Source organism: Tympanuchus pallidicinctus, unplaced genomic scaffold (assembly GCF_026119805.1).
Source record: "Tympanuchus pallidicinctus isolate F22 unplaced genomic scaffold, pur_lepc_1.0 scaffold1, whole genome shotgun sequence".
Classification (NCBI taxonomy): Eukaryota; Metazoa; Chordata; class Aves; order Galliformes; family Phasianidae; genus Tympanuchus; species Tympanuchus pallidicinctus.
In genome coordinates, this window is record NW_026294618.1 from 73,576,188 (window position 1) to 73,785,515 (window position 209,328).

The 209,328-nt window shown below is 36.0% G+C and overlaps 2 protein-coding genes across 5 annotated transcripts; one reads left to right on the plus strand and one right to left on the minus strand.

The window, feature by feature from the left end:
- Positions 1 to 633: 633 nt before the first annotated feature.
- Positions 634 to 143,170, plus strand: FMN2 (formin 2). 3 transcript variants are annotated; one of them, XM_052701750.1, is made up of 21 exons: positions 634 to 819; positions 3,185 to 5,181; positions 21,039 to 21,205; positions 29,076 to 29,223; positions 31,919 to 31,986; positions 41,899 to 41,931; positions 45,146 to 45,659; positions 45,744 to 46,911; positions 47,958 to 48,102; positions 59,947 to 60,034; positions 81,112 to 81,173; positions 87,725 to 87,816; positions 87,968 to 88,097; positions 88,968 to 89,114; positions 90,581 to 90,640; positions 90,811 to 90,931; positions 99,807 to 99,899; positions 114,079 to 114,130; positions 127,416 to 127,565; positions 141,521 to 141,602; positions 142,385 to 143,169. In XM_052701750.1, the coding sequence occupies exons 2-21, from the start codon at positions 3,243 to 3,245 to the stop codon at positions 142,409 to 142,411; spliced, it is 5,286 nt and encodes a 1,761-aa protein (XP_052557710.1). In that variant the 5' UTR covers positions 634 to 819; positions 3,185 to 3,242; the 3' UTR covers positions 142,412 to 143,169. The 3 variants fall into 3 exon arrangements, with proteins under 3 accessions (XP_052557710.1, XP_052557694.1, XP_052557702.1); XM_052701734.1 differs by having other exon boundaries at positions 45,146 to 46,911; positions 142,385 to 143,170; XM_052701742.1 differs by lacking the exon at positions 41,899 to 41,931 and having other exon boundaries at positions 45,146 to 46,911.
- A 4,232-nt stretch (positions 143,171 to 147,402) lies between these two features.
- On the minus strand, positions 147,403 to 188,752 carry GREM2 (gremlin 2, DAN family BMP antagonist). Of its 2 annotated transcripts, none has more exons than XM_052701860.1 (2): positions 188,482 to 188,752; positions 147,403 to 150,276 (listed from the first exon to the last, which is right to left on the minus strand). In XM_052701860.1, the coding sequence occupies exon 2, from the start codon at positions 150,273 to 150,275 to the stop codon at positions 149,769 to 149,771; it is 507 nt and encodes a 168-aa protein (XP_052557820.1). In that variant the 5' UTR covers position 150,276; positions 188,482 to 188,752; the 3' UTR covers positions 147,403 to 149,768. The 2 variants fall into 2 exon arrangements, with proteins under 2 accessions (XP_052557820.1, XP_052557809.1); XM_052701849.1 differs by lacking the exon at positions 188,482 to 188,752 and adding an exon at positions 185,541 to 185,625.
- Positions 188,753 to 209,328: the final 20,576 nt, after the last annotated feature.

Sequence of the window (209,328 nt, forward strand, 5' to 3'; positions counted from 1 at the left end):
TCAGCTGCTGAGTTTGCCTAGCAAACAGAGGGACATAGACATCATATGTACATACACATGTACACAGCCTCCTGGAAGGACTGGTCTGTGGCTCCCTTCCTCTGGGGTTGTGTCCACAAAGCCTAACCCTGTTTTAACTGCTCAGTCCTGCCAATCACAGCCATGGCAATGCCACGTGTAGGTCAATTGCAGTAATGAAGCATTATTATCTTCACTTCATGGGCACTTAAATGACAATACTCACTTGACAATTACTGAAGTGGTAAAATAAAACATTACAGCCAATAAATCATGGTAAAAATGTACAGAACTCCCAACTTCAGCAGCCTTGTTCCAAGAAATCTCCATCTCAGCAGTGTGAGCTCAACTAGGCACCTCTCTACCTCCCTAAGCCAGACTGTGATTCTGCTGAGCCAGGAACACAAGGATGTTTGTGAACAATCAGGACATTTTGTGAGAAATTTCAGAAGAAATGACCTCCTGTGGTCCCAGGTCTCCACAGTTTTGCCATCTTGGAAAACTGCTCTGCCTTAGCTGTGCTCCAGGAGGGCCCAGGTGCTGTGCCCAGGTGGGGGCAATCAGTGCAGTCAGAAGACCTGACTTGCCCTACCCTGCCCTCCTCTTCCCTTCCTCTCCATCACAGACCAGCCCAGAGCAGGGCTGGTACGCAGGGTGGGTCAGTGCTGTGGGCATTCAGAGGGGGCTGCAGTAGGTAAAAATTCCTGTTATTGAAAAGTTTTGTCTTCTAGCAGCTGTTTCCTTTTCTAAGTGGAATGAGTCCATGTGCACTAAGAGTGAAAGGATAATGCATCTTGAACTGTAAGTTTTAAACCTATGTCTGTTTTTAGTCTCTCTCAATTTTTACACGAGTATCTCAGGCTCATGCTTGTGATCTTGACTCTATAATTTTTGAGAAGCTGCAAGCATGTTAAATACTAAATGAGGTAGGCAGGCTTGAGGACCAGTATAAGTTACTTGCTGATAGCCTGCAACATGCTACAAACAACTTCTAGTTACTCCTAAAGATTACGTTTCCTTCTTGCATGCATATTTTTCTTTCTTTACTGCCTTTTTATGGAAACACTTTGTTGTTGTTGTTGTTGTTGTTGAATGTTAATTATGTTCTTAGTTTTTTAAATGTAGCTTATACCGACGCCAAAGTGTTCTGATTGCTGCTGTCATTAATAGTGTTATGTTTCTTTATGAAAGCTGAAGACTCCTGAAGGGGAAAGAAAAAGAAAAAAAAAACAAAAACAAAAACAAAAAACCAAAAAACACCACAAAGCCCAAAATATTAACATCAGAAGTAAAGGGAAATGATTTAGGGACTATGTATTTATGGAGAAGAATGGAGAGGAAATCACTTCAGAATATCTCACTAAAATTTCCCTTATATGTTAAGTCTGTACGGTGTTAATTTTGTGTAGTTTGTAGTAGAATAAGATTTTGAGAAGCTATGATAATTCAGGTGTGATTAAGGATGAAAATGAGCGAAAAATCTCAGTTATATCAGGGTAGTATTCTACTACTGTGGTTCCTTCAAACTGTGCATTTGGTAGTTACTTCCCCCTATCTTCAGATGGACTAGATTACCCCTGAGATTTGAAGCCCTTTTGCAAGTAATAATGCCATGAAAAACAAAATATTCTAAAAAAAAAAAAAAATAGAAGCTAAGTAAGGTAATAGAAAACAAAGGCAGGAATGGAGTCAGAAAGCAAATTCCCTTAAGTGTTCTTGTGGGCTTTGCTATGCTAGCTTTTGCTAGAATATTTTCAATTATCTGGTTAAGTGAAAAGTAAAAGAAAAAATAAATTAAGAATAAATTAAAAAGTCAGTGTCATCTGACCTGCTCAAAAGTCTTGAGTCCTTCAGTACAGGGGATTTGTGATGCCTGAGCCATAGGCACCTCAGGACATGGCTTGCAGTAGAACAGTAAATGAATAAAAAGCTCACGGAAAAATTTATGATAGTTCAGAACAAGTTACTTATGTTTATTATTGTCAGTACTATTCTTTTCAAACTGAATAAGCAGTAGTTATTTGGCAATGACAACAATCCAGATTGGTAAAGGTAATTGGTATTCTTTGAGGAGGAAAAACTGGTGGAGGTGGTACTTATGATGCTTGTTTGTTGGTTTCATGAGAATGTAAATATACAAATTGTAAAGTGTAAATATGTACACATTTCTTATTATTTAATATATTTAGACTAAGAAAGCAAGTAAAACCTCAGATAGGAGGCGAATGATATAAAAAATAATAATTTGTCAAGCTTGTAGGATGCATTTCCCTGGAATTATGTTAAGAAATCCATTATGGAATGAAAACTGTTGACAAAGGAGCTCAGAAGTATAAGGAATATATAAAGTACTCCACAAAAAGTTTATCTAATAGACTAATCAGTTTAGATATATGTATCAAATCTGTTTTTGGCTGGATTTGAACCAAGATACTGAACTGATCTAACTTGTTAATTCAGTATCTTACACTTTTGTTTCCACTGGAGTTATTTTAAATCTAAATTTCAAAAATGGGAAGAGAATACCAATCTGGAAGTTCAGGAAGTGTCGTTATGAAGTATGGATGTTAATGCATCTAAACCAAAAATGGAGGTAAAGGAGGACTTCAGCACAAGTTTCCAAAATAGTTAGGAAGCAACAGTGTTCAAATCAATTATTAAATATAGAGGAATGTTTTCCTTAGTTGCAATTGAATGGTGCTATTTTTTTGTTGTTTGTTTTTTCTTGTTTCATGCCAGATGTTCTTATCAGGAAAAACAACAGTGATATGTTTTAATATTAATGAGTTGAATCTCCTGATAGTAATAGTATATATACCTTCTCAGCATACAAATTGTGGGAAGTTTTTTTTTTATATAGTGTGGTTACCAAATTTGTTGAATTTTAAGTGCATGTCCTTACAAGAAGAACTTTCTGTTTATTATTTTTATTCTATGTACTTTCAGAATAATTCTCCTTTTAATACTAATTTTCATGTTTCAGTGACCTTTAAAAAGTAAACATGTATATCACCAGAGGTACTGCCTAATCTGCCAAAATAGCACATGCTTAAACAACTTATAAATATTATGATCACTCAATAGTCTATATTTACACAGTTATTCGTTTATTCATTTGATCAATTGAGGAACAATTAAAGTACCTTTACTTTTTTTTCTGCTCTAGGAATGAGAGCATTGAAGTCCAGCAATTATCAGTGATTTGATGCCACACAAAATTTGCAATGCAGGCAATAAAAACCGTGGAAAAAGAAGTGACTTTTATAAAGGAAACACTTTTCACAAAATCCTTCCTAAAGAAACAGGAGTGCAGCAGAAGCCCAGAGAGCAGGCAGCTCTGTGAGCAGCAGCCATTGGAAGGAGCTGTCTGCAGCTCGCAGTGCTGTACTGAGCATGTCCCAGCGGAGCCCAGTGCAAGCAGCACATTATGCAAAAAGGCAGCTCTAGCAGATGGGAGAGAGGCACAGCAAGCATTTGCTTCACTTGCATCACCACCGCTTGAAAACAAACCTGGATTGCTAGAGGGGATCTTGCCGGCAGGCCAAGGGAGAGAAACCCGGGAGCATGGCTTGATTACTGAAGGTGCTGCGTTGCGAAAAATCATGGGGAATCAAGATGGGAAGCTAAAGAAAAATGCAGGTGATGTGCATGAAGGAGGAGAGGATGCCTCTGGGCCGAAGGATACAGATGGCACAAAGAAGGTATCGGGAAGCAAAAAGGGACTGGGGAAGCATGCAAAAGGAAGCGAATCTGGTAAAAAGAAGGGTAAATCAGATTCGAGAGCTTCTGTGTTTTCAAATTTGAGGATTAGAAAAAATCTGTCCAAGGCTAAAGATGGGAATAGTAGTTCAAGGGAGGATGTTTTGGAAAGTCAGGCCTTGCCAGCCGGAGAGCTGGACAGTACTCATTCAATCGTTACCAAAACTCCAGATATAAGCATCTCTGCAGATGAAGGGGGTCTTTCTGATACAGATGCTGAACATTTTGAAATCAGAAATGAAACTGTCCCAGTTGCTGCAGAGACACAGGATGGACAAAGGACCAGCTCTGGCTCTGATACAGATATATACAGTTTCCATTCAGCCACAGAGCAAGAGGATTTGCTTTCTGATATCCAGCAAGCTATTAGACTGCAGCAGCAGCAGCAGGGGGCAATTAACATTGGAACGGAGGACCTTGTCACCAAAACAATGGGCCGACACATGGCTAATTCGCAAGCAGCCCCTTTGGATTTTGAACGGTTTCTTTCAGTAACCGCTACTGACAAAGAGAGTAGCCCTGACGCTGTGGAGGCTATTCCAGCAGTATCTGAAATTGCCGAAGACATTCCTGTTTCCTGTGCAACTGAACGCGAACTGAAAGAAGCAGTAAATGGAACGGGCTCTCCTGGTAACGGTTTATTTGAACCACAGGAGCGTAAGCAACTGCCTGAGGAGCAGCTCACTGCTGGAGTGGATGCTGTAGCTTGTGAGCTAGAGGGTGATTTAAATAGAACTGTGGTAGAAAATGGGTCTGAGGCATGCAGCTCCACAGCACATCTTCCAACCTCAGCAGCAGATTCTGAGGCTAAAATTGCTGAAGTGCAGGCTGCTGATTTCCAAGGTTCAGTAACAGAGGATAGTGCGTCAGATGCAGGCCAAGATTATGCTGCTGAGACTCAGGAAGGGAAACACGTTCTACCAGCCAGTCAAGAGGACTTGCATAATGGTTTATCTATGGAAATGAAAAATGGCATTTTATCCTCTGAAGGAACAGCCGGAAGTCCGATGTTTGGCTCCCGATGCTTTAAGCCCTATCTAATTAATCCCTGTTACATCAAAACCACAACTAGGCAACTGAGTTCTCCCAACCATTCACCTTCTCCCTCTCCATCTCAGAGCCCACTTTTTACAAGGAGGCAAGAGTCCTTCCACAAAAAAGAAAAAGTTCCTATTAAGAAGCAGAGGTCTGCTAGTTTGGCTGGTTTATTTAGCCGTTCAGCAGACTGGACAGAAGAAGTATCTAATCACGGAAGTGAGATAACGCAGAAGGTGGGCTCTGCAGGCTACTTGGAGCATAAGGGGTTTAGTGAGAAGTTTCAAACAGAAAGAGTGCCTTTGACTCATTCAAGAAAGTCCTCAGGGGTGCAGGCTTCTACAGAAGCATTTCCCAATGTCTTTTCAGGTGAGTGACGTGTACTAAGATTGTTTTTTCTTTTTCCTGGAGTCTTTGAAAATGTATTTAAAGTACTTGAATTCAGTCCTTTGTATGTACTGTTGTCTTTACTTGTAGTGACAGTTTTAAAATGGAAGGCCTAATCTTACATTCACATTTTATTAATGAGAATAGCCTCTCTGTATTCAGTGTCAGCCAGGCAATAGTGCCAGTCAAAGAAGTGTGTAACTCTTTGAAGTTTTTCTTTTTTTCTCTTTTTTAAGTTCTTTGTCTACATCCTGTTGAAAAAGGCTGAGTGCCTTAAATTATTCTTGTTGAGAAATGCCAAGAGCTGCACTGTTTGAAGCAGACAAACTCATAGTTTAAATGAGTCTTTCAGATCTGAAGCTTTCTGCAACTGTGAGCTTGTTTAGGATTTTCTTGTTTGGAGTAAGATATTTACAGTGCATATCAAAATTATTGTGATATATATGAGAGCTGCACCTAGGATGAGTCTGAAGCAGTTTAGTATAAAAAGGAAAGATGCATGCAAGCGGATGTGGACAGTGCTACAGAAAAGAACTAACTTCCCCTTCAGGGGGGAAAAAGAGGAGAGAAAATGTTAGTGGCTTTACAAGGCTGCATAAAATGGAGAAGGGAAACAGAGTAAGTTTTGTTAGTTCTAATTAGCTGTTGTTGAAGCTGCATAATGGGACTCATTCAGGAAGGCGTTCTTTTACCCTGTCAGGCAACTTGCACCTTGTCAAAGGTGCATAGAAACATAAAGTCTAAAAATGAAACAAAGTGCAGAAAAATATGTATACTATTGGGTTTTATTTGTTTTTTTTCTTCTCTCCTCCATCTTCAATTTCTTTACAAAACCTAAGGCATTTACAAATAGAGAGGTATGTATGAGGTCACATATGAGGTATATACACAGGAATTTTAGCAACTTATTTCATTTCCTTTTCATTCAGGAAAACTGTAAAACTAATACAGATGTCCTACAAACATCTGTTACAAGATTAAAGCAGTTACATGTGTAAATCACTGTTCAGGTTTATTTTGAATGGGTCCATTTTAGGTGCATGAGCACAATAACCAGTGATGTTTGAGAAAATGGGATTAGAATCTTCCTTTTTCACAAATCTAAAAACTAGTGTGATTTAAAAATCTCACTTGAGAAAACAGTTGAGCCATTTCTTTTCATAAAGAATAATTGTTATAATGCAGATTTCTTAAACTGCATAACTTGTAGTTATCTACATTCCCTTCCTCTGTGTGCATTATGCTCTGCTGGACATCAAAATATTACTAGTGAGTGAACATGCCTGGAGGCGAGGGGAAGGGGAATTAGTGACTGTTTTCACAACAGCAAACTTCAGCAGTTTGAAATATTCAGGTAAAACTTTTGTCAGATTAAAATCACAAGAATCCTTTAATTATTTAATTGTCTTGAACAGAAATCCCCAGCCTCTCACGAAAATTGGAGTTCAGGATGTTCACATTCACATATACAAATTCCAACCTCCCTTGTGAATGGAAGCTCCTCCTCTGAAGAGAGCTAAATCCTTTCTGTGTTTTTAAATCCCCTCCACCTCTTTGCATATAATTAATTACAAACATTCCAATCTAAAGTTTTACAACTGGAGCTGATCTCTACTTTTTGACTTTTACTATATAAAAACACATTTTTTTGCTGTCAAGATTTGATAGCTTTATAAACAACAACTTAAACTGCAAAACTTTAAATTGCACCACTGGTAATTTGGCTCTTCTTTATGGTGGTGTTATGGTGAAAATAAATATTCTATGGTAAACTTCAAGCTTTTTTTCCAAGAAACATACTTCTTCACATTTCCTAACATGTTTTCGATTTACCTCTTATTTAATTATTTTTGGTTTGTTTTTTTTTTTTTAACTCACCAACAGATTAGACTTATTATGAAGAGACCAATGTCCAATGCAACAGTGGTTCTGTCTCTTATGGAAATTACTGTGATCCTCATTTGCATGTGTATGCTAGCTGTCTTTGCAGGCAGAGGACAATTACACCTTTCAGTTCATACAGAGTAGCTTGAAATAAAGGAATCGGAAATGATATCATAACGGTTCATCTCTTATTGGTTGGCCTTCTGCTTTTCGTAAAAGTGAAAATTACAAGCTGAAAATTATCAGAAATACCCAAATAAATTTTTGCATTAGCATGCAAGAAACAGGGAAACAGTAAGAATACAAAGTTCAGTTTAAACTGCATGTCATTGCTTTAAGAGCAGGAAAGTGTTCGTTTAAACCGGTCTGCATAGCAACAACTACAGAAATAATTTCCAGGTAGTAAATAGTAAATAGTGTTTTTGAAAATTGTTCCATGTTAATTGCACACATTACATGCATCAATGTGGTGATTATTATCAGGCTTTTATAAGTAACATTCTTTACAGTGGCTCATTTTTATGTTAAAATAAAAACAACACAAACCCAGCTTCTTGCCTGGAGTGTTGAATCCCATCTTGCTGTGCGGTGACTGCAGCATTGTTTTGCATTTCTAACTAGAATCAAGTAAAATATTCCACAACATCACTTCAGTCATTGATTTTAATGACAGCATGTTCTATGCAGATGACTGGCCTAGTTTGGCACTATGTTGTAGTTTGGCTGTGTGCCACATGGGTTTCACAATGATCCACGTGAATTAAAGCTGTTTTAATGTAGATGAAAATGAACAACTGGAATTGCAAATATGACTGTGTGATCACTTAAAAAATAGTCTTGTTTGAGTTTGGGGGAGGAAGAGAATAAGACAGCTTGCCAAAGAAAACTTTTCTAACTTGGCCTCTTTTGTATAATTTTATGTTGATTTGTGTGAGGAAATAAGTGCAACATTTTGAATTGAATTTGATGGAATGGCTAAGAATGGGGTGTGGACAAATTCATGGGTATTTTGTAATTAAGGCAGCAGATCTGTTTCTCCTTTGATGAAGACAGCTGTGTTTAAATTGTAGTAATAGTAATTACAAGTTCTAGATTACCTGATGCACAGAGGAGTCGTGGATTCTATGTTGTGGTCCCAGGAGGACAACAGCTGAACCTGAATGAACAGGGTTGGCTGTTTCACTTCAGTTTGTGTCGATGAATGACTTTGCTGGCATTAAGAAAAGTATCATAGTGGGAAATGAAACTGATGTTTCCAAACCTTCACAAAATTGGAATAGAAGACTCAGTTAGTATAAAGAAGTTTATCCTTGCATTCATTTGAGTAGAAGTGATTGCAAAGACACTAGGAAGAGGGTCTGTTACATAAAACGAATGTAAGAGTTCCATCAGCTACTCCAGATTGTAATTAAAGTCTAACAAAACAATCCCTTGCCCTTTCTAATCTCTGTTGGCTGTCTGTAATGCATTTGCTGCATTCATCTGTTTCAAAACTGGTGTGTTGTCTTCAAATATAAATTTATGAGAAGAAATTTATCCTACTTTAGATGTAGAAGGGAGGGAGGAATCTACAAATGTGAGTTACTATAAAATGAAACCTGAAGTCAAACCCATGTTAAAGTTCTCATGACTTATCTCTGATTTCCATGGAATGCAAGCCTGCTTCTCACAAAGGCCGCTTTATGTCACTTCTGTAATGGGCTAATGTCTTCTACACCCACTTGCAGTTCTAGTACATTGTCTGCAAGCTCGTACAAAAGTCTTAGTATATATAAGTATGTGAAAATCTGAGAAACTATGATAGAAGTTTGTGTCCAAGGCACATAGTAGAGCTGTTAGACACTTTCACAAAGTTTTTTTTTATTTTCCATTCTGATTCATGTGGTTATGCACATAATATGGATTTGTATCTGCTGGCATACTGAGGAAAGCATTTATCATGCAGCTGTTACTTAGGACTACTTACAGTTTACGCTTTCACTGATGATGTTTGTTAGCACTAATACGAATGTCTTTTATCTGATGGTGGGGAAGCATAGCCTGTTCTAACTGTCCAAGAGCAATCCTTACGTGATATGGGATCACACACTCCATTGAGTTTTGCCTTTCAGAATCTGACAGGAATGCTTTTTTTTTTTTTTTTTTTTTTTTGGTCTAGTAAACCCAAACTTAATATGAGGAACAAAACTGTGAAATTCCAGCCCAGCTATAATAAAATGTGTTTGAAGATAGGTTGCAATTCATTATGGAAAAACTGCTGAGTGCTGATAAGCTGCTTTAATGATTCTGTGCCAGAACTGTAATGTGGGAATCAGAGAAACGTGGGTAATGTCACGGGAATGCAAGGCTGCCACAGTGTTGTTTTGATAGAGTTTTATGATTAGTACTTTGTTCTGGAGCTCTGCTGGAAGTAACAAGTTTTGGTCATGGGGTTGAGTGATTGCATCTTCCAGATGACGTCTACCTGGACAGCAATGGTATTGTGAGGTATCGCAGCCAGCCTGACTTGCGCCTCAACTAGAAGTGTGTTTTCTTGGTTGCCTGCTGAACTGTTCTAAGGTGTGAAATGTAAAGGCAAAAAAAAAAAACAAAAAAAAAAAAAAACAAAAAAAACCAGTTTGTTGTGCTGTTTGTATCTGATGCTTAGCACTAGTACTCTATTCAGTGGAATAGGAGCTGGCTAGAATTAGTTGTTACGGACCTTATTTGCTTCACTGATTTAACTTGTGAAAAGAGCAAGCCATTCTTCCAGTATGAATAGGTACATGGAATTTTAATTTGAATCTATTTCTTGTATCTAAATATGCCCTGTTTTCTGTTAAAATGTTACTAAATTGTTAGCTTTTTTTTTTTTTTTTTAAATTTTGAGATGGGGACTGAAGTGAACCCTGGATTGTTTTCCAGATATCTGGCTTCTTAAAAAATTGTGGGGAAAAAAAAAAAAAAAAAAAAAAAAAACTGCCTGATCCTACTTCTTGTATCAGGCCTCACTCTTCCTCTGTGCTGTGGTATCTAAAAGAAAATAATGTTGGCATGGAGAAGTATCTCTGAATATTTTAGGCTGCTTGCCTATGGAGGACCAAGCTCTAATGTGAATCATGGTAATAGAAAGTGTGAGAATAACAATTAGTCAAGGTATTTTGGTTGTGCTGTTAGTTAAACCAAACTCAGGACATGACTAAGAGTATTTTAAGTTACTCCTGCCAAAATGTGAACTTACATAAGGGGTAATGGTGATGAAGCATATACATCTAAGTGCTTTTGTGACTGATTATTTTCAGGCCCAATTTAATGCATAATTCTGTTGTGGTTAGGTGGAATATGACAGTTACTGGACATTGTTTGATGAATACGGTTTGTCCTTTGTGGGAATGAGAAGAGTTGACACAAGGATCAGAGGGCCCAAGCAGTGAGACACTGTGCAAGGAAGGTGATGGATGTGAGGACTTGACAGTCACCTCATTGCTCCTTCTTCAAGTGTTAATACAAGGCCATTTGCAGATCGTTGTTTCAGAAAAGGCAACTGAAGGAGCAGTGTCATACTGTTGTGTTGTTTTTTTGTTTTTTTTGTTTTTTTTTAATCAGCAACAATTTCCTGAATTCATACCTTCATGTTCCTGTGAGGGAAGTTAGTGACAACAACAAGGCTTGTGATAACAAAGCCACAATCCTTCATTTGATTTCCATGTTGCTGCTGCCCAGGATAAAGTTTCCCTTGTGTGGATGGAAACATCTATGCTCCCTGACGATGAGTAGGAAATGTGCTAAAACTTCTGATGTGGTGTTTTCAGATAAATACAGAATATATCTTTTTTTAATCAGTGGATGTTTATACTGTGGAACTTATTAAAGCAGCTAGCTATTTTGCCTTGGTAGGAGGCAGTGGTTATGAGATTGCATATGCAACATCACAGATGTAATGGTGAATTGTAATGTGCATAAAATTAAATGGAAATATACAAGTACATAAGGCAAAATTGCTTGGGAAATTAATTTTGGTGTTTTGATATATGTGCTAAATTTTGGCAGGAAAGCATTGTCAGAAATGAAACTTGTCACTGACATATTCTTATTTGTCAGTTTAAAAAAAAAAAAGTCCATTCTTGGGATCTATATGAAACTTATCAGAAGTACCAGAGCTCTGAACCTGTTATGAATTCAAGTCAGGAAGAAGCACAGGTACGTTTATTGTATAACTATTTACAGGGCGTAGCTTTGATTCTAGAGTTTATTTGGCACCAAGGTCTGACTCAGGCATCCCCTGAAATGCATTATAAGTAGTATGTACCAGGGCAAAAATAACTGTTTCATCTTTTCCTCTTCCTAGCACTGACAGGGAGAAAGTCACTGCACAAAAAAGAAGGCAATGCTGTATTAACATTATAATTAACTTTGTTAACATCTGCTAGCAGTCATGAAACAGAAGTGGTTTTCATTAAAAAAAAAAAAAAAAAAAAACTAACTCCAAATCATATTGTCTTCATAGTAGAGGGTGTGGATCTAAACACTTTTTGTCATGTAGAGTCATGACAATATAGTATTCTGAGAAATAGCTGAGGAAAATATGATTACATCAGTAAAAACATAAAATCCCACTTAAGCAAATCTCTTGTGCTGTATGTTTTGTTTAGATGAAGTCTAGAAGAATATATCTGAACAAATATGTTTGTTTGGTTTTTTGTTTTTTTTTGTGGAATGTAGTCTTTTTCTTTTGGCTTTCATCTTGCCAGTTTTTGTTTGGAGTTTTTTTTAGGTATGAAGGAAAAAAGCCTTCATGTATTGTATAAACACAAAACAAAAAAAGTCAGCAGTTCTTCAAGGTGGTGGAGATTATTACACTTCAGTTGCATGGTTCCTGTATACGAAAGAAAGTAAAGCACATTGGAAATAAAATGTCTAGATTAAAAGAAATCAGTTGTGTCCCACTTCATAGATTTGCTAGTTCAATTGTGTTTTGTGACCTGTGGCTGCTTGTAACAGTACTTAAAATGCTCAAGGTAGAGGTAGGCCAGGCTTTGTTAAGTGACAAATGAAACATGGAACAGTTAAGAAACAAAAGTTTTACAAAGTTGAATTGCAAAGAACATCACACTGTGTGTATGAGTTTGGACTGACAAAAAAAGATTTTAGTAACAGCTGCCCAAAAAGACATCAGAGGTTTTTCTTACTTTAAAGAGCTGGACAAAGAAATGTGTGTTTCCAGCAGCCTATAAAAACCTGGCACCTTCACATCACAGATCGCTGCCAAAACTAAAAGGATAAAAATGAACAGAATTAAATGCTTACTGAGAGGAACCTAGGCACCTAGAAAATGCAAACTGGAAGTTGCCAAAGATGCATATAGTAACTAAAAGGTTTGGTTGATGGACATACATTGAGAGTTTTAGTAATGTACTTCTGTAATTTTCAGTGCTATTGCATTTGAATCTGAAGAGAAATAAAAATGTAAAATACTGCTTCAGAAGTTTGCATCTTGTTCGTATTTTCAGTACTATGTACCACTGTTGCATTATAGTTGGGGAATTGTTGCTTTAAAATTCAGTTTTTGAAAGTCATTTTGGGACATAACAAGAAACATTGTTACCTCTCACTGTATATAAGATATAATACATGTAGTAAAAGGTAAGGAATTTTATTTATATACATACTTTGTCCCGGCTTATGCTGAATAGTGTATTTGTCATATTAGAATATTCAGAGTGGGAGATAGAAAATCTGAACCACTGCAGAAGCAAAATCTTAAGGAGCTTAGTGTTCAAGTTAGGAAGATAGAGTGCCTTAGGGACGATGGAGAGCTTAAGGAACTTGCTAATTTGCAAGAATTAAGAAAAATTTTCACAAACCATCACAAATACTTCATAGTTAGAAGCTCTGGTGATAGCCAAGTTTTAATACCTGCTTTTCAAAAAGTATTATGTTCTTGCAGAAGTTCCATGCCATTTCAGTCCTCTCAATTTAGGCTGCAGCAATAGGCAAGGCTTTGGGATGAATCTTGCAGTAGGAAACTGTATGATATAATTAACTATTGGGCATATGATAAAAGGCTATAGAAAAACAGTATAATATAGAAAAACAGCATGGTTTCTTAGCAATGATCAATAAGACTACATTGATAACTTTATGTGAAGCTGCTTTCTGGACAATGCAGAAGTTGGTAGGAAGGAATTAATCCATACATAATAGAATGCTGTGGATCTCTTACACAAAGACAAAAATTTCTGGTGGCTTTGGCAAAGGACTGTCTTTTCTTTTCCTCTATGGAAGAACGACTTCGTTTTGGTCCACTTCTACTTATGGCAGTGACAGCTTTCTCAGGCAGTGGGATTTTCTCACAATGCAGGAGTAATTAATGCTATAATTGGTGGTGTTGCCATGTCTCATAGCATGTTCCTCTTGGGCTTGCTGTTTAAAAATACAGATGCTTAGTTCAACTGTGGAATGCTATTTATTTGAAAACTCCAGTTGTAAAATTGTTTCCGAGGTAGCCTTTTACTTTATTAAATGTGATATTTCCTTGTCAACTGATTTTTTTGTGGGATCTCATTTTCTGTTTTTTTTTTTGTTTTTTTTTTTTTTTTGTAAACCGCAGCCTTTTTTGTCAGGGCTTGAAAGAATGTCACTGCTGTTTGTGTGAGGTGTTGCTGCCACCTCTTCTGTGCTATGATACTGAGGGTGGCAGCAAATGCAAGGTTATCTTCCGAGCTACAGCTTGCATCCTTCTCACTAAAGGGACAGCACAAGGTGCCTGGGTCTTTGAGGGTTGCCTTGAACACTTGAAGCTGTTAGTATTATGTTTCTCCTTTTGGAATGGACCACTTGTTCTAGTTGAGTAAGTTGAAATCTCAGGGATATGGTTATTCAAGCTCTCTTGCACAATCCAGAACCTGTTTAGTTAAGTGGCGATAACTTTGTGAATGAAATAAAGGAAAAATTTTACTTGCTTGAGTTGCTCAGTAGATATTTTAGTTCCATAATATATCTCATATCTAGTCAAGGTTATTCATGTAAAATTTCTAACAGCATACTCCTATAATGGGAGGGAGGCTGAGGTGCCAAAGAATTTGGGAAGCTTGACATAAGAAAATCATGGTGTTTACTGTGATAATAAGATACAGGATTTACAGAAGGGAAAGTAATCACAGGCGGTTTTATTATTGGTGTTTTTTGAGTCTATGAATGTTATCAATCCAGCAAGAAATACTTTTTTTGTCTTTAATAAATATGTACTACTGACTTTGAAATTATATTGAACAGTGCAAAGGAAGGAATAGAAAACTGGAAGGAGGAGAATAGTGTTCATGTATGTTGCTTTCCTAATTCTGTTGTTTAAACAGCCTTTTTTCTTTTGGCTTATGTGTTTCAGATTTGTGGGCTCAGTTCCTATAATCCATGTGAACAGAGACAGAAAATCTGTAGATGGAATATCAGAGGAAGAAAGGATAGGCCTCTAAGGCATTTTAATGCATTCCTAATTTTAGTAATGCTTTAAATACTAGAATAAGATATTATGTATTTTTACAGTATATGAAAATATAAAGAAATCCACTGTTCTTTCATCCCTTAGAAAAAGGAGAAGTATACAGGCATTTAATGCAGTTATTAGCCACTACACTGAAATAAAGGTGGAATGAAATATAATGACAGAAATCATATCCTGGAATCATGGGAATTTCTACCATCACCCTAGATCTTGACGCATTTTGCAATTATTAAGGTTTAAGTTGTCTGGAAACTAACATGTATTTCGTTCCCATGTATCTTTATAGTGGAAGGATTCAATTATTATTTTGCTGTTACGAAGTTTTGTTGCATGTGCTGCCCTGTTGCTTAGTGATATTCTGTGACTTCTAAAACAAAATTGAGAGGAAACAGTTACATGGTTTTAAGGAAGAGTATGTTGGTAAAGATTCAGTCACCTTTAAGAAAACAAACAAACAAAATCCTCACAGGATAAGAGATCTGGAAAAATATTCCACTCTAAATCAGCAGAGGATTAGAAGCTTTGCAGTGAAAAAGTACAATAAATGAGTTCTCTAATCCAGGAATAGTGGGTGTAATCTTTCAGGTCAGTCTTCGGGAGAGTAAGAGACTAAATATTTTTAAATGGAAATGTATGTTTAAGATGCATTTGTGCAGGGTTGACCAACATAGTCAGCTCTTTTTCTCATGAAATAATAGAACAAATTATAGTTCTTTTTTTTTTTTTTTTTTCTCTAAGTTCTCTCTGTACCACTGAAGAACTCTCAGCAGCTATATGTTATGCATTGTATATAGGCTGACTGTTACAGTTTAGCTGAAAACTATGACATTTGAAAAGAATATGAAGTGAAAGGAGAAATTTAAATGTTAATAATTCAAGGATCAAAAGTCTTACAATTCTTTAATATGTGAAAGTGCATTAAACAGCAGAAGGGCGAGAATGAAGTGTGACAGCTTTACACTAGGCATTCATCAGCAAGGTTTTGCTTTGCATTTTGGGGAAATCTGATGAGAAAAACTCATACCATGAAGTATTTGAGGAATTATATGTAGTCGTTACAGTATCTTTGTCTCTCAGATATGTCTGTGCTCTTCCAGCATTCTGGAAAGCACTTAATGCTGCTTAGGTGTTTTGCCAGGTAATTTAGGCTTAAGTTATGATCTTGATATTAGAAGAAAAAGAGACAGTAAACATTTTGGAAACAGAAAGCATTTTGGAATTATTGCATTACCTAACTTCTAACTGCTGTGGAAATCAGCTTTTTTACTTCCCCCATTTTATTTTCTTTAAATTTATAGAAATAGGTTAACATCTGTAATCCTGTGTGGATTGAAAAATCGTAATAAGGCTACAACTGTCTTTCTGTATTTTTTTCAGGCTAATAGAAAACATATGCTACATATATATACACCATTTCATCATCTTTCTTTTCCTGTTTTCTTGTCTTATGCTCCAAAAATAGAGCAATGCCCATGGTAATTCTTGCTTCAAAGCTTATCAAAGACCTTTCCTGTGTGAGCATTTATGATATCACTGAAATTAGAGGGAGAGGAAGGAAAAAAAAAATTGCAATCTGATTTCAGTTCTTGAAGATGTAAGCAGTATGTGTATGAGTCATCTATGGCATGAATCTGAGTAGGGCTTTCAGGATTTGTTACACTGCAGTCGTTCCCTTCTCACTGGGAGAAATCAAAGTGGAAAGACTGTCTCCGGCCTGTATAGGTTAAGGTTTGCTGAAGCAGCTGCTCTGCTAATGGTAGAAGTGAGGTCTAATTGTCACAGGAGAGCAGCAGAAGAGAAAGCTTTTGGACTATAACTCAATGTGGTTGTCAGGCTCGACTTTATTCACTGACAGCTGTGCTCTCGGGCTTTTGCAAATGCAACGCAGTGGAAGAATAAGAACCACATATTTAAAGATAAATGTTGAGGGCATAGCAACAGTCCTCTCAGTGAAACATTGCAAGCAATGCTGTGATGCAGTACATCAATGCATGTTTTTGTGTTTTTTTTTCCCAATATGTCTGTGACTACTGTAGTTCTTTATTCTGTTTCTCTTCTGTTCATCTTCTTCATCCATCCCTCACTCTTTCCTGGATAAATATATAATTCCAAAGCCTACAACAATGTGCTTATAGTATTGCTTGCTCTTAAGGGTTTTATTGCTCTTCTAAGCAGAGTGGACAGGAAGAAAGCTATAATGTGAACTGATTTAGTTACGATTTGCCAGTGCCTTTCTGTGAACTGCATTGAACATGCTTTTAATGTTCGGTACCCCATACGCAGTCCAATCTAAGGTAAACCCATATTTCATTAAAGTGTAGCACTTTTGCAACTGCTTGAGGAGAAAAAAACATCCTGGAATATAAGGTAGCTGTGACAAACCAAATGCATTTCCTTCTAAAGTAGGCATCCTTCCCTATCAGAAATGAGCCGATCAAGATCACAGCAGACAAACAAGTCCAGATTATCCTCACTAACAGTAGCAGTTGCTGCTGTATGTGAGGAGAAGTAATACAAATAGACACCTCTCCAGAGCAGAGGAGAATCTTTGATTTTTGTCTGGGCTTGTGCCCAGTAGATAAAGCTTCAGTAAACCTAAAGTTGAAAATAAACATTCAAGAACTGCAAATGTGTTTTTTTGAGAAAGGGAGACAACATGAAAGGAAACTATGCTAGGCCTTGTGAGTTTTTGTTCTCTAGTGAATGACTTGCATGTTCTACAGTTGTTTCCAATTGTGGTTTAGATAGTGTTTTAAGTCCTTGTGATGGGGGAAAAACTGTAATGTTACAAAGGAGTTGGCAAGATCATAGTGCATCATCCAAGTGGATATGAAATGAAGAAGTAGATGACATGGAGGTGGAGAAGAAATCTTTACCTGTTGAGAAAGTATTAAAAATACTGCTATTGAAATTGACTGGAACTCAACTTTTGCCTTAAATACCTCTGTGACTTTTTTTTTTTTTTGGTGTTTAAGGGATTGAGGGATTAAATTTGTAAAGCTGGCATTTCCAATTTTATGCAAGTTGTCAAAATATTTTTATTGAATTACTTCCAGATGTGTAGTGTGGATAGGGTGCTAGCAAACCAATTCCAGTTCTAAACAAAGCTGAGTCTGGTGTTAAAGAAGGCATTTTACTATAACTCCACGGAAATATAATCTTTGTCTTTTGTGTATCAAAATCATAAATATGACTTCTGCTTCACAAGCTCCCTGCATAAGGTTGTTTTGACAAGACTGCAGGAGAACATGGAGTCAGACTGCAGCAAGACAGGATAGCCCACCGGCATCCATAGGCTATGAAAGACTTTAAAGGACTTCAGTGCTGGAATTCTTTCACAACTGTGAAAACTATGGCTTTTACTTGAATGCAGGGGCAGGAGGAATACAGGTTAATGGGGGGGAACTACTTACTATAAGAGGTGGCTTTTATATGTCCTGGTCGTATGTAAAGCTTCAGCCCTGTCTGGAACTTCTGTACTGCAGGGACTCACCATGTGGCGTGGATGAAGTTGCTTTATGAAAATGAATAGCATTCTGCAGTACTGAAATGCTTTTTTTCAGTAAAGTATTTCCTCACCTCATTTTAAGAAAAACATGCTGTCTTTTTATACCTTTGGCTTTCTGTTTTTTGGTGAGAGAAAGGTTTTTCTGATTCTTGAAATAACCATTCATTTTGATAAGACCCTAGATAGTTTGATGCAAAAAATCAGTGGTTTGACATGGGTTTAAATATATTGCTCATTAAGTGCTCTAAATTTATTATGTTATAATGTTGATACAGGGATTTTTTTCACAGCTGTTCACAGAGGAGCTATTTCTGTATGCACTGAAAATCAAACGTGTTTCAGCTTGCTTTTAGTAAAATGTGCTAAAAGAGCTGGCTAAATATATTTTTTTGGAATTTCAATTTCTCTCTCTGTCCTCAGGTCTCCACAACAAGAGCAAGGAGTGCACACAGTTTTAGAGCATAGATATATCAAAACATTATTACCTTTGTCTTGATGACTTTTTTTTTTTTTTTTTTAATTCTATGTATCTGTTGCAAAGGACAGTTTAATAACTCTCAGGTTTCCTGCACTTAAATGACTGATGCTTAAAAATTAAAAAGTAGTAGCTAACATCATTAAATAAGTTTTACTACCCTACATATTCAAAGGCTGATAATACACTAGAGAGAACACTTCAGGTACAGATGGATAAAATGGCATAAGTAATGCAGAGTTATATACAAGAAATGAAGTTCATCCATGTTGGTTTTTGTTTTTTTTTTTAACATATTTTCAGAATCCTAAACTGATCTTGAAAGTTGTTAAAAGGCAGCAATATATAATAACTACTATACATATTAAACTGAGTAAATACTAAGGTTCTGAACAACTAACAGAGTATTTGATCATGAGCAAGACTGTTAAGAAATTAGGAAATGAATGGGGAGGAGGGGTGTAAAGGGTATGTATAATTTCCTGTCTTGTCATTTACAGATATTATTCCTGTTCATTAGCTTAAAGCAGAAGTGCGTGGAGTGGCGGACCATGTACTCCTGCACATCCAGAAGAAGACTCTTTTAAAATGACAAAATTCTTTAAGTGTTGCAATGTCTGGGGAAAAAAAGAAGTCATAACCTATAATGCTATACATGAATTTTGAATATTTAAAATCTCATGAAGAAATGTGTAGTGTTCTGTGTATTTCAGACAAATGTGAAGGATCGACTTCCCCATTCTTTTTCATTACTTGTAGTCTCATTTAGCTTGGTGAGTTTTCATGTTGTTGAACTTCAGTTAGCACTATTAGATTTATAATATCATGTGCTTTGCTCCAGGAATGCTACATATTGGTTCACAGTACAGTCATTAAAATTTCACTATCATTAGATAAATAAAGGCATATGTTCAGTAAGCAGTCACGGCATCACTCTATAGGTGATGAAGCCAAAGGAACAGAGGCAAACTAATCAGCAAGTTGATCAGAGCATAACAAAAGCCATGTCTCTTTTGCCTGGCTTACAGAAACGTGTTTAATAAAAGGCTGGGAAACTTGGACTAATAATTTAGAATTATCAGATCTTGTAGATGTGGGGAGGAAAATCTTAGAAATAACCTCTAATGTTTTATTGTATTGCTTATTTTAGGCTGAATTGCCACATGAAGTTAAAATAATACAGAAACTTTGGGCTAAATCTCAATATCTTTTTCAAATCACATCCAGATGTTTTTAATAAATCCTTTTTATGTTTAAAAAGCCTTGAAAATTTTGCACTTGAATAAAATTTTAACAGAAATCTTTTTGCATTTTTACAAGTAAAAAGTTTTATTCAGTTAAAACAACATCATAAAAAATGACACCAAATTGCTTTACTAATGTAATGACTTTTCTTTCTGGAAAGTAACTTTGTCTTCCAGAGAGTAAGTGGAAAAAGCAGACTATACAAACTGATTTAGGTACAAATTATATTCACTAGTTCATACTAAAACATGTGATTAACTTTATTACTCCTTCTGCCTCTTCCAGTAGGTCTATTTCAGCTCTATTTTTATATTCTGTAAATCCGTACATTGGCATCTTCTGACATTTTGGAACTTAATCAAGTAATTTAGTATTCTTATAATGTAGATTGTACTGCAGCTTGCATATATTACTGACTTTTTTCAAGTCTCTTCCTGGCTACATCTACAGAGTATGAAGATCTTTCAGACCTCTAGCACTGTCTCCTCCAATGTGCTTTATATCATACGCTCTCCTTTCCTGGTCTGATCAGAGAGCAGTGAAAATCCTTTGATCATGAAATCCAGCCCTGTGACAGGAATGGATCACTTTTCTGAATCTTGGAAAGTTTTACTTCTCTAAAATCTGTATTGCTGGTTGTGGCACTGCATTTTATCTTGGAACACTCTGCTGGAGCTGTATTAAGTATCATTTTAAGCTGAGCAGTTATCAGTTTTTCTTTTTGTTGTCACTGCTGTTGTTATTCTTTTGAGACTTTCTCCACAGTACTAAAGCACAATTTCTTGAAGTCTAAGATTGCTTTGATTCAAAAAAAAAAAAAAAAAAAAAAAGGACCAATTCCAAGAGCTGGGAGACTTGATGCCACGATAACTTTGTGCGACACTCTTGGAAAAAAAGTATTTCAATTCTCAGTAATCTCACTTTTTTTCCATCAGGAAAAAATGTAATTGTATAATATAAATAGGAATTTGATGCTTCAGTAACAAATGTTGCTTTTCCTGCTCTACAATGCAGCCAGCTAAATGTATCCTTTCTTGAACATCCCAACTAATCAGGCTACAGATCAGACCAATGATTAGATATGAAGAGTTTGTTTTATTATCAGGTGCTTTTCTCCACAAGTTTTTTAATATAGATTTTTAATCTCTTTTATTTATTGAGATTTTCAATAAGCATTGTAATGCCTTAATCTTTGCACTCCATAGATAGCTACAAATTCTTATTGATTGGTGTCACTGTGTTGGCAGGACGAACTCTGCTGGAAAAGCTCTTCAGCCAGCAGGAAAATGCACCGCAAGAAGAAGCAGAAAAGCTATGTTCTCGTATTATTGCATTGGGACTCTTACTTCCATTCACCGATTGCTTCAGGGAACCATGTAATCAGAGTGCCCAGCAAAGTACACCCACTTTTGATGTAAGTACTGCACAAGTTTTCTTTTGTCAGTTTTTCCAAGAGGGATGTAATTTATCAGTGCCTTATGATTGTCTGGGAGAGAGAATCAGTCTGGAGAAGGTTAGCCTGTTTAATGAAAATTGCCTTTCTATATATTGCCAGCCAACTTCCTGATCTCACATACATATGCTTATGTACATAGTTAAGCTTACTTGATTTCTTGGCATTATAACTCATATCTTATTGTGCACTGTTGCTCTGTATTTTTTTTAGTCTTTTTTTACATGAAGTATTTATATGAATCCAGGTGCTTTATAGGACTACCAATATTTAAATCTAATAGCTGCCTCACCAAAAAATATAAATAAAAAATCAGTCATAAGCAAAACAAAGAGAGCACATCGTAAACGGAACACAAATTACACATCTAGCACAGACAGTTCTTTTTCCCCCGCCCCCCCTGAAAAGGCACTGGATGCAAAATCGGGCAAGAGTTAGTATAAATTTACTGGCATTCCAACCACATTGTTATCTCTGCCTTTGAGCTATCTGGCCACAGTGCTGTTATTGGTGGCATTTACATATGGTTACAGAATTTAAGAAGGGATAGTGTTGTAGACACTGCCTAACACACTATTCTTCCCCTTTGACAATAAATTCAAAATTAAGATTTAATTCTACTGTATGATGCTATGTAGTTGAATTTTTACGGTGAACTTATTGTGAACTTCTCCATTGAAATTTTAGCATTAGTCAGTCTGTGCATCAAATTATGTGACTGGAGATAACCAGAGTTTTATCAAATCATCTCTGTTTAACACATAAAGCTGAAACTTGCTTGGATATGGTTAGCAAATGACTGGAGTGGATATGAGAGACCTTGAGTATTTTTGATATTTTAAATATTTTTCATCTTGCTGAAGTATGGTAGTGTAGTATATAGGTAGTGTATAGTGTAGTGTATAGTGTAGTGTAGTATATAGTGAAGTAGTGTAGTATATAGGTGATAAAAGGAGCATGCAAAGAATAAATGTCTGTATATATTCTTAAAACAAACAAGCTTTCCCATATAACTGAGCTTTTCTAAAAATGTCTATAGCAACATTGAATTATTGTTGTTGTTGTTTTGCTTTTTTTAAAAAAAAAACAAAAACAAAAACAAAAACTTGAATGTATTTTCAAACTAGAGGATCTTTTTTTTCTGGGGGAGGAGATAAATTGAAGAAAATTGACAATGGAGTATGACTATAAAACTAATGTTATTCAGGCGATTTAACATTGCATTACATCTGAAAGTTTCTCTTTTATGGTTTCACATACTCATCAGTTTATTACAAAATATGTTTTGGGTCAATTTGCTTAAAACAGTTTTAGCAGTATTCTCAGTTCTCCTGGTTTTAGCAAAGATTCAGTTAATCTTATCTCCTTTAGAGCTTTGATTACAATATTTGCTGGAAAAAAAAATCCTCCCCCCCAAAAAAAAACCAAACAAACAGGATTTTACTGTTATCCAACCATTGACAGAGGAATTAGACTAGCCTTAAGCAGTGTTTAAAAGTTTGCCTATCTAGAGTTAGGAGGTGCAATAGTCTCTTTACCCCAGATTTGGGAGCATAGCCAGTCCCGTACTCTTCCTTCATCTGAGCTCATCTGATGTGCCGCTTAACAGCCATTGCTTCCAGTTTCATGCTGGATCCCCTTCAGTTTGGCCAGGTGACCTTTTTACTCAGCTGAAAATGCTGTCAGCAAAACTCCTCTATCCTTGTCCTGGTAGGAGCCAGGTTTAACTACCACCTCATTGTCCTCCTACTCTGCTACATCCAACTCTCGTGATTGCTTATTCCTTCAGTTACTCATGGGAATGTTTCGATTTTTTTTTTGTCTCAGTCTGGTTCTTATAAAGTCTCTTAAGTCACTCCTTCAGCATGTTTTTTGCTGGATTGCCAACTTTTTTTTCCCACTGAAATCCTTCTTTGGATCTCTTCTTTTTTTCCTTCTGTGACTGATCACATGTATTTCTGAGTTTTCACTTAGCTATGTTTTTTGTATTTCTTTTTCATGTTGAATAAAATCCGTTATTCCTCTTTTGCTTAATGTGGTCCCACACACTTTCTTTTAAAAGAGATTACAATTTATGAAAATAATTCCATATGTTTTGTTCACTCTGAGATCTATTGCTCGTGGCCTGAGATGAATGTAAACAGATTATTTAAAAGTCATGTTTAATTTAACATGGCTAATGCAGAACTCTGTTGTGGCTTGAAATATTTGCAGTTGTACACTGATTATATTCTCATCTTCTTTGATCATTCATGTCCAGTAGCCACCTTTAATTTTCCCTGTTGTGCAAGTATCGAAACCTCTGCCTGTGTTCTCAGCAACACAGCAGAGCACTGTTTCTTTTTTTCTTTCTCTTGGGATATTCCAAACTTTTATGTGGAGCTCTGTTTCACCCCATTAAATGATTGTAATCTTTACTTTTCTCATTTGATCTTGTTTCTTTCTTTTCCACACTGATTTGTGTTAGACAATACGTGAAGATTAAAGACAACTTTCACAACTCTTGCCTTTTTTTGCACTTGTATTTCTGCCGTGGGTTATGCTGTGTGGAACTGGTACTCATTCCTTTGTTACTACATGATAAACATAAAGTACAAAAGAATACCCAATGAAATCATCAGAAAGCTAGCAGCTCTCACAAAATTTTTGCTGAGGATGTTTATAATCTGGTCAGATTGTGGATGGATTTTAACGATGGTAAGAAATCACATGTTCTTGAAATGTCAGTAAACCTTCTGTCAAATTTCAAGTTGTAGTCCAGTAATAGAAAGTTGAGATCTGTGATAAGAATTTTTTTTGTTCTATCTTGGCCTATTTTTGTCAGCTATTTCTTTGGGGAAAAAAATAAAATCTGACAGATGTCCAGAATAAAAGATTAGTCTGAAAAATAAAAGTTGAGCAAAGCTTTAACACTAACAGAAGTAGACAGATTGGGATTTTTAAGATGTTTGCTTTTGAGCAGCAATGAAAGCTTTCACTCTAGCTTTTTCTACTTATTTTATAATAATGAAGAATAATGTACATTGGCAGATTCGTTCTCTAAAAATGTGACTGCCTTTTTGCTGGTTTCCTCCCCCTTAGAGGAGCTGCTAATTATTGGCTTATGAGTGTCATGACTTTTTGCTTGTCACATTATCTTCACTGCATGTCATTCTGCTTTTTATGAAAGAAATTTAAAAGTATATTTAAAAAAAAAAAAAATCTGGTCAATGCAAAACTTTTAGAAGGATAGATTAAAGAAAGCCTATTCAAAGAATGTTCTCCAAATAATTATTAGTTTATTGGTGTTACTGTAGCCTTGTTTTCCTGCTCAGTTTCTTCCTTTTTAGTAGCTGTGACTTGTTCAAAAGTGCTCCTAAGGAATCAAATGAAAATCAAATATACTCTCTGATTGAAAGGTATATAATAAATTAATGCTTTGTGGAAGACTGTCAGCCCGAATGACTGTGGTGTGTTATTTAATAATATTATTTATATAGTGCAGGTGTAATCTTCATGTTTTTTGCATGTTGCCTCATTATATTATCCTGTTAGAAATCAACATAAGGTTGAGCTTGCTAAACAGTTCATCTTCAGAAAGAATGCATCCCAGGCAATTTCTGCAGACATTAATAGAATTACAACTTTCAATAGAGGTCTTGTTAGTTCTATTAATGATGTATAACAGCAGCTAAAATGTGGCTGAACATGGACAGTCATCAGTAAAGCCTCCAAAATATATTAGGATTGAAATTGTTTGGACACCAACAAAGGCTGACATTCTCCTATCAAAGTGAGGAAACTGTATTCAGTTTTACTGTTATTAAGAAATTTTGACTGTACTTGGTACTTATCTATATTTTATCCAGTTGTTGAAATTATTAGAGATTTAGTTCTGGAAAAGCAAACAAAGTACGTACATCCAGGTGGTCTAAGTAATAGCTGGTAAGCTAGTAGTCGTGGGATGTGGTCTTCCATGTGAAAGTTTGAGTCTCATGTGTAAGGTGACTAGATCTTCAGATTCTTCTGTTTCATTGTGAGAGAATCAGGTAAATGCGGAAGTTCAATCTTCCAAGCTATACTAAAACCAGAAAACTGAGTAAAAGGAAGACCAGAGCAGTAACTCTGAAATTGAATTAGAATAGTTGTTGAAATTTAAAACTGATACATTTTCCCATAATAGCCCTAACCAGGGCTATTTGCTCTGTTGGCCTTTCTTATCCATTAAACACAAGACAGAAAGATTAACAAAGTTTGATGCCATCAACAAGTTTGTTCAGTTTTGCTGATGAGAATAAAATCGTTTCTTAATTATCAGTGGAAAGAAGTGGTTCATGGGTTGTGAAACTTGGGAGGTACTTCAGTGTGTTGTTGAGGCACCTCAGTTTTCTTAAAAAGAAGCAAGTCAGTCAAATAACTAAGGTGCTTAGTCACAAATTTAGTTCATGGAAATAGAATGCTACTTCAGCCATATATTACAGTATTCTGACTAACTTGCTGATTTTTCAGGCTTGCAAGGCATTTGTGTTCACTAATACAGCCAAAGGTGGTAGAAGCTGAGGGCTGTGTTTAATTCTGCACTTTTTTTTTTTTTTTTTTTACAGTAGTTAGATGGAGCTTTGCTACTGAACCTCTCATCAAAAAGTAAACCACTTTTCCTTTTCTTGATAGTATTGATTTCTTTATTTTAAGAGCTGCTTAAAATAAAGCAGTGTCCTGCTGGTAAGAGCATTCTGAGGTGGATTGGCTCTAATTTCTCAAACTAAAACCTTGCTTGTCCAATTAACTACTTACATGTAGTGGGAAAAGGGAAATGTATATTTAGTATATTAGAATGGTTAAACTTTCTGAAAGGAAATATTTCTCTTCCATCTGCAGTTAAGATAGTGCTGTTTAAAGTACAAACATTTGCATACAGTGTGGAACAAGCAAGCTCTTAGAAAAGTTCTTACCTTAGAAATCTCGTTTTAAGCTACAGGAACAGAGCGAGTTAATCCACAGACCTGATTGTGTACAGCTGTATTCTCAACACTTCCTACTATAAATGGTAAAATGTCTATTGATTAGTTATCATCAGATCCTTTAGCAATTTGCCTCACCCACGTGCAAATGCTATGCAGTTTTAAGAACCAAAGGAAAGTGCTGTGTAAGGATATGTGAAAACCAGAATCCTCCACGTGACGTGACATCTAGTGCACTGGACTCAGAGAGCCTTAAGCTCTCAATGTCTGCACAGAAATGAGTCCAAATAAGACTGGGATCACTCAGTAGTAAGATTATTTTTTTTTTTTATCCAAAATCTCTATACTCTTTAATAGTGGAGATTGAACAAGACAAAGTGGAAATTCTAGATGTATTCAACATTTAATCAAGGTAAGAGAATTAATTTGCTGTGCTTATAATGATAAATAGTAAAAACTGTATTTGAGGAAATATTACAGAAGTTGGAGGTGGAAGTCAGTAGTTTCATCTATCCCTATAGTAAATTTATTAATGGTAAAACAAAACATGGATACTTTACTTAGATTTTTTTTTGTTGTTGTTTATTTTGCTTGAATAGTATTTCAGCATCACAGAATTGACTGCATCCTTTAACAAAATTTTCCAATAATCATCCAAATTTGTAGCAGTATCAGTTTTGGAAAAATATATATTACTATATTGACTGAGAGGGAGCTACAGACTAAAGGCAGAGATTTTGGACTATATATTGAGAGATTAAGAATTAGGACATTCAAATGATTTGTCTCTTGGATTGTGTGGAAGTGAAGATAAGACTAATTTTTTTCCCATTTTCAGTGCCATTTATAGAATATCAACTTGGCAAGTTTTTTCAGACTACCTTTCTGTGAAAAGGAATTTTCATATCTGAAATTCTGTTTTAAGTTTACATGTAGTCTGTAACCAGGTGTTATTAAATACCTTCCTTAAATGTTAATTAGTGATGCATTTTTATTTTGTTGTCATATATCTCTGTAAGTATCTATTACATTGCAGACTCTTCCCTCATCTTTCTTTGTGTCAAATAGAAAATTAAAGATTCAAAAACAAGCAGAACGAACAACAATAACAACAAAAAATCTTCTGTAGTAACCAAGGTTTAGGAGTATAGGATGGAGTTGTCTGATGTCGTAACTGTTCATAGTTTACATACTGTAAATCATATCAACTGGAACACAGGTACTTTATACTACATTACTATGATAATGTATTCTAATCATGCCATTATTCTAAGATATTGTTTGTATGTTTTTAAAAATTTGAGTAGACTAATCATGCATCAAAGCTTATTTGTTAAAAGTTTATACTGTATCTTTCAAGATACTGAAATATCATGTCTGGAAATAGTTTGTCTTCTATTTATATTATGTTAATATAATCTACAATAAATTGTCATTTTCTATTTTATTTCTCTATAACTCTACTTGTAAGCCTGGTGAAAATTGTTATTACCCAGCTAACCCACTGCACAGATTGTTCTTCTCCTTGTTTCTTGGATTGTGTAAGGTTTCCGATCTTAAGCAATACAGTGGGCAGCAATATTTTGTTCTGTTGAGATTTGGATGGTGCAGAAAAAAAAGAAAAAGATAAATAGCAATATTTAGCACCATTTCCTTTTCTTCACGCAGTATTCACAGGTCTCCCTCTCTCTCCTTCTCCCTTTTATTCTTGTGTTACTGAAATTTAGGCTGACACCTGAAATGTTTATCTTCTAAAAAGCAAAAATTTGCATAAATTGGATAAATAATAAAGTTGTACCACTTTATCACAACTTATTTTTAAAGAAATAGCAGCTTAGTCACATGGAGTGGAAATATTTCAAAAATATTTGTGTTATGTTCTCCTGGTGGCTGTCTTCAATACTTGTTTAAGATCTGTCTTCAAAAAAAAAAAGTTTAATATTAAAAATGAAATATGCAGCAAAACATATTACTGATATTGGGCTAAGAAGAGAGTGAAACGGGGACCATAAATGTGATCTTTGAAAGAAGATGATGTTGAGGGATATCATTATGTTTATTCTTTATGTTGATTTATCTAATTTTCTAGTGCAATATTTTTGCATTATTCCAGACCAAATGCTCAGACTCATGCTCTTGCTGGGACTTATTTTGTAAAATTTATAGTATTAAAAAGATCTAACCTCAAGGTGTACTTGTTGATGCATACTGGGAATCGCAACTAAAGCTACTTGAACACAAAATGGATGAAGTTGAAAGCTATTGAAGAATGTGCTTGGATCTGACACCAGATGATTAAGAACACTTTAATTTGCCTTTAAAAGCAAACTTATCTTTTAATTTGTCTATCAATACAGAAATATAAGTGAAAAAAACAAATCAGCAGAGTTGTAGAGAATAAACATCTCAGTTCAGTTTATTCTGAAAGGATCCTGAGAATATTCGGTTTCTTTTTCTGGTTTGTAAATATGATGTAAAATACAGAGTATGGATTAAAGTATTTTTTCCTTCCTGCAAACTGTAAACTAGCCCTATTTAAAGTAGCATTGTCATGCCGGACGGAAACTTCTGTCTCTCTAAGAAAAGGTGTTGGAGTTGCTCGCACACTCTAAAAATGCTGAACTGTATTCTAGTCTCTTTTTGTGCATGTAGATAACTAAGGTTAGTTTTTCCTATTGTTAACAGATGTTATTTCAAAATCAGAACATTCAGTTCTTTCAATATAGGTTTATGTTAATTCTTTGCACAAGACGGAGAGTATAAAAAGAAACCTGCCTTGACATAGGGATGGATAATGAACTCTATGTTGGAAACAAAGACATTAATATTTTGATATTGTCTTTATATATGAATTTCTTAATCTTTTTTTTTTTTTTTTTTAATGACCACAGCAAGACCAGCTTTATACTTGGGCTGCAGTTAGCCAACCCACACATTCATCAGATTACATTGAAGGAAGCTTTCCAAGGAGAATTTCATCTGCGTGGCCCTCACCCAAACCTCCAGATGAAGAACAAAGACTTGAAATTCCAGAAGCAGGTACATGTTTTGGACTTGAACAAGATGCATATATGACACTGGGGGGAACTGCTGCCTTTTAGAATCCAAGCTACAAAGTTAGTATCTTCTAACAGATCTGATTTTGAAGATATTGGGTTAGCATCAGAAAATCTGTTAGATAGCATAAATCTAATAAAAAATATTAAGCAAAAAATGTATGTTTCTTAACAATCAAGATGTGCACCTAGCATCTGCTGACTAATACATTTTTATCAGATCTCATACCTTTTTTCACTTACCAACCATTCCTATTTTTTCCCCCTCAATTTGAAGAATTAAGTCATCATTTCAACATATCTCTAAATATTTATTGTAGTATTTGGGTGGAGTTGATTTCAGATTTCCGTTTCTTTGAGACCACTTTTTCTGGAACAAGAGCTAAGTATTCCTTGCATGGATGTTATTTGTTGGCAATATTTTTTTATTTATGCAGTCACAAGCAAAATAAGTGATGCCAACAAAAAATGCAGTGTTACTATATAATTCTGTTTATGCAGTGACTTTTTACACTTTTACCAAAGCAATGCTATTACTGGTCAAAGAAACATTAATGCATGCATCTTACTGATGCAGTTCAGGGTGTGGGATGATCCAGCACTGGACTATCACAGTCGTCCAGCATTAAATGGTATCATCTTAAATGCTGAACTACTTATTTTATTTTGTATTCAATATGAATGGTGCCATATGTGGTAGATGAATTAATTGCCATGTACTTTGGTTTGCTTTTCTTGGAGACTCAGGTATTGGATATGCAATCAGAGCGACTGACTTTGAAAACAAGAAGAGGAATATTTTATTCCTTATTTTACTTTGAGATTTTAGCATGGCAGAGGCTAGTGCAAGTAAACAATGAGTTTGATGTTTCTAATGTCCAGATGAATAATGAATTAAATGTATTTTGAAATACAGAATGTTATTTTTACTTATTTGATAGTGTTTCAACTATACAGATAAAGACTACTAAATATGTTCATTTTGTATCCTGTTTCCATCCAATGTTGTTATATTTAATTATTTCTACTATACTTATATAAAATGTGTAGTATATGTGTATTCCTTATCTCAGTCACTACCCTCTTAAATACTGCAGAAATTTAGGCAAATAGAATAAGAGATGAAAAGGAAAACTGCATATTGCTACCATTTCTAAACGGAGCATAAATAGTCATCAATTTACTTTCTGTGTTGACTTACTGGAATTTTATCAGTTGGTGTAAATTTGCCATTTGATGCATGGAAGGAAAAGGAAAAATTAAATGTTCTGAATAAACTCAGAAAAACTCAGTAAAATAAATAAAAACTCAGTAAATAAATAGTTTAGATTTTGTTTGATTATTTGCCATGTGGAAGAAAATGGAAGTGAGAGATACTGCACGTGAACCTGAAATATTCACACTTCTCTCATGATGTGTGACTACTGTTTTTATACATGGCCTTTGATATGTGGAAGGGGCAAGTATTTTATAAGGATTTAAATTTCTGTATGAAGAGTAGCTATTCTTTATTTGTATTTTTATTACTATATGCAATGTAAACATTAGAGGCAAAGTTTATAAACAAAAACTTGAAGCTAAGAAAAGAATGCCTGTTTGGAATTTTGTTTTGATGTCCATTTTCTAGGAAAAATGTGCAGATAATATTTTAGTTTTATATATATATTATATAAGTTATTATATAGTATATTCTATATATTTTATATAATGTGTGTGTGCATATATACATAAGATAATTCAGTGGAGGAATGAATAGATGTTCATTGGGATTTTTACTAGTTATTCAGAAGTAGAAAACAGTTAAAGAATGAAGAATTCTTGTTTTATCTTTCAATATAAATGGATAATGTTGTCAAAGTCTTGAAAACCAAATTAATGCTGTTTTTAATTCAATTTGAACCCAAAGTAAATAGTTTTACATCTGCACTTTGAATGCCCTTAACTCTAGGGAGTAATTTCTGTACACTTACACAATAAGTATACATGACTATTTTGCCCTATTGAGATGCCAGACAAGGAATAATATTGCTTTGATATTTCTCCAAATTTACTTTCTTTAGTGAAGCCAATTGTCTTTCAAGCACACTTTTAAAATACAAGTTTTATCTCTGTCATTGTCTACCTCCTAGTGGCCATCTCAAATCTTGTGGCAGATGAGGAGGGCCATGTCAAAAAGATGACATAGCTGCCAACAGTAATCATCCCGCTTTTTGCTTCTTGTAGCCTTTGCAGAAGAGAAGGCTTTGGGAAGATCTCATTGCAGCCTTTGAGTACTTAAAGGGAGCTTATTAAAAAGATGAAGTTTTTTTTTTACACAGCCTGATAATAATAGAACAAAGAGCAGTTTTAAACTAAAAGAAGTGAGAAAAATGCAGATCAGATGTTAGGAAATTCTTCACTCAGAAGGTGATAAGGCACTGGAACAAATTGCTCAAAGAAGTCATGGATGCCCCATTCCTGAAGTTAAAGGCATATATATATATATGTAGGCATATATATATATATTACATATATATATATATATGTAATGTGCAATTAACTTTAAGTGAATAATTAGAAAAGTAGGATGGCTAGGTTTTCTTAATTATCCTCTTTTGATTAAATCCTTAATGTGTATTTTAGAGCGATGAAATGTGTTTGTATATATAACCTATGTGTTTGTTTGTTTGTTTTTTCAGAATCAGAGTTGAAATCTACTGTGCTAGAAGCAGAAAAACAACACATAGAAGATGTTCAGCAGGCACAGGTAAGATCCTGACACAAGCATTCTAAGTAGCATTCTATAAAAAGGCTGGAAAAGTAGTACTTTAGTCATTTATGCAATAGTTCTTGTGTAATGGATTTTCAAAATGTAAACACTTAAGTTTTCTCTCTTCAATCTAAACTTTTCTTTCAAAATCCTCATGCTCCTTTGTTTATCTAGGGACAGAGATTAAATGTTCCTGCCTGCCTAAAATAATTATTGTCAAATTATTGTTCACTTCACTCAGAAGTAATGCTTTGTTCCAGAGATCATGGTATCTCTTGGTCTCTCTTAGAAATAAAAGGTCAGGTTATGTCAGTTAATCTACAGAAGTTTGTGTGACTAATAGCGGTAAAGATTATTTTTTTAATGGAGCTGATCTATCTACTCTCCTCGGCCACAGCCCTTTCTTGTATATTAATGGCTGTGTTTTGTAAAAAATAATCACTGAATTTGTTTCTGAAGTAGAAAATAATGTCTAACAAAATACGTTCTATTCTTTGTTTGTTAGGTTTACTAATTTAATTCAGTTTCAAGCAGGGGTTTTGTGTGTGGTTTAGTCTTACCAAACATTTGAAGAGTTCTTCTAATTGATTATCTAAATTTTCCTCTTTCTGTATTTTTAGGAATGCTTGAAGACTAGAACTCATTAGTTATAATTATATCACAAAAATATTCTACATTGCAATATCTTAAGCTTAAATTATATTTGTCCCATGCATTTTTTTTTAATCCTCCGTTAATCATTTATTTATCTGATTTATTTTATTCCATTTGCTAGTGTTAGCAAATCCCTCTTGTTCTCTATTCATCTCTTACAGCAATAATGTAAACTTCTTCCATTCTGTACTGTTAGTCATCAGTGAATAACAGCAATAAGTACTTTGTATGCATGATCACCTCATTGACAAGAAGTGTTCTCTATTTTTTGCTGTGTTATGTCTTCTCCCTGGTTTACATTAAAAACCAGAGTGGAAGAGCCTTAATATTAGAAAATGTACATGGGTGAAATGAAAGTGTTTCTGTATTGTCCTAAATAGTTGAAAATATCCAGCATGCATACATATTATATATATTGCAAAAAGAACGTTTACTGAGCAAAGTGTTAAAACTAATGTCTTTTATCATGTTTGGAGATAAATCATGTACTATAGTCAATTCTTTCTTGTTATAGTTTGTACTTTTTGTTAAATGTGATGTAATGCTATGAATGTTACTTCTAGAGACCTATCATTTCACTCTTTATCTAGTTTGTAAGTTTTATTTCTGAAGGAAGCAAGCATTGGCTGCTGTTATCCAAGTAGGTGATAACAAAGAAGGGGAGACCTAGCACAAAACTTGAATCTGATCAACTATGTTTCTCTCAAATTTCCTCCCTACCCTAACTGTTCCCTTAAAAAGAATTATCCACATTGGGTAAAAATAATTTGCTGTGGTTGGTATTGACATAGAAACAAATGCAAGCATTTATGTTGCTTATAAAAATTCTGTTAATTAAATTTACTGCAAAAGGCTTCTAAAGTAAAAGTGAATGTCACCTTGCTGTCCCCTTCTCCCCTGCCCTATACTCCCTCCCCAGATTCTGCATTTTGTTGCCGTTCTAAGGGATTTTTTAATATATCTTGAATATTTCCTTCCGTCTGTGATGTTAGACACTATCTTGTATTTTTTGGCCTAATTTCCTCAAGTTGTAAGACTTCTCTTCTTCAGTCAAAAACAGCTTATTCACAAAAGTCACAATTTAAAAAAGAGATTGTAAGAGAATGCCTGTTTTTAATGCAGGATTTGTTGAGTAGAGTTAAAAATAAGATAAAATGGCAATAATTTCAAGTCTTAGCTTTGAATTGCCAGAGAAGAGCAACAATGTCTACACGGTCTTCTCAAAACAAACAAATCTTTGTTAGATGGAAGTCCTTTAGTGAAGAAAGAAGAGAAAAACTGAATGTTCTCATTTAGAAACCTGAGCTTCAAACTTGAAGTTTCAATTTGGCAGCTGTACTTTTATGCAAGAGCCAAGTTATTCTCTCTTTTGCACTCCTGCTCTTTTGCAATTTTTTTGCAATTTTCCCTACGTTTTAACTCAATTTTACTTTATTTTATATACTAGATAGAGTCGTAACAGGCAGGAAATAAAAGCTTATAATTGTTAAATAATCACATAAAAGCTGAGCTTGAGTACAGGGACATCACAGAACTAAAAACTTATATACTGTTTGACAGTCGCCTACATTTCTTTTTCTTTTACACATCTTATTACCAAAGCGTTTTATATTTGTGTGATCATCTGTATCTGAACTATATCACATCACCTGTGATAAATGCTCACTCAGCAGAAATTTAGAAAGCAAGCCATGATTACGTGTATTTGAAGGTTAGAATTTCAATGTAATTAATTACATTCCATTGAAGATGTCTGGTCTACTGCCTCGTATCTGATTTTGGTTGTATTACAGTTTGCATTGAGTATTTAAACTACGTTTCCAGTGGAAGAATTTGCCAACCAAAAAACCACCTTAATGTTGTAGCATTTCAAGTTCAGTTGTTTGTTTTTGTCTGGCTCATTTAATTTCTACCAACAAATAATTATTAGGTTATTCTTAGAGATAGAGGTGAGGCAAAGAAGACTTGCCTGAAATGATTCTACAATAACAAATAAATTAAGGATTTTTTTTAATAGGGAATTTTTCTTATTTCTGTGTAACGAACCTCTCATCTGGACAAAGATGCTGTGATGGAGACTGGATAATAACTGTTCAGTAGGAACCGAAGGAAAAAAATGTTTATATGCTAATAAGATAAAAGTTCCTATGTTATGGCTTTTGTTTTTTTTAAATGCAGCTTCGATTTGCATGCTCTTTCTTGAGGAAAAAAAAAAAACACATATTTTCAGAAGATGCAATGGTCTTATTGAGAAAAAAGTTTGAATGAAGGAAACTTCTTAGACATTTGCTATATGAATTGAATGATAATGAAATCTACCCATTGAATTTTACAAAGTAAATGCTATAATCTTTGTTCTCTCAAATAGTTTGGTATTTTGTTTTAAGAACTAGCATCAATTTAAAATTCCTGCAACTTCATGCCAGCATATCCAAATCGCAGAAAACAAAAAAAGCTAGAGAATAACTTAAGAGTTTTTTAAATCAAATCTTTCCCAACGTTGTCTAGGTTTGTATACGTGTGGTGCAGCAACTTACTCTAATTTTCCATTCAATATGTAATGTTGCAATTTGGGGTAACTTCGCTTCAAGTAAGTAAGCATACAGAGGTGTTTCCTTGTTAGCCTTATGAATAAATTATGCTTTATCAAAAATGTACAGAAAGAAAACAAATTTCTTGTGGCACAAGAAATGATAGAAATCTGGTAGATACTTCAGTTATGGATATAAGAACAGTCATAGGAAATGTGCAAGTGCAGAATGTTTTATTTCGGTAGTAAAAAGGAGTCTAATCTCTGTCAAAGCTAAATCTCAGACGTGATAAGCAGAAATCGTGTATATTTGGTCTTTAAATGCTCATGAAACACAGATTTTATGCAGGTTTCCAATTTTGAGATTTTTCGCTTTTTCTTAATGTCAGAATGTTTTCTTCAGCTTAAACATGCTCCAGTGGTTTTGTTTCTGCTGTAGAAAGCCTTCTGAGCATTAAGATTTTTTTTGTTTGTTTAATAGTAGATAAATAGACCAAACTTTTAAAATATTTGACTGAGCATGACTGTTCTATTCTCCAAGCTGAAATCTCAATATAATTTAACAAGAGGGTGTGAGTTCTTCTCTATTCAAGCTGAGCTATGTATTTAAAGCACTGGATTCTGCTAGTGTCAGAATGGCCCTGAAAGAAAAATGAGATCACAAGGAGAAACGGTAGAACTGTGTAAGTAGAGCCTTAAAAACACCATAAAGAAGTCTGCCTACTCAGCCACTAGATGGCAGTTAAGTATTTTTGAAGGAGCGAGAAATGTACTGGTAAATCATTCTCAGAGGAATCCTTAAAATATTCTCAGGTGAGAGCTCAATTTTATTGGTCTGAAAATGGTGTCTTTCTGGTAGTTAAGAAGCTAGCCTGTAAAAGGTATCCACATCTACTGTATTTAAATTTGGCTGTGGTTTAAGTAACTGGAGCATCTCCTAAGGCTAATAAGACCATATCCTAAAAATAACAGCAGTCCTGAAAACTTGAATGTTCAGAAAGCTCTGTGCTGTCATTGTTAAGGTGATTTTTTCCTGTTATTGTTTGTTGTTAATCCAGAATTGTAAACACATTTGATTGGTATAATCTCCAAGACCGCTAGAAGGCAGGTAACTGTTAGCCTGAATCTTTTCTGAACCTTTTTTATTCATTCATAATGCTGGAAAGAATTTAAAAAAAAAAAAAAAAAAAAAAAAAAAAAAAAAGGGTGACTTTTTATTATTAAACATTCATGGAATATAAATCACAGGCTCTACATTTAAAGAAATAGAAAATGTAAACTAATATATCAAGCCTTTGTGGTAGGAAACAAAAGCAATTGATTTTCAGAACAAATATTAATATTTTGAATCCAGACTTAACAATTCTTGGATAGGGTTCTACTGTTTTGCTTGAAGCCACTACTTCTTTAAGAACAAAATGTGGTCTTTGGGAAGAGAGAATAGCACATTTTTGCACTCTTCCTCCTGATCCTACTGAGACTAAAAGTAGTTTTACTCTAATCTGTGTTCTTAATGTTCATTATAAAATGCTTTGCCCATACACTCATTTAAATTTGAAAGGCTTTTTATTGTTTTTCCTTTTTGATACTTGGCAAGCTACTGCAATTAAAGCTGCCATAGAATATTTTAGGGCTGAATAGACATAGGGAGGAAATATGTTCAGTCTCTCTCCCACCAACACTTTTCCCCAAGTAGAGCTAGTATAGATGTTTGGCCGCATTTCTTAGGACTTGTTCATCTCCAGGGATGGATCTGTGATAAGTGTTAGTGTGTACTTTCTGCTTTGCTAAGTCAGTGGTAGAAAGATGAAGACTTTCTTTATGATTAATTGCTACATTTCTGATGTGACACTTTTTAACAGCTTAACAGCTGAAAATACGTAGTCTAAGGAAAGTAGATTAATTTTAAGTTATCTTAGTTTTCTTCTGAATGTTGATTAAAATAATTCTCAATAAACTTCTGGACAAGTTCAGGTGTTTAATCCAGCTTCTACAAAGCAGACTTTATGAGAATACTGTACAACAGAATATAATTTTGCATAATGATCATTCTGCATTTTCAATTTTGATTATTATTTTTACTTGGCAGGGGAGGGGGGGAGGGAACAAGGAAGAAAAAAAAAAAAAACCAGAATTCTTTGTTATTTTATATTTAACTGCTTTGAAAAGTAGTGCCAACCTTAAAGTTCCAGGAAAAATACTGCCTGAGCTGTGTGGTTGCAAATTCTGTACAACTGAAGTTGATAAAGATTTACAGACTTTCCTTCTATCACAAACAGCAGGGATAAAAAGACTGATTTATTTAAGTGGAATTTTGTGGTGAATTTAAGTGGAATTTAAAATCATGACTACGATGTGCAAGTTTCTCAGTCTTTCTAAAATATAAATGACTGAAATGGGTAGGTCTTGTTTAGGAAGTTACCTTTTGTATTCCTGTGTGTGTGACTCTGAGCAATGGTATGCCTTTCTCTCTTGCTCTTTTATAGATTGCTAGTAAAATACTAGCAGAACATAGTTATTTCTGAGTGAGCAGTGAGTAAACAAATGCATGACAGGCATAAATTTATAGACCTGATCCAGGTCTATGAATATCTAAGGTGTGGGGGGCAGAATGGCGAGGCCGGACTCTTTTCAGTGGTGAGTGGAGACAGGACAAGGGGAAACGGCCAGAAACTGCAGCACAGGAAGTTCTGCACAAATGTGTGCAAGAACTTCTTTACAGTGAGGTGACGGAGCACTGGAACAGGCTGCCCAGGGAGGTGGTGGAGTCTCCTTCTCTGGAGATGTTCAAGACCTGCCTGGATGCCTACCTGTGCGACCTGCTGTAAGGAACCTGCTTTGGCAGGGGGATTGGACTCAATCTCTGGAGGTCCCTTCCAACCTACAGTTCTGTGATTCTCTGATAAAGTTATATAGAAAATGCAGATTTTACATATTTTTTACATATTTTTTTCATTTTAGAGGAGTTGTTGATTGTTACATTCAAAACCCAAAATTACAGATAAGATCACATTCTCAAATGTTAAATTATTTGCTTTGTTTCAAATAGTCATATTACTCTAAGAGATTTTTTTTTCTAAAATCCATCATACCAAAATCTTTTTGCTTAAACCCTCAAAACATAATGAAATCATTGGAGACTAGCTTTGTGATTTATTTTATTTAGTATTCTCATCTGAAATGAAAAATCTTTGTTTTTAATAATCTTTCCAATTTTAAAAAGATACAGAAGCTGACTGGATTCCAGTCCCTACCTTAAGCATATTTGTGGATACATTTGTGAAGACTCTTGACTCCATCTTCCCAGACTTATTCTTTAGTGAATAGCAGGCTCATATTTCAGGGCAGTGAAGACTATGTATCCCTTTCTATGAAGAATTATTCTTGCTGAGGGTTTTTGGTTTTGTTTTTTGTTTTTTTTTTTTTCCTCTGCTAATTCTGTTTGAAGCCTGAAACAAAAGCAATATACGCATCTCCTATTTTGTGGTCTGGCTAAGCTTTTGTATGAAAAGGTCAAGCACTATGTAGAAGTATCAAACTCCAGTTATTTGCATATCAGGACGTGTCAAACTTGACCTGCAAAAATCGTTTTTTTTTTTTTTTTTTTTTTTTCCTCCAATATTGGACTATCAGGAAACGAAAAGAAAGACACTGGAGGAGTCTCAAATTCAGGTTATATTAACATTCTCATTTGGGCAATAGAATCCTAACTTTCTATTTCTAGTATAAAAACTACCATAGTTCCTGGAAATAAAGAGAACAGAAATAACAGAATGAGTAAGAATAAACAGTAGTACCTACCCAGGTTGCCAAACCATTTATAGATGAACCAAAAACTTTTATTTAAAAAAAAAAAAAAAAAAAAAAAAAAGCCTAGTCCAGACAGGTTCAGCTTCTTTCTATAGCATGCCAATTTAGTAAAATTCAAGTTACAACAGATTTGTTTTAACCCAGTGAGATGGTTGGTTTTTCTTAGCTCTGATATATAGAAAAACTTTTAGACCCTGAAAATAGCATGGAAAATCACATCCTTTCTTCTACCACTTGTTTTTTTCTTTTTTTTTTTTTTCCTGTGTTAAAATAAATCCACAACAGATTTTATCCCCACTTTTAAAGTTGTTGACTCTTAAAGAACCTGCTGCTAATTGGATTGATAGCATAGATGCCTAGATTTCAGTTCTCTCTTCAACTGTTGAAAAATCTGAGGGCAGCTAGTTCTATTATAGCAGTCTCTAATAAACAGGAGAGACCTGAAGAGACAGCAGAAATAGGCATAATAAAGTTATGTTAAAAATAATAGACCTCTGTGGGTTTTTTGTTGTGTTTTTTGTTTTGTTTTTTTTTTTACGTTGTGTTTTCTATTCTTTGTTATGCACCTATTTTACACTGGTGTGTATGACTGAACACTTAAACTACTTTTTGGAATAAATGAAATTAGATGGAGTATGCTCTTTTGAAGTTATTTGTGCAGACCTGATGTAGTATAGATGACAGTTATTACACTGGACCACTGCATTTCTTCTAGGGTGGTGTTCAGTGGTTGTGTAAGACTTATCTCCAGTCAGCAAAAATTCTTGATGCTTCAGTTATAGTAGAACTTAGGGATAACATGCAGTCATATTTCAACTTAGCTACAAGTCTTATGACTTCAAAGAGGGAGAACTCTGCAAGTTTTCAACCTTTGATGCATCTTCAGTTTACTGACTAAAAATGAGAAAAGGAAAGAAATGGATTCTTATCCTCTGAAGTGTATTTAGCCCAAGGAGAAGGCATTCAGGCAACTGTTTGGGAACAGATGCTTCAAGAAATTGCCTCTAAAAAGAAAACTGCTTTCTTACTCTAATTTTGGAAGTTGGCATTTGTAATGAACATGTCTTTGGTTGTGGATCCATTTTCTTTGTTTAATCTATTTTCTTATTTAACTATTTGAATTATGGTAGTTATTGATTTTTTATTTTTATTTTTTTAATTTCTGTAATTCCTTATTTGAGTGTTTATTTTGTCATCTGTAATAGGATATGATAACTTTTCAGCTGGCTATAGACTTGTCCTAGCTCATCAGTTTAGGAAGAGCTGAAAAGCCCCAGTGCCAGCAATGCATAGGCTTCTGTAATCCGGTGTTGCAGTATGTCACTTGTGTCTCTGTGTGGGAGATTAGCTCACATCCGCCAAATACAATTAATCACTTCAGGCAGGGCAGTGCACTTCACTTGCTTTCTAGGGCTGGCTTCTTCAGTCCTAATTTGGGGCCTGAGTGTCATGTTTCCTTGTGGCTGTAGGAAAATGTGGAAGAATATAACTTAACATGCAGTGTAGCTTTAAACTGTTGTGAAAACATACACCCTTTGTCCCCATACACACACCTTCAGTACAGAAAAACCTTCTCAAATGAGATATGATCTACTAGTCTGAGGAATAATCTAGCATCCAGTACCAATTCTCCTTCGCTGGTTCTCCCTGAAGCCATTGGCATGTTTGCCAGCTATTGGCCCAATTTCTGCAATTGTAAAACTAATATGTTGCAAATGAGTTTTGGGGATTAAGCGAAACATGAAAATCAGGTTCTGTGCTGTTTGGATGCAAGTGACCATCAGTACTTCTCTTCTAACAATAGCTGCAGCACTGAGAATTTTTGTTAGAGTTTTATCTCCTTTCCTTAAGGTTGCTTGGAAAGAACATTCTTCTATACAACTGGATGCTACTAGAAGCATGTGCTGACATACTGGGAGACCTTAAGAGATCTTTGGTTTTGCCATCTTAGTCTTGCTTGTGTATGTGCTTCTATTTCAAGAGTGTGAATGCAGCCAGGTAGCAACAGAATTACTAATTTCAGAGAAACAAAAGGATAAAAAAAATTAAAAAGGGAAAGAAGGTAAACAAATCTAAAATCCTGTCTTAGAAGTATGAATTTCACATAGAAGAAATAGCATGACTGCAACAAACTGCTGAAAATGATCAGATTATTGATTATTAATTCTGGGCTCGTAATAGTGTAAGATGTTATCTTCTAAAACTAAATTGTTTTTATTTTTTAAATTTTCCATAAATGCCATTAAGAACTGCCATTCACTTTATTTTCAGAAGAGAAAGGTACATTACGTCTGTTCATAAAACATATAAGTGAATGCAATATATGTGTGTATATTGGAAACTATATATAGAGATAGAAAATGAATACATTCTCCAGTACAAGTAGGAGATTTTTAGAAATACATTTGGGCTTTCGCTAAGTTTTTTTGTTGTTGTTGTTTCCCTGCCTGGAAATTTTATTTCAAACATTCATCTGAGAAATCCAACTCATTAGGAGAGATAGCTGTGATCTGAAATTTTAAATGTTTGACAATGGACATGTTTTATCCTCATAGATCAGCTTTTCTGCTGATGCATGTATGTGCAAACGTGACAAGGTTGGAAAGAGTTGGCTGTAATGTACAGGCTGTTTGTGCACATGCAGATTGGGGTATAGAAGCTTTTACACAGCAAGCAGTATCTGTTGGATACTGCAAGTTCACAAGTCAATGATTACAGTACAAGCACAATTAGGGCAACTGTCCCAGATTTAGCCAACACATTGCATATGGAATGTGTAAAACTTGTTTGAGGAATGCTGAGCAAAATTCTATACTCATACACTTGTGGATTTTTTTTTTCACATTCGCAGCTTTCACACAGCTCATCTGGATAAAGAAAGGCTTAAGCTTCCACCTTTCTTTCTTTCTTTACAGAAAGAAGACTGTTCCACAGTACCTGGGTCCTGGGTAAGAACTCTAGGCAAGACAGAGTTCCCACATATTGCTTTTAAAACCCGTAGGTTTCTGCAGTGGAATTGTACTTTGGATTAAAAAAAAAAAATGAACTTTCTTTTATGATGTGCATTTCTTAACTTGATATTCAGGTTCTTATCAACAGCTTTTTACCATCTTTTGTATATACCAGAAATTAAATCTTCTCTTGCCTGTTCTTCTTAATGAATGATCAAATTTTCAGTTCTGATCACTCATGGCTTTTTTGTTTGTTTGTTTTGGTGTGTTTTGATTAAATTGCTTGTTTTGTTTTGGTTGGCCTGTTCTTCAAATTTCCTTTCTTATTGGTGGAAATGTGCTGTGTATTATGTTTCTTAGATAAAACTCAGGATTTAAAAAAGAAAAAAATCTTTCAAGAAAAAATTTAAACTTAATGCTGTAGGAAAGGCAGAAATGTAATGAATCTAGTCTGAGGACTTCCTCTATCTAGAATAATTCTGGAGGCATAAGTACGGATTTTGTTCTGTTTTTGAACCAAATAAATTTGAGATCAATGCAGTTTGCAGTTCTCTCAGCATTCATAGCAAAATCTTCTATGTTCATATAAGTCTTTTGTGTTTTTATGTGAGAAAGTGGATATAATTGTGATTCTTACATAACAAGGTCACAGTAAGTGAGGAAGATTGAAATACAGTTTTTCTCCTGTCATTGAGACGCGGTTCTAGGGCTTGAAGTCAAAAGTCACTTTAGTTCATCAAAACATTTTTGATTCTTCTCTTCAGTTATTTAACCATGCCACTTGGCTGCCTTCTTAAAAACAATAACAAACAAAAACACTTTTCTTGAAGAAACTTCCATGATCTACTGCAAAACATGATTTCTAGGCTTTTCCTGTAGTTCATGTTGCATTTTAGGATTCAAGGACTACCTCTTTTTCTTCTGAAAAATTTAATCTAATCTAAATAAATCAGTTTTTAATGCAGTAAACTCTTCTGAGATCACCTATCATTAAGGTAAATCTCTGCAGAACCATTTAATGTTGCGTTTAATCCTGCTGGCTTCAGTGTTGTTGTTGTTTTTTTCATGGCAATAATAAATTTTCCAATTCAGTTAGAATTGAAAAGCTATATCTGTTGTGTAGCTTTTGGTAGATTGTTCTTTCAGTTTTAAAATTGGATATTAGGAGAATTGCAGTCTGGAAAAACTGATTTTTTTTTCACAAACAACTGAAAACAACTGTGTGGCCTTAGAAAACCTAGTAGTATATTTCTGTTGTCTTTGCAGTGTTGTCTTTTAAAGAATGTATAGGTCTTGATACTGTGTTTGTGGGTGACTGATACTGGGGATAAGACGAGATGAAATGCAGAGATAATAGGATATTCATCTTTTTCCTTCATAATGGAGTTCTTCAACAAAACCGTTATCACTACAAACACAAAGCTATTAACAGAAATGGCAGTCTGTAAAGAAAATATCTTTAACCTTTTTTTCTTGTTATAATATCATTTGTTAATATGTCTGTTAATTCCTTTACTATTCATCAAAAATCCTTTTTTATGTTCTCTGTTTTTACATTTCTATTCAAAGTTTGGTTGGGAGAACAAGTTGAAATACATGACTTTGAGATCAAACTGCAATTCCAGAACATTCAGACAATAGAGAAGAATTAGTTTTGATGAAGTAGATTCAAAATTGCACCATATTTTATTTAAGTGTAGAAGCTGGTGCTTTTTAATTTTGAGATTGTTTTAGAACAGCTAGAAAACTAAGATAAACATGAATTTCTAATCTTATGTTTAAAAAACAATTTTGTGCAGAAACACCTTTGTAAGTATTAATGAACATATATTTTATCAATAGTCACCATCTGGAAGTTACAACTTCATTTTTCAGAAATAATATTGGCTTTTATATGTATGTCAAAGGATGAGATTAAAAACATCATCTTCCTGAAATAAATCAAGGTATTTAGTTAATCAGGTATTATATGCTTATTTGCAGGCTTCTTTTTCAAGACCTGTGAAATCTGAATATTTGAAAGATTCCCTATGAAATAAGCCTGCAGTCTCCTCATGAAGTTTGCTTTCATGAAAGCATAAAAAGGCACTGAACAGTTTAGCCATAACCACTTGCAAAAGCTGTTGTGTGACAAAATTAATCTAAATGCTTGAAGTTCTGATGCTGGTAACTAATATCCCAAATTAAAAACTAGTAACAGTAAAGAATGCGAAAGAGTAAATGGATATAACTAGGAAAAAAAATTCTTGAAGACTTTGTATTGCAGCATCACTTCTGTTCTATGTATTGTTCAACATTTCTGAATAAGCACCAACTGTTCGGGGACTTTTTCTTCTTTTGGTACCTTTTGATAAAGCACATACCTATCGCATTTAGTAGGGTTTTTTCTGATATTTAAGAATATTAAAATTACTGTGCTATTTAAGGCTCATTTCTCCACTCAGTGAACTGAAGGCAGGATCAAATGTTTGAGAAAAAGAGATTAAAAACGTGAAAACAGTCAATTGGAGAGTAACCATTTCAGACAAGAAGCTTTTCTAATTTCACTCATTCACATTTCGTAGCTTGGCAGAAGAGTCAAATTTTAGGTGGGAGGAAAGTTATCTCCTAATTCTGTCTTCTTTCTTTCCGGAGCACCTGAATGGAAAGAAGCATTATTACTCTCCATTTTGAGATTAGTTCCTTTTAAGAAGTAAACATTAAATATGTTCTGCATTTATTATTTTTACCATTAATGTGTATATATTGAAATTCAGCAGTCGGAAGTATTTGAGTCTGTTATGTGCAGTTCCATCCCTTTGAAGAAATGCTTAGCATATTTCCAGATAACAGAATTAAAGTGTTGCAGTGCCCTTCCCCCCATAATAGGTGTGTACCAACGTGTACAAATGCACTTAAAGCACTTGTTGAGTGTTTTCTTGGTTAGGGCATAAGGGGGGAGAGAGATGTTTCTGGAATTTTGCTTTTGCCAACTGTAATGAGAGTTGAAACACACTCATGCTGATAAAGATAGTTTTATACTGAAGCAAGTCATTTTCCTAAACCGTTTTCTTCCACTCTAAGATACATCTATTCAAAATGATACTTGTCTTTAAAGGCTTGTCAACTCTGAGGCTCTGGAATACCAATATTCTTTGTCAAAATCTTTTATATGTAATAGTAACAAATATTATCTTGTTTGTGTTTATTATATGTTCCTTTTCTCTTAAAGGATGATTCAGAAGTGAAATCTGAGGAGCGTGCCAGTGTCATCCAGCAGCTTGAGCAAACTATTGAGGATCTGAGGACTAAAATTGCAGAACTAGAGAAACAGTTCCCTGCTACAGAAGTACAGACTACAGAGAGGGAGCAGGAAAATGAGCATGTGCATGCTGCCTGCAGGGAATTCAGTAGTGTGACTCCTCAAACAGAGGCTGTGCCCAGAACTGTGTCACAAGCAAGATCTGTACAAACGTCACCAATAGAAGATTATTCAGTACACACAATGCCTTCAGCCAATGCACTGCCACTGCCCCCTTCACCACTGAACTTGGAAAGTGGCAAAGGTGAAGAGCCATCTGAGAAATTGCCAGCTCTAGAATTACAGCCTACATTTTGTTCTGAAATCTCCTTAATTCTGTCACCGAAGTTAATCTCGGTGCCCTTGGATGCAAGCCAATCAGTACAGACTGCTTCACATTCGCCTCTTCCAGGACCCAAAGCTAATTTGTCCCTTACGTTTGAAGGCGAGACTGAAGTTTCTGCTCCTCATCAATCGATAGGTATTACAAATGTGACTTGTAGTGAACATTTCCTTTCTTTACCCACAGAGCCCACATGTAGCATCCCCTCATCGCTATCGGCCACTGAACTTGCTGCTCCTGTACCTGGGGAACATGGCTCTTCTGTCACTGCTTCCACGCCCATGGCAGGAGTACCACTCCCGCCACCCTTGCCTAGCTCAGGACTCCCTCTGCCTTTTGCTGGCCCAGCAATGCCACAACTGGACCACTCTTTGCCCGGTGTAACAATAGCACCCCAGCAGTTGCTGCCACCTCCACCACCTCCTCCTCCTCCACCTTTGCTAAGCGGGGAGATACCAGTGTTGCCTCCAGCTTCCTCTCTCCCATGTACTGGAGTTCCACCCCCTCTACCACCACCTCTGCCAGGAGCAGGAGTCCCACTCCCTCCTTCTGGTGGGGGCATCCTACCACCTCCACCACTACCACCACCTTTGTCCGCAGCTGGTATCCCTCCCCCACCTCCTCCTCTGCCTTGCTTGGGAATACCACCTCCACCCCCAGCAACAACTCTATCTGGAGTAGGAGTGCCACCACTTCCTCCACCGCTGCCTGGAGGGTCCATGCTACCATTTCCTCCTCCACCACCACCACCCTTGCCTTGTGCAGGTGCCCCTTTACCACAGCCTCCTCCTCCACCTCCTCTACCTGGTGCGGGAGTCCTGCCTCCTCCTCCACCTCCTGTACCTGGTGCAGGAGTCCCACCTCCTCCACCACCTCCTCCGCCACCACCTCTACCTGGTGCGGGATTCCCTCCTCCGCCACCTCCTCTACCTGGTGTGGGAGTCCCACCTCCTCCACCACCTCCTCTGCCGCCACCTCTACCTGGTGCGGGAGTCCTGCCTCCTCCGCCACCTCCTCTACCTGGTGCGGGAGTCCCGCCTCCTCCACCACCTCCTCTGCCACCTCCTCTACCTGGTGTGGGAGGCCCTCCTCCACCACCTCCTCTACCTGGGTGGGGGGTGCCACCTGCAGCCCCACCACCTTTGCCTGGAGAAACAGCACCCCTTCCACCACCAGCTCAAGGCAGTGCCTATACAGCAGTTCCACAAGTTGGTGGATTCCTTCCCCCACCATTACCATCTGGTTTATTTGCAATGGGTATGAATCAAGAGAAGGGGAGCAGGAAGCATGTGATAGAGCCTTCTCGACCTATGAAGCCTCTTTATTGGACAAGAATTCAGCTCCACAGTAAAAGGTATGTTATATAGTTGTGAAGTGTGTTTTTGCTGTCTTCATAGCATCGTGTTATGAGCAAAAAGATCTATTTGCTGCTATGCAGATCTTTATAAGAGACTTAGAGCAAGTTCAGTACTTAAATAGGCTGTCTATTCCATTTATAACCACACAAACTCTGAGTAATATTATTTATTCATGAAAGCTCATTTAGGGCAATATTTTCAGCTGTCCCATGAAGTTGCATACCATATCTTAATCAGAAGTCTTTTCCATTAATGGGTTTTTAGCATTGTACTTGTGATTTTCCCACTTAGCTTTCAAGATAGAGTTGATCTTTCTGTTGAACAGGAGTGAACGAACTTTGCTACTGTCTTTCCTCCAGATGAATGTATGCTGAACAATTCTTATTCTTCTCTTTTCTTTGTCTTGTGACCTAGAAACCTTTTTTCACTTTGTACACCTAGCACATAGAGTCAAACCACAGGTTGCGGTGGGTTGTTTGTTTGTTTGTTTATTTTTGTTGGTTTTGTTTTTTGTAGTATGGCTGTATAAATCTCTTGTAGCTCTTATCAGTTTATATAATACTGAAATACTCAGGTTTGGTTGTTGATGTTTTTCATTTGTTTGTAAGGTATAATTCTTTGTCATAAAAAACCTGTTTCCTTATTAATCTTTTCTTTCTCTCTGAGTACTGACAATTTATCTACTATTTCTTCTACCTTTTAATGATGAACATCTTCTGTCTTCAATTTCTTCTTGCCACTGTCAAACACGTGGTCTGCAGATAGCTGTATGTTTCTACTTCTCTTTGTGTGCATGCCTGTGTATTTTATTACCTATTTATATTCCTGTGTATGTGAAGTGGAAAGTATAAACAAGTCTGACAGATTTCCTGTGTGAAAAAAGAAAAGAGGTATTGGGGAGAGTGAACATTATATCTTATCAAAATGCTGCTGGTAGAAGTTAGGCAACAACTTGTAAACTGCTGCTATCTTATTTTCTTCAATCAGCCGTTTATGATTTTAGTTTGACACTACCCTACATAGGTCTTTTGCTTAACTTTAGAGATTCTAGTGCTTCACTTGTGTGGGAAAAAATTGAAGAGCCTTCCATAGATTATCATGAATTTGAAGAACTATTTTCTAAAACAGCTGTTAAAGAGAGGAAGAAACCTATTTCGGACACCATTACAAAAACAAAGACCAAGCAAGTGAGTACTCCATTTAATTTCAGATATTTTCTAGGCTGGCTTTTACATAAAAGATTTTTGCATGCACCTGAGTTATTTTTTCTGGTTTGAAAATTTTACCACATATATATGCTATATAGAAATAGAAGAAAAAAATGTAGGATGCTTTCCAAAGCTGTCCGTTGAAGAATGATGGTTTTGCTTAATTAATTGCTTTGAAGTTATATATATATATAATATAAAATAAGATATAATATATAAATATATATATTTAAAACTTTGCTTTTATCTACTTGATATATAAAAAGATATGGTGATTGAAACTGACTCCACATATGATACTTCAATGAGAAGTATATACGTTATTCTAGAGGATTTTATAAATGAAAGAAATGGATGTAAATTACCATGATTTCAGAGGAAAGTGATATTTAAGAATCTAATTCCTGATGTTATACCAGTGATAATAGTTCTAAGTTTATAGTGTGTTTATATATAGTGAATATAAAGCTTATGTATACTAAAAATGAAAAACACAGTCAGGGAAATATAATAATTATGTCACTGATTTTTTGAAATAGGGTTCAAAAAACCCACAGCGCATATTAAATGTGCAATTTAAAACCTGGGGTAAAAGAAATAGATCTGAATATGTAGTTGACTACATAGAGGCTCTAACCTTCTTGGATTTGAAATGCCTGACCAAATTTTGGTGATGTGATTGGTAATTAATTCACAATTAAAATTTCAGGCTATAGAGGAGATATTTATTACTGTTATTCTGTAGAATGCTAAACCATGTTTAAAATTCTTGTTTTCTCTCATCTTCACTGTTGCACTTTTCTAAACTCATTACTGGGAAGTTCTTCCCCCTCCCCCCCCTTTCTTTTTCCTTTAAAAAAAAAAACAAAAAAAACACTGCTGTGCAAGGTTTTATTTCCTCATTGGGTGTGCAGTGATGTTTTTGTGTTTCTACACCTAGTAGTCATGGGTACATTCCCCGTCACATACTTTTTTACTGTGCTAGCAACCTGCTGCAGGCAATAGAAAACGTAATGAAGCTCAAATGGTTACGGTTAGGTGCTGGGATAAGATCTTCATCTGGATGGATTGGCAGGATAGGGCAGCTACACACTTGTGCACTGCAAAAGACAGTATGAGCTGGGATAGGTGTAAAGGTAACAGTGCTGCTGCTGTCTTGCTGTCCCCACAACACATCTCTGCAGTTCCAAACTATACTTGATGATTTCTCGAAAAACAGTTAACTCATGTTTTTTGAGGTTTAGTGGTGCAAGTCTCTAAGCAGAGTAGAAATCATGATTGTTTAATTCTGTGGCATAAACAGAAGTAGACAGCAGTTATAAGTAAACATTGCATGGGGATTTTAATACTAGCAGTACACATTTTTTTGAAATGAAAAATACTCAACAATAAATGTAGATAAAGCTAATTGAAAATGACTGACTGATTGTTCTTAACTTGAAAATAAGTTGTATATGGCAGAAATTTTCACACAGAATTTAAGGAAATCTAAGTAGCTGCCATATTTTAGATCAAATATTCATGTGGGCCACTTAAGTTGACAAAAGAGAATCTTGTGTTCTTCTCTTCCTCCATCCGAACAAATGATCTGTCAAGAAAGAGAAATTACATGATGGAGAAGTCTGATTTGCTGTGTGATAGTACCTGAGGAAAGTGATCAACCAATTGATAATCAAATGTGCTAGAAACAACACAAGAAGGCATCAGAGGCTTTCATTAGAACTACAGTTTCAGCTGGCGTGTGTTGCAGACGACTAAGTTCAGTGTTTGTGTGTGAATAGAGTATGGGCTTTTCATAGCATTGAAGTGAGGAAAATTAAAGCAGAACACAAAAAGTATGCTCTATGTACATACTCTAAGTAGTTTGGAACACGGGCCTTCATTCTCAAATGCTCTTCATTTGTACAGCAGTAAACACTTTGGTAATGAAGTCCATCCATATTTAGCAGAAGAAGCGGTTCTTTGGAGAAAGCATGGCTGTAATTCCACAAGTATGTTTTTATAGAAAGCACTAAGTGCTGTTTAAGTAGTTACTGACTTGCATGGATTCTGTGATAGTTATGGGTATTGTAAAGATCTTAGAAATGGTGTTTCTGTAGTGATTTTTACTGGGATGTATTATGCAAAGCAGATGTATTCTGTCACCTGTTGAGCTGCAGGAGAACACTGTAAAGTAGGATCTGTAAAGCTTACTGTGCTTCTCTCCAGAATATTTCTAGTTTGGCAATTGTTTTTCCTCCTTATATTGCTGTGTGGTTATACTAAATGGATGAATTTCTTTCAAATATTGGATGCAAAGTGCTAGCTTAAAGTGGAAGTAGTTGTCAGATAAAAATACCCAGATAACTTTCAGAGGCATAAAATATTTGGTACTCTGTAAACATCTGATTTTAAGAAGTATTTTTATTGTAAGCTGAAATAAAAATATATTTACAGAAGAGACCACACTGAGGGGAGAAAAAAAGATTTGAACTAATCTGAAGAAAAATTTGATCGTTTGGGGTTGGTTTAGTAGGTGAAATATTTATTTTGCAGTAAACTGCTGTTCTGCACGCTGTTATTTATGCTATGTAACATACAGTATATGCACCTGTTTACTTGTGTACATGTATATAGACTTGTTACCGTTTACAAACATTTGATATTCACCTTCTAAAGTGATAAATTTATCTGCATTACTGTGGAGGTTTGGATTTTGTTTGCTTTCTTTTCGAGTTAAAGTTAATTTTGCCCTAGCCAAGTATTGTTTCTGACTTTTTTTCCCATTAGTATGACCATCTCAAATACCTGAGGAAAATAAAACAATTCTTAAAAAATAGATTTTGTACCTAGCACCGGATGAAGGCCACATTAAAATCCATCCTACCGCAATAAAAAAAGGAAAAAAAAATGAAGGGTCAATATTATTTATGAACGCAATTGATTTTACTCTTACTGTCTTTTATTTGGTGCTATGAAAAAAGCTGTGATTTACTTTTCTCTGATAATACATGTATGTCAAATTCTCAGCTGCTCCAAATGTGTGCAGACTCGCTCAATGAGAATGCCTACTTAATCTTCAAAGAAAGTCTTTTATGGAGTATATTATAGGTGGAGCTGCCATTACTGCATATTAAAGTGATCTGGCTTTCGTTATAAGTCCATCTTGTTATAACTTTGCCAAAAGTTAGCTCTTTAGGCTGCAAATTTTTTTTAGTTTTTGTTGCTTTTCTTTTACATGTTGGGTGTCAACTTCATTTTGCCTGTTTTAAAAAAGAATACAAAGTCTGTTTTTGCTCATGTCTACATAGCTTTGAACACTTGAAATGTGGAAAATTTTTATCAAATATGTCTTCTGTTAGCTCTGTAAAGTGTTCCTCAAATTTTGCCACTCTACAGGCTATATGCAATACCAGTGTTGCTCAGAAGAGACTGCAAGTATAACTCTAAAGACTTCTTTCCTAACCTTGTAATGGTAGATTGGAAAGTAGGGAATATGAGGTGGTTAAGGTGAATAACTGAGATGGGAGTGAAGAAATGAGATCTGACAGATGGAAATGTAGAGTATATCAGGTCTGGTTTGTGTCATCTCTTACTCTATCTTAAGTAATTTCTCTCTGGAACCATTGTGAACCTGGAGTGGTGTCAGTATGGGTGTCAGCAAATAGTTAACTCCATCAAACCCATAGCATTTGACCCAATCAGTGAATGGAAACTTGATTTTTGGAGTGTCTTGTTCAGCCGTGTCATGTAGTTACAATATTTACTTACTTATTTTTACATTAACGGATACTACTTTTCATAGGCTCTTTCCCATATCTTCTGCAGAGTGTTATGAGTACAGTTGGTAATGATGATCTTCGACTACTTAGTAAATGGAACTGTTACCTGAGTAAAAATGCTTTTATTGGTTTTTGCAGCACTTTAAAAAAGTATACTTAGTGAAGAAGAAAAACAGTCTCTTGTCTGAGGCCAAATACTAATGATAATACTAATACAACACTAAAAACTTACAATGTTCTTTTGTGTGGAGAACACTGGCTATTATGGATTCCCAGAAAAAATGGATTGTGTGGAAAAATAGTATGTAATCAGAAAATCTTAATATCACTATCAGCACAACAGGTTGACAGAAGGGACTGAATTGAGTTGCGTAGATTACTTTCTAGCTCTTGAACCAACATCTTAGAAAGCTTGCTGATGGTTTTTTTTTTTTTTTTTTTTTTTTTTTTTTGAAAATAACATACATTTATCTGCAGAGAACTTTTCAAGAGCAGACCATATGTTTATAATCTATCACGTAAATGAAAGAAAAATGTTAAAGATATTCTCATATGGAAAATCTAGTATTAATCTATTGAAATTAAGATTTTAATCTCTCACTTCCACCCCAGAAAATAAATAATAGGTTACTTAAGTTTAATTTTGTTTCAAAAGTCTTAGATGCAAACAAGATGCATCAATTTTGCTAATGATTTCAGCATTTTTGAATTTCTGAGTTGAACACAAAGACGCCATGGTAATAGAATACTAGGAATGAAATGCCACATAAAATGAGTATAAATTGGTAAATAAAGTTAATGTCATATTGAGTTAACAGATAAAAGATTATTCACATTTATTCATTAATGAGGAAGGACATCAAGGGAAAAAGAATATTCCAAAAAGGAGAATTGTTTCCCTCTGCAAATAGATGAGGCACTGTATTAAGAAGTTTTCTGTATCCACATTTATTGATCTCTTAGTTATGTCAGTGGCCCAACTCTTTCTTGCTCTCTTGTGAACTCTTCAGAGGCAGAGCTGGAGTACTGCTGCCCTCACAGACAGAAATTTTAGAGTTTTCTGAAACATAATTTTTATTTATGCACTATTAATGATGTCCTGAAGTTATTTATAATTTTTTATATCTCATCTGTTTTGCTTGTAAGAATAATTTTTTATTAGAGGCTTTTTGAATGATTTTTGCTTTTCACATTTCACTCTATTCTTTATACAACTTGTTGCATGTTTTCTTTGCTATTTGTTTTATTGCTGACTTAAATTCTTCAAGATTTTTTTTTTGGAAACACAACTTGACCATGTATCAAATCTCTCTGCCTGTTCAGGCTTCCCAGGTTGGTGTCATCTTTTATATACATACGTTTCTCCTTCATTCTTCCTCTTGCTACTTTTATTCAGATCATATATTAGTAAGTTTAATAAACAAATGTGAGTTTGGCATCTGACAATGCTGTAATCTCATCTTGTGACCAAAGAGCTCTGGAAGTTTCTCCACTTTGTGTGCTTGTCATCATGAGTACTGAATGGTTCTGCTGATTTAATGGCATGGTTTAGCTGCTGCTGCTTAACATCTTATGGATTCTGTCAAGTTGAGAATTGAGAGTTGTCATTTCTTAATCTGAGAAGCCATTCAATTGTCTGATAATGGCCTCATTCTGTTCCTTTATGCAGTGGAAAACCTCTGTAGGGGAAGGTTGTACAGAAAGTTTGCTCAAGTACAGGGGAAAAAAGGATTTAGGCTGTAGTGAGTGACTTCCAGCAGCTGTGCAACTGAAAGCTGCACAAGTATAACCCAGAATCTTGAATCTTGAAAAATAGCTGCCACCTTGGTCTGTACAGAACTCTTGCTGTGCCAGAAACTGAGTTGAGCTGCCTTAATTATGGCTATCTTTCCAGGGAGACTGGCGATTGTATGTTTCTATAGGAAGCACTTTTAGATCTTTCATATACTACCTTTTCCATCTCTCCCTTGAATGTCTGGGTGATGATGCTTCTCTTAGCGTGTTGGATGTGTTAATGTTAGATGCTATCAAGGGAAAAAGAATGGGACACAAAACACACAAAAGAAAGAACAGAAAACAATATGCATTTCTTCTCCTGTCTGCCCACCTGCTTTTTTTCAGCTGAGAATGCAAGAAAGAAAGCTACATCTGAACTCAAATTCAGAATTGGATGTACATATGGATTGAGTGTGTTTCACCTAAAGGAAAAAAAAAAGAGATTAGTACAGTGATCATGATGATTTAATATTTTAAAATAACGTTCAATTTTTGTGAATATCCCTAATTGTATTTTTTATCAGTAATGACTTATGAGTTAAACAAAGTTTTAGTGCCAACATGAAAATCAAGTTTTTAAGGTTATTATTTTTAATTTGTAATGAAGTCCAAAAATACTTCAGGTAAGAGACATGATTTTCATTAAATCATAGAATGATTTAGGTGAGAAGGGTCCTTAAAGATCACAGAATCTCAAGAGATTTTCAAGGATCTCAAGAGATCAAGTCCAACCCCCCTCTCAAGCAGGTACCCTATGATAGGTCAAACAGGCAGGCATCCAAATGGGTATTGAAGACCTCCATAGGATCCTCCACAATCCTTCTAGGCATCCTGTTCCAGTGTTCCTTTGCCCTTACTGTAAAGAAATTCTTGTACATGTTTGTATGGAACTTCCTCTGTTGATGTTTTAGGCCTTGACCTATTGCTTCGCACCACCAAGAACAGCCTGGCTTCATTCACCTTCCACCTTCCACCTCCCATCAGATACTTATAAACATTAATCAGATCCCCCCTCAGTCTTTTCTCTAGGCTGAATAGACATAGGTTACTCAGCCTTTCCTCAGATGGAAAATACTCTAGCCTCTTTATCATCTTTGTAACCCTCTGCTGAATTCCTTCTCAGAGATGCCTATCTTTTCCGAAGTGGGAAGCCCAGAACAGGACATTCCAGATGTGCCTCAACAGGATAGAGTAGGAGGGGGAAGATCACCTCCCTTGACCTGCTATCCACGTTCTTTTTTTAATTCATCCCTAGATTCCATTGGCCTTGGCCACAAGAGAACACTGCTGGTTCATGGCCAACTTGCTGTCTACCAGAACACTTAGGTCCTTCTTCACAGAGCTCCTCTCCTGTACAGATGAATATGGTTATTCTTCCCAGGGGTAAGACTCCACACTTGCTCTTTTTAAACCTTGTCAGGTTCCTCACTGCCCAACTCTCCAGTCTGTTCAGTTCTTGTTGAATAGTAGCACAGCCTTCTTATATGTCAGTCACTCCTCCCAGTTCTGTATCATCAGAAAACTTGCTAAACGTGGACTCTGTCACTTCATTCAGATTGTTGAAGATGTTGAACAACACTAGACCCAGCACCAACCCTTAGGGAACATCACTTGTTACAGTCCTCCAACCAGACTCTGACCTGCTGATGACAACCTTCTGCCAGTCAGCCAGTTCTCAATCATCTAGTTGATCATCTAATCACTCCTCTGCTGTGGACAGGATGCTTTGCTGATGATGATTTGGAGAATTATAGGATCACAAGGTTGGAAAGGACCTACAAGATCATCTAGTGTAACCATCAAATTAGAGAATAATGCAATTTTTGCTTAGTGGTGGTCAGTACAAACAGCAAGAACAAAAAAGTTGTAAAGAAAAGGAGGCAGCTGCAACTAAAAGAGTTCATTGGGAGTGAGTACAGTAAATAATGTTTTTGACTGTAACAATGTGTCATAAGATGGTAACATTGCAGATTTTATTCTGCAGGCTTTTTCCATTGTTTGACCTGCCCTTTTTTCTTTGTCTTCCTCTACCGTTCTATTTGTCTTCCTGATTTCATCTGTTAACTTCAAATAAAATATTTAAAAATAATAAATTCAAATCTATTTGGGCATGCAATATCTTTTGAAGACTATTCAAAAGACTTGTATAATTCCTAACGTGACAAGGTTGTTCATGGTAGTGCTTCTGATCGCTTGCAAAAAAGCAAGTGTTAGTTCATTGTAAAACATACAAAATTTTCACTTTTCATGTGCATTTACCAAGAAAATTTTAGCTTGTTGGATTTCCATTTTCTAAAAGTTTATGTTGTAGACCCTGATCATTCACTTTTGTCATTAACCAACTCACAGAGATGTTTTCATGATTACAAACAGAATACAAATTTAGAACAGCTACAAATTACAACAGCTACAAATTTAGAAATTAAACTTTAAGGTACCCATGTCCTTCAGATGCTGAAAGAAGTAGGTATAATTGTGGTTTATAACAATCAGTTAAACTATCAAATAGCTTTAAGCATATAAAAAATATATATTTCTTGTGATCTATTTTTAAGCTAAAGAATTTAAACTTCGCTATTTTATTTCCATCCCCCACTCTAATCTCTAGAATTAGGTTATTGCAATTATTTTTAATGATGAGTATTTAAATATTTTTGTCTCCTTTTGAGGATTGCAGTGTTTATCTGAATTATTACTGCATATCTGAATCTAGATGAAAAATTACTCAGATTGCTTAAAGTGGTAAAAATTGATTTTATTTAAATCAACATGTTCCATCAGAATAGGTAGGCTGTTAGGCAGTCAGAACTGGATGTTATATTGTTTGGTAGGTATGAAGTAGAAATACTTTATCTCCTGCTATAGCAAAATATCCTCACCAGGTGTATTGTGTGTTTTTCCTCTCATGCCACTGCTAGCCAGAACTAATTTTTGGTTTTACCTTAAATAAATTTTAAAAAATAACTAATAAGCTTTTATGTGAATGCTCTCTTATCGTTCTGTAAGGAAGCAAGGATATCCATGTGACAAATATGGTACAATTCTTTGATCATGTATTTAATAATTGGAATATGCTGGAATCCACAGGAAAGAATTGCTGTTGCAACAGCAGATCAAGATTCCTGCATTACTGCCATGATGCAATCTCCTAAAATCTTGTTTGGAACTTCTGTATTTCTGCATCCTCTCTATAAAGGCTACAAGCATTTGTACAGTGGCTTTCCTGCTTATGACTTGTTGTAACACAGTAGTTTTTCAGAGCCACTGAAAACCAACAGGATAATTTTGCTTAATGCTAGCAGTCAAAATCAGAACCAGAGAATGAGAGCAACTGAAGAATTCCGTGCATTAAATAAATATTTTTCTGGGGAAAGGGGAACTTTTGTATTTTTACTTCAGGATTCTCATCAGCCACGTGTCTTGCATTACCTTTCATTAAATATCTTTTTGACTTTTTGACTTTTTGACTTTTTTTTAATTGTTTTCAACAATCAGGAGCAAATTTGGCAAAAGTAGTTTACTGTTTAACAATGAAGACCACTCAACAACTAAAAAGTCTGTGCTAGACTTTAGGCTTCAGATAAAAATCTTCTGCTTAGTTTTTTTTTAAATTTCTTTAGAGCAAAGTTCCAGGGTCCAGACTAAAAAGGAGCTGTGTGTTGTCTGAGATTTTAGATCTTGTAAAGATTAGTTTATCAGTCTTTTGTTGCTATGTCTTTAAATGATGTTACTAGCCTGTGAACAGTTGGCCTACGCTATGTTGCTGATTTATTTTGTTTTGTTTTTAAATGTGGGAATTGCTTTAGGCACTTATGTTAATATTCATATTTTCTGAATTAGTGTTGTATTGTTACAGCGTTCTATTGGAAGAAGATATAGTTTTCATGCAATTTACTCAAATTAGGGAGGAAGAATGAGTAAAGATGAGTATGAAAACTGACATGAAGCCTACATTTTAAATAGAGCTGGACAAAAGCAATAGTTGTTATATAACCACACTTTCTGTTCCTTTTCTGAGCCCCCATTTACTTGATGGTGATGCTCTTTTAGTATTTCTGATGTCCTTGAAGTTCAGAATTTTGGTAGAAATAATGACCTATTGTGCACAAAAACAGTGTTAATTTTTTTTTTCTTCTGATCACTGCAAATCAAGTCGGTCTCTTATTCGTCAGCTCACTTTAAGAAAAAAGCCACTTTTTTTTTCTGTGAACTTTCAGATCAGGTTACTACTAGAGCATGTGACTCAGATTTTCTGGGCCTCTAATATTGATGTCCCCTGAAAAGAAGAAAAGGTTTGTTTTAGTCTGTATGACAAAGTCATAGTTAATGTATCTAGTGGCTATTTTTTCTCTCTAGTTTTGGTTCCCATGCTACATGTGTAACCCTGTTCTTGGTAGCTCTCAGATTTAGATTGCTGATGGATGGTAAAAATAGTGTTTTCACAAGTTGAATCTAGTAGTAATATAGTAGTGTATGGGTACTGACGTTACTAAAAGTTGGAGAGTCCCAAGAACAGACTTCAGATAATAGTTTATCTTTACAGGAAGTCTCAGGTTGTTTGTTTTAGCTTGATCGCAGTTCTATGCTTAAATTATCTGTACTCCTAATAGGAAATAAGTAGAGCGATTATAGTTGTACTGACAGTGTGCAGTATCCCAGTTATATTTTTGTGAATTATCATAGTTTTTCCCCTTGAATTCAGAAAATAATTATCTTCAGTAAAACAAGATCTTCTGTATCTTATCTGTAAAATTTTGAATTCAGTGTATTTGACTTCAGTGTTTAATACTAATACATTGTGTGTTATATAATTGAATGAGCACTTGCTAACTTCTGACAAATGACACTGACAGCTAGATCTTTCACCATGTGAACAGTGATAATGCTGCACCTGGTCTGTGATTCCAAGCTTTTTTACTTAGCAGGATGCAAGGTTTTCACTTCACTGCAGTGAAATTAGAAATTCATGAGGAAAGGGAAATACCTGACGCACTGATGATTACAAAGGCACAAGGAAAAATAAATAAAAATGAATAGAATTGGCCAACTAATCACATCCTCAGAAAACATTCTGCAAGCATTTGTGAGTTTATCAAGCTTCTATTTCTAAGCAGCTCTAGTGGGATAGTTCTAGTTCATAATTTTGCTGTTCTTCATCTACTGCTCAGTCATCAACTTAAAAACCCTTGTGTGAAAACTTGAGTGAATCAAAGTAAGAGCAACTGTAAACATCTTGTGGAATACTTCAATGGATTTTAAGATGTGAACTGTATTACATTTTTTAGCTAAAATATTTTTATTAATTTCATTTATACTCCTTAGTTACTAATTATTTTTTCCAGTGGGCTGTAGTTGTTATGGCATCTCAGCGCAATGATAGAAACTACGTAACTTGAAAAAGCATATCCCCTACCTGATCAAAATGTAAAAGTAACTTGAATTCACAGATCAAATATCTGTTTTCTTCTTATAAATTCAGTTTTTTTTATTTAGCATGTAGTACAGCATAAAATTCAGAAACCTGAGTAGATCAGCATTTAATCTTCTACACCTGCATAATGTTGTAGCCCTACTTAGAATCTAAATTCATGTCACTTTGCAGATAAGAAACCTTTCCAGTAATTACTTGCTAATTGTTTCAGTAACATGAAATTTATATCCAGCGAAAGGCAAATAGCTTAGAGCTACCTGTGAAAGACAGTTCATAAAATACTTGTTGCTTTTATGTTTGCAAGGCAAATATGTACAGAAGTACATTTTTTTGCTTATTTGATTAAAAAAAAAAAAGCTTAGATTTTTCTCTATTTTCTAACTGATCAAAGAAACTACCAATATGTAATAGTTATTTTTTTTAATAAAATTGTATTTGGTACCTGCAGTATTAAACTTGAAAATAAGACACAAATTCTCAGTTTTAGCTTATATCAAAGATGGAAATTATTGTGTGGTTCTGGAAACCAAAGAAATTCCATGACAGACATAGAATTTTTTTATATGACAGCCTGTTTCATACACCTATAACAGTAATGTGAAATTGAAAGTGTGCATCCTAATGAAGCATAAACTGTAAAGAAACTTTACAGTAACTTTTAGATTTAAGATTCAGCTAGATGACATTTATGCTTGTGATATATTCAGTTTGAAGCACCCTTAAAAATAATAATACTTTTTCATGCATATATAAATTACTCAGAGTACTATTTTTTGAATTTTTTATTAGTATTGCAAAATATATTCTAAAATTTTTCATGCTGGTGAATATTAATAGATGGCTTTATTTTGGCAGGTTGTCAAGTTATTAAGTAACAAAAGATCTCAAGCTGTTGGAATATTAATGTCTAGTCTTCACTTAGACATGAGGGACATTCAGCATGGTAAGTGAAATAAATATTGTTGATTCTATCTCAAGTTGCATCATTAATTATCTGGAAATCATTGTTATTCCTGTATTTTCGTATGGAAAAAAAAAAAAAAAAGCTTTATTTTAGTGTTTTGTGAAAATAGCGGATTATGGCATTTATTTCCACTTTTGTAACATATTCAATTTTCCACTATAGTAATTAGATGTGTTGAATGTTTATCTGCAGAATTACCACCTATAGTTCTGAACAGCAATTATCTGTGTGGCATGAAATCTAAACTCTTTGATCACAGAGGATTGTGATTCTAATTCAAAGTGCCCAAGAGTATGTCCAAAAAAGTGTGTTACAACAGTTAATTGATTTGCTGTCTAAAGTAGTTCATATTAAGGGGGTTAGCTCAAACTGGAGTTGTTTCATCTTCAACAGCTGTTTATAATGGGAGATTTTTTTGAAAGGAGTATAATACTTATCACATTTATGCTAAGAGACAGTAGTGCAAAAAGGTGAAAAGTGGAATTGCATTTATACTCAGAGCATCCTTTATGTTTCCCAAAGGCTTTAAATAGATTTGAAGCAGATTGAACTATCTTATGAAGTGCCAGCCTATCTATTAAATAAATGTGGTTTCAAGTATAACACAGACTTCATAAATCACGAAAACATCTTGTGAACTTTCTAGGTTACATATTTACAGCCATGCATTCAGTTTACTATTATTTGCTAACTTCGTGAAATTATTCCTAAGTAGAAGCAAATTTTAGTGCACTCTGTCAGCTAATGAGTAACTCTTAATCACAAGATTAAGTTTTTATTAAACTGTTTTGATCGTTAGGAGACTTCCTCAAACTGAAGCACTTAAGATGGTAGTCATAGAGCAAGGCGCCAGTACTGGCGCCAAGAAGTACTTGGTATTTCCAAAGCTGGCAGATGTAGTTGAGTTAAGTCATAGAGCAAAATCTGAAAACAATGATATGGTCCTTTCCTTCAGTCAAATATTCAACTTGGTTTCAGTTAATAATGAGAACCTTATGAACAAAGGAGTCCGCCTAACATCTGTGTCTGTGGTAAAGCCAACACAAGTTCATTGAAAAGTTGCTTGCTTAACATGCAACACTAGCAATAACATGGCATGAATGTTAGTAGTTGAAAGGGTCAAACAATACTATGCTTAACCTTTATCCTACTACAATATGAAGTACATGTGGTCATCTAAGAGCTATGTGCAGATTTTGTATACCCCTTCAATAGCTGTTGTTAAAAAACAATAGTTTTTGTAAAGGAGAGTTTAATAACACTTCCTATCTGTTCAGAAGTAATTGAACAAACATGAGAGAAATGTTATCTGATAGACGGACTTGTGGAAATGGTTGGAAGATCATGGTTTAAAACGTAGGTTTCGTGTGTTGGTATTTTCTTTAATGTAAGCACACAGGAAAAGCTGTGAGGAGCGGGAAATAATGTAGTGGGAGTTAATGTTATATCACTTGTATTTGTCTAAAAAACACATTTCTGGTACCAGTAACTCCATGCAGAATTTTGAGTAATCTGACTATCAAGCTTGTGAGATGTTATAAAATTAAGCACCCATGAATTGAGTTTTGGCTTTGTGTATGCTTGCTTATTAAACAAGTAAGAAATCTCTTTTTTTTTTTTTTTTTTTAACAGTTTTAAGCTTGCTGGCTTATCTGCAACAGTTTGAATAGTCTAAAGAGAGAATGCTACCAAAATTAAAAGAGAAAATTGAAATAGAAACTGCATTAGCACTATAGAACTTGCTGTATTTCCTTTTTTTACATTAAGATTCAAAATACGTGACAAATACAGCAAAAACAGTTATCAATATTCTTTGCCCCCTAGCCCAGGGCTTTAGTGGCCTTCTTGTGCTTTTATGATTTTTACTTTGTAGCTTTGACTACTTGTGGTACCAGTTAACTTTCTTCGCTGGCATTCTTCTGAATATCCCCCGTAAACTATTTTTGGTGGAAGTAGCGTTAATACAAGTTGAAGAAGAATTGTAATTTTATTTTCTTTTCAACTGACTTAGAAAAGTACAAAGAGAGAGCAAATTTCAGTACAGTGTGGTATTCATTGATTTCTTGGTTTTATGCTGTTGTGTTTTATTTTTCTACTAGTTTAGACAAATTTCAAAATGTTACCGGAAAAGAAGGGAAAATAATTGTGCTAGCTATGAATTCGTGTAAAAAGTTTAAGGTTTCAAGTTTTAATCGTAATGAAGTGCTTAAAATAACTTGGAATTTAAGCTGATGTATTTAATATCTTGCAAGGTTTTTGGTTTGTTTTTTTGCTGATTTTTGAAGATGAAAAATACATGTGAAATGTTATCTGCAAGATGAAAGATGGTTTAGAAAATTTGAAATTGAAATTGGATATTTTAACTAATCTAGAATAACTATTAAATTTTCTGTGCATGTGATCAGATGGCGTTTAATGGAAGATCTCAAGCTATTGGAATACGTACTAAATGGATTTGAATGATGGTGCTGATGATGTCATTGCTGGTAGAACTGCATTTATTTGCTCCTCCCTTGAAATTGGGTTTACTAAGACAAATTCCAAAATTTTGTCTGTTGTTTAAATATTATTGCATTGTGGAAGTACTAGACTGTATTTGTGCTGAACTTTTGCACACATTGTTCTAATAGTGCTTTAAAGTAGGGTGAGTTGATATTTTTTTTTAGATGTTATTGTTACAATGATTTCCTTTTTTGTAGATTTTCATTGCTAACAGCTTCCAACTAATTTGTCAAGGATATAGTTGTAAGAATTGTAAGAAATATTGATTTCTTTAAACCCACTGCCATTTTTCAGTTATTAGTATTAAAATGTGGCTCCTTCTTATGGCTTCTCTGATTTCAAACAATATTTTACTGATGCCTATTCCTTACAGTCATCTATCAACCATGCAAAGCATTTTATCCAGATATTTTGCTTGCTTTTTTGATTTATTTCTTTAACTGTACCACAAATCAACCTCACTTCTCTTATCTAGTATTATGTTCCCACTAGAAGAGTAGCTGCATTTGGCTGTAAGAGACAGCCAAAACTGAAGAAATATGAAAGAAGCACTTACCTATTTTTCCTTTATAGCTCAGATTATTTTTCTGAATTAGAAATTCCAGTGAATGGCTTTTAGTAATCTATGAAGAACGTCGCTTATATTAATATGTAAATGTACATCAAGCTGGTGTCTTCCTTCATTCAAGGACTGCGTCTCTTAAATAATAAACCTTTCAACACAGGAAAAATAGTAGTAATAATTTGAAACTGTAATTATGTTGTCCAGAACATAGTTGTTGTTCTTCCTTCCCTGATCAGTTCATTATAAGGATACAGCAAGTCCTCTGCTGGTTTTCAACGTTTTATAGGCAGTAAAACATACAGTAACAATGGAAAAACAAATAATCTAATATGAGAAGAAAGAGAATGAAAAATAAACTGGAGTTTTCAACTGTGAGGAGAGAAGACGTTATATTTCATGCAAACAATGTTTGCGTTTACTGCAGTCACATTTTTATAATTGTTTCCAAGATAGAAATGTATCTTGTTTAGTGAAGTTATCCTTGTCTGACCTTATCTTGTAACTGCTAAAAGTAGAAGACTGGCAAAAACTTTACTAAATTCCTTGTCTTTTGAACATTTCTGTAATCTTTTCCAATTCAGTAGTTTCGTGTAACAGGGTTTATCACTTCAGGTGTGATGTTACTTCAGGGATGGCTGCAATTCTGTAAATATTTCTCTAAGTCTTTGAGTAACATTTTGTGGTTGCACTGACTGTGCTAGAAGTAGTTTAATGATTTCTGCCTCTGATTAATTCTGAATCCTCCCTCTTTATGATGTTCTGTTCTAACAATTATCATTTTTCTTCCTCTCTGAGATGATAATAATTTAACAAAACTATAGTAGGAGAAAAAAATAGATATGGAAAATAGATATGGAAAATGGAAGACCAAAGCTATTTTTGTTACAGCTCTCAACTGACCATTGGTAAGAGATACTAAGAATGTTATATAAAAGCACTGTAGAAAAAATAATTGTGAAGAAGGCAGGTTTGTCTAACTGTTGGTAAAGCCCAACATTTTAACTTGAATCAGAGATTATTTTATTGAAAACTGTATTTGCATCAGTGTTTGCTGTTCTAGCAGAGGTACAGCTAAGCACATTTTCTGCCCTTCATTCAAAAGACAAATGTATAGGAGGGGAATGAATATTCAATGTTAGTGGACAAAATAAATATTTATTCTTAGTAATAGTGGCTATTAATGACAGAGAAACATAATAGAGTTTTGGTTTAGATTTTTCACATTGACACTTCGAAATCGTGAACTGAGAAAGCCTTCATTAGAGATAAACTGAATGATTTTGGTGGAGGAAGGGGGAAAATATCTCTCATACTGCATTATTTGAATGGCCTTGGATCTAGGAGATGATGTAAATGGAAAGCATTTAGGAAAGAATAACTCGATCTGAAAACTGTCTCTGATTAGTTTATCCTATAAATAGTCCAGAGATAATCTAATTAGTACTTATATATTGATACTAGGATTTAAGTATAATCACTTGAAACTCATAAAATAAATTATTTCTCAATAAAGGATCTGTTCACAGAATGCATGTTGCTTGTTAAATTAGTTATGTTGTAAAATGTGATTTTGTTTTTTGGACATTTGTAGACTGGAAGACAAATAGACGACAAAAATTCTAATTCCTGTCCGTTCAGCTATGGATAAAATATAAAATCCTGAATAGAAGTACATACACAGAGTCTTTTTTAGGTTATTTAAAGTACTGAACTGTAAAGGGATTATAATCTGTGCAGGTTGATAATAGGTAGAAATTATACGGGTCTTGTTTTATTAACTGAGAATTGTAACCCATTAAACATTTTTTTTTTTTTTCCCCTTATCAAAAATTGTGCTTCAACAGCTGAAGTCTTTTTATACCATGGTTTAAATTTCCTTCTGATAGCTTTTTCCATTGTTTAGATACTTCCAGCTTGCCACTGATAAAAGGTTTGTTAGTTGGGCATTTTTTGGTTCTGTGCAATAACACGTGCTTGAATCTTCACATCAGACTGGTGAATCTTAGTCCTCTATTTCTTCCCATCTTTGCCATATTTGTAACATTTAATTTTAGATTTCAGGCTTATACATTTTATTTGCTTATGACTTACAAACTCCTATTGTGAAATTATTTTTGAGAAAAAATGGAATAAACAAAATGACTCGTATAAAGCACAGATGAAATTAAATTTGAGTGCAACAATGTTTCTATTGCTTTGTAAGGAATACTGACAGCATCAGTGTTTGTACTAAATAGTTGAAAGTGATTCTGAAGTCCTTTTTCTGCCTAGTTAGGGAGGGAGGACCTTGGAGAAAAGTAGCATTTCTAATGGTTGTGATTTAAACCCCAGAGCTGTGTGTGGAAAGCCTTAAAAGCCAGTCCCAAGTTTTGGTAGAGATAGGGGACTGGGTGTCCCTTCCAGTCCTACCCTCTGAGATTTCCTGGAGGCTTATTCTAGTGACTAAACTCATGCTGGCCAATAAAGGAATAGCAGCAGGAAAAATAGGATCTTGGTAATCTTTTTAAGTATGCATGCAACACATCAGGGTAATGAAGAATAAAAAATATTTATGTCATCAAGAAAGGAACTGAATTTTGGTTTCTATGGAACACGTTATTATGTATTTGATAATTGAAAAATAAATGTATAGAACTAAAATCACTTTTCTATACTGCCAAATACACTTCAAATGAGGGAAATTATATTGAGCTTTTTAACAGTACTTGAATCAGCAGAGACTAATTACTGCCACATTGGATATTTTGGCTAATTAAAAATTTTTGTTGTTGTTAAAGAACATATGAATGTAATTTAATGGAAAAGTTTTGTAAGAAATGTAAGAACTCTAAGTGCATTGTTTGTATGTTGTTCCAGTTGAAATGGTTTATTTTTTTCTTAGAAGCCTGATTAACACTGAGACATGGAGAGAAATGTTTCAGAAAAGTTCTTCTTTTGGGGGCACAGAAAAACTAGGACTGCTATTTCACATTTGTGTAATGTGTACTCAGTCGCTTATGAGAGAGATGGTTATGAAATTCAGTGCAGAAAAGCAATAAAATGCATGTTCATTACTATCATTCAAAAACTGAGGGAGGAAAGGAATTTTTTTTACAGAAATACAGTAAAAGTATTTTTCAATGGCCATATTTCTATGCATCGCTAAACTACACAAGTTTTGGCATTATGTCTATTAAGAACAGCTTAATAATTCCCTTCCAATAATTAGTCGCACACTTTTTCATTAAGTTAAAAGGTTGGGAAAAAAAGAATGCCTGCCACATTAATCTGTTTAGTGATTTGTTTTTGTTTAGTAAGTTTAAATATGAAATATATTCACATACATTCTTTCAGATCTATAAAAAATTAAATGTCTTATGTATTTAACAGTTAAAATCTAATCTACATTCAAAGTAATTAGAATAAAGATGTAGGAAAACTTGCAAGGTGAATACAGTACTTTTTTTTTTTTTTTTAACGTGAATGGAATCCATTTTACTACCTCTACCTCCCACCTTTTTGTAATTTCTCATTTAAGGAAGGAATTCAACTCTACCTTGTATTGGCCAAAAGATCTTTCTAGCTTAGTACCTGACCTCCTGTGTAGTTAGCAAGAAAAAAAGCAAAAATAAAATTAAGCCAAGATGAATGACATTAATTGCTCTTCATGTAGTTCTTTAGATCTCTATTGAATCTTTTTGGCAGTAGTTGTGTTTTTCCAAATTTGGAATTGTTCTCATATGTGTTGCCTATTCTTTTGAGTTCACTTGTCAGCAGTCTACCATCCATAGCTCTTTCCTCTCTTTAGAAATGAAGTGACTAGCTCTGCAAGTGATTTTCAGTATTTGTGTGTTCTGTAGGCCTATGCCACAGTATCATTTCTTCTATTTCCACATTGGTACTGATGCTGTATGTATTTTAACTGTTGCTAATTATTGAGCTTTTCTTGTCAGAGAACTATGAAAAAAAAAAAAAGTGATTATCATTTTGATGAAGGTTCCTTACATTTGGGTTCTTTTCTTCTATGTACTTTGCTTTGTATTGACACAATATTTCAGAGATCCTTTTGCACATGTTTGCTATTAGCTTTAAACTAGCTAGCTCTTATATTCAACTATTTGCCTCATTCATTAAACTGCACAGGAAGTAGTGAAGATCTTAGAAGGGGTTCATTGCTATAACACTCTTTTTTAAAAATTCATAGTCCATTTTTAGAACGGACTTTTCTTAATAGCAGGTGCTGTATTTAAACCAAGTTATTTATCTCATGACAACAATTTTTTTCTGAAGCTTTTGATAAGAAAGAGCTTTTTGCAAATCCAGTACCAGTTTAATCACTCTAATCTGTGCCTTTTTTTTTTGATTCCACTAGAGGAATAACAATTCAAATTAGTGTTTGTAAGTATCCACTACAAAATGGAATGCAACCTTTCTTTCTCATTACATTGTGTTTCTCTGTATGTTTAAATAAGATGTTCTTCATATCATACATAGACAGTTTCCAGGCACAAAATTCAGAGTGACTGGTTTGTAATTTTCGGCATAGTCTCTGGAATCCTCTTAAAACTTGTATGTTCAGAAACAAGTTCAATTTCAGACAATGCCCAAAATGCATCTCTTGAGAAATGTAGATCATGTACGAGAACATCTTAGACTTTTTCTCTCGGTAATAAATCCTATCACAAGTAATTTGTTTAATCTTTTTATTCTCCTTCTTTTGTGCTCTTTTTATAGTCAGGTTATTCGCATGCCCAACTGTTCCCTGTCAGGCTTCCTACATCAGATGTGTTTGAAAGCAGTTTTATTACCAGCTTTATGCATTTGGCATGTCAGTTTTAGACCTTTTTTTTTTTCTTGTCCAATTTACATTGAGCTTATGAGACTTTCTGCTTTTCTATTTTCTTTGGCTGATTTCCATGTTTTGAAGAGTGTTATTTTCTTACAGGTGTCTCTCATACTCTTTTGCTTAATCGTGTATGTGGTTTTGAAGCCCAGAGACTGTGGGGATATGGAATGATAAGGAAAAGTCTGAGTGCTTTATATTTCTCTTTTTTTTTTCCCCTCCAAAACTTATCTAAGCTTCATTGTGACTTACAAGCTTCTTACCCTTCTAACCAACTTTCTCCTTGTGTTTTTATTTTTATATAATCTCATTTTCTGTGTCCCTTAAAGAGAGTGATTTTTAGACTGTTATAGTGTCTTCAGCTGTCTCGTATGCTATTTAGAAGTAAATCAAATGCTATTTCTACTCTTTTGTTATTTCTGCCTACTTGCCATGTCGTGAAGTTTAGATTCTGTATGATATCTCATAAATGTATTTAACAGGTTAATCCTGCTGCTATGTTCTGTATCTTGCATATTATCACATGGCTTTTAGCATTCAGAAATCATTACAAACATGCTTTCTGCATGACATGTAATAGGGTTCTAGTTGTGCTAATTATAACTGGTCATAGACTTCCTCAGTAGGGAACATGGCAGATCCGTTTCAGCAGATTGCTTTATCTTAATTGACTCATCCTTCCTTCAGCATTAACTGGTTTTGGCATCATACGCAGCCTTGAGACTGTGACACTGATAATCTTCCTTCTGATACATTTGGAACAGCCATTATACCCATCACTTAATGACTTGCCCGTTGCAAGCATGAGCAGTCTGCCGACTATATCACTTTATAGCTAGCCAGGACAGGACTTCACCTTGGCTTATTTTGATTTTTTCCTCCTCCTCAACTCAAAATCTAGCTCTCATCCCTACCTCATCCAAGCACCTTTCCCACTCAGCTTTACATTCCTCCCAGCTCTGCATTTCCAGCACCAGGTGGCAATAACAGCCCATGGTGTCTGGTCAGGGCTCGTTCTGCTTCAGCTCTGTTGAGGGTACTGTGTCTTGGTGCCAGGTACAAGGAGGAGAAAAGATGAAGAAATGATAGGGCAGAGACCTGTTTGCTGTATTCATCTGTGTTTGGCAGAGTAAGGAGTGCAGGGGCAAGCTGTGGTTAGATGTTAGAAAGTTTTTCTGTGGAGAAATATTTGGCATGTTTCTTCTCATGCTGATGCTGTTGAGCCTATGTCCCCCAACGCACATGGATTTATTTTGCCTTCTTTCTATTCTTTCTTGTACTCTGACAGGACAGGACCCCTGGATAATGAAAGATTGAGATTTATTTAGGTTCTTCTGCTGTTCCATAGGAAACCTCCCTGTTCTATTTCAATGTAATATATATGTTTTTAGTGAAAATTCAAATGGCTTTAGTTACTTAGATAATATAGGTTAATGCATTGAGTGCCTTTTGTAGTCTTGAAGACCTTAGTAGACTAAATCTAGTGATGATACTGACATAAATGCAGGTCATTGCCTCTCAGAAGACACAGAGTTTTCTTAAATTGATGTATTTTGGTTTTCCACATATATTTTGATTTTGTTGCAATTGCAGTCCATATTTCCTTGAATTTATTAATACCAAATCTTGAGAAACACTTTGGAGCACAAAAAAAGATAGATACTTAAATAATCAATGCTCATCCTTCTGCCCTCAGTTATCACATTACTGTGATTTGAATTAGTAAAGATATGTCATCTGTTTTCTACCTAGCCAAAAATCTTGTGCTATTTTCATAATCCTACCGCACTTAGAACATGGACTAAATATCACAAGACCATAATGTCATTTTGTTAGCATCTGTAGCTAACAAGTATCATAACTTCAGAATATTTGGTGAAAGGCTTAACATCCGTTATGACAATGAAGGCCATAGTGTTTGTGCAGGCTTCAGACAGAGCTAACATTGAAAATTCCAGGCTACATCTAAATTCCTTCCTGCTTTGCCAAAAATATATATATTTTTACTTGTTCTAGAGAATAACATATTTTAGTAAGATACTACTATCTGGAAAATTGAAAGGAAAACCTGCTTTTGAAAGGTAACTACTGAAAAATTCAACACGTGGTCACCACTATTGTCTTCACAGCAGTTGTAGCAAATGAAGGTTTGCCTGATTTCTGAATTCCTGAAAATTTCCATGTAGAATTTTCTAACTAGCTGTACTACTACAGACCTCTATATTATCGCACACAAACAGCTAACTAACCATAAGTGAGGGAAGCTTTGTTTCTGCATGTAAATGATTGCATATCCTTATGGCTAAATGAGCTTCCATTAATTTATGTTGTAAGTCACTAAAGGTAGCAAAATTCTTTGCAGATTTTGCAAAAAGGGGTTAGGTTTTGCTGACTTCAGAGAAAACAAATGGAGAACTTCAGAAGGAACTGGCAAAATGGCAAATAAACAGCTCAGCTCTGAACTTCCAGAATTTGAAAGAGTATTCTGAGCATTTAGTCTAGCTACAAAATAAGTCACAATATTGCCTGCTAATTTCTTGCTCAAGCCATTAGTCTGTAGAAATATGAATGTTTTAACAATATAAATGATCTTGAGTTCGAGCTGAAATTCTGACCCTTCAACCTTTTTCTTTCATTGAAGTCACTGATAGTTTTGCCACTTACTTTGAGTCTAAGGTTTCATGCAAATAGTTTAAGTGATGGAGAAGGCAATACATTTCATGAAAAAATACTCAAAAGGTTAATTTCCTTCACTATTAACACTTAAAATACTACTTACAAAGTGATGTTCTCAGATTAATTTGCAAATATCCATTTTATTTTTTTTTCTTTCTGGTCTGTGAAATTTTGAAGCCCATCTAGTTTCAAATCTATCTCTTGTAAGCATGCAAGAAATAATCATGTTGCAATTAAACGTAATTTCTTGACACGTCAGGTTATTCTTGGTTGCTGTCCACCAGTTAGACTTCTATTAAAAGTACTGTTTTGACTTCTAGTCACTCACAGAGAAAAGCCTTAAGTTGATTATTGAGAGTGTAATCAAGGCAATTCTTTGGGTGAGTCTAAGTCTGTTTAGGAAAGAACATCTATCTCATTTACAGTATGTGGACATCACTGAGGATTAATAACTGTTTTTAACATATTTCTTTTCACTGTTAGTAAAGATATATTTAATAGCAGCAAGCTAAGTATAGAGATCTGTGGAAAGTTGAGATGCTCTCCTTTTTCATAGTGTTTCATGAGCTATTAAATTTTCAGGTCTATACATTAGGCAGCTTTTAACTGATTTAGTGTTGACACTTAAGTGATTTAATGGAAATGTTCTAAATTGCTGCCTGTACACACCTGGATCTTTAATTGTATGCTAATTGTGGGTAAGCTGGGAGCAAACAAACAAAAAAACTAAAATTGTGTGTGAGCTGATGAATACAGGTAATACTTTTCTTGGACAAATCTATTTTTGGTATCCACCCAACAAATTATACCAAATATGAAAAATGCTCTATGGTTACATGTTACTCTTGTCTTTATTATAAGGGATGAATTGTGGTCACTTCATCTCAAATAAATGTACTGTCAAAAATTTAGAGTTTCAGTTGTGGGCTAGAAGCATGATTAAAGACTGGAATGTATATAATGCAGGGATTAGGGATTATTCAAATTCACTTGGGGTCACAGAGTAACGCAGTGTATTTCGCAGATCCTATACAAAATGATGTCCTTCTTTTGATTATGAAAATAAGAAATAAAAGATGCTTTTTATAGTTGGAATAATCTTAATCTAAATTAATTCTTGACTTTGCACTTATGTAAACCTAGGATTCATATTTTTCTATTAAACCTATTTGGATTATCCTTGATCTTCCTCTGCATCTTGTGTTTTCTTTGCCTTGATCATATCAAATGAGCCTTCTGAAACATGAAAAAGTAAGCCTCTTTAGACTAGACTTCTTAACACATCATGGCTTTGTTTACCTTAAGCTACTCTTATACAAGGTAGAATTAAAAGTCAACAAATTCAAATTACTAGAGAAAGAAATTACAAGAAACAACTGAAACAAAATGTGATTACAAGTGTGAAATACTTTGAATCCTGAAGTGTTTAAATTCTTTTTGTTCCAGAAAAATCTTGCTAGTTTCTTCCAACTGTACTCAGTAAGAGATGCTACCTTGTTCTATGAAGATTGACTTGCATATTTGCTTTGATAGTCTTGTTTACATCAGCACTAGTATCACTTTTATTGTATCACTGTAGAATTCACTGAAAAAATGTAACTGAAGTAGAGATCAAAAAGCAGTAGAGCATATATTTAAAAAAAAAAAAAAGTCAAATAATAACAAACTGGAACACACATTTTATTTCACTTGACTCACAAATATGAAGCTATAATTAATCTGTAGATGGATTAATAGACAAAGCTGCATGTTTTTACTGTTGATTTCTTTTGAGTATGATTTACCATTGATCTATTTTGTCGTTTGTTTTTATAATATATGTACTGTAAGTGCACGTGGCCACGTAAACATCTCAAAGACATATTTCTCATATCCTGTTCTGGTTGTCTCTCTGCTATGGTATAATCAATAGGTATGACAAATTTTAAATTTAGAACCTTGAAATTGAACAGTTACGGCATGATATACTACCTTAACTAGATAATTGAAAAATACAGTGCTACCTGTTGCTGAAGTAAAACACCAATTACTATTGTATTTTTATAACCATAAATTTATTTACTGTAAGAGAATTTCTTGTACGCAAATTATCTGTATTAATTTTATATAATCTCATTCATTAAACATTTTAACAGTAATTGTAAGGGAAGGTAATCTTTCTAGAAAACAGTAAAACCTTATTGTAATCATCAAGTACAATTAAAAAAAAAAAACTATTAAATTGATCTTATGTTATTTGCATTTGTGTACCATACTAAGCCTTAAGTAGAGTTTTTGAGTTGTCATGGCTGTTCTTTCCAGTTTGTTGAAAATGCAGAATCTTGCAAGTCAGTCTTGCATTTCAAATTTACTCCCTGAAGACCAGACCCTGGCAGGTTTTTGAGACTGTTTGCTCTTCCATCCACTGTAATTTAAAATAAGCATAATCTAGTAAAATGCCAGTCTCTTCCCAGTCTTTCGATGTACTATGCCTCTGTTTTTTCACCTGCCTGATTTAAACAAATCTTATCTAAACAATTAAGATAAGCATTGAAGTGTAATCTCAATAGTCAAATCAGCAAACCTCTCAAAACCAGGGCTGAAATATAATCTCTCTAAATTAAACAGTCTACAATGGCAATCATGTTTGCATTTAAACATTTTATTCTGAAAGGATTACAGCATTGGTCTCCATTTTTTTTTCCTACCTAGACAAGAAGGCGACCTACTGAGTCAAACAAAATATATTTGTTCTCTAAGAACTGAGCGCACACGGTTTTTGTAAACAATCTGTATAGGTGTATAAAATCAGACTTCACATAGTCAGTAAATCTGTCCTTAATGTTATAGGCAACTATTTGAAAAGTATGTAATGCAATTGTTTACAAAGTTATACGTAGTTAATGTATTTTGTTATATCTTGCTCCATATATGTTTATGTATGTGTATATATATAATCTATTGATACAATATTATTGCTATTGTAAAGCTAAGGATATACTTCTAAAAAATGAAGTGTATTTGTAACAGAAGAATCAATGCAAAAAAAAAAAAAAAAAACCAAAAAAAAACACACACACAAAAAAAAAAAAAAAAAACCAAAAAAACCAAATACCTATGATTATTGTTTAGTGGGGACTTCTATGTCTGTTGCACCAAGTTTTACAAATGCATATTCGTGGTTAATTCTCGTTTCATTATTTTCTAGAAATATTATATAAATAATTTCGAGTTCTTAATGTTCTTAAGTATTTTCAGTTTCTCAAAACCATCTTGAAGCAGGAGCTCAGCTTAATCCATGCCTTCTGCCTGGAAACTTATATTTTGTATACAGTTCCAGCTTCATACATAAACTTTAGATTAAAGTGAATTACTACCACAGGAAAACTGTGTGCAAGCAGTTCAAAGTGCTTTTTCTTGACTCTTGATTCATGACTTGTGTACTTTGTTGAAGATCTAGCCTGCATTGTACTATGTACACTTAATTTTCATCCTGAAAAGGTGAGAGTATTTGCTAAGTAAACATATCACAAAAGTAACAAGAACAAGCAGGTAGGTGAGAAATTTTTTCATTTATGCTAACTACATCTAGTGTAGTGAATCATCCATTGTAAGCATCATCCTATCTGTTATCATCAGGGCTTCTCTTCAAATTTTGCAAGTCTGGGTGCTCTTGTTTAAAAATTTTTCTTTCACTTTATTTCTGAGAATCTTTAAAAGTTTTACAGCCATTATTCTTGCTTGTTTTGCTGCAGCTCCCATGCTGTTTTATAAAACATTTTGTTTTATCACTGCATATTCCATGCTTATCTAAATGTAGTGTTTATTTCAGAGAGGCCGGTTTCATTTTCTGCATTAGGAATTTTGTATTTTTTGTTATGAGATGAAGAAATAGTTGTCATGTTGCTGGAAGCATTACAGACAAAAACATGATGCTGTGCAGTATTACACCCATGGTTATGTGAATAATGTCTGTAAGCTTACATGGATGAAAATGGAGCAGAAGATAGCGCTTCTTGAAGCTGTGGTTTTACTGTGTGAGCTGCTTGATAACTTAAATACATATTTTGCAATTCAGTTGATTTTAGTGTAATTTGAATTTAAATCTGAGTTTATTTGGGAAGTACCTTGATATTGCATTATACTGTAACCTACATAGCAGAAATGGAAGCTAATGCACTTTGATCTTCTAAGGCTCTCTTGGCTCTGTGTTTGTTTATTTGTTTTTCTCCTATGGGAGCATTGAGAAGTAGTTGTTTTTGTTTTTCTACTTCTGAATCAGTTAGTTCAGTCATTCCAGGGAACCTGCTGGAATTGTCTACATAGAGACTTTGATCTGTGTTTTGCTTGTATTTATGCATGTGTTGTTTTGCAGATTATTTCAAACACATTTGTCAGTGAAGGCTTCTATTCCATACTTACGCAATTATTTGCTCCTTGTTTTGTTGAAGATTTAATATTTTAGCACAGTCTGAATATTTCTGGACTTGTGTTTCTTCCCTCAATGCATCAGAATTTTCCATTGCTTAAAGTTTGGCAAATATGTTGGTTTTCTGCTGGTGTTGCTTTTGACCATTTTAATTTTACTACCTTGGAGCAGCTTTTGTCTTTGATTAACTCTGAAATAATTATTCAAGGTACATGACACAGTATGACGCATTTAAAGCAGCTTACTATTCACTCATGATGAACACTCAAAACATATTAGATTTATCCTTCCAAATATTCTTCTGGATATTCAAAATGAGTAAAAATTTCATCAAATCTTGAAAAATAAGTGTAAAAGTTATTCAGCCTTTTAAGATGTTCTCATCTTCTGCCTCAAAATAATGCATGGTTTTTTGGGAATCTGTTTGTATACAGTTCACAGTTTTTGTATATTGAAACCACAGAAACCAGTCTTCTGGCACAGGTTAATAGTAACAAAGTCGATTTCTCCTATATGATTGGTTGGTGCCTTTTCTGTTTCTTTCACTCCTCAGGAGCCTGAAATGTAGATGATTTTATTTTTATTCATAAATACTATCTGAAATGTAGATTGGGGAAGGTATCTTAGGTATAACCTCTTGGTGTCTTGTGTTCTTGCGTCTTAGTCAGTAATGTTGGAACAGCTTTGAAACCCCCAAGTCAGTGCTCCATGCTGAATTGAGAAATGAGAAAACTATGGTATGCTACTATAAAACTGTTGTCCATCATTCAGTGATTAATTATCAGTTTCCCTCTATAGTCTGTTGAAATGACTGTCCATTGCTGATGCTTGATAAAGAAGACTTGAAGTCTTCGGAATACTCTTAGCAAAAGGGAGCGGATGAGATAGCAAAGTAGTAACCATGTTCAGGAGGAAAAAAGGGAGAGAGGTGTCTTGGAGAGATACTAATAGTTTCTTGGGTTTTTGGGTTTTTTTTTTTTGAGAGTCAGGGAGAAGTGCTGTGATGGAAAACAGCATGAAAAATTGGAATACTTCTTCTAGAAGCACAGAACTGAGTATACAGGGTTGTTTCAGCATTCCTTGGGCAAGATTGAGTTGATTTTGTGTCAGCTAGCAGTCCACTTTGAGGAGATTAGCTGTAATCTATTATTGGTAAAGTAGGATTTGGAATTTCTCAGTCAGTTTTGGAGGGACAGCAAAGCTTAAGTGCATTTGACAAGAACAGAGAAGAGAATGGTGTAAATCCCACCCTGAGGAAAGGAAAGACACAGAACCAAGGATTGGACTGAGTAATGGGCCACTCACAGTCAATCATAAATGAGATTGTGCTGTTGAGAGTTTTATGACTTAAGCTGCATCCAAAATACTGTACTGATTAATCTTTTTCTGAAATTCTTCTTAGTAGGAAATTTTGAATGTTGGCCTTCTCATTTTAGAATGAATTTCCAAATTAACAGTGAAGGATTTCCAAGTACTAGCTTGTTGTAGGAAGCAATCTTTTCTCTTACAGTTGGCGATATTTTTGGTGTATTTAAATTCTAGATTAGCTATGTCTATATCAAATGTCACATTTCTTTAATTGATAGCTGTTAGTTCACGTATTCTTAGATGAACGGGAGCTGTTCTGTAAGTAATGCCTGCTATTTTATTAATTTTGCCCATTATGTCAGAGACAGATGATGATGGTACAACAACAGAGATTGAACCTTCACTCTTATATTCTGTTTCATTTTATTGCTGTGCAACAGATGGCAGCAGAAGGGCAGTCAGACAAAATGGTGTCTGACATGGAAATGAGTAGAAAGTAAATATTTGTAATTGAATTCTTCTGTGCAGGAGAAAATGGCACCCGCTGACATTAATCAATAATTGCTGAATGTTTATAGAGGCTGTACAGTGGAGGTTAGCTCAGTGAGGCATTTCAGCAGCGGCAACAACAGTGTGGAAAACAAGCCACATTCCAGGTGGTCATGCAGATATTTACGAGCTCATTGTGTAGAAGCCTGTTCATCAGTGACAAAAATGCACATAGCTAATGGTGGTGACTGTTCAATAAACAATGTTTTGTAGCTGGAAAGGTTTTCCTAACAGTCAATGTTATTGTGTTCTTTTGTATCTGTTTTGGTTTCTGTGGAAATAAACAGAAGGCATTACTTTTAGAGCAATCTACATACAAATAACCAATGTTAACAATCTATTTATAACAACAATAGCAACAACAAATATCACAGATACGTTCTTTTGTAGTTTCCTTGAGAATATACTCTGCATCCTCCAAATTCCTACTGGTGTTTTCTCGTGTATTACTTCTGCCAACTATAATAATGAAGAAACTTCGATTTTCATTGGAAGCTTAATTATATACTCTGTTCCCCTGAAGGATTGTGATGATTCATTGTGTTTGGTTTTCTTAGGTGTGTCTTTGTTCTAAAATAGGTTTGTGTGTACACACACACACATGCGTGGGAGAAAGTCCTTCTGTTCTCTGAGTTCAAGCATGCCTCTAAATGTAGCCATGTTCTTTACACTAATCACACTTTCTTTAGCTGCAATATTATCTTCCTGCTAGGTGAAGTGTCCTGTAAAGCTGGATTTGCAAATTAACTGATATTACTGGGAATAGTAAATCTTTGTCCTTTTGCATAAATTTGATTATCCTGTCAGTTTGAAACTAGTATCAAAGTTGTTGTTGATGTTGTTAATTTGTGTAAAGGGTGCAATGGAAACTTTTCTATTCTGCTAAATTTCCGTGTTCTTCTGCAGTTGCATAAAAAATCATTTCTGTCCGAAAGATACTAGTTGAAATTTCAGAATGAGTTTGTCAGGGAAGTTCAGAACAAGAGGGGGGGGGGGGGGAAAAGGTCCCTCTCTCTGGATGGAAATACTTTAGTTTTGGCTAGAAATAATTTGAAATGTTTTAATGTTTTTTCTTCTCCTCTGCCCTTTAGATTGTTGAGCAACACTTTGTGATTGCTCTTCAATGGTTTTGTTTTTAGTGGGAGGGTTTTTTTTATAAACATCTGTTGAATAATGCTTGTTTTTTTTAATAAAGTTGTTGGTTTGTTCCTTTTATTTTTGTTTGCATATCTGAACATATTTTGTTCAAATGTAATTGTATGTGTATGTATTCATATCCAGTTTCAATCTATATAATGATATATTGAGTAATTTTATAGTATTAGTACTTGAAACTGAGGTTGGTTTTATGGACAGCGGTGACAATAAAAATAGACAATACAAATACAAGAGTAATAACAAAACTACTAAATCTTAAAAGTAAAAACAAAATGTATGAGTTTTTGACTAAAAGAAAACTGTTGCTGCAAGTGTAATAGCCAATTGATGTTTTTTACTGCTGAACTGCATAGCTGACAAACTGGATGACATGCTGGCTGTTAAAGATAATTTCATAGCTCTCAAGACCAGGGAAACGGCAGTGTCAAATGCAAAACAAACAGAAGAGTTGTCTTCCACAATAGTAACGTGGGTGGAAATACCTATTGACTGCAAGATTTATAAACCTTTCTCCAGATGTTTGCATCCATGTGTACTAGAACTATAGCATTATTCAGAAGATTTTGAAGGGAAATTAGCATAAATTTATGCTTTCCTGTATTTTCCTATTTTACTTAGTCTCTATGTTTGGAATCCTTTTGTCATATATTTAAGTCTGTGGTAATGCTGATTGTGGAGAGGGGACAAAAGATATGTTTACATAGTTAATTTGGCTGCATGAGAACATTATTGCTTTTATCAGTTCAGATTGTCTAGATAACATAATTAAATGTGCAACAGCGGTCATTTCTTTGCCGGATATGTTCCATATTACTGTGCTGCAATATCACCAAGAAACAGAATTTAATCTCCTGATTTCCAAAGAGGGAAAAAAAAAATTAAAAGTTCCATGGTGAATGTTAGCAACTTCCCGTGGGATCTTTGAGTGCTATTTAGAAATGTATACAACTTTGTATAGAAGCACCTTTGTTGGTGGGGTTTTTTTTTTGTTTGTTTTTTTGTTTTTTGAGGGGAAACACATGTACTGTGGTATAATTTCTCCAAATCCTTGTTTCAGACAGATTTGTTTTAAGTGGCTCCCTGAAGTATGTACATTCTTCTGCATACCTGTTTTGTTGAAAGTACACAGACCTGGCACCGCTTTGTTTGCCAGGCGTTCTCTTATCTCATGCAAGCATTCAAACAAAAGTGTTCTATTGCTCCCTAAGTAATCTAAGGGTGATCTTAACATTGAGCAAAAGTCAGAACAGGGACTTATGTAATATTTCTTACTGCAGGAGTAGACAGTCTCTGGAAAGAAGTGTGATGGGGGTGTAGAGCAGGCAGAAGACAGCTAGTAAGACAGAATAAATAGCTGTTCATATAGGAAAACAAGTGTTAAGTTTTAAAATGCTGAAATGTAGGGATAATAAAAACTGAGTTTCAAAATATATTCTATTTTTAGTAAAGCTCTTTTTATATGTGCTTTCAAATATGTTTTCTTAAAGAGGAGCTCTAAAACTAATCTAGATCCAGTTTTTATTTGCATATGTCTTCTGTTCTACAAGGCAAGCTTGGTTTACTTGAAAGCACACAGATACTCCTATTGAGTAAAATGGATTATCAAGTACTTTTGAGAGAGCATATTCATTTGGTATTGCCACAATAATTATACTTAAAAGGGGGAGGAGTTGTATTAAAATATTCCAAATAATTACTAGCAGATTTTTTTCATGGACCCTCTCCCCTAAAACCAATAAAGCATTGCTCCCTAAATTTTTAACTATGTCACTGTTATTATCTTTAAAATGTATTTACTTTGTGGTAAGGGAAAAGTGTTTTTTTGTATTATTTCTGAAAGTATAAATTTTTCTATTTTTTTTTATTTCAGTCTTAAAACTTGCGTACATACAGAGGTACCCTGCTTAGTACTTAGAAGATTAACACTTCTTTGTTTGTAATATTCTTTTACTGTAACTAAAACTATGCATCAAGCCTGGAAAGGGGTAATATTATGAGTCCTAGACTCAGAGTGGTACACATAAAAGCTTTAAAGCAATCGGAACAAATGAAGTTGAATTATATTGTTGGTAGTCTTTAGGTGTTTACGCAGAATTTCTCTATGACATAGACTGAAAGGACAGAAACTACCCTTGTGCAAGGTTGCTCTCACAGATCAAAGTTACGATATCTAGATTAATGCTATTAATCTAGAAATGTACATATTGTACGAGCGCATACACATATATATATTTATGTATATGAACATCTTATCACAAAAAAGTAAAATTAATGAAGGCCAAAGTGAGGGAAGGAATTACTGTAGTGTGATTAAAGAAAGTATTACCATTTCAACAAAATTGGAATGAGGAAAGCTAGATTTGTCTTATAGGCAAATTGTCATAAAAATTGTTACATAAAACATATAAGAGACTAAAACCTTCTTAATTTTTTTTTTAAATTTTACTGTTTTTGTTCAAGAGTAGTTAGATGGAAATCACTCTCTCTGTATTCACTGAACCAGCTTTTTGACGCTGAGAAAACACGATATGTGTGTGGCGCCAGAATTGGTTGGGAACAGGAAAGGCATATTTTGTATCTGTACTAAACCTGTCGACTTACTGCATAGAAGACTTGACCCTTGTCAGGTGTCTTGAAGTTAACTGGCTGACTTATGGATTAATCAGTTTAAGAGTGAAGCCAACCAGTGACAGGAATGAGCTTTGTTGTGTGAGTGTGTGTGTGGCTGTGGTGCAGATTTACAAATTTTTATAATGCTTTCAGTCGGACCGTGAAAGTCTGATGTAAAGCTTATCTCTGATCTCTGGCTATGGCTATACTCGTGGGATCGTGTGTATGTGTTTGGGGGCAGGGAGATGAATTCTTTAACACTTGACACCTGGCTCTACCAGGTTTCTAGTCCATAGTGTTAGGAATAGCACTATTAAAGGCATTAATATAGTTAAAACCGTTAAGCTGTATGGCCAGTAGGTCATAAAAACTATTGCTGGATATTGTGCTTAGGTTTTCTTTCACAGCTGGATTATCATCTTGACAACTAATTCTTTTTTATTTTGTCTTTTTTATAGCTGTTGTGAACTTAGACAACTCTGTGGTTGACCTAGAGACCCTTCAAGCCCTCTATGAGAATGTGAGTAACCAGAGGAAGTCCATACAATGTAGGAATACATTGGTCCATATGAAAGTATTTGGGATTTACATCAATAGTAGTAAAGCGTCCAATTTTGAATTGACTGTTCTGATGAGCAATTCAGCTGCTTTGATTGTCTGTGCATTTTTTTACTGAGCACGCATTTTGTGGTGGCTAATGTAATTCCTATATGAGAAATCAACTGTATTCCTTTTTGTTTGTTTTGGGTAGGGCAGTCAGTAGGCATCAGACCTTGCACTTTCAACCTTTGGTTTATCCCGGTTACCTCACTAATATAGCTATGCTATTCAATAACAATTCTTTTTAATAAGAACAATCATTTCAATTGTAAAACTGCAGTTTTAATTATTTTGGAGGAAAACCCTAAATAATGAGAATTTCAAATCTTTGAAAGGAAAAGGCTTATTCTGGGTTAATAAACTGCCAGAGGCTTCATAAATGTCTGGTGCTTATCATCACAGCGTGTTTGACTAGTAGGTATGCAAAATCAGGGATTCAGAATGTAGTCAGGCATGATCTGAAACTTTCTAAAGCCAGTCACGTGCAAAACTGAAAGAAGTGGATTTTAGAAGTACATTTCTGCTTTCAGCTGAGACGAGTGAATATTATTCTTTTCTTGGAGCATACTGCCTGAGTACATAGAGGTCTGGCTAGGAAATTCCAGAAAAAAAGAGTTGTTTTCTATTTACGCTCTGAAACACGATGCTGTGAGAAACAGAAGTGAGTTGAAAGCCAATGTATTTTACTAAACTCTTCATTTCCCTCACATTGCAATTTTAATAATGCATTCATTAATTTAGCACCTTTCCCTTTTTGTCTTTTCTGGACTACCTTTATGTAACATATGTTGCAATTATTTATTGATTTCTGAAATTTTTCATTTGGGATGTGAAAAGAGAGGCAATAATCTCCAGTCCTCTTTGCAAATAGGATATTGGGTAGCACAGTTTGTGATTATCTAACTAGAACTTGAAAGCACTACTTCTCTCATTTCACCTCTGAAGGATTAACTCCCTTCAACACTGCTCAGGAAGGTAATGACCAAATGGAAATCTATCCTTACCACCCCCGAAGTCTTTATATTTTAAACATTTGTCCCCCTCTGCCACAGTCATTTCAGAATGAATGCTGCTCTGATGACCAGTTTATAAAAAACTTCACTCTTTTGTTGCATTACACTTCTTCAAAAAATTATCCTTTTGCATTGCTGATTATAAATTGTGCTAACAAGGTATTTTTCAAATGCCTTATTAGTCTCATCTGTATTGATCTGTGTAAGAAATATGTATTTCTTAATTCTAGTATGATGGATCAAGTGCAAGTTTGCTGTCTCCCGAAACATCAAATGATGCTGTTCTAGTTTTTTTCATTATTACTTTCATTAATTACAGATAATGTAATGGGATTTCTTGCTGCGTATTTAAATATCGCTATGGAACATCTCTCTGGAACATATGGGAACTCTTGTTTTACAGTCTTTCCTCAGAATGTAGTCGAGTGTTTTTCTGATTGCATATGTCTGGCATGGTGCTTTCCCTTCTTAAATGATTACTTAAACGTGAATGGAGTTTGGGCACTCTCCAAGCCTAAACACACCCAAATTTCAAAAGCTACAGTCTCAAGGATTTAATTCCTGTTTACTGAAGAACTGAAGTCTTCTTTAACCACAAAGTTACTGTAAACATATTAGTACTTTTTAGTGAAGAAACCCGCACCCCACCAGTGACCTAAGATTTTTATTTATTTAATAATATTAACTGGTAGCTAGTGAGAAAGACTTTGGTACTGCAGTACTATACGATGCAGTTTCATAGTTGCATATGGCTGTGTAGTTTTCTCTACAAACTATGTTTAATACATAGTTGATTGTCAACATGTGTTTAGACAACTTAAATATAGACAGAACAATATGCAGAACAGTTGCTTTAATGTGATTTTTTTTCACAGATATTACCACCAGAATACCCCAATGTCCTCATTTTCTCTGCTTTATCACTTAAAAAAAAAAAAAAAAGGCAAGCACACTTCAAATTGGGCGTTTCTCTGCTTGATGAATACAGAACTCTAGTTTGGAATAAATTGGTAGTTTCTTTGTAGTCTAGTTTTGAATTATATTCCATTTTGTTATTTTAGCACTGAAAAAGTATTTGTTTCTATTTAACTTAGGAACACTTGGGATATATTTTTCCCACTATATTAAAAAATGTTGAGTTTTTTTTTTTTAACTTGCTATGTGGGAAACAGAAATCATTAGGTTCCCTAAATTCCTTAAGAGTTGTGCTTTTGGGTGGCAAGTTGATTTAGAAAGAGAAAAAGCAGGTAAAACTCTGAATGGAGCTATCAATTCAGTACATATGGTAGACCATATTGATTGTGATGAGAAATACAATAATTTGCAGACAAATGAATGTTCATCTTGAAAGCAGGTGGCCTCTTACCAGCTAAAATACTGCATCTTGAAATCAGGTAAGACTAAGGTCTGTTCCTGCTTGTATCTTCAGTTTTGAGAAAAAGAGTGTATAAAAATGTTTTTAAATTGCATCAAACAATTGTTTCTGCACTCGTTCCTTTCAGATTTCTTGACATCACAAATTCAAATGCAAATACTTCCTTAATTTGACTCTTGTTATGTTGTCAGGTCTATCTCTTTAAATAAATTAAGGGCAATGCTTTCATAAACTTCCAAATGTCTTTTGTAAGAGAAAAAGGTAACCAGAAGTTTGCAGTGCTTGCCTCCACTCTACCAAGATTCAAATCTTAGTGGTAATTCAAATTGCACCTGCAATTCTCAGAACTGGAAAGTTTTGCAGTTAATTGGAAACTGTGTTAGAAATGTTGAAAAATTCAGTTTGTAAAGCAACTGATATCATTGCATGATAATGTACATATTCATGTATCCCCAACATTCTCTGATTTGCTTGGTAATATACGTATGTTGTAAGTCACTTATGGGTCTGTCAGTTAAATTAGTAGAAAAATACCAAAGTGAGTAAATAAACTACCTGCATTTATATTCAATCAAATGAGTTGTATAGTAGGCATTATGACTTTTTAAAGAGTGAATAACACCAATCTCAGTTTGTATTGCAGTAGTATTGCAGGCACTGGGGGCTGTTGGGAGCTAGAGAGTGAAAGACAGGAAGAAGTGGAAGTGGAAGGGAAAAATGAACAGAGTTAAAATGCTGTGTATCTCAATTTTAGATGTGCCTTTGGTAGTGTTTTATAGGATGTTCTAGAAAAGCCTGCGGAAGATAAGCTGAAGTGGCACTTCGAAGGGCTGTGTAAAAGCTGCTTCAAAAAGTATGCTTTGACAGTAGATTACAGGAGTTCTATGTTAATTGAAAGAATACATTGATAGTGGCTACTTTTCATTCTGGTAAGATTTTGGAGCTATGCTGTATTTTATTTTGGCATATGATATATTAATGTATACTATATAGAAATTTTTCATATTCAATGTCATCAAGCATGACAAAAATAATTTTAAGTAATTCATTTTGATGAATGAAATGTGGACTAATGAGAGATCAGAAGAAAACAGTGATTTTAAACCTAGACCATAATTTACCAGGCAAAATGTGAATGAAGTGGAATTTTTTTGGAGTAGAACAAATATGTTTGGTTGAAGCCTCTTTCCTGTCTTCTTTGGAGCAGGACATGTGCTTAAACTGCAGCATAGATAATTTAGATAAACTATCAGGGAAAGTGTTCCAGGGATGAGGATAGAAACAAATGCTGAAACAGGCTGTTGGAAAGGTGGTGGATTCTGCCCCCCACAGTTTAGAAGACAGATGGGAGTTATAACTGTCAGAGATAACAGAAGTTCTTATTTTGCTTGAGCAAGAGGGTGATACTTTGACAAATATGTGATCTTACAGTTGACAATTTTAATTCCTGAGGTCCTGTCCTTAGTTTTCCTATCTATAAAATTTAACAGCTTGAGACTAATGCAATGCTTTAGTAAGCAGTTGCATTGTACCATACTATTTGTTATTCCCTTTTTTTTAATGTTTCATTTTAAATCCAAACATATATGCATGCATATGTGTGTGTATATATATATTTTTAATAGAACATAAGAATTATTGTACAAAAAGTATATGTTCACACTGTTTTGGACGCTTCTTTGAAAACCACAATTTTGATAGTTCAAGAAAGTTAGCAATAAGTATTTAAGTTAATAGATATTGAAGTACCTTAAGTAATAGTAATATACTTAAATTCGTAAAACAGAAGTAATTTTTAATACACAATCATGGTTTTAGTATATCCATTAAGGTTGCTTTTCTTGCATCTGATTTCCACCTCTCAGCTCTGCTCCCTGTGACTGGGAATGTCTAATACTTCTTATTTGTCAACATTAATAAAACGTAGTTACAAAAGAAGATCCCTGTGGAATTATAAGGATAAATGGATCACATCCAATTTAGTCATCCTCTACTGATAATACATTTCTATCTTTTCTGATAAGGATAAATGTATTAATTTAGTCATCACAATACTGATTGTGGTCACCTTTCTTACGCTCTCAAGTTTTGGAGACCATTCAGTTTGTTAGTAGGCTTTGTGATTCAGGATTGATTCTGACGATTACAATCACTCCTAACAACTATGTGAGGCCTCTGAGAAGGAAGGAAACCACTTATTTCTTTAATAGTAAAGACTTAGTTGTTGACTTTCCCTAGGTTTTCAAAAGCAAATCTCTTTACATCAGATCTCTATAACACCAAAATCTTAGAAAGCCATTTCGGTAAAAGATCTATATTTACATTTTTATCATCAGTTACGTATTTTTAGAAGATAAGCCTTTTGTGACAATAATCTTTTCCCCTTTTTTTAGGTTATTCTGTAAATCTATATGCTATGAATACAGATACAACATGATAATAATTTATCCAGATGCTGTTTTGCCCCATATGTTCTTTTAGAGTAAATTTTCTCAATTCTGTTGTTAAATGGTGGTATCAGATTCAAAAGAACTTAATTTTTGAGTGCAAACAGCACTGAACATGCTAGATTTTTTAAGGTGTAGAAGTCAAATGCTATGGTCCTCTGGAAAGTGAAGGTTTCTTAATTCCTTGGATTTTCTTAATCTAAAAAAGACTGATAGATAAACTGGATTTACTAATATGGAAGATAATGTAACAAGTGATTGAGGGGAAGAAATTATCTACAACAAGTTTACTCATAATTTCAAGGTGTCTACTCTGTGGGTATAAAAAAAAAAAGTTTTCTGTAGTCCTACCTTTCCCTTTGCTTTGTTTACTGTAAGTTTGATCAAATACTAGGGTGGGAGTCTTGTAGTTCGCACAAATCCAATTGGATGCAGCATTGAGAACCTGCTTTAGCTGCCTCTGCTTTATGCCAGAATGTTGGACTAGATCTCCAGAGCTTACTTCACACCTTAATTATAATTCTGTGAAACAGATACTGCTACCACTATAATACTATAGTGTTGAGAAAAAAGTTTACTGCTGAGGGGAGAAAGTTGTTAGCAATATTACTACTCCAATACTATTATAGCTCTTCATAGAATAGTCTAGGCTACATTAAGGAAGATGAACCTTGAAAGAATATCAACAGGAACCCTGAGTGCATACTAGGATATGTAGTACTTGAGACAGATAGTCTTGCAGTTGTTTCAGTTGATTAGAGAAACTCTCCATTTTGTTCTGACTTTTCTAACTTCGTGTTTTGATTTCACAAGAGCATTTTCCCTCTTCCACGTGAGATGTTTAACAACCTCAGAAGAACTGTCAGAACTTGACTTTCTAGTTTCAAATTGCTGATGGAGCTATGGCAGTATGATCCTAGGTAGTTTGCTTACTCTTCCATTAGTTGTGCAAAATCTTGGAAGACAAAATGTAGATCCATTCGTAGTGCTTTGGCATTAAGTAGTTAGAATGTTGCTTTTTGTATCTGCTGTTGAGTTCTGGGGTGAAGTTCAAAAATGTATGTATTTCCTAAAGAAATGAATGTATATATATTTGCTGTTTTTTCTTTCATTCTTGCACAGATACTTAATTTGAATCTATTTTGAAAAAAACACAAATGTTAAAAGAAGAGTTAGAAAAGGTTTCCGTCCTTTCTATGTTGTTTGGTTTTATAGTATGGAACAGGAAAAGAAGTGAACCTCTTTTTGTTTTGATTGGAATACTGAAGAACAGACAGTACAGCATACCACAGAATCCTCCAAGGAACTAGGCAGTTTAAATATAAGCGCTTACACTCATTAATATAGACTCACTACTAAGTGGAAGTTAATACTATTTTCTCAATGTCTGTCTGAATGATTGTCTTATATTTTGCATTTTATCAGTAGCCAATAATATTATAAGTTCTTCTTGTTTCCATTTTATGTAATTCTATTTAAAGAATATGATGAATTCAGTAATTTCATTGTAAACAGATGCTGGAAAGAAAAGCATATAGACAAGATTAGTGACATGGGCATTTCCACTTGTGTTTTTAGACTAGTTTTTTTTATAACTTAAGTTATACTTTGTAATTACTTTATTTCTTTATTTCAGAGAGCACAATCAGATGAATTAGAAAAAATAGAAAAGCACAGCAAGGCGTCTAAGGAGAAAGAAAACGCTAAGTCTTTGGATAAACCAGAACAGTAAGAACATACTTAGAAAATAATACAGTTTTATTCACTACAGAAAATGTTGCATGCTATTGTAAACTAGCTATAGATTATATAAAAGAAAGAAGAACAAATCAAAACAAACTCTGAAGCCTGTGATTATTTTCTCCATTAATTTCTACAGGTTCCTCTATGAACTCTCACTAATTCCCAACTTTTCAGAACGTGTATTTTGCATCTTGTTTCAGTCAACATTTTCAGAAAGCATTTGTTCAATCCATCGCAAACTTGAATTATTACAGAAACTCTGTGAGGTAGGTTGTGTTCCATAAAGACTTAGAGCTATATTTTTGATATTTAGTCCTGTTAAGTCGTATTCATATTTCAAAAGATTTTTCTTTACTTGCTCTAAGAACTCATTACATCTGAAGGATAGCAGTCCTTCAGAATAGAACATTTTATAATTGCGATTCAACATCAAAGCCAATTTTAAGATTAGCTTTTAGGTCTGAACTATATCATATGTTGCCATAAATGCGTATCGGTCGCGGGAAGAGAATGCACCTTTTCTGTTCATCAAAGCAAAATCTTTCCTCTTTATAGTAATTTTGTAATTCATTTCCAAAGGAATACAGGCTCCGTTCACCTTATGTTTGCTTGGTTTTTTGAAGTGTGCAACTCAATAATATCAATGATAAAATGATTGAGAGAAGGCACTGGTGTCTCTAGCTGGAAGAGATTCCTGTAATTTGGTAGTCCCATGGAGGAGGCTGGGGGGGTGGAGGGGGGAAGCACCACAAGAAGAACAAATAGCTTTAACATGCAAATTTTGTCAGTATTTTCATAATTTTTAATATTTTGTTTTAACTCTTAAAGTTCTGTTTGTTTTTTAAATGGGTGTTTTAGGGATTTGTTGCAAAACCCTCTTCTAAATTAAATATATAATTAAAACCAGCACCATTCAAGGAAATACTGTTTCCTTTTTCCTAAATGATCACCTCTTACAATAATGCTGTTTTCTACACATATAAATCATATTCATGTTACATATAATCTATATATATTATATTTAAATAGTAAATACATATTAAATTAATATCAGTTTTGCAGATAAGGTTTTCCATTCACAACACATTAATAATATTCTACACCTTTGTGTACATTTCTCTTTTTCTCTTTTGTAGACACTGAAAAATGGGTCAGGAGTTATGCAGGTCTTAGGTTTGGTTCTTGCGTTTGGAAATTACATGAATGGTGGAAATAGAACACGAGGACAGGCTGATGGATTTGGACTAGATATCCTGCCAAAACTGAAAGATGTCAAGAGCAGTGTAAGTTGATTTGAGATTTCCTGTTGGGCTTAAAATATTAAAATATTTCCACAAATCACTCTTCTTTCATTTTTAAATTAACAGTGTGTATTTTAGAAAGGCATATCAAAAGAAATTCTTAAGTCTTTAAATTGGCCCAAAATTTGTCTAGTGAACTATTCAGGAGCTTAGAGCATCTCCCTTTCCTGTAGGAAAGACTACAGGACCTGGAACTGTTGAGCTTGGAGATTCTTATAATGGGTAGGTGTTAAGTGGCTGGGGCCAGGATCCTCAACAGTGCCCATATAAAGAGGACCTGGGCACAAACTAGAATACGAGAAGTTCTATACAAACATGATGAGAACATTCTTTACTATGAAGGTTACAGAGCACTAGAATAGGCTGCCCACAGAAGTTGTGGAGTCTCTTCTGGAGATATTGAATATCCTTTACAACCTAGTCTAGAGAACCTTTTTCAGCAGAGAGTTTCAACTCGAGTTTCAACACCTACAATTCTATGATTCCATGATTATCAAGTTTTACTCTTCAGGAAGAAAAAGAAGAGCTTGTTTCCCTAACTACACATGCTTTAGCTGTTATATTAGATAACGCAAGTAAGCTAGCTTTATCATGTCAACTACATTCTTAGAAAGGAACTCCATTCTGGTGTGTCTGTTCCAGCAGTAAGCCAAGGGAGCAATGATGTGAATGATGCCGTAGTACAGCATGTCTAGGGCAGCTTAGTTTAGTAAAACCTTATGAATTTACTATGAACTTGATATGTAGAGCACCAGTTTCAGAACTTAGTTGAATACTTAGGCACATTAAATTTAATTTGGTGACCCAAATATTGTGACCACTAGCCTTCCAATTTCAAAATACATTTTAAATTCACTTGTTGCTATTCAGTTGGAAAAGTTCTTATAAAATATTATTCCACCTGAAAACATAATTTTATCTGAAGTCCTCTCCAAGTCAAAGATTTATTGTTGAAGTTCCATTACAGATGGGAAATAAGCAGAAAGTAGTTTCCTCAACAAATCCAAATATTATTTTAGAAAAATAACTATTTGCTTATTTAATATTTAGTTATAAATGAGCAAAAAATTCTGAATGTTACCTAGATAAGTTGTATACACCAGTGTAGAATTAGTTTCTCTTTTCTCTTGTTCAGAAATTTCAAATGTAAAGATTCAGTTTACAATCAACTACATTTCTAAAAGCAGGAATGGCTTATGCAAATGTTACAGAATATTTTTCTGTTACTGTTTTTAATGATTGTTTAATAGGGTTTTTTTGTTGTCTTTCTTGTTAGTTTGTGTTTAAGTGAAATCTCTCCACTTTCCCTCCATCCTCCCCTCCTCCGCCCCCCCGCCCAAAAAAAGAGACCCATAAAAAATAACTTCTATGTGTGACTAAAAGGGACTTGAATGAGCATTTCCTGAGGGAGTCTTAATAATACAACAACAATTTTGTTTTCTACACAGGACAACAGCAGAAGTCTTCTGTCTTACATTGTCTCATACTATTTGCGTAATTTTGATGAGGTGAGTGAGGATAGATTTTGCTATTTTTAAACTCAAGATCAAGAATCAGTTTAATAAAATTGCATTTATGCTGGCTAAGATAAGAAAATGCACACTTGTTATTTGTGTTATATTTTATTAAATAAAAATGTAGTGAGCACTATGTAACTGCCTATTTGTGTTGTTGTCAGGATGCTGGAAAAGAGCAATGCATCTTTCCTCTTCCTGAGCCACAAGATCTCTTTCAGGCATCACAGCTGAAGTTCGAAGACTTTCAAAAGGATCTCCGCAAAATGAAGAAAGATTTGCGAGGTACTGAAGTTAGATTAAGTGCTGATTATATGTTTTCAACATATATCTGAGATTACTTTTTCTATCACTTTGAGAAATTCTATGGCAATATAAAAGTAGTTGTGTATACTTTAATTTCCCAGGTAGGCTTTTGTTTCCTTGATTTCTTTGCTTTTTTCTTTTGATGGCCATTAGTTTATCAACTTCATTATAATAATTCATTATTTTCTGCTGATAACCTTAAAGAGGTTGCTAAAATAAACAGCATCAAATCAATTAGGTAAAATCTTATGTCTCAAAACTAGAACAAAAAAAAAATCACTGTTTGTTTTGTGTGCATGTGTGTGAGTACTGACCATAAGCAAAAATGTCAAAGTGTTGGGCCATAACCATGACAAAAATATTTTAGAATTAGGTCCAAAATGCTGTTGAAGACATAAGCAAAGAAAGTTTTTTTTTTTTTCCCTCATGTTTGTATAATGACATTTCTTAAAAATCAACTTCATAAAGTGCATTTGCTAGAGTTCTTTAAAGAACACATATAGCACTTCTTAAAATAGCACTGAGGGTTAAGCACTAAGTTTAAGTTAAATAAGATAAAGAGTTTGAAAATATTAGCCAGCAACATACACAGTATTTAATATTTTTGTTAAAGTTCTCCATCAGACTAGGCATGTGTATGCCATTATGATAAACTGTGGAGAGATGGATTCAAATAAAACAGTGAAAAGATCTTTATTGACTGTTTTGAATGGTTTCAAATGCCAGGAGTCTAGAGAGCATGGAATGGTTTAGTAAATCATTAGTCCCAGGATAACCTACAATGGAAGGTTCTGTATTAAAACAAAAACTTGTTACTATTACAGAACAACAACAACAACAACAACAAAAAAGTACAGAACAAAATCCGACCTTCTCTTCTTGCCCTTATCAAACTTTCTATTTGTATATTTTCTTTAAAAATGTATTTTAAGTATTTAGAAGTAAAATTTAAAGTTATTTCAAGATCACTTACTATGATACTGAAGAGCAAACTGAAGCAGCATCCAGCTGCTGCCCTGAAGAATCCCACAGTTCAGCCATAAGATAAAATATTTCTATAGCTCTTGCAACTTTCGGATTATACAAGGGGCGAACTCCAAGCTTCCAAACAGAGGAGAAAGATGCTTAGCTTTGATTTAGGGAAGGTATTTGAATTCAGGCGCATGTTTAAGAACTTCTAGGGATGAAGACGTTATCCTTCGCAAGTTCACCAAAAGTATAATTATATGGACAAGAGTTTAAACATTTTTAGATCAAGGTTGAAATTTGCACACAGACATAAATCTCTTGTGGAATAAATCTACACTGTGTAGTGATCAAAGACAGCTTTCTGTAAAAATGGGAATTACACGCTTCACTCTGCCACAAGACTTCAGGCAAATTCTTTCTGTGCTTCCAGACCCAGCCCTTAGGCTTGAATCTCCATTGTCATTCTGTTCACTAGTTAATGAAACTGAAGAATAGATGCAGACATCCTGACTCCCTGCTCCCTTTAGGAAAAGCGTTTTTAGGAAATAGCTTTGGCCCCCTTCTGCATCCTCTCCTGGATATGAAGTAAAAATCTTACCACTTTCTTATCAACTCTGAGTGATGCAAAATGCTTTTTGCTGTCTATTTTTCAAAGAAGTGTGTCACCTCGAATTAAAAATCAATTGCTTTAAAGAAAGCTCGAATTGTAAAAGGATTCACTAAAACTTCTGCATATTCCAATTGCGTAGTTGTAATAGGCTCAGAGGCAAATTAAATGCTGGTCTTTTTAAAATAATGCGCATTTTAGCTGAACGGCTAAAACGTCTTCAAACTGGTTTTCCTTTTTCATGTATTTCAAGTACACTGCCAGTTTTGCTAATGTGTACGTGGATCCTTACCACTTGAGTAACTACTAAGTGTCTTATTAAATGACTGAGCAGGAAGAGAGCTTAAGATACTAAACAAATTATGACAGAATCCTAAATATGATCCTCTCTTTTTGAAGCCATTGAAAATAAAATGAGTATTGAGTATTTACAAGAAAAACTGATTGTCACCAAACTTAGAGAGGGAAATGGATGCCTATGACTGCATTCCAGTTTTGCAGTTAGATGTGGGCTGTAGCTGTGACCCCATTTTCAGCTGTGTTTAGGAGGAATATTTTATGAGAGGATTTCACATTTTCTTGTTCTTTTTGTTTGTTTGCATGTTTTTGTTTTTAATTTAATTACTGAAAATATGCATATAACATTACTGGTACTGTCACCAGTATAAAGGGTATGTTAGTTTCAAATACCCTGTGAACTGTGTACAGTGAGATCACACTTAGTAAAAATGGGGGGAAGGCAGTCCCAAAAGGATCCTTTCATAAAATTACAAATAAGTACAACAACAAAAATAAATAAAGCACCACCACAAGCTAGAGGAAAGGTATTATGAAAATTGCTATGTAACAATAATTAAATAGTTCAGTCTATAAATGCTATATTTTTCTATGTACATATGTCAGCAACATACACAGTGGCATATAGATGTAAATCATCTTTATAATTCTGCAAAAATCTGTCATGCTGTTTCACGGTTCAGAGCTAGGGCTTGTGATTGTATTAAAGGAGTTATGCTGATTTTCTTAAGAAGAAAAAGAACTTGGGATGTTCAAAATTTTTTGACTGTAGAAGCTCTTGTCCACTTTAAATTTTCATGAACACTATATGCTTTTCAATTTGTAAATGCGAGAAACCAAGTCTGTACAGAGATTTCAAATCAAAGTGGAAGTCCAAAAGATTTTCAGAAGGCACAATGTGTACCTGTCTAAGATAAATAATTCAGAAATTTACATTTCAGCTAAGCTGTAAGTCGTCTAAACTAGTGTAGCAGAAGTTACTCTAACCATACAACAACATACTTGCAGATTGTTCAGACCTTGTTGCTGATTTTAGATAAAATATACCCCAGAGGTAAAGTTAATATGGTAGATTACTGTAAAAGAGTAGAATACCTAAGAACAGGTAAAGCTTCTCATTTAAAACCAAGTGAGTTTGGCTCCATCTGTTGCCCCCAGATTTCACAGCTCTCCAGGATTCTTACTTTAGCCTTCTTAACTTCAGTGACATATAGTTTGTTAAGCAACTTGATCTGCTTTTGATCTCTCCTGGCTGTCAGCAATGTTCCTTGATGCAGTCATGCTAAGCAATGACTCTTTTCTTATGTCATTCCAGGGATGAAACTTTAGCACTTGTCACATGACTTAAATCAACTCACCATATAAAAGAAAATTGGGCATCCAGGGTCACTAGAATGTTGAGTGACTCTTGCTGATTAGGACCTCTATCGTACAGTCAGTACTAGCATATGGATGCACAGTTGTGATTTATCAAAAGATTGGATTTGTGGCCCATGAAGTTCTTCAGAACATATATTTTGTTTAGGAAAGAACTAGAACATTAGAGTGGCAGTGAGAGTTATTCATGAAGCACTTATGATAAGTTAAGACTGTTTAGAAGCTGTTCTTTGGCTGCTCGTTAGTATTTAAGCTTTAAAATAGTTTATTCTTGCAAATCATAATCCAATTCATCAATTGTCATTTATTGCAAAACTTTCACTGAAGCTCAGCTAAAATGCAATTAGAAACAATGTCAGGCAGAAAATAAATCTGATTAGTAGAATGTTGAAAAGAAGAGTAATACCATACAATGCTATAGAATTGAGCCAGTTAGTGCTTATTTATATGCCACAGTATTGTAATACTTACTATCTTTGACTGAAAACTAATTATAAGTAATATTTTCATAATTTAAGTATCTGTTTTCTACCATGAGTGCTAACAAGACATTCAGAAGTCTCCATCCTAAGAAGGTAGGCAGTACAGCTTGCTATTTCTCTTTGGCTTGAAATAAACATGACTGAAAGTGTTTATAAATTGTTAAGCAGATACAGAGCACTTAGTATTTGAACAAGTGTCTTCCAAGAAGGGTCCCACAGTAATTTGGAAAAGTACATGATCCCTATTTTTTCAGTGCTTCTTACTGCAACCTGAAATTATCTATTCATCTCAGCTGTGTAGCAATAGAAATTATACATCTACTACCTGCTGTGGCAATCAGAGAACTGAAAGTTCCATTTTGTGCAGCAGCAAGAATTGTATCTGAAGCTGGGGCATTATCAAGATGGGACTGAGAGATATAAGGCAGTAGATATGCTTTAGTTCCTTACAATTTTTTATTCACATAATAATCTATTAAACATTTAGATGTCAACAGTTGTGTTGACCATGGATTGCCTTGTAATATGAGATTGTATCCACTGATCCACTGATCTTCTATTAATGCTTGCAAGCTATGTCCTTCTGTTATCTTTTTAATTTACCTTTACAGAAACAACTATTGTCTTAGCCAAATTAAATCTTTACTTTTGCTTACTCATTAGCAGTGTGCATCCAAAAATTCTAGCTGTTTGTTCAGCTATTACTGAAAGGGTTAATTGTGGCAGCTACGCAGCATGCAGACTCCTAAACCTAAACCAGATGTAAACTAAAGCCAGGCTTTCAGTCAATCTGTGAGTCATATTTTACTGTCCTTAAAACTCCAAACAAGGAGTTGTCTATGGGATCCCTTGAAGACTCAGCAGTTCTTAGTGTAAGTCTTTACAATTAAAAAAAAAAAAAAAAAAAAAAAGGGGGGGGGAAAAAAAGAGCTGATTCTGTACTTGGGGCTGAATTCATCAATTTCTTTTGATGACGCCAGTATTCTCCTTTGATAAAGTCTAAACTTTCTTTTAAAGTCACAGGTTGCAGTGCTAAAAAAAAAAAAAAAAATCACTGAAGTGAAAATAGTGATTACACTGTTAATAGTGATTACACCTATCTGACATGTTGGATACAGGCTAATGTCCTGTGGGACTGTGTGTACTCAGAACCCCTGAAAATCAGGGAGATAGTTTCAAAACATCCTTAAAAATAGTTTCTTAAGTCTTAGCACCACTTGTTCTCTCAAGTATTGTAAGCTGTCCTGTGTTAAAATTCCATCTGAATTCTGTAGGACTTTTATAGGTAAATGTGTGGTCTCAGGTGTGGTTAGCCCAAATACCCTGACAAAGATCAGTTCATTTTTTGAATATTGCTTATATATTAATAACTGTTTAGAGGGCTGAGAAAGAGATGTCTCTGCCTGTATCAACCTCTGCTAAGTATCTGAAGTCTTCGGAGTGTGTAAATAAGGTAAATGCATGTATAGTGGGTAGCCAAGAGAACCGAAACCTTTGCTGTATAAAGCGATATGAGGTTCTTATCCTTTTTTGTTACTGTTTGGGCAGTGCCAGCACTTGAGATAAGTTTCTACCTAGTGCTTTTATGCCTGTCTTACATGATTCTTAAATGCCATTCCATTCTTGCATTATATTAAAATTTAAAATCTGCTCTAATTAAATGGAACTACATATACTAGCATTGTCTTTCTGTTGCTTACATATCTTCTAGGGTGAAAAACAACAGAAGCTGTGAGAATAGAGATGGTATTAGAGCAAGTTTTGACTTAACTCGATAGAAGTTGAAAGACAGATAAGCATTTGTTTCAGACAAAACTTCTGTGATCTTATTGCAGCAAATCTACCTTGCCAGCTTAGTCCTTTGATATCTTAGGTGTTTAGGTGATCTGCTTTGTTGGAGTGATGTATGTTTATATATGTTGGGGGGGGGGGAGGGGAGGAGAGGGGGAATAGATATGGAATACTCTAGCATTTTCAGATTTTTTTATGCATGTTTCATGTCCACATTACTTAGAAGTTATTAAATACACTTCTGACATATTTATTTAGTATCGTATTCCTGCACTTGGGCAGAAATGCTGGTAACTGTCCAGCATTTTACGTTCCTTTCATATGATGAACACTTTAAAATTCCTTCAGTTACAGTTAAGGAATAACAATACTTCATCCAAGTAAAGGGATTTTATACTCTGGTGACAAATTGCAAGACATGATAAATGAGTACTCTAACAAACAGGTTGTGCAGAGAGACTGTGATTCCAATCTTGGTGCTCTGGAAAACAAACATAAAACTTACAGTTCTTTAAGTTCTTCAATTAATTAATCCTTTAATAAAGAAAGCATACAGTTGAGTTAGTTTTGAACACAAGCTGTCTCAGAGCTGGCAGATTAGGGGATGGGTATTAGTATTTTAACAGTGATAGCAATTCCTTCACTTTTTAAATTTTAATCAGATATTATATATGGTATCTTCCTACAAAGCAAGAAAAACCTTTTTTTCTTTAAGTTACTTACGCATTATTTGCAATCCAGAAATGGAGTCGGAAACAAACCTGAACTGCTGCTCTTCCAAACATTACTGATACTGAATACAAAGAATGGTATATCCTTGTACTTTCTTCTAGACTTTGAAAGAGGACTGCTTCAGATATTGGCATGGGTATAGGCTTAAGATATTATTTTTTTTTGGCATAAATTTTATAAGACATGTTTCTTCCAAAGATACCTGAGATATCTGGAGGGGTACTCATTGAATCAGGAGAGTAAAATGTTTTAATTGTTATGTGAGGAATATTTTGGAAAAAGGTGTGAAGTACAAGTGATGTTAAATGGTCAATTATGACTGTTCCTAGGGCATCTTTCAATTGTCATGTATTTTTGAACAGCAGAAAAGAATAGTAAAAATATCACCATGAGATTTTTATTTATTTATTTATTTTGCATGATAGTACATAATTTCTCCAGCTTCATTCTAGCCATTACTGTTTGAAAATTCATGGTCATTTTGAATTCCTCCCCTTATTTTCAGAGGTGTTGACTAATGTTTAAGAATCTTGAAGAATGTTAGAGAACATTTGGAGCATGCTTGGTTTTTTTTGCTATTTGTGGTAATATTTTTAGAAAGAATTAAAAAGTTTTCTTTGCTAAATTTATCAACACATTTTTTTCCACAATCTTTAAAAATAATGAAAACATCATAAAAGAGGTGGAAAACTGAATCTCTCTATTCAGGCTCTAAACTGATCAGCAGTAGTATCTATTCATCAAAGGTACAGTTTCTGTTCTGTTCCTTTCTAAAATCAGACTTCTCCAACCTTAGAAATGCTCCACTAATGGCAGTGATGGTATTTTTATATTTAGTTTAACATATAACTCACACATTTGAATATGTGTATACTAAAATGCTTCTTAAGTAGCCTTACCCATTTATTTGAATATGTTCATTTAAAATTGTTTTGCTTTCTACTTGTACTTACTTATATTAGTTTCTAAGCTAAAGAAAAATTAGATTGAAATTTTTAGTGACACCCTGACTTTGCTTGTTTAGACTTGCTGATTACTTGATTTCAATCAGTCATCCTTTGTGCGTTTGTATTTTAGAATCAATATCACTAGTTGTCTTTGGTTTAATCACAACTATGAGAAAAGACAAATATTATCTATGAGATCTAATACTGTATTCTCCAGAAGTTTGTTCCAGACAATGGAGACCAGATGAGTAGTAAAGATGAATAAATTTGCTCAGCTAACAGAATACAAAAGAGTAATGTGACTACCATAATATCTGTTTACATTTTTCATATTCTAGCTTGAATGACTAAGTGCAGACCTACATTGGGCTCTCTAACTAGCATTTGCCATAGGTAATGAAACCCTGGATCATTATCTTAAATTGCAATACCGCCACCATGATCTTTTGGATATGTCATTCATCTGTGGCTGCAAACCATAAAATGTTGTTAGTACAGGTTAAAAATTTACTATTGGTTAGATAAGAATGACCTGGTAACTACTTTTTTTTTTTTTTTTTTTTTTTTTTTATTATTAAATTCTGGTATTTTTGCAAATATTACGTATTTCTAGAGAATATAATTCATCTATGGCTTTTACCTATTATTTCTAATCTAAACCAGACTGTTATTCTCATCTGTATATATTTAGATGGATGGCATTCTATGCATTTCTTTTATATTTAAAGGAGATAATTATAATAGTGAATTCTGCTGCTTCAAAATATTTTTAATGTAATTATTCTTCTGTATGTAAAAACATAATAACAGACCTCTTTCTCTGAAAGAACCTTCAGAGAGTAAATAAAAATCTATGTGCACTTCCATTGGAAATTTTGAGGCAGAGCCATTCTCCTGAAGTAGTATCTTTTGTTGCTCCAAATGAAATTACTTTGGCTTGTCTGTGAGAACACGGCAATGCCACCTGAACAGGGACAAATCTGTGACAGATGCTTTGGGCTTCTCTGTCCAGGTCTCTGGTAAAGTAATAACCAAATTGTCCTCCACCAAGATCTCTTATAGAATTCAAGCTATGATAGCTATACTGTCATGTTCTTGTACTTCAGTAACTTCTAGGTTATTTTTGAACAAAGCTTAACCACATCTGTAGTTTTAGCAGACATCAAGCCCTCATCTGCATTTTATGTACTATAATTCTATGACTAAGATCGCTCCTGATAGTTGGTGCTGGTTTTGCACCTGAACTTCATATTGATTGAGGTACTGTCACTTAAGTGCATATAGATTAAAGTAAGTGGATGAAAATTACCTTAAATCAGAAATCATAATTTTGTTCCTATATCTTTCAGCCCCTTACATTTATTTTTTTTTCCTTCAAAATAATTCAGTGTTTTTAGTAATCTTGCTACCATTCATTTAAATAACAGCTACATTAATCATGAGTTATTGTTAAATTTTGATCAACAACATTTGATCATGACATAACTGTTCCTGAATATATTGTCAGAGATCACACTTGAAGTAGTGTGTTTGAGGAACATATTCCAGCAATTTCACTAGGTATATATTAACTGAAGTATGTATCTGCATGTTGAAATAAAATACACTCTATGATGTGCCATTACTAAACTAATCTGTTATTTCAATTTCAGTATGTGAGACAGAAGCAGCAAAAGTTTATCAGCTATCACTAGAAGAGCACCTACAGCCTTTCAAAGACAGCATGGAGCAATTCATTAGTCAAGGTAAATAATGAAACGTCACTTAACCTTTTCATGACATTTCAAAGACAAGTTATGGGAACAATGTTTATACATTGTGGGAAAGAGACTGTTTATTTTGGCATCATAGAAAGATGTGGATTAGTTTAATCAGATGCCACACAGTTCTAAAAGATTTACAAAATGATTCTCTTGTAACGTAGGTGACTCGTTTTCTTTTGCATGACAGCAAAGACAAATGCTATTGGCTCAAGTGTGTGATCTGATAAGTTCAACATTCCAGTAGAAAACAATTTTACAACCTTTGTTCCTAGAAAAATTATTGAAGCTGGATCTGTGTCATTAAGTTCTTTCCAAAGAGATAATTCCTTTAGACGTGCCAAAAACATGCAGTAAGTTCAGCAAAAGTACTTAGTTTTTTCCGTATGTAAGGCAAATCCATATGAAATTCTTGGATGTGATTAATGGAAAATGCAAGAAAAGATTTAAGTATCCGTGATGAACTGGCATCCTGAGTGCTAGAAGGAATAAAAAACACAACAACAAAAAAACACTTCAAAAATGAATAGACAATGTTTTACTAGACTCTTCTTTTGCAAGATGGTAGGAAAAGTATGGATAAAATTAATTTTTAACTAGCAGCATGTCACAGTGAAATACTGAAATACTGCACTGAAAGAGTATATTCTGATACAATTTGGAATTGAATGCATTAGATTGGCAGTGGCCTGGTAAACAAATCAATGGCATTTTAGCTTTCTTGGTCATGTTACTTCTCCTTCTGCTTGATAATATTTTTTTTTAATAGAAGATGTCTGTTACCTCCTGATCAGGTGATTTATGTGAAGTGAGTTTCTCCTGATTACTCAACATAGTTCTCAGTAACACATTTCTCTACATGTAAGAGAGAAATTATTATTAACTGTTTGTGCATGATGTTTGACAGACCAGGCTGGTATGCATTTTTTTATTCTTAATTAGAATATCCAAGGTGATCATCTGTCCAAACATGTAAAAAGGGAAATTATACAAATTTCCATATGTATCAGTACAGGCTACCATTTTCCTAACTACTGTGGAAAAAATTCACATTTACAACTATGAAAATTGCAAAAACGTTGTTTTGAGCTGTGTATGTAAATTGATGCTTCCTGAGTCAAACTATCCATTTGTCAAATCTGGCAAACAGTGCTGTGTCCTGCATGACTAGATATGGAACTGCAAGGGCTTCTCAAAAAGCAATGCCTCCTAATTTTTTCTGTTGGTCCCTGAAGTCAAAGGCAGATATTGGAGGTATGGCAGCAGAAATTGAACTTTCCCACCAGTAGTCCATTACATTATGCTTTCTTACTATGTGACAGATGGCAGCAGGGAGGCAGCCTGGCAAAATGGCGTCTGATATAGAAGTGCATATCAAGCAGTGGTGTGTCACTGAATTCCTCCATGCAGAAACAGTTGTACCCATTGATGTTCATTGATACTTGCTGAACAATAATGGAGTCCTAACAGTGGATGTGAGCACAGTGAAATGATGGGTGGTGAATTTCAGCAGTGGTAGCAGTTCTTTTTTTTTTTTTAAATGCAGCATTCAGGCTCTTGTTCATTGCTGGCAAAAATACCTAGCTACTGGTGGTGACTGCTGAAAAGGTGTTTTGTAGCTGAGTATTTACTCCAACCAATAGTGTTATTGAGCTTTTTGTATCTGCTTTAGTTTCCAAGGAAATAGCAAACATTACTTTTGGAGCGACCTACATATGTTAAAACTGTATTCTTGTTGCGCAGATGATATGCAACTAGTAACATAGACATATACCACATATTTTATGTTAGGTTTATATTATTGATATATGTAGATAGGGAGCTATCAAATCATGAGCTACTCTTAAACAGATCAGTAATGGTACACTGTAAATCATGCAACATGCTTGTCTATTAATAAAAAAAAAAATCAGGTCAAATATGGGGCTTATATTACGTCACGTATGTGTTACTTTTAGAAGCCACTCACTCTGTATTGTAGCCTTTTTTTGACTATGACTTAGGGCAATAATGTGGAGTAAAAGCTGCAGTAATTTTTTTTATGAGGAACATGAGGAAAAAACATATAGCTGTGCATCTTATCCATGAAGAACTTTGCTGTGTTATTATTAGTGGATCTTGCTAAAGCATTAATAACTGGAAATCCATAATGTAAGTAAAAATATCATGATCACTTTTTAATTGAAATAATTGGAAATGTGCATTGTGAACACAATTGTGACTAAAAAGCTTGTACTGTTTACAATTTTGAGGACTATTTTTTAGTATTTGATTGCAATGTAAGAAAGACAAAGGTTAATATATAGGAAAAAAGAATCTCTGGTTAAGTTAAAAAAAAAAAAAAAAAAAAGTAATTCTAAATACCTTTCATTATGAAATCCTTTGTTTTTACTTCATGGGGTTGAATTCAGACTTGAAAGAGGCCATGTTTAAAGCAGGATTTCTCTTTCCTGTTCAGTGTTTGACAGGCTTTTGATCTAGATATTTTTTCTAGGGGCTTTTGTTGTTTATGTAGACATAATCGATGAGTCTTTTCAGCTAGACTGCACACATGATCATTTAGAAAAACAGAGGGACAATTCTTGGCACCTTTTAGGGATTTGTGTTTATATAACATATGCTCTGGGCAAAAAAAAGAAAAAAAAACGCTAAGCTTTAAGCTTTATCTTTTCAAGTTCCAGTTTCTCTAAAGTCAGAAAAAGTTTTAACTTATAATTCAGATGAAAAACATTTTTCATAAGCATGAATAATTTGGCATGTTTATATGATGTCTTTTCAGAGTAGATAACTTGTGTGCATAATGGGACCCAAAAGTTCAAAGTAGCTAGTTATTCACTTAAGCTTATTGCTAAACTTGCGGTTAAAATGGAAAATGAGTTTCTTGTAGGCAGAAATACTTGGACATCAAATTAAGTATTCCTGGCAAGGAGATAGAAAAGCAGAATAGTGACTGTATGTAACTATGCACAGTTATGTAACTTTAAGTTACTATAATGGGTCTGGCTGATTGTTGCTATTGATGTATTAATAAAAACAAAATTTCATTTTCATTAGAGTCATTAGAGGCAAAAATGATTGTTCTTCTAGCTGAATAGTGGAATTTATTTCTTTCAAAGGATAAAGAAGGGGAAGAAGTAAGGTATGTGTTCAGAGTCGTAATGTTTCAGATCAAAATGTTGGTGGTGTATATAGCTGAGGCTGCCTAGCATTTACCTTGCTATCCTAGTCAGCAGTCTAAAGTGTCATTGTATTCATCAAAATAAGCAAAGTAGTCAATCTATTTAATAGAAAATCAAAATATCTGCTCCATCTCAATACATGCAGTTTCTGAGGGTCTGCATGTGTCAGAACCTCCAAGGCAAACCTCTGTTCTCCCATGTATTCTGTCCTCTTTTTGGAATCACATGTAGTAAACTATCAGTCAAAAATTTTGTTATTCTCAAATTTAAATATCAGTAATTTCTGTTGAGATTCTCTGTAGTCCCATTGCTTTAAAAACAACAAAAAACCACTTGCACACAGGAAATTGAAAAGAAAAATGTGTAATATTGCAAAGAACTTTATAAAAGTATTTTTTCTTTATTGCATATTTCTAACAATCTTATTAAAGTTTATACTAGTATTTGGGAGATAGTCCTTTATAAGTGAAACATTATTCAGACCAAATTGTGTGAAATTAGTAAGTATTGTTTGTGTCTCCTCGGTATAGGAGTGCAAACTCCACTGGAGGTTTCTTTCCACATGTCAGTCCACACAAGTTACTGTAGTTCGTAGAACAGAAATCACAAAGGAAAACACTATTTGAAAATGCAGTTGCTTTTGGATCAGTACTTTTCTGTGGGAACACACAAACATCTGAGATCACAGCCACATGCCTCAGTTCAGAAAGGTTCAGAAATCACTTTTTTTTTTTTTTTTTCTGGAGCAAACCTTCTCAGGATACACAGGAGACAGTGAAAGACTGGAGGGTGTTAATGAGCCTGCAAGTTAGAGGATAAATTCATTAGACTTTACTAATCCTTTAACACTTGATAGGATAGCCAGCTCAAGTTTAAAAAAATAAATAAATAAAAATACTGTACATGGATCAGCCACAAATGAATTCCAATCCCCAAGTCTTAACTGTGGTTAACTTTGCAGTGAGAATCAGTCTGTGATTTTTGCTTTTAGGACTCCAGCTAGGCTGTACATTCTTGTCAGCCTGATAAGGCAGGAAACGTCTGATAGGAGGCAGCAGCCACTGCTCCTTCAGACAAGTCAGTCAGTCTGGTTTGGTACCTGAGAAGAGGCAGGATGTTCAAATCACAGATTTTCAACTAAGATTCTATAAATTCTGCAAATGTTTTAGTCTTGAAATCTGAGGAAGGGATCCGTTATTGTTCTAGTTACTGAATAAGATGTCATTAATTTTAGATTTTTTTAAAAAGTATTATGTTATAGGATATTTTAAGAATAGAATGCATTGCATATAAAAGAAATAAAAATGATTTTCAAATGGTTAGCTAGTTAGTCTAAAACCAGGAATAATTCCAGAGTGGTGGTATGTTTGGGTGAACAAACTGACCATTCAGCCTTTGGCTCCTTCTAGTCTTGACAAAAATTCTTACAGTTATTAGCAAGTGACAGTCCCAGGTTTCATCCTGCTGAACTACAGATTCTTCTCCAGGCCCGAGTTTTAGCCACATCCTTGTGACCTTGCAGGATAAAGATGCTAAAATTGCGCTCTTGATTGAACTGTCTGTAACCATCTCTCTTTTTGCCAGGAATTCAGTTTCCAAACGTTTAGTAAATGAATATATAAATCACAAAGTGTGTTGTATTTATCTCTATAGCTGCAACCAGCTAGTTGGAAATAACTTTCTCTTTTAGGTCAAGCAGCAAAAGGCTGTATATCATCAGATGATGTATTGTGAATAAGACTAAATCATCAGACTGAATTTTGGATGACTGGGTTCAGTTTCTGGCTCCAGAAGACTGTGAAATGAATGCTGTTAGGGTAATCTTAATTCTGGCAATTTGTAACACAGAATGATTGATTTTGCAGTTTCCATTTCCGTCAACTGTTGCTCTTATAATTTGATTAATACAAGGGATACCACTGCATAAAGTTTTTTTTCTAAAAATAACTGAGAAAATATGACTAAGACCATTAGAAATATATAAAAACTTAGGCTTTAGTTTTTCTTTAAAACAAACAAAACAAATGCACAGAACATCTATAGGTTGAATACTGTGTAATTTCTATGAAGGTGTTCACTTTAAATAATGCCTTCAAAATCTACTCATTACTCAGACAAACTATTTTTTTCATTGTAGAGTAAATTTTTGATACAGAGAGAGCAACATGCAATCATTATAATAGAAATACAGGAATCACATTTTAACTAGTTCCATAAAAATGTACATTTTTTGTTAGTTTTTTTTTTTTCATTGGATTACTGAAAGAGCTTTTAAAACATTTTGAGTACTGAAAGCATATTTTTTATTTTTTTTTTAGATCTCACACTGACATCTTGGTGCTAAAACATAGTTTTACCTCAGTATTTTAAAAACTTCACCCCAACTCGAGTCAGCACCTCCATTGATTATGATATAATAATCCTAGTTCACATTATGGTGTATTTGCAACACTAAAGACTGTTTAAAGGTTGTTTTGGCATTTGTTGGGAAGAGGATATGTGTTAGTCATCAAAACACAATACAGGTCAGCTACTATGAAAGCATTCTGAATGGATGCAGCGGATAAATGAAAGCATTGCAGATAGGGTGCAAAATCACCCCTTCTTCGATAAAATCTTAACAACTAGTTGTTGGGATGGTAAGTTAAAATAGAGAAATTCAAATTTAATTCATGTTTAGTTGCTGCACTGACCCTGATCAGCATGCAGTGGTATGTTCTCCAATGGTCCACAGTTCAGGTTAACAGCTAGGCATCATTGCTTTTAAATTAGACATGAAACCTCTTGCATACCTAATAACACGTATTTAGTTTTCAGTATGCTAGGTAACAGCGCATCTGTTTAGTGCCTAATCCTGACCTCCTGAGACCTTTCTGCAGTGTAGCATTTTAGAATCAGTAGCATGGAGTGAGGTGGTCAAAGCTACGTGTGAACTACATTGTATTTTACTTCTGTGAATATGACCTTTAAGAAAGTTAGAGTGAATAGTCTCTAAATGCAGTTAAATAGAATATAATGGATTAGTAGTCTTGGATGTGGGTCTTACTTCCACCTCACTTCAGTGGAAAATAGATTCCATCTTTTAAAGGGTAACAAATTATCTATTTACCAGATTGCTGCCTGAGATGGAATGAAAGATCAAACACAGAGGTAATTCACATCTTGAAACATGCTTTGAGTGCTTGGCAAGACTTTTGCTGATTTTTGTTTTTGTTATTATTTTTATTATAGTTATTTTTGTGATGAAGGTAGAGAAGCTCTGGAACAGGTTGTCCCTTCCCTGGAGGCACTCGAGGTTAGAGCAACCTGCTGTAGCTATAGGCATCCCTGTTCATTACAGAGGTGTTGGATCAGGTCCCTTCCAACTCAAATGATTTAATGATCAGTTATAGTATTCTAGACTCCCTTTATGGAGTCTTTTATTTACAAGGTGGTTGGGTTTTTTTGGTTGGATTTTTAGAGTATTGTTGATCACTTAATCATTGGTATGACTGTGGATCTTAGATCTATGGATCAGCAAATAATTTGACTTGTCCCTGTCATGTAATACTATTATGAAGTGCGACTGGTTGAAGTGACTATAAATGTTTTGGCTTATCCTAGAAGTGTTGAAAAAACAGGAACAACATAACATGCTGCATGTTTTCTAATTAAAAGTTCTATTCCCATTTGTCATTAAGAAACTGGGGTCTAAGTGAAGTATTTAGAAGTTCTGTTTCATATAGCCATGAAAATTTTAGAAAGTAGGGGAGATGGAGCAGGGTATTCTTCCTGCTTGCTATCTTCTATGAATGTCATAGGAAATCTAGAAGGATCCTGAACTCCTGCTAGGATTTCCAGAATAAAATCTTTCTTCTTTTGCAGTTTTCTTAGCATAAATAATACCAGATAATAAACTATCCAAATGTACTTGGATCTTTGTTCAGTGTAAATAGAAATACTTAAAACTATACCAACATAGCTCTAATGACTTATTGTCATTAAGCTCTTTGTAAAGTCATTGTATCTGTCAAAAAAGTAATAAAAACCAACAACCTGGCTCCACTTGAAAGTTACTGGAAAGCACGTTCATATCTAATTGTAAACAAATACTAGTTAATACTTTAAATAAAAAGTGAAAAATAAAAAAAGATTTAGGATGTAGACAAGCAGATGAAAGGATTCTTGTTGCTTTCCATCTGAGATTACTAAAATGCATTCCTGTATTCAATTACCTGAGAAGATGTGATATCCCCTTGAGAGAGATCAGGAGATCAGAAGGGATAACAGTTTTGTGCATCTCCTTATTCATAGTCCTTTGAAACCAGTTCAGTAGAAATAATTTATATTGCAATAGGGTTTGTGGCCAGACAGTGACTACAGACAGTAATCACTGGGTCAAGATCATAGCACAGGCCAACAATACAATGTTATCATGGAACACAAGTGCTGAAGAGGGACATTTATGTGCCGTTTGAGTAGACCTATGATGTCTACTCAGAATTGCTTCTGAATCTGAACCAGAAAGTCAACCTGTTTTTTGACTATGCTTATTTATGCCCTTTATGTGCAAATGTACTTAATAATTTTTATTAACTGTTAAAGTCTATTTTTTTCTTACAAAATTCCTATTATGGCATGTTATAAGCTAAAATATGCATATCACTTTATGTATGTGTATAAAAAAGTTTGACTTTCTACTTATTTTTTTACAAAGCCACTAAGCTTCAGCTCTTGACATCACCTAAGGATTAATTATTTAACTCTCATTTACAGTTTCTTCTCTCCCTCTCCCCCAAAAACAAAACAAAACAAAATCCTGTTTGATTGTTTCCATTTAAAATAACTGCATAGTTTTTCCCAGTGCCACTCTCGTAGCCAACTACATTAAGTTTATTAAATGAAACATGCAAGTAGAGCAAACAACAGAATAAAAGTCAGAAGTTGAGGCAACAAATGTTCAGAAGACCAAAGGGGAGAAAGTAAGAGGTGGGTATTTTTTTGTTGCTTGCTTGAAGAGCTCTGCACAGACTCTGGTGCCTTTGTTAGTCTGCTTTCATAGCTAATTTTGTCAAGGTATTTTCAGAATCAGTGTTGAACAGTATTCTGATATCCAAACAATTATTTTAGAGCTTTCTGAGAAGCACTCAAAAACTGTATGTGCAACCAAGAACAGAGGCAACTTTATTAGGAGCTCTGGCAGAGGTCCTGTAGACTTTAACCTTAGGCCTTAATGAAAGTGTAGCTATGTGACCTTGTGGTGGTTATTCTTCCAACATCTTATCTCTTTGGTCTCCCTTTCTCCTGTGCAGAGGTTGTTCCTCATGGCATCAGATGGACTTTTCAAGTTCTCAGACTTCAATGGAGTTGGGTCAGTGGAAGTATGAAAAATGTAACCTAAAATCCAACCTTCCACACACACTTAAAAAAGTCAGCTTTTTTTTTTTTTTTTTTTTTTTTTAATTTGATCCTTGTTGTTGCTTGGTTGGGTTTGGGTTTTTATCTTTTAGGACTGGAGAGCAGTGAGCTGTTCCTCTCCAGAGTAGATATATTGGCATGTTTTGGTATATTTTCAGTCTCAGCTAGTATTCATTCAGCATCACAGTGGAGGGGAAAAAAACAAAGTTATTGTCAAAGCTTCTGGTAAATTCTACAGCAAAGGCTTTTAAAAGTTTTGGAGTGTTTTCTTTTTTTCAGTAAAATGGATTTCTAATAATTTCACTACTATTAAAATGTAAGTAACATAAGGCAGAATCATCCCAGTTCAAAAGGTAGTTGCAAGACTCTGATCTCCCTGCTAGTCTTAGGGCAAATATTTCTAAAGATTTTTAAACTTTCTGGAAGAGATGATAAAGAATGGAATGTACTTTCAAACTTTTTGCAAAAAATCGCAAGAACTGATAATAGACACAATATATGTTGTATGTCTATATGGAACATATCTATATGTAATGTCTATATGTAATGTCTATATGGAACATAATCTGATCTAAATACAGAAAATAACCTGATATATTGATGTAGATTTAAGGCAGAAGGTATAAAGTTTAAATTTGGAAGAAAGTTGATTGGACTGAAAATGAGAAAATACTTGGCAAGATTCTTAATTCTCACAGAGAAGCTTGATTCCAGCAAAGGCTGTAGCATGTGTCTGAAATGCCTGCTGCCTTTGAGATAAGAAAAGACATTCGTTATAAAAGACTATTTTTTTATGTAATTGTCATTGAACCTTTCTCCATTTACTTTTAATCTCTTACATTGTAAAAAGGGAAAGCCACTGCTCTGCTAAACACTGCCATTTTCTGGAATGCCTGTGTACATTTCCCTCATTCAGTTTCATGCAGTGTTTCAGGCTTTTGTAAAAGCATAGGTCACTTTGGTATGACTGTTTATGTACGTACCTTTGCAGAAGTTTATATGTAACCTTTGCAGGACTGGAATTTAAAAGAATTGAAAGAGCAAACACAGAATAATGGCATGTATCATTCTGGAATGTGGTTATTTGCTGATAATGACAAAGATTTTATACATTAAGTTAATTAGATTTTATGTACAAAGCTTTGGAAATGCACTGAATTGCATTAAATCAAGTTTTATACTCCAATTATAGAACATCAAACAAAAAATTGATTAAAAATTAAAAAACCAAAAAATTGATTAAATAGAAGTCAAAGCGTTTGTAAATTTCATTGAAATGCATTTAGCCTCTAGTGAAGAGATTTGCTGGAAAAGTCTAGGATATAGTACAGTCTTCATGCTTGGGAAGGAATGGGGAGGAAGGAATGTACTTGAGTTTTGAGGAAAAAAATAGAAAGTATTTAGAAAGTATAGAGCTAGCTGTAGATGGTGACTAACATTAAATAATATGAAGGTATCTTAATAGAAAGCAGGCAAACAGTATCACGTTGACTCATAAAAAGGCATTACGTGATTTCAAATAAAAAGTGAAATGAAAGTAAGATAATTCAGTATAGGTCATAAATAGGTAAGGCTTCATGGATTTTTCTTGCTTCACGAAAGACCATTTTAACTCTGAAATTTTCCTTTTTTCAATATTGCAATATTTTAAAATATGACCTAAGATTATTTTTCAATTTTATCATTTTAAGTAGATTTCACAGGATACACATTCATTCAGGATTATAAGAGTGTGCATATAAAGACCTACAATATATATTAAATGTATACAGGCAGAGATATAAAATTAAGTTTTACTTCTACTCCTGCTGCATTACATGAAATATAGGGACTAGTACTTAGTATGATATATTCTGTAATAGACTTGAAGCAGTATTGTTGGAGGTGGTTTAGAAATTCAGTGTCAAAGACCAAGAAATCTATGCAGGGAATTGGAGAGAAGATGAGTCAATAAAATATGGAATGTTTTTTAATTGGCCAAGATTGGCCCCCCAAAAAAGAAACTCCTGTATCTGCCGTTAGAGTCTGCAAACGGTTGCTGGTATGGTCAGTGCAAGGGTTCTGAATGTATACAAAAGCAAATGTGACTGCAAGACTTGTTTTAATGTTTTTCAGAGAAAAGCAGTAACATTTTCTGAGTAAATCTTGCTTCTTCATGATAGAGATCGAGAATTTTATTGACTGAGCTGAGCACCCAGAAATGCTCAGCTGCCTCTCTACCCCTGAAAAGAACAAATTCTCCCACACCATTTGCTGCCACAAGTCAGTAGAGATTTTCTTCTTTTTGCTTCACCTGCTAGAGGACTTATCATCTGGAAAAAAGGAAATATACTTTTCTCCCAGTACTCTTCTCCCCTCATACATACGTTTCAGCTTGTACTTAGCACTTCATTGATACAGGCTGCCAAGAAGGAAGAATGTCAAACTGGTGCCTTTCAGGCACTCTTTACCAGTTCTGAAGAGCTGCTCTGGAGAAAGAAATGAAGGTAAAGATGTATTATATTCAATGAAAAGATAAAGTCTAGTGCACTGTGGGACTCTTCAAGTGAATCTGTCTTAGCTTTTATGTTCAAAAATATATAGAGCTTTTTGAGAAAACTGTATTAAAAACATTACTGATTTATTTTATCTCCTTTGTTAAAGCAGAAAAATGAGCTGAAAGCAGTTTACCAATGGGGCAATCACTACAAAAAAGAACACCAATGATCACTAACATTAGATGATCATTAGGTGATCATAAGAGTGGACGGTTTCAAAAATTATAGGACTCTCCAGTTGCCTCTACATCTAATAGTTATTCCATTATATCTAGGTGATATCACGACTTTTGTGGTTTTTGATAACAGTAGGCTTTCTTCCCCAGCTGGTTAAATCTCCATGAATTTCTTTGACTAGCTGATGTCTGCATCTTTCACATGCTTACTGTACGCTAGTGCAGATATAGTTATTTAAGAATTTACTTTGGACACTGACAGATTCACAGTGTACTACATTTTCTTCTCTTTTGCTGGTGCCACTGGTCTTCTTGCTCAAGCAGAATCATTTTTATTCAGTTCTTCAATTATTTTCATCTAGAAAATAAGAAAAAATGAATTGCAAGCCTGATCCACGCCTGAATAATATCCCTTTAGTAATGTTTAAAAGTTTCATCACTTATTTGGAACAGAGTACAGAGGAATTCTCTCTAAGGGTAAACTTTTTCCTTGCAAAAGTCTTAATTTCAAGAGGTGATGTGATGTAAAATGGAATCTCTCTTTGGGTATATTTCATTTATACTAAAAGAAAAAAGCTATTACAGATCATTTTCAAGATTCTTTTCTTTGTGTAATACTTATTCTCTAGGAAATTATTAGAACTACAGATACTTGAAATGATTAAAAGTATATACTCATGCTTTGAAATTGAATTTGAACAAGAGTTTCTGTTGCAGAATGGAGACATTCTGACATGCTTTGATAAGCCTTTTTCATATGTATCGTATGTGTTGTGCTTGCAGTCTTCCAAAAATAAATTATCAAATATTTTGTCCATTGTTGTTAGGTAAGTCTGTGTTGAATTATTGGATATGAGGAAGAAAGGCAAATCTAGACAATGCAGATGATATGTTCCGTCAATCCTGGAAATTATTAAAAAAAAAAAAAAAGTTCTGTACAAATCTGATTACTAAAAGGCTGTCCCAAACTAGAATATACTAGAGTATACTAAGCTCCATTTCCAAGCATTGCTTAACTCAGTGGAGTCCAAATTACATATTTCAGTAACAATTGCTTAATTTAGAAGTTGTATTTGAAGGTACTAAGAAAAAGCGTTACTGTAGAACTAGATGTTGACTCTCCATTCATGGAGTTTGTGTGGAGTTTCTTCTCTCTTGTAGCATATGTTTTTACAGCAAATCATACCTTGACTTTTAGGATTGAAGTATAAAGGAAAAAAAAATTCTGTCAAACCTGCCAGGTTTCACCTGGTTTCATATCCAAAGCCAAGCAAGACTTTCAAGCAAAACTATAAGTCAGCCCAGATTCACTCAACACTGGGCCCAGGTTCAGTCAAAAGAGTTGTGAGCCGTTACAAACCTTTTGAAGAATCTGGGCCGAGTTTCAAGTCAGTAATGAAACCCGTAATCAGGCAGCCTTCGTGTGCTCTGGAGTTTTCTTGAGAACATTTACTCAGATCTCCCTAAAGTTTCCTGTGGTTTGCTGGGATTTATTTTTCACTTCAAACTAAACAACGGTGGAGCCTGAATCAAGTAATGACTGCTAGGTACAAAGGTTGTTGCTGCAAGTAAACCAAGCATTGCTCACCTGGCTCAGCTGACTGCATTACTACTAGTAAAAAACACTTTCAGCTTTAACTATTTTAATGTTTTGTGCAAGTGTAAACTGCTGCTGATTGAAACATCAATCAGAACAGTAGCAATTACATTTGATTCCTAATATCTCCATTGCTATTCTCATCTGTGCCAAATTGCCGAATTTTAGATCTGCATTTTCTATTTTAAAGGCAGTGCATCTATAATGCAACAAGAAATAATTTTAATTATTATTGTGGAACTATGTAGGAACAATAGAATGGTAAATACCTTTAGAGCTCTATTTTTATTATTATTATTATTATTATTTTTAGATTTCTTTATGAAACTTGCACCACTGGCATTTTCAGGACCGTGTAGAGCCTTCATGCTCCTAGACCAACTGACTTTCTGGAATCCTAAAATTGTCCTTGCAGATTAGCAGGTTACTACTCCAGCAGAATGGAAAAGGGAATCAAGTTCTAAATTAAAAAGCTTTTGGCCAAAATGTTGTGTCTTGAATGAATTTAAGATGTGCTACCTGAATACCTGAACTCTATACGATAAGCATGCTTGCACAGAGTAGTTTGTACTAGAGCTTTACTTATTCTTTTTTTCCAAGTTTAATGCGCATTTTCTGGTAGGTGTTGCACATCATTATTTCTAAGTTAAGTAAACTTGATATAAAATGCAGTATGAGAGAAGCTTTGGAAATTTGATCATTTTTGCATTTATGTGTGGCAATGGCTGTTTCATGTTTTAACTCTTCATATAATGACCATTCATATAAATTTTTTCTTTTCAAAATGGGTCCATCATGTCTCTATTACTTCACTCTATATTACGTCTTCTTTCATTCTTATTTGCAAATTACCTGTAGCTATTTGCAGGGGGATGGGAGAAGGAAGGTAGCTTTTATTTGTGACTGTCAAGCAACTTTTACAAAGGCTTAATGCTTCAAGCTTTTCACTCAGCCTTTCTTCTTGGTTCCCATATTTCTAGTTTTCAGAGTCATTCTTTAAGAATTGTTTTAATGTCACATTCATGACCTGATTGTTGTTTATATCAGTGCAAGAATTTATTTTTTTTTTAAATCTTGCTCTGAGTTTTTGTTTTGTTTATTTAAACAGATATCAGAATTCATATCACTTTTTTCAGAATTGATGTACATTAGTGTATCTTAAGGTTGTTTTTACAAAACGCAGGATAAACAAATCACAGCAATTACAGTGAAATATTTTCATAAAACAGTGCCTGTAAATTTAACTTCGTAGCTAATATTTTGCCTGTATTTTTGCAGCTAAAATAGACCAAGAAAATGAAGAGAAGTCACTGACAGAAGCACATAAAAGGTAAGAAAAAACAGTGATAAAATCCTTCTGTGAAAAACATGTTTTGCTACAAATTGCTGAATTGGAGGCCAACATATTATTTTTTGAATTTTGAAAGAAATGCACTGAGAAAGCAGATTGACATGTATCTATTGTAAGTTTCAATTTGATGAATAAAAAGCATAATATATAACTTAATAGAATACAGAGCAATAGGAATATATTCTGTTTTTAGAGAAATATTGCATGAGATTTCTTTCAGAAAATGCATGTACATTATATAAAAATGAAGTTAGAGTATGATATCTGAACTGAGGGAGTTCAACACCAGAATTACAGTGACTTCACAGACACTATTCCTAGACAGCTACTAATCATTAGGTACTACTTTCTATGCTTATAGAATACAGATTTGGGAATCTGTTTTTTAATAATCTAGTGATATGTATATAATTAAATATGGCTTTCTTCAAATATTTTTTGTGGTTAAAAGCAAAATACTTCATTAAATTTTATTGAATGAAATTTCAGGTATGTGCAATTGAGGGTTTTCAAAATTGTGAACTTTACTTCACTGTGCAGTGTGTGGCTTCTTCTAATTTCTGGCAAAATTCTCAAGAAGCTCTAAAAGGGTCAGATAAAATCTGTCCCAGCAGAAGGCTGAAATGACACTCCGTTTCTAGTCCAGATTTGGTGAAATTGACAGTCTACATTAGTTTTCCATTTGCCAAACATAGCATCTTTTTTTGTATTAGCTACAACTGCTGCTAAGCACATGCTGATAAATACAGCTGGTAAGTCTTTCAATCAGATACCATTAAAATGTAAAAGATTCCAATTTGTGTTATGTTTTGTCAGCCATTTTATGGCTCTGATGCCCCAGTTTCTACCTAGGTTCAATGTAACATGACAGTGACCGTTCTCCTGGTGGAGCATAACTATCTCTGTCTATTCTTGGCCTACATAATAGAGCATTTGAAAAGGAGAGACTGGATGTTCTTTTGTCACAAGTTCCATTCTCACTTTCATGGTGTAGATGGGTCATTGAGTGGTATACAGTTCCATTGTTACATCACAATCTCACATCATCAAAGGAATTACTGCTTTGTCAGTATGATACCTCTTACTTAAGTATACAGAAGGCCTACTCGTAATCCTTCCTATTTGTCCTAATTCTTTCTTCTCCCCCTGTGCTGAATACAGCAGCTCCTTTTACGTAGTATTTGTCCAAGAAGGAAATTCCAGTTCGTTTTTGTACATTATATTCAGAAGTTTTTTTGGAAAACATGAGGAATCACACTGGGACATAAAACAAGAAATCTAGGGGCAACATTATTTTTACTGTTACTTTGAGTTATGTTTGTCTTTCTTCCTTGCACCTTTCCACTGAAAGCGTTAAGCAAATTGCTGGTATTTGTTAAAATATTGAAAAAACAAGTGCTTGATGTAGTTTTAGTATTGTGTGTGTTTATTGTGTTAAGATCCTTAAAGAGGCTTAGAAATAAATTTCTTGAGATCTTTTTTGGCAGGGAGTGAAAGATAAGATGATAGCTTAAAGAGCTATATAAAAGATTCATTTCATTTGGCTAATTGTATGAAGAATAGCTGTGTATAGGATGACTAGGCAAGCAAGTGGTGCAAGGAGAAGTGATGGATTTGATGGAGAAAAAATAACGTGAATTATGTGTTTGGATTTTCCTTTTTAAAGTGGACAAATTCAGCCCACAGATAAGTTCAGGTCTACCCAACAACAGCATTTCTTTTGCTTTTAGTATGAGATACGAATTTTCTTCGTTTTAGCTTGGACACAAAATATTAAATCTGATATCTCCACAAAAACACAAGTCTGAAGGAAAGCTCTTGCAGCAATAACAACAGAAATATTTCTAAAATGAATAATGACTGGGGGGGGAAAAGCAGCAATTTTAGAAAAGCTCAATTGTGCAATAGATGAACTGAAATGGAAAGTTAATCTTCCACGCAAAATGAAGACAAAGAAAATGGAATGTCTGCTCTAGGGACTCCATGCAGTGTATAGCTGTTCATTTGTCACAAGTGAGAAAATGTTTAATCGGTTTTGAAATGATGTATTCTCTCTTTATTTATCGTGTTTAGTGACTTTAAGAGTGTCAGTATGTAAAGTGTTTATCCAAGGAATGGATTTCTGGCACATGGATAAAATGAAAAGTGAAATGTTTAGCTTGCAATAGGCATATGTTCCAAGATCCCTCTGAGAAAGTATCCTGAGATGAGAAGAAAGCACACAGGTCTGTGTTTATCTAGCTTACGCAGGCAGACAAGGAAGGCTCCAGCCTGGTATTAACACTGAAGTGACATGGAATGTCTTTACCAAACCCCAAACAATTACATCATTCCTTTAACAATATTGATAAAGTGCAATAAAAAGAGAGCTGGCACTTTCCAGTTAGATCCTCATTGCTAAATACTTGAGTAACTGTTTAATACATGACAAGCTACAGTAAAAAAAACACAACGCTGTTTCAAGGGGAGAGGAAAGAAATAAAAGATAAGAAGGAGAGGAGGAGGGAAATAGATGCTTCTGTATTTCTGGAGTACACAGTTTGAGATTTCTTTTTTCCATTTTAAATGAGTTTAGATTGTATCCTACATACCAAGATGCATGGATATGCGTTCAGTTTGCGCAGATGGAAATAACATTTAGACAAATTTGTAGCTAAAAATAAGACTGAAAGTTGGAAAATACAATGCCCTTTTTGCCAAGCAAACAATATTTCATGTTTTCTGTGTTTTCATTTACTTACCTTTAAATACCTCTGATCTTCCAAGATGATACATTCTTTATGCAGGGAGAAAAAAGTAGAATCATTGTTTGCAGGTATACCTAATGCAAATGTAGGAGAGAGTTCAATCACAACATCTACAGAAAGTAGAAACTAAGATTGCATCAAAGTTATTGTCAAAAGTTGTGTAGTAACTGATGTCGTGATTACCGTGCCAGTAGTAAGAGTAACAGAGGTGTGATATAATCTCGCTAGTTTACAATCTGAAATGAGCTAGTTGCTCCCCTTGTGCTTGGATCCTGAAGAAACAACAACTGAGCAATTACCAGAGTAGCATTCAATGAAGCAAGAGCTCATTACTTTCTACTCGTTACCTATGTTTAGCTGAATAGTTATGAAGGTATCGCATGCAGCTTTATTACTTTCTTCTAATACTTTGTCCAGTATTTAGTTCAGAGCTCTTTGGAAGTCTTCCAGATTGTGGACTTGAGAACAGAATAAATCCAGACTAGAGCATAGATTCTCTTCCACTGAAACAGTTAATAAATTCTCTGCCATGGTATGTCTCTTTCTGGAATAAGGCCTTTGGAGTCATTCACAAGCTGAGGTGAAGCAGGTGGTCTGAGAAACATTCAGAGCATCTTCACTTCTTCCTGACATTTCACTAAAACAATGAGACATTGGATTCTAATTTCAGTGCAGCAGCACCAATATTAGTTTAAATAAGCTTTGGGTTTAGTTGAATCTTAATGAACCATAATGCATTCAGACAGAGGATCTGACATTCTTCAAGAACAATTAATTTCTCTGAAAATTGCTTATTTTGTGTACTCATATCAAGCCAGTGTAAAGAGGCAATGTATGATAAGAATCTCTTAAACAGTACAGACCCTTTCATTTCTAATACTTCAAGCAGTAAAACCTTGCATGAAGTGATAACAGTTCACTAAGACAAAACAGTGTCAGATGTTGACTTGATTTTTTGGGTGAAACACTCCACGTTATTTTCCTGCTATGATAAATAGTGAAGTCTGGATACACAAATGTGCTGCTTGCTATTATGGCTTTGTGTACGTCACTGACTTTAACAAATCTAAGAATTTAACCTGTTTTTAGTAAATCTCAGTGCATTCTGATAGTATGTATTTGTTTTACAAATAGTCAAATAGGATTTACTTCCTTTTAAATATCAACTGGGGAATTGCAGATCTGTATGGCTGAGTGCAGAACACTCATCTTCCCATGTCAGTATATTTTTATTTGGTTTATTTTATAATTTGCTCACATTACTTGCACATTCCAGTGATCTCTGGGCTTTAAAGTGCTTCTAGAGTGCTGTCTCCCAGACACATCTTCTGTTTTCGAAACTTGTAATAATCCATCTCACAGTGTTTTGTTGCTTTCTTGTTATAGCAACAAATGACATTAATTTTAAAGATAAATATTTACCTTTAAATTCTCTGGAGGAAAAAAAGTACTCCTGAAATCACACTCTTCACAGATATCCAGTGGCTTCACTGAACATTGGAATGGAGGAGGAACAAAGCTTTGCTTGTGATCTGACAAGTTGATGACACTTAAAGAAGTAGCAGATACTATGGTACAATGGCACTGCTAAAAAGCAACACCTAGAAATGTAGCACCTAATTCTGCTAATCCTTAAAAACAGTAAAAGTTCTTACTGCATCGGTGCCCTCCACACAATGGTTTGGATTTTTTTTCCAAAAATGAATGGTAAAGTTGAAGTGAAAATTGAGTTAACGATTGAAATAAAGTGGTGAAAAGTTCTGAATGGAGAGAGATATTAAGTTTAAAAAAACAAAAACAAAAACAACCTACATCAAAAAAGTAACCCTGCACTTCTAACTGAAAGGCAAGAATATGCTGTTGGACTCCATCTTTCACTGCTATTTTGCCATTTGTCTTTTGTTGGTTCCTTTCCTGGTAGGTCTCTTTTCTCGCTGTGTGGCTCCTAGTGTGTGGACTTGAATTGCTCATGGTAATACATTTCAGCACAAAGTAAATACTCAGTGAGCAAAGGAAATGTGTATAGCAGAAGCTTACAGACAACTAAACAGATTGGATCATTCTAGTTTAGTATCCTGTCTCTGACAGAATATCAGAGCTTGTAAATATGCAGTAATGGAAACATAACCAACAGTTTTATGTCAAAGAGATTCTTCTGAAGCACTGGTATTTGATCATTCCCTGATTTTCATTCTTTCCAAAAAAATATTTTCTAAATGAGTGCAAGTTCTTAACTACTTGCATGATAGATTTTTTTTGTACTAGAGCACTGTCTTTTATGTTGACACTCTTGCTTAAATCATTTTAATGGTTTTTAATTAGTTTCCTTTTAATAGCATTCAACACTAGTATGAACAAATGGTACCATAGCTTTTAGCAAACTGATGTACAATTCAGAGAGCTAATATTCAGCAGAATATATTATGCAATTGATTCTGCAGTTAATATCGGGGATATTCTTAGATCTTATAATAAAAGAATAATTAGTTTAAGATGCAAAGACAGTTACACAAACAGGTAACATTGATAATACAGTTAAGTACCACTCTGATAATGATGTTTAAATAGCGGAGATCTTTTCATGCCAAATGTTGGTGCTGTAAAATTAAATGCAGAATTAAAAATAATAATTTATAAAATTTCACCGCTATTAAAATTCACAGAAAAATGCAGAAATGATTGTTTAAATTTGATGTTCTTTTAGTCTAAACTCTATATCTAGGAGGTGGTTTCACTGTGTTGTCTTCAAATATTCAAGATACTTGTTTTGAGCTGTTACAGCTGAAGTAAAATGTGTGAGATTTGCTCCAATGCATTTCCATTGTGCTTCAGTTTACAGTTATGTTCAGTAGGCTTTTTCTGTCATCATGTGGTCCATTTGAGTTGTTTAGTTAGATTGTTCCTAAGTCCTTTATGGTACAGTGTTAACATTTGCAGTGACTGTGACTTATGTAGATACCAACTTCTGTTTTTACTTCTTTCTTCTTGATTTCCCACCACAATGGTTGCCTTATTTTTTTGCTGTATTTTAAAGTTTACTTTAAGTATTATTGTATCATACAGCTGTTGTCATGTATGTGCAAATGGAAAAGCAGAACATAAGGGATTTGGTTTAATTAGGTCACAATTGTATTAACTTGTCTGGGAACTATCCAGTAACAACTTATTCAATATATGTCATTCCTTCCTTAATGCTTTCCAGCTGATGGAACACTCCCATCAGCACTACCACAGTTCAGAGCTGGCCTCAGCCTCCACTGAAACATTACTGAGCTTCTTCTATGTGGAGATTAAGTAACTAGAAAGATGTTTTGCCTCTGTTCTGTTTGTTCCTCGGTCTTGCCTTATTTCTTTTTTTTCTTCCTCTTTTTGAAGATGTCTTAATAAACCAGGTTCAGAAAATGCTTTAGTGAACAAGATCCCTTCTGCACTTCTTAAATGAATACTTCTCATACGATTGCTTGCACCTGCTCCTTTTCTTTCCTGTTGCCTGGAAGATAGTTCTACTTCAGTCAGTCTGCTGATGAGAGAAAAGTTCCTTCCTATTCGAAAGAAAAATAGCTAGTGCAGTGATCACCAGAAACATCATGAAATCTTTGGAAGGGATGGGAACAGCTCTTCTGGAGTTAAGAGAGTAATCGGGCCAAAGGGATATGCTTTATGTGGCTTTATTTTAATACGCGAATGTATGATTCACATATCCAGAGCAATATGGTTATGGTAATCTCTCAATCAATCCCAGTGGTTGCCATGTTTTCATTGAAATTTCATCCCTATATAAAATGCTGCTTGTTTTTCTCTCTGTGTCTAAACAAAGATACTGTTATTGCTATGCAGGAAATATATTGGGATAAGTTAGGAGCTCAAAGATAAAGGCCTATCTTTTAAAAACACGTGGACCTTTTCCATCTGACACTTCATCAACCCAAATTTTGATATTTTTGATTTATATTCATGTGACCTTTTTTGTAATTCACTCAAAGAATATGAAAGTCTGTGAATGTTTCCATCTTCTCCAAAGGCTAAATTTCTTCCTTTCAAAGTTCTGAATGCTCTTGGTGATATTAGGGGAGCCTCTATTCATGAGTCTCAAAGGGAGAGAGCTCTCGTACATTGAATTAACGAAGAACACTCTTAGAGTGACAGTTCAAAGTAAGCAGTCAGAAAGGGCTAAAGCTGAACTATATAAGCAAATGTTTGAAATGGTAGGAGGTTCTAGAATAGTCAAGTATTTCAGAACATTTTTGTTCTATAATATTCAAACAATAGAAACTGAAAGTTTGATTTGAGCAAAAAAATGGAAAGAGCTCATGACAGTACTCTTAATTAGACCTGTAACTTCATTTCAGTTATGTTTATAATGCATGTTTTTGGAAATGCATGTGTATAAATTATAATCTATATTGGATCATATTCTTAGAATGTATAGAGAATCTGGTAAAGCATCAGTGTGGTTTCTAATTTTTTTTAAAATCTACTTTTAAGTCAAATTACTTATTCTGTAAGATAATTCTGGTCATATTCCTCCTCTATACCCTAGAGGCTGCAGATTCATAAAAAGATGAGAATGACATCAATAAATGGGAAAGGAAAAAAAACCCACAAAAACAAAGTATTTTACACAATAGTGAAATAGAAACATCTGGAGACAAGGTGGACTTCAATGGAAGGTGTTTAACTGTTTCATACTGCAACAAAGCTAGCAGATTGTCTTAGATCACTGCTGTTGAATTTCATTTTACCTCTCTATTCTAAATCTACTAGCACCTTATTTTTTCCTAAAGCTCAGCTAGCCAAGGGTTATTTAATATGTTTGAAACTCATGTTAGTCTTTTTAAGAGAGAAAAAGTTTTCTCTTGGATGTGTTACTGGGCCTAGTTTACCAGTGAACACAGTTATGTGATGTTGTTCTATGCATGCTCATGTTATATATGGTCAGTTAAGCACAGAGCTGTCGTGTCTATATAACAGCTGAGCTGAGTACATGATATCCACACTAACAAAATTAAAAAGCATTGATCTCTAAGAAAGATAACCATTGTATGCATTTTATAGTGGGATTCAACTAGGACTGGTACACCTGGGAAAATGCAAATAACATGCTGTTTAAAAGTGCGCTAAATGCTAAAAATGTTTACTTTTTACTCTGAATGGCTGGTAGATTATAATTATCAAGGACAAAAGGGAAATAAAGCTCCTCTGTTTCTGATACATGATTTCAATTCATCTATTCAAATCTATATTTCTTGACCTTTGAGTTTTAGGTGGATTGAGACTGAATTAGACTGTGCCAAAGAGCTCTTCAAACAGTATATTTTTATCATCAAAAATTTTCTCTTTGCTAAAATTGTTTCATCCTGCCTGCCTCATAATTTAATGCCTAATTCTATGCAATCTAGGTTAAAAGGTAGTATTGCTAAATCACTGAAGGATCCCTTACATCAGAGCAAATAAAAATATGTAGAGGGATCATGTTGTTGTCTGATGCTTTAAAAAATAATAGGAAGAAAAATAAATAAGAAAAATCTCAAGTAATGCTTTCAGTTATTTAGTGTTATCTGTGACTCCTGATGAAATGATGTTCTCAGAAGTAACAAGCATTGATTTTGCAAGACTCATCATCATGCCCAACTAATATACCGTAATTTAGATTTAATAATTCATGTAGAGAATTTTTAAAAAATATCTTTGCTCAAATTGACCTTCCAAAAAAAACCCGTAGTCTGAATTAGTTGTGTCCACGTTATTTTGCATGATGTGCTTCTGTGTTCGTCAAAGATGGAAAAAAAGTTTTCCTGAAATACTCATTTGAAGTATGGATGAATATTCTTAATACTTGTTGAATTTAATAACTTGTAGAATAAGTCCTGTTCAGTTACTGGGTCTGACACATTCAATGTATGACAGTAGAAAATATGTAAGTTGTACATTCATGGTACTCACAAACTTTCCTGTTTTTATATGATGTGTTGGGGTGGAAAAAAATCTCAAAGGTAGATGAATATTTTTGTTACTGTTGAAGCTGTTAATTTTTATCTAGTTGGAATACTGAAGCACTCTTTCGTTCAACATGAAATTACAGGAGACGTGAGATGAGGCAGATGACTTATCATTCAAAACATTGCAAATGCTTGGCAGATTTTTTTTTTAGAGGAAAGGAAAAAGTCTCTTGAGACCTTTATTTTCTGTGGAACAATATTACAAAATCTGTAGTTACAGAATATGAATTGGCAAAAGAAATAAGAGATTAATGACTCAGGCAGTTGCCTTAAGCTAGCATATTATCTCAACTTCTTTAATATATGAAAGATATTTTTTTCATCCTTTAAAAAAAAAATCGTTACCAACACTTAATTACTAACATTTTGAATGTTCCTATATTTTCTTTTTTTCATACTTAATCATGTAGAATAAGGGACAGCACTGGGTAAAGGCGATGGTATTATGAACAAGTAAATGAAGAAAGTGTCCTAGACTTATTTGTTATGCAGAGAGGGCCCTCAACAAAAGATATCAATAGAAGATGAGAAGTTTCTTAAGATGCTCTGTGTGCGAAGTTTTCTCATAAGCTTTTACTTTCTCGATAGCCAGGGTAACAGTTCTGTTTATCATATAATTTTGTGTGACTTTGAATTCTTTTGTATTCTGTCATAAGACTTAATTCTCATTCATGCTTTCAGCTGTTTAAAACACAAAAAAACCACATATATATAACCTTTTAATATTTATAAAATGAGTACAAAAATTTGCACAGTTGATTTTTCTGAGGAGAACCTATTATTACCTATATATTGCTCTCCTCTTCCCTATACAACTCATGTTAGATTTAATTTAGTAAGATGTATGAATAGTCTTTTGTCTTTTTAACCTTCTTTCTTTTGGTAGACTATTCTTAGTTAAAAATTGACCTATGGCTTTCATCCAACTGGAATATACATTAGCTTTTCTGAGAAATGACTGAGCACACACACCTGGCTTCCATATATAGCAAATGAAATCACCTGCAGATATGTTTGAATGTTCTGCGACTCCTACATGGTTCAGAACTGCTTCTGAAATGTGCCACTTCACAAAACTAGCACAGTACCAGCAGTAAGACTAATCTGTTCTTGACATCAAATGTGTGTAAATGATCATTAGCAATTTATAAAAATCAAACTCAATTTGTACAGAACATTCAGATTTAAACTTCAAGCAAAGTATGTAATCTGTATTTTAAAAAAAAAAAAAAAAAAGCAAAAAAAAAAATGTATGGAAGAATTGCAGAAACATTTTTTTCTCCTTTTAAGCTCACAGTCAAATAGATACTTTTGCACATGGTTTGGTCTCAGGAGCCTGTCTAACTTAAGCTAAGGTCTTTTGCTTAGTATTATTGATTTATGTTTTGTGGGGTTGTTTTTTTTTTTTTGGCAACTCTTGTCTCCTTTTTTTCCCTTCTGCTTGTCCCACTGTAAACTGATCCAGAGAATGAAAAAATCTGTCAACAAATGCATCACATTCAGATTCACATACAATGCATGTGAATCTGAATCATCATATTAAGTATAGATTCCTTATTGACTTCAAAAGGAAATGGTAAATAATTAATCCATAGCCATTCTTAAAATACTCCTAATGGATGAGCTTAATCTAGAAATGCTGTCAATAAGCTATTTACAGTGTGAATGACATTGGCTATTAGAGCATCCTTTACTTCCTTCTCTCCAAACAGTAAATGAATTTGCATAGTCTCACAGTTGTACTCAAGGGAATGCACAAAAAAGTACAATTAATTGTTCATCAGATTTCCACATGTGACAAAGTGATGAGTTCAGTTATCTTAATATACAATGACTTTTTTTCTGAGTTACGCAGTTTAACCGAGGAAATTAGGCAAACAAATTTGTCAGGGATGAGCAACTCCTCCAATGTTTTGAGACATTTTATTTATTCATCCTTCAAGATTAGCATGTGAAATATGAAAACCAGTTCGAAATTTAAGAAATTCTGCTTTTGCTATGTCAAGATAAAACAGTGGTGTGAACATCACTGTCTTACTTTTAATCAGGCTTTCGAAGTTACACTATTTGAAGTAAAGCTGCTGACCTCCTTTACCTCTTTTAATCCCTGAAAATAACTTGCATGCCCTCCCTCCCTTCTTCCATGACTGCTTTCTCTTCCCTAATGCACATTCTTTTCTGTACTCTTAGCAAGCGTCTTAAAAGCAAACTAAGAACCTGTTCACTTGAGAAATGGATGCTAAGCAAGCTTTGCAATACCTGTTTGGGCTATACATGTTTCATTTTTCACAGAGCTGTGAAATGAAATCCAAAGAGGTCAGATGAGTGTTCTAAAGCTAGAAATTGCAGAAATTAATTTGAATATAGGAACACAAGCCTTCCAAACTGTAGTTCATTGCTTGATTCAAAATGCTTGCATAGACAGGAACGCGGTTGATATTTATAAATGTTTTGTTTCAAAATCTGCTAAAGGACAAACAGGAAAATTTGTCCTTTAAAATTTTGTCCACAGAAAAAGCACAAGAGAAAATGCATTTGCCACCTGTGAAATCTGAAGGATATATGTTCTTAGGATTATGGCAATGTCATCCCAATGTCTCTTTGTTTTTGAAATGTGTGTCCCCTCCTGTTATCAGCTTTTAGATATGATTGGTTTGACATATGTAAACGTTTCCAAATCAGATATTTACAGTGCATGGTAATAGTGAGGTTTTATTGCTGTGCATGTTTCATTTGATGCATTTAGATTCACTTTATTTGCTTTCTCTTTCCTGTGTGAATTATGCTACTCTGTCTCGTAGCACAAAAATTGCAGCATCAAATGTATAACAAGCAGTTTTCCATATGCCTTCTAAGTGTGCTCTGAGAGACTGCCAGCTAGTAAATAAGAGGAGACCTCTCCAGCCAGTAAATGTATAGAGAGTAACTATCTTGATTGATCTGAATGTATAGAAAAATTATTTGATTCACTGTGACATGCCATGCGGTTTTTCTGTGTTGCAGCTGCTACCTTGTTCATTGTTAACAGGCATTAGGAAGGCATGATATGTTAACAGTGACAGCCAGCTATGCTGCTGCTGTTCACATTTTATGAACAGCGTATCTCTCTTACCTCTAAAACAAACTTTCAGGGAGGCAAGCAACCTGCCTGAGCATTTCTATTCAGTGTATGTGCCTAGAAATGAAGTGACAGCAGTTAACCATAGATGTATACATGCATAAGGTTGTATCACTTCGTAAGTAGTCCTCACTGGAAGAAAAACAAAAACAAGAAAAAGCAAAAGAACAACAACAAAAACCCAACAAACACTGGCTTACCAACAGGTCTCCAAAAAGTAAATGTTGGTGCTGGTAATGTTAGACGAGTTCCTTAGTGTTTTATATTGGTTTTTGATTGTTGTTTTTTGTTTCCTGTTTGTTTTTTGTTGTTTTTTACAGTGTACTCCTGACAATGTGAGCTTTACTTTGTCTTGTTTTCCTGTTTTAGGAGGGCTGCTCATTGTTTGATTCCTTTCATTCTGTTGTTATTTTTCAGGTCGTAGCTTTATATTTTAACTTCTTTTGCCACAGAAACTTTTCATAGAGGTCGTGGAACAGTAATAGGTCAGTGAGCAAGTTATCTAGGATTATATTTCTAGAGACAGCTTTCCATAGAATTTTTCATGAAATTTATAAAACGTCTGTTTTGAGCTTCAGGTGAGAAGTACGTTCTTGAAGGCTTCAGTATTTACGGAACGTTACATCAAAAATGAAATAGAATACTAGTTAAGCAATTAGTTTTTGAATTAATTGTTTAAAAATTTTCTGCATATTCTTAAATTTGAAGTAAGTGGAAGCAATTGAAATCAGAAATCTGTTAAATTTCACTGCAGTCATAGCTCTTAATGGGTGTTACAAATGTAACCTTCAACTTCAGCAGCAGTTCTAACAAGAGATCTATCTCCAGTATGCTGCTTTGCTTTTGCCTTGTTCAGAGGCAAATGTCAGATCATTCTTGACGAATGAGATACCCAACAGGAGCATATTTGCTCCTGTTTCAGGTTTTCATTGCACAGATGAGAATTTCTTTCTGTATATGCTCACATCTAAAATACCTAACTAATTTTATCACAGTGTAGATTTAATAGAACTTGAAAAGGGTGAAAACAAAGTTCTTATAGATGTTGCTGCTGTTTTGAAAATCTTTTTACTTTAAATGCAACAGAAAAACAGTATTTAGGTAAGTGTGGATATCTGGATTTGCAGGGCTCTGCAAAGTGCATTAATTTCAGCTTTTGAAATAGAAAATCCTTTCCTCAAAAACAGTATGATAAATGCCAGACCCCATTTATCTGAAGAATCATATTTATGTAACTATCTATGTATGAAGATCTAAGAACTGTTGTTTTTATATTTTAGATCTGCTACCCAGAACAATTAAATGTTGCGTCAGTTTTAAGTTGGGAAAGAATTCTGCACCTGTAGTTAGTGAGACATTTGTCATTCTTCTTTTTCTTTCTTTCTTTCTTTCTTTGACAGCTTTTTGGAAACTGCAGCCTATTTCTGTATGAAACCAAAAATGGGAGAGAAAGAGGTATCCCCGCATTCTTTCTTCAATATTTGGCATGAATTCAGTTCTGACTTCAAAGACTTCTGGAAGAAAGAAAACAAACTTATTCTTCAAGAAAGGTAAGTTTGTTTGTTTGTTCAAAGGCTTTTCTCAGGGAATGTTATTGGGAGCAATCACATGGAAACCAGTCGCCATCACTTCTTTTTTATCACAGGGACATTCTCACTTCTTTTTTTCCGTAACAGAACTTTCTTTCCTTATAATCATAATTTTTGAATAGAACATTAATATCAATTTGTAATAAAGTTTTCCAAGTCTGTTAACTGATGGTTTTGGTAGACCGCCGGGTAACCTCTATGCCTCTGTGAATCCAAGCAATAGGAGACTTCTTTCAGGTTTGAAAATTGATAAAAGATTTCCCATTCACATATTTCCTGAAAACAAGTCAAGGCATTGAGACATGAAACATTGTAAATATTTGTCCAATTAAATTGGAGAAAATGGAGGAAAAGCAGAGGAGAGAAGAAAAAGTCACTTTGACCCCACCTTAAGAGAAAAATCAAATTAATATTGTAAATCACAGCCTTGTGATCATATGTCCATGTAGCATAACTGACATAAAGAAATATAAACATAGTTTAGAAAAACTAGCCACCCTGTCTGTTCCATGTATTTAAAGAGCTATGAAGTTTGCTCTCATCTCCATGAAATATTACATTGTGATCCTTCTTTGTATATAAAGATAATGCCACAAATTAATCAGTTTTTAAAAAAGTAATATATGCTATAAAAGGACAATTTAAACACAAACACAACAACTGTAGACAGTCTTACATGATTCTGCATTTGTTAGCAACTTGAGTGATATCAGTGTACAGATAATGAAGCTACTGCTGTGCCTTCACATTAGCAGGACTGAAGCTTTAGGTTCTGTAAATGATTGATATCAGTTCGTGTGTAGGTAACTTAACAAGAATAGGTGTTTTTTCTTTTTTCTTAAGAGAATACACCCTGTATAAATGTCACAGACATCAGATTACTGACTTTGGAAGTTATTGATAGCTGTCCTTAGGCACCAATATGAATCAGTGTCATGTACACCATAGTTAATATAAGTGGACACAATGTGGAATGAATAGTCTTACAGTTAAAAAAGATGGATTCTGTTCCTATAGCAAGAGGATGATGAAAATGTTATACTGTACTGTACACCATACAGCAATCTGGGGATATATTTCATTTTACTGACTGTCAGCCTTGAAATTAAGTAATTAAGTATGTTTCTTGAGAATGGAGTTGGCAGTTAAATCCTACGTTCAGTTTCCTACACAGGCATTTAGCTGCTGAAGCAATTATTCGCTAGGCTGCATAATATATCATGACCATAATTTATAAAATGTAAAATATAAAAATTCATTTTATTTCCTTTTTTGGGGTTAATCTTCTTTTTTCCTTTTTTCCCTCTTCTCCAATCACTCTGGTTTAATAAACCTTTTTGCTGTGTCTCTAGAATAGTTTAGGCATGGTTTCTGCGTAGGGAAAGGATTTACATGTTAATAGTGATTGTTCTGTATTTAGTCTCTACAGATATGAGTCACATTGTTTTAAAATGATTTTTGCAAAGGCTTCTGATATGATATTTCCTAAGGTGGTGATACTTCCTGTTACTGATACATTAAAACTATATGTACTTTAAAGAAAGCAGCCAGACAATTCTTATTTTAAACACCTTTCAGTCAACATTTTAACTTGTATATTGATTTGCTAGGCATTAATGTGCAAAAGATAAACACTGAAGTGTTAGACTTCACGTTTCTTTCCAAGATGAAGAAAAATAAGAGAAATGGCATGAGGTTAAAAACAAAATATTTTTTCCAAAATTTTCTACTGCTTTCACTCAATTGTCAGTTGAAATAAAGCAGAACTGGAAAAAAACAGTTGAGAAAATCATGTGTGATAAACTGTTAAATACAATAGAAATAAAAAGAAAAAAATGCACCTGAAAATTACAGTGGAAGCATACATCTGCCAAAAGGTTTTCCTAAACATACTTTTGGTTTTTTTTTTTTGTGGTCACACTGTAGTCAAAGCTATAGAACATTCTTAGCAAAATTGTTATCCGAGCTATCTGTAACCTTCTAAAAAATTTAGATAGAAATTCTGGTGCTGGTTTATCCTAAAGATGTATCCTTTTGAATGAAAATGGTAAAAGTAATATAACTTCTTTCTCAGTTACCCACATAAGACAAACAGGGCCTGATTTGTTGCATATTTTTAAATATTGGTCATGTGGTCTTTTCACTGCATTTTTAGTGTGACACTGATAGGCTATGCTTTTGTGTTTGTATTCTGAAAACTCTTAAATACTATCCGACAGTATACTTTGCACTCTGTATGTTATACGAAGAAAGTAAAGAAGAGCTGACATACACATTAATTCCTTTTCAGTGTTGTTGCAGAAAAGAACTGTTCAGCATTCTCCTAATCTGTACATATATTTTAGTTTCTGCATACCCTAAGGTATGAGGTAAATTGCCGCTTGAATATTTATTTTTAGATAATGCATAGCTACAGTGACACCTGTACAAAAGTCTTACCTTCTTAGGAAAACTCTCAAGGGATTATACTACCAAACTTGAAATGCATATTTTTTCTCCTGTAGAGACAGCAGGTGTCTCATGCAAACTGTCAAAGTTAATATGGTAACTCTTTTCTTATTAAATTATATCTTTATTTATTTTTTTCTTGTTTTCTTTGTATTTCTGAGACATTAAATGCATTATTCCAGTGAAGCACTGGAGCAAGAGGTATTTTCATTTTTCTTGGTGTTGAGCAAAGTCCTTCAGGCCCAGACCCTACCACTTTCCTAGAACTCTTCCTATGACTGAACAAGTACAAGAGTTCATGAGGCAACACCTTTTAAATCACTGCAAAAGAAAATCTTGAAAAGCAATGATCAATTAACAAACAAACAAACAAAATAGCTGCTGTACCTGGCAATCAAAAATAAAGTTTGCAAATCAATAATAACTAAAAATAGAATTTCTTAAAAAATACAATTTTCTGTAGGCAGCAATAAGTTGTTTTTAGGACTGTAACCTATCTTTTCTTTATGGATGGGGAACACACCCTGACCCACCTACACTCCCAGTAGTAAAAAAAAAAAAAAAAAAAGTAGTCAGTCCTCTAAGAACTTTTATGTTTACATGAAATCAGCAGAAAAAAATATATATTTCATTGCATTGCTGCCGAAGATTAATATTAGTAGACCTTAGATTCAGACCTTACTAGGAAGATGCAGAAGCATTTTTGCAGAGCCACAGCTGTATCTTTACTTTCTCTGCATACAAATGGAATACTGACACTTGTTTGTTCACTCCTGCCCTAAGTGATACTAAGTTTCTTCAGATTGTTTATTGTTCCAGACACCCTGTGCAAGCTTGCAAATATAGGGAGAATTAAAGTTGTGTTTCTAGGCAGAAGGAAAAAAATGGGGGGTGGAGGTAGGGGTGGCATTGAGCAGGTGTAAGCACCTTTTAAGTATGTGCAAGAGGTAAATATTTCTCATAGGCTCAATTCGGCTCTTGCCTTTATGAGAAGGCATGACACTGAACAGAGGAAAAACTGTCTCAGTGATGCCAGCAGAGGACAGTTCATAGGCCAGACCAAGATGATGGTAAAATTCTCTAAGTTGCATCTTGCATCACACTAAGTTTGAGAATTTCCTTTGGCTAGCTTTATTCAACCTTTTAACTGCCACAATAAATCTTTGACGCATTAAAAATAATCTATACGTTCAAGAAAAAAGAAAAGGCAAAAAAAAAAGCCCTAGTTTCTCAAATTAAAAGTTGCCCATTCCCGTAAGAATAGCAGTTAAGCTGGCACCTGGTGTGTCACACTGTGTATATCTAGATGAAAGGGAGATTCCTGGCCAGCGTGTCTCCACAGCTCATTGATCTCCCCCTGCAGAAAGACTGGTATGTCTCCCTACAGACTCCTCAGCAGGATGATTTAAAACTTGCTGTTGAGCAATTTAAAGTCTGGCATTGGATATCTCTGTACGTTGCACAGTGAGGAGCATATTGGTAAGCTGCCACTTCTGCTTGCGGAGGAGGGCATTAAATCCCATAGCACAAGCAACGGTCCTCAGAGTAATTTAAGGGATATTTTGTTAACGCTTATAATAGGAACCAGTGAGTCAGACTTGAGAGTGAGAAATCTGGGGACATGGGAAAATGTACTTGCAAAGAAATGTGGAGATCGAAGAAAAGAGTAGGAAAATATATATGGAATTACAATGCAACAGGAAAGTGGATGGAAATGTGGAGTATGTTTAGTGGAGTCACATACTGCTTGGCTTGTGTTGTGATGTCATCTAAAAGCTCCAGTCTTTTCTTGGACTTAAGATTTTAATATCACTCTCTTTATTGATGTTTAATCAACTGGGCTGCAAACTGCTAGACTTTGTTTTACAGTGTCAAAACTGAATGTAGGTTGCATCTTTGAACAATTAAAATAATCTTCAGTTTTTAGGAGTATTTCAAAATTTTAACTTGATTGAAAGAGTTTCTGATCAAAAAGTATTGTGGAAAATTACAGACATAGAAATATATACTTGAAAGGAGAAGAACACATGAAAGATAGAAGCTAGGAAGAGTCCTTTGAGGCAGTGCTTCAAATAGAGGCAGTTTGCTATCCAACTGAGAGAGGTTGCTCAATATTTCAATACTTTTGTTTCTTCCTTATGCACTTCTGGCAATTTGTCTATTTTTCAATTGAAGCATAAGGCCTTTTGGTTAGGGAAAGAGAGCAGTGAGTCTCATTTTTAGCATTGCTTAGATAACTGAAAAAATATTTTTGAGAGTTTATATATCTGGATCTCTGGCAAAAATTGCTTAAAAAAAAAAAAAGTTAAATGAAGGATATTTAAAAGTCTTTGTTAAGTTTCTTTGTAGCTATAAGCCAATCAGTGTATATGAATTCTAAGTTTGAACAAAGTAAAAGGTCTAGTATTAAAAAAAAAATATATCCAAGTCTCCAATCTCTCCTAAGTGTTATGACTTTCATCAGATTCTAGAATACCACCAAATATTTAGCAGAAGAGCTTTTCATCAGCCTCATTGATTTATCTGATGTTGAGGTGTCATGGTGGCACACTGTATTGCGTTTTAGTATTTTGTACATAAAAAGAGACAGATAAAAATTATCGTCTCATAGTGAAGTTTGCCTTCTCTCTTCTTGGCTCTCATGTCATATTGGTTCTGACGGTTTAGGATGCCTACCCTATGGTGATCTTTTCAGATTTTGTAACTCTTCTTGCTGTTTCTTAAAGGAGAGAATGAAAATTTTATTTAAAAAAATAAAAAAATTAAAACAAACAAACAAAGCAGCCCAATGTATACCTGAAGATTAATCTAGCACCACTAGAAATTTTAAATAGAATTTTTGACAGGAGGTGCAATAATATTTTCAATACTTGTTGTTTTCTTTCCCAGGCAAAGTGATCATTACATTGGCATTTGAGGTATGCTAACATATTGAAAGGTTCTACAGATCAATAGCATTTGTCACTAACTTATCCAACTACACAAGTTAGATGGCTTTCTTACTGAGAAATTTTGCCAAAATAGTGATTATAATTGTCATAATGAAAATATCCATTAAATGTAAGTGCATGGCTGCGTGCATGTCTTCTGGCCATGAGTACAAGGCATACTATAGAGAAAAAAAATATTTTCTGGAAGAGATTTGCTTTGTAGCAGTCATTGTGAGGTCAGTATATAATTATGATGTGAGTATTCTCACCTGATACAAAAACGTTGGAGGCCTCTTATTTTCCCACGTTCTGCACTGTACATCTCTAATTCCATGACTCTGCAGATGATTTTGGTTAACTTTGCTGGTTGCTGTTGTTTTTTCCCCAATGATCTCTTCTATTCATTCATTTCTCATATTTGCTTGTACTGCTATGACACTACCATAGCAGCTGTGAAACAGTACAGGTTTTTATGAGCACAACGGGTTTTTGTGGAATTAAATAGGAAGCATTACTTTTGAAGCAACCTAATTGTATGTGCCCAGTTAATTCAATGTAGTTGCTCATCTGCATGGAGTATCTCCCCACAGCCACTTTAAGATAGTCTCCTTCTCTGCATTATCTGTTCACAAAGAATTTTCTCATTTTTTTTCCTAAACATTGCACTTTTTCTTTTTAACACCATTTACTGCTTCATGGTGTTTTAGAGCAAACACATGGCTTCGCATTTCCATTCACTTCCAGGTTTGTTTTCCTTTCTTTTGCTTACTCTTTCAGTCACCAGTTTTACCTCATGTTTCGTCTTATCCTTCTCCCTTATCATTTCCTGTTGAATTTCTCAATCAAATAGTCACAATGCAGCCAGCTTTTTTGAGAGCAAACTGGTTTCATTTCCAAGAAAAACAACAGAAGTGATGACTAAATTTTCTTAGAACACTCAATTTTCATATGCGAAGTCTGGAGGAAAGTGATTACCGTCTTTCCTGAAGGTGGCCAGGTATAGTCTGAAATACTGGCCACTTTGATGAGAAAAAAAATATATATGATTCTAGTGGCACTCTGTGCATTTATTACAATTATAGCCATCCTTAACAGGTTTTTGTTGGTTGGTTCTTCTGTGCTCTTATATTTTCAAGTGAAATTTCCTTTAATGTTAAAACTATCATCTTTAGAACATGGATTTTAATACAGTGTTGAGTTAAAATATATATTTATCTATGAGCATCTGTGTGTATTAACACAGATAAGAAAGAAATCACCCAAAATATTAATTTTATTTTTTAAAATATTTTTTAAATATATTTTTTTTATTTACAGCATAGAACAGAATAGTTCTCTTCCAAGAATTAAGAAGTTTCTGTAATTTTTTCATCCCTAACAAGCCATATTAGAAAAAAAATCATCTTTACAAAGCAGTTCTTCTTGACTTTAGAGCATTGTGAGTTTTGTTGTGGATTGCATCAAGACTGCAAATTTGAAGGTCTCATGTTCAATTCAGTTGGGCTCACAGCTTCATTTTAGGCTAGTGTGATATGATACACATGGAAGAATACCTTAGTTGTATTCCCCAAAGTCTATTCTGCACTACTGATCTAAGAGAAATTGTATTCCAGGTCCTGCTACAGATTAGTCTCTATGTTAAGTGGCCAGATTAAAACATTTTAATCTGCTTTTCCTTGTCCTCTGAGTCAAACTATAATTAATCACTGCATTTTTTTAAACCAGCTATTGTCTACCTCGTGGTCTTTGCAGTAACCATGCTAGGAGCTGGCAGAGATGTCAAGATAGACTAATTCATAATCTCTTTGTTTGTAGGAGAGGTTAGGTTTCATCAGTCAGTTTGATGGCACCAGGTACATTAAAATGTGCTTCTTATCTGTATAAAGTCTTTGCAGTCAGTTACTGAATCATATCTGTGTCATCACTTCAATCCTATTTGCGTGAAAGTAAAAGCTCTACATTTTTTACTGCACTTTTATGTTGAGAACTGTATTTTTTCTCAACAGTCACTGTTTTTTTTTTTTTTCACAAAAGAGAAATTCCTTAACAAAAAAAATAATAATAATAATAATTTCACTATAGTTTGTAACTATAGTTTAGTAACTGAACAAGGAATAAAACTTATTCCAGTTGCTCTGGAATAGTTTTCCAAAAACACAGCTTTAAAGCTTTCTACTCTTGATATCTTAAGGGCATCTAGTACTTGATATTTTTGTGGAGATTTTTTAAAATTATTTGTAAAGGTATTATTATAAACATGTCATCTCTACCCCAAACTAACCTACATAAAATATTTTGATGTGCAAAACACATTTTATTCATCTGATAAAAAGCACTAGGAATATAAAGAATATTAGTCTCAGCTTTGCTGTATGTTACAAAGTACAGTATATTTGTAGAAAAAATTATTTTGGGTTTCATGAAATACATTTTCAAGCTGTAAAAGTAATATATGTCTGAGTTTATCGTGGAAGTTTTTGTGAGCAGCTCCAGTATCTAAGGCATATAACATTCCAGCCTTCTCACTGTGCTTACATTTGTCATGTCTTAGCGCTTGCTAGTGAACTGTAAGGCTACTAAGCCTAAATGGTGCCAGTAAGAAATGAATCTGTTACAGATACTTCAGTCAAAATTATTAATGTTCATTGTTAGGAAAGCGGCTGCCCTTCTCAGTGGACTGAATGATGATAGAAATTCTCTGAGGCTTGATAAGATTGTGACCAGGCTGGCTTTTGGTCTAGAAAGTAGATATAGCTAGTCTGTCTTTTGGTTTTGTAGGAATGTCTGGTTCTTTTTTCCTGCATACCTGCCAAAGTGTAACTCATTATCTATTTGTCTCATAGATTGTCTTTAAACTTGATCAATTTGTGTATGTTTGTCTTACAATGAATATGAGGTAGAAGGAAGTTAAGGGTACTTTTACTATGATGGAAAGAAGAAGCTATTTCTTTTGTTACAGGCAACGCTAATTAGACTCTGAATCTTTATATGTAGTAGAATTTGAGACACTAATTGTTGGACTCAGTGAGTAATTACCTATTCATTCACTTGTACTTTTAACTAAGCCAAGGATTGCTTACTTATATTTTATATTCCCTACATACTTTATTCTTGTTGGAGCTGTTCAGAAAGTAATCCTTTCTGAAATAATGAAAGAAACATCTGAACTCAATTTAATTAACCTTATGGAACATGTATTTGTCCAGATACCCATTATGAGCACTCTTAGTGTGCACTTACAGAATCTGCGTTGGACCTGATGTTAAATCTAATAACTACTAATAACTCTGCTCTTCAGATTGCTATAAGGAATTAAGCAACTCTGTTTGACTGAGAAGATTAGTTTTGTATGACTATGTCCTTATAAAGGCAAAAACAAAAATGTCTTGGGAACAGAAACAGCATGCCAAAAATGCCAAAGGTGTAGTGCTGATGCTATCTTTCCTATTGAAAAAATATGCTCCCTTTAAGCCAAAGTTGACGTGATCTGGGACAGGGTTTGATAGCAAATGAAACCATCAGTTTATTGAAAGCAAGTGAGTTGGAAAAGCTGAGAAGTATGAAATTAGATAATTAGAGCATCAGCCATGCAGAAGCATCTTAGCACACTGCAAACAATGTGAACAATTCCTATCACACTTTAACTGCGCCACCTGGCTTCTCCAAGAGCATGCCATGTGCCTTTTCATAGAATTGTAGAATGTTCTGAGTTGGAAAGGACCCACAGGTATCATCAACTCCAACTCGTGAATCCACACAGGACTACTCAAAATTCAAATCTTATGGCTGAAAGTTTTTTCCAAGTGCTTCTTGAATTCTGGCAGCTGGCTGCTGTGACACCTGCCTTACCCTAGGGTGCCTGTTAATGTCCTTGATTATCTTGATGATGAACCTAATCTCCAACCTGACCCTGTTAGACTCCCTTAGCGCTTCTTTCTCTCACCCTATCTCAGAACTTGCCTGGAGGTACTGTTCCACTTCAGAGTACTTAGTTGCACTTGAGAGCAGTGATTCCACAAAGTGACCAAATTACCTCTATCACCAAAAGTATTAGTTGCATGCAACTGTTTTAACTAGAAACAGGTCTTCAAAACAATATATCAATCTATGCACTTGCCTGTCTTTGCCTAAGAGTCATAATCTCTCAGGCACAGAGAAGCACCCAACTTCCTCAGACTCTTCTTTCCATGGCTTCCCTCAGGGAAAACAAGGTCTTGACAATTGAATTCTCATCCTAGGACTGTCTTGTTAACTGTTTCAAACATTTTGAGTGCTTTGTTGTCTACAGAGGCAGAACAGCAGTGTCACTTTGGCCTGGAGCCCTGTAAGTATGTCACTGTCTACACTGAGTACTTCTTCCCTCTTTGTGACTGTTGGGAGGCTCACAGATTCATAGCGCTTGTGTTGTTGTCCCCAAACATCACCTGCCCTCTTGCCAAAATTGAAAGAGATCTGTTAACATTTTCATGAAGCCATAACAATTGACCCTTGTTGAATATTTAAGCCAGTCTTCCTAATATTACAACTTAAGTTATTGCAATTTTTGTACCTCTTTGTCTTGGACTACCTTGCATCTCCATATTGATAATAGTTCTGCTGAAGTCAGAGGGAGGTAGTACAGAAAAGTTCTGAGCAAGATGACGTTACTGCTCTCTACAATTACTTGAAAGGAGGCTGTGGCAAGACAGGGATCTCTTCTTCTGGGTAAAAGCAACAAGACAAGAGATAATGGCCTTAAGTTGTGCCAGGGGAGATTCAGATTGGATATTAGGTAAATCTTCTCACAAAAAGTGGTCAGGCAGTGGAACAAGCTGCCTGTGGAGATGGAGTCACCATCCCTGGAGGTGTTCAAGATACGTAGATGTAATACATAGGTACATGGCTCAGTGGGCAGTATTGGTGGTAGGTAGACAGTTGGACTAAATGATCTTAGATGTATTTCCCAATGTTAAGGATGCTGTGATGATATGTAGGAATTTACCATACTGATAACCAGGTCTTAACCTGTCTTGAGTTGACAGAAGCAAGGTGGTTTTGCCTAAATGTTGTAGATTTTATCTATGAGAAGATGAACAATCTTTCAGGAGCAGGACAGAATATCTAATGTATATTTTTTTAATTGCCGGTGGCAATTAAATATTATTTTCCAACTGAATTGAGATAATTGTCCTTATCTCAAAAGGCAACACTTCTTGCAGTTTAAATGATCTTGATATTAACATCAAAACAAATCCTTTTGCTCTTTTAGAAGGATTTGGGTTAAATTCAATAAAATCATAGTTTAGTTCAATGGTCAGGCTTTGGAAAATATATGCACACTGCAGCTGGTTCACAGTGCTGTAGAAGGCTAATAATTGTCTCTATGTTTCACCAGTGTGTTGACTTCTTAGAATTTAGATATATATTATATCTTTAAATATGTACAGTTTTATGCCCTTCTAGTCTTTACTTAGTCATAATCTAGCTTCCTGAAAATAAGACTTCATTGTGCTACATTTACATTTCTAATGACATTTTTTGCTGAGGAATTATATCTATAGATCATATTGGTTTCAGTGAGGTTTTATCCAACCACTTGAATCTTCATGCAGGATCAGGGCCAGGAGGCAGTGAACTATCCCAAACCCACACAATGAGTCAGTGATATGGTTGGAACTGGAACCAAGTGGCTGCTAGCTTTCAGCTTTGTCTGAAGTGTATTAGGGGATAATGCTTTTCATCTTCTCCATTCCCACTGTGATAAATAAATATACTTAAACTACAAGGAATTTCATAAAGACTCCCAAAAACTTCAGTTCTGCAGCTATACTTGAGAGACTAGGGCCTCTTACATAATCCTGAAAAAATGGGTAGCACAAGCTTTAAGGCTGTTGATCTTTTTTTTTTTTTCAAGTGCAAAGTGTAACAGAAAAATTAAGACCATCTCTTTCACTAGCTGGCATTGTTATATTTTGTTCTTTCAAGGCAAGGCAGCATTTCTTCAAACATCTATTAATTCTAAAAAAACCCAGCAGATTTAGAGATGTTATACTGACAATGGCACTCAATAGGACTTGCTTTCCAGAAAATAACTCGTCACTGTGTTATCACAAGTTCCAGTCCATACAAGGATTCTTGTTTTGAATGAACATTAAACTTAGAAGGGAAGCCAAGCCATCTTATGAGCTGATGTGTTAGGCAAGCAGTGAGCAATCTGTTCTTTGTTAATGCAACAAAGACTGGAACTAGAGATTCCCTGATATTTCCTGAGAGTAACATCTGGATCTGTGTGAACTGGTTTAGTAAATATTTTTGTATATTTCACATGCTGTCGCTTGCATGATGAATAGTTTTGAATACCTGCATATATTACGTTGCTTCTATAAAACAATGATAACTTTGGTAGTGCTTCTGCGTTCCCCAGGATTTGATACTAATTTAACCCCAAGTAACATTTCATTTTCTTATTTAAGTTATGCCTACCAGTGATGGGAGTCAGTTATAGCTGTATTTCAAAAAGAGGAAACAATATGATATGTGAGGTTTTTTATTTCTGTGAGTGGTTTTTTATAGCTTCGAATGTGTCTGACTGTTTTGAAAAGATCATGAGAAGATTAGTGTTACAAATGCTCTTATTCAGATGTATGTGGAAATGAATCAGAAGAAAAGGTGGTGTTTTAAGGGAAAGAAAAAGTCTTTGACTTTCATTTTGACTTTCATTGCATCCTGTATAATTCCTATAAGCTTCTATTTAAAACTGTCACCATACTCTGGCTGTCGCTTTTATTCAATCTATTTAAATACATTTTGATGGTGAATTACTTGTCATTTGACATTTCTGTTCTACATTATGCTGCAACAATCTGACTGACTTGCAGTCAGGTCCAGAATGTTACAACTTGAAAATAACAGGTCTCAAAGCCTTTTATTTTTTCTTCTACCTGTGGAAGTTAAGGTCTTCCTCCCTTAATACAATATACCATTATCAAAAGAAGAGAGCAGCGTGCTAGAAAAGAACTGAAGTTTAAATTAAATTTTGAAAGTATGAATTTGTAACTTAGGAGAAGAATGAGGTGTGTTTGGTGAATCTAGATGAAGGAGAGATGAATGCAAAGGCAGTTTTTGTAATGTGCTTAGCAGACCCAGCTGGAGTCATATTTTGAAAAATCTGGCCCTTACCACACACACAAAAAATACTTTAAAATAATAACAACATGAAGTCTGATTCTCACACTGCCCTGTGTAGCCTCAGTGAAATAGCAGACATGCAAGTGGTCTGGAGATGAACCGCAAGGAACCAGCCAAAGATATATCATTTCTTCAATATCATTTTACTGTTGCTTATTTTTCGTTGTTGGATAATGATGAAAAAGTGGAGTAAGTGCTATCCAAAGTCTTTACTGTTGGCAAGAGCAAACCAATATAGGATTTACGTTCTTATTTTCTACTTTCCTATTTATAAATAATGGTCTCATCTCTCATAAAAAATAAAAATTACACATCTCACACCATTTAATGCCATCATAAAGAAAGGGTTTATGTAAGTCTTTGAAGCTCAGAGAATTCATAACTTAAATCTGCATCAGTGTTTCAGTAACCATGTGTGTTTGTAAGACTGATCTCCAAAATGAGTAAAAATGTTTGAGAAACATTTTATGGTGTGCTGTTGAGCCTACCAGCCTGATTTTGGCAGACTCCCAGTCTGAACGCTGACTTCTGTCTTCTGGGGCTTGTTCCCTATCTGGATGACTAAAAGGACATTTATCTCATCAACAATGTAGCATTTTGTGGTATTTCATAAGCCCTAATTTGGTACCGTTTACCAAGTCATGAAACACTCATGTATGACACCCTCACATCTGGAACCTGCTCCTCTCTTTGCACCCAAGTGCTTTCATGCATGCTTTGCTGCTCACCCTCAATTGTGGAGAGAAAAGTGATGTGCACTACCTTGTTTGTAAACTGGATGGTTTTTAAGAACAATACTGAAATTTTTCAGTGAACGTTTTTATTTAAAGAGCTAGAGAGCAAAGACTGGAAATGTAAATAGAGCTGCTTTGTCACTTTAAATACAAACAACATCAGGTTAAAGGGGGAAGGAAATGTGGTGAGAGCTTTTTTTTTTTTTTTTTTTTTTTTTTTAACTGCAGTTGAGGTACTGAGGTCAGGACCTGTTGAATAGAGATTTAAAAATAATTGTGAAAAGTAATTTTCATAGCATTATTTGGCTTGAATGTTCTGAAGGCTGGTCTTCATGTCTACCAAGCTACTTTAAATCCTGCTAGATTTCAATATTAAACTATCGTAAGTACTGATTATTTTTGTAACTAGCATCTAATATGCCATTGATTATGCCTGATCTTTTAAGTACCAGAGCCTGGTGGTATGGCAAGAACAGCCAAGTGCAATTGCAGTTTTGTAGAGCCTATTAATGAAGACATGGGGAATAAAGTTGTCCATTTGCATCTTTAGACTTAATTTTTTTTAAGTTATATACTGTGCTGTCTTCAGAAATCATTTTGGTCTAGAGGAATGCTTATAAATTGTGTCTTGTTTCAGAGTTAAAGAGGCAGAAGAAGTCTGCAGACAGAAAAAGGGGAAATCACTCTACAATATAAGACCAAAACATGACTCTGGAATTGTAAGTAAAAATTGTAGCTATACTTCTTTTACCATTGTTCATTCTGTCTTTTTCTCCTTCTCTTCTATAGACATCTTAGTCTTGATATACCTCTTGTTCTGTTTGGCTATTATTTCTTTAAGAGGTGCTAGATTAAGCAACTTGAATGTTGTCTGTTAATGTTACTCCATAAAAGAGATGTAGAACAAGCAAAAGTAGTGTGTTATTGCTCTATCTTGCCAATATCTGCATCACAGTCTTAGTGTGGGAGGCGCCTAGATGGGAGAAAAAACATTTACTTCAAGCTTATTCAGCCTCAAATTACTCTTTTCTAAAGTTACAATATGTAAAGAAGGTTCAGAATAGCATGCGTTTTGCAAATTGGATCACTGTGTCAGGTACTAGTAGCTTCTGTTTCACTGATCTGATTTTCTTTAAAATAGCAGCTCTTGGAAAAGATAATACTGTGCTTTGTCTGTTCTGAAAGTAAGTGTAATGATGATAGTCTTGTCAATTCATTATTATGAGACTTAGAGTTAGATCTCAATACTACGATCTTGGTTTATTTGGCGCTGCATAGATTTCCAATGATACTGAAAATTTGACAGAGAAAAGGAATGTAAATAAATTATTTCACAAGTTTACTGCAATTTACTTCAGTTCTGGTTTTGAAGGAATATTACTTGTGAATTCAGTTCTAGAGTATGTATAATTTAACATTAACCTATGCATTTGTGTGCTTTACACATGTGAATTCATCATCTTGCTGAATTTTCTTCATTTGCATGTTTATTATTTTTCAGAAAGCCAAGATAAGTATGAAAATCTGACAGAAGAAAAACAAAAGCCATTGTTACATGGTTACCAAACTCAACATGTCTGTGGGTGGGGTGTGAGGGGGAAGGAAACTACATCATCCTGATCATTTGCTTTCTGGACCCTTTGAATTTGCTTTTTGTTCTCTGGCGTTTTCCACCAATTGATGTGTTAATGTACATTCATGAATGAGTGTAAACACTTTAATGGAGTGCCCAGCAATAGACTAGATATTGACTTGAAACACCTTCCCTGTATTCAGTATCTCCTTTACCACTCAAAGATGATATTTTATAAAGTGTATGGTATGCTACAAATAGGCCAAGTCAGCATGCATAAAAACAGTATCTGCATCAGTTCTGAACATGCTGAAAATTGCATTAAGTTGAACTTCATAAGAATACTACTTGATAAAGTGAAACATTTCCATTCCTACTGGCAACATCTGTCTAAAGCAGATACTTCATGACAGTGCGCTTAGATTAGGGAAAGAAATGTTACTCCTAGTGAATTGTTTGTATCTGTTTCATGTTGGCATATGTAGTTTGTATTTTGAATCGTTAAGTGCTGCTTATACAGTATAATCAATGCTTTCCCAACTTGTTTGGTTGCCCTCCATGGCTAAATATTTGTGGAACAAGATGTTTACTGTAACTATGTTTAAAATCGATAAGGCAACATACTTTTACGACTTTTACTTCATCTTGTGCCAGATAGTGAATGCCAGGTGGTAATGGGGGTCAGAAATCCAGCATTAAAAAAAAAAAGGGGGGTGGGAGGGGGGAGGCAGGGAGCAAGACAATACAGAAAAGCACAGAAGTACTATAGAGAGAATATGAGAGAGATTTGGCTGTTATAGTTTGTTAACATATAGAGCAGCTAATAATTTTACATGAACTTTAGAAAGCATAGTATAGATTTAACTGCTGATAAAGTTACACAGGCTTTTGACCACGTGTACATGACTTCTCTTTTGGAATTAGCTTCACAGTTATTTTAAAACTCCTTTAGAGAGCCGTTAAATATGCACATGGGGACTGACATTTATGAAAAACAGTAGCCAATTCTAGTGACAGACACAGACTACCAACTAATTGACATTAATTTCACACTTAGCATAGTTGCAGGGTTTTCCTCCAGGCTTTCTGTGTCCCTTGCTAGATTAATGATTGAAATCTATGACACATGCTTTATTTCTGTTTGCAATCTAGAATTGATTATATCAGCCTTGATCTATTCAACCAATAACAACTCTTTCCTCCAGTCATGATTAAATAGCACCAAAACAATCTGCCTGATTGATAACGTTCTGCTTTCAAGGCTCGCTTTTCCTGAAAGCAGCCAGAGTTTAATACTGAGTTGGAGGCACATGCTTCATTCAGCCCTGCTGCCTGAAAGACACTGGAGTAAAAAGCAAATGAAGTCTAACCTGCGGGGGTGTGTTATTCCCTGTCTAATCTAGCACATCATCAGACATTCCTACCTGTCCAGAAGCTACTATACTATACAAGTGTCATAAAAGAAGTGTGAAATATGACCTCAGGAATCTGTTATTCTTCACTTATACCAAGCACTAGAAAAGATGGTTTTTTTTTTCACTATGTGAAAAGTAAGTCTCCTGTTGCTGACAAACATATTTGAAATTCTGTAGTCATAATAATTTCTGTCAGGGATATAAATTACTGAGAATGGAGTTCTAAAAGTTTGTGTTGACAGGAGTAACATTACTATTTGGGGGAGTGCAAAGAGATTATTTGTTGTTACAACTAACTTATGGAAAAAAAAAAAAAAACCTTTAAAAAATAAAGCTATTTTAATGGCACTGATTCAAATCCATGTTTGTATTTATGTAAACAGTAGTCTTTTCCTCTTAACTTTGCTCCTAAGTGCAAGAATACAGTAGCATGTTTTCATTTGTAGCCTTCCTATTCCCTTCAGTACCTACAGTATGTAATTATACTAAATGAAATAATAATCATCTAACAAAGATCACTATGTGCAATACTGTATTTAGTGTTTCTATTTCAATTTTTTTTAGAATGTTAATTTATATGAAAATAAAAGGAATAACAACAAAATAGTTGTCTTCCCTCTTCACTCTCATGCTGTGCTGTAGTTTTAGCAACCATGCACTAAGTGCCACTTCTCATCAGGAAACTAATGTGAAGGGATCAGTGGAAATGGGGCTTTTGAATGCCCCATTTACATTACAATTACAGTTACAGTACCAGTAACTCGTCCTTATGTGGATATAATCCCTCTTCCCAAGTGGGAATACACTCACCGTGCTTGTGCATGCCTCCAGTAGTGCATTAGGCTTAGCTGATTCAAATACATCTCTTTACTGCTGTGGAGCTGATCTGATACCTGTGAGGAACCTAACTGTTCCTACTAGAAGCACACCTGTAACCTGTTCTTATTAGTGCTGCCTGTGTCACATGCCTACTAAATTGCTATTATTGCAAAAAATGTGTTCAAAAATATTATTTGCGTATATCTTTTACAGTGTATATTGTAATCATATACTCATTTGAGTTGGAAGTTACTTCTGTAGGCCATCTAGTTCAACTCCCCTGGAATGAACAGAGACACCTACAGCTACATCAGGTTGCTCAGAGCACCATCGAGCCTGACCCACAGCATGAGTGGAATCCCAATGTAAGTCACCATTACTTTTTTCAGTGGCACACAGAACTCTGTCAGAATTCAAAACATTATTTTGTTTGCTTTTAGAAAGTGGAAAGGCCCTTTAGGTCTCTCTCCCCATTTACTTGAGTATCAAATATGCTACACTTGCTGAGCCTTTGCTGTCATCATATGAATCGTTCATAGTTGCTTAAACTGCAGTAGCTCAATAAGGACTTGTATACCTAAGCAGCAGATGTAACTTTCTGAGTATGAGAAGATCCTCCTTTCAAGATGACCTAAGATTTGTGTTGCTCTGCTTTGCAAATTAAACCTTTCAGAAGGACAGTACTTAGTCACAGTTGTTATTACACAGCAGTGTTTGGCTTTCCTGTAGCAACTTTCATCTTTGTAAAGAACTTCCAAAAGTCAGTTAAGTATTAACCAACAGTGGCACTGGGAACGTGAGTAGTCACATCTTCCATAGGTTGTCATCTTTTCTTGTCTGATTTTTTTTTTAAGTAATCAGCTTAAAAGTTGAAAGCAGCTATTAATTTCATCAAGATATAGCAAGTCTTTGCATCGCTATTATTTTGCTACGTACTCTAGGCTAATATGTAGGGCTCTGTTTATGCCAACTCCCTTATATCAGTTACATAACTTACACCAATTTTGAACTGCTATGGACAGAGTAAGTGAAAACTGACAGAGCTGAATTCTTCTGAAGACAATATGAAATGATCAGAAAAGGAAAAAGACAAAGCAATGCCCAACATCCTTCAGGTCAGTACCCATCAGTAAAAAAGGATTCACACTACAGAATGGATTTTACAGGCTATTCCCTTGATGGTGGCAGATCTGTCTTTATCTAATAAACATTCATCCAACCTACTTGTAAAGGCATCTAAGGGTAAGCTCACTGTCTCAGAAGTATGGTGTCTTTCTGAGGATAAAAAGACTCTGTTGAATCTAAATTGGTTTTGTTGTTGTTGCTTTGTTTTGTTTTTTTTTTTTTTTTGTTGGGTTTTTTTTTTTTTCAGCTGCAGCTCTTAGAAATCAAGAATCTTCATGTGTCACTCATCACAAACCGGGGACTTGCCAAGTCAGCAGTTCCACAACAGAGCTTAACATTTGCTGTTCCCTTCCTTTTCCCTGTCCCACAATACCAGTTGCATTTAAGAGAGATTGGATCCGTCTGACTGAGTGCCTCTTCCATCTATCCAGGGTGACTCACCTGCTTCTGGGTTGTTTTCACAAGAGGGAGTTCATTGGATTACCACATAAACTTCTAGTATGCTTCAGCAGCAAGGCAAGAGGAGGCTGAGAGAGCCAACCAAGCTGGAACACAGACAGAAGTTCAGCTGAGTGCTGGGCAGTGAAGCTACAAGCTAAGTAAAAACACTGGCCAAGAGAGGGGCAAAAATGAGAGTGGGCTGCTGGAGGATGTGGCTGCCTGAGCTCATTTTAAACCAAATGACTGAGGCATTTGCAAGATGGGGCATCTGCCTCATCAAGAGTTGGGCTCAGTGGTCTTTAGGAGTCCGTTCCAAATGGGGTGACTCTGATTCTCACATCTGAGCAGAGAGCTCTGACCATACTTAGTGAAAGCGCAGTAGAATTCTCAAAGCAACAAAAAAAGAAAATAATAACAGAAAAAACAACTGGTTACTTAAAAAAAATATGTATCTTTGCTGAACTGAGAGAATTTGGTCAAGAGTTTGGGAGATGAGGAGAGTGGGCTCTTACTTATGTTAGTTACAGTGCCATAATGAAGGTAGCTCCCCCTTGCTAATTGTAGTCTATGCACTCCTGTTTCTCTCAATATCCATGACAGATACCCCTTCTGATGGAGGCTCACCTCTCACTGTAAGAAATCCCTTTCCTAGCTAAAGCTTTCCTTCATGTTTGATTTTGGTTTTTTTGGTGTTTTTTGTTGTTGTTGTTGTTTTTTGCAACAATCTTTTCTTTGGGTTGGAAAACAGCATCAAGGATACTACTCTACACTTTGACGTGCATACACTGTACTCATTCAAGAGCTGATAGCCAGGGTTCAAACTCACCTACATCTTAAGAGACATATTTATTTCTATGTGTAGATTGGTGACTATTATGTAAGGATTTGCCTACATTTTGAGCAGAACAGATGATAGCTTCTTCTCTGAATGTAAATGCCAGCAGTTCAGCTAGTGGTGGAACTTTGGTTGCCTTCTTGTCACTACCCAAAAAAGCCAGTGGTAGTATAGGGGATTAATAGAGAAGTGTGTAGGGGTAAAGTAGCTAGGCTTCCCCAATCTGCCAGGGCAATCCATTTACTTGTGTCTCATATGGTCAGAAGGAAACTGGAAAACAGACTGATTAAAAAGCAGCTGGACACAAGGTGTTGAAGCAAAGCCTGTACATATGGATGCCATATAACCCTAGAGTAGCTTTATTATTTAATCTATAATTTAATAGTAGACCTATAAAATAATTACATTATACTTAAAGTATTTCTTCATTTTTTGTTTTCATTTATAAAACAAGAATTAAATACAGTTTTAACCATTACAAGCTCAACTCAGTTTTTACATAAACATAGCTCCTAGAAGGAACTTTAAGCTGCAGCATAGTCATATTGCAAACTGATGAAAACCCCAGGCAGGACATAGCTTAAAGATTCTTGCACATCATTCCTAACTGAAGTTACCACAGTGCTTTTCTCTCTCTCATTCCAAAATGACTGACTTTCAGTTTGTTTCTTTCAAGGGGAGACTGAGATCACTGGAGTCATAACAGATTAGTTTTCTCCACTTTGCCCCACACCCACACTGACACTATCAGGCCTGGAATGAACACTATCCATTCAGGGGTTGGCACGATGCTGTTAGTATAGTAATGCCAGCTTCTGAAAAAACAACTGTGAGGGGTCTCCCTCTGCATTTCTGAAAAATCACAGAAGAAAACATATAACTGTTCACTTAATAGGGCTAACACACCTGACCAACCTCATCCTGCCCGTGCCAATCCCCATAAACCGCTTGGTGAGCTCTTGTGGAGCTCAGTCCCAAAAGCCTCTTAGAGCAGCCTGTCTCACATAATATGGCACTGAACTCTTGGTTGGCCAGAGTCCTAAACACATTAACCCCTTGAAGGGGCTGCACGTAAGGAATCTGGAAGGAAAGGGTTCCCACAGCAAGCTGTTATCAGCAGATGCAGATCCTGAACCCTAAGACATGCATAGGGGAGTCAACTTGTCACTGTTAATTAGTAAGCTTCAGATGATTGAGCATGCATGGGCTACAGTTTGAGGGAAGGGGCTGGTTTGTTTTTAGACATCTTATGATCTTAATGCAGCTGGTACTAATACAGATCAGAACTGGAACAAACAGGATACACAGGACATGCTAAACTCCACCAAGTGAATAACAACACAGTATGATCAAAATTAACTGCAAAGTGTTCACCACCATGGATTATGTAGAACCCAAACACTCAGTGGGCCACCAGTGTCACAGTGATTAGCACTGACTCTCTCTCCCTACTCATACAACTGTGACCTATTCCCACAGCACTGACTGATGGGTTTATCCTTTAACATCAACACTTCTTCCTGGTTTCCAATCATGGGAGAGATGTCACTCCCAGCACCTGATGACGCTGAACAATAAGGCAGCTTTTGCATTCAGTCCAGCAATGACCAAATTTTGTTCTTTGTGCGATAGTGCTTTTATACCTTAAGTGAAACACACCACTAGTGTTCTCAGCTCCTCTCCAATTACCTTCCACGTTCTCCAGTCTGAGCAGGCATAAATATAAGGTAATAAATGGATGTTGTCCTTTTTGGAGTAAGAAACAGGCGCAGATCTAACACATTAACGTACCGAAAGCCCAGTTAAAATGCATCCATTTTAAGCCAGGCAGCTGACCTAGCAACCAAGTCTCTTACCACATTTTAATCTCCGACATATTCTGTCACAAGAAAAATATACATGGCTAGGTCTATAATACTTTAAGCAGCTGTTTACTATAGCTAAGTTACAAAACAAACACTGCTGCAGAGACCACATGTTCAGTATATTCCAGCCACAACAGCTTAAGAATCCTCCTTCAGGCTGCTGATGTGATCACGGCGGCTGATCTGACGTTTCGCCCTCTCCCCTTCAGCTCTTATCTGCAGTTCAGACCACAAGTTTGGAACAGTTTGTCAATTGCACAGTAAGAGGTGTCTCAAGAAGCCGAGCCTTGTCAGAGAGTCTCTTTTTGTATGTTACTCTTTGTAGCTCTCCCTGGTCTGCCTCACCCAGATTTGGGCAGAACCCAGCCTATCGTGGTGACAGCAGCAAGCTCCGGAACAGCTTAATGGGAAGGCATCTCATCTGGTGGAGGGGACTGGAGTGTAGGGAGATGGCTTTACTCCACACAGTGGAAACATTTAACGTTGCATTCAGCCAACTGGTCACTTAGATGCACAGTCTCAACTTCAGGAGCCTGCTCCATCCTGTAAGATTCAACTGTCAGATGATACCAGACATAAAATGAACCTGATGGTCAAGTGCATAACATAGCCCATTAAACAGCTTTATTCCAGTAGGCACATGACAAGGAGCCTTTCCTTTCTGGAGAGATATCTCCCGAAATAAAAAATAAACAGGGAAAAAAGAAAAAAAAATACAAGAAAACAGGCAGTCTGCCCAATGGAGAGGAGATGCAGCGGGATGTCTGATGTGGACAACAGGAAAACAGCAAGCAGCAGCCACACAGCTGTTCTTACATCTTGCCTGAGTTGTTCAGATTCACAGACATGCACCGGCACTGCTTCACCTTCTGAATTTTCTTGAGTCGGAATGGTGGGTCCAGCTCGGGGCATTCCAGCTGCACAGTTGAGGAGGTCACCTTGTGTGGCTTGCAGAAAGCACAGGACTGGAAGGACTCCTCCTCCTTCTTCACATGCCGCGGTATGTAGAAGGAGTTGCACTGCCCATAGCAGAAGCGGTTGATGATGGTGCGGCTTATGCAGCCCTCCTCACTGACAGTCTGTCGCAAGGGCTGCGTCTTGCACCAGTCGCTCTTGAGGTACTTCCGTTCAGTGACCACGAGGGCCTCCTGGCTGGAGGCCAGCACCTCCTTGTTCAGCTGCTGCCTCCGCTCTGAGTTGTTGCTGCTGCTGTCCTTGTAGGGGGATGGGATCGCCCCCGCCGGGCGGTTCTTCCTGCTGTCTGCTACTCTAGCCAGTGCTGCCATCAAAAAGATGGACACGGCAAATTTCCAAATCATCCTGCAATGGCAATACAAGAAGCTGTTAGAAGAGACGTGTTTTCAAACCACAAAGTTCTGAACCTAACACATGCTTTTAGAAGAAATGGAGACCTTAGTGCCTTTGTAATCCCACCACTTTTCCTAAGAGATTAGGTATATTCTAGGGTGAGCATTTATCACAAAGAGGTCAGGGCCCTGTTGAAATGCCCCTCTCCTCTTTCCCCTGTAGGAAAGCTAATGCTTTGATCACTGAACCACCGTCTTTGCAGAAGCTTCAGCCAGAAAGGTTTCCTTCTTTTCTGTGAAATCCTGGGCCAAACAGCTGGGCAAATTCCTGGCTAGGAAAGGCTCAGCAGACTTCTGCCAACTCAGTGACTGCTCATCTGTGGAGACTAGTGAGAGGGAAGGGAATAGTACGCTACACAAGGTAAACTCCCATTTGCCTCTTCAGATCTAAAGTCCCTACCTAGCCTAGTTCCAGGCAGAGGAGTGAGAGGTGTCCAAAAGTATATTTTTATCATTTTGATTTGCTTCTGGTGTTTCTCAGGGCTTACAGCACGTACAGCCCTTCATACATTGTGTTTGTGGGAGGCCGAAAACTTGATAGATTTATTCTTCCAACAGGAGGAAACGCTTAAATACAACACAGGGGACTTCATTACTGCAAGGTTTCCTAGGCAAATAGCTTAAGAAGGTTTGTAAACATGAGAGAGTTCAGTATTTACTTTAGATGTTAAAGAATAGGCTAGAGCATAAGCCAGTTGCTAAGCTAAAGTAAGCAGCCAATTGGCAAAAGTATTTTTTCCAATAGTTGTCTATTAGAATTTCTTGTTCTGTGGAGCATATCTTAGCAGCTCCTGGATTTTCATCAACAACTTGTTGATTCAGTTTAGTAATGTGTCTAAATGTGCATGTATGACATCAGAGCAAAAGTACTGAATTTCCTCATCAAGCCAATGTTCACAACTCATTTGACTGTTTATTTAATTTTGTTGTCCCAGGAAAGGGAGAGCAGAGTATTTCTAGGGTGCCAGAAGTGAGTGCAGCCCAGAAGCTTTACGTTCAGAGGTTAGGGACACTTCAACTCTTTCTAAAAGTGCTCTGCTTACCTTTGTTCTGAAAAGACAGTATTTATGCAACAGCATGCAGATGAAAGAGTCATCCCTCTTTTCCCAGTATAGTTTCAAGTCCTTTCGAGTAGTGTTTTTTTTTTCTCCTTTAGAATGATGCCAAGAAAGCAAATAATATCACACCAATAAATATAGATATATCTAACACTGCAGTGCAGACATTTGAGATTTTGCATTAGGTAGTTCTAAGATAAAAACACACCATTTTCCAAATAAAGACACCAACAGATCAAAAATGTGTTTGTGGTGAAGATTCAAGACATCAACAAGGCAGAGTTAACGTATTTAAGCTCTGGATAGATAAAGAGAAGGAAAAGTACCAGATTAAGTGCAATATGTTATAGATAATTTTCTAAGTTTATAAGATCTCAAGGTCAGACTTTGACTAAATTTTTAGGGGAGAAGTTGGAAGTGCTGAAGGAAAGTGCTTATCCTAGAGCTGTGAGTAGAAGATGCTCTAATGCAAACATCAAATATCACCAGACTGCATGCTTGAAATGGAAACCAGAGTTCCTAAAACCCAAATGAGCAAATTCATCTGTAAGTGTGCCAAGTGACCACTGACATCCATGGTAGCCATGGGTTCTTTAAATCAGTGGCCTATTTTTGCACTGCTTAGCATTCAGCACGCAAGTCCAGAAGGTTTGCCCAGATCCTTCAAATGAATCAAGACTAGACTTGGATTTCATCACAGGTATTGTCGCCAAGAGCCCTGGATGTCAACCACCGCAGCCAGGCCAAACTCTAATCGGGTAATTAGTTTCACTTGAATGCAGTGTTCCATGTTTCCTCCCAAACTGTTCTCATGTTATTCTACACTGATGGCTGCTTTTCAGTAGTAGATAAAAAAATGTGTGCCCACTGTTTTGTGTTTTAGATAGAAAAGGGAGGGAATAAAACAGGAGTTATGAGCCGACATTCTCTAGAAAAAGACATGCCAGGATGCCTTATGCCAGCATTCCTCAGACAATCTCTTCTACTTCTTTTCTATATGCAGGGACACAAAGTAAATGCTCCAGCTCTACTGTCCTTCAGGGAAGGAGTCCAGTCCTTTTCAGCAGGGATATATCTCTCCAGTTTCATTTATCTTACCCTGACATGGAAGAGAAAGGTAAAAATCCAGAGACATGTCAAAAAGAGATGCACGCTTTCCCACACCCCTTTCCTAGCAAAACTCTGTCTTACCACACCCACAATTTTCCATTACCAAATGCAAGTTAAAAGACAACTTCCTTTGCATGTCAAGGATGGGCTTGAGCAGAAATCCTACACAGGAATTCTATAATGCTGACAGAAGTAGGAACTTGAAATTTATAATGTGGAAAAATATTATAGTAGCTTTATAATTTCTGAAATAGTTTTATGTAGGCATGGGAAGCAATTCAACAGAATAAATAGGATTTATTCACTAAGTCTATGTTTATAACTAATAAAGCATTATTAATCAAAGCCACTATTGTACAATTATAAACCAAACTCTGCAGTACACATTAGCAAGTACTTCTACAGACACTCAGGAACACAACGCCTATTTCTGTCATTGATCTCTACCAAATTTGAACTTTCTGATATGTACAGAGAGCACATTACTCTGGTTTACACCAGCTAGTCAAACGTGCATCCTCTCAGATCATGGAATTTCTAATCGCAGGGCTGCCCCTTACTAACCGACAAATCACTCCTTCCTAAACCCTGGCACACAAACCCCTATTCAAGCCAGTAAGGGTGCAAACAAGGTCACCTGATGCCAGGAACACACCATGGACTACATATGTTTTAAGTAATCACACGCAAAGAAAAAAGAAACTTCACTGTTCTCAGAGAAACAGAACATTCTGGCACACTCAGCCCAAATGCAAGGCAGCATGCTGAACGCTGCCTGTCCACAAACAGAACAAAAAGAGAAGAAACAGAAACATTCCGGTTTCTGGCAAGAACAGAGCAGTTATGTCCTTCCTCAATATCAAGGAATTATATAGCAGGTGATCTTAAGAGTTGAAAGCTGCTAACACGTGTGCAAATGCCAGCCTGGGTCATCATTCCCGCAGCACTGAGGGGCTTCTCATGTCAGAGCTGATGGAAGTTGCTGTGTGATGGTTTTCAACTCCTTCAGGAGTTTCTGCCAGCTGCTGCAAGGCCTCTGTTACCCTCCCCCCACCACTTCCTTTTTTCGGTCTGTGAGCTGGTGCAGAAAATAACTTAATCTTATACTAGACATGAAACAGGACCTAGCTGCATTAGCATTTCACATGTTAAGCTTTTATCGCTTTTAGATAAGGAAATCAGCATAAAACATGAGTTCACAGGCTCCTGAAACCTGTCATGCAGAAGCAGAGCTGTAAGGTACATAGGAGTCTACAAAATCCTTGGCCAAGGAAGCAGGAATGCCAAGACCCAGCTCTGTAATCCAAAGAGGTCAGGGCACGCAGCTAGGAGGGGAAGACCCACGACTGCTGTGTCTGCCTTCAGCTTTATTTCTTGTTTGTATCCAATTACTGTGTAACATAAAATATCTACCAAGTCAGGCTCCCTCCTGCATACCATTCTTCTGGCCCTATAACTCAGCGCATTCTTGAAAACTATCCAGCTCTGGAGCAGGACAGGCAGTAGTATAGCCCCCAAAATAACCTATAGTTTTGCCATTAGGGCACTTCCCTAGGAATTAGAGCAATGGCTTTGACCTCAGAATTCAAGCGCATCATTTTGGGAAGTCCACCAACAGAACAGGGAGCTATGGTCTCTGAAAGATAAGAGAGGAAACAATGACAGCACCCATCCATACCAAGTGACTGTTCCAGAGTTTCGTTTAGTGACTTCAATTTCTGAGCTTACGATGAAGTTTCTTCTCCTGTTTCACAGATTGGCCTGTTTAATTAATCCTCAAATGATGAAAAAGAGAGACGGATGTAAGCAGAACCAGCAATTGTGAGATCCATTTTTTTGTTTAAGCATGGAACACCTACAAACCACCCAGCATTATCAGCTTGCCCAAAAATCAAGCTCTCTGATGCACTCATAAATACATTGGATTTAGTAACATAAACCTATTCCACCACCATCGAAAGTCAGATGTAAGAGGAAAAAGGAAAGGGAAAAAGAACAACAGAAAGATGAAAACTCCAAATTCAGAGACACTTTAGTTTTTGAAAACTAAAATTGATAAGAGAAGAATTTGTCTTGGAAGATTTGGTTTCTCTTCTACTAGCAGCAAAAGACAGGCAGTATAGCCTAAATTAAATCAAGTACAGTTTTGTGGCATGGTACATACACAGTCATGTGATTCTATGCATCACTCTTCCAAACTGCAAACTGTAGAGACTCAAAAGCTTTCCCTTGGGATCAGCTCTTTGCTGACCCTGGGACTCAAAGCTATGTTCTACTCCACCATTTACTTTATTATTATACCTAGTCAAAAAAGAACATGTACAAAACAACCATATGTTTATTAATGCAAGAACACTGTGTATATGGTCAGTTCTTAGCTGTTAAGATGTCACATAAGAAGTGTTCCTTGAAGATAAGCCAGGCGATAACTTTCCAAAGAACTAAAACGTGGCTTTAATGACTTATGTTGGAAGCAAGGAAATATCAGATTCTCTCCCAGGAAGTAAAAAATATTATTTATTTAATTTATCAGCGGTTAAGCATGATTCTAATAGTTAAGCATGATTCTAATAGTATAATATAAAAATAAAGATGAAACAAATTAAGCTCCCTTACACAAGGGAAGCATTTGGTTCTAGCCTCTCCCCTTGAAGTATCCTTTGGAAATCATTGATCCTATGTCTCCAAACAACAGTAATAAATGATCACTGTGTATCTTTCTTTCTCAAGAGGAAGGGACCTCTTAGTGATTGATCCCAATATTAACAGATTCTCACAGTTAAAATGCCAAGACTGAGAAAATTGACTGCAGAAGAACCGGAAGCAAGTTACAACAACAACAACAAAAAAACTAGAAAATTCTTTGGTTTTAGCAGTGAAGTTCTACCATGTACAAGCAATACTTTTAAAGCATCACTTTTAAACACCACTGCACGCATCACCAAAGGGCATAACCGTTTCAAAACCAATAATTAAAGCCACCACAAGGAAAAGTCCACCCTCACCCTCTAAGAACCTTCTATAGTGATTTGGGAGAAAACAATTGTATTGCACCATAGACCAGGGAGAAAATATTCTACTTCAAAATGAATAAGCTCCTTGCATCCTCACTGACTGGCTTGGAGATCCTTCCTCCCCTTTATCCTTCCCTCTCCCTCTCACCACCACTTCTCTCCCAGAGAGGCTCAACATAGCTTATGTGCAATAACATAAAGGTGTGAAGGAAATAGGAAAGATATGCCCACAAACTGAATGCCTCAGGAATTGTTCTATTCTGACCAGGCTCTTGATTTGTTTCCAAAAAGAGAAGGTGCAGAAGGGTTTCACTGAGGCATAGTTGCATTCCTCAGAAGAGGTCAGCATTTCCCCTGCAACTTAGACATTCTTATCAAGACAGTTCCTGAAGATATTCAATGTAACACAACTAAAAAGACAGCACATGAGTAGATAAAAGAGAAGTACAAAGAACAAAGACACTATGGGGCCTAGTGACATTAAGATAAAGCTAATCAAAAGCAACTCAGGCCATGTTACTAATTCCAGTTCTCACTATAGATTTTCTACAAATAAGAGTTTTATCTTAGATTTTCTCCGATAAATCTGGGAGATTAGAAGGATTCCTGGTGTGTGCATTCTGATATAATAGGAATCAAGGACGCAATCAATTGCTGTTATCATATTCAGCAACATTCAATGTGTCAGATACATTATTTTTAGGATAGTAGCAATTATGAAGAAAATTTGAAGGTCTGTCTACACTAGGCATTAAATCCAATCATCTAGAACCGTATTTTCTTCCTTCACAGTTTGTCCTCTTTCTTATCTACATTTCTGCCACCAGAAATTCATGTTTATAACTATGATTTCCTTCCTTCAGGAACTTGGGACAAGCATATTAGAAGCAGGTTTGAATGCAGCTGCTCATTTCATCAGAGTTAAGAGATCACATTACTCTTGTGCTCCTCTTTGCACTGACATCTTGCCAGGCAGTATACTGATTTAAAGACTGTATTACCAATATATAGTATTAAGTTCTCCACAGGCTGAATCTTCCTGATTTTGCACAGCTTCTAACCCTGGCCTTCAATTTTCTTTCTTTCTTTCTCCTATTTTTTTTTTTTTTTTAATAACAGTGTTAGCGTTAGAGGAGTTCAGAAAAGTCTACCCTTTTTTTAAAGGCAGGACAAGGATCTTGTGAGGACAGCCACTGAAAATTTAATTAGATAAGATAGCAGCTTTTGGCTATTACAGTCAAGATGAGATCTAGAGCTCCAGGAGTCTGAAGAGTGACTAAAAAAAAGTATTGCTGAAATCCACCCAGGTATTTTTCTTTGAAATACATTTTCCAATACTTCTATCTGTGATAAATATCAGTACTTACAAATATGTACACCATAATAATAATAATAAATCACACCTACTCTTAAAATAAAAACACATTTATAAGAAATGCACTTCCTAAGGCAAGCATTCAACTAGAAGAAAATATTAAGGAAATTAGCTTCTAGTTTTATTTTAAGGCTAAATTTTACCCAGGTATTTAACATCAGCTAAGTTTCAGTTCCACAACTGCATCAGCATTGCTCAGTTTTACACGTGGCAAACTAAAATACAGATGAGGAAGAAAAGTGGCAACATATTTAAGAGTTAAGTCATCCTCAAACATTCAGGCAATGAAGCAATGGCATTTTTAGCAATCTAAACTAAGATGATAGAATACCAAAAGGTAACCAGACAAAGGCTTTTTGGAATATTGTTAGGATCAAATCTCCTAAATTTTTATTGCAATTTTAGCTTCAGGAACTTGCGGTTTTAGAGCGAACCACAGTCAAATGTCTGCCTGGTGAGCACATGTGAATTGTCCCAAGCAGAGTGAGATGTCCTACTCAGAAGTGTCTGTGTAGTCGTAAGTACTGGCAGCACATGCAACATGAGGGGAAAAAAGAGGGAGTGAGAGGAGGGAAAAACCCACAAAATAAAACCAGATTTCTGCTTACTGCCCAAGAGGTTGATTTTCTTTCTCCCAACCTGGTTTTGGAGACTGCTACACTCAGGGGGTGGGAGGAATAAATAAATCTCCTTGGAGACAAGGAGAATAGCTTTTTGGAAAGCACTGAAAGCTAGCCCTACTATGAATCTAAAATTGTGTCTATTCACGAGTGAACTACGTTGAAAAGATACTTGCTCTATCAGTCTCTTCAGCTTTTCAGCATAAGATAAAGAGTCCCACATAGGCAAGTCATTTTTGTATGGACATGAACATTTTGTCCAGCACGCAATAATAGCCTACATTTGACTTTATTCTTCTGTGCAGAAGGCAGCTGGTACACTCCCATTTGGCAGTGTTTCATTTGGGAGAAAACAGCAGAATTCTGCCCTAGGGAAATTAAAAGCTAAATAGGAAGAGAAGCAGTGGCTTGAGCAAACATCTTCATCTGTGACCATCCCTCAGCCTTCTGGAAAAGAGAAGAGCCAACACAAGAATGGGGAACGTTCAGCACTTACATACAATAGCTCATTTCAAAGCTTCCTTGCTGGAGTATCGATACTACAAAAGACTATTTTGCAAGGAGTAGTCTCCATTATATTTTCGCTGTCTGCATTACAGCAGAAAACAGAACTCTCAACCAAGATCAGAGCTTGACTAAGCAGCACAGATTCAAAATGTTTGTAGTCTAACTTGGTGAGCAACATATGGTAGAATCAGAATAGAGCACAGGGGGGAAGTGAGTTACCAGAGGTCAGAAATTAACTGGGAACTGTTTCTAATGTATTTTAATCACATCATATGATACCAATACTATTCCTTTAGCTCATCAATCCAGATTTGTTATATAAGCATTTTCTTAAAAACATTATACCTTCTTATGTTAAAGTGGTTCTATATGAAAGTGCTGGATGCAGTTTCCCCGAATTTTGGTAGAAGAGATATGGGGTTAGGGGTTGTAATGCTTTGCATCTTCAAACAGTGTTTTCTGAGCACAAAGCTCACTTTCTAGCTCACAATGTGGGACAAAGCCATTAGTCTTCAATATGCACGCATTACGGTATTTGTCCCATTTTCAGAGGAAGGCATCTGGATGAGGTATGTTGTACAAGAAAATTGAGTCCACTACCTTAAAACACCATAAAAGTGCTCATCAGAATTACTGTTTGCTTATCCTAATAGAAAAATGTAATTCCTTCTGAAAATCAATAGGTGGCATGGAATCTTGTACATGCAAAATACCACACTAATCAACAAAGTAAAATCTACTTTTCCACATTCAGTTATTTGCCTTCTGTCAAGCTCTCTATGCAAGATGTCCTCAGTTTCTGCATTGTGATTCTTAAGTAGTTCTGTTCATGTTTGAAAATCTAGAAGATTATTTATAGTCTAATATTGACATTATGAAGTTTAATTAGCCAATATCTTATTTGTAGAGTTGAAACATGCAAATGATTCAAATAAGAATTGTTCTTATCTCAATATACAATGGGCTAGCCCTTCTATAAGGTAGTTTATGCAAATTCCCATACACACAAGATTTCAGACATGTATCTCATTACTTTACAATGTGCAGCTTGCAAGAAACTCTACAGTTCATTTTTTCATAAAGTTCTCCTTTAAAACAGCTTGAAGAGTTTTTCAATTACATTTTTTCTGAGCTTAAAATTTGCTCGAAAAAGCCTCTGTTCTGCTAATTTACACTTATAACAATTCTGAGGACAGAAGACCTAATGGACAAATAAAACAAGCAATAAGCCAATCCAGCCTGTTAGTCCCAGCCAGGTCTATGCCAGGCAAACGTAACTAAGTGTCATACCAGAATGATTACTTCCACAAAACAGCATTTTTTCTCCTCAGTGATTCTCCCCAGTGGTTCTTCAGAGAACCTTTTTTGTTCTTTATTCTTTGGTTAACGATCAACACTGAATTACACATCTGACAATTCACCACAATTACAGTTTTTTTAATCCACCGACCAAATTTCAAACAACTCTGACAACAAGGCAGTTTTGAAACTTCTATTGCATTACACTGCGTTTTCTCTCAGGGTATAACAGGAAGGCATGAAAAGTATTTCAGATGAGAGAGGGGCAGAGAAGTCAATGATATCACTGTTTGGTACCCTAAGAGGCACGATTAGGACAGAGGACATTTAAGTTTACTATAGTGGACTGGCAAATCAAATACAGAATTTGTGAGCTCTAGCGTTCATATGTAATGCAAGATATATTCGAACAACAATGGGTCATGTCCAAGTTTTTACGGCATTCTCTTGCTCAGGGTGTAAGCTGGCCCAGCAGTTAAGAAAATCTTGTTTTTTGCATCATACATAGACAGAAGCCAGGTGAGAATGCATCACTGCTGAAGACAATATATGTTATTACCATTTGATTGATCCTGTAATATGTTGGATTCCTTTTTGTTCACAAACTTGAGGAGCTATGTCTTCTTGTCTTCCTAAGAACACCAGGGTTCTGCTTGGCTTGTTTTAATGCTTACTTACAATCTGTGGATTAAGTGATGGTCTGTCAGAATCCCCGTTTAACTATACTTTTGTTTCAAATGTTTAACTCAGCTGTTCACTCAAACTCTCATGTGGGAAAATTCAGGTACAAAGCTGAAGTTCAACTGAAATTTTTGAGTGCTGAGAAGCACAGGAACCACATGCTTTGATGGCTGTTTGTGTATGTCTGTATGTAAGCCCATAAATTATGATGAAGTTTGGAATTCAAAAACCTTAGCATTGTATGGCTTCTTGGCTATGGTACTACATATATCAACTGATGTCTTGGTCCATGTTCCTCAGTACAGAATCATTCTGATACTTAGTTTCAAGTTATTCTGTAAGTTAACCAAATAAATTTCCATTTATTCACTACAGTCTATTGATATTTACAAACTGACAATACTATTTACCAAAGATACAGCTGTCAGCTGAACAAAATAAAAATCACATCAGCTGATGCTCAACAACTGCTAAAAGTACAAAAATTTAAGGTGCTATAAAATCAGAAATGCAAATATAATTGTAATTAAATATGCTACAATAATTTAAGTATTTAACAGCATTAAGCCTTTAAATTCCATTTTCTAGATACAATGGGAAACATATAGCATATGGAATGAAAGGACAAAGTACAGTTTATTCCTCATTACTGACAATATGTGTTGCTTAACCAGGAGCTGAATTTTCTGTGAAATTCTGCAGGATGACCTGCACTTCAGGAAAGTTTACATTCAAACACTGGAAACTTACCCTATCCTTCCTACTTCACACTGATGGCAACACATGGCTGTCCCACATCTATGTTCTTGTGGCTTTGATTCATGCACTGCTAAGTGATTCTCCCTCCAACATTGTCCTAAGAATGTAAATATTTGTTCTGTCTGTATTCTGGTTTACAGACTTGGCCCATTATTGAATATGAAGGTTGTAATTCAATCATAGAAAGATCTGTTGCCATGCATAAACTGGGATTTTATATTTTATGACTTAGGCTTTGCAGAGCAGACATCTTGCTACTCACCTCCCCCTCTCCTTGCCCATGACTGAATTATGGTTCTCTAATTGAAGGCTAGTATTATTCTATTTCTCTTCTTCTACTGAGAGGAAGACCAGAGCTATCATTCTGAATACACACCAAGCCACAGGAGCCTGGATGAGATACTTTAATGACAAGTCCTCCTACACAGCACATTTGCAGTCTTTCTGCTAATTAATTTGATTTCCTTTGTCTGGACTAACATAATAACAGTAAGTTATGCTCATTTAAAGGAGGATTGTTAGCCTTTCAGTTCCCTTCAAGTGAGAAAGAAAGAAGAGTCAATAGACTGGAATCTGTGGGAGACTGACTTTGTCCTTGACTACACAACTGCTTATGTTTCCCCTTGACCAACACTTTGTCTCCGGGAGAACCTGAGACAGTCCTCTCATCAGAGGAAAGACTATAATCAAAATCAGATATTGTCGGTATGTGCATGGCAAGGCAGTCACAGTTACACTGAAGGGTTCTGTCTGCTATGTACTGGAGTCAGCATCTTTCTTCCTGGCAAATCATTTGGCATTTACTGTTCACAGCTCCTGACATCCACAGAGGGCTGAACAAACATATAATTAAAAACATCCAAGCTGGTTTCTTTAGACTTCCTTCATAGAATTAAAGGAGATTCAGCAATGTGCCACTGGTCAAGTAAAACAGAAGCAAAAATAATATTGGGAGCTAAAGTAGCAACTCATTATTTGGAAAGAGAGATCTTTATTCAGCAGGCTTTACAATGATTGGAACTGTGAAGCTGAACAGATCTCAAAGCTGAGCTGTCAGTCAGATACAGGATTTGGGAAATGGAGTGATGCATGACAAACAGATGAATTTGGATATGAAAATTCAGTCTTAAATCAAGTGGACATACCCAGTTTTAATACCCATAAAGAAAAGTGTCAAGGACTCATATATCATCTGTGTGTAAATGGAATGGAATGAATGCACACATATCTTAATCATGGCAGGAGAGATGCTCCCTATGGCAGAAGAATAAGAGAGGAAGCCTACAGAGAAAATCCCTAATCTCTTTTGCTCACAAACCCAGAGAAAAGAGCCAGAACTCCCCTTCTGTAGACTGTTTCAGGATCATTTCTAACCTTTTAACCAGAGATGCATTTATCATTTTGCAGAATCAAATAGGGAAGGATTCCAACTTCTGGATCTACTGACCTCAGCTATTTTGTTTGGTCAATAGACATTGAGGAATCTTTACATAAACACAAGCAAAAGATGAAAAGCACTCAACGTGACCCTGTTTTTTACCAGTGTTTGACCATAAGCCATTCCTACTGCTTCACAACTGTTAGGTTTGAATATTTTTCCATTACTTTTATCCTAGATCTAACTTAGACAGCATTTCCCTGAATCCAGAAGAGAGAGATGGCTCTCCTGCTCACCTATGATGACCTCCTATTACTGCATAGAAGGAAAAAGATAACATGACTCCATTCCACATCACTGCTTAATTTGAGAGTTGTTGAGCAAGACAGTTTAGTTGTTCATGGTTTTGCTTTGTTTGTCACTACAAAGCTGTCTTACTGCAAAACACTTACTACAATCTAAATTAGTCATTTTGTGGTGGTCTAAGCATTTATGTATTTCTTGCTGAGGCAACAAGAGAGAGCAACCAGCTGAAGGGTCAGCATACTACTTATACTAGTTCTAATATCAGCACAAAACTGCACCACTCTATTAAATAGTCAGTTGGCTCAGCAACTGAATGCAGACTGCATCACTTGCCAAGATCCATTTTAGCTGATGAGACCAAATAAGACCATCCCTAGATAATTCTAAGGAAAATCTGCCTCTCCATAGCTCTGCTTTGGTGAGTAATTCACATAGTCGTAAGTGATTTAGTTCAAAGGTATAAGCAACAATATCAGAATTGCTTTCTCAGTCATAAACACACCTTTTCCTACTTTCTCTTATGTTTTAATTAAACATAAGACTTACCAACAAAACTATGTGTAGTATCAGATTAAGAGGACTGGATTCACAAATGAAAGAAAAATATTTTATGATACAATGAAAACTAGGCATGTTTGTATGTTCATGTTATGCACAAACTGAAGAAAATGTCAAGTTCTGATCCCTGGTTTTCAGTTCTCATCAGCTGAACTACTACATTCCTGCATCTTCCTTCTTTGCCTTTCAAAGGAAAGAAGTGGGAAAAAAAAATGGTTTTAAGATACTTCTAATATAAAATTATTAAATTTTCAAAAATGAAGAAGACATGTCACAGAAATAAAATGAAGCATCCTTTTTTGCCTCAGCAATGCTAAAACTCTAAGGAGTTATAGAATGGCTTGGATTGGAAGAGACCCTGAAGAACATCTAGCTCAAAGCCCCCTGCAATGGGCAGGATTGCCACTCACTAGATCAGGCTGCCCAGGGCTCTATCAAAGCTGGCTCTAAGCACCTCCAGGGATGTGCCAAACATTACATGCTCCTTTTAAGTACTGGAAGGCTGCAGTAAAGTCTCAGGATATTCTGTTTTCCAGGCTGAACAAGACCAGCTCCCTCATCCTTCTTCATATGAAAGGTGCTCCAGCTCTCTGAGCAACTTTGTGCTTCTCCTCTGGACCCACTCCAACAGCTCCATGTTTTGCTTATGCTAGAGGCTCCAGGCCTGGATGTAATACTCCAGATGACACCATCACAAGGGCAGAGCAGAATCACTCTGATTCTCATGAAGTGAACTATAATGCTCAGATGTTTTCAGCCTTAAGATGCTGATATCCTCTTTGTAAGTAAAAAAATAAATAAATAAATAAATAAATAAATAAATAAAATAAAAATGCTGAAAGAACACTTTTGATCAACACTTTGAAAATCTTTCACTCCTACTACACAAAAAGGAAAAAAAGAAACTTTCAACTCTGAGCAGCCAAATTACCTCACCTGTCTGAACAGTTGCTATCTCAGCACACAATGGTTTTCCTAAATGACCCTGAGAAGCTCCTAATTAGTTCAAAGACCAAGGAACATTAATTACCACTTGGCAAAACTCTGCTCATTAAAAACAAAGGATAGATGTGTGGACTTTTTTTTCTTCCCACCCCATACTCCCCACTATCAAATTCTTGTTTAATAACGTGAATGACATAAAAGGCTACATGGCTACATGAGAACAAGTTTAGAACTTAGTATCTACGAGGGTGATGATTCCTGTTCATTATGACCCAAAAAGCAAATGGTGATGGTAAGTCAGTAGAGGTTGAACCTCCCTACCAATATTCTGTTACATCTTGTTGCAATGCGACAGCAGCAGCAGAACAGTCTGACAAAAGGATGCCTGACATGAAAGTGCATATGAAGCAAACATGCAAGGCTGAATTCCTCCATGCAGAAAAAACTGCACCATTGACATTCACTGATGTTTGCTAAATATTCATGAAGACCAAACAGTGGATGTGAGCACAGTGAGGTGTTGGTGCATTTTAGCAGCGGTGACAGCAACTTGCAAGATAAGTCATGCCACATAAAAAAATGACGAGTGTCTTGATCAGCTCATCCATGCAAATCAGCAGATTATGACCAGGGAACTGTGTGTGGAGCTGAATATAATCTTCACTAGAAACGATGGCGGCAATAGAAATATCACAAATGTTGTGCCAGGTGGGTCCCACAGATGCTCACACAGGAACAGAAAGAACACTGTATGTAAGTTTGTCAGGACACATTAAACCAATACAAGGCTGAACAGGACAGTTTTCTGGTTCGCATCATTATTGGTGACGAAACATAGTGTCACCACTACAAGTTGGAGTCAAAACAGCAGACCCTAGAGTAGCCATGTGTGAATTTCCCAATGAAGAAAAAGTCCAAAATGCAGCCCTCAGCAGGTAAGGTGATGAGCATTGTCTTTTAGGATAAGAAAGGAGTGATCCTGCTGGACTTCCTGTAACCCAGACAAACCATCAACTCTAACCTCTACTTCACAACACTAAGCTGAAGGCTCGAACTTCCAGAGTCAGACCACTGAAGAAGACAACCTTTCTCTTGCCACACAATAACACCAGGCTCCACACCAGTTTGAACCTATCACACTGACTATATAGTTTGAATTTGGTAACTTTTGACTTGCACAGGCAACATTTTCCTAGCAACACTGCTATCATAGCAGCTGTGAAAACAGTGGTGCAGTTTTATGAGTGTGGCACTCAAATTCTTGTTCACTTTTTGTGAAAACGCATAGCTAATGGCGGTTACTATGTTGAAAAAGAGGGTCTTCTAGCTGCCAACTAGCGTTATCATGCTGTTTCTATATGTTGTAGTTTCCACGAAAATAAATAGGAGGCATTACATTCAGAGCAACCTATGTATATATTTCTTAGAAGGCTTAAGGCAAGGACAATTAGCTTATCTAAATGAAGAAAAAAAAAAGTGATAATTCATCATACTGTATATTTTAGGCAAAACATTCAATGGTACTACATAGCAGAACAGGAAAGACTGCAAGACAGGCACATCTGAGTTAGCAGAAACAGACACGAGAAGGAAAGCTACTGTGTGAATTTACAGAATTAAGTACAGAAGAAAAAGACTTCATCTAGATACTGTGGTTTCAGCAACCTCCTCTCTATGACTATTCTCCACCCCATTCAGAAAAAAAAATAATATTTTTTTAAGGCAGCTTGCCAAATCCACGGTAAGTCATCTAAAAGCAATCAAAGATGAGATTTAGAGACACTTTAGAAATAGGTGACAGGGACATAACTGTCACTTGAATCAACACAAACAATACAGAATACTCTTGTTCCCACACCTACAAAGCCTCAGTTTTCATCCTGGACTACAGCATTGCTCATATATACATATACCAGTGCCTCCTTAGGGTGCACAGATGCACTGCTGGCTGCGTGGCAAAGCCATCTGTTATGATTCACACAGAAGGCAGACGAAGATTAGGTGCCACACAGAAGCTCCCTGGATATTAGGAGTATTTCACAACACTGAGCCAATATCACTGAGTTGAATAGCATTAACTACTATCAGCCACTCAGATATTCAGCCAGAGGGGACACAGCTACTCACCTTTCCCATAAACAACTTCTCCATAAGATATTCCCCATTTATAAATGTATACTCAGAATCTCAGTACCCACATGAACAGGAGGTAATACAATTCACATACCCCATGCAGCAAAAAATAATGTGGGGAAGAGCAGAGCACAGAGAGGCATTACCCATACTTTCCACTAAAGCAGGATTATTAGGTAGAGAATAAAAATAAAACTCCTGGACATAAAGGTATTTAAAACAAGAGAGTGCACCACTATTTTTCTGCAATTAATCTGTGCGATGTGTGAGGTCTTGATTTTAGCTCCCTGAATTTTATCATCAACATATTAAAATATGCTTTTGAATCCAAATTAAAACAATCACACGTCTAAAGAAAGAAAACCTATGCCTTTCTCTTTTAATTCAACATTCTAATAAGAATAATGCAGAACGTGGGTTCAAATACATGTACCATCTACATACATACACATCGTGGAACAGCAGCGGAACTTTCAGGTAAAGTACCAGAGCAGAGAAAACCCTGTGTCTGACCTTGAGAAATAACCAAAACAGCAATTAATGTCAGCTGGATATATTTCAAACTGTAACCCGTGGCCCTCTGAGATAAACCTTAAGTCATCTCTTGCAGTCATCCCGCCCAGCTTGGCTGTAGTTTAATTAAGTTAAACTGTGAGCCGCAGTCCCTTTGCCCCGGGCCCCACCACCACCACCTCCCCTCCGCCCTCTCCTGCCCGCTGCAAAAGTGTATGCGTGCACACAGTCCTCAGTTACTCAGTGCCAGCACTAACAACCAGGCAGCCACACAGTCAGCAAGATGAGCTGGCTGATCCAGCTGAATCTATATTTTCTGTTTAGCCAACCGGCCTGCAAGATCAGTAGTACCACCGAGCCTCTGTGCCAGCGTGGGGCTGCTTTGCCCTGTAGGTCCCAGCCTACAGACAGGCTGCCTTCATCCAGCCGCCACACCACACCCTGATACTGCTTCCTACTGGGGCCTGGGAATGCTGTCACCCAACTTACCTGTTTCAGGGTGGAGGAGGCTAACGTAACTGGGAGGGTGTGGCTGATAAAGGTGCTGCTGACTGATGGAATGGCATGCTTTTGCTTTCTGTATGGGATGCATGGTCCTTATGTACAAATGGCTCACTGTTAGGACTAGGGCCTGCACCACAGCAGTGAGAGGAAATAAAATAATAGCTATAGAATGTGAAGGTTATATCACTTCCTACACAGACTTCACAGAATCATAGAATGGCCCGGGTTGGAAGGGACACAAGGATCATGTATCTCCAACACCCCCCATCAACCTGCTCATTTAATGCTAGACCAGGCTGCCCAGGGCCCCATCCAACCTGGCCTTGAACACCTCCAGGGATGGGGCATCCACAGCCTCTCTGGGCAGCCTGTTCCAGCACCTCACCACTCTCATAGTAAAGAACTTCCCCCTGATATCCAACTTAAATCTTCCCTCCCTTAACTTATAACCATTTCCCCTTGTCCTGCTATTACCCACCCTTTCAAGGAGTTGACTTCCCTCCTGTTTGTAGACTCCCTTTAGGTACTGAGAGGCTGCAATGAGGTCACCCTGCAGCATTCAGTTGCCTCACTGGAGATAACTTAGTACCATTCCAGATTCTGGAGGTGTTTGTATGGGCTGCTGAATCAGAGAGAGTCCCTATGACAGACGCACAGCCATCCACAGTGTCCACTCAAAGCCAGCTGAGAAAGCGAGGATATTCAAACAGGCACAGGGCTCAGTTGCTGAGGTAAGCAGCTCTCTGCCAGTTCATTCTGCTGTAAAGCAGAATTCTTTCAGTGTCTTAAATACTACAGCTTTTATTTAAAACTATATTTCTAGAAGAGGTGTGCATCATTTATCTCACTTCCTCAATAGATACGGTATTCTTAAAAAGAGAATCTTCTATCTTGAAAATAAGCTCCACAATTGTATGCAAAATTAAATGTTAAAAGGGAAAGAAGCAGCACAGAAGTCTAGTCTAGGTGCTGCATTCTACTTTCTTACCTTAGAGTATCTCGCTTTATAAGTTGAAAGGTTTCTTCCACTAAGACTCAAGGGTTTTAAATTTGAATGCACACACTTGCCCAACTTCCCTTCCAGAATAGAATACTAGAGCCACAACAGAAGCTGTGGACTTGTTCTTGTTGTTGAATTCACATGGATTTTTGCCCTTGTTGGGCAAAGGTATAAGTTGTGCATGCCTGTGACGTAGCAAGATACAGAATTATGATACTAATGGATGAACAAGGAAAACAAGGAGACGAGTTTTGCAGGAGCATTCATTCAGCGTAAGACTGAAACAGCATCTCACCAGCCAGCGTCTAAAATGAAGCTTTCAATGCCAAAGGGCATCAGACTGTATTTCCCACCTAGTCAGAAGGTACGTATGCCACAGGCTATCCAGAGGGCATGGAACCTGCATATTAAGCTTCTCCCTTATTACAAACTAATGCCTTTTGATTCTCCAAAAATCCAGAGAATTTTGGGTACAATACAGGTTAATGTTTTCCCATTAAAAACAGTTGTAGGTAAGTAGAAATATATTTATATATGTACAAGGGCTAAGCTCTCATACAGGTATGAACACATAATTCTAGTAATTAGAACTCTGATTATGAGAGTACAGCTTTAAACTAACACATTATAAGTTAAGAAAACAATTAATACATTTCCTGTATCCAGATCCAAAAGGCTGTTAAAGGAACCAGCCATTAGAAGAAAAGTTTAATAGCATATCCTGTACAACAGCAAGTCAAAAGCATCAGGGAACACACCCTATCCACTTGTAATTAAAACTGAGATGAAAATTTTGTCATGGCTGTATAAATCTGTGCTTCTGAACAGATGAGATTTAAATGGAAAAAGCCATCTATCATCTCATATTTTTAGCTCTTATTTTTCATCAGCTGTCCCAAGCAGTATTTATTCCACTTAAACAAAGACTTAGTTTCTGTAGTTTACTGACAGTCTGCTGCAGTTTCCATATACACACACCAAACTATATGTTGTTTCCACATGCACTGACACCTCTCACAGTGGTGGTCTCACAATAACCAGTGTGTTCCAACACGTCCCACGTGAGGACAAGAGACTTCTCATCACATGGAAACTTAAAAAAAATTCCAAAAGTAGAAGACAGCCTAATTTATATGCAAATCTTGGGGGGAGGGGGGAGAAGAGTCAAATCTATATCCACCAAATCTTGATAACTGTGTTCTGAAGACATAAAGGACAAAAGTCAAAGTTCTGGTTTTGGACTTGAAAATATGGCTCCACAAGTACACAGGTTACATACATAAAGTGATAGGTTATGTTCCAGTGATTCTATGATTCAGTAAAGCCATGAATATTTCTAGGGGCAGGGCAGGGAAGAGAACTTGTATCATCTATATGCATGGAAACTAAAACTTGATGTGGAAAGATTGCAAAGATTTGGGAACTTTAATACAAAGAAGCGAAGACCTTTCGAAGAAGTGCTGTTAATGCTTCCCAAATGCATAGAAGAACTGCAGAACAGAACAATCTTTCTTTACCTTTCATGCATACAAACACTACAGCGCCAGCAAATAAGATTTAAAAAAATACTCTTATTAACAAGCCTAAAGATATACACACAGTGAGGCACTGGAGTAGATATGTCTGAGTTTGTATACCTATCAGAATTGGATGAAATGAGTCTTACCTAGCAGAATATGAGCCAGATGACATCTCAGAGTCACCTTAATTCCCTTTTAAGCAAGTAAATAAATAAATAAATAAAATACAGTTATTGTGGTCCAAACAACCAATTTTTAATAGATTTCTGCCTAGTTTTCATTTATTTCTCTTTTCCAATCTTCCTAGCCTTTTTAGTTTCTTAGTAGCTATCACAAAAAACATTGTTTTTTTGCAGTACCCTTATACAAAGCTAGCCATATGTTTAATACATTAAAGTCCGCTAACTGTGAAATTACCAAGTTTATAATGCAGATACTATCAGATATTTTCAGAATTCAATAATTGGTTTCTTTTATTGTAGGCAGAATATTTAACATTTTTTAATATGTCTCTGTTGTCAATAGAGGCCAAGATTCAAGACTCTGGAAAACATCTTGCTATTTAGAGGACATGTTGCCTAGATTATTTGTTGTGGAAGGACAATTTAGTTTATAAAACATTATAAAATAAGTATTTAAAGCTTCATTATTTATAAAACACACAACACTTTCCCACAGAAGATATTAATGTACTTCAGTGCATCCAGAGGAGCCAACAAGCTAGTAGTAACAGGGCTGGAGGGCACTACAACTGAGGAAAGGCTGCAGACATTAGGATTGTCCAGCCTGGAGAAAAGAAAGCTGAGAGGTGACCTCATTGCTCTCTACAACTTCCTGACCAAGGGAATCAAGTAATCAATGAGGAAGAAGGTTGTAAAACACTGGAAGAGGCATGCTAGAGTAGTGGCCATAATAGGCCATGTCTTCCAGTGTTCAGAGGCATTTGGAGGATAATACCTTTAATAATACACACTATATTTTGGTTACCTCTGAAGCAGTCAGCCAGCTGAACTATGTAACCTTAGATCTCTTCCAAATGAACTCTACTTATCTTTGTAGCCAGATTTCAAGACAGAAAAGTCAAACTGATTAACAATTAGGTGTGGATAGATGATACCACACCAACAGGACAACAGAAGTACCTAGCCAGACCTGGGGGCATGGCTGGGCAGTGTGATGGCACCATGGCAGCTTCTGGAATATTACCCACTGATCTCAATCCTGTGCTTTAAACAAGTCATGTTTGATGGTGACCTTTGCAGCTAACTGTTCCTTACTTAAAGCCTGAATGCTGTTGCTGTGTATGTCTAGCAGCAGTGGTTTAGGGGCCCTAGTTACCATTGCCCACCAATTAGGGCACAAGTAATTTGGCCAACATGCACAGTCTGCTGCAGGAATATGTGGTCTACAAGGCATAGGAAGCTTTTTCCCTAAGCCATTTGATATGTAATCCCTTTCAAGAGCACTTTTGCAACTCTTACCTGTTCTCAAATGTTGATGAGACAGGCATTAAATAATACATTGAAGCACACTGGCATCCAAACTCCAGACAGGGATATGGGTGCAACCATCTTCTCAGAGATGCGAGGCAAACACACAGAATTTTATACAGCCCAAAACATCTGTACTGTCCTAAGAGCAAACACCCAAATTCCTCTCTATTTGTAATACTCTTAATTAAAAGGTGTGGAATAGTTTGTCAACAGTTGTCATCATAAAGCTATAATATTTGCCCTATAATCACAGTAATACCACATGAAGATGTATCTAATGTTCAACCCTTCCTTTCCCACAAAACCCAACAATTAAATAAATCAAATTGTTCTCAGACAGAAACTAAACACACACTGGAATCACAGTGCAGTCTCCTATAAGTTTAGAAATTTCATTTATTCATTTCAGCTAAAATTAGTCTACAAATTAAAGGCAGCTCTTCAATGTTTTCTGTGAGAGGAACTGCTCCTTTACCCAGATATGTTAGAGTATTTCTGAATACGTTAAAGTGCTAGGATGATACTGCATTATGAGGTTCCCTAAAAGCCAGAAAGATCATTCATATATGAACAACTTCCAACAAATAAAGCTGTTCTTTCCTAACTGTTGTTCAAATCTTCTAACTAGAGCTGTTTCTGCAAGGAAACAGTTGCTTTTGTACATTTTTACACCAGGGTTATAATATATTCTTATTACTTCAGGCAAAACAATGATCAAGTGGATATAGACGTTAAGAATCTAAAAAGAAGCACATCTCTAATGGTGAAGGTATTGAGACAAAGGGAAAGTTTAATATGAGACAAAATTCTGATACAGATTAGTACGATATAGCATAAGTACTCTGCTAAGCTACAGAGTGTAAGATGAAAGGCTTCATGCAATAGTGCAGCATTTGCTACCAACAAGAAGACCCCACCATTTCTCTTCACTGTGCCAAATAATTCCAGGAATAAAAGAAAGGAAGAAAAAAGGGAGGATTATTTGAAAATATTTATCTACAAATTATTTCAAGAGTATTTATATGACAAATATTGACTTCATTAAAGTGGAAAAAAGTAATATCTTATTCCAATGGAGCCAATAATTTTTCTTCATGGGAATGTCAGTACAGAGACTTTCAGAGACTTCAAGTTTACTATACACAGCCATTTAGATCAGTCAAGGAACTGCCTTCAGGTCATTCAAGAAAGAAATCACCATTAAAAATGCACTATCACTTTCAAGTAACAAACAGATGACTACAGAGAAATTGTTGTGATGGAAGACAGGTGAAATACCTATTTTATATATTTATTTATTATTTTATATATTTATTTATTATATATTTAAATATTATATATTTTGTTTCAAACTCCCTGTTTAACATATATGTAACATATATAAAACATAGCTTATATATATTTATAATATTATAAATATATGTAAAATAAATATATATAATAAATATATACATATATCAAGTTTACCAGGGAGTAGTTTGAAACAATACATTCACAACATTTATGTTGTTGATATCTTCTAATTACAGTGCAAATTATTTTTCAGTTCTAGTCAGCATTAAATTTCTTCCTTTACTTTTCATATATTTGAAATTGTATTTCAATTAGTGAAACTTGATTTGTCTGAACAAGTGAAAAAAATTACAAGAGAAAAGAAAACTCCACGAATGTCTTTTTTCTGCCTAGTGTAATATTCTAAATAAATCTAGCATAGTTAGCTCTAATCTAGGCTACAGTGCTCCTCACATATACAAGGGCACTGGTAGCTGAACAGGTTCTATAAACAAGAGCTAAAAAGTTACTCCACTAAAAGTGTTTGCAAGAATGAACTACTGGCCTTTTTTTAAACATGTGCAGGCTGGTAAAATTCTGGAAGTCCTATTAGATGAGCCAATGTTAACCTCAACTTTTCTGCACCTTGGTTTTGTGATTTAGATTTAGACATTCAAGAATAGTTCTGACTCTTATTACAATACTTTATAAAAATTTTGAGACTACAATAATTAAATATCAACACTCCACAGCCAAATAGCTCCTAGTGTTATCTTATCTTTCTTAGTTACTGAGATCTAGTAAGAACTTAGTGGAAGACCATTCGGACTGAAGAAGAGGGAGAAAGAGCTGTAACACAAAAGAGGGAAAAAAATGTAGGGGCAAGGACCTCCTCCTACATACTCCGCCACCCAGTCTCCAAAGATATTCATGCTATTTTTCCTCTTGTTAGCTTTTTCAGACTCTCAAAGCATCACTCTACATGCTTATCACAAGCTCCACTTATTTTTTAAAAAATACACTCTGCACAAAAATATCATCAGCTCTACATTTTATCACTCATGAAGTTCAAGTGAATTCCATACAGCCATGTATCTGCACACTGGAGTTTTCTTTGGTCGACTCTTTCTCCTCTTCACACCAGTGCTGTAGAAGAACATGGAACCATGCATTCCTTCTGAGTGCAATTAAATTGTGCTAAAACAATCAACATTAACAACTAGCTTGCTGCCATCTCCCACCAATGTTGAGGTATGTTCCATGCTGACCAATACCTGATTGACTATATAACTGATCACATATGGTACAACTGCCATGTTATCTAAAACACAAAAGTACAATCAGAATCACCCTATACCTCACTGTTTTCCACCACTGACTTCAACTAGATTAAGATCTTATCTATATGTTTACTTTAAAGACATTAGTCCTTAAGTCATTAGGATCAGTTTCGGCAACAGTGACAAACAGAAACCTATTTTTTGGAAGCTAATGGTAACTTTCCCACAATGTGTGCATTAATTGTAGGGTTCTTAACAGTTTGTTGTTTGGTACAGTTTCCTGGCTGGGAGGACCAAGTTTCTGCCAATTGGATGTTCCAGGCAAATAATAAGCAAAGAACTTCTGTTCCTATCTCTCTGTATACAACGCTAAGATGGTGTCAAAGAAGAATTCACTGTCATCTTGCTTTGTCTGCACAATTTCATACTGGACTTCGTCCTTGTAAAATTAGAAGTTATACAGCAGTTTCTCATCTTGTATTGAAATCATGGTGTCCATGATCATCATTTGAAAATGCCTCAAAATTACTTAGGAAAGCAGACTCTGAAAGGCTCACTGGCTTCAAACTGTGCATTCTGGCACTGCCACTTCAGACCATTCCCTACGTGAGGGCTTAAATGCAGGTTGGGGGAGGGGGTAAAATGTGTCTAGCTGTACTCTGGATCTGATTACATCTTCTTATAGCTCTGAGGATTTTATCACCTTTAGTTCCAGAGTGTAACTTAACCTGTGCATTCAGCCCTCATAGTGATCCTCCGTAGCCTCCAGTTGCACCTTTTTCCTTGCAGAAAGAAAATCTCAGCACGTGCATCCAAAAATGGGAGCATTAAGAAGTGTACTGGAGCATTTTTCAATCTATCATCTGTTTTTATTCCTCAACACTTGCTTTAGCTATCACTCTCCTGCTTTTCTGCAAGGTGAATCAAGCTCAGCATAATCTATCTTCACAGCTTCACACACAGAATGAGGACCCTGCAAAATTCTTAACCATCTTCATAAAGCTGAGCAGAGGTAAGCCTATGTATTCCAAGATACAGGATTAAGGTGAACTGCCCAACATTAAACACACGTTCATGGCTCCACGTTCCCAAACTAGTAACTAGACATTGTTATTTGTAGAGCCATTTGACCTTCATAATAAGTCAGTCTTCTGCATACTGAGAATAGGTGGAAGGAAAGAAGGTAAAGGCTACTTTTATCCTTCACATATCTAAGCAGTGCCAGAGGTACCAGATACATTTAGATTCTTCATAAGTTACTCAGAGACTATGCTGAAATATCAAGAATAAAAGCAAAAGGCTCCTTTCTTTAATAACTTACGCATGTGTCGAAGTTTTATTACACATCAGAGACATGCAAGGTTTGCCTAACAAGCATATTTTGGATAAAGGGTAAGCTGATACGAAAAGGTGACCCAAAGAGAGAGAGAGAGAGAGAGAGAGAGAGAGAGGTAATGTTGTAGTTACTTTTGATTCATGATTTTCTGAGTAGGGCAAATCCTAGGAGTAAAAGCAGTGAAAAGGAATGTGACTAAGTACTTGATATTTCTTTCCCCGTATGCCCAGCATGTCCTAGAGAGAAAACCAACAAACAGGAGCAAGGAAAAGCTACAAACATACAACCTTCCACTTTGCAGACATCAATTATTGCTCTTTTAAGAGCAGAATCAAAAGCACACCCAAACTTGTCTTTTTTCATTTTCCCTTTCCCATTTCTTCTACAAACCTCTAACTACATTCTACAAACCCCTAACTAACATTACATTAGGGAAATACTGAATGCTGCAAGACAGTTTGGAAAGACACTACTGCCTCAGTGTACCATGAAAATGACTAAATAGTGAGAAAGCAAATCATGCCTCAAAGTCAATAGCAAATACATAATTTTATCTGTCAAGAATTAACATGCAATGAACACTTGCAAAGTTTACTCTGTAGAATCTGTTAGCAGTTAGATGTGATTTCCCTCACATATGCTAACCGAGGAAGCCTGCAGAGGAGTAGATCCCATTAGACTCCTTTATTAAGAGCCTTAACAACAGCAAGTAGTATGTATGAACACCTAGAAAAGGATTATATCCTAAGAGATTGGTAGCTTACAGCCGGACATCTTACAGTAAAGACACAATTTGCAAGTATTTATCAGTACTTGTTCAGTTTCCATGAAGAATATTTGAAATGACCATTGAATAAGTGAGAGGGGAATAGTTTGTAATGCATTAAAAAAAAACCAAAGGTTATTCTAAAAAAATCACAGATTGGAGGAAAAAAAAAAAAAAAAATAACACCCATTTAGAGGCCATGAACAATTTTAGCTTATGGTTAAAGCTGGCAGACCACTGAAAAGCTCACCTTGATTTTTCACTTCTGTCATTATTTGCATTTTTCTTTTTTACCTGTTATCCAAAGGCATGTTTGAATTTTTTTCTTGAACATATTGTCAAATACACAAACATGTTTCTATTTTCTGGTATAATATCTGTCCTAAGCACTCTGTTAAAAGAGCTTAAGATGTTTTAAAAGTTCTTTTTCATTAAGTGAAATTAAGAATCTTGATAAAATATGCAAGCTATGGCTGTATATCCTGAAAACTATGCTGAAAGTATACGTCCCTTAAATTTTCCCGTCTCTTTGAATAAATAGATCCTCTGAGGTTTCCCAGAGTAGATATATTTTGGATTACTTGGGCTATCCAAAGAATGTTTTTGCTGCTCTGTGCCATTAGAGCTGGAAGTGCATTTATCTTGCTATAAATAAGGTGACTCTTAGAGAATGAAGTTCAGAAGTGTTAATTTCAACTCTTTAGTGAAGACATCTTAGATAGGTTAACTCCACATCTCAAACTAGTCTACTTTCACTCAAATTTGAAATGAATTCTGACCCTTATAACATATGCAAGTTTGAAAAAAAAAAAAAAAAAAGTAGGAAAACTGGTAAAATAACAGAATGATTATATAATGAGCTTTGTTATAAAAGCTAAGTGTTTACAGTGTTTCCAATTTTATGTGATGCCAACTGAAAGCTGTACCTAAAATCACAGAAAAAGATTAACTTAACTGTTTCAAAACAATCCATGTATGGAATCGCTATGTTCATCAGAAGCAAATCCACTCCGTCTTATCACATACGTGTCTAGGGTTAGATACGCTCTTTAAAAAACTAAAAGTGCAAAGAGAAAAATGCAATGGCAATTAACTGTAGTTTCATACTTTGACTACAGTTATTTATATATATATATATATATATATATATATATATATTACAGACACTAGTGTAAACAATATACAAAACATGGATGTTCAAGTTTGGAAATATTAAATAATGAAGATAACAAAGCAATACATAATGGGAGGTTCTTCCCTCTAAATAGGCACGGTTATCAGTGACTATTTTGAAGTACAAAAATATTTCTGAATTATACTGAAGCAATGCACCATCCAACTCCTTAGAACAGAAATTAATTGATAATTCTGTGGGTACAAATTTACATTAGAACTTACATCCTTAAAGGCTCTGCAGTAAAGCAAGCCTCTTTTTTGTTGTTTTTTTGGCATCTAAAGATGTGAACATGGCAACATGTTTTATGTATTATTTGTGTTTGTGTTCATATACATATGAGAGGTGCTCCAAAAGTAATGCCTCCGAATTTATTATCAGAGGCAGATGTTGGTGGTATCGCAGTAGGGGCTGAAGCTTCCCACCAATATTCCATTACACGCCATCTGACATGAAAGTGCATATGAAACATAAGAGTGTCATTGAACTCCTCCATGTGGAAAAAATCTCACCCACTGATATTCACTGACACTTGCTGAATATTTATGGAAACCAAAGAGGGGATGTGAGCACAGTGAGGTGGTGGGCGGTGTGTTTCAGTAGTGACAACAGCAATGTGAAAGACAAGCCACATTCCAGAGGCTGTAAACAACTGTCACACCAAAAATGAAGAGTATCTCAATCAGTTCATCAGGGTAAACCAGCAGATCATAACAAGGGAACTGTGGACAGAGCTGAATATCAGCTTAAATACACCGGAAACAATGGTGGGAAGGTTGGAATATCACAAAATTTGCATCAAGTTAGTCCCATGATTGTTCACACAGGAACAAAATGAACACTGTATGTTAAGTTTGTCAGGATCCATTGATCCAAAATGAGACTGAAGGTGATAGTTTCTTGGACACAGCATCTTTCTCTTGCAACAAAATAATCCCAGGCCCCATATTAACTTGAAGACCATGGTTATCTGGACTGTTCTAACATACCTGCCTATATTCTGGATTGACACCTTTTGTTTTCCATCCATTCAAGCTGATGAAAAATGGTATGCATGAGCAACATCTTCCTAGCAACAATGCCATCACAGCAGCTGTGAAACTGGTTCACCTCTGCTGGTGCAGACTTTTACAAGTGCAGCATACAGGCTATCATTGGTCCATCGCTGGTGAAAATGCATAGCTAATGGTGGTGACTATGTTGAAAAACAGTGTTTTGTAGCTGAGAATTTGCTCAATCAGTGTTACTGTGCTCTATCTGTTGTAGTTTCAATGCAAATAAATAGGAGGCACTACTTTCAGAGCAACCTATGCATATCACACAGTAATAAGCAGTATGTAATAGAAGCGTCCTAGTCCTTTTTTTTATATATATGTATCTTGCCAATTACTGTAACAGTTTTTACAACCTGTAAAGTGTAAAGTGACCCATAAAACTCTATTCAAGGCAATGACAGCATTACTCTTTATTATTCAGAAAATCTGGAACCACTGAGCTTCATCTGCATTAGCATAATTAAAGATCTTCCTTATTTACCAACTGAACCATACTCTACGAACTAGACTACTAATGCCACCCAGCCACACAAAGTTTCTGCACTTATTAACAATATCAGTGAGAAGACAGAAAGTTTTCTAAACACTCATGCCAGCCTTTTCAGTACAGTTTATAAGCTACTTTCATATAGATTTTAAGTGTACTGTTTTTGCATACTGTGGTAGGTGTCATGAAGTCTGTAATAGAACTAAGACGCAACCAAGTACTTATGAATAGAGCCAAGGAGGGAATGACCCTTTCAAGACAAGTTTAGACTCATGCCCAGATAAACTGACACCACAGGCTTAGCCATAAGCATCATAACAAGAAAGCAATGCTCCCTGGACCATTTATGCTTTTAAGAGGCTATTAGGTGTTGCCAACTCAGAAAATTCAGTCACAGTGAAAGCAAAAGTCCATCACAGAAGATTTGGGAAAGGCTTACTATTAGCCAGAAGACAGTACTTATTTAAAAGCAAAACTGAGGTGTGACTCTCACCCTGAGTGTGAGAGTGAATTTCAATGACATCAATGAGAAATGGTAAAATAAGCCAGTTTTCAAAAGTAGTCAGCACTCCCGGGGGGGGGGGGGGGAATCTCATTTGAGGCACTTACATAACAAAAGTTTCATATACTGCAGTTCATTTTTACTGAGAAACTAAGCATCTGTTTAACTAGTACAAATCCATCCATTCATATCCCAATATGAAAATAAAAAAGTATTTTTAAGGCATTTTTTGTGCTATCCTGTAAGCAGAAAAGAAAAAGACACGATAAATGCAATGAAAAATATAACTCAATATTCTCAACAAATAAAACTAAAATTCAGTCTGGAGGGAATATAAAAGTGCTGCATTAGCACTGCAAGAACACTATTTTACACATTCAGAAAAGGAAACACCTTAAGTCAATCATGTTTGATTGCTACTATACAGTTATTTGTGAGTAAATAAACCTTGCAATGGAGTGGGGAGATGAACTGGCAATTTGCTGCAGCTTTGAGTTACAAGTTGTATACAATGGAGCAAACTGCAAGCAGTCCTGTTATAGCCTATCAATGTGGATGAAGCTAAGCAGAAGACCTCAAATAGGCAATGTTGTATTTGAACAATGATAAAACAAGATCGAGATTTCTTCAGCCTTCAGGCAAAGTTGCGCAGGACAGATCAAAAGAACTGTCCCCCACAGTCTGAAGCACAAACTGCCAGCAGAGTAAGGCAGACAATGTTATCTTCCTGAGACAGGAAAACTTTGTTTACAGACTTCTCAGCCATAGCTAGCAGTGCATAGAATCAGAGTGGGTTAGGCTGGACAGGACATTAAAGACCACCAGCCTTCCTGCCTCATTAAGTTCTTCTTCCAGTCTATATTTGTACCTGGGATAGCCTTGACACAAGTGCAGCACTTTGTGCATGGCCTTGTTAAACCTTGTTAGATTCTTCTGTGCCTACTTTTCAAGTGTGTTCACCTCCCTCTGGATTACATCCCTCCCTCTGATTCTATCAACTGAACCACTCAGCTTGTTATCACCACCACTCTTGCTACCTATGTCATTGATAAAGATGTTGAAGAGCTCTGGTCCCAAGACAGACCCCTAGGGAATACCAGTTGGTCCAGCCTCCACCTAGACACAGAGCTAATGACTATAACCCTCTAGCTAAAACCATCCAACCAATTCTTTACCCACCTAACAGTCCTTCAAATCCATTTACATCCAATTTAGAGATAAGGATGCGGTGCAGGGCTGCAGGATCACGTCAAAGCACAAGTCCAAGCAAACAACATCAGTGGCCCTTCACTCGTCCACTGATGTTGTCACTCCATCATAGAAGGCCACCAGACTAGTCAGGTATGATCTGCCCTTAGTGAAGCTGTACTGGCTATCTCAGATCATCTCCACATCTCACAAATGTCTTAACATCTCTTCCAGGAGGATCAGCTCCATGATCTTCCCAGGCACAGAGGTGAGGCTCACTGTCCTGTAGTTCCCCAGGTCTTCCTTTCTACTCTTGTTGAATATGGAAATGATGTTTCCCTTTTTCCAGTCACCAGGGACTTTACTTGACAGCCATGATTCTTCATAGAGCAGCTTAGTTCTGCTGTCAGAATGGAGCAGCTAAAAGCAAGTGGAAAATGCCTGTTGTTGGCTCTTTCAGAGGTTCTCCAACACTCTGGACTGTGTCACGGCCATCATTACTACAGGCAGGTATGGATCATGGAAGAAATAGTAATTCCACATATCTTTATAGATAATTTTGGATGAGAAAGAAAGGAACATGGGAGAAACGAAATTATTCCCCCTTAGCACAAATGTGCTGAGCAGAATAAGAAAGATTTCTTCAGTTTTGAATATCTGGGAGCAGATTAGCTGCTCACAGTACTCACTATATGAATGGGAGAAATAGGTATTTGTCAGTAACATAATGGATAGTGTACAAACCCAAAAATTTCATATGAAAAAAAAAAATGTTTTTCAGACTCTTTTCTAATAAATTTTAAAGAGTAGATTAGAAATAATAAGCTAATTACCATAAGTGTCTATTTATTGAACAGTTTTATTACCATACACAGCATGAACAGCTCACAGCAGCAGCTTCTGAAACCAACAGTGAATCCATTCTGCATTTCCTACACATTCTCTGTGTTTGTCAGGAATAGTCCAGAGGCTTTTCTAGGTTTTCAGAAGTATAAAGTAAGTAGTTGCCCACTTTTGCAAGATACCTGTCACTGGTGATTACAATATTTACTATGGTAGCTTGTGCATCATTATCTCTACTGCACATTTCCCTCCAGTCTTGATATTTCCTAAAAAATTCTCTGTATGTCACTCATAGCAAAAAGTACTTCATTCTGTTTTACTGATACACAGCATTTATGTATCTTTCCGTGTAAAAAAGCAGATATCTAATGACCTCTCAACATGTATTTAGGAGTGAAAATTCATCCCTGAGGCCCTTTCTTTCTCCTGAGCTCAGTCTCCAGTTCAAACATTGGCCAAGACACAAATAAACAAACATGAGTAAATATGAGACTGGTCTGCCATTTCTCCCCAGCAGTAGAGCCTGCCAGCACCAGATATGGATCCAGAGGTACTGCTGGGTTTGCCTCTTCCAGAATAAATTTTCCAAGGAGCTACACCCTCGTCTAGCTTTTTCAGATTTTGAAAATCACTGTTTATGACTGTGGCTACAATAGTTGACCTAACCAGAAGTGCTAGGACTCAAACCACAGACTTTGGAAAGCAATGGGATCCATACGCTACAGACTCCGCATTTTGAGAGTCTATGGTATGAAAGGTCCAGTGCTAAGCCACACAAATGGCCATGCCAGGATAATTTTTCAGATTCTGCAAGTCACATCCATATTGATAAGCCTTTCTAAGTCTGGTGTAGTCTTAAATGGACAATAAATCTGTTTGTTGGATAAAGTCTATATAAATAGTGATAAATGTCCCAGTACTACTGGGCAGACTCTTCCTGCAACTACAGCGGGTGTTTATCAATTTCCCGCTGAGCTAGGGTTGACTTTCAAATTTCCTCTAATCCTATTATAGTAAACATAGTACAGCTCTCTGGCAAACAAGGGAAACATTCTTCATGTAATATCATATCCTTCTTTGAAAGAAACCTTAGAGATGTCCAGAAAAGAACAAGGCTCAACTTGGAATGACACAACAATCCTGTTTCCAAAAAAGCTTAAGTTTTATAAAATATTAGATTTTAACCTTTTTTTTTTAAAAAAAAAAAAAGTACTTTTTTTTATAAATAGAAAATTGGCAATTTCTGATAGTTACTCAATCTTATGTTTGCAAATATCATACTTTAAAGTCAGTTATCTGAAATAAAAATGTTTTTTGGAAGCTGCATACCTGAGTTGAACAATAAGTCAACTGGCATTTTGGTGCTAGAATTCAGAAAAAAAAATAAACTCTAGCTTGTGAAGGTGCTTTTTCAACACTTCATCAAGAAGAAAGCACATCAAGTGCATAGAAGTTTTAAAAAAATGCGAATAAAGAAAAACAAATGGGATTTGTTACAGTACAATTTGTATTTAAAGCTCCTTCTCATTTTGGAGGAATTTATGGTAGACAAAGGTGGGATCTGTCTTGCAGCTATTAAAAAAATAAAATAAAATAAAATAAAATAAAATTAAATTAAAAAAGAAAAATAAAGAAATAGAAGGAGAGAGAGAAAAAGAGAGAGAAAGAAAAACTAGATTGAGCTGTTGAATTTATTCTTGTAAGAGACAGAAGGGACTTTGGAAACCTCAGTGAGAGCTAGAGTAAATGACAAAAACTAGCTCAATTTCCAACTACACACATTTTTCTCAGTTAGTTCAGGGACCCTACAGAAAAAGCGACACATAAAAAACAGCACACGTGTGATTTTCTTTTTTTTTTTTTTTTTTTTTTTTGTGAATTTGAATGTAACTATACATTTTCTTAAAAACTGGTTTATGTTACACTGAATCCTCAGTTTCAGATAACCTTAACAAGACACAATTTTGGGCTACGACTTTAGTTAAAGATCAGCTTCAGTAAGGAATGGGAAAGCAGAAGAAAGAAATCAACAGTCTTGCCCTGAGTATACACGATCTAAGATGCTTATAGATTGTAAATATTTGTGTTTAAGAACACCTGGGCAAAAGTTATTTTCACTGAATTATCAGGAAAAGTTTCCATGGGATACATTAAGGAAGAATATAGACCAAAATCAACAAATATGCTCAGTATAAATCCATTGTATCCGCTAATCTGAAAGGTGTCAGCCAGAGAACAAATTAAATTAAAATATGACAGATAGCAATCTCTCTCTTTACAGGAGACTTTACTGGATGAATCCATTAAGTCATGCAATAGTAACAGAGCATGTTCACATATTTCCCATCTTCACTGCCTGTCAACCTCCTCTTGTTCCTAGGAAAGGACACTGAGCTCCAAATAATAATGTTGTCAGAACAGAAACTGACAAACGATAGATGGATCATAACAAAAAACATGCCTAGAGCAAGGAAATCTGACATCTGAGAACTGGGATGTTTTCATTTTGGGTAGAAGCTCTGACCCACTATTTACACCCCTGTCCCAATCTCTCCCACATCTCTTTAAATGACTACTTTTCAGATGTTATCTGCGTGGAGACTAGCCAGATTTATGGGCAGGATCCTACTCAACTCTACGCCAAACTAGTTTTTGGCCTCACTGGAAATAGGATTATGTCTGAGACTTGGAAGAGGAAAAAAAAAAAAAACTTCTTTCTTGCCAGAAATGGTCATGCAGAATTTTTACAATGCTGTTTATTTTTTTGTTAGCACTACTGTAGAATATCAGGCTATTCAGTGTTAGCATAATCGCACTTAAACAGACTGGTAGAATAGACTACACATGGCTGTAGTCCATAGTGAAACTGCATGCAAATGAAGAGAGGCAACCAGTTCACTTGTAGCCCCAGCATGGTGCAGTTTTCCAGTTCTAACAAGTGTTTGTACAAGGTAAGGTCAATAACGCATTCTGTATGAGTTGTGCAAATGTTGTTTCCAACTCTGAAGAGGAGTTAAAAATTTAGGAAATTTCTAAGATTTATTACTGTTAAATACACAGTCTGATGTTATATTTGTGCACTGCCCATCACACTCAATAAAAACAGTTTCCAAAATGAAATTTGGAGGGTAAATGCTGTATTTTCCTTTGCCAGCGTACTTTTCTTCTCCCACTTACTTAACACAAAATAGGCAGAAATAAAATCTTTATAAGACTTTCTGTATTCGAATGTATCACCACTTTAATTTCCTCCTAGTTTTTTCAAATACTCACTTCCATGACTTTAAAACTGTCCAAAATGAGAAAATTTTACCTTTCTGTTTCTATAAAGACTCTTATAGTAAAGATGGTAGCATGCATATTTCTATACATAATATACATTTACAACATAATTCCATATGTCAGTGTAGCCTTTAAAAATCTGACCCTTATGACTAACCTAAAGTATTCTGCTATAGTTATTACATACATTATAGAGAAAAAAAGAAAAAAAAGAATAAAAGTATATAAAAAAAAAGTTGTACACAGAGTTGTACCCAGAATGGAAAATGAATGCGAAAAATAGATGCTGTGAGGTATCCTTTTGACGAAGACAGGTGACAGGTAAGACTTCCATGGTTGTACCCCACTGGATATTGAAAGATAGATTGCCCCATGTTGTAAAGATCTGGAGGAAGACACATTTTTGTGGTCTGTTTCCCTTTCTGAAGCAGGCATCAAAAATCTTCTTGAAACAAACAAACAAACAAATGGTAATAAAAGGCTTAATGCACCAAGAACGAGAAATACCATGTTTTCAAAGTGGCATACCCATAACCTAGGCAACTCATCTTAAAGTCTATCTGTGCTTCATCCCACAAAGCAGCTGTGTATAAGAATAAAGTTAGGAGTAGACAACCTCTAGTAATACAGTCATCAAGAAAGGAAAAAAATCTTGTTTTTGAAATCATTTTGAATAGAACAACGTTTTTTGCTTTTGAAAGTGCTTTTTGAGCAGTCACAGCAATGTAGAACTAGGTGGGCATATACAGCATTCATACTATCCACATACAACCCTGCAAACTACGTTATGAACTCTGTGAACACATTAAGCGTGAAATTAAAGTGTGAATAAGACTGATTTTTGCAGCAGTGACAATGATCTTACAACCCACTGAAAGGAACTGCTTTAGCATGAGAGGCTGGACTCTATGATCCCCAGAGGTCCCTTCCAACCCCCATGGTTCTGTGATTCTGCTACTGAGCAGAAATTATCTGAGCCCCTAATAGTTCCAGTAATGTATTTTCTAGCCAGAAATGCTTTCATACAAAAGATAACGGTAATGGTTTATTATTTTTTTAAAAAAACATCTTTTTTTTTTCTTATTTAAAATAATTGTCACAAAAGCAGCAAGCTAAGGGGGTACAAGAAAGTACAGTCAGCCAAATCACCGACCAGAGAAATGTTTTCAGCTTTAAAGTGACAAATGCACACAAAAATGTTTTAGAGCTTTTTAACCAGCATCTGTTTCTAAAACTATCTGGGCAGCTCGCACTCTCACCTGCCTAGACTGCAGGCATTGCCCCTTCCATAGAGTGTGCTCCTGGGGTGCTATGGGAAGCGCAGTCAGCCGGCACACTGCACCCATGGAATGCAGAGCAGCAGCGCTACGCGACAGTTTTCAAGTTTCGAGCCAATATTTTTCACCACTCCCAGATGACACGAGGAACATAAACACAGCCTTGCGAACCATCACACACACCGCGGCTACAGCCAACGCGGGCAAACAAGCACAGTGGGGCACTGGTTGTCCTTTTTTAAGCACAACGGCTGTGTCCGCATTCAGCAGGCAAGCTCAAGCCTGCGTTATCCAAAGTTCTCACTCTAAAAGTAGTCTGCAATCGCATACCAGACTGTTACAAAACAAAACCAAACCAAAACACCTCTCCGTCTGCGGAGAGCTCAGTGAGTACAAGCACAACCAGGGGTACAAGCTGGCTGCAGGGCCATGATCTCCTGGGCCAGAACAGCCCCTCAATAACACTTCTGCAGCAGTGGTGCGAAGATCAGGGAACAGTCAACGCCCTGGAAGTACTGCCTGCCTCAAACTGGGCTGTGCACCAGCACTGCGTGCTGCAAATCAAATGCATCTATGTTAGCAACAGATCGGCCCAACAGGAACACATGGAATACAAGTGTGGGAGACTTTGTACCAATGCTAAATGCATTTTGTAGGGTTTTACTTCAGGCTAGCACTGGTCTAGTCCCACGGACGGAATTTCCAACAGTGACTCAAGACTCCAGCACATCTTCCAGTTTAGATTCATCCTAAAGGAATCCAGCTGGCCCACCATGAGGTATATGGAGATGGACAGTAAGTGGGAACAACTGGGAGACTGGCGTCAAAGAGCCCTCCTGATAGGAACCACAATCCTAATATAAATGCACAGCCACGCCTATCAGCATCTGGGAGAGTGAAGGGAAAGAACTCAGTGTGCAGCGCTTGAGAGGCTCTTCGGGTGTCAGGAAATCTGCACAGTGACTTCAGCAACTCAGCTTGACTGCTCTACATGCAGCGCCGCTAAATTTACATTGAAACCTTTCTAATGCAAGCATCCAATCATGGTACATTGGGATTTGTCTTCTACCACATTTATCAAGAAAATCGCAGCAGGACAAAGCTATTTGTTACCAAAGGGATTGATCTGCATATCCTTGATTTACACTCACATAAGCATTCACAAACGATGACCGAAATCCATCAATTTCCAAAGGACAGGGTATACCTGCATAGTTCAGCTGGAAATTCAGACTGTTTTTTGCCATTACCTGATACTATGGAAAGAAACAAAATTCCCCTCAGATTAATTCTTCACCTTCCCACGCCTTTGTTCTATTCCACACTGTAGGAGTGTCTCGTGAAAGCACAGTCTATTCAAGAGACAAACAAAAAGCAAATAGATCAGCTAGACCAGCCGCTCAACATCCAGAGATAGAGGCGTTCATTTTGGTGCCACCCTTTCAGAGCCACTCTGATGCTGCTCACTGGCCTTATACCACTCCTGGTCCTGCTCAGATGCTGAGCAACCCTCACTGCTATGGGCACACTTCCTTCAGGCACAGAGCTCTGTGTGTGCACAGGAGGTGAAAAAGCAAAATGCCACAGCCAGACTGTCCTTCCTTCCACAACACATTGAGCAAATAGGTCCATCCTCTGCAGCTTTATAGTGATCACACACAGCTCTTCAGAACTTAGGACTTCACTTCTTGGATGATGGCAGTGCGTTGCAGACTGTGTGACAAAACTGAGGAAAGGTGCTTTGCTCAGAGCCTGCACAGAGCCTTCTTGGCAGAAACCAGACTGCCTCTATTACATTATTTTGTCAAGGCTCTGCTTTCTAATCCTAGAATATTAACGTTCCTCCTTAGCATTTGGAAAGGCCAGCCTGAAAGTTATGCACCAAAGTTACCAAGTGAAGCATCTGCATAAGAAAATCTCTCAGGCACATATTTCAGGTGACACACATTTCTTGGAGTTTACACAACAGATTTATCTCCTGACAGCAGTGTCTCCATTGCATCAGTGCTGGTGGGCAGCAAGGACTCTGTGCTCACGCTCGTTTCTCTCTGCTTTAGCACTAAGCAGCCCAGAAGCAGCCTCAGCACCAGCATGACCCAGGGCTGTGGGCAGGCAACTCCTGCACCTGTTGCCTGGGGACTCCTGCAGGATTTTGAACTGGGGTTGTCCTTGGGGAGCGTCTGCCTCAGTCACTGCTAAGACCGATGCCCACCTGATGGCACTTATTGGGCTCTCATCCAATTCATTTCGCCTCTTTTGTAAAAGGAGAGGTTAAACTTGTTATGGGCTGTTAATTTCATCCTCAAAAACTCCACCAAAGTTATATAATCCCTTTCACAATAGTGTGCTAAAAATAAGAGTCGTTCAGCCAAATGCCAGTGCAATTTTTTTATGGGACCTGTGACTCCAATTCTGCAAGAGCGCTTATTTCCTTAGCTCTTGCAGAAAGTCAAGCATGGTATGATGATAATCATCATCTGCAGGATGAGAAAGTGGCTCCCATGTATTTTCACCCTCCCATGTATTTTCAACTCCTGACTTAAAGCAGTGCTGGATCAGATCCCTCGGAGGAAGGGGGGGGGGGGGGGGTTCATAATCGCAAACCATCATTAACCCAAAGCAAAGAAAGAAAGGTACAAAGGGGCACAGCTCTCACGCACGCACGCGCTGCCATACTCCCGGCCCGGGGGGCTCCGGCCCTGCAGGTACCTGGGGCAGCCAAGGGAGCCGCCTCTAGGGTTGCTGTGCGCGGAGCCGCCCCGCGGGCGGGCAGCTCCCTCCGGGACGCGGCGCTGCCGACGCCGCCGCCGCCGCCGCGCGGAGACGCGCTGTCAGCTCTCGGGGCCCTGCGCCCTGCCCTACAGCCGGCATAGGAAGAGAAGGGAAGGAGGAAAGCGAGCGGCCGCCACCGGTCACCCCGTACCTGCGGTGAGGCGAGGAAGGCTCCGCAGCGCGCTCCGTCCTGCCGGCTATAGGTCCAAAGGCGGGGTGGAGCGGGGTCGCGGTCCTCGCCCGCTGGCGGTGGTGCGAAGTCCTCGCTCTCTGCAGATGCCCATAGGCGCCCGGTGGGAGAGCGCGGTGCTGGGAGAGAGCGAGGCGGCTCGGCCGGGTCCCAGCTGCGGAGGGGAGCTCGGAACTGACTCCTCTCAGCCGCTGCCCGAGAAGAGGATCAAGCCCCAGCTTTCGATTGGCTCCGGTGGCCAAACAGCTCGCACCAGCCTCCTGCCCGCCCGCCGCCCGCCTCCCCGCGCCGCAGCCGCACACGCTCCGCTCCCGCCGCTCCTCTCCCGCTGTCGGACGCAGCCCTGGCCTTCTCACCCCCTTCGCCCCACCAGGACGCCCGGTCCCGGAGCTATTGTTCAGGCGAGGACGTTCTCGCGTCCCGGGTCCGACGGAAAACACTCGTTCCCTCCGCTGGCTGAAGGACCTGAAGCTTTAAGCGTTTGTGACACTCTGTGTCACGCTCAATATTCAGCCACGTTTGTTCTCAGAACGTTTTCTCAAATATCCCCGGCTAGTCAAATTAAAAGCATGCAGAGCCTGATCACCTGAGGGCTGAATCGGATGTGGGACAAAGCATTCTTTGCCTCAGTTCAGTTTGCTTTTCTTACACTGTTTGGGTTCCTTGCCCCTTTCTTGGTTAAATCCACGTCAACTCACAGCGTGCACAGCAAATAGAACCAGGATGCTTAGCCTCGTCTTCCCACATCTACAGTTACTAAATCATAGCAACTCTGACTGTCATTTCTCGGTGCATCTGGGCTGCTGGTGTTCTATTTGCTTGGGCTGACTTCAGTGGCTTCTAAAAAAGGAGTTTCTCTCTCACAGACATGCGGCTGTGTAAAGCCAAATCAGACCTGTCTTCTGGGGGAAACGGCAGTCCCTTGGTTGCAGCGTGACCCTCTGTTTAAACAAGAAGACAGCTCAATGGGACAAATGGGCCCTTTGGGTTTTCTCGGCACAGGAAGATGTTGTAATCTTTCCAGTAAACGTGTTGGCAAAATTGCTTATTAAAAATCAGGAAGAACAAAAATTATCAGTAGTAACAGATGTGCTCGTTATTAATGTAATGATCTGCATCTGAGAGGTGCTGTTAAGTAGTGTTGGTATATCAGGTGCCCTCAAAAGTCAGCATTTATTCACATTTACTGTTGTGGCATTTGAAACACAGAGGATGCAGTTGCTGAGATACTCCTGCATTGCAGCATATATATGTTTTTAAATGGCAACTTCCCCAACATTTCAAGTAGATTCTGTGGATTTGGGCTATTTTTTTGTTGGTAGCTTTGGGGTGTTTTGTTTCCTTTTTTTTCATAAGGTTGGCTCCTATTTCTCCCTCTCTAGAAAAAGTGCGCATGCAGATCTAGTTAACAAAATGGTTTTGTTTATTTTTTTTTTCAGGGAGAAGTCAGAACAATAAGAACAGAAATATTGAGAAATATACGAAAACAAAGATATTTAGAAATATCCGTACTTGTGGTATAGTCATTCCTTATGTTACCAGCTCTGGTAGTGGAAATGTCCCTCGGTGAATTCAGTGGTTCTATACCTCTGGAACATGAGAGTAACAAAATAAATAAATAAATTTACTGTTTCTTTATTACTATACGTGCTTCCTTCATATATTTCCTATTTATTTTTTGCTGAGATAAATGAAATTGCTGGCTTAGAGACCACATAACGACCCTTGGCCCAGTGGGTTCAGCCCCAGCTGCCACAGCAGCTCCCTGACCCCACCAACACCTCCACAGCAGGCACGTTTCTTCCTGCATCTTCTTGACCCATTCTCCTGCCTTATTTTCCATCAGAATTTCCCATGTCAAAAAGTGATTCCTACTTTCACACTGTCTCTTTTCTTGGAAGAGTCCTATATGTAATATAGAATTGCTGCTTCCCATAGCCCATTCTCAACGTTGCATTTGTCTCCTTTTTCAGTTCAGATTCCTTTGCAGCACTGATTAGGTTTCCCTCCAGTCTTGTTCAATTTAATAGCTTTTAACCTGTCTGTTTTATTTATGTCTGCTTAAGTGCTTATTTAATCTTTTCCTTTATAACTATAATGACCTTCCACAGGTTACTATAATCCTAGAAGGTATGTGGAGAATTTAAAGATTTAAAAGTCGTTTGACTTCATAAATAATTTTTATTTTCTCATTATGTGCCTTATTTCTAAAACAGGGATTTTTCTATTACAATCAGTATTTGTTTCTCACAAATATTCCTTCTGCATATCTTGTAGTAGGGCTTGGTGAGAAATTCTGGTTACAAAACAGCTTTATTTATTTATTTTTTATATACGTACAATTTTGATAATGGGAATTACAAGAGGTGTTGATCTGTCATTGGAAATATGTAACACATTTGTTCTCTGCCACAATTTTATGCCATAATTTTACGCTGTAAAAAGTATTTTAGTTTATGTGCAGGTTTAATTTTTAAAATGTTGTTATTACTGTATCTTTCCTACAGCCTCATGTCTGTTGCATGCCCTGCTTAAGCAAATTAACCAAATTTTTAACAGCCCCTGCCAATTACACATGCTGTTGAAGCATATATCTATTTTTATTCTATGTATTTCTGGATGGTCTTTCCTTCTGATGTGGCCATTCTTCAGAAATGGCTATTATCCATATCTTTGGTCTCATGTTGAGACAAAACACAAGCAACCAGTGCCCATCTCCTTCACAGCAAGGACTATATCTCTGTCACCATCATGATAGAAACACTGTTCTGCTTTGCAGCACTGAGCACCATGATCTGTGACAGTGTCTGGCCAGAGCACCTGGAGAAATAGTAGCAGTGTCCCAGGGCCATGGAAGTCCTGGGAAGTGGGAGCAGCCCATCACACTCCAACCTCCTCCTGTCCCCAAGTAAGATTCACAGTTTCTTAGATGGAAAAAAAAAGCCTGAGTGTTCTGTTAACGTCATTACACCCATTTTCCTTGCGCTGACCGGATAACCTTGTTATATGCTAGAGGTTCAGCACATGCTGTCCTCTCTCAGGCCCTGCAGCCAAGCGCTGTAGCCAGGAACTGAGAGTTCAGTATCCTGGGAAGCCTGACTACCTGAGATTTGGGCACAGAAGGAGATCTCGCTAACTGCTTTCATTACGTGGTGTCCCATTTGGTCCTGAAGAAGCTTCTTGGCTAAACTGCTTTATCTCTTTGTAGACTTAGGTCATCTTTGTCTAAGACTTTACCTTTTACTGCAAGCTCTTTCATTTCCTAACCTTGCTTTTGATTTGCTCGTTGGTTTGGGGTAGCCCTGATTTCTCCATTTTTCTGAGTACACTTTCCATCTGGAGCCTTGGGCTGGTCTGTCCTTGCGGACTGACTCGTGATCTTGAGTTTCCTCGGGCTCAGTGACTGATCCCACCCCAACTACAGTCACCACGTGAAAGCATTCCAACTTGTGGCTCCTTAACAGTACCCACTTATATCCACCTTACTCAATGGAAATGATATTGCGTGATATCACAGTACTGACGCAGAGAATTTAGCTCATATCTTATCTGCATGATAATTCAGCACCTCTGTAAGAGACTGTAGCAGTGGTATTGGGTAAAGGTTTAGGAGAATCTATGAGAGCACATGAGAATATCATGCCCCCTTAGGATAAATCACACTTGTCAAGATCTTCAACAGCTCATACTGTTTTCATAGACAATTAGGCACCTAAATGCCTTTGGACATAGTGCACCTGTTTTTTAATTTGGAGTTCTTTCTGACATTGTGGATTCAAGCCAGGAAAGCACTCTAAGCAGCAGTAATTTGAATTCTTTTTTTTTTTTTTTTCTTCCCACTACTTTATCTCTGCTGTGTAAAACAATTCTAAAGTACATATCTAGCTGAGTCAGTGCAGTATCCTATCACTGGACACGAGTAAATACTTCACCCAACTGCCAGTAATGAAATTCCTTACAGTGAATAAAACTGTTTTTGTCAAAAATGCCTTATTTGTATTTCACAGCAAACATGAATGAAACTTTCACAGTCAAGCCTGATTCCAGCTTCAATCAAAAATTACTCTGTTTACTCTTTGGAAGGAAAAGAAAGAGCTAACACATTTCACTACCTTTATCTTCTACCACTTCATTTCCAGCAAAATTTCATTCAAGTCAAATTCCATCCAGATTCCCAGAGCCCACCTCTATGCTCCAGGAACTTATGCTCTGGGTAGCACATCTCTGGCTATTTTTCAGAGGCTCACATACATACCAAATAATTAATAATTTTTAAAGAGTCCTAGCAGAGGCCTAAAATAAATAAAATTTTCCTTGACCGGAATGTTTTCTAGCATGGGGGTGATTTCTTCTAATCCCAATGAAGGTTCAGTGATACATGCTGCCAAATTGTTTTGGGAAGATCATGGTAGGAAATGGAGTAACAAGTGAGGAACACAAAAAAAAACTAAGGGGATGAAGAGTTGTGAGATGTCAATGCTGTCCTATTTTTAGACAGAATGGGTCTGTAAACATTCACTGTTCCTTTCCTTTAATGTACTCAAGATAGACCAAAATATACTTTTCATCACTAATTTTAAAGCTATGATTTCTTAAGTCATGAAAATTTTACAAAACCTTTGATGTCTCAGAAAGAGTCTGAGAGCCCTGAGCCACCCACAACCCTTTGAAAATTGCTCACTGAAAGCAGTGATCTCATGTGTCCAAGCATTATAAGTGTATGGATGTATATTTTCTGTCTCACAGTCTAAGACCTAGACTAGGATTTTTGCTTGGATGTACCTTCAGAGTCATCCCTCGTCTCCAGACTAACCTTAGACACTCATTTTTTAACCTGTTTTGATGATGCTTTTTCTGTTTAAGAGAAGATGATCCTGCCTAAATCCTAGAGGAGGTAAATGAATGAGGGGACTTACGCACTCCACCTCTGTTTTCTCTTATTGGATGGAGAGAATGTCAAGCCAAGGAAGAGAGAGAAATGGCACAGCACAGAAATACATTTGGGATGAGTTCTCTTCCTTCTTCACTGTCATAAGAGACTGCGAGGACATCTGGATCTCTTGGGAACATCACTAAATAGGACCAGATAACCTCAAAATATTAGAGCCAGACCAGCTCTGTCATGTATGATTCTCTTGCTGTATAACGACTAATAAAGGCAGTATGTGTGGAACAAGGAAAGCAGCCAATATAGCTTCTTCCAAGAACTGTGAGTAATTAACTGGGTCCCTGCTTAATTTCTTTCATGAAAATGTGTTGAGTGAGATTCTTACAAGTGGTGCTCTTTGTGTGACGTCTCCCTCTACTCCTAAATAGAACAAGTTCATGCAATTAGAAAGGAAGGAAAAGTAAAATACGAAGCTTAAAAATCTTGGAGATATTTTTTTCTACAGAAGCATCAGTTTACATTTCCTTGTTACTCCTTAGTTCTTAATCTCCTGATGGTTTTCCTCTCAAAACTTGTTCTATAGTCCAGATATATATATACACTGAATCCCTGTATAACATGCAGCGTCTTTCTTTAGTCTGAGGTGTTTCAGTTTTCAGGTGTTTCAGAGGAAACATTCTGTAAAACTTCCCTAAGATGGAAGAAAACCTATTAGTTGCAGAACGTCCCAAAGGAGGAAAAACTCACACAAGGTGCAACGTTGTCCTTCTTTGTGAATCTTCCATCAGAGCAAGGAAGAAGAAGAAAAGACAGCTGTCAGCCCAACCTGCTACATCACTGTTGCACCTCCTTAAGAAAGCTTGAGTTCTTTCGCTCTGTGTACTTATGGCTTTCCTGTTACTGCTCTGGAGGAAGCCTGTAGTCATTCACTACTGAGAGCATGCCTCCTTCAAACTTGAGCATTTTTTTCTAGCTACTGCAGAATTAGCAGGCTGTGAGAGATGTTCGAGTTACACAAAGCAAACAGAGCTTCCCTCTCTCACACCAAATGCAGCAAAGGATCCTCCAAACAAACAAATTAAGTGATGGATTGCTCATTCTGACAGCAGGGCAGATTTTAAGTGACATGAATCCCGTGAGGGATATGTTCAGTACAGAGTACATATGACAGCAATTTAATACGTACAGCACACAAGGGAAAAGTATATTAATATCACATGGTGAAATTGCATTAGATGTTTTAATTAAACTGAAATTTATCTCACTTTGATAATGAATGATAGTGGATGTCTTGGGAAGTGCACAAGTATTTTGCTGAAATCATTGGTTTAAACAACAGGATAGTAACTTCTTTCAACATTTCAAACATATTATGAACACATCAGCTAAAAGTTATGAAGAAATAATATTAAGCTGCTACTGGATGAGGTAATGAAGTGACAGAGCACAGAATATCCTATAGCATAACATTTGCCACAAATTATTGTCACTGAAATTCCAGTCTTTAGGACGCCACTTGACCATAATGTCCAATCTGCATCCTCTCACACTATTTTTTTTAATGTTTGTGTTTTTTTTTCATAATCCTAAGAAATAAATAGATGTGATCAGTGCCCAGGAAAACCAAATGACAACAAAATCTGTATCATCATGAAAACATTCACATGTATTGCATGAACTAGAAAGGGACCGAGGTTTGGCCAAAACAAGTGGAATCTATGATTTGTTGGGAATCTAGGAATATTTCCGCTTTTTTTTTTTTTTTTCCCTAGTGAAATGTACCAGTTTGAATAGCACCAACTTGTTTTTATTGCGTAATTTGACTCTGTGGATTGAGTTATTTTTGCCAAGTTTTGTCAATCTGCCTGGCCTGTTTTGTACAATTTATACACATTTAATACATCATTCATCAACTCCATGTAAACGACAGTATTTTTTTCCTTCTTTCTGCTTGTAATGTCATATAATATTGTCTGCCCAGTTCTAAATAAAATATCCAGCTAAAGTTTGAGATATTCGTGTATTAAATATCGCATTTTGTTTCTTTGTCCTTCAGTTTCTTCTTCTTTTTTTTTTAAATTAATTTCCAGTTAATAACACATCTGTTAGATGTGGGTTTGATTCTTTTAAATAACAAATACTGAGCATTATGCAAATAAAATCACTTATTTTCTGTATATTGAAAGTATTTACACACAGGGACTTACACGAAAAAAAAAAGAAAAAAAGATTTTTCCTTTCTTTTTCTTGGAGAGGCTAGAAATTCTTTGAATTTGAGCTGATTACATATGTGTTTTTCTACAAAGGTACAAATACAAGGTTCAAACTGACACCTGAGCAGAACTGGCAAAACAGATGTCTCAAGAGCAAATCTTCCATCTGAAAAGCTTTGTTGCTTTTCCTGTCCTGTTAGAAAAATCCCCCTGTAATTTGAATTAAAGCAATTATTTTTAAGAGCAAAGCATACTATCTTCCCACTAAGTGCAAGGGATCTAGATGGAGTGTAGGAACAGCAAGAGCCTGATCAGAGGCTGTGGTTCTTCTGCTCATTCTTCCGTTCTTACATAACTAACCTTCTGCCTCAGAGGAGTCTGAGCTGCATCCACTCTCAAAAAGCAACTATATATTCATATATATGTTCCTTTGAGTACTGGAATAGATTGCTCAGAGGAGGATTCTCCATCCTTGGAGATCTTGAAAAGCCACACCTGCAGCCTGCTTGGGGTGGCATTACTTGAACAGCAGTTGGACCAGATGGCCTCCAGAAGTCCTTGCCAACCTTAACAGTTCTGTGACTTTGATTTTGTGAATACATGAGCAAGCTATTTAGGGAATTCCTCAGTGATGGAGAGGAATTATTGACGAAGTGCTGAGCATCAAAAAGTGGGGTGTTCCAGGTATATGTATCTAACAAATAGCAAGTTGTTTATGGATGACAAGACGTTCTACTGATTGACATGAAAGCATAATGAATGTGCATTCCTAAGTGCAAATGCATTTTCGTATCAATAATACATGAAATGAGACATATATTTTAATTCATGTTAAATTATACAAGGAGAAGAAGGGAATCAACCATAAAAAATACAATCAATGGGTGGAGTGTAATAACATTTATTACTTTTGCACATTTTGTAGGTGTTATGAATGCCTGACAGTACAATTGGAGAAGTATCATGCTTTTTACAAGGGGCTGAATTATAATTTTTACAACCAGATAATTGTAAGGCCTCCAACTCCAAAACATTTGAGGAAAAATGGCATTATTGATGAATATATATTTATCTCTTTTTGTAGTCACACTATATAGGATCCAATAATTAACCTATCTAAATAAGACAGTAAGCCTGGGTCAAAATAGTGAAAAATCTGCGTGATAGAGAAAAAAGATAAGACTACTAAAACTATACTAGAAACAGGAAGATAAGACACACATAGACAAGACCCCATTGAGAACCCTTCTAGTCCTCCAGCTATTTTTCATATTTTTTTTCTACTGCTCACTCTGTGTTTTCCTTGATCTACCTTGAGTCATTTTCTTGTTGAGAATGGATGTTAGTGATGGACTTGGATTATTCATATTACTAATTCATATTAAGCCAAGTTAGAGAACTACAAATACTAATAATAATATTAACACACACACACACCAAAAAAAAAAAAAAAAAAAAAAAAAATTCTGATTATATAGACATATCTTCAGCTTTTCTTTCAGTGCCATCTCTATCTCCTTAGTGTTTGGAGATACGAGTTACAAATACAGCAGTTCTTGAGGTGATGTAGGTAACTCATAATGAACATATTTATTTAGGTAATGAACTACTATGTACGTGAAGCACTCCATTCAATGGAGAAATGCACTGCAGAAGTTCATAGTGAAGCTACAGCAAGGTGACTTGCACATACACCTCCTCAGTTTTCCAAATAATACAGTTTTATAAGCCCAGGGGGTGTTGAAAACGAATGCAAAAAAAAACACTGGTGACAGAAGGATTTGACAATTAAAAACTTAAAGAGGAGATAGAAGAGAAATAGGTAAAAAGTTCAACATAGTACCAGGAAAAATGACATGAAAAATAGAAGGGGTCGTTGCAAATGCTGGTGTGTCATGCTATTTTCCTCTGAAATTTCATTGTGTTGGTGCAAAGCATTTGAAAAGTATTTTTAGGACTTGAAATAATTTCTGCCTTGCTAACATACCTTCTCATATTCATTTCCAGTTAATCAGTTAAGATTTATTCAAGCCAGCTCCTGTGGATGCTAAACTTCCATCTGAATATGCCACTATTTATGTTGGGTTTGTTAGACCATTAATCCATCCAGCATAAGCAATACCATGTAGCCATTGCAATCCGATGAACAAACAAACAAACAAATAAATAAATAATGTTTACAGTAAGATTTTATCTGAAAATAAAATAAAATAAATAGTCCAGTACTTTAAAATATTGACCAAATCTGATGAACTTACAATTTGCAAATGGATATTGAATGAATCTCAAAAGAATAAGTCCTAGTGTAAATTTTTTCTGCATAATCTCTTTTTTTTTGCTGCATAATCTCTTCTCCAAGTCTTTGGACATATGCACCAACTCATTAATTTCATGAATTTGGATGACAACTCAAGTCTCTTCTACAAGAAAAGAAATATAAATTAGAAACATTATAGTTATCCATGTATAAGAACCTAAGAATGCAATTTAAAATGATCAGTTATCAAAATGGCTCAGCTTGTCTCAGGTTTTCTTTGGGTATGAGATTATTGTACCAACATTCATGTAGCTACTCAAAAAAAGAAAAAAAAGAAAAAAAAAGCATGAGGCAGATGGCTTGAAATCAAGTACCTCATTTAAGCATGAGGCAGATGGCTTGAAATCAAGTACCTCATTTATTGCTGGTTTGGAGCTTGACGAAGCCCAAGGGGAATCTTACTAATTCTGGTCTCAAATCCATCGTTCTGGTTAAGCATAGGATGATCTCTTTAACAAGAGAAGACAGTCTAGATTCAAAACTTGGAAGTGATAGAGAAGCTTACTTGTCGCTCCCTGCCTATGTAATTCTGATAGCCCTTGTTTCTAACCTGAATGTTTCAGGATACAGCTTTCTGATACTGGATCTTGTTATGCCTTTTCTGCTGGATTAAAAAGTTCTCAAAGCATTCCTGAAGCAGTTTCCTGAATTCTTTCCAATTTTTCAAAATCCTCTTGAAGGTGTGGATACTGGGACTGGACACAACATTCCAGCTGACAGTTGAGTTTTATTACCTTGAAATAAGGATTAACTAACTTGTAAGTCAAAACTACGTAACTTGGTGTAGTGACATTTCACCCTTAGTCACCTAGGTTTTAATTTGTGTTTAGTCAGCAATGGAACTTATTTTGCTAATCTTATCCTAGCCCCGTCTGACGTTTTTCCATATCAAATAAATACCACTTACATTGGCATAATTTTCTTTCTCAACTGAAGACAGGCCCAGCACTTGTATGGCTGAATAATGGATTAGAACAACAAGGACGCAAATGTGAGGTAAACTGACAGAGCTGTGTCTGCGTCTGGCACATGCTATCAACTCCTGTTCTCCCAGACACAAACATGTCCTGAGCAAATGCTGTGTTTATATGAGTCACAGCAGCTCACTTCTCTCTGTTCTGACCTCAGGTGCTGCCAGCATAAAGCCTAGCAGGATACTTTCCCCCTTTTGCTTAGTGGTCCTGCTTGAAAACTGGAGAAGAAAACAATTTTGTTTACAGCCCTTAGAATGAAATGATATTTCACAGCTGTAAATTTATGTAACAACTTGAAGCTCACAAGCTGAGCAACAGGAAATAACCCAATTCTAAAACCACTTTTACACTATAGAATATTGCCAAATGGTACATGATAGAGAGTACAAGATGTTTCCAAATGCTTTTCCTTCCATGAGTTAAAAAATTCTCATCACATACAAAGTATGTAGGCAGTGATGTCTTCCAGACTATGAAGAGACCAAAGGGTATGTCAGGAAGGAAAGAGAAACAAAGAAACCTCACATTGCAATAAATGTAGTTCAGGCAGATTAGCATAAGGTAGTTGTATTTATAGGGGGTTTTAGATAAACTTATTAATATTTATATACATATACGTAAACATATGCATAATTATGTTCCTGTTTAACAGCTTTTTAGTTAATGTAAAAACATTTTTAATAGCTATTAAAGCTAAGAAATAGCTGTTAACATTCCTGTGATGTAACACCAACAAAATTATAAAAATTAGTTCAAGCTAATCATCCAGGACTTGGCAGAGTGACAAAAAATCACTACAGAGTCATTTGCATCATAGTCTTACACATGTCTCCAGAAGATTTGCTCTACAAAAATTCTCTCTCTCTGTTAAGTATCAAATAAGCTAGGGAAGTCATTTCCAATTGATGCCTAATTTTTAGAAAACTGAGGTTAAGGAGTTGTGATGGATCCCCCCACTTATTCAGGTTAGAAACATATGCATATCAATGGCTACACACAAACTGTATAATCAAAGAAACAAATGATTCTCACCTCCTTTGTGGTACATTTTTAGTTCAGCATTTCTCAGTTTTTTGAAGTGAACTAAGCGAGAAAATGTTAGAAGTCTTGTATAAGAGTTGATATCTGCATTTATTGTAAGAGCTACTGAAATGAATACCAGATTTTTATATGATGCAATACTAAATCAATACTCTAAAAAGAATGTGAAGGGGTAGTTAGAACACTTATTAATGTGTTGTTGGAGAGGGGTAGATAAACTATTTCCTTTTTGTGTCTAAAGAATACCACAGCATGTAAGATAGTTTATTCAAACTTGTATGACTCCATCCATTTTACAGTTTCCGTATGACTGAGGATTTCATGCCCTTTGGTGGCAGAAGACTTGTGTCTTACCTAAATATCCTGGAAATTCTGGCATGGCACTCTTGAACTGACTAAAAGAATTAGTCAAAATCAAGGCTGATGGTAGGCCTGGTTGTTTTGACAGAATACAACAGCACAAGAGAAGAGGAAAAGAACAGACTTTCAATGCCAAAGGTCCAACCTGGCTATTTCCACCACTGTTTCATTGAAGAAAGAGCTGGTATGTTGGAAGCTGTCACCATTCTGGTCTACAAGCAGCATTATTGGGCCCATTTTCCCTGTCCTGCTAGTAGTAGCAGTAGCAAGTCTGATCATCTAACGCCTTTCCTCAGCTCTTCATTCCACATACGTACCTTTCCAATCTACTTCTCCTGACCACAACAGGAATGGCCTGGCTCTCACCCGTGGGTAGCAAAATTCAGGTTTGCTCGCACAACTAAGACTTCATGAGTTATCTTCGATCATTAAATCTTGATATCTTTCAACTGTGTAGACACAACATGGAGAGCCAAGCATTTGGCATGAAGAACTGTGTAGAAGAGGTTTAAATATTCTTGCATGTAAAAATATTGTTTTGATTTCAAATTGATGTAGTCTACACTGAGGCTGCAATACTTCTTGCAGTCCAGAAGTACTGTAATTTCCACTAATCATTTTTAAAATCCCCAGTGAAATTATGTTTTGAGTCAAAAGATCAATTGGTGTAATACAAATTTATCATTTCTCGCTTCGCTATAAATGGCAATTTCATTGCTTTTATTCAAAACAAAAACAAACAAAAAAAAATGTTTAAAATGTTCCATTACGTATTTTGTTTCAAAGTTTTTATTTTCTCCTAAGTCTGTTTAAAACTTCTTGGAAAAAATACAAGATTGTTCATCAAGCAGAAACATTCCTCAACATTTTATTTTAAAAAGTTCTTGATGAGATGTATTTGGACTTCTGACCAGCTATTGCCTTAAATCATTTCATCACTAAGCACAGTAAAAAGAAGTCTCATTTGGTGGTGGGGGGCGGGGGGAAACCAAACATTCAGACAGCCTCATCTGGAAGAGTACTAGTGGTAGCAGAGAACTTCAAGGCGTTCATTTGGCTAGTAGATCTTTCAAAATTGTGAAGTAGAAATGATTCCTACTTCAGAAGAAATAATGGTAAAAATGAACTTATAATTCAGATTGAATGAAGAGTTTGCTTAGAGAAGCAATTCAATCAATTCAGGTACCTAAGTGTTTACAGAATTGTAATAGTAAGAGGTTAGTGAACTGATCAGTACAGTTCATAAAGCAATTTTGGGCTTTCAGGGATTTTAAGGGCTGCATATGCAGAATCGTAACAGTTATAAAAACAACAGGGCAGCAAACTTTGTGTTTATATACTTACCATTCAAACTGCATTGTGTTTTTCAAAATACGCATCCACATACAAGAAGTTCCCAGAAGCTGTGTCTGTTACCTTATTGTCGCTGCCATTTCAGGCAACAGTAAAAACTCCCAAGTTGGAAACAGAACTAGAGCAATGTTAAACACAGGTGGGAATATCACCCATGCTGTGAAAACAGTCTAAGTGATCATTCGCGCTACAAGATGAAGTATTTAGCGTTCCCCACATATTATTGGTATTTAATTAGTTGGACAGTAGATAGGAGAGCAGATGTCTGCAAGAGAAAATGTGAGAGGTAGATTAATGGGGCAAAAGAGGAAGAGGGAAGACATCAAGTATAAGTGATCTGCCTTGTGCCTAAAGAAGGTTCTTACATACCCATGCAATCACATCATGGAGACCTTCCCCATGGTTTAGAGTCCATATTTACTCATCTAAAATGGGTGCTGGGAGACAAAAAAGGGGAGCAGTCTCGTAAGAATTCATCTTTAGTTCAACATACAAACTGGGAAGTCCATGTGCCGCAAACCTGCAGAGTGAAACCTAGTTATGAACTGAAAAAGACTCTTTCACTTCACCTTGAGGCAGGGGGGCCTGGTTTTCAGCTTAACCAAGTGAAAGATGGCTTCAAGTTTTGATCAAAATGTTTTGATAAAAAATTAATATAGGAAATGGATGTATTTCCATCACAAAGCTATTAAGTCTGCAGTTTTGGCTTTGCTCCATCTAGTGGTAATCAAACAGAAATTCTCTTTGCTCCATTCACTCAGAAGCAGCAAAGTGTGCACTATAACTGAAAGTCTGCGTTTGATGTGCTTGGCATTGTTTGGGCATGTTTGTGAAGTGCAAAAGAAGTCAATGAATTGGCTTTGATGTGTTCACTGATGGAAATGTGTTTCTCATTAGGCCACACTGTCCTGGGTAATGAAGCCCTGCACAGGAAGCATCAGAAAGGCAGGAGGAGACCGTGTCTGATGCAGATGGAAGGAAAAGTCCACTGCATACATGTAAACAAGAGGTGTGATGTTAGCAGGGTTTGAGAGAAAGGCATTCTTAGCTTCTGCTAAAGATTTTCCAGGCAATAGAAGTGTAGAGACAGATTCATCTGGAGTCAAGTTTGTGACCTAGAGTCCTCAGTCAAAAATCTTGTTTTATATGCTGTAAATAGACTAGTTCTGTAAAAATTCTATGTGCTTTATATTACTTTTTCTCTGATGCGTTACCTGAGCTTGTAACCCTACAGTTTACACTTGACTTTCCTAATGAGACAGAACCCATCTCTGGCTTTGCCCAAATCAAGATTCAGAAGCAAAGGATCTGTACTGGTCATATCAGTTCTGACATTTGTTTTCTGTGATATAGGTTTGGACTTTGTGTTGGATTTGGATACATTATATGGTCTGTGCAAATACCATTAGGACATGTAAGCTTAAATTAAACATTGAAAATTGTTTATGCGTATGTGTAGATATGCATACATATGTATATTATTATACATATACATTTATGTAATAATGTAGTTGTTCTTTAGAGATACTACGAAAGGATCTGGGTCTCATTCTGCTCTATTTTGTTAAACAGATACTTAAAGTGCAATCTTTTTGAAAGGAAGGGATTGGAAAAAAGAAACTGTAGGAATGCATCTTATATGACCTTTCTATCAACCAGAATAACAAAAAACTCCAAATATATTGAGATAATCATCACTGAATCATGCTCTGTTTTCATTCAAATCATATAGTAATTAGTAAGCGATGATCTGGTTTAGAAGAAAGAACATATTGTTTTTGTACACTGTGTTTTGTGTACTGTTTGGGCTAAATTAAGACAAATAACCAAGAAAATATTTTGCTTTGATATCAGTAAATATTGGCATGAAGAAACCATTGCCCCATTATTTTTAATGGGAAGAATTCAGCCTAAACCTTTTTTTCATCAAGTTAAGGAGGTGATGTCATATGGTAAAGGCTGGATATTCAAAATAAATCACTAACAAGTCATTTTGGCTGAGCAGTATGTGTATCAGATATGCAATTGAACAAGTCTGGAAGAAAACTCATTATTGTCATAAGATTTAGGAGTCAGAGCCTGATGAGTTTGTATATCTCGCAAACAGTTACACAACTAACCAGACATTTCCTGCACTACTCAACATTTTTCAGAGAATGTGCTAGACTTTATAGGAAATTACTTTGGGTTATGCACTTAGATCCTGATTTGGCATCCATTACTGAGTGCTTTTCTCTCTTCCCGCACATCCCAAACGACATGCCTGTCAAGTACATGTTGTAAAATCATTGCAACATCTAAAGTGAGCAAGTGATCAAGCATTTTATATTCATTCATGTGTTTGGGATCTGCATTCCTGGAGAGACTGCAGCAGATAATAATTATGTGCCTTCTTATGTTCTTCACTCAATCTGTGATCCTGAATATACAGAATGACTTAAGAGTCAAGTGATCCAAAATTCCCTATTACTCAGGAAAAAATTCTGGTTCCCCCATGCTTGTTCTGTAGGTAGAATACAAGGAAATACTATTTTGGCCGCTGCTGGGATTCAGTCCACACACAGCAGGACACAGATGTATAGGTGTCTGTCTATAGGTGTCTGATTCCAAAGCAGATGCCCTGAATGATGAGTTCAGCTCCCTGTGGGGATTTACGTGAGTGATTTAAGAGCCTCATAGACAGCATGTGGTACCTGAAAGTTCTCAGGGTAATTATGAGTGCTCCTGCTAATTTGATGTGCAGTAAATCCTGAAAGGTTTTATCAGCAGGAGGTATATAAAAATAAGCTCATTACTCTTTCTCACAAATCACCTATGATTTTTTTTCCTGATTTCACTACCTAGCTTTACGAATTGACAGAGAACAGAGTATCAGAGGACAAATTAGTGTCTTTGCCTGATAACAACAAAGCAGACATCCCTTCAGAAAAGGAGCTGTATCAGTACAAGCTTGGTTTATGCATTTTTTTTTTTCAGTAGGGTCACTGTGGATCTACCCTGCAGAAAACCAGAGCAGATGTGTAGTGTCTGTGTGGAAATAGGAGCCTTCCTTTCTAATCTACACAGAATGGATACCTTTGACACAGATTAGAATCCAGGCAGGGCATTTCTCATGCTATAAATTCTGACGGTGGGTGAATATTTTCACAATCAAAGTGAGGCTGGAAAAAGAATTGGCTTGTCTCCAGGAAGTTCTGTTTTTCATTTCACCTGGACTGTTTAGAATTTTACAACTGAAAATTGCTTCTTTCCATCTGTGAAGCATTTGCTTCTTGGAAAAGATGCACAAAGCTGAGACATGAAAGACATTTGAAATAAATAAATAAACTAATGCATTCTTTGGAGAATCCACACTGTTTCCCTACTGCTCCCCATTTTCTTATGAAAACCTACACACAGATGGAGGGCAGCCATGGTCTCTTCAGTAGTAACAAGGTATGGAAAATAATCCTAGTAAGTAAACTACAGTAGCTAATATGTCTGCAAGTCTTAAGTTTTATTTCTAAAGCATAGGACACAAGTTGGTTTAGTGGGGGTAAGATATCTTTCATATATAAGCATTTGTAAAATTTACCATGTCTACAGAAACTCTAGTTCACCTAATGTGATCAGCTGTGAATACTACTGGCCTATATAAACATTTTTGGGCAGGAATGGTGTGGTGATGCCACGTGAGGCAGCAGCACATGCTTAGGAACAATTCAGGTCATTGCTTTTTCTAACACAAAGGTAGCTGGAGACTGTTGTTTCATGTGGATATGGAGAGGCAGAGATACAATGACTTATTTCTCTGGGCTCTCCATAACCTCCCATAAATCCCAAGTACCCAGTAGCAATTACAAAGGTGCAGTGGTGGTTTAAAGTCACCTTCAGACCTTCTCCTTCTGCAGCATGACTTTTGTCATCACCCATCTTGGAAACACATCACATAAAAAACTTACCCAGAGACACTGCTGAACTGAAACTGTGTTAGGCAATTAGGGAGTTTTCCACTACTCTTTGATCTGAAATGAGTACAGTAAAGTAGAAAGAAAAATCCACAAGCAAAGAAAGCAGTAAGGGCCAGATATTCACTTGGAACAACTAGAAATCTTTCCATCAGCTTCAGCTGAACACCACTACCTCATTTCAGCTGTAAACCTTACCCTAAATGTTTCTCACTGGAAAGCTGCTGCCAAGCATTCTTCCACATGTTTCTGGTAGTGACAAAGATCAATTAGTGATTATTATTATCAAATTATCTCTATCCACGTGAAGGGACTATTTGCTGGATTAGGGTTCAGAAAGTAAAAGCTGCATTAACAAACGACAGGAAAAGATCCTGGCTTTTCGTACTGCAATTAATTACTTAATGGAACTAAAATTATTAGTTATTTGATGGCACTTTTAATTGTTGCTTTGCAGCACCAGAATAGTAAAAGGAGTTACTTCAGAAAATGACACACCATTTAGTTAACTATTTGATACATTGATTTGCAGCAAAATGGCAGTACCAATCTGCATGGTCCACCAAACTGGAGACAGCATTTTTTTTTCCATGATTCTTATTGCTGGAGCTATGGTTACGTTGTATTTGTGGAATGCAGAAAAGAAACTGGGTCTTGTAAAGACCTGAGGAATCAGCTTGATACTAAGGTTGAAAGCTTGGCTGCTTAGGAATAGAGTACAAAATATTTGCTCTCTTTTCTGTGACTACTCTGAAATACAGAAAGCATGGGATCTGACCATCCTTCTGCTATAACAGACTCGAGAGCAAATCTCTTGTTCTAAAAACTTCTCCTTGGTTCACAGAAGTTTTGGCTAAATGACCTATCAAGTTCCGAGCAAAAAATAGAAGTGAAACAAACAAACAAAAAAAAAAAAATCAGCATTAAAGGCAAGGCATTTGATCATTTGATCACAGGAACAGCAAGGCTGTAGATGAATGTGCAAACATCAGTTATATCTCTACACAATAGTCAGAGCTATCAGACTCTCCTTAATGCATTACACAAAAGGGCTTCAGCACACAAAGCCTGGAACACATCAGTTTACAGATCCCAAGAGGGTCCTGTGGAGTCTATTACTTTGATGAAGTGGTATTTAAAACCGCATTACCCAGCAGTTGTTTAACCCTCCAGATGTTGCCCCTGTGGAGTGTTTAATATGACGTGAAGCGCTAGTAGGCTAGGCCATAACCTCACGTCATCTTTTCAGCAGGTCACATCAGGTCTTACTATCTTCCACTAAATCAATATAGGATAAACTGACAGCGATTTTCTTCTGCTGCTGCGCTTTTCTAAAATAGTGAATAGAGGAAAAAAAAAAAAATCAGAAGGAGAATCAATCCAAAAGAAAAGGAGAAAGAAAGGAGGTACGAAAACTCTGGGAAACTTTCGCTCTACTAGGTTCATAGCTTACTCAGAGTTTGTGCCAACAGCATGGATGAAGCAGCCTGGTGCTGCCATCTGCTGTTTCTGTTGCTTTTGACTTTCCCCATCCTTTTCAGTGAATCAAGAAGCAGTTACAAAGAAAGCATCACAAATAAATAAACCTAAACAGAAATAAGCAGAAAGTCTGTATGTGCTAAGTGGGATTATTTTGTTAATATCTCTTAACATTCTTGACTCTTTTTACTCCTTCATTCACCAAGAGATGAGGCATGCTTGTGAGTTCAGCTAGTCTTAGTTCCTTATGATGAAGTTTTAGAAATATTTGCTCAGAAATCTCATGTAGCTCTCACACAGATCAAGGACCTGACACATTCTCTGTTTTTTTATAGCTTAGATATTTGGTGTTACAGGTATTTGCTAAATAGACCTGACTTCTAAAGTCCAAAAAATTAATAGGAATTATCCCTTTAATTACAGCTGGCATTGGCTAGACAAGACCTGTGAAGAGAAAACTTTCTCTCCAGAGGTTCCCTGATTGCCTGAAGCTCCAGACTGAAGCTTCAGAATCAGATTCACCACATTTCTCAGAATGCGAACAAAATCCCAACATCTACCAGAAATAATTCAATTGGTATCTATAATACAACAGAAAACACAGCAATGACAACAGAGTAACAAAGTCCTAAGCTACAGCAAGTGAGGATATGCTCAAATACAGCAGCTGTAGACACATAAACAAAGAAAAGAAGCCATTTACCTTTGAAAGGCTTTAGTATACATAGATCTCCAGCAAGATACCTTTGCCTCCACTGCTGACCCTCAAATAAGGTCTGGGAAGGGATGGATCCTGGCTCCACCCCTTCTGGTCACTCAGGTAAACTGCATGCACCTGAGCTCCCCTGAGTTGACTCTGCTTTCCCACCTGGTGCTCAGTTACTGGTTCAAGCTGTGACTTTCCATTACAGTATCAGATCCATGTCATCATTCTGATACTTGGTTAGCAGTGAATCTTCTACCATTTGCGTTAAAATATAGTCCTGCTAGGTTTACTGTTTTAGAGAATTAGAAATGAATCACAGAATCATAGAATGTCCCGGGTTGAAAGGGACATCAAGGATCATGGATCTCCAACCCCCCTGCCATTGGCAGGGCCACCAACCTCCCCATTTAATACTAGACCAGGCTGCCCAGGGCCCCATCCAACCTAGCTTTGAACACCTCCAGGGACGGGGCATTCACAACCTCTCTGGGCAGCCTGTTCCAGCATCTCACCATTCTCATAGTAAAGAACTTCCCCCTGGCATCTAACCAAAATCTTCCTTCCCTCAACTTAAAACCATTTCCCCTTGTCCTGCAGTTATCTACCCTATCAAACCTACCTACCCTCCTGTTTGTAGAATCCCTTAGGATTTGTAGGATCCCTTAGGATTTCAGTTAGGTACTGAAAAGCTGCAATGAGGTCACCCTGCAGCCTTCTTTTCTCCAGGCTGAACAAGCCCAGCTCCCTCAGCCTGTCTTCATAGGGGAGGTGCTCCAGTCCCCTGATCATGGCTCTCTTCTGGACCCTCTTCAACAGCTCTCTGTCTTTCTTGTACTGGGGACTCCAGACCTGGACACAGTACTCCAGATGGATCCTCATAAGAGCAGAGTAAAGAGGGACAATCACTTCCCTGCCCCTGCTGGCCAACCCCTCTTCTGATGGAGCCCAGGATACCATTTGCTTTCTGAGCTGCAAGAGCACACTGCTGGCTCATGTTAAGCTTTTCATCCATCAAGACCCCCAGGTCCTTGGCAAGGCTGCTCTCAAGAATGCCCCTTCCAGTCTGTATGGATGCCTGGGATTCCTCTGGCCCAAGTGCAAAACCTTGCAGTTTGCTGCGTTGAACCTCAATAGGTTCACCCGGGCCCAAATGAAGTTAGAGGAGTGAACTCTTTTTTGTTTTGTCTCATTTTAACACCAAGAAACTTCAATTTTTAAAAACTTTAGGACCTTAACATCCAGGATGTTGAAAAGCAGAAAAAATTAACCATTACATAAAACTCTGTTTTTCCATCTGTTTATTTTTGCGGAAAATCGATTTTACTTCTCAGTGAAATTTTTATGCAAGATTTATGCAAGAAGGGCCAAGATTTCAACCCCTGCTGGCTGCTGTTAGCACAAATTTGACTGCTGTTACTATGATATTATATCTAAAAGGAACTGGTGCTTAGAGAAAATAATAGTTTACTGGCCTCCTTCTTACTAAGTTTTTGAGATTTAAGTATCAAGTATGTGTTCTTGTATTGAATT

What these genes read in the sequence shown, in the direction of transcription:
- GREM2 (XM_052701860.1), bottom strand. Translation starts at nt 150,275, where the DNA reads ATGATTTGGAAATTTGCCGTGTCCATCTTTTTGATGGCAGCACTGGCT.
- FMN2 (XM_052701734.1), top strand. Translation starts at nt 3,243, where the DNA reads ATGCAGGCAATAAAAACCGTGGAAAAAGAAGTGACTTTTATAAAGGAA. An exon ending in TGAAAGATGTCAAGAGCAGT is followed by an intron (nt 89,115 to 90,580) that starts GTAAGTTGATTT and finishes TTTTCTACACAG; the next exon opens with GACAACAGCAGAAGTCTTCT. An exon ending in GGAGCAATTCATTAGTCAAG is followed by an intron (nt 99,900 to 114,078) that starts GTAAATAATGAA and finishes GTATTTTTGCAG; the next exon opens with CTAAAATAGACCAAGAAAAT.